The sequence below is a fragment of the Nyctereutes procyonoides genome, unplaced genomic scaffold (genome assembly GCF_905146905.1).
Source record: "Nyctereutes procyonoides isolate TBG_1078 unplaced genomic scaffold, NYPRO_anot_genome, whole genome shotgun sequence".
NCBI classification, from domain to species: domain Eukaryota; kingdom Metazoa; phylum Chordata; class Mammalia; order Carnivora; family Canidae; genus Nyctereutes; species Nyctereutes procyonoides.
The window spans coordinates 17162109-17441980 of record NW_026575133.1 but is presented as its reverse complement, the minus strand read 5'-3'; the positions used below and the strand labels follow the sequence as shown (position 1 = coordinate 17441980).

Genomic DNA, 279872 nt, shown 5'->3' with positions numbered 1-279872 from the left:
TACTCACTCAAAAGATCTAGCTTTAATAATAAAGATTGAATGTGTTCAATAAAAAGATCAAAATGGCATTAATTTCATGAAGTCAGCATGTGTGGTAGCTATTTCATTTCACACTGTGTTGGTTTCTGTTCCTCTCCCAGTTCTGGTACAATTAAATTTTGCCACATACCTTAATGACTTCACTACTGGAAAGAATCCCCTAAAATCAGGATCCTCGTTATGAGGAGTAAAATTAATAGAATAGAGGAAACTTGCCTAACATCCTCGATAGTTTGCTTCTTGAGGGCCTATGGATTTGTTTGCAAGGAAAAGAATGTATCCAGGAAGAGAGGAAAACAGATACCCAACCACATGGGTTTTTTGTTTTTGTTTTTTTGTTTTGTTTTGTTTTGGCTTGTAGTTCTTAACTGGTCGGTGTGACCCTCAAGCATGAGATGGGAAAGACCATTCTACTGAACTTATATCTGTATCTGTTGTTTTTTTTTTTCTTAATAACCCTGCTCCAGTCAATGAATGTAGAACAAGTACACACTTCTTGAGTGCCAGAAGCTTAAGAGGATACCTCTCGCTGACAAGTGCCAGTGCTGTTTTAGAGATTCTCTGAGAACAATGTGAACCAATGTGAACAGACTTGATGTTCGTGCCCCTGTAGGTAGATGCACCCTTAATTCCTACATTATATGTAAGAGACTCGATTCTTGTTTTTCTTTCCTTTTTTTTTTTAACCATGCATTTAAGAAGTATTCTATTCCTAAGGAATTTTCAGCCTTATTTTACTTTTTGAATGCCCAAAGGCCATGCTGTTTGCCAGATTGACTGCCCTTAATTTGTACTCCCAAAAAAGGGAGGAATCTCTACCATTAATGCATTGCAAAAATAGTCCTATTGTCCATTTAGGATCCACTGAAATAAAAAATGTAGATTATTGATGATCAACTTCTAGTTGCAATAATTTGGGGAATATATTAAATACAGAAATGATTTTCCACATCATTTGATTGTAGTCTTTGTTTTTAATAAATAATGGCCTAAGGGCAGTAAGTAGTGTGTGTGTGTGTGTGTGTGTGTGTGTGTGTGTGTGTGTGTATCTTCAGCACCCTCCCACTTTGCTGGTCCCAGAAAATATCACTTAATCTTGCCATACTACCTGTTATTTCTTGGTTTCCTTTATGAGCTCTGACTAGGTGAGACAACCGGAAATGCCCATCACCGCTGTTACTCTTGCTGCAGATTTGAGCTGTTTCTGCCCAACCACATGGGAGAAACACTTTCAGTGGCTTATCTTCTACCAGAGCCCCTCTAGGTCTCAGCTCCCCAAAAACCAGGTCCAGTCCAAAAGCTGTCAAGCACAAATGCCACTGATGGATTTTATTATTTTTTTAAGATTTTATTTTTTAGAGGAAGAGGGCACAGTGGGGTGAGAGGCAGAGGGAGAAAGAAACTTCAGTACACTTCCCACTGAGTGCAGAGCTCATTGTGGGGCTCAATCCCAGGACCCTGAGATCATGACCTGAGCCAAAATTAGACACTTAACGGACTGAGCCACCCAGATACCCCCCACAAGAAACTCTTCTTGAGTATAGATAGCTCAAATACTGCTCCTAATGCAAACAATTTGTGTCTTGATAGAACTCAGGCTGTTTGCTGACGCTAAGACTAGTCCATTTTGCTCAGCAAGACACACATGTAAAGTCAATTCTTCATCCTTTCCTAGATAGTCTTCCTACCTTTGGATTAATTGAATATTTTGTATGATGCAATTATATCTCTACAGTTGGTTTCTGAGGCCTCATTTTAAAATGTTTTAGTGGTTGTCCTAGGGTTTACAAAATATCTTTAAAATATGAACTGCTTCATATATTTTTGAGTCCTCATTGTGCAGGGGCCATGCTCATCTTCTGTGACCCACATTTACTGTTGCCAAAGGGAACACCTTTTCTGTTTCTTCTGCCTACTTTAGCATAGGTGATAAAGCAGGAGAGACTGGTAGGCCTTTTAGAAGCACAGATTCCAGAGATGAAAGAGTGCTTCAAGAGAGAACATCCAGTCCCAGAGTTCCACAGACTAGTAAAATTTCAAAAACAAAATTCTGAGCTTACTGAGTTTTATTTGCTAAGTGAGGATCAAAAGGAATGGGCACTTACCAGCATCATATCATAAAAGACAAGATGTTTTATCACTAAAATAAAAAGTGGTTGAAAAGTTCAAACTTTGAAAGAGTATAGCTCTTTGAAACACTCTATTTGTTTTTCTCAGCTCTCTATAGCCTGGGTTGCAAACCCTCCCCTGCCCAGTGCAACTCCTCATTTGAAAATCAGAAAAAATGCCTTTGGGCCTGGAAGTGATTCGTTCACCAGATGTGACACCTCAGTAAAAGCCTCTTGCAGTTTCAGCCACTGTTGACTCTAATAGTGCCTGAAACACAGTTAATTTAATCCTCACACTGTCCTGGTTCTGTACCTACCTGGAACTAAATGAATTCAAGAAGTTCTGAAGGTGGAAGGTGTGTGGGCTCTTGATTTATTGCCTCTCAGATCCCAATGCATTTTTTAATATCTACTCTGTGATAAGAGAATTTCTTTAACCATTTCTCCCTGTAAGTAAGCATGGTGTTAAGTTTCCTCAGTAGAGGGCAATGGAGGCACATCACAGGAGGAAGAAGCTTCTGGAAATTTCTGGCAGAGACTGGGTTTCAGACTTGTGAGGACACCCCATGGACCCTGCCCCACCCATCCCTCTGCAACCTTTTAGCACTTGGTGATAACCTTCCTGCATGGAAGGTTCTCGACATGGAAACTAAAGTGACTACACACAGTCACTTGTGGTCCAGAGAGTCACCCACAGCATAGCCACTGCACTTCCACACCTGGCTGTCTGCACTTCGGAGGGCAGCCTGGTTACTGCTTGCCAAGCAACTCCAGACCAGCTCCAGGCTGGCCAAACCAGCTAACATCTCTGCTACCCGGTGGGCTGATCCACAGCTTCCCCCACAAGATCTGAACCGCTTCCAAGATTGTGCTTCCTCCGGTAGCCCCCTTCAGCCCTAGCATACCACGTAGACTTTTCTTATAATTACTCTTTTACCATAGGTCTTCAACTCTGTCTTCAACTCTGTCTTCAACTCTGGCTGAACCTCCCAGGTGGTGTCTTTCTCCTGACTGGACCCAGACTGCTACTGAAGGTGAGAGTGACGTCTGTGGTAGAACCTCCTGAAAAGGCACAAAGATAAGAGGTTGACCTCAGAAACCTAATGTTTATCACACCAAAGATATCATTGCTTCTACTATCATTTAACAATTCATACGGGATCATTATTTATATGCTATATGCAAAGCACCATGGGAGATAAGACAAGTCCCCTGCTTGGAACAAGATGATAAGGAACCAGCACCCTGAGATAGCACTGATGGTAGTGGGAAGAGGACAAGATTCCTGCTGGAAGAGACATCATCACTTGAGAAGGGCCTTCATGCATAGGTCACAACATATGGAAGGAAAACTAGAAAAGTCCAGATGGAAGAAGCCTCCATGCCTTTTTTGCTCGGGGTCCTGTAGGTGTCTCAGAGATGGTAACAGGAAACGTGTAGAAGGAATAGCTAGTGGTTCTGTTTGGCTAGCACTTCATCTGGATCATGTGCTTGGCACAGAAACAGTCTATTTTGCATTGCCAGCCTTTATCATGTTCAACCTTTATCAAGCAATGGTGAGACCCATAGGAATGGAAGGGACCTTAGGAAGGTATTTACCAACAGCCAGGCCATGAACAGCCTTGAATGTCACACAAAAGAAACTGAGTAACTGGGTTTGCCCAGTTGCTTCAATGGAAAGCCACAGGTTGGGGTCCCATCCACACTAACACATTGACTTCTCATTGTATTGACAGGTATAATAATAATACTTTCAGAAAAGTGCACATATCATAAATAATACAGCTTAATAAATTGCTAAACCAAACACAGCTATGCAATCAACACCCAGTGCTTTATTTTTCCTGATTGGATCCTGACTGATACACCCCAAACCCCTCCTCATGCTCCCAGTCATCACCCATCTTGGAAGGATGACTCTCCTAACTTCTAATAACATCGATTTATTTTACCCCGCTTTTTGGGACTCGATATGCATGTACCCATACAGGAGGTATTCTTTTGAGTCAACATTTTGTTTAAAAGATCATCCATGTTGTTGGGTATAGTTGCAGGTCATTTATTCCTTTTGCTGTGCAGTACTTCATTGTGTGGGTATATATCACAGTTTATCCAGACTAATATTGATGAGCTCTGGGGGAGTTTCCAGTTTGGGACTCCTAGGAACAAAGCTGCGATGATATTGTTGTACACGTCTCTGATAAAGCAAATGGATATATATTTAGTTCACATATGCCTGGCACTAGAATAATTGAGTCACAAGATACACACATGTCTATTTTTAGTAGGAACTACCCAATTTTCCCAACATGGTTGTACCATTTGTACACTCACTAGCTGTGCATAAGAGTCCCAGTTGCTCTATATCCTAGCAAACATTTATTTTGCACAGACATTAATTTTTTAAAAGATTTTATTTATTTGAGAGAGAGAGAGAACACGAGTTGGGGAGGGGGGCAGAGGGAGAGAGAGAAGCAGATTCCCCCCTGAGCAGGGAGCCTGATGCAGGACTTAATCCTAGGACCCTGAGATCATGACCTGAGCCGAAGGCAGACGTGTAACCAACTGAGCCACCCAGGGGCCCCAAGCACAGATATTATTTTTTTTAAAGGAGACACAGAAATGTATGGGCCAATCAGAGTGGGTGACCCAGCGGAGGAAGACTCTGAAAACCATGTTCTTAAGAAATTATTGAAAAGAGTAAGGGCTTTTTTAACCTGGAAAAGGGAGAATTCTGGGGAGATAAGAGCACTGTGTCTGGCAGAGAACTGAAGAGTTGCTCGGTAAAGAGGGATTAGATCGGTCTCTGGGCTCCATGGAAAAGCAGCAATCCCTCTAGGTTCAAGGACCCACCCAGGATATACTGCTGGTCAAGTTAGGGTAGGACTTAATCCCAGGTTGGCCTGTTTTCAAAACCCATATCCTTTTTATTTTTATGCTTATATATCAGTTTTATTTTTTAAACATTTGGAGATATCAACATATAAAATTGTATATATTTAAGGTGTTCAACTTGATATTTCCATATATGTACACATTGTGGAGAGATCAGTGCAATCAAGCTTAATAATTTATCTATCACCTGCACATTGTTGCCATTGTGTGTATGTGTGTGTGAAGATTTAATCTGAGATCTATCCTCTTTTTTTAAAAAAAAGGTTTTATATATTCATGAGAGGCAGAGAGGCAGAGACACAGGCAGAGGGAGAAACAGGTTCCATGGAGGAAGCCCGATGCGGGACTTGATCCTAGAGACCCTGGGCTGAAGGCAGCGCTAAACTGCTGAGCCACCTGGGCTGCCCGAGATCTATCCTCTTAGCAAATTGTGTACAACGGAGTACTGTTAACTATCGTCCCTCTGCTATACATGGCTATTATGTCATCAGAATTCGTTCATCCTGCATAACTAGAACCTTGCCCTCTGACCAACATCTTCTCATTTCCCCTTCCCCACCTGCCCCTGGCAACCATCACCTTCTTGCTGCTTCTACGAATTTGATTATTTTACATTCCACATATAAGTGGAATCATGCAGTATTTGTCTTCTGTGTCTGGCTTATTTCACTTAGCATAATGTCCTCCAGGTTCATCTATTTTGTCCCAAATTGGAGGATTTCCTTCTTTTCTTTTTTAAGGCTGAATTTAAATTTTCTTCACTTCACTGAATTTTATATTTTCTTTATGCATTTTTACATCAATCAACATTTAGATTATCTCCATACCTCAACTTTGTGAGTAATGCTTCAGTGAACATGGGATCCCAATTGTATCTTCCTTGGGTCTATATCCAGAAGTGGGATTGCTGGATCAAACAGTAGTTCTATTTTTAACTTTTTGAGGAAACTCCATCATGCTTTCCATAATGACAGTACCAATTTACATTCCCACCAACAATGCACCAGGGCTCTCTTTTATCCACATCCTTACCAACACTTATTCTTTGTCCTTTCGATAATAGCCATTCTGACAGGTATGAGGTGATATCTCATTGTGGTTTTGGTTTACATTTCCCTGATGTTTAGCAATGTTGAGCACCTGTTAGCCATTCGTATGCCTTCACAAAGCCCATGTTCTTTCAACATGACTGGTTTCTAAAAGTCTGAAGGAGGTCTCTAATATCAAATATATGCTTTACCTAATAAAAATGACTAAATTGGGAAAATAAGCCTGTAAGTCATCATAAATTACTTTGGTGGAAGTTGATGGTATTAGAAGACAGTGTGGCATCCCCGCAAGACTTTGGAGTCCATTTATTCACTCGTGGAACAAATATTTCTCCACTGCCTACCAAATGCCTGGCACTGATCTAGACACTGAGATCCTGCAGTAAAAGAATAGGTTTTGTCTGCCAGTGAGTATAGCTGACAAACTAGTTGAGGATGGGAAGAGGAAGAAAGAAAATAAGAAATAAATAAGAAAAGAGACGATTTCCAAGTATGCAAAACCTTTGCAGTGCCACATATATGTGGGTTCAAATTCTTAAAATTGACTTTGGACTTTGGACCCACAGCTACCCTAAGCCCCAGTTTTTGTATCTGTAAAAACACCTATAACATATGTTTGCTGTGCGGATGAAAGGGGCTTATTATATAAAGCATAGCATGGGGCCTGCTAGAATGAATGAGCCCACAATCAGTTGTTATAACTATGAAACAAGTCGTCAGTTACACATTTCTTCCCAGATACCCATAGAAATCTTATACACCTCTTGTTTTTCAAACTTCAATTTCTAAGATCTGATTATTCAGCCCTATAGAGAGGAAGGATTGGCTAAATTAGTTACTATGTGTAAATCACCTTTAATAGTGCTTGGCAAATATTAAGTACTATATGTGTTTATTAAATGAATACATGTATGGATGAGTGAATGAGTAAATTCTACTCTGGATATGGTTCCTATCTGCTTCCATATCCACTTCCTATTAGGAGCCTGATTATATCCCTGATATAATTTTTCATCTCTTTTCCAAACAACCTTATATTTCCAACCTGACATAACCAGGCACACTGCACTTCAATTCATTCAACAAATATTTACCGAATATGTCTGGCACTCTTCTAGATGCTGGGAATACCAACAGTGGACATTTTTAGTAAAGATTAAAATACTAGCATGAAGCAATAAATTCAGGCTAAGGGTGATTTCAAAATAATTTGAGAAATTATTTCAAAATATTTTTGCCTCAAAGAATTTGTTTTTTTTCTAAGTTTAGTTGGAAACTGTTTGTCACCCCATGTCAAGTGGAGTGCTTGTGTGAGCTGCTTTCATTTACTGATCTGACATACCAAGAAACTGTGAGCTCTAAATGCTCAGTGTTTTCTAGAGTCTAAGTGGCTCAGTAGCAGGGAGTAGGGGTAAGGAGAATGTGAATATGGTAACAACCAAGATGACAATTAGGTGACTTGGATCTAGACTGCGGGGACCTAGGGAACAGTAAACGAGGTAACAGGACCAGGTTAGGAAATCCAGCCTCTGACAATCTGCCTCTGAGCGTGCTTCCACCTTACTGCTTTCTTAAGGACCATGAAGCAAAAGGACCAGCATTTGGGTAAATCTAGGAAGTGTGTGAGCCAAATAGAAATGTGTTGTGAGAAATTATGGCACTTAGCAAGTGTGGTGTCTCCAAGAAATGGCCTGGAGTGGAGTCAGAACAAGGCGTTTTGAGGTGACCTATCAATCAGGCAGATCAAGCTGCAGCCAATTCACCCTGCAAGGTCCACCAGGGCACAGGTGCTACCCTAAGAGACTTGGGTGAGTTAAGAGCTCCAGTGGTATTGATCAAGGCCTTGAACAGATCAATTATAGTTTTTTGTTTCTTTTTATTTATTTATTTATTTACTTATTTATTTATTTTTTTAATGATTTATTTATTTATTTTTTATTTTTTTCATGATAGACATAGAGAGAGAGAGAGAGGCAAAGACACAGGAGGAGGGAGAAGCAGGCTCCATGCCAGAAGCTCAACGTGGGACTCAATCCCGGGACTCCAGGATCGCTCCCTAGGCCAAAGGCAGGCACTAAATCGCTGAGCCACCCAGGGATCCCCTGTTTGTTTCTTTTTAGGGAGAGAGAGTGCATGTGAGTTGAAGAGGGGTGCAGAGGGAGAAGGAGAGAGGGAATCCTGAACAGACTCCAGTGCAAGCCCAAATGAGAGCTCAATCCCACAACCCAAAGATCACGACCTGAGCTGACATCAGGAGCCCCAACACCCAATTGACTGAGCCACCCAGGTTCTCTAAACAGATCAATTTTAATAAAATCAGTAAATATGACAACACTAGCAAATGAACCCCTTCTGACAATGGACTAGGAGCAATTTTACATCTACCTATGTGTTCTGCTGGCTTACACAAGGGTAGAGGCAAATAAATGCCTTACCTCCAACTGGGCTACTTCATTGCTGTGTTAATGCAAATAGCGGGTGCTACTATAAATCAATTTTTAAAAATAACTTATGTTTGCTAACTCATTTGATTCATGCAAAAAACCTATTTTACAGATAAGCAAGCTAAGTAAGTTTAAGCAATGTGCTTGAGGTCGCCGAGCTAGCAAGTGGCAGAGTCAGAATTTGCACCATGGCCTCAGACAGACTGCATGGTCTCAGCCAGGACACCAAATTCCTAATCAACAGGATCCTCAGTCCTGACACAGTCGGGGCACAAAAAAGAATGCACAACCACCACTTGTCGAGTAAGTGAATGAATTATAAATCATTCAGTGTTCTCTTAACTACCATTTGTCTAAGCAGTTGGAAGGCCAACTACACAATGCCAAAGAAAAAGTAACACAGGCACATAAACAGTATCACAGTAGATCTCTGTACTGGTCACAAATTCTCTGGGTGGTTCAGATTAATTTGAGCAGCCTAAGATACAATTTACTCTGCAGGTGATTGAAAAAGAATATACCACATGATGATAATTATAATATACAAAAATGGCATGTATTTCTTGCCAGTGTATTAGAGTCTCTAGGAAAGCTTTCCACTCCTTGCCGGTTTCTTCGCTAGAAGGATATGCAAGTAGATATTGGTTTCCACAAGGACAAAGACCTGTCCTGGCAGTGGACTGCTTTTTGATATTTGGCCACATTTTAACTGAAAGGAAGCAGAGTTTTGTCACCACATTTTAATGCATCACAGAAAACGATATTGTCTTAGCACTGCCTCAAGTTCTATTTTTAAAATGATATATTCTACTTATAAATATATTTTTATATTTAAAAAAAATTTGTTTCCTGTGACAGAAAACTCCCTTGGCAGAGATTTTGCTAAAAATCCAGTGACATAGAAAAGATTTTTGTGTTGACTACTTTGGTTGATTTATTTCCCAACACCCATGATGAAAACTCTCTGAGCTTTAATGCTCTTTGGATGTGAAAGGAGTATGGTTTATCATTTCTAAATTCCATTGCATGTCGTAAAATAAAAATATTCTCCAGATAGACCCAGGATTTCGAGGCCAAGTACAGTTGCTTACTTACTGACATTTCTTATTCTAATCTAATTAATTGACATGGATCAAATATCTGTTTTGAAAGATGCATGGAAAGTACAAAAAAATATAGTCAAGTAGGGAGCTACAGATTCATCAGATGAATGCAACGAATTACTACTGCCTGGTACCTAATCATTAAAGAGGAAAGTTGGGGAAAAAAAAAAACAAACCCTTTAAATAACCTCAAATGATGGGAGTACAAGTTTTTCCTGGAGTATGGTCCCCTTAATATTATCAATTTTGACTGTTCTTGTTACTTTATCCTCAGCGTACTTTCTCTAAATGCAGATGAATTTCAGACAGTCTAAGGAGCACCCTGAGATGACAAGACCATCTAACAGAATTAGTGGCACTTGGCATTAAACCCACGAATGGCTTTAAAAGTTTGAAAAGCACAAAACTGAATTATTTCATTTATGTCAAATCATTAAAGAACCATTCTATGCTTACTTGAAAATGTGTAAATTGAATAATTATTTTTATGCTATCACCCTTTGCTTAAGGTTTTGAGTTTTAATATTTATTTGTTTTGTTTTTTAGTTTTGTCAAAAGAATGGGTTTTAGTAATCAAAAAAGTTAGGTTCCTAATTTGTTTGCTTGCATACAAGGGACTCAGTGTTTGACTTTGGATCTGGGCTCATTTTCAGCTCCTTACACCATTTTCCACTGACAAGTTCTTCCCCTGGAATGGTTCTGGGAAATCTTAAGCCAGTCTTGCTAGTCGAAAATGTGCAACAAGTCTTTCCCATGTGTTGTTTATTTCCAGGCCACTGATTTTGTACTAGGAAGACCTTGACATCATGTGATATGTGATACAAATATGACAGCCATCTCCTGGAATAAAGTTGGCATTCTTAGGGTGCAAGAGCTTATATTTTTGTGTAGTGACATGCTTGGACAATTTAACCAGCCAGAAAAATTAAGAGAAGTTCTGTACCATCAAAAACTCCAACAGCAAGAATCTCATATGAACTTGAAGGAAGCTATGGCGAAATGGGTAGAGAGTATATATTCTGCAATCAGACTACCTGGGTTTGATCACTTGATCTAACTGTTTGATCTAGTTGCCTCAGTTTCCTCATATGCTTAATGATGGTGAGAGAGGCAGATTGTGGTGTTGTCATGAGATCCAAATGAGATAATAGCATACGGCACGCCATGTACTGTCACACAGCATGAGCACTGAACAAGTGTTAGCTGTTGTAACATATAATTCAGAACACATGCATTAAACATGGCTCTTCTAAGCTTGGGAACAATGCAAGGCCACAGGCACTAGGAAAAAGACTGCAGTCATGCAAATGGCATGATGTAATTAAAGACTTGGCCTTATCCTTATAAAAGAATTCCCAAAGTAGCACAAATTATAAAGGCATAGTCACAGAGTTATTGTAGAACTCCTTGCCTCTAGTGATAAAGATAATAAGGATTTTTTTACGTGTGTGTGTGTGTGTGTGTGTGTGTGTGTGTGTGTGGTCTCTGCACTGTAGATCACATTATGGTGAAAGAAGAAGCTGTTACCCACTCAAATTATCAGGCACAGTACCCATGGTAAAGTGGTTTGGGGTCGTCACCCAACACACTGGCACAGACCCGAGTCCATTCTTATCCACCTTCTCTCTGATGAGCCTCATGAGGTGTTTTTTGAAATTGTTTATGTGAAAAATAAAGATAATTCATAAAAGCCTTGCAGATTAATCCTCATGGAAGCTCCTAGAAAGTTCTGAGGGACTTAAGTTTATGCTCTAAATGCCACTAGGTGGCAGAGGAATGTTATGAAACCAGCTAACCCTCACCAGCCGAGAACAGTGCATCCCCCCCCTTCCTTCTCATCACTGGGTGGGTGGCCTGTCCGCAGGACTCTGAGAGAACTTTTCTGTAACATGGATTTTTCTTCCTTGTTCTTCCACATACTCAGCCTTCAGAAGAGTCTGTGGTTCTGGACCGCAGGCACTAGCATCATCTAGCAGATCACGAGTGTAATTCTACTGTTGCCCAGATCCCTAAACCAAAAATAGCAAAAGCTTCCCAACCTTTGAAAATTTTATTTTCAAGTCTGGACATTTGGAAGAAAGGACAACAATCTTGCAGGCACGTTGCAGGACACTTGTCAAAGAGGATGAGCCCAACACACTGGGACACTGTCTTTCTTCCTTACATCACGCAGATCCACTTCTCAAACCTCCCTTTCTTCCACTCTGGGGAGGGACAAAGAACTCTATTTCTATCTAAATCTTTAACTTCTTAACTTCAGAAATCATTCTTTTGGGCTATTGAGCATCATTTCTGGTGCTCTAAAATTTGGGAGGCTTTGGACTAAACACGAATGATTTAATCAATTGCTCTTATTTTCATTTTTTAATTTAATTTTTATTATTTTTTTAAGATTTTATTTATTTATTCTTGAGAAACAGAGAGAGAGAGAGAGAGAGGCAGGCAGAGGGAGGAGCAGGCTCCATGCAGGGAGCCTGATATAGGACACCATCCCGGGATACCAGGATCATGCCCTGGGCCGAAGGCAGACGCTCAACTGATGAGCCACCAGGGCTGCCCTTATTTTCATTTTTTAAAAGATAAGGTCCTGAGTCTCAGATGGAAGGCACTCTTTTTAATCCTGAGGTCTAGCTCAGTTTTACCCTATCTGGAGGGAGTTCAGGATGGGTTTGATCAAGGAGTCTTCATAAGCAGAAAGGAACTACCCTCCTGGAAAAGAGCTCTTTAAAAACAACAACAACAAAAAGGATTTCATTTATTTATTCATGAGAGACACAGAGAAGCAGAGACATAGAGGGAGAAGCAGACTCCCTGCAGGGAACCTGATGCAGGACTCAATCCCAGGACCCCAGGATCACGATCTGAGCCAAAGGCAGACATTCAACCACTGAGCCACCCAGGCACCCAAAAGAGCTCCCTTAATGTCATGTGCCCAGCACATGAAGCAGAAATCTAGCAGGTTCTGCTTTACAATTTGGAATTTTATTATATTCAATATAATTTGCTAATAGTAACAACTATATTTTCCCTCTATTACTTATAACCAGGTAATTGTTATAATTTCTGGAGAGAAACCAAAGGTAGCTAACTGAGGCCCTTGGTTTCAGAAAAAAAAAGTCTTCATCTTTTCTTTCCACATGGCAGATGCCTACTGCAGATTTGAGCAGGGCCAGCTGAGATGACAGCAGGGCTTGTGGCCTGAAAAGGATTCATGCAGAGATATGATGAGGACCTCACAGTCTCAAAGGACACCTTATCGAGGTGACAGGGAGTTGGATTCAGAAGTGGCAAGTAAGAATGTGTCCTCCTACAGGACCCCCTTCCTCCCACCTGTGTCCTAAGCCCTCTGCATGTTCCAGATCTGTCCAGGGCCTTTGCCAGACACAGGCTCGTCTTCTTTCTGATGAGCCAGTAGCCTCTGATGTTAGCCGAGATGCTGGCAAAGCATTTATGTCCATCCAGCGCTTCTGCAGGTGACTGCCACCGTGGCCCTTTGCTCGCTCTGTGAGTGGAGCTTTCCAGCAAAGGATCTATTTCTTGGCTTTGGGGAGAAAGTGGGAGAGAAAAATCCAGCTTCCCAATAAAGGAAACATCAAACTCAGGGGCTTCCAAATTATGTCTGCGCACTCATTTCTTCTCTAAAGAAACCCTCTGCCCTTGTAGGCGGGGAGCTGGGCGCTGGGCTCTCCCTGTGTCCCACAAGGTTTAGTGGGTGGAGAGTCCGGGGTAGGGGAACAGCCTGCTTCCTGAGCCTCACATCTCTGCGACCAGGTGTGCAGGGAGGACCTTTGAAGGGTGCCCTGGAAGGGGAGAGCACGCTGGATCAGTCCCCCCCCCCCAGTCCCTGCCCCTCCATCCCTGGCCCACTCCCCGCAGCTGCATCTGGTGCCTGGCCTGCCTTCTCCCTCTGGAGCCCAGCTCCTCCTGACTGTGCATGGAGCCCTCTCTTCCCTGGGGATCCCCGTGCAGCCCCCCTCCCCTCCCCACGCTGAGACCACACTCCCTCCCCGCCCCTGGGAGCCAGGTCTCTCCCCCCTGCTTGCCTTCCAGGAAAGGAAAGCCACGCTCATTTCGCTCATTTCTGTCCCTCCCCTGCTGGATGGTTTCTCCTTGGTTAGTAGGAGAAATTTTCCCAAGGAGCTGTTTCCCTTCCTCGTAAAGAATATTGGCTTAAAATTTTTTTAAAATTTATTTATTCATGAGAGACACACAGAGAGAGGCAGAGACAGAGGCAGAGGGAGAAGCAGGCTCCCTGCAGGGAGCCCCAGGTGGGACTCGATCCCAGGACTCAGACCCTGAGCCCAAGGTGGCCGCTCGACGGCTGAGCCACCCAGGCGTCCCAGAACACTTGCTTTTGTAGCTTGGTACACTTCTGAAGCTTTGAGAAGAATATTGGTGCTTACCCAGAAATTTGCAAACTTGCTCTCAGTGGTGAGTGAAAAAGATGTTTTTTCCTGTTAAGGGCTCTGTTGCGCTGCCCTGGGAGGGGTAGTGCACCCTTCGGTGGGGGCTTTAGAGGATGGACAAGCGCCCACTACTCTGGAGTCCCCACGCCTCGTTTCGTGGTGCTTGGGGGACCAGCAGACTTAAACTTGCCCCTGGAGGAGGGGGAAAAGCCCCCAGGTCACGGGCTGTAGGGGATGCCAACTTCCCTTGGCACGAAGCTTGCAGGTTTGAGGCTGGCCTTTACTGGCATGATTGGAGTCTTTGCCAGTTGCACATGTATTGATAAAGACCTAGTGATCATCCTGAAAACTACAGAGATGGTCGGAAAGAAAACACAAAGGCATATTTCTGATAAATCCAGCTAACATGTGGTACAAATGTTAGTGACCAGGAACCTGGACTCTTGGGTTTTGGTTCTAGAACCAGGCAGGGTACGAAATCCTCATGGAGGCCCACCCTTTAGCCAGGGTGGAGATGGAGAACCCAGCATGTGACAGCGCCCTCGGCGGCTGCACACATGGGCTGTGTCACTGCCACTTTCAGCAGTTACTTTTTAAAAAAAAAAATTTATTTACTTATTTATTCATGAGAGACAGAGAGAGAGAGAGAGAGAGAGAGAGAGACAGGCAGAGGGAGAAGCAGGCTCCATGCAGGGAGCCCGACGTGGGACTCGATCCCAAGTCTCCAGGATCATACCCTGGGCCAAAGGCAGCACTAAACCACTGAGCCACCCGGGCTGTCCAGCAGTTACTATTTTAACCAGGTAGCCTGATTTCACCCTGGATCTCCTTTCCTCAAATTTTGAAACTTTAACACTAAATGAGGAGCATAATACCCAAGTCTGCTATGCCAGCCACCACCGTGTCCTTCCTCCTGTCCCCTGCCCGCCCCGCCCCCCCCCCCCCCCCCAGCCAGGAGTGACAAATTCACCTCCAGCCCTTTCGGCCAGGGAAGTGTTCTGGGCAGAATGGGGCTTGGCTTCTGGGCCACCAGTTGCAAAGCTGTCCTGGTGACTGGGGGGCTCTGTTCCCTCTGCTTTGAGAAGTTTCCCCAGAGGTCAGGCCCAGTTGGGACTCGGTGAGCGTCCCCTCCGGAGGCAGGGAGGAAAGGGGAAATGACTTGTCGAGCAAAACATTGCTCCCACCCAGATTTCACTTCCGTTTCAGAAGGCGAAGCACGGAGGGTGCTCTGGTGGCTCGGAGAGGACTGGGGGGCGGGGGGGGGGCAGGCCGGAGAGCAGCAAGAAGAGAAGCCAGAAGGCGGCCCCTCCGAGCGCACAGCCCCTCCTGCTTGGGCCGCGGGGGCAGCGCACTTCAGTTCTCCCCAGAGGCAGTGAGTGGGAGCCAAGGGTCTGTTTGAATTGGAATTTGGTCCACCTGAAGAAGAGGTCAAGGTTTTCTCAGAATGTCACTCTCTGCCCGATTTCTCAAATAGGGATGTGAATATTGGGTAAATCAAGACAGATAAGGAGGGACGTGTTAGCTTTCCCATGCAGGGGAGGGATAAAGAGTGGGAACAGGGGGGCCCTGAATTATTTTCCAGTGTTGCCGAGGATCAAAGGAACATTTTACTATTAATACGAATTGAACCAAAAGGCACCTGAAATGAAAAGAACATGAATTTGTGTCTGTGTGTATAACCCCTCGGGCAACTAAACAGAAAGAAAATAGTAAGTCAATCAGAGTCCCATCACCCATTAGCAGCTCTGAAGCCAGGGCTTTCCACCCCAAGTAAATGGTTTTCTTTGATAAAGGATTTTCACACTGGGGCATGTGGACCACAGTTCACTCTGCCTCTTGTGTTCACCTCCCCGAGCCTGTTTGAATTTTTGTTTGTTTTTGCTCGGGCTGCCATTAACAAGATGTATTTTCTCACAGTCTTGGGTGCTAAAGTCGATGATCAAGGGGCCAGTAGGTTTGTTTCTTTTCTGAGGCCTCTCTCCTTGGCTTGTTGATGGCCACCTTCTTGCCGCATCCGCCTATTGCTGTCTCTCATGTGCATGCACAAGCCTGATGGCTTCCTTTCTCTCTGTGTCCTAATGTCCTCTGCTTTTAAGGACACCAAACCTATTGGATTAGGATGACCCTCAGGACCCCATTTTAACTTAACTACTTACTCCACTGGGCATGGGGTCAGTGTAATCCATTACCTACAGATGACGCAAAATACCAAGTTGGCCGGATGAATCTTATAGTCTTATAGGATATTTTGTTAAGCAGGAGAAGACTCTTCATTTGTCTTCCTATGTAGTTTCTGGGGAGCTTTGCCAAAAATATCTCTTGCCTCCAACAACTTCCCTCTGACTCTTCCTTCCTCAATCACAGGAGGCTATTGAGGATCTGAAGGTTCAGAAAAAGTTGGAGGTCACCCTGGGTTTGAGACTAGGGCCAGACAGGCTAAATTCAGGCTGGAAAAAAAATTCAGATTCTGTCCGCCTTAGAGGCTGAACATTTGATGCAATGAGGCAATCCTGGGTTCTATGAAAAACAAGGGCCAGTTATATACATTGCACACACACACAAATACACACACACACACACACGAGTGCACAGAAACCACCTATCCTTGAGTAAAGAAAGTAGCATTGGTTATTTTTTACTACTAGGGATTACCAACCTGTGCTGAAGAAAGCCCTTAGTCCGTAGAGGGTAAAATAACACCATCATCACCCTGGATCTCCTTTCCTCAAATTTTGAAACTTTAACACTAAATGAGGAGCATAATACCCAAGTCTGCTATGTCAGCCATGAGAATCCCTTGTCTGTTGGTTTCAATGTCATATGATGGGGTGTGGGCAAGATGGGGAATGGAGCCATACCCTCCTTGGAAGTCCAAAAGCCTAGCGGTGACACCTTGGTTTCTTTCTGGTGCCCAGTCCCCATTCTGAAGTGTAGGAGTGCCAAGAAGAAATGCAAAGCCTAGAGCCACAAAATAAATACTGTGATAAACTGAGGCAGAAATGGGCCTCCAGCCCTAAGGCAGGAAGGAAAAAACAAAAAAGCATCAGGAAAGTATAGCTTGCTGCATGAAAAAAGCCAATTTAAAAGAATGGGAAGAAGAAGGACCTAAGGAATTTAACTTTTTACTTTGGACCAACAGACTATTCTGTAGCCCAGAAACTCCTTTTCTTTGGATTCCAACCTTGCTTTATGTCCAAAACGGGACTGGAAATGGACATTATGAAGCCAAAAATATCAAACAGCCTTAGATCCTTGGTTAAAAACATTAGCAGCAACACACGACAGAGCTCACCTCCCCCATTCTTAACATTTCATTATGAGAGGAAAACCACAGGCCGAACTTAGCAAAGGCTGTTATAATTAACTCACAAGCCTTCGTGTGCTTGCTAGTGGTTTCCGAGTCTCTGAGGCTCAGAAGTAATGTAATATGGGTTTATTTAATATGTATTACGGAGGGAGGAAACAAAAACACATTTTTACTCTTTTGCTAAACAGCAGCCCGATTCTATTGCATCCATTTAATTTACTGTTTCCAGGCTCAAGGGAATCATTTCCTTGTGTCATTTATTTACATAGATTTGGGATGAAAGGAGTTAACATGTGTCCATCAGGGTTCCTAATGGCAAGTAACAGAGGCCAAATCTGGTCCCTCACAGCAGAAAGGAATTTATTGAAGTGTGTTAGATAACTTCTAGAATCCCAGGAGGGCCAGAGAATGAAGCCTGGAGGCTATGCAGTCAACAACAATCCCCAAAATCAATTCTTGAGCTGTTCTGGGGGCTGTTCCACTGCCTTCTCCCTGGGCCAAGAGATTGTTCCTGTGCTGTGACCTCTTCTCACACTAGGCAAACTTCTGGATCATCTATAAGTTGGTTGCAGTGGCCACCGTCCTAGCCAGCATGCCCCAAAATCCTAACAAGCCTCCTCTGATTCTCAGGTTGTTCCTCCTTCTCCAGAGATCTCTATGCAAATCTACTCCCTGCCCAAACCCCTTTTGGGGAACCCAAACTTATCCAATGGAAAGGGGCTTGTGCTCTGGAACTACCCACCCCAATGTACCCCAGTTGCTTTTTCTCAGGTTGGAGTTGTTCTGTCTGGAGTAGCCACCTAGGGTGGTCCAGATCCCATGATCACTGAATCTTTGAGGCTGGGTCTCCTTGTCCCCAGTCTGTCATGGGGATGGCAGGCACTCCTGATTCCTTGACTACTTGACCTGTTAGAGCAAGCTCATGCATACCGCCAAAGACTGGATAAGTAATAAGTCTTACAGGGCCGAATAGTGTAGACTCCTAGCAAGAAAGACGGTTCTTTTTTTTTTTTTAATTGGAGTTCAATTTGCCAACATATAGCATATCACCCAGTGCTCATCCTGTCAGGTCCCCCCTCAGTGCCTGTCACCCAGTCACCCCAACCCCCAGCCTACCTCCCTTTCCATCACCCCTTGTTCATTTCCCAGTGTTAGGAGTCTCTCATGTAAGAAAGACAATTCTTACATACATGTCAAGGCTCTTTCCTTCCGACACAGTGAGCCTTATTTCTATGCTGAGTGGTCACCTTGGAGTAGTCCAAGATAGGTAAAGGTCCCACAGTACTTTCTGTGGGCTATTCCCATTGCCATTCTGGCAAGAGCTCCTGGCTGACCATTTATGGAAAGGACTCACCCATCCCTTTGTCCTTCTCCATCTCATTCTTGGGGGTGGAAGGCAGTACAGGGCCTGGTGCTACTTCTTCCCATTACTGTGTCATGTGTCACCCTGCATGTATGAGTGACACAAGGCCGTATATTGAACATTTAATGTAGCAGAATAACCAGCGTGAGGATTAGCTACACCTATTTTTCTCAGCTGTAAGCTCATCAGGAAAGAATGGGAGGTATTTTTTCCTTCTCCCAACAGAGGAACCAGGTTCTGTGTTCTGGATGTCAGGACTTCTCCTGTCTCAGGGGAGCATTTGATGCCTTTGTTTTCAACTGTCTAGGAGACAGGACTCAACCCATTGGTATAGCAAGGGCTCTGTGGGTTGAAGGGGAGCCCCAAGGCTGGCCCAAGGGAAGGAGGGGAGGTCTTGAAATGGTGAAGGCCCATCCAGCCTGCGGACACTACCTCATTGCAAGGAGACACCTTGGACAAAGGATGGTCACCTGGAGGCAGTGAAACATCAGGTACTGCTGTGCATTGCTCTGACAGCTAAGGTGAGTGTCCCCTGGTGCTGAGCCTGGCATGCAAGGAGTGGTGCACTTGGCATTAACTGCCCGCCAGCACCTGCACCAGTTGACCTGGCCTCATGGAGTAAGCAGGGCTTGGTTCAGATGGAATTGCAGCCCTGGACAGATGGCCATAGACTGTACCCACAAGCACAAGCACCCAAGAACAACCCAGGTTTGAGCTGCTCAAGTCCATTCATATGTGAAGATTTTTCAGTAAATATAGTACAGTATTGTAAATGTATTTTCTTTTCCTTATGATTTTCTCAATGACATCTTATTTTCTCTAGCTTACTTTAGTGTAAGGATATAGTACATAATGTGTACAACATACAAAATATTTGTTAATTGACTTTTGATGTTGTCAGTAAGGCTTTTGGTCAGCAATAGGCTATTAGTAGTCAAGTTTTGGAGGAATCAAAATTTTTCTGTGATCTTTGAGTGCGTGGGAGGTCAGCACTTCTAATATCTGCCTGGTTCAAGAGTCAACAGTATATAAGGTGATATAAGGTGAACCAACTGAGCATTGACCCTAGACTTAGAGAGTTAGTTTGGATGCTATCATATTCCCAGGAGGTTACAGAACCTCCAAGACTGGAGGCCCAAAGTATAAAATGGATATTGGACTTCTCCCTGACTCTCACAAAATCTGATTTTGGAATAATTTTAGATTTACAGAAATGTTGCAAAGACACCACAGAGTTAATGTTGTTGCTTTATACATCGTGTTATGCTAACTAAACCCCAAACTTTATTTGGACGTCTCCAGTTTTTCCACTAATGTCCTCTTTCTGTTCCAGGATCCAATCAAAGGGACCACATAGAGTTTAATCATCATGCCTCTCCAGTCTCCTCCAGTGTATGACAGCTTTTCTGTCTTCCCTATTTTTCTGTGACCTTGATGATCCTAAGGAGTGTTGGCCAACTATCCTGTAGAATGTCTCCCAAACTGAGTTTGTCAGACATTTTTCTCATGATTAGACTGGGGTTGTGGGATCTGGGGGAGAATACCACAAGGGTGAAGTGCTCTTTTCATCACATCACATCACTTCACATCAGAGGGGGTCCAGGACACCCACATGACATCACTAATCATGTCAGCCTTCATTACTTGGTGGACGTGGTGTCGCCAGCTTTCACCACCGTAAAGTTACGAAGCCCATTTCCCTGTTCTATTCTTTTAAAGCCACCCAGCCCTTTTTTATTTGCAATGGAAAAACAAAGAAATCTGATGCTACTTGCAACAGAGTGTCATGGAACAGTTCTTGCCTGTTATATTTATATTTGAGCAAGGGTTTTCTTGAAGCCCTCTGCCTCGACCAAAAGTAGCAACTCTAATGGTAGGAATTTCAGGCTCTGTGACAGTTGGGTGTGGGCGTGTGGGCCTGGGTGATAAATGCAAGCAGCGTTCTCAATCCTACCGCTCAGGCAATGCCCTGCTCCTCTGCCTATATATAGGACCGGAGCATGGAGTAGCCTGTTCATAAAATCTTCGTACAGATTTGAACACTTAACACACCCACACACATTTGAGGGACTATCCTACCACTTATTTTTTAACACAGGGGATAAATGCAGATTTAGAAGGGGTGATGATTGTTTACTCAGGGCAAATCTTTGATCAAGAGCATAATTAGAGAGGAATATGGTTCCCTTTCTATTTCAAGTCCAGCTTGCTCCCAATGAGACAGTCACTCCATTTCAAGAGTAAGCACTTCCCTCCATCTTTGAAATTGGAGATAGATATGGAAACAAGCATATAACCCCCAGCTTCGGTGTTTGGTGTTCATGCTCCCTCTACGATGCTGTGTCTATCCTTTGAACTTGTTGCATCCAGTTTCAGCTGCGGATATGACTTCAAGCATCTCTTATTTTCTCAACTGCCTCCTTTGACCCCGAGAGTTATGGATTTTCAGGTTTAAAGCTTTAGACAGAAAGTATTTCTGTGGTTGGGATCAGCAGAAAGACTATGAATCATTCAGAAGCTCTGCAATGACAAAGTCCTTGTTGGAACATTGCAGAAGTTGTTTATTGGGCTTCTGACTCGTAGAGAAACAAGGAATTTAGCAACAGATTTAGAGCAATAAAGGATGGTAATGTTTGTTCACACTTCGTGCTGTCAGAATTAAAATTCAGTTCCATCAGCCTTCGACTTGGGTCCTTCACAGAAACCATCTCATAATATCCTTTCACGTGGGCTGTGTTACAGCAGTTCTGCAGGAGGTGAGAGCAAAGCATAGATCTGATGGAAGGTTTTTCAAGGGATTGAAGATTCGGAAGTGGCCTCAGTGGGGCGGGGGGTGGTTCTGAGTCCAGAAAGGCACCTTAGGGTCAACTCAAGATCAAGGGTGAAGCAAGCCTCCCACATCCACCTCATTTTAAACCTTTTCTTTTATTCAACCCTTTTGCTGGAAATGGGACTGCAGGGCAGAGGATTAGAACGAGGTTCTGCCTCTGAGTCCTGAGAGGCTCATAGTTTGGAGGGGGTGGCCACAGGGGAAGGAGGACGAGAGACAGATGGACGAACACTGGCCAGAATTACCGGGTGATGAGATGGAGTGGGACGGGAAGGGCATTCTAGGCAAAGTCAGGGGGCGCTAAAAGGCTCAGAGGCGGGCTCGGAGAACTGCAGGTAACTAAAACTAACCAGCTTCCATGGAAACAACGGGATTTTGCTTCTCTTAAAAAAAATGGCATAACACATTAAAGTTCATTTGGAATTAACATGCCAACAAAGCTAAGGAAATCTGGAGAAACAATAACGGGAAGAGGAAGAGGCCTTAAATGTTAAAGGAGATCAGAAAGTTGCTTTATATATATATATTTTAAAGATTTTTATTTATTTATTTGTCAGAAAGAGAGAGAGAGCACAAGCAGGGGGAGTGGCAGAGGGAGAAGCAGACCCTCGCTGAGCAGGGAGCCCGATGAGGGACTCAAACCCAGGCCCCAGGATCGTGACCTGAGCTGAAGGCAGACGCTTAACCGATTGGGCCACCCAGGCATTCCCAGAAAGCTGCTTTAAAACACTATGCTCTGGGCATAAGAACTGATAGATAGAACATAACAGATAACCTAAAGGAGACCCCAGAACATTTATGTACTTACTAGATCATAAGGAATTAATGGAGGAAGATGTGAATTATTCAAAAAGTGGTGGAGAAATTGGTTACTTGTAAAAGATTGAAGTTACAGCCTCATCTGATATATTAAAATACATTACAGTTGGATTAGCATAAAATATGAAGCCTTTTTTTTATTAAAAAAAGATGTCATTTAATTTATTTGACAGAGAGAGAGAGAGAGAGAGAGAGAGAGAGAGAGCACAAGCAGGGAGAAGGATAGAAGGAAACGGAAGCAGACTCCCTGCTGAGCAGGAAGCCTGATCCCAGGACTCCAGGATCATGACCTGAGCCAAAGGCAGATGCTTAACCAACTGAGCCACCCAGTTGTCCCTAACATGAAGCTTTTTATTTATTTACTTATTTTTAAAGATTTTATTTATTAGTGAGAGACACACACAGAGAGACAGAGACACAGGCAGAGGGAGCAGCAGGCTCCCTGTGGGGGACCCGATGTGGGACTCCATTCCAGGACCCCGGGATCATGCCCTGAACTGAAGGCAGATGCTCAACCACTGAGCCACCCAGGAACCCCAACATGAAGCCTTTTAAATGTAGAAGAAAATGTCAGAATTGAGCACTTTCTAAGTACCACTTCGATAGAATAAATTGTTATGAAGAAGAATGAGATTTATCAATAAAACAAAAAGGAATTCTTATGTATCTAAAGAAACAGCGATAAAAAGGGAAATGACAAGCTGGCAAAAATATTTTAACACTGTGATAAAAGGTTAATAGTATTCTCTTACAGGCAAACTTTACAAAATATACCAGAGAAATAGGCAGAGGACACGAACAGGAGTGTATACACCCAATAAAAGTTAAAGGATGTTCAACGCTGGAGATGATGAGAGAACGCACAATAAAATGAAAAGAGCATATTTTCACCTATCCAAGCAGCAAATATTTTAAAAGAAGGGACTCTGGCAATACATACCATGAGCTGTGAAAATCTGTTCATCACCTTTGACCCTAAATTACACCTTTAGAGACCTATCTGAAGGCTAGAATTTTGAAAATTATAACTGGTTTTTTTTTGGTTAAGATTTATTAATTTATTTTAGAAAGAGAGAGAGAGGGAGGGATGGAGGGAGGAGGGGCAGAGGGAGAGAATCTTAAACAGACATCCCGCCGAGCAGGGAACTGGATGTGGGGCTCAATCTCACAACCCCGAGATCATGACCTGAGATGAAATCAAGAGCGGGGTGCTCAACCGACTGAGCCCCCAGGTGCCCCAACACCCCCATTTTTAAAAGCAAACTCTCCTTCCATTAATGTATGTGGGGCGTAAACCTACCAGTTATAGCTCTTCTCTTTCACATCATTTTACAATATTGTAAAAAAAAATGGGAGGGTTGTAGTCAGATTATTGAGTCACTGAAAGAGTAACAACAGGAAGAGTTACTTAACCATTCTTACCTTCAGTTTCTTAATCTTTAAAATGATATCTTGTTGTTAGATTAATTCTCTTAAGTATGGAGGGGCACATAATAATTGCTCAATGAGTGGTGGAGTCATGGTTTCCAGGTCCTCATCATTCTGATCCAACTCTTCAACATGCATTTGCTGATTTGATTTGAATAATCAGGGCAACTATTATTATCCATTTAGGAATCTGGGAGAGAACAGGAATCTGGCAGAGGAGGAGAGAGGAAGGAATTTTGGAAAATTTGAAGGATCTTGGTGCCTGATGGAGCAAAGTGGGCACCATGCAGTAGAAACTAGTCCAAGTGCTCCCACGGGAGAAGGAAGCAGAGCCTGGTGGGAAATAGAAGTTTTAGACCCCTGGGAGCTAAGTACAGATCAGCCTAGGCAAAAAAAAAAAAAAAAAAAAGATTAACCATATAAGTTTTCAAGGCATATCATCTTGAAGGAAGCCACCAACAACTCTTGCTCCACCTTAGCCTGAAAAAAACCGAGATGACAGTCAGCAATGCCCATCTTCCTGTGCGAGACATAATCACTTCTGTCAACGTAAGGCCTCATGGTGTCTCTGCCTAATGGAGGAAACTCAAAACTGGTGTAGAGACTTGGTTAGCAGGACAGCTCCCAGGTGGGGTGATGTCCAGCTGCTCCCAGATTCCCATTACAGAAACGGGAACAGTCAGTCCTAGGGCTGCGAACTAAGGAGGACCTGCTGCCCCGTGTCAGGAGCATGCAGGAATTTCTGTCTTCTGCAACTCACTCAGACTTGAGCAGATTAAGGGAGAGATGAGTCCATCTGAGGCTGACTGTGTAATGCAGACCTTGGGCAAACTCCCTGCCCCCCGAGAACACAGCCCGGAAAACTTCAAAGCCCGACTCTGTATCTGTGAATTCCTGGGGCTCATGTTCTCACGATCCCTTCTGCCTCTGGCCCCTCTGGCCCCTCTGGCCCTCACACCACCCCTAATTGGCCCCATATCAGCCAGGCCAGAAACTCCAAACCTTCAACACTTTTCACAGAGAATCCACTCAGACCAGGCACGTCATGAGTTTAGTTGTTTTAAGTCAGTTGCTCCCCCACTGGGGCAGTTTTGCCTCCCAGGGGACATTTGTGAGTGTCTAGAGACAGTTTTGGTTGTCACACGGGGGGAGGGATGCTAGTGGCATCTAGAGGGTAGCTGGCCTACCATGACAAAGAATTATCTTACCCCAAATGTCAATAGTGTTGATGTTGAGAAACTGTGCCCAAAGATGTGAAGGTCGTGAGGCTGGTGACCTCTGCCAGCGCATGGGTTCCTGTCATTTCTCTGTCTTTCCTTCCTTCTTTTATTTTTCTCTGCCCCCCCTTACCCCCTCCACCAGCCCCTTACTTCTCAGGAGCAAAACAAATCCCTCTCCCTGCCTCATGGTCTTCAGTCAAGCCATCACCTTTAGGGATATGAATATATCTTTGGAGTTTCATCCACTCTGCCAAGCAGCTCATCAAATTGTTTCTTCTAAGTACAGGGCTCTGTCTAGGCTGGTCAATGCGACCTCTCTCACCCACAACTATTACACACACATGGGGCAGAGCCACTTCTCTGGGAAATGGAAGAGGCATAGACCCCCGCCAGTCTTTGGGGAACAGCACTTTCTTGCACCAGCACGTGGAGTGGGCAGTGTGTCAGGCAGAGTCAGGGACCCCAGGGCTCTTTGCTCAGAGGCCGACGGCATCAGGCAAAGCATGTGTGATGCTATAGTCACGGACAGTCTCTGGCATGAAGGTGAAGCCTTCTTCACGAGAGTCTATGCTGCCTTTGTCCCCAGCCCTGTCATATGCTCTGCTGAGGCTGCTGGACCGCTGAGAAACCGGAGTGAATCTCTTGTGTAAGAAATGCAACAGGCGGCCCCTTCATTTTGGAAAGATTGCATCTCCACTCCCAATAGCCCATCCACCTCTCTTTGGCAGGGTTGACTCCAGAGACAGGTAGATACATGTGACACAGAGGACTCCCAAGTTTTAAAGAAGGGAAACCACTGGAGGAATCAAGCCAACATGCAAAATAAACAATAAAATAGACTCAGTGCAAAAAAAAAAAAAAAGGTTTAATTTGAATTCTACTAATAGGTCCAAGAAGACACCACTGCTGGGACAACAGCCCAGGTGATCTTGAGAAGGAGGCTTCTGAGAGCAAGAGAGGAGACCTGGAGATGAGAACTGTGATTGCCACATTGCAACCCCCAGTGGAGGCCCTGGATGCCACAGAATTGCAATTCAGTGAAGGAGAAGATAAAATTGAGACATTCTCCCAGAACCCAGAGGAAAAATTAAAAAAAAGAGAGAGAGATTATGGGAGCAAGTTTAATAACAATAAATATTATTTCAAAAAGAGGTTGGAGAGTAGAAGAGCATGGGATGGAAGCAGAAAGGGATGGGGAAAGATACCCAGAACTGCTATAGTTAAAAAAAAAAAAAAAAAAAGGTAGTAAGGGAATGAGGATCTTCCTAGAAAGGATGAATTCAGACCTAATGAGGAAGTACAACGTGTCCTGAGAACAGGCGGAAATAAACCTATTAAAAGCAAGATTCAGCAGAGAGTGAGGCCTGCCTGGGCCCAGCCCACTCTGCCCAGCAGCATCTCGCCAGTAATATTTGGAGAGCATCTATGTAGCCCACACATTTTCCGCCAACACTACCAGCAAAAGTTCTCTAATCTGCAGCAAGAAGACAATCAAAAAGACCTGATAAGCATAACTGGAATCCATTGTTATTGAGAATTGCAGTTTATTGCAAAGAAAGGAAGAAAAATATATATTCCACATGTGCATTTTATGTACACATATACCTGCACTTCTGATTTAGATGATTCTTATATTAATTTCCTGAGCACAGGGGATTGGCGAAAACCCTCTGTTTGGTGTCGCTGAGAGAAAAGTACTCGTTTTGCTCTAGTCCGGATCCTTTGCTGCCCAAGACCACAGGATGTGGCTGCTCCTCGCTTCTGCAGATCCCAGTGCTGGTCTGAGAGGCCACGGTCATCGTTTCTGATGTCCTCATTCAAGGTCATTTTTTTTCTTTTTTACATTCCAGGGGATTGTTTTATTCAAGCTTTTCACATGCAAGTTGTCATTAGGATCTGTGCTCCCACTAGAGTCTCCTTTTGCATTATATTACCTGTCGTCAGTTCTGGGTTGAGATACAGCAATTCTTTTCTTTTTTAATTGTGACAAAATTGACAGATAACATTGTATTAGCTTCAGCTGTACAACATCATGATTCAGTATTTGTATCCATTATGATCATCCCAGTAAGTCTGGCTAGTATCTATCATCTTATATGGTTAAAAACAAAACAAAACAAAACATATAGTTCAAAAAAAAGTTTTTTCCTTGTGATGAAAACTTTCAAGATTTATTCTCTTTGCAGCTTCCAAATATGGGCAAAATAGGTGAAGATGATTAAGAGGGATGAACGTCCAGTTATCAAATAAATCACGGGGTTTCTTTCGGTACAATCTCCCACCAATGTGGGTGCTGTGCTGGCCTGTCTGTCCCTGCTGTCTCCACCTGTGGGTGCATAAGCTCCCCTGGTGCTCTGTCCCACGCCCGCTTGCTCTAGGATGCAATATTTAGCTCTTTACCTCCTGTGTATACTATGCCAATGGGAGGAGTTAACTCTGCAGCATTTGGTGGGGGAAATAAATTCCTAATTGGAATCTGAGATGAAGACGTGTCTCTAGGTGGCAGACACCTGGGCTCCATTGTGCTCCCCATGTAGCATCTTAAAACAGCCTCCAGGCTGCTGCAGCTTGGGGTTTCCCACGAGGAACTCATGCCTGAGTCCATGTGGATGCAGAAGCATCCTCAGTGCTGCATCAGCACCCAAAGCCTGTCACCCTCCCTTTGAGAATGAGCTCCAGGGTGATGGAGGTGACTCCCTGCTCAGGAGTTCTGAATTTAACAAACTCAGACTTAGTGGCCAGTCATGAAGAACTAACCAGAAGATTCAGAACATCTGCAGAGGCTTGAAAACCTACTCGAGGTAAAACCTGCCCACTTTTGCAAACCCAGAGAATTCCTGGAGCTTTGAAGTCCTAAGTAGGAAATGAGAAGCATTTGCGAGCTCAGATAATGCTGGAATGTCTTCAGAAGGAAAATCTAGAAAAGCAGATTGTATAGAAAGGATTGAGGAACTCCCACTTTAATTTTTATTCATATATATATGTATATTATTTAGATTTTTAACAATCAGCTACATATTTTGTTTTCCTGTATTTTTTTTAAATTTTTTTAATTTATTTATGATAGTCACAGAGAGAGAGAGAGGCGCAGAGTCACAGGCAGAGGGAGAAGCAGGCTCCATGCACCGGGAGCCCAATGTGGGATTCGATCCCGGGTCTCCAGGATCGCGCCCTGGGCCAAAGGCAGGCGCCAAACCACTGCGCCACCCAGGGATCCCTGTTTTCCTGTATTTTTAAGATGGTTAGAAACAAGACAAAAGCAAAATAGAACAAAAACGAAGGGGGATTCCTGGCCAAGAACACAGAGGCGTTAGGCTTGGAGACTTGGTCTTTAAGTGTTGTAGATCCCTGCGTACCAGAGCCTGATGTAAATGGTACATTCACCAGGACATAGGAGCTGGACTGTGAGGACAGAGAAAGTGTGAGGTGGAGGAAGAGTCCTGGCCCACAGCCTTGAGAAGCCCAGGTAAGCCTTGTACTGTGGTTTTGATTTTAACTCATACAGTTCATCCCCTTACAAAACCATGTGTGGTAGATCACCCTAGTAATTATCCTTAGAAACTTCCACGTCTGTGCTCTTGGTAGTCTCCTCCCATAGGGACTCCAGATCTGACCCCATGAGATACCAGCAAATATGGATGCCATCTCAGAATGTTACCTCCATGTGGAGCAACCCAAGCTTGCCTGTTCAGGACCCAGTTGACGGTCAATACCAACTTCCAGACACGTAAGGCCATATTAGGCCACCCTGCCCCAGCTGAACTGCCTGATAGATACCTTTTGCAGCATGAATGACTCAGGTAGGATCCGCAGAAGCAGCACTAGCTAAGTCCAGCCCAAACTGCTGACACACACAATCCTAAGAAAATTAAATAGTTGTTTTAAGCCACAAAGTCTCAGGTGGTTTATCACGTGGCAGTATGCAACTGGTACACGGTGTCAGATGTCTTGTTACGCTTGAATTTAGCACCTTGCTCTGCCAATAAACCAATCCTCTTATAGGTTTTGCTGAAGGAGGGAAAGGATAAGAGAATGAAAAATAGTACGACATAGGGTTAAGCATTTAATCTCCCTGTGACTCCAGTTTATCTCTAGATTGGAGGTCCAACATCACTAGGTTTGGGTAAAAATGCTGCTTCTCCTCTAATTGCACCAGGAGATCAGAAATGGATTTTCAACTTCCAAAGGAGAGAAGTTTACCCAGTTCTCTGTGTTCTTCTCTCCAGTGAGATAGTTTGGGGAGTTTTGGGGGAAAGCCTGGGTCCCAGTTGAACTACCAAAAATTTCATATCATGGAGCCCCAAGCCTCCTGGGCTGAGTCCCTCCCCAAGAACCTACCAGGCAGTGCTTCTAGAGGCCACTGATGAACTTGCATGTTTTCCTCCCTTCCTGAGGAGAGGAAAGGAGGAAAGTCATGTCTAAGGTATGGAACAGCTTCTGAATTTTTTTGGAGTGGGGGTACGGGGGGAAAAGAGGTTTGAAATTTCAAAGTATAGTCTTGGGTAACTCTCAAAGAGGCTTTTTGTCTTTTGACCCTGCGTTTGCATGTTATAGCCAATTACTTATGTAATTTGTTAATGTTTACATTTATAATGATTAATAAGCATCATTTAAAAAATGAAACAGATCCTGTTAACTAGAGCCTTTTTTCTTAAAATGATTTATTTGATGAATCCTGTTTTTCTTATGTCTTCTCCATGGAAAGGCCAATCTGGCGGCAGTTTGGTTGTCAGGTTTCTCAAAAATGGGTGCCCTACTTGCACCCAAGACGTGCCTTGCACGCACAGATCTGTCTTAACCTCTAAGGAAGGTTCTAACCTTTTCATCTTTCCTATAGCCTTGCCCTCAGAAGAAGTAATAGCAGTCATCTGAGGTAGTTTGTAGTGCAGGTCTCCTTCTAAAAATCTTTCAACAGCTACTAGGATGTGAGGAGAAAGCCCCAGACATGTTTCCCCAGGGTGACATCGAACGGTATACCAAATGGAGTACCTGCCTTTGGGGGGTCCTGGGGCTGCACTCTGGGTGTGTGCCCTTGGTTAACTTGAGGCTTTTGGGCATTCCAGACTCTGCCACGATGGGACATCAGAGCCTGAGTTTACATGACCTCTGGGCATTCATCATCAGACCCCCGCAATAATGAGATTCTTACTCACCATTTTCATCTATCTACTTATTATCATTAGTAATGAGTCAATCAAAAACAACAGCCTATTATGAATGATCTGGTTTACTAGGCGTAGTAAGCTATCAAAGAAGCATGAAATAAAGTCTCTGGTTAAGAACATGAATGTTCTACATATTAGGGGGGGAAAAGTCAAGAATGATAAGAGGAAAGAACCTGAAGCTAAATGTAACTAGAAACAAATAAGCCCAAGCGTATTTCAAAGGAATAACACAACCACCACTGAGTAGATGTGGGGGAGGAGGAGGACAAGTCATTTTGGAACATCATACTTTGACTACCTATCCCCAGTCCAGGATGGAAAAAAAAGAATGGCCAATGAGTCTTGAACTCCTTTTAGTAGATTTATTTTGTGTAGTGGGGTGTGGAGCTGAGCAAATGAGTAAATAGGTCAATATCTTAGGAGTCAGAGGCCTCATGGTGAAGAAAGGGGTGTGCAAATACAGAATGGAGGGATGCAAGGAAAAGCTCTGAGAAGGGTCTGGGATCCAGGGTGTCAGTGAAACCTGTGATTTCTACTCTTAACCCTTAATCTTCGGTTTCTATTCTTGGACCACTTGCCTCTGTACCTCCATCCATCCCGTTCCAGTCACAGAGAATTTCCTTCCCATCACTTCTGTATATTCAAACCTTACCTCTTCTCCACAGAAGTTTCTATCTTCTATCTTCTCTCCGGGAGTAATTTCTTCTCCATGGTTCTATAACAGATTCACTAAAAACACATTAACATTTGCCTTAGAATAAAGTTACATATGAGTGTCTTACCTTACCTACTTATAAGCACTTTTTGATGAAGGACCAATGTCAGATCCTTCTTGGTTTCCCACAGGGTACCCAGGAATTCAATAATGACTTGTTCAATGAAGAAGGAAAGGAATATTTTAACAAGAATAATCAGTGTTCCGCAAAAATCTGACTGCAGACATACTAAAGAGGGCAGATGTTCCTTGATGATAAATCTTGGTTTTAATAAGCGCCCTGTGGATCCATAGTGTGATATATCCTTCAGAAAGGAAGGTTGCAGGACATGCTAGTAGAGGTATGGTGTTTAGAACAAAGGAGGTGCTTAGGCCAATCTATTTGCCTTCAGCAAACTATTTCCTGATATTTGATTTTTTGGTATTGTATTCAAATATTTTTGACCATGATTTAAGAGAATTGTGATCCACATGCTCAAAACCATGCCATGAGCGGAACGGGATGAATGGGATTGGTTGGACTGAAAGAGATTCCCTGGGAGAGAAGGGGGCCAAGAGAAAAGAAGATGCACAACAATTGACTTTAAATATCTGGAAAGATGCTACGTGGAAGAAGGATTGGATTTACTTTACGTCTTCCCAGGGAGCAGATATAAGGTCAATTTTGGTGGAGATTGGTGCGAGGGACATCTTTGCCCCAGTTTAAGGAAGGGCTTTCTGACAAATAGAGTTGTCTACCTGGGAATGGCCAGTTGGGATCGGGTATTAATTATCTTCTCAGCAGTGGGCCGGAAGAGCTGGCCAGCACCATGGTATAGGACAATCATGTAACAGGTGCGGAGTCACACTGTATCACTTCCAGATACCTTCCACCTCTAATTTCCTATGACTCTATGATGCTGATTAAGAAGATAAGCCCCAAGAAACATTTAATGAACAAAACGACATGTGATGAAGTATAGCCAATGAGTGCCAAAGGAGCCAAGTAAACAGCAGTAGAGTCCTGGGGTTGGGCTTCATGGGGAAGTGGGTGGCATAGCATGGAGGTTGGGGAGGGGTGATGGAAACTTCTGGCAGAAGATCCAGCATAAGCAAAGGGGAAGGTCCGTAGCATAGCAGTGCAGCAGAGCTGAGAACATGGGCCAAGAAACCATGTTCTGTGGGAATGTAGGATCGGGTTATGCCTTGAAAGTTTATCAGGGGAATTAAGGCAAACAAAACAACCATGCCCCAGATTTGAAGTTCTAGTTCTTATTCCTGTCAATTACTAGCTGAGTGACCTTGAGTAGATCATGTTTCCCAGACCTTTGCTTCATCACTTTGCAGATAAGTAGGCTGGATGGAATGGTCAAGATTCCTTCTCCTTGGCAAGGCAGTGGCCTTTGGAAGATAAATTATTGGCTGCTGTTGTAGCAGATTCATGGGCAATGGTGGGACATGAGAGGAGTATTTGAAGATTAATTGAATATGCAGGGTAGATTGAAGTAGGAAGAGACTCAAGTTGGGAAGAACAGCTACAAGGCAATTCTAGTAACTGTTTCTTAAAATAATATCATTCAACTTTAATATTGTTTACTCAGAGTTTGATGCCACGGTGTCAGGAAGTGTGAAGTTTGGTCCCTCTATATGTCAACTTTGTTTCTAGGTCAAATTAATTTCCTGTCTTCCTGAGAACTTAAAAAAAAAAAAAACCCAAAACAAAAAAACCGCCATGCTGCTGCCATCATTCTAAACATTGCACCAGTGACCGAAGTCTGGTTTTTGCATTCTGTGCATGAGACTGGTTTTGGAGGGCTCCCTTAGCAGTGTGTCTCTGGTACCATGTCCTGCAAAATATGCAGCACCATCCATGCAAGTATTGAAACAAGAATTTTCATACCACTTTTTCTCAGCCATCAGGAGATGGCCCGACCCAAACCTGGCTGGCCAAGAAATTCAGAATCTTGATCTCTTATTCCTGCCAGGCACTTGGTTTCATGATGAAGTTTCCCCCTGAATTGTGGAAGCGCTCTTACAATGACAGTTTGCTCTGCTTCATAAAGGAAAGTGCCCTTTCCACTGAGAGCTGAATGCTTGGGGCTGCTCCTGGGAGGTGGTGACTCCTCTCCTGGTCACAGCTTCACAGCTGGCCAGAGTGAGAGGGAAGGAAAGTCAAAGCCACCTTAGGGTGCCCATGGCTGGTGGAGGCCGGGGGTGAGATGGAAGGGGAGGAGAGGAGTCTTTGATCAGTCTAACGGGCCGCTTCAGTGAGCTAGAAGCACTAATTAGAGAACCAGTAGGTTGTAGGTCAGTGGCTGGAATGTCTTCAGAGAGCGGCCTGACTGTGATGTTATATGACAGATACTGCCTGGTGACTTGTCAGGGAAGCGTGAGAAGCTCCAGTTTACAAGTGCAGCTGGCAGTGGTGTGATGAGAGTTCACAAAAACGGAGTCTGTCAAGGAGGATTGGAATACACTGAGGTAGGGAGAGCCTAGCTGGGCCTCTGGGAACACCTGTTCGGCACATCACTCTGAATGCATGTTAGCCACCCCAGCACCCCACACCCACTTTTCTCCCTTTTCTTCCTTCCTGCCTTTCCTCCAGTGTCTGAATAGAAAACGGATTTGGAAGAAGGAAGATGTGAGAAGCAAGATGAAATCGGGGTGAGGTTTGAGGATGGGGAGTCATTTTAATCACTTCACTGGTAGGTCATCCAGCCGAGAGAGGAGGTAAAATCAGTGTGAGTTGTGGGCTCACTTCTGACACCTTATCCCCCTCTTTGCTCTTTCCCTTGTATTCCCAAAGCGCTGTCTATAGACCAGTGCTGGTCTGCAGGGTGTTCTTCATTTTGTTTCTTTCTTTTACGACCTACGATGAGATAACCACAGAAATTAGGATAAAGTCTGTAAAAACTTGCATAACAGTCTGGCATTGCTGTGACATCCAAGTGCATTGTGATCGTGTTTTACCAAAGCTTGGGTCTCCAATGGATCGGAAACTTAAAAAACTGGTCCCCTTTCACAGTAGTTTAAGAAGTGCTGCTCATGCTCTATCACTCATCAACAAAATGTTTACTTAGGGCCTATGGCGCCCCAGTATCAGCTCTAGGGTTGGCAGTCTGGGCTTTGTATGGCTAACTAATGATTCGAGGGTGGTGGTCTGGTCTTGCCTTGTGTCAAGGCAGATTCCAGACAAAAGAGGCCACATCTCAATCTTCTTTGGTGTCTACCTAAGCCTCTGGCACAGTGCCAAGAACAAAGTAGACACACAATAAGTATGTGTTGAATAAAGCTATTATTTTGCAATCATAGTAAGAAAAATGAGATAAAAATTTGACAGCTGTGTGTGGCTACAGCAAGTAGGTGGCTTCTTGCCTTTCCGTCTCCCTACTCTGTCTATACCCATTCTAAAGATAAGCTTTTGTGATCACAAATATGGAATGAAAATGACTCTACTTCTGAACTTGAATAACAACCCAAATCTAAAAATGTCTGGATTCTATAAGGAGTCTTTGAAGGAAGCCAAACTCTTGCTAGGCAAATCGTGTGGTCTGGCTTATCTGTGGATTATCTTAAAATTTTAGAGGTGGGGAAGTGGCTGGTGATTGGAGTCAAGGGTTCTCAAATAAATACATACCTTTGGTGCCAGCAGTTGGCACAGAAATGATTTCACTATGCGGCTGGATAGTAGTAATGCCTCCGATAGGAACCAAAGCCTCAAAGTGGCCTCAGCAATCACCCACCTCTCTGATTCTCAGATTTCATGGCAGAGGAATTGAGATTCAGATAAAGTAAGTGACTTGCCTTTCTGGTAATAAATTTTAACCCATTTCAACGATTTACGACACAAACATAACTTACTTTGGGCCAAAGTTTAATAATACGCAATCTTACCACTAAAATGAACGCGGTTGCAAAGGAAAACCTTAGTGATTTGACGTTTATTCAGGTCAGAGGAAGGCCAAAAACATACGTTGGCAAGAGTGTGCGTCTCAACCTGAGAGAGAATGCGTATTGTAGTAAGTAGCAAACTGACCTCAGGGTCAGAGGGCACACTGGCAGTTAAAAAAAGGTTCATGGTCCACTGGAAAATTCTTTTCTTTTCTTTCTTTCTTGTAAAGATTTACTTATTTATTTTAGAGAGAGAGAGAAGGGCGGGGTAGAGAATCCCAAGAAGACTCTGTGTTGAGCAAGACTTGATCTCACAACCCTGAGATCGCAACCTGAGCTGAAACTAAGAGTCAGATGCTTAACTGTGCCACCCAGATGCCCCTGGAAAATTATTTTCTAAGTCCCTTTTTATTTAGTATAAATGTAATATACCATGATGAGCTCCCATAGCCTTCAGGGTGGCCCACCACCCCCAAGTACAGAGTTTTTTTATCCTTGGCACTACTGACATTTTAGAATGGGTAATTCTTTGGAGTCATGGGAGGCTGTCCTGTCCATCGTAAGATGCTTAACAGCAACTATCCCTGGCCTCTACCCTCCAGATGCCAGAGCATCTCCCAGTTGTGACAATGGAAAATATATTTTGATATTGCCAAATGTTGCTCCCAGTTGGGAACTGCTGGTGGAATGGTTACTTATAGCTGTAGTGAACTAAACATGTAGTGTGATGATGCCTAACATCATTAGTCATTAGGGAAATGGAAACTGAAGCCGTAATGAGATATTCCCTCCCACCTGTAAAAATGGCTAATTTTTTTTAAATGACAATATGATATGCTGGCAAGGATGCAAAGAATTGGAAGTCTTTTTAAAAAGATTTTATTATTTTTTGAGTAATCTCTATACCCAATGTGTATCTCACAACCCCCAAGATCAAGAGTTATTATATGTTCTTCTGACTGAGCCAGCCAGTCTTGGGAAACTGGGAGTCTGAGAAACTGGAAATCTTTCTTTTTTAAAGTAATTATTGTTACTACTTTAAAAAATATTTTATTTATTTACCTTGGGGTGACATGAACAAGTGCAGGGAGGAACACAGGGAGAGGCAGAGAGAGAATCCGAAGCATACTTCATGCTCAGCCCGGAGTGGGACTTGGGGGCTCGATCCCACAACTGTGCTATCATGTCCTGAGTCAAAACCAAGAGTTGGTCCCTCAAGCGACCGAGCCAACCAGGTACCCCAGAAACTGGAAGTCTTATACACCACTGGTGGGAATGCAAAATAGTACAGTCACTTTGGAAAATAATTTGGCAGTTCCTTATAAAACTGTTCACTTACTATGTGACCCAGTAGTCTCACTCCTAATTATAAAACTGAAATGAAAATTTACATTCACACAACAACCTATATGTGAACATTTATAGCAGTTTTACTTATAAATGCCAAAAAAAGGTAGAAACAACCTGAATGTCTTTCAATTTTTGTATGGATAAACACTCTTTGGTTCATCTATACAATGGAACACTAATTCACAACAAAAACCAACGGATTATTGGTATGTTACAACAACAAGGATGCATCTCAGATTCCCTACTGCCACTGAAGGAAGCCAGCCCCAAAGAGATGTGTGATTCCATTTCTGTGACATCCTGGGAAAGGCAAAATTGTAGGGACAGGAAGTAGATCTGAAACTGGAGGTGAGGGGAGAGGGTTGCCTACAAAAATACAGAAAGATACAGAGGTATCTTTTGGGTGATGGAACTTTTTTTTTTTTTGTGATGGAACTATTTGATCCATTTGTTGTGTTTATAGTCATATGACTGTATGTGTTTGTCGAGCTCACAGGACTGTCTGCCTGAAGGGGTGAATTTTCCTGTATGTACTACCTACGTACTACTGTGTGCATTAATTTTAAAACATGAAAAATATGTGCTGGTATTATCAGAATTAAGTTAGCTAAAATAAATATAGTTCTTCATCTTTTCCAAGCTAAAAATTCACACTTCTCTAAGTTAGCTGGGCAGAAGAAGAACTGTAAAATATTGTTTCCATAGCAAAGGCCCAGACGTTGTGATTTAATATTCCTTAGGTACGCCAAATGCCCTGGATACTGTATAGCCCATATAGAAAGGAGGCAGTTCTTGCCCTTCTGGTAAAACAAACTTTAGCATCAAGCTCCATTAACTGGCCTCAGACATTTAAAATTTGTAAAATTTGTAATGCAAATATATGCAAGTCCTGTGGTCACACGCTGTTAGAGACACCTCCAGGACTTGCATCTTACACTTCTTCGTATTATGGAAAAAGCAAGTGATTAGCAAGTGTTTGATGATGATGACATGGTTGTGGTGGTGGTGATGGCATCAAGGCACAGAATAGTCTAGTCCTGTGCTGGATTTACTTCTGCCTACATTGAGTATCTTTAAAAGGCCAGTTTTGGATGGAAGAAGAGTGGGAAGTGGATCTAGAAGGACAGAAAGAGAATATCCAGGATGCCTCCCAATCACCTCAGTGTGAGAAAGTTATGCAGATGAGAAATCAAGAATGTTAATTGATAAGCTTGCTCATCTTGAGATAAGAGTGTGTCTTGGGCCCCACTAAGCCATCTTCAGGGCTGGGATTATAGTTCCCCAGAGGGAGTATTTTAGCCTGTATCCCCCACTGAGCTGCCAAGAATAATGATTTTAGGTGTGAGACTAGGAACTCTCCCAGAAGGCTGTCTTCAAGGTCAAGGGGACCATCTGGAACTGAAATGAGAGATCCACTGACAGGCGGGGAGGGCTGAGTGAGGCAGAGCTCACTGGGGAGCAACTGGCATCTAGCCCCCGTGTTTGAGAAGTTCTTCCTTTATCCTTATGGTTCTCCATTTTATTTCTTAAAGATAAAAATACACAGTAAACATTAGTGAAACAAGCTGTAATAAGAGAATCTATGGTAAAAGATAACACACAAAACATAATTTCAATATAGTACAAATTGAAAGTCACCAAGGATGAAAAGAAGACCCTTCTGCCTAAATTGGCGAGTCTGGAAGGTACGAATATGTGACCTACACTGTTGAAGGAAAAGATAAAATAGGATTCTTCTTGGGAGAAACAGAGACGGCCAGGTAATAGGTTTGGTCAAGGCCTAATAGAGGGTTTGGACCGAAGCATCATCTCTGGCTATCCTCGTTCTTTGGTTTCAGTCACAGATGGGCATCTGAGGTTGGAAATACCCACACAGGTTACATCCACGTGCTTTCCCCCACCAAGCCAGAGGTATGCAAAACTCACTCAAAAACTATTACCAGCCCTCTCCTTGTCTCTCTCTCTAAGCTCCTCTGCTCCAAACCAGGGCAGGTCAAGCCCACGGGAAGCTACTCAAATACAATAAATAACCTCCCCATTTCCATCAGGCAGTGTGCAGTCTTAGCTGACTCACACTGAGATCTCCCCAGCCTCGGCCAGAAGTCAGGGGGCGAAATGTAAAAAGCAGACCATAGAAGGAATTGCTGAGTGCTACCTGGAAGGACAAGTTGAAAGTTCAACGCCTACAAACGTTTATTTCACTTCTGTTCTCTCTGGTAGAATTTCACAGAGGCCAAGTTTATCAAAACTCTGGAACCTTCTTCCCTCCAAAGTAGATCACACACCGAAAGATGTTTTCTGGAAGCCAGATGGGCTAAGTCCGCCCTCTGAGTACTAGCTCTCCCAGAATTCGAAAATGACAAAGTGACATGTTGCAGATCCCACATTTACTAGTTACTGATAGATAACGCAGGAAGGACCGTGGCTTCAAAGCACGTGTTTTGGAAATTATGTAAATGTGTATATTTATGCAATGGATTATGAAAACCTTTTAAAAACAAACTTGGGCATTTACATTGCAGACCCTCAGATTCCAAACAAGTTGTTGTGCTCCATTTCAACTTCCATTCACCGGCATGAGGTCTTTTAAACAAATATCGCCTTGCAATGAAATAATGAAAGAAAGTCACACACCAAAATAAGCTAATGAGGCCTCCCTCCAGATCACTACTCTGCATAATTTAAGGGGTGGAAAAGACTATCTTTCAGCACAGGGAAATTACAAACTGTGACAAGACCGTGAGGATAGAAAATGGAAGCAAGCTGTAAAGCAAAAGTAGAAACTCCACGAGAAAGAAAGAAGATAAGTGTTTACTTTTTTGACTTTAATAAACTTTGTGGGGAGAGGGATGAAATAATTTAATTCCGGGAGGAAAAAAATGTGCTTTCATCTTCAAAGCACTTTCATTTGAATAAAACAGCTCCCTGAAATAAAAACAAAAGAATTTTGGCGGATTAGTACTCATTGCAATTCATTAAAATGTTGTGCTTTTTAATTTAATAGATCAGAGATCCTCATGATACCCTTGGAGGTGCAGTTCAGTGCTTTTTAAAAAAAGACTTTAATGTCTTTCACTTGTGCATAAATATCATCAAACTATAGGGGCACCTGGGTGGCTCCGTGGATTGAGTGTCTGACTCTTAATTTCAGCTCAGGTAGCGATTTCAGGGTGGTGGGATTGAGCCCCACGTCAGGCTCCATGCTCAGCGTGGAGTCTGCTTGAGATTCTCTCTCTCCTTCTCCCTCTGTTCCTACTCCCGCTACATTCTCTCGAAGCCAACGAGCTTCAGCTTTATTTTTTATCTTAATTTTTTAATGTTTTAATTTTTAAGTAATCTCTATATGCACTGTAGGGCTCGAACTCATAACCCTAAGACCAAGAGTTCCATGTTCCACTGACTGAGCCAGCTAGGTGCCCCTATTTTTTAATTCTTAAAAGATTTTGGTGTCCAGATATTAATATTAATCAACTGTAGGAGGCGGTGGTATACAGATACCTGATCCTAATAATCTTTACTTTTTTATTCTCTTTATCTTCCTGTTTAATAAAATGTAAAATTTTAAGGAAAAGCAAAACCCCATTGAGCTCAGTTGCAGTCAATTATAGATGTGCCAACCATGAATGGAGCAGTTATTATCAGAGTGAAACAAATATAGACTCAAAGGATAGAAACTCACATCTGACCCTTTGTGTAAGGTCCTTCTGCTGAATTCTTGGATGAGGATGAATCAGACTCCCCCAGACACAAACCTCCTGGTGTGGCTGTTGATAACTTGTGGTTGCCACCCCCATGGACTGGATTTTCCCTTTCGTTGCTGTGTGCTGGCTTGCCCTCTCTGGAATCCCTCCTCCCTGTGTTTTCGGCATAATCAACATGACAGTTTTTTTTTTTTAAATATTTTCCTGCTCTCCTACATGAGATTTGGGAATATAGACTAAATACAGAGAGGTAATTACAAGTAAGGCTCTGCCCTAGTTAATCAATTCATCTTGATTCAGTTGAACAGGCTTGTCAGGCCTTTGTTCTGACATCAGATGCCTCTCCCCAGCTCCTGTCTGCAGTCCAAGCACAGCCTCTATTCCCTTGGACCTTGCACAGGTGAGAGCTTCCTTTCCAGGAAGACCTTACTCCAGGCAGTTATTAGACACTCTGGTCTCCTACTCAGAGCCCTCGGCTTGATTAGTGTCCCCATTGTCTGAGCACATGCTAGGACAAACTCTCTCAACCACTCTCTCTGAACTTTTTGTCCTGAGCCAGTTCATGTATTTACTCTCTTCTGGTCAGCTTTCCAGCCCTGAAGTTGGAAAATACTCATCCTGTTTTATGGGTGGCTGGCTGGCAGAGGAATTTTTCAAATCTTTACATATTTAGGAGAGGCTTATAGTAAAATGACAAACATGCTGGGAACTTTCAAAAGTGTAGATTTTTAAATTTTTAAATTTTTATTTTATTTCATCTATTTACTTTAAAAGATTTTATCTACTTATTCATGAGAAGCAGAGACATAGGCAGAGGGAGAAGCAGGCTTCATGCAGGGACCCCGATGAGGGACTTGATCCCGGGACTCCAAGATCATACCCTGGGCCAAAGGCAGACACCCAACCACTGAGCCACCCAGATGCCCTAGAGTTTTTTGTTTGTTTGTTTGTTTTTTTTTAAATGGAGAAAAGATAAATAGAAATACGGAGAAACAATATGTGGGGCTATTGGCTGACCACAAATAAATCGGTTTCTAGTTCACCCTATTAACAAACCATCTTAGTCTCTTTTTAAAAGTTTTTCCCCTTTATTTTTTCTTGGGTTTATCCAAATATTCTACTAGTGTGGTATGGTTGCATGAGTGCAGAAGGGGTGTAGGTGTTGGAACCTGACTGGCCTGGATTCAAGCTCGCCTCACTCAGTCTCTGGGTCTCAGTCTTCTCATATGGAAGATGGGAATAATAATACTGGCATCTATTTTTATATATAGAATTAGAAGGAAAGTCTCTGCTTCTCACCCACTACCAAATCTGCCCACGCTACCCAGCAAGAGTAATCAGCACTGAGACGATGTCCGAACTAATTTGCTCTGAAGGGGCAGGGACAAGCGAAATCTCTGACTCTGGGACATCAGTTCAGCTGCTCTGGAAAATAAACTTCTTTCGAAATGAACAATTTAAGCGTGAGATCGGTGTTTGGAGTGGATAACTGTTAAGGTTGTTGCAAGTCTGGGATTCCATGATTCAGTGAATATAAACTGTTTTCTAGAAAGAAATTAATGTGTTGAGTTAAAGTTGCACCCATTTATACAGCGTCACCAGACTGGACAGAAGTTCCAGTTAGTTTACTGACTTGTTTAAAAAAAAAAAAAACAGGTCTTGCAGCAACAGAGGTTGGACTGCTTCATGGAAAATCTTCTCTGCAGCACTACAAACTGGAAAAGGAATTTAGAAGGCCTCCATACGGCCAGCTGCACTTGCCTTCTCTTCTTCAAAGTCTGAGGTTGGCTATATAGTTTATGAAGTATTTTCTCTAGGAGATCTTGAGAATCATTGCCGTGGCATCAGGGCTCCCAGCAGACGCATTTCAGGGGAAGGAAGGGAGGAGGCTATCATTATTTGGATTCCAAAAGTAAAATCCTAATAACAGCATCATCCTAGAAAATGCATTTTTGAAATAACTTCCAAAGAGCAAGTAGGTAATACAATAACAATTTTTATTTGCACCGGAAAGTACTATTTGTGGCCATTATGACTGCATCTCTTCTTAAATATTTCAAAGATGTTAAAATGAGTTTCAAGTAAGAGGAAAACCTAAATGCCAGAAAGAAAAATCGTGACTGATGTCTTTAGCCTGATGTCAAAGCTTTCTATAGGAAAGGGTGGACTTTTGATTTGACTTTTTTTTTAGATTTTATGTATTTATTCATTATTATTCATGAGAGACACAGAGAGAGGCAGAGACATAGGCCATAGGACCCTGGGATCATGAACAGAGCCCAAGGCAGACACTCAACCACTGAGCCTCCAAGGCACCCTTGATTTTATTTATTTTTTTAAGATTTTATTTATTTATTTATTCATGAGAGACAGAGAGAGAGAGAGAGAGAGAGAGAGAGAGAGAGAGAGAGAGAGAGGCAGAGACACAGGCAGAGGGAGAAGCAGGATCCATGCAGGGAGCCCGATGCAGGACTCGATCCCAGGTCTCCAGGACCACACCCCGGGCCGAAGGCAGGTGCCAAACCGCCAAGCCACCTAGGGATCCCCCTTGATTTTATTTTTAACCAAGAAAATTGTAGCTCACTCTATTGTACTGTAGGTGTGTATTTAAAACACGGTTATGCAACAGCCTTTGATCAGCTGAATCACATTCTGCACATCTTAACACTTGATTACATATAGTGTCATATTTTCTGCTAATTATTCCTTTGAGTGCAATCAGACTAAGTTCTCTGTATTCTGGTTTTCAGCACAGGCATACAGTTAGGCTTTAATAAACACTTAACAATTAGCTTTTCAGGAATTTTTATATTCATTTCTGCGTGATTGTCAATTAGCGGGAACTCTATCCCTCTCCCCGCATGCATGTGGTTGTTAATGACAAGTAATCCAATGAACCTGGGGCTGCTATTTAAATGTCTACTGCTCAATTGCATTAAATAGTTTATGTCTTAGGATTCTGGGGATGTGGAAATTTGAATTTCCCTAAATCAGGGGAAATTGTGGAAAAACACTCGGGGGCTAAGACCATGGAAATGAGCTATGTAGGGTACAAATCAGAAAGAAAAACACAGGTGTGCCTGGGTGACTGTCGGTTAAGCGGGTTAAGCCTCTGCCTTCAGCTCGGGTCATGATCTCCAGGTCCTGGGATTGAGCTCTGCTTCGGGCTCCTTGCTCAGTGGGGAGATGCTTCTCCCTCTGCCGCTCCCCCCGCTTCTGCTCTCACACTCTCTCTCAAATAAAGAAATAAATTTTTAAAAATATTTAAAAAAAAGAAAGAAGGAAAAACAGATTTTGTCATGCATGAGAAAAGAAAAAGTTCTTTTTGGGTAAAACAGAAGCAGTCACTAACATTAAAATCGTGATCTTCAATTGACAATTGCAGCTGTATCCTTAGATCTTGCACCTTTGGACATTACCCAGGTCATCATGGTCCAGCATTGAGGTAGGGAGAATGGCCCCATCCAATAAATTGCAACTTTCACTCCCCAACTCCAGGGTGATTTGGAGAGTTACTCTCTTAAGCAAGACTCAGGCTGTCACCACCCACCTGACAAAGCAGGGGGAGGATCAGAGAACCCCGCAGGGGGAGGGGGAGATGGTGCTCCCACTTCCTTTTTTAAAAAAGATTTTATTTATTTATTCATGAGAGACAGAGAGAGAGGCAGACACATAGGCAGAGGGAGAAGCAGGTTCCTCGCAGGGAGCCCAATGTGGGACTCGATCCCCAGACCCAGGATCACGCCCTGAGCTGAAGGCAGACGCTCAGCCACTGAGCCACCCAGGCATCTCCTCACTTCTGTTCCATTAAAGGGCACTGGGTGTCCTGGGTGGGCGACCATCTGGAGCATTGCACATGGGTGGACAAGAAGGGGAGCTCTGAAGGATGGTGCCAGGGCTCCTAAAGCCCCGTACAGCCACTTGTCCAACTCCACACTTGGGGCAAGTTATTGGGCCTCACTAAGCCTTAGTTTCTTCATCCATAAGATGTGATAACATTCATCTCACAGGGTTTTCTCCGATCCAGTGACACCCATGAGGGCATTTAGCATAGTGCTAAATAAAATAAGCAACACAAGAGAAAGACTAGCAATTGTTTTTAAAGTACTCTGATTTTATGCATCATTCCTGAAGTATTATTATCCTATTTTTCCAATTTCTTTTCGAGGACAGGTCCAAAAAACAAGGAGCATAGCTATAGTTATTAATGTGATGTAGTTTCCTGTGGGTCAGACCTGGTTCTGGGAGGGGCAAGGCCCCCTCTATGTCCTTATGGCTTGCCGCTGCCTATGGATTCCTCTTCCTCAGCTTCAGTGTAGGAAGGGGGTCCGATGTAATTAACATCTGCTGTCACTTGCTCCTCTGATTGTTTACGGTTTTCTGTTGTCTAATGACTACATGTCTGGGACTCCTATTTTTAACATTTACAACCTGACAGATGACAGCTCCTGGGTTAGAATTGTTCATTAAAAATAGGATTCTCAACAGGTAGCTGTTAGAAACAGAAAGGAGGCTGACTTAGGGAAGGTCACCTGATAATAGTGATTATTTTGACATAGCTGGAAAACAGTAGAACAGAGAGGAACAGAAAATGCCCGGTCAACACCAGTGCTCTCGGTCAAGGGAACTTGACAGTTATGCAACAGACAGACGCAGCGGTGGCAGTGCCAAGAATCTGCTTCAATCTGCCTGCACCCTGTTCTGAAACTGAGTGACCTTCTTGGAAGTGGGTGAATTTACCCTGCTATTTCTGGCCGCAGTTCCGGTTCTCAGGCTCTTTATTCTACCAGTGGCACTTCTAAAGTAAGAAATATGTTGTCTGCTTGATACCAAGTCCTTGGTGCCAAACACATTCTTTAAATGATGTAGGGGGAAAGTCCTGCACAAATTGGACAACAAACTAAAACTATAAGGAAAGAGAATATAACCCTTTCTTAGCTCTTCTTGGGGAACTCACCTGGCTTGAAGCTGATGCACCATGTTTTTCTAGAATGAGAAAGAATATATATATGTGTGTGTGTGTGTGTGTGTGTGTGTATGTGTGTGTATGCACACACATATATAGAAAAGATATATATGTATGTATGTCTGCACTTTATATTTATATGGAAATGACATATATAAACACATTTTATACATACATATAGAAAGGATATATGTACACACATGTACATACATGTGCATATATATACATAAGTACATCATATTTAATAATCCTGCAACCTATGCTTTTCTAACTATTTTATATAATGTCTGAATTGGCTATAAGGAAGAAGCATTTGTCTGTGAAGATATTAGAAATATTGTCATTTGAAAGCAATCTAAAGTCGGAGAAGGACAAACATTATATGGTCTCATTCATTTGGGGAATATAAAAAATAGTGAAAAGGAATAAAGGGGAAAGGGGAAAAAATGAGTGGGAAATATCAGAAAGGGAGACAAAACATGAAAGACCCCTAACTCTGGGAAACGAACTAGGGGTGGTGGAAGGGGAGGTGGGCGGGGGGGTGGGGGTGACTGGGTGGCGGGCACTGGGGGGGGCACTTGACGGGATGAGCACTGGGTGTTGTTCTATATGTTGGCAAATTGAACACCAATAAAAAATAAATTTATTTAAAAAAAGAAAAGAAAACAATCTAAGGAAACTAGAAATGACTATTTCTTTCCCCAACGTTTGTCCCCTCCCCATCGTGATTCTCTCACTTGTTTTTTTGTGGTTTTGTTGGTGCTATGAGTGTTTTCACTTTTCACTTTTCCTTAGAGGTGGGCCAACTATCCCCACATCTCCATATCTAGCCCTAGGCTGAGCCACAAATCCATTTTCTTAGCTGCTTGGTGGGTATCTCTCCCTGGGTGTCCCCGTCAAACTCAAGAAGCTCAAACCACACATCTAGCTCTGTTTATTTGAACTATTTGAACTCCGCCCTCCCCCCCTGCTGCTCCTACCCTCCCCCCCCCCAAAACCCGCCAAGAGGCTCTTCTTCCTTTCTGCAATTTATGGCCTTGTCTTGTCATTGAGACTCACTGAACTTATATCCCTTTCTCCAGTTCTTTCTCCACCAGTCCATCCTCCCTGTTCTGGTGGAGTGCGTGCAATGGAACTCAAGCCTGAGTTGGTCATTCTTTTACATGAAAGTTTCAGTGACACTCTCCACTCTTCAGAATGAAGTCTAGAATTCTTTGGCAGACTTATAGACTCCTTCCCAGTCTAGCCTTTGCCTGTGTGCCATGTATCCTCTCCCACTGCGCTCGCCTTGGTGGCCTTAGGTTCCAGCCATGGAAATGTTCTTGCCACCTCTGGGATCCAGCCTATTCTTTCTTACCTCCATGACTTTGGAAAGTTCCCTCCTCTGCTTGGAATGCCCTTTCCAACTTGGCAAAAACCACTCATCAACCAAGTTCCAGCTTGACTTGAAGCCTTTTGGCGATGCTTTCTTTGATTGTCCCTGCCCATTTGGGGATCTATTCCCTCTTGGAGGGGGGGGGATCTCATGGTAAACCCTGCATAATTCAGTTGGAGACTGACATTATCCACTTATGCTACGAGGAGCCAGGATTGGCAATTGTGTGTTTTCATTACATCATGTAGTACCTGGCTTCTAGCTGAGGCTCAATACATATTTCTGGAGAAAAATATAAATCAATTAACTCTTTAAAAACCTCTTTATTTTATTTTTTATTTATGATAGTCACACACACACACACACACACACACAGAGAGAGAGAGAGAGGCAGAGACACAGGTAGAGGGAGAAGCAGGCTCCATGCACCGGGAGCCCGATGTGGGATTCGATCCCGGGTCTCCAAGATCGCGCCCTAGGCCAAAGGCAGGCGCCAAACCGCTGTGCCACCCAGGGATCCCTATTTTATTTTTAAAAGACTTTGTTTATTCATGAGAGACACAGAGAGAGAGAGAGAGAGGCAGAGACATAAGCCGAGGGAAAAGCAAGCTCCCTACGAGGAACCCGATGTGGGACTCGATTCCAGGACCCCAGGATCACGACCTGAACTGAAGGCAGATGCATAACCACCGAGGCACCCAGGTGCCCCTAAAGGCCCCTTTAAAGAGGGACCTGGGTGGCTCAGTAGTGAGCATCTGCCTTTGGCTCAGGTCGTGATTCCGGGGTCCTGGGATGGAGTCCCACGTTGGGATTCCCGCAGGGAGCCTGCTTCTCCCTCTGCCTATGTCTCTGCCTCTCTCTGTGTGTCTCTCATGAATAAATAAAAATCTTTTTTAAAACACTTTAAAATCATTGAATTTTCCTTCAAAGAGAGGTTGAGCTTTCAGGTTTAACATTTCATGGTTAAATGTAAGGTAGTTACAAGTAATCAGTGCTAGAAAAAAAGTCTTTGCTGCTACCTTGTTCAACCAGCAGTCTTTTTAGAAATTCAATATTGTGGTTAAGAGACAGAAAATTGCTCCCCCAGACTTACTGGAGGCAGAGGGCACTAGAAGCCATGCCAGTCCCAATCCCCAGTTCAAGGGCCTTTTTATCTCGTGCCTCCGTTGGAAGTACCCAGAATAGGAATTTTTCATAATTCTCTCGTGTCATGGATTTAACCTGCCATGTGAATGTGGGTAATTCTACAGGTCAAACTGCTCGTTTATATAAATAAATACTGAAACAAAAACGCTTGTACTTGACCCCTAGGCAATAAATCAGGTCGAAAATGAAGCCGTTAAAAATGTCAGCAGCTCTGCCCAGGAGAGGTAATAGAAGTCACCATAGGAAAGAGAGGACACAAGTAGTAAAAAAGGGAATTTAGGCTTGGCTAAGTTCAGATCATCAAATAAACTTTGGGCCACCTGAAAACCTGAAAATTCTATCTTTTAGCCTGAAAATCTGTTTGTGGGATTCTCGTACCAGTCTCTCCCTTGGGATTCCATGTTTTTCTTCTGAACAGGTCAGGCTCAGGATTCCACAGGAAAGACTCTCTCAGCATCCTGAAAGCCCCTCCTAGGTCCTCCCAGAAGATAAGGGGTAAGTGAAAACAAAACAAAGGAATTGCATCCTTTTTCATCCTTAGAAAGTAAATTGAATTAGAATCTGGGACTATGAATTTACTTACATCATTCAAAAAACTGGTTGATATGTATTGAGGGCCAAGTCATTCTCATTTAACAGATGAGGAAGTGAGTTTGAAGAGGTAAATCACTGGCCTAGGGTCAAAGATCAAGTGACAGCAAACTTAGGACCCAGGTCTGTTGCCATGGTAACTGCTCTGCTCGGCTGCTGCTTCGTTCTGAGGGGTGAAAAGATTCGGGAGTTTTATTGTGGCTGGATTCGTTTGTTCCAGAACAAGTGGAACCCAGTCCAATTGCAGCTGGTGGGAGGTATTCTGGAAGGCAAGATGGAAGACCTGGGTGGTTCAGGTTCTGGCCGACATTCCCCATCTAGAAGTGAGTTTTTAGTGGGAATGGTGGTGCGACTCTGGGAGAAAATAAAGGACTTAGTGGGTGCAGACACTGGGTGGGCTTGTGCTTAATGGATGACCATAGTACCTCTGAGAGCTATAACCCCCCCCCCCAACACCAAACCTAACAGAACTCTTTGAACCTGGAACTGAGATCAGCCATGTCAGTATGAGCTATTTGTTCCAGGAAACCTTCCCTTGGGAATGATAAGACTATAAACCAATAAATAACTGCACAGTTTGCTGCAGGAAATCCTGCAGATCAGTTTACCAGAGGCAAGAGGCAAACAAATGGCATTGCTTTTCAAATGGCAGTTTACTCGTCAAGACTTTCTTCAATCCCCTTGCTGTGCTATGCCCACCGACCACAGACGCGATACTACAACTCTGCCCATCTCACTCAGCTCCACCTTCAAAGAGCTGCTGTAAATCACTGTGACCAGTTCTGAATACCCTATAAATATCCGCGTTGACATTCCCTTTGGAGACGCTGCTAAGACTTTGTTGAGATGGTGTTCTCCTTTATCGCAGTAAGTTCTAATAAATTTGGCTTTGCTGTATCAACAAATCATCTGGGGACTTTCAGGGGAGTACAGTATTGAGGACTTTCCACCCCCTTTTATTGATGTGGAAACTGAGGTTCAGAGACACTAAGTAACTGTACTTTAGTAACACAGCCAATACATCCACAGAACCAGATTCAAATCTGGTTGTCTGCTTTCCAAGACCAGGTTACCATGGAAGCCTCGACTTCCTCATCTGTGAAATGAGGGAATCACATTGGCTCATGAAGATTAAGATTCTTCTCTGCTTGCTTTCAACTTTGATAAAAATAAATTTAACTATTTTTAAAACCAGAATAAATTTTCTTCCCTTCTCTTTCCCTTTTGTTGGAATATTCCCCGCAATTTTTGTTTTACATGGTTTTGCCTATCTAAATACATTGCAAACCTAGTAGAAAAGGACCCTATTGAATTTTTTTTATGGTGGTAAAAGACATGTAACCTAATATTCACCATTTTAACCATTCCCAGGTGTGCAATTCAGTGGCATTTAGTACATTTAAAAAGGCGGTGTAGGGGTGCTTGCCTGGCTCAGTTGGTAGAGTGTGTGACTCTTGATCTTGCGGTTGTGGGTTTCAGCTCCATCCTGGATGTAGAGATTACTTTAAAGAATTACAAAACATGGATTTTTGGATGGCTCAGTCAGTTGAGTGCCTTACTCTGGGTTTTGGATCAGGTCATGACCTCGTAGTCATGAGTTTGGGATTCTTTCTCTTCCTCTGCCCCTTCAACCCCCCTCAAATAAATAAATAAATCTTTAAAAATAGTCCAAAACATTGCTGAGAGAAATTAAATACAATTTTTTAAAAAGGTTGTGCTACCATCACTGTTTTCCAGGTCCAGAACAATTTCATCACCCCAAAAGGAAACCCCAAATGCGTTAAACGTTCTCCATACCCCCCTCCCTCTTGGCCTCTGGCCACCACTCGCCTCTATTCCATCTTTGTGGATTTACCTATTCTGGATAGTTCATGTAAAAAGAATCATGCAATATGTGGCTTTTGTCTGCTTTTTTCACTTAGCATAATGTTTTTAAGCTCCTATCACATTTCGTGTTTCGTAATGGTCATGGTATATTTTTGACACTGAGTAGCAGCAAAGGAACAAACCAGTTACATTAATCTCTATGATTCAGGGTTTTTGTCCTACTGGGGGACGAGAAGTGGTCCCCAAGGGTAACAATGTGAAGGAAAACCTTCCATACCCCGTGGCCACTTGGCCTAAGGAGAACTCTCCATCATTCTCTGCAGGCTCAGGGCTGAGCCTGATAAGGAGAGTGTGTTGGGAAGGGTGAGGAACCAGTCACCTGGCTTTAGGGTGCTTTTGTTGACCTACCTGTTCTTTTCCTGCATAGTCTTTGTATGCTCATGAAGACAGTGTGTCAAGTGGTTGGATAAAGCCTAGCAACAGGGTGAGATTTCAGTTGGGATCCAGCTTGCCCTTAGGACAGTTCATATTTAATTTCACCAGCCTAAATGGAGAGAGGCTGCACAGGGAAGCTTTTCTGTCCACACCTGGCAAGGAACCATTGCTCTCTCAACTTCCCGTGCAAAAGGAAGTCAGTCTTTGCAATGTGATCACAGAGTTAGTTCACGCATTCCTTCTGCAGGTGTGCCAAGGTGCTGGTGTTCGTGAGCAAGTCTCTTTGAGACGCTTAGATTGAAAAGGATGCTTTTCATGAACCATTCAGATAAGTGTGCCGAAGGAAGGGTATACTGCAGCCCTCCCAGAATCCTCTATCAGACTCCTAAAAACATCAAAAAGAAGAAATGGTGTGCCTGCTACTGACAAATCTAAATCATGATTTGATGCCAGGCACTAATATAAATCTTTTCTCCAGTGACAGTGCAACACTTAGAAAATTTACTTCATCATTTCCTTTCCCAGTTAACGTCAAATTGAAAATTGATGCTTGATACATTTACTAGCAGAAAATGTTATGTCTTTTCATAGAGGACCTCTTTTCTGTTTTTCTTTCCCCTGAGTTATGGATGATAGGGGATGTTAAAATACACAAAGGAAAACTAAAAATGCCATTATGCTTCCTTTTCTTAACCTTTAAGGTAAAGACAAGGGGTCACAATGAGTTTAAAAGATTTTATCTTATAAATATTGCATCGAGAATCATAAGTTGAGATAAATGTCACAGAAGCCACAGTTAATTTATGAGGCAACCTAAAGAAGCTCAGGGTACTAAGATTGCTGTGAAACGATAAAACATTAGCTTTCTGGGATCCCTGGGTGGCTCAGCCATTTAGCGCCTGCCTTCAGCCCAGGGCATGATACTGGAGTCCCGGGATTGAGTCCCACATCAGGCTCCTTGCATGGAGCCTGCTTCTCCCTCTGCCTGTATCTCTGCCTCTCTCTTTCTCTGTGTCTCTCATGAATAAATAAATAAAATCTAAAAAAATAAAAATAAAAAAAAACCACATTAGCTTTCTTTTCAAATATGGCAAGTATCTAAGGGAGGAATGCTTAACCAGAGGTCAAAAGACCCCTTGACAATGACTGTGACACTTTTCACTTTTTACTATGTGCATCTTTCTGTGTGAAGATCATAACATTTTTTTCCCCTTTTTTTCTTTTGTAATCTCAAAGGGGCTCATGGATAAGAAGATTCTTTGTTCTAAGAGGTAGTCAGACTACAGTGATTCTAAAGGTCTATTCCAGTCCCTAGATTCCTTGGAATCAGCCATGTATTCATCAAGGATGCTTTCCTAGTACGCACATGTAGACATGTAGATAAGCAGACAAACAGAAGATTGGCTATGTGATATATTGTTATTGTTTTCAAGAAACTGCTCATCAATCACCTTCATGCCTTTGGCCATTCTTTTTTATTTTTTTAAGGAGGTTCCATCCCAAGGTGAGGCTCAAACTCATGACCTTGAGAACAAGAGTTGCGTGCTCTACCAATTGAGCCAGCCAAGTGTCCCTGCCTTTCTTAATCTGCTTAATAGAAAGCAGCCTTAGTTATTTAAAATCTTCCTACAGGGGTCCAGACTCTTGACTTCAGCTCAGGTCATGATCTCAGGGTCCTGAGATGGAGCCCTGAGTTAGGCTTCATACTCAGCGGGGAGTCTACTTGAGATTCTCTACCTCTCTCTCTCTGCCCCTTTCTCCTCTCCCCACTCACACACTCTAACTCTCTCTCTCTCAAATAAATAAATAACATCTTTAAAATCTCCCTGCAATTGCCACTGCCTCAATAACTGTGTTTATTCCCCCTCTTACAAGTATGTATTGAATAGTATTACTCAAAACTTAATTGATTTAACATATTTAGTAGGTCTAAAGATGTTTCATTGCCCGCCCTGAAAAATAGATGCCATTCTACAAGGGAACATTTCATATTACAGGTCCACAGTTTCGCATTCTTGATTCCCTAATCCAGAAAGTTCTGAGGATAGAGCTTTTCCATAAATCATTTGAGAGTAAATGTGACCTGACTTGGACTCATTTGGCAGCAAACCTGACCTGAACTAGTGAGAGTCTATTTATAGTCATTATTTATCCACTTAGTATGAATAATCAAACATTTCACTGCAGAGACATTAATGTTTGATTATAAAATTCTGATCTGGACTCTGCTTAGGGTATTATGTAATATATAGTGTATGCATGTATGCATCATACTTGCCTTCCTAAAACTCAAAAAATTCTCAAGAGGTCCAAAGCACAGAGCCTCAAATAAGGGTTTGTGGATTTATACCAGATATTTTGTCTAATCTCACTCTATCTATCTATCTATCTATCTATATCTAATCCATCTATCATCTAATATATCTATATCATTAAATGAAATGGAAACAATGCTATTTCTGTTCTCAAGACTAATAGAATTCAAATACCTGGGTTCCCATAATGTAGAAACAGAAACAGGAGCTTTTCTAGTGGGGAATATGCTTTAATCTTAATGTCATTGGGGAGCCAGCAAAATATCCTCTCCACTCCTACCCTCATGAACTCAGAAATAATAAGTAAAAGCAGAGATATAGTCTTTGTAAAAAGCCAGATCAGTAAGACTTGACAGTGACCTGCTTAAGTATCTTAACTTCTACAAAGGAAGATGTATCTGTTGGAAGGTGGAGGCCTTGGTGATAGCAAAAGGTGAGAAAGAGTCAAATGTAGGCAGGTTTCCATCCAAGCCCTATCGAGGAGAGAAAGGAGAATAGGTCTTTAAGCCATTAGATTTCCAATATTCCAGCCCACTATAGAAACGGATGCACTGATAAATTTTAGCCTAATGCCCTTAACATTAAATTTTATAACCAGCTTCCCTTGTTCTGACCCCATACTTCCTAAGTAGTCTTTCAATTATAATTATCTTCCCTGGGCATAGAGAGAGAACATCTGATCATGCTCAGGGAGGTGTCATAGGCTTTGTGACAGTTGCACTGGAAATTATTAAACTGGCTTTCTGATTTTATGTATCAATCTCAGGAGCTGACCTAGAGAAATGCATTCTTGCCACATAAGTTTCTGAGTGTTTAGGGCTGAGGGTCTGTAAATGCCTGAAGGTCATGCCTTTCATGGGGGTCACCTCATGGTAGGCTCTGCATTGCTGCCCACATTCCCAGTCTAAAGCCTCAGCACCGAGTTTCTCACAAACAATAATCCTGGTATGGTAATACAAATAAAATGTATTTAAATGAACTCTGCAATATTCAGTACATACATACATACATAAACAAAGAACACCAGCTAAAATCCCAATGCTTTGTCAAAAGGTAAGAATCCATATAATTTCCCTTGAAATAGCTAAGGATTCGACATGAACTCTATTTCTTGTTAAGATGGCAAGACAATGATTGTGAATCTGTTTCAAGTGGAAATGCCCTGAATGGGAGATGCAAACTTTGAGAGAACTATGATGTTTGTTTGCTCCAAATAAATTTTTAGGGATATAATGTCATTTCTTACAGGATCGAAATGCAGACAGAAAATTTAAAACAAATCTGTGTGTTGACAAAGTAGGATCTGATTGATTGTCTTAGCTATGTTGATTGTTAGGATCCAGGGAGACCACATAGAGTAGGGAAAAGGACTTTTTTCTCTTGAAGTCCAGCAAGAAAAATGGCTATAGATCTCTCAGTTAGAAAGGAGAAAATCCCATTTAGGAAAGAATACACTACGTGACAAGTAAATCAACTATTTTGCCCACTGACAACTGAACCTAGAGCCTAGAACATGTCGTTCTGAGTTAATAGTTTTAGTGAAATGCCTATTTTTAAAGAATGATAATATACAGTATACCACCCTCATACTCATTGAATTTATGTTGCCAAGGTACATAATTCCAGCAATCTATGTGCATTTCTAGAAATAAATTCATTTCTTAGAAGTGTTTGGGAAATAGCCCCTTTGTTTCCTGTGACACTAGCAGAGCTTGTTTCCTATGCATGTCAGTTTGAGGTTTGGCAACTTTCTTAGAAAAAGCATTCTTTATGTCTGTAGGAAAAATCTGAATTTACAAAAGAAATAGAGGATCACATCAGATTTTCTTGTGGTGCACAGGTCTAGGTAGGCCTGTTATCACTATGTGCCTGGATTGCTACAGAAGCCAGAGAACTTGGCTCTTTGGTTCTAGTTAGATTGCCAATGAACGTTCTGAGTGCATAACCTGTGCCAGGCAACATGCTGAGCATTGGAGAGTTCAAGATAAGAAGACAAGGCCTTTATCCTACAATAGCCTCTAGACAAAAGTTTGGTGCATGGATAGGAGATAGACTTAGGAGTCGGGTGCCTAGACTTGATTAAAACTCCTCACCTGTTGCCTTGAACCAATTACCTGAGCTCTGATGCCTTACCTCTGCTGGGGGCATGATCTTTCAGCATTTTCTGGGCCCTCAGTCCTGTGTACATAGAAACTTGATTGGCAAAAAAGCAGTTCTCTGGGTCAGCCCCTGAGGTTGAGATACAAAAACCAGAAAGCCAATTTAATAATGAACTCGTATCTATTATAGGAGATTAAGCAAATCTTAGTTTTTTGATTTGGAAAATGTCATCATTGATGATTATGAGGGTTAAGACATTACATCCACCTATCATCCCTTTTTAAAAAAGAAAAAAAGATTTTATTTATTTATTCATGAGAGACAGCAGAGACATAGGCAGAGGGAGAAACAGGCTCCCTGCAGGGGGCCTGATGTGGGACTCGATCCCAGGACCCTGGGATCACGACCTGAGCCAAAGGCAGACATTCAATCACTGAGCCGCTGAGGTACCCCCACCATCATGCCTCTGATGCCAGGTTACTCTTCCTAAGACACTGTTTTTCTCATGACACTCTTGCTCATAAATCTCCATGCTTTCAGGAAGGTTAGAGTTCATCACTTTTGCATTAGCCTTCTGATCCATTACCAAATGACTTTTCCAACTTCATCTTCTAATTACTCCAACCACAGAAACTGTCTATAGTTGGCATTTGTTTGAAAATTTATCTCGACACACATACCTCTGTGGTATGTGTGGTACAGTTCTTTCCCTCTTGTAACTTCTCATGGAATGACTTTTCACATCATTTTATCCTCTTATCCAAGACCCTCATCAGATATGCCACCCCTCCACCCATTCCCTTCTCTGAACTCGATAGCTGCAATATCAATTTGGCACCTACTGGCCATATTTGGCACCCACTGGCTATTGAACACTTGAAATGTGGAGAGTCCTAGTGAAGATGGGCTATAGATGCAGCCTACATATCCGATTTAAAAAAATGTATCTGATTAAATTGTTTTATATCAATTACATGTCGAAATGATAATGCTAAATTCGCCTGTTTATTTTTACTTTTTAAAAAAATGTAAAGGTGCCTGGGTGGCTCAGTCGGTTAAACTATTGACTCTCGGTTTTGACTTGGGTTGTGATCTTGGGGCCATGAGATCAAGCCCTGAATCTGACTCTGTGTTCAGCGTGGAGTCTGCTTGTTTCCCTGCCTCTGTTCCTCCCCAGCTTGTGTACTCACTCTCTCTCTCAAATAAATAAATGAATAAGTAAGTAAGTAGATAAATAAATAAATAAAATCTTTTTAAAAAATTTTAAAATGTGGTACTAGAGGAAGTAAAATTAAATATAGAGCTTGCATTATATTTCTATTGGCTAGTGCTGGTCTAGAGCCCTTGCTTTCGCCTGAGTTTCTGGCACTCAACCATGCCTGCCTCATTCTTTGTCTCTTTTCCCATGTGGAAGTCTAATCTCTCCAGCCAGAGTGCCTTGGGGACAAGCTCAGAGTCTTAGACTGGTTGTATCCCATATAGCAAGCTCACTCAGTGCATAGTACCCTCAATCTTTTAAGAACGGTTGAACATATGAGTCACATCTCACATCTCAAAGACTCATCACAGAAATCCTCTAAATAGCTCAGGTGTCTCCTGAGCACAACTAATGTGAGAAAATTAACTTATCCGTATAGGCATAGTCATACTCAAAAGGTTTGAAGAGAGTTGTAAACGTTTGCCTTTTGAGGAGGGAGTTTTCTTGGTTCCCCCTTTGGAGAAAAATTTATATTGCCTGTTTTGTTGTGTTCACAAGGATGTTTTATGCAGGGACTATAAGGATGTATTAATTTTCATATTACACTTTGTCGCTTTGTATGATATTTTTTTCAGATCTTCAGAATTTTGTGGCTCTGGTGACACTGAAAAAAATTAATGGCACGATTCTAGGAAGGATGATATGTTGATGCCACCAGACCAGGTGCCACACATAACACTGTACTGTGCTGCATTTCATTCTAGCTTCCAGCCAGGAGGAATGCCTGTAGCTGGGATGAGTCCCACTTAAAAAAAAAAACAGGAAGAATGACAAGCAGCCTGAGTGGCTTAGCAGTTTAAGTGCCTGCCTTTGGCCCAGGGTATGATCCTGGAGACCCGGGATCATGTCAGGCTCCCTGTATGGAGCCTGCTTCTCCCTCTGCCTGTGTCTTTTTTTTTTTTTTTTTTTATGATAGTCACACAGAGAGAGAGAGAGAGAGGCAGAGACACAGGCAGAGGGAGAAGCAGGCTCCATGCACCGGGAGCCCGACGTGGGATTCGATCCCGGGTCTCCAGGATCGCGCCCTGGGCCAAAGGCAGGCGCTAAACCGCTGCGCCACCAAGGGATCCCCCTCTGCCTGTGTCTCTGCCCCCCCCTCTCTCTCTCTCTCTCTCTGTGACTATCATAAATTAAAAAAAAAAATTAAAATCTTAAAAAAAAATAAAACCCAGGAAGAATGAAAGAATTTGAAGTGGTTTGTATGAATACATGGAAATAGTGCATAGAAAGCTGGGGTGTGTGTGTGTGTGTGTGTGTGTGTCATTATTTTTCATGTATATCATCAGAAGGATTTTTTTAATTTTTTTAATTTTTATTTATCTATGATAGTCACACAGAGAGAGAGAGAGAGAGAGAGAGGCAGAGACATAGGCCGAGGGAGAAGCAGGCTCCATGCACCGGGAGCCTAACGTGGGATTCGATCCCGGGTCTCCAGGATCGCGCCCTGGGCCAAAGGCAGGCGCTAAACCGCTGCGCCACCCAGGGATCCCATCAGAAGGATTTTTATACAGAAAATGGTGGATCGATCAGTCATCCTTTGTGAAATGGTATGGGGATCAGTCACAAGTCAAAACAGCAAGAGGGATTTGTGTTAACTACAAAGGAAACATTTGCTGATAGGACAGGCTATAAAATGGTTGGGTAAGTCTTTAAGTCTTAATCTGAATTCCATCAATTTCAGTGGTCTGTGCTGATGGATGTATAGACTTGCTCGAGTAAAACAGTATTGTTTACTAGACATATCAAGGTCTTTCCCACACCAAAGAGTCTGGAGTTTTTCTTAGTGACTCAGTTTTACTTAAGTATACCTATTTTAAGAGAAAAAAATTATTGCAAGGTGGATAACAGAATCATTTAAGCACAAGGAATTCTTTAAGAGGAGTGTCTTACTAAAATGTAATACCTCTAATGGCTTTAGAAAACTCCCTGGGGTGGCAGAAAATGTCATTGGAACATCTATTCATGTTTACTTTTTATTTTATTTTTTTAATTTTATTTTTATTTATTTATGATAGTCACGGGGGGGGGGGGGCAGAGACACAGGCAGAGGGAGAAGCAGGCTCCATGCAGGGAGCCCGACGTGGGATTCGATCCAGGATCGCGCCCTGGGCCAAAGGCAGGCGCCAAACCGCTGCGCCACCCAGGGATCCCTCATGTTTACTTTTTAAAAGCATTTTTAACAAGGACATTAAGATGGTAGGTGAATTCCTCCAGTTAACGTTAACAGATATGTTACGTCAGTAAAGTTCCCGTAGGTTTGTCACTGTTAGGTTGGGAAGGAAGAAATCCAATACCCTCCAAGCCACAAAAGAGGTAAACAAAAAGACCAACTCCCATTGCTCTCAGCATTTTTCATCTCTGAATTGCTATGTCCAGAAAAAGAGAACAATCCAGGGAGTCGCTTTTAGCATTTACAACTCGATGCAAAATTGTAGAGGTGAGCAACTTTCCAAATTGACTTACATTTTTTCTCAAAGTGGCTGTGGGTGAAAAATCATTAAACAACCATTTTTTGCTTAGCACACGGCAAACAGGTTTTTTAAGCCGATGTTTAGAGAGGTTATTTTATTTAGCTGAGGTTTCTGCAGAACTTTAAATGTGATAAAAAGTGAAGGACTGTTTGTTTGGATTCATGGGGTATTATACATATATATTTTGCTCTTTTTAGCCTTTCCTTTCACTTAAAAAGAAAAAAAAAACCCAACAACCAGGGATTTTGTGGGTGGAGTTACAAGGAAAGGGAAAAGAAAGGAGGAAGTACTTGAAATGATAGACTTTGCAAAGCAATAAACTCCTATCTCAAAGGGTTTCACAAACAAAGCCTCCTGATCAGGCTTTGTGGGAAGTGAACCTGAGTGGTAGGGAAACCAACCCACTTTCCCAAGGTCACTGGCCCCAGTGGCCAGCCAGAGCAGCCAAAGTCTTTGGACCATCTATTTGAACAAGTGTTTTTTTTGTTTTTTGTTTTTTTTAATTTCTCTCTCTCTCTCCAAGAACAGAAATTTACCCAAGCTCACCTTTCAATAATGACTTGAAAACTGATTTACACATAGTTGAAGGTGGACTAGCTGATGTTATCCTTTACAATCAGGATAGTGAAAGACTGACAAGGTCATTTGGTTAAAAAGTGAAAAGTCAAGAAAAACAGAAAAATAAAGCCTAAGAAAACCCCACACCCTACACTCAACATGAAGACCTTTTATAGGAAATGTACAAACAATCCTTAAAACATTTTTTTCATTTGTAATTATGAGCAATACTGAAATTCTCAGGAAGAAATCCAAACTGAACACATTTAAAATGCATCATCATAGGTTAAGTTTTGTGGCATAAATAGGAAGAAAACAGCTTGATCTTGCTAATACTAATTAACAGCTATGAGCAAGGGAATGTGGAGAGAGTAGAAAGGAATTATAATGAAAGCATTGAGACATGTTGAAAATCAGAGCCTTAGGAAACTGTTCATGAGAAATTAGTGCTGCTATGAAGATAATTTATCTAGAATTAGATGTTCTAGATATTTCAGTTCATTCAAGAACTGAGGAAGTGCTCAAGAGAAGCGCTAAGGGAGTGTGGTGGCTCCCAGACAAGCAGGTACAGAAGGTAGACATGTGTTCAGAGTGATCTTTGCACAACATGCAAGTGAAAGGCAAAGGTTTAAAGGGTGTAGACGGTTATTTCCAGTGCTTTCTTGGGTCCTGCTGACAATACTGCAAAGATTATGCTCTCATGATGACGTTATAGCATAAACTTTTCCTTGGGGCTGCTCTGCTCTTCAGAGCAGTTAGATTTGGAAGCCTATTAACTGCTCCGTCAAATGACCAAATCTTATTGATTCAGAAACTATCTCCCTCCTTCCACAAAAGGGTAAAAAGACTCTGCTGAAGGGAAATTAATCCACAAAGCACCTATTAATAGTATTACCACCTCTTTGATTACATTCTCAGGGCTATTTCATTTACTCTTTAAATGAAAGCAAGGTAAAAGTGGGAATTTCGGGAGAGGTGTATGTCTCAGAAAGTAGTCCAGTGGAGTTTGCTTAAAAAAATCATTGCAATGTAGCAATGCCATTTAGGACATACTGAATTCCAAATTCTGAGATTCAGGAGCAAGATTCTTGATGGAAATTTAAATAACGTGGAGGGTTATGTGTGAAGGAGAAGAGAGAGAGAAATTAATTTAATTCCATTTGCTGATGTGACTGTAGCACAACTATTTTTAGGTATAATCCAAACAGTGCATATCTTCTCCATTTTGATTAGTAGCAAATTGGCAGGGATTCAAAAGAATTAGTATTTCTCAGCACAATATGCCAGAAATGTACAAAATAAAACTAAATTATCCGTGCCAATGGGTTTAATTTGAATTACTGCGAAGGTTCTTTATTTGTGTTTTTTCCTTCAAAAGAACTAATGAGTCCAGCTTTGTTAAAAAAAAATTTCTTTTAAAGCTTTACACATATGGCAGCAAAACTTAATTTCCCTTTAGACCCTTGCTTAGAAGCTCTTGCTAAAAACTTGAAATGATAATATCATCCTGATACTTTGGGTGCAGAATTTCCGCCTGACAATTTTACATATTGCCAGAGGAAGTTAGCATGTTCAGAATACAAAATTAAAATAAGCTAGGAGAATGTGCCTCACAAGGAAAGGTTTCACAATAGCCACTTAGAAGTTATTAGTAATTCCCAAAAAGCACTTATTAATAATTCCAGTTCCAAAGAAAGCACCGACCGAAAAAAATAAACCCCATTTGTGAAGTTTTACGTAGGCAAGTTTGCCAAAGGATTCACCTATATGCTATAACAAGCCCACATTTCTGCACTGAAGAGAGAATTTGTAGATGCTGGAATATCTTGTTACACGCTAGAGAACTTTGCACAATCTAAACATAATTTCCAGTGTAGTGAATCAGTGACGTTGGATCACATTGAAGGTCACTGTTTTAAGGTTTAATCCTTTGGAATTTGTTGCACACAAACTCACGGCATGAGGTTGATTTTCTGGATATTCATTGCTGTCCTCTATCCCTTGTGGTGTGTCTTATTTCACCAGATTAAACAGGATCGACAGTTCTCTAGTTGCCATGAGCTGTTGGGAATGACAGCCCCCCTTTCCTGCATGTCTGTCATAAATCAGTGTTTGTCTTCTTCAAAAAAAACCAAAAAGGAGTTATCATGGGTAGCTGGAAATCACTGACTCGGTCTGTTTCAGAATCTTCATAATCCTCAGGGTACTCAAGGGATCCTAGAAAAATCTTTCTCTATTTCCTACAAATACATACCAACTGGACCCAAGATTAGAGTTGTTTCTTGTAATTCATTCAAGAGTTTAGACCAAGTAGTTAAACTATACATATTTGTTTATTAAAGTTTAAAGGAGTGTCATGATTTTAAGACCTGAGTTTTGATGGGCCTGGAAATTGGGGCTGGGAAACTGTCTTTTTATTTAGGCACAAAGACTTATCTAAACAAAATAACAATGAGGAAGTCAGGAGAGGGAAACATTACCCTGGCGTTTGAGTGTTTGTCAGATGAAACTGTAGGAGTTGTCTATCAATTTTCTAGTATAAATTAAAATAAAGAAGAACAAAACCCCTAACAAAATGCATCTTACATACTCATGGTGGCATAAAGGAGGACAAAGTAGGCTCTATCTATTTCTTGGGGAAGGAGTGAGATTTCAACCTGAGATTGATTTTATATTCTCCAAACCAAGTTTCTTTCAGTATTTTTCTTTAAATAAGTTTTGCCATTTTGCCCCTCCCACTCCTTCCTTCCTTCCTTCCTTCCTTCCTTTTTTTTTTTTTCCTGGAGAAAGGGGTTAAACTTCATAGCATCTTTTGTTCATATAACCTTCTGTTGGTCTCCAACACATCTACATCATTAACCTTTCTCAGAAGACTGTCTCCTGGTCTTTAGAATATTCCATCACAAAAAAAAAAAAAAAAGATAATCAATCTTGACTTTCCTTAGCAGGGAATAGTTTCTTCATGCTAAAGCCCAGAATGAGTCAAAACCTTATAATCCTCCATTTGGTTTATTTACTATACGATCATGAAATATAAAGCTTGTTTAAAAATAAAAAGATAAATACTTAAACTCATTTTGGAGAAGTGTAGAACTAATCCCAGGATGCTATTTCACTATACTTTCTTTAGAAACCAATTTTATGGAAAATATCCTATCCATTTGGGCGTCACACTTTTGCTAGGGAGTTAAAAATTTTCACATTTGCTTTTACCTGTGTCCACCCCCAAATTCTGGGAAAATGGTCTATTTAATTACATAAGAGAAAAAAAATGTTTACTTAAAAGCTGTTTTTATAAATTTTTTGCTTAAGCATAAAAGCACTTTTCACTCTAAACGGCCACTGGAGAAATCTGCACAGACTGATCATCATCTGTAAGCTGTGATTTTCTACTGGAAAAGAAAAACAAGCTGTGGAAGCCACTTACCTCGCTCTGGCAGGCAACTCATTATTCAAGGAGGTAGTTTTTTTTCCCCCTTGCGTTTCTGTGCAAAGTTGCAGTTGATTTACCTGGCTCTATCACTTTTTTTTTTTTTTTAAAGATACACAATCCCAAATGTCACTTCTTAAGTCAAGTGCAGCAGATGGGATCTTGAAAACAACTATAAGTAGTCTAGGATACCTTGAATCCGACTGTGAAAATTTAGGGCAAGTCTGCAGCTCTCAGTAGGTGCATGCCTTATTTGGTCTAGAGGCATTTTGCTATGTTACTGAGTCATGAAAAGCTATTAAAAGAGCTCTATGGGAAACCCAGCCTATATTTTGAACAAAACAAACTGTCTTTTCCATTATCACTGACCCCTTACAGACACACGGCACATAATCTTGATTGTGCTTCATTGGTATTTATTGCACATGGACCAATCCCTCACACAGTAGTTAGTTGCACCAGAGTATAAATACTTGGTAGAACAGACAGAGGAAATACCATTTACACACGAGTGCTAAATTTTACCAGCAGATTCACGTGGGCACTTGGACATAAAAAAATAATAATAAAAATCCTTAAGGTAATTATATTTATAATATGGATACAGTTACAGTACCATGATAAAAGAGTATAAAAATGTATTTTTCCCAATAAATCATTAGCTCAATAACATAACAGACAACAGAAGTAGAGTCTGAATTTTATTTTAGTTTTGTAAGATCTGCCCCCGGCCCCGTTAAAAAATATTTCATTTCTTTTTGTGCAAGTAGTATCTCGTGTGGACTTTACAATTCCTAACACTGTGCAAAAATGGTATTTGGAACCACTCCTTGTTTTGTGTTTTGTTTTGTTTTGTTTTGTTTTTAAACGCATGTGTGCAGTAATCTGAACTGTTTCCTTTTGGGGTTTGTTTGTGGGTTTTTTTTTTTTTTTTCCTGTCCTGTCTTCAATGGACAGAGTCACATGTCTCAGAGGCTCAGCGCCTGGTCCTCCCAACTGGTATTGATACATAAATAAGCTGTTTAATATAAACAAGTCTTTCTATCTTGCTGTGCAATGTGCACAGTGTGAGGTAGAAACCCCTCAGCCTGACCACCGAGGCGCGCGGGGACAGCAGGTGTGCCCTACAAAAAAGAAAGCAAGGTGAGGCTTGTTCCAAGAATAGCTTAAAATTTCTTGAAACGTGACTTTTTTTTTTTTTTTTTGCATATCCATCCTTTCTTCCCCCTTTGCTTTAAGGACAGGAAAAAAATCATTACTCAGAGGAGTTAAAAATGAAATTTCTCTGGAAAGCAAAGGAAATCTGTCCTAGCCGCTGTCATTCCCTCCTGTGTCTCCGACTGCTGGCTCCTGTGCCCCAGAACGGAACGCGAAGCCAAGCCCGATAGACCTCGACGCTTCTCCCTTCCGCTGCTACCCAGTCCTGGAAGCAAGTGTCACAAACCACCTGGAGGCGGCGGGGGGGTGGAGCGGGGGTGGGGAATAAAGACAACTCCAGAAACCGAAGATGCATCACACGCACACACCAAAGAAAGAAAAGGCCGAAGCACACACACGGGGGGGGGGGGGGGAGGAAAAGAAGAAAGAAAGGAAGAAAGAAAGAAAAAAGGAACCCAAGGCAGATGTGCGAGCCACTCTCCCGCGCCTCCCCAAACTCCCCTGCGTGCGCAACGGTCGGGTCCGTGGCTTTTGCGCGTCTGCGTCGGATGAATGAGACGGGGGTGCGCGGGCCTGGAGTTCACCTGCTCTGGGTCTGGAGCAAACGCCGAGGCGTCCCCCGGGGCGCGGGGAGGGGCGCGCGGGGGGGGGCGCGCGCGGCTACACCCGGGATTCCGAGGCGCCCGCGGGGCGGCCCGCGCCGTCCAGGCTGGAGTCGCTGTCGGCCGCCGCCCCGCCGTTGCAGCCGGCCCAGGGCTCCAGCAGGCGCGCGGGCGGCGCGGCCCCGGCGTCGTCCTCGTCGTCGTCGTCGTCGTCGTCGTCCGAGGCGGCCCCGGGGGACGGCGGCGGCCGCGCCCGCGGAGGGTCCCCGGCGGCCCGGTGGCTCCCGCGGGCGGCGCGGCGCGCGCAGCACAGCAGGCGCTGGAAGGCCCTGCGGAAGTCGGGGCTGCGGCAGTAGATGATGGGGTTGAAGGCCGAGTTGGCGTAGCCCAGCCAGTTGAAGAAGACGAAGAGGCGGTCGGGCACCAGGTCGCGGTGGAAGGCCTTGACCACGTTGGCCAGGAAGAAGGGCAGCCAGCACAGCGTGAACACGCCCATGATGATGCCCAGCGTCTTGAGCGCCTTCTGCTCGCGCAGCGCCACGAGGCGCGAGGGCCGCCGCCGGCCGGCGCGCCCGTTGGCCAGCGGGGCGGCCGCGGCGGGGCGCGGGGAGCCGGGCGCGGGGCGCGGGCGCGGGCGGGGGCGCGGGCGCGGGCGCGGGGGGCCGCGCGGGGCCGCCCAGGAAGCGGCGCTCGCAGCTGTCGATCTTCTTCACCTGCTTCTGCGCCTCGCGGAACACGCGCAGGTACACGAAGGCCATGATGCACAGGGGCACGTAGAAGGAGACGACGGACGAGGCGATGGCGTAGGCCCGGTTGGTGACGAAGTCGCAGCACTTGGGGTCGTTGTAGCAGCGGCGCGCCTCGTCGCCCCCGGCCCGCCACCAGTGCATGAGGATGGGCAGGAAGGACACGAGCGCCGAGATGGCCCACACGGTGCACACGAGGGCCCGCGCGCGCGCGCGCGTCAGCAGGCTCTGGTAGCGGAAGGGCGCGGTGATGGCCAGGTAGCGGTCCAGCGCGATGACACACAGGGTCTCGATGCTGGCCGTGACGCACAGCACGTCCACCGAGGTCCAGAGCTCGCACAGGAAGGAGCCGTACTCCCAGCGGCCCCGCATGACGATCGTGGCCCCGAAGGGCACCACCAGCAGCCCCATGACGAGGTCGGCGCTGGCCAGGGACATGATGAACAGGTTGGTGAGCGTCTGCAGCCGCGGCGTCTTGGCGATGGCCGCGATCACCAGCACGTTGCCCGCCACGATGAGCAGCACGATGAGCGCCATCAGCAGGCCGATGCCCGCCGTCCACTGCTGCGACAGCGGCGCGGGGCCCTCGCTGGTCGGGGCCAGCGGCGAGGCGGACGGCGACGCGGGCACCAGCAGCCTCGCCGCCGTGGCCGCGCCCGCGCCGTCGGGGAGCGGCGCGGCCGACGACAGGTTGCAGGGCTCGGAGGCGCCCAGGGCGAGCGCCCCCGCGCCCATGCCGAGCTGCGGAGGCCGGGGCCGGGGGCGGGGGCGGGGGCTGGGGCGGGCTGGGGCCGTGGCCGGGGACCACGCCGGGGGACGTGGGGCGCGGAGGTCGCGGCCGGGTCAGGGCAGCCGCCGCGCGGGGCCGGAGGCATGGGCGCCGGGCGCCTTCCCCGCGGGAGCCGTGCGCTGCCGCCGCCGCCGCCGCCGCCGCCGCTGCTGCTGCTGCTGCTGCCGCTGGAGCCGCTGCCGGAGCCGCTGCTGGAGCCGCTGCTGGAGCCGCTGCCGCTGCTGCAACAGCCGCCGGGACCTCAGCATGTTTCTGAGCGCGCCGAGCCCGCGGCCCCGGCACCCGGCACCCACCCCACCCCGCTCCCACTCCCCCGAGCCAACCCCCGGGACCTCGCGTCAGGCTCCTGCAGCCAATCCGGGCAAAGGCACGCCCCTCTCTGGTTCACCCCCCCCCACCCCCCGCATCCGAACTCCCCGCACCCCCCCCCACCCACCCACCCCCTCCCACCCGCGGTTCAGCCGCTCGGGGGTGTCCGGGGCAGATCGCCGCACGAGCGCCGCCCCCGCGCCCGCCGCCGCCCGCGAGCGCGCCCCTGGCAGCGCCCGCGGGGGCCAGGGCCCTGCGCCCCCCTTCCGCGCCCGCGTTCCCGCCGCCCCCGCAGCTCCCGCTCTCCCTCCCCTCCCCCTCCCCCTCCCCCCTCTGGCATCCTCTCTACCTCGGGGGCCCCGGCTCCCTGCGGGGCAGAGCGCGCGCTCCCCTCCGCGGGAAGGGGACCCCGCGGTTCTCCCGGCGCCCGAGCGCCCCGGACCGTCTGTCCGCTGCGGTTGGAGGAGTGGGGCTGCGAGGCCGTGTCTCGGATCCGCAGCCCGGCAGAGTGTGCGTAAACCCTTCCCCCGTCCGGAGGGGACCCAGCCAGCCCGCGTCCTGCCAGCTCGGGGGGGATCGGAGGCGGGTGTTAGTGGTTAGAGGAAACTTTCCAGCAGAGCGCCTCGCCGGAGCAAACCGCGCATCTGCCGAGACCGCTCCCTGGGCGCTCTTGCGAGCAGCTTCTGTTCCAGCGCGGTAGAAGCAGAAAGGAAGCGAAGGTCTGTGCATCTGACAGCTAACGCTGAGGACCGGTGGGAAAATCACACCCCCCCCAGCCCCCCCAGCTAATGAATATGTGAGTATGATGCAACAGCGTGTGTCGATATCGTAAAGAGAGGCTTAAGGAAGACGCAAATGTTAACGCAGAATCAAGGACACCGCCCCAAACAAAAGGACACCTTTAATTGCGTTTCAGACCTTTTCACATTCGGCAGCAACACCTGCGTTTTGTGTTTTACTGCTCACGATGTGACTTGATATTTTGAGCTGGGTCAATACAGACGAAAAGGCACCGGTAGTTTTGGTGGACATAACGAGCTGTCATTTCGGATTCCCTCGGGCTGCTCGGTGGCTTTCTCCTTGGCCCACGTTCCCAGATTCTGAAAACTCTAGCATTAGCTTTGGAGGGATGAGAGCAGAGAAATACGTAAATACTCAAGAGGATTAGTAGTCCTATAGCACTTAAGGCTCCATCAGTGGTTTTTGAGTTGGCCAGTGAATCCGTTGGAAATTGGTGAGTCGTTAGCCTATCAGTGGGCGGGATTCTGTGTGGGGGAACAGCCACGCTGAAGGCACAGGGTATAGCTGCTGGACTGCAAGCCCCCTCTCTAATCCCGCCGCCCCCGAGTCCTCAGCTCAGCCTTGAAAATAAAAAAGCCTTTAATGGAATCCTTGAGAAGTAAACAGCTTCTAATTACCCATGTAAGGGTGCACGAAAACATTATGCAATGCTCACAACACCCTTCTAGCATTGGAGTAAAAGGGAAGAGGGGCTGGAGGGAGGAGCATCCACGTCTGGACCAAACTCATATTCTTACCTTGAGGAGAGAGAGACTGGGTTTGCACAGCTACCCAAGTCAAGAGCTAAAAAGCAAGGCTTACTCCGCTTATAAAGTCCAGCAGTTTTAACCACCTTCCCTTACTTAAATCCAAACATAAACACTTGCTTTAGGCCCAAACTGGATAATCAATCAGTGTTGGAAGGCAGGGTGGGTGTGGGTGTGGGTGATTTGTTTATTCACCCCTGCGCCAGGACTTGTCAGCCTGGTTCTGCCAACTTGGGGAGGTGGTGAAGGGGGGAGAGTAAGGAAAGGAGGGGTGCCAGAAAGAGGGGGAGGTACAGGGGCTGCACCCCGAGTTCAGCCTCGGTTACCTGTCACTGCCAACTCGCATCTCCCTCCCCCTTCAGGCTTCCTTCTGTTGCCGCCCTCAAGAGGCAGACTCAAAATAGCCACGGGGTTGGAAAGAGTTGCCTTTGTCGCTGCCCAGGAAAGGGGTTCTGAGTGCTGGGCCGTGGAGCGAGGTGGAGGGAATGTGGGGAGGAGGCTTTCTATCCTGCACCGTCTCTGCGTCAAGAGGTGTTACTGGAAGAGTGTGTGCCAAGCCCAAGTGCCCGTGATGGGCCAAGGGATTGCATTTCTGTGAGCGATAAAGCCAGGAGGTGGTTGTAGATTTCCCTGCGAGGCCCCGGATGCCAGTAACATTACCATCGGGATACATGTCTGTGTACTTGTATGTGTATACGCTATGTATAGATCTGAGCATTTGTATACATATGTATAAACCACGTGTCCGGACATGAGATTTGGATTGAAGCTTTTTCCCCTGCTCACTCAGAGATACATCAAACTCCCCCCAGATTTCTGGATAATAAATACGTTTGATCACAAATATTCAAAACCAGAAAGTTATTTTTTTTTGAGATTTATTTATTTGTTCATGATAGACACATAGAGAGAGAGGCAGAGACACAGGCAGAGGGAGAAGCAGGCTCCATGCAGGGAGCCCGACGTGGGACTCGATCCCGGGACTCGAGGATCGCGCCCTGGGCCAAAGGCAGGCGCTAAACCGCTGAGCCACCCAGGGATGCCCAGAAAGTTATTTTTTTTTTAATTTTTAAAGTAAATTTATTTTTTATTGGTGTTCAATTTGTCAACATACAGAATAACACCCAGTGCTCATCCCGTCAAGTGCCCACCTCAGTGCCCGCCACCCAGTCACCCCCAACCCCCGCCCACCTCCCCTACCACCACCCCTAGTTCCTTTCCCAGAGTTAGGAGTCTTTCATGTATTGTCTCCCTTTCTGATATTTCCCACTTATTTTTTCTCCTTTCCCCTTTATTCCCTTTCACTATTTTTTATATTCCCCAAATGAATGAGACCATATAATGTTTTTCCTTCTCCAATTGACTTACTTCACTCAGCATAATACCCTCCAGTTCCATCCACGTCGAAGCAAATGGTGGGTACTTGTCGTTTCTAATAGCTGAGTAATATTCCATTGTATACATAGACCACATCTTCTTTATCCATTTATCCCAGAAAGTTATTTTAATAGGAGTTCCAACATAGGGCTGCGGACATAAAGGGGTCCCTGGCATTCTTGGGGCTTTCTTTCACTTGTACTTATGGAAAAGTTCAGAATAGCCTGCATTCAACTAGAGCTAGCTTTCTTTTCTTTTTTTTTCTTTTTAAGATCTTATTTATTCATGAGAGACACACACACAGAGAGAGAGAGAGAGAGGCAGAGACATAGGCAGAGGGAGAAGCAGGTTCCCCGCGGGGAGCCCAACTGGGGACTCGATCCCAGGACCCCAGGATCATGCCCTGAGCCAGAGGCAGATGCTCAACCACTGAGGCACCAGGTACCCCTAGAGTTAGCTTTCTTTTAAAATAAAATGGTCTCTGATCTCCTTTAAATCCTACATTTCATGACACTTTGGGAGGGAGGAACTTTCGAGCTGCCTTTTTCGGTCCTTAGATGAGGATATAGATTAAAAAGAAAAGGTTCACCGTATCCACTTATACAGCTGTTACATGTTGCAAGTTCAAAAGGAATAGCTCCGCCATTTCCCCATTCCCTCCTGGAAACTGCCAGAATGAATCAGTTTTTCAGGACCCCTCATTTGACAGTACTTTACAAAAAAGAACAGGAAGCTCCAAGGATAAATGCTACTAAGTGTGAGGAGAGGTGGTAGGCTTCTTCCTCCATGGTTACTACCCCCACCTCCCTTTCCATCCCACAATCATGGTCTGCATCTGCCAGCCTCTGCATCTCCCTTGCATCTCAATTTAATCTGGCATGCCAGGGTCAAATTAATATTTCTAAAACGCTGTTTTGAAGCATGATGCTGGGTTTATTCTGTAAGTAGGCAAATTGAACACCAATAAAAAATAAATTTATTATAAAAAAAAATGAAGCAAGATGCTGCCGAGGTCAGAGACCTTCACTCCTTAACTTGGCGTAAAGGTCTAGTTCCAAGTGGCCTTTCCAGCACTATATTGCAGTACAATTGTCCCTGTCACCCTAACTTGCCGTTCTGTGTTCTTTTTCCTTTTTTTCCTTTTTTGGGTCTATACTTGTCTTCTCCCCCCCCCCCATCTGTACTCTTTCTCATTGGGTTCTTTTTTGTTTTGTTTTGTTTTCTCATTGGGTTCTTTCCACCAAGAATCCCCTCCTCCATCTCTGTTTCAATAGATTCGGCCTTCAAGATTTGGTTGATAAGTTTTTTATTTTATAATCATCCCTGCCCACTGTTTCTGGAAATGATCTCTCCTTCCTCTACCTACCGTACTTTGCTAATTGCATTTCACAAGGTTATTAACAATATATTGCCTTTCAACACCTCTTATATTGTCATTTAATTTTTATGTTTTTCTTTTTTCTTCTCAGACAGATTGTAAGCTCTCCGAGAGCCAAGACTATCCTATACATTTTTATATTTCCCATGTTTATTAATACTTACTTAATTAACTTAAGCTTTGAGTCATAAATATTTCATGTTCAATTTAGTAAAATCTCATTATTTACTAGAATGAGAAAGAATTGAGTATTTGTGGAGTTGCAATCTTCTCTAATGCTTAGAATTTACAGTAATAATTCATATTCCTCTAGTCCAGTCCATTTTTTCATATAAGCATTTCAAAATACTTTGTAAATATAAGATAGGCTCCTGAGATAAATTTATATCATATCTACTCAGTAATGAATAAAATCGGACATAGGTAATAGGTCTTCCAAAGGGGTCACGCAAGTCCACATCAATAAAAAAGCATTACCTAATCTTCATAAATATTTAAGGTGAATGGCCTTTTTCCTTAGCCTTCATTTGTGATACTATATATCCAGGATTTCTGCTCCAGGAGACTAGCTGATGACTTGAATCTTGTTTCAGGTTCTAGATTGAATTAAAGGTCTGTACAGCAGCAATTGATAGTAATTACAACCACCTATGGTTGCAAGCATTGGCCAACACGTTTCCATTCTTGAGCTGATTTTGCTAGAAAATGAGATAAAAATAATAGTGAGTAGCCTGACCGGACAACTTCTGGAATGTGGGCCAAAGGAAGTCTTGGCGGGGCGGGTGGGGGGGGGGGGGGCAGGAAATTTCCAAGGGAAGCCCCAAGAAGTGTATCAAAATAGTAAGTTAGCAAAATTTGCCTGGAGGCTGATAATGGGTCGTGGGATTTGTTAATCAGAGCTCCAGTGGCTGTTTCAGGGGGAAGGCACACAACTTTTCACATAAAGCAATACTACTGCTAAAACAGTCACCCAGCGCTAACCAAAGAACAGCCTGCACCTGTGGCTGGCCCTTAAGGTCATATTCTGGCTTTGCAGCCACAGTTTACACAGAGACAAGCAGCTCCATCCACTGTGATAAGAAAGAGGACAGTGTGTAATCATAGCAAAGCCTGGACTCTTTGGAAAATTCAAAAGCTTTCCTCTCTCCCACTTCCTCCCTCTTGGCCACCTCCTCCTCTTCCTGGTGTGTCTAATGAGTACATTGAACAATGCTAGAGCCAATAACAATATTTTTCAAAATTTGGGTGCATTGGAACGTGTTCAGACTTAGGAGGCAGAAGATCCAGGTTTATATCCTGGCTTTGTCACTCCTGGGTTTGACCTTCCGCAGTGGCTTCATCTTGAAAATGGATTTACCATGCCCCTCGTGGGATTGTGCGTAGATTAAATGAGAGAATGTACGTGAAAGCTCCTTGAAATCACATATAGCTCTGTTTATTTGCGACACAGCAAATTCAATCTCATCCAATCCTCATGACATTTCAAAGCATGAAAGGGGTCAGACTTTGCTCGTATGAGAAGTCCATTCACTTAAATAAGCTTCTCTTTATCAGTTGGACTCTTCTCTCACACCAGATATTAATATGACTCAGAGGCTGGATAACAGCAAACTATTTTTAAATGCTTCTACCTTTGGCACATCACCTTTTTAAAAAAGTTCCCCCCATCCCACTTTTTTGGTGCCCTTCCTTGGTATGTACCCTATCCTACTTGTTTATTTGAATCTCTTGAAATAAATTCCCTTAAAGTATTTCAGTGGTGAAATATTAGCAGTAAAGGGTTTGTTTTTTTGTCTTCTCAAGTCAACTACTTACAACACCATGACTAGTAACTTAAAAAAAAAAAAAGAAGGCAATGCAATATAAAACTAAAGCCAACTTTGAGAAATTCTGTTCTTATTCAGTTGTATAATTAATAAAAGTGGATCACCGGCCAGCTGCTATCTTACCTTTAGGCGCTCGTGGCAATAGGGGTATCATTGCTACACATGGAAAGCATTTGGCCAGAAGTCGTCCTTCAGGGGACCCAAGTCCAGAGCTTGTGGCGACAACAAGCTGTGCTCCTTACTGGAAACTCTAGGTTTCATTTTAACAGTCTTACCGTGTTCCAGATAAAACAATTATGTCGTAACCAGCCCAGGAGTTTGTAACAAGAATCCCCCTCCCCCCCAAGACCTTGTTTTAAATTTCTGAAAGGTAGGAATGAAACCTTTTAAACATTTTAGCTCCCATTTATGCTGGCCATGTAGTTGGTACTTGAGACATTTCTGTGGAATAGAGGAACCACTTCAAAGCTTATGTGTGGTAGATAATCCCAAATAAAAAAAGACATTGTGTTTTCCATTCATCCATGGAACATGGCATCTGGGTCATTCGACTGAATGGAATTGCCAAAGGGAACCAGTGGAAGAAGCTGGTTGTCTGCTCTGCCTCCCTCCAGGCAATAGACCAAATTATTTACATTTCTCTCTTTTTCATGCATTCCCATGAGACACCCAACAGGTGTCTTCTTCCATGTTTTCCACTTCTTTGTACTGTATAGATATTTTTCTAGTTAACTTACTCATTACTTACGTACTACTAGAAAAGGCCATCCAGATGCACTCAATATACAGAGGCATGGCAGGTCCTTTGCCTTGGAATGACTGAGTCTGAAGACACTGGTGAGACAGTATTGCTGCCACTTTGGTTTTGATAACCAGCGTGATCAGGCTTCTTGCTTTGAAAATAAATATCACCTGTCGGGCAGGACATTTATTTTCCACAATGTCTCAGCTTTGCAGCTCCTTGAATAAAATCTGTTAGAGACCTTTATCCCATGATAGATTTGTGTTTCCAGAGCATCATCCCCTAATTAAATGTTGAGGGGGCAATGACCTTCTTAGAGGACCTCTTCTAAATAGGAATTACTTTTTACACTGGTGGAGAAATGATTGGATTTTTTTTTTCTCCCCGTTTTAATATGGAGAGACTGAAGCATAGGGAGGGAGACGTGCTTGAGGTTTCAAGGAAAGGAAAAGGGAGTTCTTGACTTTCCTGCCTCCTGAGCTAATCTTTAATTACCAGAACCTGCATCCTTAATAGATTTTGGCTCACCTCTGACTGCTTGTCAGCATAATTCAATTGCATGATATATTTGGGACCCTGGAGCAGGTCGTGAAGTAATTTTTTGAATACAAAGCTCTGAACAAGTGAAGAGATTCTATCATGCAATGTTTATTTGTATTGTTCAATTGGTTTAAGTATAAGAGATCTAGAAGAATAATCATAGTTAGCCACACAAATGAAATTCTCATTGTTAGTACATTTCAGTGTGAATTTCCCAAAGTGCCACATGAATGCTAACTCTGAAGACAAAAAGAACACCAAAGAAAAGCCAAGCAATTAAGCAATTTGGTTTTTTGTTTTGTTTGTTTTTTAATCTGTAACTGGAAAAAGATTTCAAAGAAGACTCTTACTGAGAATGAAAGGCTCAAAAGTTGGGACAACCTTGGGGATTTTATTTTATTTTATAAGATTTTATTTATTCATTCATGAGAAACACAGAGAGGCAGAGACACAGGCAGAGGGAGAAGGAGGCTCCATGCAAGGAGCCTGATGTGGGACTCGATCCCAGGACTCCAGGATCAGGCCTCGGGCTGAAGGCGGCGCTAAACCGCTGAGCCACCCGGGCTGCCCAACCTTGGGGATTTTATTCAAGAGTCTAAATAAAGCTGCTCGACTGTTTGGAACAGAAAAAAAAAAAAAAGCTCTACTTGCGTTGCCATTCCACATCCTAATACCTTTTCCAAACCAGGTAGTCATATATACACTGAGCTGTGAGGCTCTGAAATGCCAGGGAAAGGCACTAATCTAGTATTGGCATAGTGCTGAAAATATTTTTTTTCTTATTCTGAAAATATCTGATTCTGACTTGCCACCATTTCCATCCTGCTCCCTACCTTTCCTCTCTCCTGCTGCCAATTACTCTGCAGCGGGTGTGTTTCACATCGGGACCCCCACCCCCATGACTAATTAATAGAGATTATATATTTTTTCATAGCTCTCTCTTGCAGATGGTCTCGGTTTATTAAAAAAATCCCACACATAAATATTCATATATATAGTTTTCCTAAGTCCTCATCTGGGAGGTGACTTAGGATAAAAGTAATTTATTAAGCAAGTTAGAAGCCCCTGAGTAACCTTGCAAAAAAATAATAATCAGTATTTTATAGCATAGCCAGTCTTGATGGCAGATTTTGAAAATATCCCTAGCCTATGCAGCTTTATTCTAGATGCTTTTTTATTACATAATTTCAAATGATGGCATTTAAGCAAGATCACACTCATTTTAGTGATCAGTTTTGTCATTTACCTTTCTATACCATAATGATTAAGAATGCAGGCTCTGGAGTTGGACCACCTGGGTTAAAATCCAGGTTCTCCCACGTAGCTGGGTGACTCAGAACAAGTTGTTTGAACACCTCAGGCCTGTTTCCTCATCTGTTAAATGGGAATAATAATGTCCTACCTACTTGGGTGCTGTTTGGGAGGAGCCAATAAGATAGAGCATAACAGGAATTGCCATAGTCCTTGGCTTATCATAAATGCTTAACAAGCATCAGCACTTTGTTATTTCCCCCCCTGGCACCACCAGCATCTCTACAGATCGTGGCATAAAGCAGAAAAATCTTCATTCTGTGCAAAACCAAGGGTGGCAAAGAAGGCAGCTTCCAATCAGTGGAAATTGAATAATTGAATCAATGTGTTCTTTTTTGAAAGCGAGAGGATGTAGTAAAGAATCTAATTTGGTAAGTACTCTTTTGGTTTCAAAGGCAAGTTTATTCCTTTGTGGTCATTTAATCTGATTACCGTTCCGCTTGGGGAATTAGAATTTCCTAAACTAATTTTGCATCATGGAAAGGTCATTCCAGAGAGTTCTACCCTATGGTATAACCATATTCCAAGTATATGAGACAACAATGACAAAAGAAAGCCTCGCTGGACTCTTGATGGAGAAAAGCCTATTTCCCCAGATATAATTGATCCAAGCTGCTGCTTTTTATGGTGTAAATTTATAAGACCTCAAGGAGGCCAGAAGAATCTCTTGTGACCTGCTTTGTGTCAGCATAGCACAGCCCTTCAGTTCCCCTGAGGACAAGGGGTCTCACCACCTCATCCCGGGAGAACAGAGGGTATAGAAGGAGGGAACAAAAGAAGTTTTTCCAAGTCTCTGAGGTTCGACCCCTAGGAGACTCTTAGACCCTAACTTGGAACTATTAATTTTATTTCAGAACCAATTACAACGTCTTGTTTTTCCGGTTTCTGTTCTTTCATAACAGACTAAGAGAAACAAACTGGAGTGAAGGAGTAAGGCAGGAGCAGAGGGCAAAGAGGACATCCGGGAACTGTTAGAACACAGGGAAACGAGGGATGCCATTTACTGCAGAGACCGTGCTCTGTACCTGCAGACACTGATGAAAGGTTTGGAGGGTGTTTAGCCGTCCTCAGACTAAGAAACAGAGTGTGCATTTAAGAAATATCTTTATTAAATAGTAGTATGAAAATTTTGGAACTTTGTATTTTCCAGAACACTTCTGTTACCTAGAAAATGAATGTATATGGACTATTTCATTCTCCAATGATGCTGGACCAATAAGGTGTGAATTAGATGGCTAGAAGTCCAAAATCAAGGTGCCAGTTGGCTCTTTCCAAGGGCTAGGAGGAGAGGGTCTGTCTCCTTGGCTTGTAGCTGGCCGTCTTCCCTCTGTGTTCAAATTTTTCCTTTTGATAAGGATACTTGTCATATTGATTCAGACCCACCTCAGTGACCTCATTTTATCTCCATTACCTCTGTAAAAACCACGTTTGGAGATCCAAATAGGGTCAAGTTCTGAGGGATTGGGGGCTAGGACACATGTTTTTTTGCGTGGGGGATACAGTCAACCCAGACCAAGATGTTACTTGTATGTAAGAAAGTTTGACGCTTTGTGCACAATCTCTAGTCACCTGTGTTTCAAAATGTTTTCTTATGTCTTCTAAGACAGAGGGCAAGCAGAATGATTTCTCAGAGTTCACACTGAAGGTGGCCCCCCAAATAAGTAGCATGCAGACCCCGGTGAGAATAGCCACCTTTGTTGTGGGATTACGGCCAGCCTCAAAATCATGAATGCCACGGGCTGACTGTGGTCAGATCAGGTTCCCATGTGTGCTAAGTAACCTGGGTCTTCATACAGAGGGGGAGGGATACATGTAAGCCACATCCCTGTTCAGTATGTCTCCCAAGTAGGGTTAAATGCACTGCTCTTTTTTTTTTAAATTTTTTTTTAAATTTTTATTTATTTATGATAGTCACAGAGAGAGAGAGGCAGAGACACAGGCAGAGGAAGAAGCAGGCTCCATGCACCGGGAGCCCGACGTGGGATTCGATCCCGGGTCTCCAGGATCGCGCCCTGGGCCAAAGGCAGGCGCCAAACCGCTGCGCCACCCAGGGATCCCCATGCACTGCTCTTTTATAGCTCTCACTACACACCAAGAAACTCAACTATGGTCTTGTATATGAAATAGAAAAATTCAGGTTCACCTTAATAATTTCCATTCAAGGAGAAAAATCAGCCAATGCACTTGGTTGGTTGTACAGACTACTTTTCAGTGGGTTGTTTTGACATTGTGTAGACCTACAAACAGTTGCCCTCCACAGCTGCAACATGGGTGTTATTTTTTTCTGAACCAGAATTAGGGTAACAGACAGCAAATAACTGGGTAGGAGAGATACAACAAACCTTTATAACTGAAGAACAAAGCTGGCCTTTGAGGCAAGATAAACTCAGGTACTCACTCATATAGAACCCATTGAATAACAGGATTTTGATGACCTTGAAGTAATGATTTTGACTGAGAGGGTGATTCAGATCCTAAAATATTGGCAAGCAGGGGTTTGAGTAAGAAATAACTCCCTTCAGTATGTCGATTTAGATTTATTACGGGATCTGAAGCTCATGAACATTCTAATTTTATCCACCCTTAAGTGGTATGTCTAATTGTCCTCTGTGGATACCGATGACAGAGCTGAGAACGTTTTAACCTGTGCATGGCCATGGACCAAATGAAACTGACTTTTATGCCCAAAACACAAAAACAAAACAAAAAAAAAAACCCCACCTGATTAAGGTCTAAGAATTCAATCTGAGCATTTGTCTTGCCATTCGATATTGAGAATGGCTCACAGCTGTCCTGGATGCCTCTGCCATAGGAGCTGAATATGGAACCGGATGCCTAAGTATAAAAATGAGGATCTCTCTAACATAGTATGGCATTCTGCATTGCAGTGATGCCAACTCCTCCTGACAGATAAATCTGTTACGTGTGTGCTATGTAAACAGCATGAATTTAGATGTATATGCAACAGTATTTTTAAAAATGTCACATCTAAGTGTTTTTAATGACTAGGTTAGTTCAGTAGAACAATCTTATATAAGATGGTACTTAAAGAAAAGCTCAAATCTGTGCATCTGAGTATTATTTAGTCATCTGTTTGTGCAACTATATTTTTAACTTAATTTATGATGAACAAATAGTCTTTCTGAACTCCCAAGCTGTGTTTCCATACTTCAGTTTGGTTTATTTTCCTCTCCATTTCCTTCAGAACCCATTACAGAGAACTTTCTTTGGAAACTTCATAAAGTTAGCAGCATCCGTCAGAAAGCACCAAACCAAACAACCAAAATTAAAAACTGAGAATAGAATCATAGGGCATATGCATTCTTTCCAAGGCAATGTAACAGAAACAGATCTCTGTCACATTCTCTCTTTCTTTTTCCTGTTTCTCTTTATCTTTATTGAAAACATCATCTGTGGCCATGTAGAACGCCTACCAACACTTCTGAGTGCCAAAGAATGTTTATATTTTTGTTAATTGATGTGTCATTATTGTTACCATATTAATGGTAATATACAGCTGTAAAAATCCACTTGCCATGGGATGCAGGATAGTAGGTCTGGATGAAAGACTTGGACCCTGTCTTCAAGAAGTTTATCTTTAGAGAGTTTCCATCCCTTCCTTCCTTCCAATTTCATTGAGGAATAATTGACAAATACATGGTGCATATATTCAAAGTATACACTGTCATGATTTGGTATACATATAGGTTGTGGGATGATCACCAGAATCAACATAGCATATCTATCACCTCATATAGTTAATTAACATAGGTAAGTCTTTTCGATTTTGTGGTGAGAACACTCCTAATCTCTGTTTCTATGAACTTTTGTTTTTATTTTGTTTTGTTTTAGATTCCACGGTATTTTGTCTTTCTCTGTCTAGCTAATTTCACTGAGCGTAATGCCCCCAGATTTATCCACATTGTCGCAAATGGCAGGATTCCCTCCTTTTTCATGGCTAGATAATATTCCATTGTGTCTATATGCCACATTTTCTTTATCTCTCCATCTGTCAAAGGGCATTTAAGTTGTTTATACATGGCTATTGTGAAAAATGTTGCAATGAACATGAAAGCACAGGTATCTCTTTCAGATCCTGATTTCAATTCTTTTGGATATGTACCCACAAGTGGGATTGCTGGATCATAGGGGTAGTTCTATTTTTAATGCTATAAAGAACCTCCATACTTTTTTCCATAATGGCTTTGCCAATTTCCATTCCCAACAACAGTGTACCAGGGTTCCCTTTTCTCTGTGTCCTCGCCAACATTTGTCATCTCTTGTCTTTTTTATCAGACCCAACCTAGCAGGTGTGAGGTGACATCTCATTGTGGTTCTGGTTTGCATTTCCCTGATGATGAGTGACAGATGTCACTACGGATTGGTCAGAGCCAGTGACTAAACACCAGGCATTATTCTAAGGGTGTCATTTGTAACATCGTACTTAATTCTTATAACAGCCTTATCTGGTATTATGTTTGCTTTGTAAAGGAAGAAACTGAGGCTCACTGTAGTTGAGTGATTTGCCCAAAATTTCACAACTAGCAAATGGCAGAGCAGGACTTTCAACTCAGGTTTGTGTGACTCCAAGACCAGAACTCTTGACCACTCTAAAATAAGGCTTCATTTTATTTTTTTCCTGTTTTGAAACAGCTTCATTTTTTTTGAAACTAAGATCCAAATTCAACTGATAAAAGAAAATCTTAAGTGAATACTATGCATAATGTCATGTCAATTTTTTCCGTGTTTAGCTTTTGTAAAAACTTCATTTGTAAGGATGTTTTCCATGAATGCACAGGGCTGGTTCCCCATGAGTTACCAAATTCTGCCTGTTTGGCATATCGTCTCTTCTGTTACCATGCCAGTTCTGCCTCTCAACTTCCTAGACAGTCAACAATCATGACCTCTCAATACTTTCAAAATTTTGTTCCAATTTCTGTGACCAACACGGAGAAAATGACCATTAACTTGGGGTGCCACCATCAGGAACAACATTGGCGAATGTTGGACTCACTCCCTAGGATCCCTTTCCTCACCTGGGGCCCAGGCAGCAAGCCAACCTTTCACCCTTAGAGTTTTGCCAGCATGAGTCAGCTAATCCTATATCCCCTCAATCCCATAAATCAGGCTAGGCTCTCCACCAGATTCTCTTAAAGTCTCCTGCTTGGTTTGAGGGCAGTGGGAAAGAGCCACTCCTCCACAAAGAGCCTAGGAGTGACATTCAAGCCTCTAGTGAAGACCCTCATGATGAGACTAGGTCCCTGTGTGGTGTTTTGGGTCACCCTCTGCATGGAAGGTCTGGCTCCTCTCTTTAGAATGCGTGGGTGCCTAACAAACCCTCAGCTGTAGAGTCTCAGCCCACACTGAGCATCAGAAAAGTCCTCTGTTAACATCCTATTACCATAGTTCGGGAGTTTTTGGCACCCAGTTGTAATCAGAGTCATGGTGGAGACAGTGAGAGAAGGGGAGGGATGCCTTAGAAGGGTGTGTAGGGAAGTGAGGCTGCCAGACACGAGATGGGGCGCTAACATTCAAAGCCACATGGCGACGAGTAACCCACTACCTGGAGAAAAACATCCCAGATGCTGAGGTGAGACCCTGGAGATGAGAGAAGACCTAGAAGAGAATTCTGTTGAGGAAGCAAAGAGAAGAGAGCTTCAAGAGAGGGGAGGGTATAAAGGACCAGCTCCTAGATACTCAAAGAGCTCCTAGAAATCAAGAATGAGAAAAGACTAGCAGCTCAGTAGAAAATAGGCAAAGATCAGGATCAGAGAGCCCTCCATGAAAGAAAGGTGGCCCCTGAACATCTGCAGAGATGCTCAGCCTCACGCCCAATATGGGATCCCAGGTGAAAACTACCCAGGGGCCCAATTTCTCACCTTGGAGATGGGCAGACACGGCGGGGACAGGCGGCTGTGACGTGGTGCTGATCAGAGCGCAGTGTGGTTCCACCCCAGCGAACGCGGCAGCCGCCACCCAAGCCACACACTAAGTCCATCTTGGACACAGAGGGCCCCTGACTGGCCTGGAAACACATTTCCCTTCTGGGTTCTAGGACAAAAACGTCTCCGATTTTCTTCCTGGGCCATTGTGTTCGCTGACTATTCCTCTTCTGCCGGGCCTCTCAAGTGCCGGGCCCTGGGCTCATTCCAGAGCTCTCTTCTCCATCTCCACCCTCTCCTTAGGTCACCTCATCCAATCCCATTGCCTAGTTCTTTTTTTTTTTGGGGGGGGAGCTTGGTAAAATACCTGTTTTATATAAATTTCACCATTTTAAAGTGGACCATTTAGTGGCACTTAGTACATTCACATTATTGTGCAACTGCCACCTCCACCTGGTCCCAGAGCATCCCCCATCACCCCCAAAGAAAACTCTGTACCTATTAAGTGGTCCCTCCCCATTCCCTCCTTTCTCAGCCCCTGACAACTACTAATCCCACTTCTGTCTCTGGATTTGCTTCTTCTGGATGTTCTGTATAAATGGAATTATTCACCAGCACAATGTTTTTCAAGGTCTGTCTACTTTGTAGCAGGTGTTCGGGCTTCCTTCTCTTCGGGGCTGAATTGTATTCCGTTGTGTGGTTATTCTGCTTTTCATTTATCCGTTCATCTGTTGATGGCCATCTGGGTTGTTTCTACCATTTGGCTGTTTTCAGTAGTGTTGCTATGACTATTTGTGCACAAGTTCTGCTTTCAATTCTTTGTGGTCTATACCTAGGAGTGGAATTGCTGGATCATACGCTAATTCTATATTTAAACCAAATGCTTGCCTTTTTTTTTTTTTTAACATCCATAGACTGATGACGCCAAAATCTATAGCCCTGCCTGATTCCTCCCAACTGTCTACTTCAAATCTCGTCCGGCACACAGATATCACCCTGCTGACTTGTCCAGTACTGAAGCTGTTGCTCTCTGCTCCTTCCAGACTCGTCCTCATCCAGTCTTCCCAGCTCAGGAAATTGTACTGCCGTTGACATAGGTGGAGTGGAGACCCTAGGGCTCGCCCTCACTTTTCCCTTTTCCAGTTCTCCCCACATCCAGTCCATCAGCAAGTGCCATGGACTCTGTGTTTGTAGTCCTCTCCCCTTTACCCTGCTGCTACTTGGTTCAAGCCAGTAAATTCCTCTCTTGCCCCTAGAGTTTATTCTCTGCTCTGTAGCCGAGAGTGGCTTTTAAAAAGATATATATGATCAGAGGGGGTGATGGAACGTGAGAGATTCCTAGCTCTGGGAAACAAACAAGGGGTGGTGGAAAGGGAGGTGGGTGGGTGGTTGGGGTGAATGTGTGACGGGCACTGAGGGGGCACTTGACGGGATGAGCACTGGGTGTTATGCTATATGTTGGCAGATGGAACTCCAATAAAAAAAAATAAAAAATAAAAATAAAAATAAAAAGATATATATAATCTTTAAAAACAAAAACAAAAACAAAACTACTAAGCTCTCCCGCTTCAACCCCCGCTCCCACAGTGGTTTGCATTGCATTTAGAATTTTTTTTTTTTTTTACATTTAGAATTAAACCCAAACTTGCTCCGGTGGTCTGAGGCCTATGGTAATCTGCTTGCCTCCTCCCCTTTCCTTCCTTTTCCCTTGCTCTCTGCGTTTTACTACACTGGCCCCTCTGTCCCTTGAATTGGAGCCTGCCACAGGGACTCTGAACTTGCTGCCCCCTCTTGTCAGAAACTGCACGGCAGTTCTTCTTCACTACCGAAGCTCTTCCACTCCAGTGCTACCTCCTTACAGAGGCCTCGTCTGACCGCCCCTTCCCTCAGACTCAGCCAATCTGGAGCTTATACCAGTCTGTTTTTTACATTGGTACATTGTTGGCATCTCACATCATTATCTGAAATTACCTTATTTATATTTTCGTATTTATGTTCCTTGTTGGAACCCCTTCCAACCCCTTCCGCAAATATAAGCTGCACGAAAACAGCAATTTTGTCAGTATTATGGCTAACTCTTCAGACTCTTGGACACTGCCTGGCATCTATCAGGCACAGAGAAAACATCTGTTGGAGAAAACATCCTTTGGAGAAAACATCTGTTGGAGAAAACTTCTGTTGAAGGAGAAAGGTTCACATCTCACCTGGCCCTGAACAAACCTTCCTCAACCCACTACCACCTCTCATTTCCCTCCTGCTCCTCATCTACATATTTCCAGAAAGAGCAGATCATACCTAACATACGTATTTAGTCATTCTTCTTTCCCTGCGTAATCCTAAACAATCCTGCTTTTCCCACCACTACCATCCAAAGGTGCTTTCTCAAAGATCTCCATAAAAGTCAAAACCAGTTTTCCAGTGCACTACAGCCTTTCTGTAGCACTGGACATTATTAACCCTGTTCAGTTCATGGATCTCCCTTTGAAATAGTGTCCCCTCATGGCATGGCTTCTGGATCTACCAGGGGCATGGTAAACCTGGGAATACATCCTGGAGCATCCCAGAAATGTACTTGGGAGTTTCAGCCATCATACCTGGTGAGCAGATGGTCCAGAACAATGATGCCGGGTCATTGGCCTGAACACCCCGTGAAGAGCACAAAGGGGAGCTGCTCAAAGCACCAGAGCTCCTGTGCTCATTCAGGTGGTACTTTTGCAGGGGTGTGTCATGCTGGGTGCCTGACAGCCAGGGAAGGTGCCCTTCACCAAAGGGCACTGCTGAGCCACCTGCTCCGTGTAGTTGTCCTTGGGCTGTCGATTGGTCTTTTATCTGCAAAGTTAAATAAGATCCTTTTCCTGTGCCTATGGAAGCTTTTGATACATTCCAGTGGGTCAAAGGTGTATCTGCCGCAGCTGGACACATGATGTTCTAAATCATAGTCCTTGTCTCACTCCACTCAATTCCCACTTTGTGCAAGGGATGTGGTGGTTGGGAGTGCCCACCTCTCCCGTCTACTGGCTACATGGCCTTGGACAAGTTACTGCATACCTTAAATCCTCTAGCTCGATATCTGAAAATTGAGCAAAACCACTATGACTTAATAGGTACCTTGACTCTGATATGAGGATGCCCAGAACATTCAACCATCAGTGGGTCCCTACTGCCCTCTTAATTGGCTCTGGCATTCAGGCCCCCACCCCATGATCCTTGGTGGCTCCTCAGGTCCTGCCTTCCCCAGCATGCTGGGTCCTGGGCTTTTGGCCCAACCTTCCATTGCTTATGGGAGACCATTTCCCCCTTGGGCTTTTCTTTTTTTCCACATTTAAAAAAAATTTTAAATTCAATTAGCCAACATATAATACATGAGCAGTTTCAGATGTAGTGTTCAGTAATTCATCAGTTGCATAGAGCACCCAGCACTGGGGATCCCTGGGTGGCTCAGAGGTTTGGCGCCTGCCTTCTGCCCAGGGTGTGATCCTGAAGACCCTGCGTGGAGCCTGCTTCTCCCTCTGCCTGTGTCTCTGCCTCTCTCTGTGTGTCTCTCATGAATAAATAAATAAAACTTTAAAAAAAAAAAAGAAAGAACACCCAGTGCTTATCACATCATGTGCCCTCCTTCATGCCTGTCATCCAGTTACCCTATCCCGCCACCCACCTCCCCTTCAGCCACCCTTAGTTCGTTTCCCAGAGCTAGGAGTCTCTAACGGTTTGTTTCCCTCTCTGATATCTTCCCATTCAGTTTTCCTTCCCTTCCCATATTAAAAAAAATGGACAGGCATTAATTTTATAATAGGGAAAAAACACCTCAGCATTCATGTTGTTTTGAATTACCCACCCTTATTTCAAAAGTCACATATCCATCCATAAACCCTTTCTGAATTACCCCATCACCTGTGGGTGCTCAGACCCATGGATTCATCCTTTTAGCATCCCATTCTTTTTAAACCTCTCTGAGGACTCACAGTATTGGCCCTTAAAGTGTACAAAGTCAAGGATGTATGAGGGTAGAATATGAATATATGACCACTTGTTAGAGAAATCCAAATGTAAACTCAGAGGGTAAATCTTCACTCTTCACTCATTGGGTATTTTGACTGCAGTGATCACAGACTATCCAGCTGCCCTGCCCATGATTTCAATAAATATTTGTTTAATTGAATTGTTAACCAACGCATGTAAGAACAAGCAGGATCTACATGCCTTGTCTCCTATAAATAGAATAAAAATAACCCATGTAATTCATCAGATGAACTGATAAAAGGTTTTGTTCTCTTGCCTGGAGAGAGGGCCAGAGAGAGACCAGTTAGAAGCTTGTCTTTTCCAAACCCAGCAGCTTAATGCCACTTGAATGGATGAAAAACAGCAGCGGTTATAATGATCTACGAGTTCCTATCCATCTTTTGCTTTTCCACCCATGAAAGATACTTGAAGTACTTTACAAGGGCCAGATCTCATGAGGGGAAGAGGTGCCGCCCTCATTCCCTGCCTTGCAGAACAGTAATCGCAAAGGAATGTTTATCCCTGTGGACACTTCACTCTGGCCTCGCCTTCACTCACCCGGCTGTGCTGTGCGGGGTTCTGCTCCACCCGCCTCCTACCTGATTTTGTGGCAGCAGACTAATGATGAGCTGATGAGCTCTTTTTTTTTTTTTTCTTCCTTGAAGACGTTTAGTTCCTCTGGGTGGTTAGTAAAATAGAATGAAGCATTGCCATTTTAATCCTATTGATTAAAAGGGGAGGCTGAATAAGACCATTCTCTCCACTGTTTACTTGTCTGTTTAAATTTTCTGTTTTCTTTAAACGTGAGCCAAAAAGCCTCGTTCTATTTTTAGTGATTGCGATCATCATTAAGCAGCCTTCTCTGCACACCTTCCTGTTGTGAAGTCTGTACAAATTGGGTTAGTTCCGGTCCAAAAGAAACTTGTAATTTAAAACAGCATAAAAGCCAGTGTTTCTCAACTGGGGGCAGTTGTGCATCCCTGGAGGACGTTTGGCAATGTCTGGAGATGTGTTTGGTTGTTGTAACTTTGGGGAGGGAGTGTTATCAGCATCTAGTAGGTAGAGGCCAGGGATGCTGCTAACCATCCCGTAATGCATTAATAGCCCCACCACAACAAAAAACACCAATCCCAACATTTCAATAGCACGGAGCTTGAGAAATCCTGATGTGAACGTATGGACTTAAATGCACAAATAGTTTAAAAATAGTGATGGGACACCTGGGTCACTCAGTGGTTGAGTGTCTCTGCCTTTAGCTCAAGTCGTGATCCCAGAATTGTGGGATCGAGTCCCACATCGGGCTCCCTGTTTCTCCCTCTGCCTGTGTCTCTGCCTCTCTCACTGTGTCCCTCATGAATAAGCAAATAAAATCTTAAAAAAATAAAAATAGTGATAGATCGAGAAATGTCTACCTTCTATCTAGAAGGTCTACACAAGAGATGGGAGGGGTCACGGACAACTTGGTGCCTACCAGAAGAGGTCCCGGCGGGGGGGGGGGGGGCAGAGTCAACCACCTTTCTTCCAGATTGCAACAGGCCCTGTGAAAGGGACCAGGAGGGTGCAGGAGATCTTTTCTGAGCCAAGAGATCTTCATGAGTGCGTCTGATGGCTTAAAATCATTCTGATTTTTAACACTGGGGTCGACATCTGACAAAAGCACCAGTCATTTAGGAAGCAATCACTAACTCGCAAACCCTTTAAGTTGTAAGTGGTGGACTTCGTTCTGTGATTTCGAAAGGAGTCACAAAGGCCAGAAACAACCGAAAGTTCAGGATCATGTTAATTCAAAGACCAAAAAAGAGGAACCATTCAGCCAGCTCAAAGAAATTATTGCATCATTTCCTTGTGTGCGGTTCAGGTTAAAAATAACCTTTAATCCTTGTCAAGCGCAAACTGTCTTGTCGAAGAGAATTAGGAAATTACCTCAGTGCCAGGTTATAGGGTGGGGCAGAGAAGGGGCGATTCATCAAGGAAGAAATTACTTGCTGTGTTTTAGGATTAAAGTGTCTGAGTGACTACAGAAAAGATGGAGCTGAGGGGGTACAAATGTGAAGCGAGAAGGCGAGGAAGGTGTGTGGGGAAGAGTTGGTAGCTTTTGCATGGGGAGGCACATATGTGCCACCCGGGGAGGGGGGGCTGGCTCAAGTGTCCTGAAGTCTTGGGCAACTGGTTGTTCTTTTGTTCTCGGTCTTGGGCAGTCTGCCTTGGCCTTGAGCGCTCACAGAGATAGTCGGCAAACCACAAGCTCTGTGCCTATTGGGCCAGTGGTGAAACAGGGGGAGGCTGACCTTCGAAGAGCCCCAGAGCCATCTCTGCACCTCAGCATCACCACAACACACCCAAGGCAAGAACAGACATGCTCCTCGTAGGGTCACCACTGCACAGACAGTAAAAGAACAGGGGATGGGGGTGGGGGTGGGGGTGGGGATGGCATCTGTTGAGTGAAGGAGGGTTTTTTGACCTTTGAGATTAACTATAGATTTCAGCCAGCTGGCAGTCACCTCCCATTTGCCTCTATGTGAAAAACCCCATAAAACAAACAAACAAACAAAGGTGCTGTAGATGTGCCCCAAATTACACTGAAGACAGTGAAGTATGAGCAAAGATTGTCAAGGGCTCTGATGTCCTATCCCACTGTCCCTCCCAGCCTGTAATTGAGGACAAGGCTTATTGCTCTAGAGGTAAACTAGACTCCTTCTATGCAGTGATTCCAGAGCCTGTGTGAATATGCATCTTGTGGGAATTGGCACTTAAAAGATTAAGGCTTGTTTTCTTTTCTTCTTCTTCTTCTTCTTCTTCTTCTTCTTCTTCTTCTTCTTCTTCTTTTTGAGGTTATACTGTACAGAGGTTGAAGTAAATGTTCACATCTGGTCTTGTGTGTGTGTGTGTGTATGTTTTAAAACTCAAAACCACAATAACTCTGAGCATGGCTTTTAGACATGAGCAGTACCACGATATCCTGTGTAATAAGCAAAAGAAATAAGAGAAATATGGTTTTCTTAGAACTGCCTAACTCAACTGGGAGAGTAGAAAACACTCAGGCCGGACCCAGGTTTAAATCCTCCTCACCTCTCACTGGTTATAGCTCCTTGAGCAGTTCAGCTCATTTTTCTGAGATTTAATTATGTCATCAGTGGAATGGAAATAACATTGCTTACTTCCTAGGATTCTAATGTGAAATGAATAAGCTAATGTGTGTAAGAGCCCTGCATAGTACCAGGTTTGGTGGGTGCTTAATGAATAGTATTTATTGCCATGATTTTTTTTTCTGTTAGAGAAGTACAGTGTCTCTTTGAGACATTGTTCTGTCAGTGATTATATATCACATTATATAATATGCCACAAAACCATGTCGTTACCAGTAGTCCGACAAATGCCAACACATTTTTCATTAGTACTGTCATCAAAACCCCTCTGTGAAGCACTTACCACGTAGAATTAAAACTTGCTCACCTGTTTGCAATTTCTATAAGCGGTGGTAAATCAGAAATATCTGTGTATTCATAGATGTAAGCCAACTGTTAGAGAAAAATGCATCATAATGAATATGACATCATTTGGTTTGAAGGCTACGGAGGTTTGGTCAGCAGAAGCAATAGCTCAAGGGAGATGCTGGGACTCTAGCCAATAACTTCTGACCTACAGACAGAGAAGAGACTCTGGGAACTGAAATGTCTCTTATCACATTTTAATTCAAAAAATAGAATCTTACGCTCTGAGCCCAATCTATAAATGGAATAAGATATCAGGAAGAGTAGTTTTCAGGTGATAAATAGTGCATTTGGCAAAGAGCTTTCTACATGTGGCATCGGTAAAGCATGGGACTTTTTTCCTGCATATTCCCACCATGCGTATCTACAAAACAGATGGATGTCTGGAACTTAATGGTAACGCCATTCATTTATATAACACTTATATACTGGGGCACCTTGACATGTAAGACCTCAAAAGTGGGGAAACTTATTGACTGATTGGTCTATCTCTTCATCCATCCATCCATCCATCCATCCATCCATCCATTCATCCATCCACACATCCATCCATCTACCCACCTACCCACCATCCCCCACCATCCCCCACCATTCACCTATCCACCCATTCAACTAACATTAATTGAATGCATCCTTTCTGCCAGGCCCTGGGCCGTAGGCCAAGCAAAAAGATGGAAAGGCTCAATTCTACTCCTCAAGGGCCTTTCAAAGCACTGAGAGTTGGACACTGAGAGTCAAAAGGGAGATATATTCAAAATTCAGTGAGTTACACACGGGCTGGGCACATAGCCGACTTTTAGTAAATACCGAATGAAGACGATAGGAATAAACCACAGGTGTGTGTGGCAAGAGATGCCATTTCCAGCTCTCTCTGCCTTATTTATCTTGAGAGCAAGGGACTTTGAGCCTGACTTTCATCAATTCGGAGGGGGGAATAACTAGTGAGTAGGTGGCTCTTGCCTCTCTTTCTAGCCTACATTCCTCATCTCCAGAGAGAATGTTTCTGTGGCTTGAAGCCTTTAATGGAGAAAGTTCTCCCTAACAGGCTGTCTTCACTTCCAGCGAGGGAGGGCCCTTTGCTGCGTGCTTGGTCACTGACGATCCTGGTGGAGGGAGCCCAGGGATCATGTTCACGTTCAGCCGCTGAGTGGGCTGGATGGGGGCCATCTGTGTTACTCTCTCTTTATCTAATGTGGGTGCACAGGGCAGCCAGGAGTGGGTTTTTGAAAGGAATACTCAGAAAAGTTAAAAAATAGCACAGATGTCATCCCCAGTTCAATATCAAGTTGCGATTTATTGTTCATTTTAGTTTGTCTTCTGTGCCTTTTGCCAAGGATTTAGCTGTGTATACTTTGGCTTTTTTGAATTAGAATTTCAAACTACATGGAAACTTTGGTGCCATTGTTTTGTTTTGTTTTTTTTTAAGCAAATAAACAAAAAATTGAATGCTGCACTTGTCTGTTTTAGACATCAGCAAAGACTGAAATTGATTTTCATATAATTCTGAGTTATAATAACTTTCACCTACTTGGATTCGGTCTGCAGTTTTGGCATGAACTGATGGGAGTTAAAATATTGTGACGCTTAAACTTTTTTTTTTCTGTTTTGGATTTGAGAGGTTGTGGAGGGTTGAGATTTGAAAGTGATCATTATAAAACACATCATCATCAATCAAATTACTGAGACCACGGTGTACATGGCGTTCCATTCCAGCCTTGCGGAAATCATCCCATCTATTCTAATCTGGCCATTGTCACCGGAGCAGACAAAGAATCCATCAAATCAACAAGTATTTATCCAGGACTTATTACACACTTAGCACAGTTTCAGGGTAGTATTTGGAAGTGGAGCAGGACAATGTGGCAGATGTCTAAGATACATTCCTTCCTTATGTGAACAAGTACAAAGGAAAATAACAATTTTTCCCCTCAAAATACTGTCTGCATAATCACTAGCTTTGAATAGATGTATGATTTTAGGTTACAAGGTTGAAAATATTGTAACTGCTCGTACTTTTAATGTCCGGTGAGTTATTTGGGGGTGCAAAACCCTACAAACTTATTATACTGGTCTGGTGTTTTCTTTTTCACAATTGTTGCTGATTTTGGCAGCATAGAATGGACCCCCCATCCTGTCTGCTGAAGAGCACAACAGTCTAGAAAGGGCTTCAAGGGAATTATTTCCTCCCTGGCACCCCTGCTGCTGAGTGATCAGCAAGGCTCTGCATGCCATTTGGTATTGTACGGTCTCTAAGGCCCACGGAGCTGAGCAGCAGGCAGACAGACCCGGCTGTTCTGTGCATAGTCGTGGAAAAGGGTTGGAAGTGGCCAGGTTATATAACACTATGACTTTAAGAGAAATCCAGACCCTTTTCCAATAAATAAAGTCACAGTTGAGAAGTATAAGGGGAAATTTTCACTGTACTGTCCAGCTAGGGAGGCATTCAAGGCACCTGTGAGTTTTCCAACAGCTCCCAGGTATAGTTTACACGGCACAAAAGCACACCCGTTTTAAGTGCACAGTTCAACAAGCTTTAGCAAATTCATACAGTCGTGCAACTGTCAATATAATCCAGTTATAGAACATCCCCAAAATTCCTTTAGGCCCATTTTCAGTCAATCCCTGCTCCCACCCACAGGCCCAGACAACCACTGAGCTGCTTTTTGTCTAGGAATTTCACATAAATGGAATCATACAATATGTTGTCTTCTGTGTCTGGCTTCTTTCACTTAGCACCATGTTTTTACAGTTCATTCATGTTGTTTCATGTATCAGTAATTCACTTTTTCTTTCTGCGGAGTGTTCCTCTGTACGGATAGATCACTTCGTCAATCTCGTCCTCAGCTGATGAACATTTAGATCTTTTCCAGTTTTTGCTATAATACGCACTCTGTCGCTGACCACTTTAGGCAAAACATGACACTCGTGATGAAATGACAGTTTGATCCACTCTGATTTTGTCCATGTCGCTGCACCAGTTCTGAAATAGACTTGTATTCGGCCCACGTGATATAAAGCACATCCGAAAGTGGGAAGTTATTAAATGGATATTTTGTCCAGTTAAGACTTCGGTTACGCCACCTGAACCAGATCTTAGAGACTCGAGATGAGCCAACTCTCCCCAAGAGCAAGAGAAATTTGCCCAAAGACACTCTTACACAATTTTTTTTTCTCTCTTACTGTATCTATTTTCTTACTCTTCAAGTACTTCCCAGCTCCAGCTACCCTGTACTTCACCATTCATGCATACGCAAATATTTCATGGCCCTTTCCTTGTGTTAAGGCAGGTGCAGTGGTGGATATGACAAAGGGTCAAACATGAAAATTCTAACCAGTTTTGCAGAGGTACCCAAGTCAGTTTTTTGAACATTTTAGACTGACACCCACAGTAAGAAATACATCTTACTATATATAAATGACCGAGACAAAAGTTCCATAAAATGGTACGTAACATTACCACGTGTAGGGCTCTATGTCATTTTCTTTCATTAAAAAGAGTTGACTGCAACCCACTGAATGGATTTTGCCAACACTCAGGGGTTGCATCTAGCAATTTTTTAAAAAGTTTCAAAAAATGTTAACACTTTAGGATAAAGAAGGAGAGGAGGATGCTTCTCCAGGAGGACTGGGGCATGAGAGAATCAAATGGGGGCTGAGCTGGGGGTGGACAGTGTGGGGCAGGGGATGTGAGGAACTTCGTAGCAGCACAGATACCGCTCTGACCTTTGTCAGTCTGGCTTCCACCAGGCTTGGACCACAGTCATCCCGGCAAGTCCTGTGTAATGAGGAAGCCAGGCCCCTGCGGTTTGGCAGAGGTGGGTGGCTGAAGGGATGACAGCGAGAGGACTTTTCCTTCCTCCCCAGCGAATAGAACAAGCCCAACCTCGTAAAGCAAATGTGCCCTCAGTTATTTGAAATTTACTGCCCTTGGATTTGATAATACTTCTCTTGGAGTAGCTGAAGCGCCCAAGAACTGAGCGGGTTTTATGATCTCCCTGGAAGACCAAACACTTGGGCTGTGTCTTCAATTCTTTTGGAATCAATAATTATCTTTGGATGTTTTTCTTTCCTCTTCATCCAATCCTTTAAAAATTCCTTCCCTAGCCTGTTTTCTCTCTGCTGTCTTTCTTATGAAATAGCTAAAGCTGGACACTCTAACAAAACGGCCCCTTTCATCATTGCCACCCAAATCCTTTATTTGGTGGTACTTCTCTCTGTCCCTAATTCTGGGGGGTGACAAGTGCCGTGGCAGATGTGGCTTTTAGATGAGCAGGGGAGGGATTTTTTTTTAGAGGTGTTTATTGAAAAGTTATTATTGACGAAAGGTTTGACATACTTCATCTCATTTAATTCTCAAAATGAGCCCATTGAAGAAGACACTCTTGCCTCCATTTTCCAAAATTAAAAGTGGGGCTCAGAGAGGCTAGTTAACTTACCGGAGATCACAAAGCTATTAATTGGCAGAGTTGAGATTCCACCCCGAGTTTGATGACTCTAAAGCATGTGAAGTTGCTGGTACCCATCCTGCAAACAGTCACTGAGAATCCATTGTGGGTGGGCATCATCCCTGCCCTGAGATGCTCATGGCACTGTATGATGTGACCTGGAAACAGCGAGAAAGACCTGACAGCTGTGGGGAGTTGGTCTGAGAGATCCGTGGGGGAGAAGCTGAGGGGTCGGAGGTTTATCTGTAGGAAGTGGGGAGCCCCTGGAGGTTTCTGAGCAGGGGAATCACGTGGCAGATGGAAGCTGCATCTGGCAGCAGATGGGAGGTGATGAGCATCTGGCTCGGGAAGGCAGCAGGCTGGGGGGTGGAGGGGGGCAAGCAGAGAGGAATGCCACGAATGTGGGAGCCTGACCAGACCTGATGGCTGATTCTGTCCAGGCATCAAAGCATCCCGCTTACTCTTCCTGCCATCCTGGCTGACCGGAGCGTCCCCCCTCCCTGGCTCATCCAGCCTCAACTTGCCTGCAAAAGTCCCCAAGCCCTTGTTAGTCTTGAATTCTGCTCCTGGGAGAAGCTCTGTTGCCTCTCGCCTCTGGCTGCTGCTGGATTTGGCTGGAGGTCTGTTTCTTGGGTATCCTGAACTCATTAGTGTGTGAGACAAGTTTAACTGCTCTCAACCACAACAAATTATTTCACATTTTCCCCAGTTGCGTTTACGTGCTTTTGGAGACTGTGAGTTTCCTTGCATTGGGCCAGGTTCCACAGCGCTCCCTGCAATATGGTGCCCCCATCTGCTGCTGTTTCCTACAGCGTGTAGCCGAAAAAATCTTGAGTCAAGCCTGCCACGTTGGTGGATTCCCATTTTCAACATTTTCCTCTGGCTTCATAATTTCCTCCACCCGAGACAGGATCTTGCGCTTCAAAAACACAAGGCTCAGGCTGTGACCTCGGTCATGTCTGTCCCTCCTTGTGTTGGGCCACACAGCCCTTCTAGCCACGGTTGCTCACCTGGCTCTTGATCTTTGGGAAAGAGGTGAGATGGTCACAGTGGCTCATGGCAGCCCACGATTGGGAAAGGTCAGGATCGTAGAATTAAACATGAAGGAAACAGCTTTTGTAAGCTGGACCAATTCCACCTCTGAGAAACAGCACAATGTGGAGAACCCTTGATTTTCCAGTAAGTTTCAAACTAAGTCCAGCGACTGGGAAAAGCCAGGATTGATGAGTAGAGATAGAGTTCACCAGCTATGTAACCTAGGGAAGCTGACTTAATGGTGTCTGGACCTCAGGTTTCTTGTTTATAAAATGCCTTCAGAGATCACCACTGCCTCCTAGAGTGGGTGCCATGGTTGAACAAGGTAGCGTTCACACCTGGCACAGGTGGGCATGTCTTCATCTTTTTCTTTTTTAAGATTTTATTTATTTATTCATGAGAGACACACAGAGAGAGGCAGAGACACAGGCAGAGAGAGAAGCAGGCTCCCTGCGAGGAGCTTGATGCAGGACTCGATCCCAGGACACCAGGATCACGACCTGAGCCAAAGGCAGATGCTTAACCACTGAGCAACCCAGGTACCCCTGTCTTCATCTTCTTGTCCTTTATTTGCATTCATGCCTTTGGCTTGTTGGTCCTTTACCTCCTCTGAGCAGAAAAGCACAGTGGTCAAGAATGTGGCCTCAGGGTTCAGATCCTGACCAAACTTTGGGAAGTCAACCCAAGTTGACTTCAAAGTGCCCAAGCCTCAGTTTGCCCCCAAGTACATTGGGGGTGTTGTGAGCAGTAAGCAAGCTGATCTTTACAATCCTTGAATCTCAGAACTCTTAGGAGCTACCAGCTGGTCAGGGGAGCAGACCTCTTCTCATCTTCCCCTTTCTTGCAGTTGCTCATTGCTTCTCTGTGATGGAAGATCTAACACAACCTGGAATTCAGTGCCAGTGAGCCCCATGATGAGTCTTGGATACTATGTGTGACTTCTGAGAAAGCTGCAGAGCAATAGTCTCAGCTTTGAAAGCTTTAGAAGCTCCTCTTCTCTTGGACACATTTCCTATGGCACATAAGCTTTATGAATAGGCTACTTCCTTTGGAAGAAAACAGTTTAGAAAACTTCATTATTTTTTAAATTTTAAAAAATTATGGTAAAATATATATAACATTTGACATTATAGAATTTGATATTTTAGCCATATCTGAGTGTACAACCTGGCAGCATTACCTACTTTCACATTCTTGTGCAACCATCACCACCATCCATCTCTAGAACTTTTTCATCGTGTAAAACTGAAACTCTGCACCTATTAAACACTAACTCCCCATTCCACTCTCCCTCTGGTCCCTGACAAGCACCATCCTGCTTTCTATCGCTGTGAATGTGACTGCTCCAGGCACCTTGTACAAGTGGAATTGTACAGCATTTGTCCTTTTGTGTCTGCCTTCTTTCACTAGGCATCATGTTTTCAAGGTTCATCTGTATTGTAGCAGGTGTCATAATTCCTCCCTTCGCCTGGCAGGGTAAGCTCAGTCCCACAACCGAGAGATCACGACCTGAGCCAAAACCAAGAGTCAGACACTTAACCCATGTAGCCACCCGGGCATTCCCATCTTAACCATTTCTAAATGTATAGTTCAGTAGTGTTAAACACATTTAAATTCTTGTGAAACAGATCTCCAGAACCTTTTCATCTTCCAAACCTGAAACTCTGTACCTATTAAAAAATAATTCCCCTTTGGCCTCCCCCCACCCCAGTCCCTGGCAATCACCACTTTACTTTCTATTTCTATGAATTTGACTACCTTCCATAGCTCATATCAGTGAAATCATACAGTGTTTGTATTTTTGAACTGACTTATTCAGTCACATTTTGTGACTTTACAAAATGTCCTGAAGGTTTATCCATGTTGTAGCAAGAGACAGGATTTCCTTCCTTTTCTGGGCTGAATAATATTCTACTGTATGTGACGACCACATTTGGCTTATCCATTCATCTGTCAGTGTATATTTGCGTTGCTACTGCCTCTTGGCTATTGTGACTAGTGCTGCCATGAACATGGATGTGCAAACATCTCTTTGAGACCCTGCTCTCAATTCTTTTGGAGAATATATATAATATATATATATATATATATATACAGGAGCAAGATTGCTGGGTCACAGGGCAGTTCTATTTTTGCATCTTTAAGAAACCCCCATACTGTTTTCCATAGTTGCTGCTCTAATTTTAAAAGCATCAACAGGGTACAGGTGTCCCAGTTTCTCCACAACCTCACAGACAGTTGTCATGTACTGTTTGTTTAATTTTTTTTCATAGTAGCCATTCTGATGGGTGTGAAGTGATAATTCATTGTGGCTTTAACTTACATTTCTCTCATGATGAATGCTGTTGAGCATCTTTTCATATACTTGTTGACGACCATTCATATATCATCTTTGGAGAAATGTCTGTTCAAGTCCTTTGCTCATTTTTAAACCAAGTTGTTTGATGATTTCATTGTTGAGATATAGGAATTCTTTAGCTATTCTGGATGCTATCCCTTTACCAGATATATGATTTGTAAACATTTTCTCCCATTCTACAGGTTGCTTTTTCACTCTCTTGTTTGTGTCTTTTGTTTTGTTTTGTTTTCAAGATTTTATTTACTTATTCATAAGAAACCCTGAAAGAGAGAGGCAGAGACACAGGCAGAGGAAGAATCAGGCTCCATGCAGGGAGCTTGATGTGGGACTCGATCCCAGGACTACAGGATCACGCCCTGGGCTGAAGGCAGGTGCTAAACTGCTGAACTACCCAGGCATCCCTACATCCCTATTTGTGTCTTTTGATACACAAAGGTTTTTGAGTTTGGTACAGCCTCATTTTGGCTATTTTTGCTAATAACTTCATTTTTAAAAATATTTTATTTACTTATTTGAGAGAGAGAGAGCACACAAGTGGGGTGGAGGAAGGGGCAGAGGGAGAGGGATAAGCAGACTCCCCGCTGAACAGGGAGCCTGATGCAGGGCTTGATCTCCAAACCCTGAGATCATGACCTGAGCCATGTGTAACTGGCTGAGCCACCCAAGCACCCCATAAATAACTTCATTTTAAGACAAAGAGAAGTGTGGTTATTTTTCCTGCATACATGTTATATTCTAAATAAGCCTGTAGATTTTAAGGCCAGTGGAACAGACCTATAATAATAATAGCAAATCATAACATCTCCCTGTCATTTCATTTGATGCAAGAGAAAAAATGGCCATGATGTTCATTTTAGAATATTCAGAACTCGGGGTGAGTAGTGCAGGGGTTAAGTGCAGCATGTATCGTCTGTGTTCTGGGCCCAGGTCCACCCCCTCCTACCTGTGTCATCTGAATGCTTACCCAGTTCTCTAAGCCTGAATTCCTTATCTTTAAGATGAGATAATAACAGCTTTTATGTTATCTTGAGAATTAGGTGTGCTCATGTCTGCAAATTGCCAGAGAGAGTACCTGGCACAAAGTAAGGATGTGTTCTGTAAACCGAGGCAATTACTCTTCTAATCCCACGCTGACCAGTGTTCCCTGCTGTTCCAGACATTTTCATTAAAAAAGGCTTGTTGGCAAAACTATTGAGACAATAAAAAGATCAGTGGTCACCAGCAGTTCAAGGAGAGGGTGGGTGACTAGGTTGGAGCAGAGGGGACTCTCAGGGCAGTGAAATTATGCTGTATGATAACAGTGGGTACATGATGTTTTGCATTTGTTAAAACCTATAAAATGGACAACACAAAAAGATGAACCCTAATGTAAACTCTGGACATCTATTAAAAATATTGTATTAATATTGGTTCGTCAGTTGTAACACATGTGTCACATGAATGCAGGATGTTACTAATAGGGGACACTGTGTATGAGGGGAGGGGTAGTACTGTACTATCTACTCACTCTAGACTGCTCTGAAAGATAGTCTGTTAATGTTTTTAAAAAGACGTGGTAATCATCCATACCGTGTGTCGTCCCACCTCATTCCTTCCATCCTGGGGGAAACAAGTCCTCCAAGGTCCACCTGCCAAGAGGTGTCGTCTTGAAGTTCTCTCACCATCTGATTGTCTGTCTCCCCCATTTTATCCTTCACCAGTCTCTCTCCTAAGGCACCATCTAATGGGAAAGGGGTTTTGAATGGATCCGTCATCTTCTGACAAAGACAGGATGGTCCTCTCCTTTCTCAGAGAGTAATGTGAACAGCCAAAGATGAGGAGGCTGGGGCCAACAGTGAGAGAATTCATTACTTACCCTTGGCTTACAATTCAAACGGAAGAATTCATCTATAATAGGTTCTTGTCCTAATTATAAGACGTCACCTCTTACTTGCTGCCCTACAGGTCAGCAGTACCCTGTAAATAATAACTACAATCTCATGTTTCACAAGGGTCTTTAGGTCCTCCCACCTTGAGGCTGACTCTAGGGACTGCCCTTACACGCTATGCTGTTCCGCATCCACACATGTTGACTATCCTAAAAGGAATGGTGCCATTTTTCTTTTTGAACCAAATGAAAAGATGGGGAGAGAATATAGCTTACATTTAATGCCAGGGAGACCAGCCAACAGCATATTCATATAGAAATATTCTGTACCAAGCAAGTTTGCCTTACATAGACCAATACTCATCCCTTGGAACTGAAGTGCAGTCACAGGCTTATGAGCCATTCTCAGCATTGGACACACCTCTATCACATCAACGATGAATAGTGCCTTTTTGGACATTGCAGCTGCACTGCCCTGAAAGACAAAGAGGTCACGCAGAAGGTAAATAATATCAAGTGTAGGACACTCTTGGGTGTTTGAGAAATGGCCATAATAAAAAATGTAATATTAGATTCTTGAAAAGCTTTAATCTTTTCCTCCAGATGCTAAGTATAGCCACCATGGTGACCATCCCATATGCCCTTCTTTGAAGTTACTCTCCATTCACAGCTCCCATTGAAGGCAGGGGACAATTCGGCAATGTTTGCCTTATGTGATTGGCCCTCTAGCCTCAGAGGAAAAATGCTGAATGGGGACAGAGAAGCTGGAGTTTACTGAGGGCCCCTGGAGCCCTGAGGTCATGTGAAGATGAGGCTTGGGTGTAGGGCCTGGGAAGCCAATTGCTTAGCTTGGGGGGTGGGAAGCAGAGGTTAACTGCCTCACGCAGGGAGGGCAGACGTGCAAGGAGAGGCAGAGACAGGATGACACCATCCCAGAGAGAGGGATATGGACAGGGTAGCAGCCTGATGCCTTTCTGGGTCCCTGGGGGCCCGCTACATTTCCTATACCAGGATCCCAGGAGGGGTTTCCTTTGCCTTATAATAACCTCCTTCTTAACTGTGCTTTTGGGAAATCCATATCTGTTCCTGCCACCAAATGCTATGGTTGGAAAGCACTCGGATGATGAGTGTCTGTCTGTCTCATCAAAAACAGACTCCTTTAGAAATGCATTTCCAAAATGGGCAAAAGACTTTAATAGACCTTCTTCAAAGAAGATACACAAATAACCAATGAACATATGAAAGATGCTTGGTATCATTAGTCATTAGGGGAATGCAAATCAAAACCATAATGAGGTACTGCTTCATACCCATTAGGATGGCTATTATTAAAATAAAAGCTGAAGAAGAAGGAAAATAGCAAGTTATTTGTTGATGAAGACATACAGAAAGGGGAACCCTCCTCTGTTGCTGGTGGGAATGTAAAACGGTACAGTGATGTGGCAATTCCTCAAAAAAATTAAACATAGACTTACCTTATCACCCAGCAATTCCACTCCTAAATGTAGACCCACAAGAATTGAAAGAAAGCAAAATCTCCAACAGATACTTGCACATGAATGTCCAAGTGTGTGAATAATTGCAGCGTTATTCACAATAGTCAAAAGATATAGAAATAACCCAATGTTCATCAATATTTCTGGTATGGATAAGCAAAAGTGGTTTTTCTATACTATGAGATATTATTCAGCCTTGGAAAGGAATGAAATTCCGATACATGCTATACCATGGATGAACCCTGAAAACATGCCTATTGAAAGAAATCAGACACGAAAGGACAAATGTTGTGTGATTTCACTTATATGAGGTACCTAGAGTGGTGACCAGTGGGTGGAAAGGGGAATGGAAAGTTGTTTAATGGAGTTTCAATTCTGCAAGATGAAAAAGTTCTGGAGATGGATGGTGGTGATGCTTGTACAGCAGTGTGAATGCTGCTGAATTATATACTTAAAAATGGTTAAAATGTTCAATTTTAGTGTTATGTATATTTTGCCACAATAAAAACAAATGAACAAAAGGCAATGGAGAGCAGACTCCTTTCTTTCTTTCTTTCTTTCTTTCTTTCTTTCTTTCTTTCTTTTTTTCTTTCTTTCTTTCCTTCTTTCTTTCTTTCTTTCTTTCTTTCTTTCTTTCTTTCTTTCTTTCTTTCTTTCTTTCATCATTTTGTCATGGTCATTGAGCATCTGGCAAATCCACTTGATGCTTTCTGTGCTGTTGTATGTAGGTGAGACATAGCGATGTGATAAAAGGGAGCTGACTGTTGCCTGACCTGTGTTGTAACCAGCATTGTTCCAGACCAGTTGGGGTCAAGTCCTGAAATGGTGAGGAAATGAAGGAGATTTTGTTCTTATTCAGGGAGCTGCTCCCCCTGAGAGCACACATATCTAAACCTTTGATGGATGCACTCTTTTGAAACTTTTTCCTAATAATACGGTGGCATATCTTTTATTACCATGTTAGTAATTTTGCCCATACTGAACACTAAGTTTCCCTCCAGGTTGTTTTTTTTTCCCCCTCCAGGTTGTTAAAAATAAGTGAGGAAGAATGTTCATCACAGAACTATTATAATAATTAAAAAGCTAAAAGCAATCTAAGTGTCTAAGGTAGGGATATAGCTAAGTCCATTATGGTATGTCCATACAATAGGACATTAGATAGCATTAAAAATCATGTTTCTAAGAGTATTGAATGATGTGAGGAAATGCTCATATATAATGTTGGGTGGGATACAAAACTGGGTATTCATCATGGTTCCAATTTTTTATGACCATATCTGTATAGAAAATTATTTTAAAGAATAATACTAAAATGTTAATTTTTCATATTATGTGATTATTTCAGAGCAGAAAAATTTTAGGTAATTTGATTTTTTTCTTTATACTTCTTTTTCCCTATTAAGGGATAATGTAAGTTATTTTTATATTCAGGAAAATTAAGTGTTACTAATTTTTTAAAAAGAAAGTGAGGGACACCTGGACGGCTCAGTTGGTTAAGTATCCAACTTTTGATTTTAGCTCAGGTCATGATCTCAGGGTCGTGAGATCAGACTGCATTGGTCTCGCCCTGGGTGCGTGGAGCCTGCTTGGGATTCTCTCTTCTTTTTCTCTCTGCCTCTCCCCACTCCCCCTGCCTCCCCCACCCTGTCCACAACACACACTCTCTATATAAAAAAGAAGAAAGAAAGAAAGAAGAAAAGAAAGAAACAGAGAGAGAGAGAGAATAAAGAAAAATAAAGAAAGAAAAAAGAGAGATAGATTAGTTTTGGTGCACAAGGGAGTCAAGTGTGGTGCTCTCAGGACAGTTTCCAAGGCCCAGAAGCCCTTGACGCTTGGCCTAGGTCTGCAGTTGTCATGCATGCTAAGAGCACTGCTGTGTGACAAGTTTCCAGCCCACTCTTCCTGGAGACATCAGCTTGGTGCATCATTTATTGTGTTTGTCAACAATTTGAGGCAGCAACGTAGCCACCTGCTTCTTTTGCTAGAATTTGTGTCAGACTTTAGTCACTACTATTATATCGACACTTTCTAAATGAAGGTTTCACTTCTGTCCCCTGCACCTATCCAAAGTTGCACAGACCCTTCCACTCCTGAGCCCCTGGCAGCCCCCATTCTCCAAAGCTTTAGAGTTCCTGATTGCTTACTCAAAAAGAATTCCAGTGCTTGTTTATAATCTACAGAGCAGTTATCTGGGGAACTCTGAACTCATCTTGGTTTGAGTTTTGCGGAAAGGAATAGATTACTCTTCTTCCCCAATAAAATACATTCCCAGCTTGCTATTGTATAGAATACTTAAACCACAAACAAAATAAAAACTAGTGACATACTTCCTGATGTTAGCATCACAGACATTATTACAAAAGGAAAATTAGGTCAGCAACTCAATACAAGTGGTTATTTTATACTGCCTGTTATCATTCTCCTGATGAGAACAGTACTTAAGATTCTACAGGAATTGTTACATTTGTGTTTCATAAATATAAACCCTGTCATTGGCCTAAGCTTCTTCTGTTTTGGAATATTTAGGATGTTTAGTGTAATTTGTGTATCTTTTGCACTACATGAATCAATGTGGGATTATATAGCAAGAATTTAATTCAGATTTATTAAAATCTATCACCACGAAGCAAAACACTTGTTTGCAATGACTGAGGATTTTTTTTATTATTAAATAATTATTGTAGTGTGTTCTTGGGCATTCTTTAAAAAAGCCACTCTCTGTCTAGGCAAAAGCACCATATTCCTTGAAAACATTGGGAACAAATCATTTTCCTTAGCCAAATGGAAGCACCCAGGCCATTAAAATGATTATCCACTTTGAAAACAGACACTACAAGATTGAAATATAAAATACTCTTACAGAGCAACTTAAAAGAGCAAAACCTTGAAATAAAGACTAATCTAGAACACGTGCTAGAAAGACCAGCCAATGTCATCAAAATCAGTTCTACCAGCACAATGCACCCTTGAGAATCTTGTTTGACATTGCTGAATGTTGAGACTGTTTGGACACAATTATGGCTATTGTTGGTCACAGCTCTGGCATGACACTAAACTAACATGCCTGTGCTGTCATTGTCTCAAGGTCAAGTTCAGACCATACCAGAAAGCTTAGCTACAGCTGAGTGGGTGACAAGAAGCAAGTACAAGGCCAAGACTATTTGCTATGGAGACTGAACACCTCCATTGTAAGAACAACATTTTTAATCAAAGTGACATTTTAATCATAAGTGGAAAATAAATCTAAATATTTAAAAACTTAAAAGAAATGAATACCCAATGGAGAGAGGCCATGAAATTCCTCTAACAAATCTGTCTTCTGGAAATAGCCAGGGAAACCCCCAAATCACAGAAAATGGCTAGCCTTAAAATGACCAACTCCTGCTAAAGTTAAATGTCCACCCTAGGAGCTAACCATGGAAGGTAATTACAAATGAACACATGAATAAAAGTTTTAGTAATGTAATCCACCAGGTTATAAACATCAACTGTTTAGTCAACTTTTGTTAATTGATTTTTTATGTTATTAAAAAAATCTAAATATTTATGATAGCATTTAACAAGACAGTATTGATCTATTTATTTTAATTTAACATGCTAAATCTTCCTTTAAAGATGGGAAGAAGAAATAATTAGGGAAAGGAGCATATGATTATTGCCTTTAACAGCTTTATTGAAATATAATTCATATATCATACAATTCATCCATTTAAAATGTACAATTCAGTGGCTTTTAGTGTGCTTACAGAGGTGTGCAAAACCATAGCCATGGTCAATTATAGAACATTTTCATCACCCCCAAAAGAAGCCCTATATCCCTTAGCCATCTCTTCCTAATCTCTTCCTTCCCCCATATCACCTCCAGCCTTAGACAACCACTAGTCTACTTTCTATCTCTATAGATTTGTCTATTCTGGACATTTCATATACATAGAAATAATATAATATGTGGCTCTTTTTGATTTGGCTTCTTGCACTTGCCATATTGTTTTCCAGGTTCATTCATCTTGTAGCATGTATCAGTTTTGAATATTATTCCATTGTATGAACATATCACGTTTTATTTATCCGTTCATCAGTTGATGGACATGTGGGTTATTTCCACTTTTTGGCAGTTATGAGTAATGCTACTGTGGACATTTGCATACAAATCTTTGTGTGGAGATATGTTTTCAATTCTTGTAGGTATATGCATAGGACTGCACTTGCTAGGTCATATGGAACTGTGTTTAACCTTTTGAGTAACAGTAGCTTATAATTATGGCATTAAATTTTCTTAAAGATTTTATCCAGCATACATTTATATATAACTCAAGCAGATAGCCCTTAGAACTCTCATTGTAACTATAGTTTACTCTATTAAGGCTGATGATTCAGACACTCCTAGGACATGCAAGTCTCTCTCATTGCTCAGTACCAGACGTTTCTATGTTGATTTGGATTTATGTATGTGACACTTCTCTCCAAAACAACATAACGTGACACTTTGGAAATTATATGGCTTATTATGAAAGCAACCCTGCAGGGAGTGAAAAGTTAGGCAGAGACACTGGGATGTTGAGCTACATATAAAAAGTCATAGTGATTTGTGGTGGCCTGAAATAAGATCTTAGACTACCTAATCACCATGTCTATACCCAAAAGATGTAGTATGTGACTATCTTCTAAATTATTATGAAAAAGAGCTTTCTCCTTATGCACAGGTCCCTCTTACTTTTCCTTCCTAGGAATATTGACAGTGTTTTCAGGTGTGTGTGTGTGTGTGTGTGTGTGTGTGTGTGTGTGTGAACCAATTACCTTGAAATAGGTGTGATTCTTTCCTTATGTAAGGCAATGTAAACACTTTTTCAACAAGGAGTGCAGTAGCAATTTTTAAGTATATATGTCACCCAGGTAGCTTTGGGAACATTTTAAACAAATACTTTTCATTATTTCTAGGACTACACTTTTATTTTTATGTGTATTTTTCCCTGTAAAAGCCTTTAACTCTTCTACAAACTTTTTATCAAGGTTTTTATTAAGGCTTACTTTCGTGTAAGTGTTGCATTTCATTCATTCATTTATTCATTCATTCAAAGCCATTCATTTATTGAAAGTCAAGGGGAATTTCAAGGTACTTGGGAGAGAGATCAAGAGAGGGACATTTGATGGGATTGGAGAGGTGGGCAGAGATGGATCTTATAGAGATCTGGAGGTTTGGTAAAAAGGATTCTGGGTTTCATTCCATGTTCAGCAGGAAGCCACAGATGGGGGGGATGTGATATGATATGTTAAAGAAGATACTTCTGGAGTATTGGAAATTTAGAGCCATTCAACAATCCACAAGAAAGATGATAGTGGTTTGGATTAGAGAGATAGCAGTGTAGATCCAGAGAAGAGGATGGGCTAGGAATATATTTTGGGAGTAGCCATAGAAATGGAGTTGAGGAAGATGAGAAAATGAGAATGAATCAAGCATTACTGCCAGGTTTCTAGTTCAGACTATTGGTGATGGTGGTTACCCTTCAATGAAATGAGGAAGACTAGGGTAGAGTGGAAAATTGAAGTAATTTTGGAACATGAAGTCTAATATGCCTGTAAGACATCCAAATGGTGATAGTAAACGAGCATCTGTGCATGCTAAGTTGAGCTCAAGGGTGTGACTCAGGTTGGAGAGACATTTTTCAGACATTTAGACCCTATGGATGATACAGATGTGGGAAGACTAAGGTCTCCTTGTGAGAGAATGTGGAGGGAGACAAGAAGGGGCCTGAGGGCCAAGCCCTGGCAGACATGGAGAGGGGAGATAGAGGAAAAAACTTGCAAAAGGAATTCCAAAAAGGCAGAGAGAGAATAGAAGGCAAGCCAAGAACATAGGAGTCACAGGAGCCAAGAGAGAGGAATGCCTGGAGAGGGAGAAAGGAAGAAGCTGGAGGTCTTGATCAGGGCAATTTTAGTAGAATGAAAGAGAGATAAGAGTAGAATTGGATTGTCACCGGCTAAGGAGTGAAAGGGAGGTGGATCCAATGGGTGCCTAGACAATTCCTTTGAGAAGTTTGGATGTGAGAAAGAGCACAGAAATGGGGAAGTGGCTGAAGGTGGGAGAAATAGGGAGTTTCTCTTAAGATTAAAGGTAGGAATTGTTCATTAATGAGGATGAAGGAAAAGAACACACAGAGAGATTGCTAGCTAATCACTATTTTCTAAAGTATGAAAAAGGCAAGATCGGCAGTTGAGAACTGGGGTGTGGACAGAGCAGAGAAGAAAAGGTATGGGATTTCTGTCTTGTTCAGCGGGAAGATACACTTACTAGGGAGAGAAGGATTTGGAATCTCAGGCTGTGTTGAGGACCATTTAAGATAATTTACTTAAAGGGAAATCAAATTTGCCAATGATTGTGAGAGGAGTTCTGGTGATACAGACTCCAGAGTTAAGTAACAGTGAATCCTAGAGTGGGAACAGTTTATTCTTCCCCCATTCTCTTTTAGTTGACTGAGGAGAAAGCCTCAGGGTGGCACAAGTACATCTATAGTAATTCTCTAATTTCTGTTAATGTCCCTTTTTAAGCAAGAGAGAGCAGGTCTCAGACTTGATCTGAAATCATGTCAAGTAGGAATTGAATAACACTGCTTTGCTTTCATTGCACTTACTTTTCTATGATAATTATGCTTTTGTCAAAGGATACCGGTTTTCCATTTATGTTGGTGAAACACAATTTTCTTTTAAAATACAATTATTTGAGTTTTAAAAGAAATGACCAAAATGGTCACAGTGGCAGAAGAAAGACTAGGACTTGTATTCCCTCACGTTGCCTGATCTGATTTTCATTAGTGTAACAGTTAACTTCCTCTACTCTTGTAAGTTAGTGTCAAAGGGATGAGTCTCAAATTCCTGAGGTGAGATGGGCTGTACTGTGGGATGGGAACCACACTGATGAATTAATAGCCCAGCATCCCAGGAACCACCATGTAAGCTAATCCAATGGCAAGTGTTTGTGAGCTAGCTGGTGACAAAGAAATCCCAGGGCAGAAGAGCAGATGGTTGCACTGCCTGGTGCTGTACTCTTCCCCCTACACTATCCACCCCAGCTGTTGCCTCCCGTTAGAGTTCCTTCTGCTGCCATCTGTGCCCACCTTCCCTATGTAGTGTTATCATTCTGCTTTAGAACCATTCTCGCTGCCTGCCCTGCTGCTGTGCAAGAGAGAACACAAGAGAAGCTGAGGACACATTCCCAACCATCTGACTTCAGCATTGGCCCTTGGCCTTTGTGAGCATGGACACCACCACTGGACGAATCAGAGACTAAGGGATTTTCCTGGTCGGTGGTGCCTGAAGGAAACCTATCATTTTTTAAATTGAGAGAATGCCCTTCTTGGTAGAAGGAGGAAAAAAGTCCTTTTTCTTTTTTCGCTTTTGGATTTCCAGCCATATATGTGGACTTGTTTCTAGCAGAATAGTATCTTCTAGGGTGACCAGCTTTCCCAATTTTCCTGGGATTGTTTTGGTTTTAAAACCAGAAGTCTCACATCTTAGGAATCCCCCGAGTTTCAGGCAAACTGTAATGGTTGGTAACTGTAATCTTAGGTCCAGAGACAAGTGTACACTTGTGGGGTGGCATTTCTCTTGGACACTAAAGAATGTTCAGATGGCTGTGTCCAGAAATCTGTGTTTTGACAAAGTCAAGGGTATTAAATGATTTCCTCATTCAGATTTAGACCACAGTGAAAATATTAAAACCATGCTGTTTTTGTTAATACAAGTTATGTAATGCATTAAGAGAAGCGTTTGTTGCATCAGCAGTGGCTTTAATTGGGCTGAGGCAGGAAAACCTACAAAGAACCATTCTTCAAGGCATGTTTATAAAACCTGCTATGTTCATAGTGAGACGTCAGCCCCAATCAGCTTCTGACAGGTGGATTGATCCTATGATATATCGGTCTGCAAAACAGGCTGTGCATACCCCAAATATTTGGGATTTGCATTGTGTGTTACCTTAAAGTAATGCTAGCTGCAATGATAAACAACTCTGAAATAAATAATTGTTCAAAATAGTAGAAGTGAATTTCTCATGCACTTAGAGTCTGAAACAGATATTTCTGATGGGTTGGTATTTCTCCTCCAAGCAGTGATTCAGGGACCTAGGCTCCTTCTATTTTGTGGTTGTATCCAACACATCGCTTTCAAGGTTGTGATTATCTGCATCAAGCCATCAGAAGGGTAAAGGACATAGAAAAACATGCATTATAGGTTTGGGGGAGGACAGGCTTGGATGTGACATACAACATCCATCTATATTGCTGGCTAGGCAGTCCCAGGCCACATCCAGCTGCAAAATGATTGGGAAATTCTGTCCAACTAGTGCCTGGAAAGAAGAGGATGTGGGCTTGGTGAAAGCTAGCAGTGTCTAGGACAGGTGATTGTCCTGTGTCCTTCTTACTGTAAACCTGAGGCAGACTTAATCCTGAACGTAAGAAACCTGGAAGTGCAGACACATGAGATTGAATTCTGTTTCTTTTAATCTTTCTAAACGTACTCCATCCTCACACATAAGTTGTTGTACTTTTTTTTCCCTCTAAAACTATAGCTCATTTGGGTCAAATAAAAGTAGTTTCTTTTTTTAAAAATTTATTTATTCATGACAGACAAAGAGAGAGAGAGAGAGAGAGAGAGAGAGAGGCAGAGATACAGGTAGAGGGAGAAGCAGGCTCCATGCAGGAAGCCTGATGCAGGACTCAATCCCAGGACCCCAGGATCACGACCTGAGCTGAAGGTGGCACAAAACCTCTGAGCCACCCAGGCTGCCCTACAGTTTATTTCTTAATGTGTGGTTCCAAACTCTTAAGGAAAGAAGGTGAGGTCATAAATTGTAAAGAAATGCACTTATAACAGTGAATGATCTTTCTGATTGAACAGGCCTAGAGAGTTCCCCTGCCCCTAAAGGTAACTTCTTAAGACTCGTGGAGGTCTGCATTCATTTTCTATTGCTTCGACAAATTACCACAAACTCAGTGCCTTAAAACAACACACATTTATTAGGGTTCCGAAGGCCAGAAGTCCAAAATCAGCCTCAGCGGGCTTAATGTCAAGGTGTCCACAGAGCTGCATTCTTTCTGGAGGCAATGAGGGGAGAATTCATTTCCCTGACTTTGCCAGCTTCTAGGGCCATCGCATTCCTTGACTCGTGGCTATACATCATGCTGACTTCTGCTTTCATCAACACATCTCCATCTCTCTCTGACTTTTCTGCATTCCTTTTATAAGGACCTGTTGGTCTCCTTGATTACTTTGGGCTCACTTGGATAATTCAATATAAGCTCTCCATCTCCAGGTCCTTAACTTAGTCACACCTGCAAAGTCCCTTTACCATGTAAGGTAACATTTCAAAGATTCCATGGATTAAAAAATGCACATCTTTGGGTGAGTAGGGAGCTATTATTCAGCCTAGCATAAGATCCTATGCCTTTACTTTGAGTGATAATCAGCACATCTAAAGATACATTAAGAGATTAATGGGTATGATTGTGTCATTGACCTGACCTGGGGTAGGTAGCAATCTGTAGGACACTGGAGGGACTGAATCATTAAGAAATGCAACAATCGTGATATAATAGTGTCAGCACACAATAGGAGAAGAAACATGAAAACAAAAAAATATACCAATAATAACTTGTGAACATCTTCATGGAAATTGATGAGGTATGGGTAGAAGCACCTCAGAGTCTGTGTTAAGGGTGAAAAAAGAGAAGAACAGAAGTGGTTTTTGTGGGACCATATTATGGACAAAGAGATTGCCAAAGCTGATCACAGAATTGACAAAAGGCCATGAGAATGAGCAGTGTGGGGACTGTGCTAGGGAGGGTATCACAACTAGAATAGAGTGACACGTCTTGCTTTGTATCGGTTCCATCTCCCAGAGATTTGTTTGGGTAAACAACTCAGGATCCAGTTCTGGCCAATAGAGAGAAATGAGTTCTGTGGAAAGAGAAGTCATCTTGGGGAAAAGAGAACAAACGGCATCATGCATGTGTATAGATGATTCTATGGGTGGGCTGGGGGGAGAAAGGAGAGAGTTCTATTTGTTCCAGGAGCTATACTAGGGGCCTTACTATGTTATGTTCTGTAAATAGTGCACAAGTTCTAAGAAGTAGTTCGTTGTATTAGTTATCTATTGCTGTGCAACAAATTGCCCCCGAATTTAATGGCTTAAAACTAAGAAGAGTCATCTATTATTATCATCCCTTGTGGTTGTGAGGGTTGATCGTGTTGATCTAGGGGTTCTGGCGTGGAATATCTACATATTTGCAGGCAGACAAGCTGAGGCAGGAATAATCCTAAGGCTTCTTTGTACACATGCCTGATGTCCGCATTCGGAACACTCAAACACTGAGGAACTGGAAGACTGAGTAGCTTCAGGATAGCCAAACTTCTTACATGGTGGCTCTGGGCTCCATGGTGGGCTTCCTATATAAAATATAGGACACTCAGTTAAAATTCAAATTTCAGAGAAACAACAAATAGCTTCATTAGTATAAGTATGTCCTGTGCATAGACTAAAAATTATTTGTTGTTTTTCTGAAATTCAAATTTAGCTGGGTATCCTGTACTTTTACTTGCTAAACTGGGCAACTCTATTCCAAAAGCTCATGTCCTGTGTTGCCTTGCATGGCTTACTCTCAGAAGTTGCATAGCATTCTTCTGCCTGCCTAGATAGAGGGTAGCCATATAGCATTAAGAAAAGCATAGGGTTGGGGCATATATATTTATTGGTGTGGCCATCTGAAAAATGCAATCTTCAGAGTACAGCCTTCAGAGTACAGCCTTCTGTACAGATCAGGAAACTTGGGTACAAGCGGATTCCCTGACTTGGTGAGGTGACATTGCCAATGAGTGGGAGTGCCAGGATTCAAATCCATGGCTGCCTAGACCTGGAATCCATTTTTGAGCACATGATATCCATGAAGGAGGAAAGTTTCGCAGTTCAGCACACAATCTAGACTTTAGGGAAGCAGATGTCCCAAAGACCAGAGGAGAGATAGGCCAGATGTCCCCGTCAGATATTTTCAAATGAATGATGTCCCCAGAGGATTGGGACGCTCTCAGAAATGTCACTCTGAGTCTGCAATTGCAAGTGATCCTCCTGCAGAAGAAAAGGGAATAGGGCTAGTAAAACCAGAGGCTTCACAGGAAATCCTCTGATGTTCTCAGACTTTAATAGGGGAGGAACAAAAATGGGAAGGAAGAGTACTTAACCAAGGACAAATAGAAATCTGTGGTGGAGAATTGTAGGAATAGCAGCAGGAAGCGTTACACCCCAAATGGTCTCAGCGAGAATGGGAAAACAAGGAAGGGCTAGACTTGTTGCTTTAGGTCAATGGTGTAACATTTATGGGCCAGAAGAGGAAGGAACTCTTCCAAGACAATGACCTTGAAACCAAAACAGCCTCTGGAACACAATAGATGATCAATACATATTAGTTCAATGCATGAATTAACATGCAAATAGGTTGAAGAGGGAAATAAAGTTATGCCAGGATTGGCTCCAGTAAGAAATCACTGAGTTCTTTGAAATGGGGCTTTTGGTACCAAAGATCTACAGCCAGGTGGGATGCTAAGGGTCAAGATCGTAAAGAAAGCAAACATCAGTCTGATGTCCTGAAGGAATCATTAATTAATGGCCATTAAAATGGGTTATTGGCAAAAATTAGGACCACTGTTCCATTGCAGAATTAACAGAAGTTTTGACTCAGCAGTATCTTTGGTTTGAAATGGTTACAATGTAAAACACAGTCATTCATTTTATTTTATTTTTTTAATTTTTTTTTTATTTTTTTTAATTGGTGTTCAATTTACCAACATACAGAATAACACCCAGTGCTCATTCCGTCAAGTGTCCCCCTCAGTGCCCGTCACCCATTCACCCCCACCCCACCCCTTCCACCACCCTTAGTTCGTTTCCCAGAGTTAGAAGTCTTTATGTTCTGTCTCCCTTTCTGATATTTCCTACCCATTTCTTCTCCCTTCCCTTCTATTCCCTTTCACTATTATTTATATTCCCCAAATGAATGAGAACATACACTGTTTGTCCTTCTCCGATTGACTTACTTCACTCAGCATAATACCCTCCAGGTCCATCCACGTTGAAGCAAATGGTGGGTATTTGTCGTTTCTAATGGCTGAGGAATATTCCATTGTATACATAAACCACATCTTCTTTATCCATTCATCTTCCGATGGGCACCGAGGTTCCTTCCACACAGTCATTCATTTTAAAGATTTGTCTTGTTTTTAGTTGAATGTTTAAAATTCTTCCAACTCTGTATTTTCTTGCTAGGAAAAACCTTTAGCTCAATTTCTGACTAGAGAAGTAGTATCAAACTTTAACATTTCTTCTCACCCCTTAAGTTTGAGTTTAAGGTATTAACGGAAGACCTTGTCTTTGTAACTATTTTAATACTTATCTCTATGAAATGCAGAGGACTTTTTTTGTGCAATGGATAATACAATACAAAAAAAGACTTGTTTTTGGTTTGGGTGTGCTTTTCGAATTTGTTTGTTGGCAAAAAAATTTTGACTAATGTAATCGGTAAATGCTTTATCTTTTCATCTATAATTACAGACTTTATGTATAAATGTTGGACTTTTCCCATCAAGCCCTTGTGAGATTTGCATTCAGGACACCTGCAGCTGAAAGCATTTAGCTTATTTTGATATTCAGAAACCTGTTGATAGATGCCAAAAATAAGACATCAAATACATGTATTCAGCCATTATTTTTTTGAATTCCTACCATGTACAGTCTGTGTTTTAGGCACTGAAGACAGAGCAATGAATACAATTGGCTTTGGTAAACAAGTAATCAAATTAAAAAAAAATAACTTCATAATGTAATATATACCATAAAAGAAAAAAAAAGGTGGGGGGATATGGAGTGACTGTAGAACCTTCTATTGTTGATATTTAGCTAAGATTTGTACAGGATGGGGGGTTGCCTGGGTGGCTCAATGGGTTAAGCCTCCAACTCTTGGTTTCAGCTCAGGTCATGATCTCAGGGTGGTGAGATGGAGCCCCGCATTGGGCTCCGCACTCAGTGGGGAGTCTGCTTAAGACTCTCTCCCTCTCTCTCTCCCCCCGCCCTACCACTTGCACTCTCTCGTCCCTCCCCCTCTCTCTCTAAAAAAAGAAAAAAAAAGATTTGTATAAGATAGTGACATATGAACACAGACTAAATTGATAAGGAGCCAGCCATTATGGATATAATAAGGTAATAAAAATATATTATCCTGCTAATAAATCCTATAAGAATGTATTTAGTTAATTATTTAGGGATTTGACCGCCCAGAGCCAGGTGCTGTGGCTCGGCTGCCGTCCAACCAAGTGAGCCAACAGATAGGCCTCCCTGGGAGTAAGCTGCCTGGGCACCTGTGGCCCAGCGCCGGCCTTCCTAGCAGGACAAGAGTGATGCCGTGGCTCCGTTTCTGCCTCCCACATCTTGTACATGATTGTGGGCCTTGCTAACCTGGAGCTGTGCCTGCAAAGGAATTCTGAGAAATGGAGTTCCAGCTTAGCTGGGCTGACACAATGCAAGGCCAGCCAGCTTGTTCTCAGAACAGCGAGATGACCAGGGTGGCTCACCTCCCCCGTTTTTGCTCCTGCCTTCCCTCCTCAGGGCAGATCTGTTGGACACTGCTGTCCCTGGCCCACACACAATACCAAATTCCTTCTCATTTCTCTATTTTCCATGGCACTCATTACCTTCTCCTCACAGTTATTCATTATCATTGTGTTTATTGCTTGCCGTTTGCTTCCCATCGGTAGGATGGAAGCTCCACAGGAGCATCGATACTTTTCCATCTTGTCTTGTGATGTGTCCCAAATGGCTTGAACAGCCCTGTCACTGAGTGGGCATTTAGAACAATGGGAGCATGTCACAGATGGGTCTGGAGGAGTCAGCTGCAGCCAGGTCAGGTGGCATGGATTTAATTGTAAATGTGGTGAGAAGCCTTTGGGTGGTTTTCACCTGGGGAGTCATGTTTTAAAAAGCTCACTGTGGCAGCGTGCACATGTGACAGGGTGGACGTGAGGGGCCTGGAACAGGGCTGAGCCCAGAAGCAGGAAGACCAGGTAGGAAGTGATTGCCATTATCAGGTTGGGGTGAGAAGGGTGGTTACAGAGGAGAGGCGGGTGGTCAGATTCAAGATATATTTAAGTGGAAGAGCTATCGGCACTTGCCAACGGGTTGGATATAAAAGATGAGGGTAGCTCGAGGTTTTCTTCTGAGCTACTGAGTGACATGGTGGGCCCATAGGCAGAGCCAAGGACTGGGAGAGGAGGAGGTCTGAGGACAGGAACCATGGTTTTCATTTATCATCTGACAAGTATTTGCTGAGTTTCTACTATGTGCTGAGCACTGTGCTAAGTCTTATGGATACAACCGTGAACAAGATGGACTAAAATCCTTGCCTTCTGACAGCTTATATTCTCATGGGAGGAAAAATCATTAAACAGGAATGTCGATAAGATGTAGTTTGTTACAAGGTGTTAGGATATGGGGATAAGAGGAGGAGGTTGTAATTCAAAATAAGGTGGTCAAGAAGACCTCTTAACAAAGGGCCTTTGATAAAGACTTGGAGGAGGTAAGGGAGCAACTCATGAGGACACCTGGTGAAAGAATTTTCCAGCAAGATGGACTAGCAAATTCTCCTAAGCTGGAGCCTGCCTGCCATGTTTGAGAGGTAGCAAAGAGACCAGCAGTGAAAGGGGAGACAGGGACAGGGAAGTGATGGGCTGGGGATCATCACTACATATGGATTTGGCATGAGATGAGAAGCCATCAGAAGCAGAGGAGCGACATGAGCCAATTTAACCTTTTGAAAGGTATGAGCCACCATTAACTATCCTGGTGGAGATGTCAAGGAAGAATTTGGATATGAGTCTGGAGCTCAAGGGAGAAATTGCTGCTGGATTTGGGTGCTACCTGTGTATGAGAGTGTTCATGCCATGGGACTAGATAAGGTCAACCAGGGAAATGTAAATAGGGAAGTGCAAATAAAAGGCAGCAAAAATCCAAGAAGAAAGTGTTATGCATGGATACTTAGGCCATCTGTAGTTTATTCCTGGTTCTGTTTCTTTTGCACCCTGACCGGGGGACCACTATTGGGAGCAATGGTTGATTTAATTCTTATACAGTGCTCTGAGAGTCCATAATCAAAGGGACTTACAAATTCAAAAATGCATAATACATGGGCATATTGTAGTCCTTTGTAAGAAAAGCTCTGACTGTAAGTGGCGTCTGGTGGGCAGATATAACTGACAGACTCAGAAATGACCAAACATTGTCCGCTACAGGTAGAGCCCAGCCTTTGTTCCTGGGACCAAATGCCGCTTTTGGCAGAGGTTGATGCTTTGTGCAATTAAGGCCAGTTAAGGTCACAGTTGGCTTGAAGCTTTTGCATGAAGAGGTTACTCTTGCCTGTCCACAGATGGTCAGAGGCTAGCAGTAGTGTTCTGGTCAACCAGCTATCTGTAGTGAAGTGGGGTGGGAAGAGCCTGATTTGTGGTGTTTGCCTATTTCCACGGGTGTAAATATTCTCACCACAGCCGATTTCAAGTTTCCAATGATTTAACAACTAGCTTTCAAAATTCCTGTAATTTTCCTGAATATCTAACAGCTGACTTCAGCATGCCACACTTTCTCTTTCCATAACCTATGACTAGGCCATACGTTTGAAGACCCCAAGCCTGTGGCTTCTCAGATTCTCTCCACTCCCTCTATGTGTGCCTACAATTCCCAGCACAAAGGCATTTACCTCTGGAGCTGGGAGCTCTTTCTGTGTCACAGTCACTTTTAGCCACGACCCCAAGAAGACATTAGCAAGTGATTTCTGAATTGAACTTGCTGTCTGTCATTTCCTGCTGCAGGACGCTTGTCCTTTGCTGGGATGGGCTGTATATCTGGCATATAATGACGCTTTCTGCGCCATTAAATTATTTTGAGACCTCCTCTAGAGAGGGCCCTGAACTTGATGCTGGGTATGCAATGAACACAAACCTGCCCTTCAGGCCCTTGTAGGAGAGTTGAGAAAAGTGGAAAGAATACCTGGGAAGGTTATAATAATACTTTTTAAATTTTTTAGAGTCAGCAAATATGCCATGCAAAATGAGGGCTACAGATGGTGGATGCCTTAGGAGTTCACAGTAGGCAAAGGCGGGCAGGCTTTCATGGGAGCTATGGGGCTGGAATCTGTGCGAAGGCACAGACTGAACACCATGGGAAGCTTGGGACTGGGATCCCATTTGCTTTCCTCATTTTCATTTACCGCTTTGCATCCAAGGAAATACCATCCCCCCCAAGTACTCGTAATGATCAGCAAAATGCCCCTGGATGATTATACATTAAAACAAAGACAGACAATATATCTATATATTTACTTAAATCAATGCACTACCCTCCTCAGGTCCACCTAAAATTCCACCCCATTTCTGAAAGTCACATATGGGAAATTCAACATCCTTTGGGACTCACTGCTACTTAGGAGTGGGAAAGGAACTGTTTACTGAACCAATTCACTACATTTAGAGCCCAGTGACCTTTCTCCCATATGTACTATACTGTATTTGAGGAAAGAAGCTCAACTAGTTGGTCAGTGGATTCTATGTGGTCACTGCAGCGTCTTTTTTCATGCAAATCAGACCCAGTATGAAGCATCTCAGGTGGGTCCTGTGGCTCAGAGAAGCAGGCAAAGCTATACTGAAGTGTCACCACCTCTAGGTCCCCAGGACGGGAGGCATTGTGTGGCTCCCAGGGGGGCACAAATGTCCCCCATCAGTCTCTTTGTGTATGTGATAGTGATTTGGGGGAAAATGCACAAACTAGAAGACATCCAGAAAGTGAGACTGTTCTCACTGGCGACATTTGTGCCGCATTCTTCCCGCCCCTGGTGTGCAATTGCAACACTGAGACCGGTGGTTTCTGGGAGCCAAGTGGTTGATTGGGAGCCCCAGGAGGCAACAAATACAAATTAATCTTCAGGTCCACCAGTTCCCCTGAAACACACCGCTTGCTAAACTGTGACTTTCAAGCCAAGAGCGGCAATTTTCCACAGCTCAAGTCTGGGAAAGGCTATGAAACCACATGGGTCAGAAAACCAAAGGTGGTTTTTTGCTATTTTGCATGGAGCAGCAGAGGTACAACTCCAGAATTCCAGATGGGCAGCAGCTGGAAAGAGTGTGTGTCCACAAAGCTGCATAGCAACTCAGAGAGCAACTGCTGGAGGTTTCTAAAAACAAACCACTGTCTTGTCTTGTCTTGTCTTGTCTTGTCTTGTCTTGTCTTGTCTGTCTCTCTTCTCTTCTCTTCTCCTCTCTTCTCCTTCCCTCCTTTCCCATCCCCTCTCCTCCCCTCCCCTTCCCTCTCCTCCTTTCCCTTCTCTTTTCTCTCTCTCTCTTTCTTCTTTCTTTCTTTCTTTCTTTCTTTCTTTTTCTTCTTTCTTTCTTCTTTCTTTCTTTTTTTAAGCTTCTCTGAACTGTTGGATTAACTTCTTTGGAAAGAAAGAGAAAAAAACAAAAAACAAACCCAAACCTGGAACCCATTGTTTTGTTTTCTCAATTTTCTTGTCAACTGACTCACAATTAAAAAATGTCAATTTCAATCAATTTCAATTCTGCAGAACAGAAAACTAGAGAATTTATAGGCAACTATTAGAAACAAAGAAACCATCTGGTTCTTTAAGTAATTTTTTTCTGACAGAGTTCTCTCCAAGTCCTAAGATCACTTATTTTTCCTCATTGCACCACTGTGAATATTCCTGTTTTTCCATAAAGCCACAGAGCCCAGCTCAGGTAGGTTCCTTTGAAGAGGCAGGCCCCTTCCCCTCAGGGAGGGTGGGCTTCCCAACCAAAAGACCCAACCAAAAGTGGGGTAATAAGGACATCTGTCTCTTATGTGGGGAAGGCTGTGTTATGGGAAGCAGCTCCATGACTAGTGGAGGTCATCCAACCCTGGTTATTCTGGTTCATTTGTCATTTTGTAGTGACAGTTTTCACTTTCCTCCAGGAATCTCCAGGGAGGTTTTACAACATTGTGACTAAAATTCTGTCATGTGCTGGTAGCTTCTCCAGACTGCAGATTTACTTGCCCCAAAGCCAGAGGTGGCTCCATCTTGGGGGCAAAGTCTTATGTAAGCCATGTGACAGCAAACAGTGGTCTCTAATCCCCCATCCTTGGGGGGGCCCTCCTTCCTTTCAGTACCATGCGTACTGGCTCACAGCCCTATCCCACCTTCGGGAACCATCTGGCATCCCTATCAGGGTTTCTGTAGGTTCCCGATAGAGCCTTGCTTTCTGCTCACCAGGCTGGGCCTCAGAGAATTCTCTGATGTGGACTTTCCATGCTCAGCATCTTGTCTTCCGAGACGCCTCTCTTTCCTCTGCCTCTTTCTCTCTCTTCCAACCCAGTGTCAAATGCCACAGGACACCCTATCACAAGACTGTGGCACTTGGCCGGCTTTGCTGCAGGCTCAGGAGGGATGGGCTGGAGCTCTAGGTGAATGTCACTCAGTCCTGACCCAAGCCTGATCTTCCTTTTCAGGCCCTTGGGGTGTCATTCTGCCGCTGGGTCCTCTTGTTCCCCTAAACTGGTCCTGTCACTCCCAGCTCCTCTCCCAGTTCCCCTGCCCCAGGCCATCCTGGCCCTCCCTGGGCTACCCTGAAGTCTTTACTTTCTGCCCACTTGATCTGCCGCAGCACCTTCTAAGCTCACCCTGCCCAGAAAGACTATGCCCATTGGTCTCTCCTCCCTCAACCAAATGGCCCACCAAACCCATGAAGATATTTTTATCCTCACAGATGAAAGGGAGAAGCAATCATCTACAAGAAGAGAGGAATGGTGCCACTCTGCTATGAGGCCATGGCTAATAAGCTGGGAATTGGCTTTATTTCTCACTAAACTCAGATTGACTGTCCCAATCTAAGACTACACTGGGTCTGTGTGGCACTGGATTTAGGTTCAAATACATATCAAGTGCTTCGGTGCCAGACATTCCAGTGAGCACTACAGATACAAGAGTGGACAAGCCAGGCATGTTCCCGAAGAAGTGTGGCTGATGACGAAGGGCATGTGAGGACTTCCAAGAACCCCAGAATGTGCTTAGGCCCTTGCTCCAGCCACATTCTGTTTTACCTCAGGGAATTCAGGTTGAAACCAACAGGCTAGGCCTGGAGAAGGGCTTGTGCCTCACAAGCTTAGAGACCCACAGAGCTCAGATCATCCTTGAGAATGCTGCATCCCGGACACACAAGTGAAGTCTTAGAGTAACCACCCAATTAAAAAAATTTTTTTTAAGATTTTATTTATTCATGAGACACCCAGAGAGAGAGGCAGAGACATAGACAGAGGGAGAAGCAGACTCCCTGCAGGACCCAGGACTCCCTTCAGCTCATGACCTGAGCTGAAGTCAAACACTCAACCACTGAGCCACCCAGGTGCCCCTCCTTCCAAAGTTTCTTCCAGTTCTGGCTCTGGCCAGAGCTGGGGACATACTTTCACAGGGTGATAGCTGCAGCCACAGTGATAGCTGGGAGCCAGAGGGAGGTCAAGACTACAGTCACAGAACACCTATAGAAGAAATGGATGTCAGTTTCTGCTTTGTGACCAAATCCATGGTCACAGCGTGATTCCCCAGAATTAGGTGTAGGGAGAGCCACAAAAGCCATGAGTGGTATGATTGTGGCTTTTAGCAGTTGTGTCCTCATTTCTGTGGTCAAGCAGAGAGGCTGAGAACATGTTGTGAGAAGAATGTTCCAGTAATGCCAGCTGGGTGCCAAGGGCAGAGAAGCAGATTAATGTGGATCCTGAGAGGTGAGTCAGGCCCTTCCCCACTCCTGTGGAATTGGCTGCATGGGAAACTACCAGATTTATTCCACATTTTAATATTCTATATGCCTTACTTTCATTTCTTCTAGAACCCTCTGCTGTGGTTTCAATGCTATTTTAAAAAGGCATGAAAAGAAAACCACTGGTTAATGACCAAGATGCTACCTAAAACTTCAGTTCTGACCAACTTGTGGTCTAGACTAGAATTAGACAGTTCGTTTTTTGACAGGCACTTGTATCCCCTGGAGGTCTTGTTAAAATGCGAATTCTGATTCAGTGACTCCAGAGGGAGACCTGAGATCCTACACTTTGGATGAGGCCTGGGTGATGCTGAAACTGCTGGCCTATAGCCCACACTTTTTAAATGGCAAAGCTTGATGATCTCATGGGCTCCACTAACACCACGTCCACAGTTCTGAGTCACCGTGAAAGGAACAAGGACAACAGGAGCACCCAAGACAAGGCTGAAACTCCTATGTCAGTGACTAAGGAAGAAGCAGCATTTCTCTTCCCTGTCCTCCTCCCACCGCCAGAGTTCACACTCTTGGGAACTGGGTTTAAGCTGATGTTCCTTCTCCCCCCTTGGCAGACACCCTACCTCCCTAGGATATTTTCATCTGTCAAGGATGGAGCCACTTCTCCAAGCCCTTTCCAGTTAGTAAGAAGAGCGACTCTGGCTCCCAATGCAGAATATGACTTGTTCTTGAACCAAATTTCTGTGGTCTTGGCTTGGGGAAGAATCAGTCTTCTCTTATTCCAGAAGAGTCGATATGATTAATGGTGGGCCAGCATTTGCCTTGCATATTCTTCACAACAAACCTGCAAGGAGGTTTTCCTATCCTCATTTATAGAGGAAGAAACAGAGGCTTGGAGAGAAATCAGGCAACACGTCCAAGGTCGTACAACTGACCATTAACAGAGCTGCCATCATAGACTGTGCTCCTTTCACCACAACTTACTGGTTTTCAATGACATATTCAAAAAGCTCAGGGTTTTTCTGGATTTCAGACACTGAAATCCATTAGTTGTGACCCTGCTACCAAACAGGGTGACCTTAAATTACTATAGACAAGAGATGGGAAAGGGTCATTAAGTACCAGGCAACATTTATTACTTAAACCAATGGATGTGTCCTAATGACTTTTTGAATTTCAAGGGTAAAGAAAACAAACAAACACATAAGCTTCCAGGCAAATCACTACAAATGAATATGTATCGGTGTACCTTTAGATTTCTCTTCTATTACATGAAACAAAAGAAGTAATTTTTGAACAGCATTGACATAATTTTTGGGAGAAATGTTTATGAACCAATAATTCTAATATACAGCGAAGTTAATGTTTGCAAAGACATTATCAGATTCTAGACCTTAGGAAGTCAACCACCTACATGCCTTGTATAAAAAGATTACCCATGGGGATTCCTGGGTGGCTCAGTGGTTTAGCGCCTGCCTTCGGCCCAGGGCATAATTCTGAAGACCCGGGATCGAGCCCCACATCAGGCTCCCTGCATGGAGCCTGATTCTTCCTCTGCCTGTGTCTCTGCCTCTTGCTCTCTCTGTGTCTCTCATGAATAAATAAATAAAATCTTAAAAAAAAAAAAGATTACCCAAAGAAGAATACCAATTAGCAAATGAAATAAAACAAATGACTTAAGAATGGGGCAGACACAGTATAAGTGTACGGTGTTATGTGACCAGTTAAATACAATACAGTTAAATCTAAATAGTTATTGCTGTGTGGTTATAAAACTTCATATAAATATCAAAGTGATTATTGAAAAAGAAAATATATATTATTAGTAATAACAATTTAAGCCAAAAATTCCCAATTAAATAAACCAAAGCTGGAAATGGCTGAAGTAGAAAGTAAGTAGTAATGTACTAAATGTCATGTTTATATATAAGAAAGGCAACAGGAACTATTTCATTCCTGTCAGTGACAATCAGAGAAAAATGAATTACATTAATATTAAACATAGTAAAGATGCACTATATTTTCCCCAAAATTATTAGAAAAGAGAAAATAAAATAGATCAGACAAGTATAGCTTAAAGTGTAAACAGCTTGTTTGCATTTTCCAAATTTCTATAATAAACATGAATTATTTTATAATATACAAATGAAATCCCCAAAATTACTATAGAAAATATTTGCTCCTTTAAAAAAAACTACGCATGCAACCAGTAAACCAGTCTTACATGGTCTAATACCAAATAGCCTTGCTAACTGGAATTTCCTCTTTTAGTCTGTAGTCTCAGGATGAAATTTATCTGTTTCTAAGCCTCAAATGTAAGCATGAATAATTGATATACCTGGAACCTCCTATGAATATATCAGTGATCTTTGCTTTGTGAATAGCATCAGATGAAGGCAAAACACAATGACTTTACCCTGAAAGGTGAGGTCACTTAACCACCTGGATAAAACCCTCCCCTTTTAGCACTTCATTTTTAGTTCATTGAAAGACATAATTTTATCACCACCATCACTGTCACCATCACCATCACCACTACCAACACGAACTATCACCATCATCCTCATCACCATCACCACAACCACCAGCACCGCACTGCTTATCCTCATAGCTGGCACATAGTAAGTGCTCATTAAGTATTTGTTCAGTGGTGATGCTGACATGAGATTGGGGGGGAAAGCTGGCATGGGTAGGAGAAGAAGGTATGATTAATCGAGAATATTTGGTCTGAGGATCTGAGACATGTCAGGGGGAGATATCCTTCAGGCAACTGGGAATCTATGACTGGAACTAGGGGGCCAGGTCCAGCCTGGAAGCCTGGCTTTGAGAGCCGTTGAGAAGGAGAGAAAGAGAGAGAGAGAGAGACACGCAGGCAGCTTGACGGCTTGACAGTTTATGCTTTGAAGGCAGCAAGAGCTCTGTGAGTACAACAGAGGGATAGGAGAAGAACAGGGCATATTGGGTTTTGTAAATCAGAGAAGGACACAGTGTTAAGGAGTAGGCAGTCAAATGTGCTTTAAGGAGCAGAGACTTCAAGGAGAACTCAGAGGAGGCTTGGGTATGAGAAGAGGCCATCCAACTTGATGATTACGGATCATTGGTGTCCTCTCAGTGAGGACACTCTATCAGACTTGCGCTGTCTGACCTCGTAGCTACACATGGCGGTTGAGAACTTGCAATGAGGCAAACTCAAGTTGAGATGTGCTCCAAGTGCAAAAAACACACTGAACTATGAAGACTTAGAGAAATTGGGGGCGGGGGGGGAAGAATGCAATGTGGCTTATTAATAGTTTTTATATCAATCACATGTTGAAATGATATTTTCATTTCCAATATATTAGGTGAGGTTATAGGATGTATTGGGTCAAATAAAATATGTTATTAAAAGTAGTTTCAGGTTCCTGGGTGGCTCAGTTGGTTAAGTGTCTGCCTTCGGTTCAGGTCATGATCTCAGGGTCCTGGGATCAAGCCCCATGGTGGGGTCCCTGCTCAGCAAGGAGTCTGCTTCTCCCTCGCCCTCTGCTCCTCCCCTCTGCTCATGCACTCTCTGTCTCACACTTTCTCTCTCAAATAAATAAATAAAATCTTTTTAAAAAAGTAGTTTCAACTTTTTTTTTTAACATTTTTTAGTATGATTACTAGATACTTTCCAACTATACATGTGGCTCACATCATATTTCTACTGGACACTGTCAGGCTAGTCTGCCAGATGTTAAAATTCAGCAGCATGTGTAAACTTGTCTTTCTTTTCCTTCCTTCGTTCCTTCCTTCATTCCTTCCTTCGTTCCTTCCTTCCTTCCTTCCTTTTCTCTCTCTCTTCCTCCCTCTTTTCCTTCCTTCCTTCTTTCTTCCTTCTTCTTCCTTCCTTCTTCTCTCTCTCCCTCCCTCTTTTCCTCCCTCCCTCTCTCCCCCTTCCTTCCTCACTTTACAAATAAATGCCTTTTAGCAGCTAGTATTTTCTGATGGACACTTGAGTGGTTGATCTTCCATTCTCAATAAAAATAGATGCTTTTTATAATATCAAATCATCAAATTGCTTTAGCATTAAATTGCCTGGAGCCATATTAAAGTCAGTGATACATAGTACATTAGCTATACTGAGCTGTTAGCTTCCCTGGGAGAAAAAGAAATAACATAAATGAGGTTTCTTGTACACTAAGCAGCAAATAAATGAAAGCCTTTGAGGAAACCACCTACACAAAGTCCTGAAATTGTAATTACCCTACCTCCAATTTGGCAAACAGAGGTTTTCTTACAATATAGCCATGTCCCAAATAATGGTCCCTCCTGGTGGGAGGTAGCGAGACTGTGGGTTGCATGGGTCTGAGACAAAGATGTTACTGACACCTGAACAGCTGCCTAAGAAGGAAATTCCTAATGTTCTTCTTGGCTGGGGTCAAGAATTGTTCTCGGACATTGTGAGGTCAGCCTTTCTCTCTTTTATCTGCTTGTGGTGCAATGAATTGGCTCACTTCTTAGAAAAATAAAAGGACACAATACAGCAAGTTGCTTCTACTCCCCTCTGGTTTCTATGAAAAAATATTAAATATGCAGTATTGAAATCTAGTGTCACATAGCTGTGTGGACGTCCTTCCTGAAGGGGATAGAGAACTTTAGGGCTAGAAGGGACCCATGAGGCAATCATTTCAGTAGACAAAGAAGTGGACTCAGGTCCTGTGGTCTCATGATGGCTGGTTCACCTCATCTGTCACCAGCAGAGCCACAAGGAGACCTGTCCATCCTGCTGCCTGCTCCCCATGGCTTGCCTCTCCTGTGTCCCCTACCTCCACTTCCTCAGGAAACTCTGTGGGACCGGAGCTGCCAAGAAGCTCCTGCACCTTAGGGTGGCTTTCTTCAGCAGTGATCTTTTTTTTTTCAGTAAATGAAAGGAAAATGGTCCTTTTCTCAAATGCTAATTTAGGAACTTGGGGTTTTAAGTGAACACCTCTGGTCACGATTAGCATTTTTAATCAAGGAAGGAGCAGTGAAAATAAAACCAAGATTAATTGATTCCTTCCTATGTTTGCACAGCTATAGCCTTGGTTGAGGGGCAAAGAAGGGATTACAAAAAGTTTCCCATGTAGTGACCTCCTTTCTATAAAGCAGGACACCATTTTGCATCCAGAATCCTAGCTCAGAAGTAGGACTCACCTCCCTATTGATGGTGTCACATTCCAAGTGCGCCAGAATAAAGAAAGACCCAGGATGTCATAGGTGTGAACGCCCTTGGCCATTTCAATATGCATCAGGTTCCTCAGAAGCAGACCCTGAGATGCGGCCTTATGTGTGAATACCTTATGAATGAAGTCTTCCCAGGGACTAGGGGAGCAGGACAAGGAGCGAGAGAAGCTGAGTGCAGGTGTACTCTCCTGTTACAGCCCTGCCTCAGCCTGATCCCACAGTGGATCCCCGCAATGTCAATGATCCCTCAGAGGGAATGCAGTCCTGGGCCAGGACTTTGTAAGGGCTGACCTGACCAAGTGGGTTCCCGGGTGGCCCCAGTTCTCTGTAGGTGTAGTCACAGAGAGTAGTCTTCTGGAGTGAGTCATGGGTGCGGGCCAGAAGCAGAGCACACAGGGCCAGGGCTTGGACACATGACCCAAGGAGGGATATGGAAGGGATGTTGGCGTGGTCCTGCCAGTGTCTGCTGCACCCCAGCTTTGGCTTGAACAGAATCTCGACATTATCCGCTATTCCACGTCTGTCTTCCAGGGTTTCTTACCCAGACATCTGGGTTGGAACATGCAGTGGACATTTGCTGTTTTCTGGTTGCCCAATAGCCATTCCCACTTTTCTTTGATCACTGTAATTTAATTATTATTAGGTGATTGGGCAATATCAACTAATAGTAATTTCAGGAAACGATTCTTAGTCTGTATCTTTTGGCAGAGATGACTAGCCCAGACCTCCTGGGTGAGCACATGCCCAAGGCCCCGGCAATCAGCACAGTCCGTTCCCTACGGCCCCGTGACTGGTGACTGGTTCAGGGATAGTACCCCTGTCAGGAGTTGGATACAGGGAATGGGAATGACTGGCAGTTTTGAAGCAGAAAGATATTTTATGCAAGGGAATAGGTGCTCATGAGGTCCCTGGGAGGCTGGAAGAGCAGGCTCCGGCTGGGTCTTCAGGAAAGATGCTTTTGCTCACCAGAGATCAAGTAAGAAGGTAGAGAGGTAAGAGCCCCCAACCCCCAAACCATAGTATTCAAGAATGTACCCAGTTGTTATACTCCAGGCCTCAAAAGCTTCTCAATGCCGGCGAAACTAGAGATTGTCCATGGGAACAGTGGTCCTTGTCCAGAAGCCATGACCGAGGCAGCAAGACAGTGGCACCCGGGTCACTGCTACCTTCCAGATCTCACCCAAGGACATCTAACAGGTGACAGCTCTTTTGCCTGGCTGAGCAGGAGGCCGGGGATATAGATTTTCAGGTTGTAGCCTTTGTAGCCCAGGGAAGCATTCCTAGAAGGGCTCTGAGGGCCGGTTCCTGTGACCCACCCCCCCTCAGGAAACAAGAGTTAGGAATTTGGTTTGGTCATTGAGGGGGAAGAAAAGCTGTTTCCTGTCGGATGTGAACATGAGAAGAGTTGGTTTAGAGCTGCCGGAAGCTCTCTTGACATCAGATAAGGTCTGAGAATGAAGCCAGTGCCTAGTGCAGAACAGAGTCAATCTGAGATCTAGAAGGACGCTTCTTAAGGGTCCAGCGAGGTGACTCCTTCAAGGTCACACAACAGGGACGGGCAGCGCTGGATCTAGAACACCTGACACCCCATGCAAGCTTCTCCCCATCATGCGGTCCTCCACTTAGGGCCCATCAGCCAGCCCGGCAGCTGGCACGGCTTCCCAGTCTCGGTTTGCTACAGAAGCCGGCTGGCCCGACCCCTGTCAGGAGGCAGAGGTCCCTGCAGAGGGGCCTTAGCAGACAAGCACTCAGAGCACATTTGCGTGGCAGGCCTGGTGGAGCCCAGTGTGTATGAATCACTCACAACTGGGGCTTGGTGAGTGCGAAGTGCAGAGCTGGCTTTGCAAACACCCCAGGGGTTCTCTCCGAGTGGCACACTAAAATGTGACCACACCGGTTCAAGCTATTTTAAGCTTCAGAAACCAAGGGAGGTTAGGCGGGGTGAACCTGCGGGCTCTGAGGGCAGATGAGTTCCAGGCCAGCTTTCTCTGTGCCTCCAAGGTCACCTTGGGCCCCTCCGCTGTCATCAGTGACCTTGCTTTCCTCTTCCTTCTTGAAGGATGGGAAGGATGGACCCTTATAACCTCAGGGGGAGGGAGCTGAAGGAGTGGGAGTGGGGTGAGCACCTGGTCTGGTGCACCTGTTAGACAAGAGGAGGGGTGAAGGGACTGTCTGCTAGATCTGCGGTGCTGCCCTTACACTTATTTATTTTCACTGGTTTTATTTAATCCTCACAATGACCCTTTGAGGTACACGCAACCGTTATCTTCATTTGTTACAGGAAGAAACAGGCTCAGAGGGAGTAAGAAGCTAACTCAAGGGCTCAAGGTGACACAGCAAAACTGGAATCTGAAACCAGGTGGGTCTGCATCCTTAATCACTGTGCCCTGTGGCCTCAAAACCCAGTCATAACCACGTGTATGCAGCTTTCTATTCCTCCCGATAGCTCTGGAAGTTCCATTTATAAACCCCATTTTATGCATCCACCTCAATTTCGATTCAAGTCGTGATCTTGGGGTGGTGAGAGGGAGCCCTCCACGCTCAGCAGGGAGTCTGCTTGCTTCAAGATTCTCCCTCTCCCGCTCCCTCCCAGCCTGCTCTTGTGCTCATTCTCTCTCAAAAAATAAATATAAATAAAAATAAGTGGGGATCGCTAGGTGGCTCAGCAGTTTAGCACCTGCCTACAGCCCAGGGCATGATCCTGGAGTCCTGGGATGGAGTCCCACATCGAGCTCCCTGCATGGAACCTGTTTCTCCCTCTCTCTCTCTCTCTCTCTCTCTCTCTTTTCTCTCATGAATAAATAAAAAAAATCTTTAAAAAAAGTAAGTAAGTAAATAAATAAATAAATATAAACCCCATTTTTCAGATGAGGAAACCAAAGCTCAAAGAGCTTGAGAACTCCGCCCAAGGATATACAGTCATACCCTTCTCCCCACTGGCCCTGGTATTTTACCTTTCTACCTTTAAGTGCAAAGACTTTTAGTGCTTGGAAACAATTTCTTCCTAGGAGAGACACGAACTCTACTGAGGAAAGTGAGGGTCTAACAGGTTGGGTGACTTACCCAAGGTCACACAGCGAATGGATGGATGGGTACGAAGAACCTAGCCTCTGGACCCTTCGCTGTGTGCAAACAGTCCCTTAGTTTCTAACACACATTCTAATTTCAGGGATGTTTTATCTACATTTCTAGCTCATCTTCATTTGGTAGTAGCTTCTGCAACCTTGGCTTCAAGCTTCTCTATAACTTCACCTTATCCTCTGTCAAGGAGTCAGTGATCTGTGACTGCACAAAGAGATTGAATTAGGGCTTCTGTAATTATGATGGATACTTCTATAAGGAGAAGATACTTCTCAAAACAGGAACCCTCCTGTGATACAGTGTTGACACCTATAATCTTTTGCCAGCTGAGGTCGGGAGCCCAGCTACACCAAAACCCAGGCAACAAAACTCCTCTAGGTTTCTCTTCATAGTTTCCTTGCAAACACCTGTGGGCTGGCGAAAGGGGCTGGGCCAGCCTGGGGGGTTGGGTAAGCAGTGTTAGATTAAAAAGCCTAGAATCAGGGAACCAATAGATATTTGATGTGGTCTGGCCTTTCTTAAGTATCTTAGACAACAAAATTTTTTTAAAAAAAATTCTAATTATGGTAAAGTAGATGTTGCAGTTCTAAATAATATAACAACTATGGCAGAAAGCTGCATTTTAATTCCTTGACTGACTCCTTTTCGGAAATCGACAAGTATTTACCAAACTTCTTGCCTTCACCGAGTACTATAGAAGCCAGGTGCTGGGGGCCAGAAATGAATCCAACTGGGCCCCTGTCCTCTGGGACCCCGCAGTCTAGTGAGAAAGATGAAAATAGTCATAGTAGCTCCAAAGCTGTGTGTACAGTGCTGTGATGTGGGCAGGCCCAGTGTCAGGACAAAGTGTTTGGCCACCAGCATTTCCTTAGGTGGGGAAAGTATGGGATGCTTGAGCTTTATGGAGGCCTGGGAGGCTGCCCAGGTGAGAGGTGGGGCATTTCAGGGAAAGGCTGTGGCTTGTATAAAGGCCCAGAGCTGGAATAGGATACCTGGAGGACCCCAAGTGGTAGTGACCACAGGGAAGGTTGTTGAGGAATGAGAGATGAAGTTGAAGAGCTCAGCACATTTGGTTTTGAAGAGCCCTGCATGTTACACAGAGGAATTTAAATTGTCTCCTGGAGGCCATGAAGAGCTGTTGAAGAAATTAAGCAGGAATGTGACATGACGGGGTTTCTATTTTAGAAAGTCACTCTGGCTGCCATTGGAGGATGGACGGAATGCCTCGTGAGACCAGCAATGGGGAAGCCATTTAGGGGAGGATAATGGCCAGGAAAGAGGACTGACATGGCACCCAGTGTGCAGTGGGGACCAGAAGGGGGAGGTGGAGAGGACATGTGCATTGAGATATTTAAGCAGAAGACAAAGGAGTCAAGAATGAGTGCTAAATTTTTTTAATTGGCTGTTTGGGTAGTGAACATGCTGAAAAAAATAAGGGGGTTCTTTTAAGAAACTGAAAAAGTTATGAATTATTATAATACAAAGGAAGTTAGGAAAATAAAGAAATGAAAAAAATACCCAATAATCTCATCATCATGGCACAACTAGTGTGCATATTTTGATTTATTTCCTTCCAATATTTCCCCCTAGTTTGTAAAGCAAAGTCAGTTTCCTAGATGACACTTTGTCTTGAGTGTTGGCTGCTTAATGGGAAATGCTGCACACTTCTTCAAGCCTGGGAAAGACTTACTTCTAGACCTATTGCTGGAGGCTCCATCATCACTTCTTATTTTGAAGGAGACCAATTTTATTTATTTATTTATTTATTTATTTATTTATTTATTTATTTATTTATTTATTTTTGCATCTCTAAGAGCCAGTCACTTTGATCCAGGACTTTCCTGATCACGAGTGTTTTATAGTTTCCTCTGTTCCATAGCTTGGTGCATTGATAGTTTGTTCCCTTCTACTTCCCCACTGGCCATAAAAATGATCAAGATGATGGAACACCTCATGCCTTTGTGTCCTGGAAAATTCAGCCTGAGTTGCCAAGAAATGACAGTGTTCATATTAATCCTTGCTGTGGCTTGTGAGGCCCACTTGTTGGAGAAGTTGGTGGGGAGAGCAACCCTCCCCCCCACCAAATGTTTCATTTAGCACCCTGGTGTTTTCACTGCCAGAGTATTCTCTGAGGGTAGTTCCGCTTCTAGCCTTGCTCCACAAGGTGTGTCCAACTTGGAAAATAAAAAGTAATTGATGAGAAGCTTATAAAAAAAGTTGTCCTGGCTCTAGCTGGCTCTCCTGGGTCAGAATAATTTGCCATTGGCAAGCTCCGTGTTTTGCATAGGAGTAGAGAGAAACCTGCAGCCTTCTTGGGGAAGGTATTATGCAGGATGTCAGTCCTCTTGGCTTTGCATGAAAGGCCTCAGGGGCATGACCAGACAGTCAGTGGCCTTATTCTGTGTTATCAGGCTGAAAGGTGATCTTGGGCAGAGCAGACATTTGTGGGACAGAGGCAAGCCTGGAAGGGGAGCCAAATGAATCTGCCAATTCGGTGTGAAGATGTGCTTTCGGTGGAGTGTTGGCAAATAGGAGGCCACTGGATCCACTCCTTGGGTTGTCCCTGCTCTTCCTGGTCACCAGGAGCCTTCCTTTTCCTAGGCTCCTCTGGGAAAAAATGTGATCAATGAACCCAGGGCAGGAGAGAGCTTCAAAGTAGGAGCAGGATAGTAGGGAACCGGGAAAAGACTGATGCCCCACAGTAGGCGTTGGCACCATTTTTATCTCTCACATGCCCTTGTGCAGGGAGGACAGGATGGCATCCAACAGTATGTTCTCTGGGGCTTTGCCCAGGCTAATTTTACATGACAATGGGTGCTCTATGCTCTTCCATGGAGCACTGGAATGGCTCTGCAGGTTTCGAGTGGCCTGGCAGTGGAGTTGTTCCGGCCCAGCTCAGCAGCAGGAAGGGGCCTGTGGGTAACCGAGGAGCCCGGACAAGCATTTCCCTTGGCCACTCCTGTGCTTCCTATAGAAGAGGGCCTTCACTGGTCACAGGAGGGGTTGTCCAGGGCACAGCGGGTCGCCGTCCTTGACCACTGGGCTCTTTCATGCAGGCTGAAATGAAGATTGGACTTTTCATTCCACGTGGCTCACAGGGAGATTTTGCAAGGCAGTGTGTCAGAGTGTTTGTGTGGCTTCCTGCAGGCCTAGCCCTTCACACTCTGTCCACGTGAAAACGCCCAGTGAGCCAGAGACAGAAAGACACCCGGGGCCTCAAGCGCAGTTGGACTTGATCAAGCTACTCATGCTAGCAGGAGTAGAAGCTTAGTGGTCAGCAGAGTAGCAAGATGGTTTTGAAATTTGCTGGGCTCTTTAAAAATAGATAAAGAAAACCAAATGACTTTTTTTTTTTTTAAAGGAAACCGCTGATAAAGGAATTGTGACATAAACAAAGAAAAATGTAAGCACTCTGTTCTTTTGAGAGCAATAAAGGCAGCGAACAGGGAAATGCCAGAAGCTGTGACCCAAAGTGTGCACTCTTCTCGGATCCCATTTCCATTTGCACACAAAGGGGAGATTCTTGTTTTCAAGTCACCTTCACAAAAAGGTATAACTCTGAAGGAAATGAGCTATAATTATAGTTAGTATTTTTTAGTTTGTTCTTTCAATCAAAATAGCTCTTAAGTAGAGTATCCCAGTGCAACTTAATCTTATGTCAACACGTGCTCTGGAGCGCCTGCACTGGCCCCACATTCACACCAGGGGTACAGGTGTCTGGGTAAGAATCTCTCCATAAGGAAGTCTGTCTCTATTTATCCCATGGGACCTTCCACTCACACAGCTCGTAGGCTTTCTTTGTTTAAGCGCGTGGTTCCTGAAGGCAGAGACAGAACCAGATCGAAACTTTTGGACTCTTGGTAGCAAGTGACAGGAACCAAATTTGAACTACTTTATAAGCACACAAAAAGGGTGGGAAGAAAGGGGGGGCTTGACATTGTTTAGGTCATATAGCTGGAAACAACATAGGCAGAAGTAGCAGACATCCACTACAATCTACCTTAGCACCCAAAGGGGACAGTAGCCTCAGCCTCTTCCATTGCGGCACCCCAAAGTACTACTGTTTCTCTGTGGTTGCTGGGCCATGAGCCATTCCAGAGCTCTCCTTTGATTCCACCCACCTTTCCCTTTTGAGCATGTAGCATACCTTCCACTGAAAATCCTGGTCTTTCTGATTCATATTCCAGGAAGACTAAGGTCTAGAAAATAGTTTTGGATTTGTAATAACCCAAGATCCCTGAATGGATAGGATGCTGTGGTATTAGAATCCTGCATTAGGGAAGGAGTTGGCACAGCAGGCAGATGCAGCTCAAAGTTCTTTTCCTTCCATCTCCGTAAAATTCCAAGATTCCAAGGAGTGGACTTTTGACTCTAGTCGGGGCTCCTTCAAATCACCCAATAGCCAATAATTATTGACTTTGTCCTGTGCTTCTAGAGGTAAAGAGTAGAAGAGGAGGCTGAGTGTCTTTACTGCATGGAACAGAGACCTACCCAGCTGAGCTGAGACCTATTTATCTTGAGATAAGAATTCCTATGGCACAATTTCATGGAGATCTAAGAACAGGGCCAGTAGTGGGCATTACAAAGAGTGCACAGGGGGGATGGCTGGGGGTTCCTGCTAGATATGCCAACAGCAGGTGTTTTCCTCCTCATACTACTCCCCAGAAATGTGTGTGCTTGTGTGCTTTTTATTTAGCTCTGCACTCCTGAGAGACTATAAGAAAGGTGTTCATCTTATTCACAGCTGTCATTCACAGCACAAAGTGTGGCTCAAAGGAAATGTTCCTTGTATTTTTGTTCAGTGAGTTCATGGATCTTCACCTGATGCTCTGCTCTTTCAGTGACCAGTTAACTCCATGTTCCTGATTCTATCAGGCCTACTCCTGGTTGGCTTCTCTGGTCCCTCTGCTTTTCCAAAATTTTCTCCCATAACCCTGGATTGCATTTGACCTGTCATGATCTTTTCAACCTCTTCTCCATTTTGACCTTTTGGTTTTAGCTTCCACCATTAACTGACCAAGTAGGCTAGTAAACTAGGATAGTCTAATTTATTAGTTCCAATTCTTAAGAGGGAGGGAGAGAGGAAGATAGAGAGAGAGAAAACCAATTAGTTAGGTCATCCATTTGTACCAGGTCATAGATTGGGAGCCAACTAGAAGATTGACTGTCCTTCATCTGATGCCCACTTTCATCATCAGCTGAGTGAAGGATAGAAGTCAGTGTCAACTGGTTCAAAATGTAGGTTCCTAGGCTGCAGGGTCTGTGGACCAGGCAGTTTTTCAAAGAACGGAGTGGGTGCAAAAGGCAATATTTGACCTCTCTTGTAAAAAAGGGCAAACAAACTCTCTAAAGAGCTTATTATAGTTAGATAAGACTTAAAGACAGATCAATATTAATCCATATAAGATCTGTTCTTGCTGCCTAACAATTCTTCCTCCCTTCTTCTAAGAGACATCTTAGGCCACAGCAGAGTTCAGGTGACCCAGGGATAGGCTCATCATTGAACCTCAACTCCATAGCCTTAGTGATTGAGTCAAAGGTGAACATGTGTCACAGGCAAGTCAATAAGAGTTCTTTGAAATTTTTAACAATGGATCTAAAGAGGAGTGCCTGGGTAGCTCAGTTGGTTAAGGATCTGACTCTTGATCTCAGCTCAGGTCTTGATCTCAGGGTTGAGTTCAAGTCCCAAGTTGGGCTCCATGCTGGGTGTGGAGCCTACTTAAATAAATAAACAAACAAAAACAAAAACCCACAATAACAACAGAAACAATGGATCTAAAAGACATCAGATATTTTTTTCTCTCTGATCATAGAACTGCTGGGTTATGAGTTTCTACTGCCAGCAGCCAGGTCCTCCATCATATGGAGGAAAGATTAAAATACAAAAGTGAGGACAAGATACTGAGAGAGAAGCTTGGCAGCTCTCACTCCTCACAGCCCAAGGTGATGCTGATTCAGAGGTCCAATAAATTCTTTCTCTCTGTCTCTGTCTCTCTGTGTGTTTCTTTCTTTCTCTTTCCTCTTCCTTTCTTTGCTCAGGCTAATTTAAGTGGACTTTCTTACGCAACAAAGGTAGTTTTGAATTAAGATGAATGCTAAATTTGGCCATTTAAACTAAATATCTGTTAAATGAGCAAAACTGAAAGTTATAGACATTCGAGGGAAAGAAAAAGAGACAAAGAAAGAAACAGAGAGCTAACAAGCAAGGCAGCAAGCAGCACTGGCCCAAGAATCTAGAAGAGACTTCATGGCTGGCCACATAAGCCTTCATGATGAGGATTGAACTTGATTTTGGAGAAGGATGGGATATGAAAAGATAAAGGATGGGGACAAGGGAATGTCTTCCAGGTGAAATGGTATGGAAGAAGACTTATGAAGGAGAAGGAGAGAATGAGCACAACATAAAAGCGGGCACACTCTTACTTTAAGCCTTGCTTTCCTAAGGTTGATTTCATCTATTGATCTCAACTGAAAATTCTTTCAGAATGTGGGCTATTTCTTTTACATCCCTGTCATCACTAATGATCCCTACTATTGCAAGAATTCCAAGTTCAATAGTGCTAGTGTTCTGGAACTCTTGAGTGTCATTCTCACAATTCCCAAGTCACCAAGAATCCCATTCCCAATGGGAAATGATCATGATAAGAATAGTCATAATTTTGAGTTTCATAGCATCTTATTTTCCATGATTTAAAAGTTCTTCTTAATAGGGAGTAACCTACTCATCTTCAACATCTTCCAAAATGCCTTTAGCTTCTACTTGATGCCATGGTAGACCTGGAATAGATTTAAAATTCTTTCTGGGTTAGGTACTGTTTTAAAATCTGATCAGAGAGGATCCCTGTGTGGCTCAGCGGTTTAGCACCTGCCTCGGCTCCGGGCGTGATCCTGGGGACCCAGGATCGAGTCCCACATCGGGCTCCGGCATGGAGCCTACTTCTCCCTCTGCCTGCGTCTCTGCCTCTCCCTCTCTCATGAATAAATAAATAAAATCTTTTAAAAAATCTAATCAGAGACTCGTGAAATCTATGAATTCTCTCTCAGGAAAAATATACACATATAAAAATTTCTGCATAAAACTGCAAGGGACATTCAGCCATTCCCAAGACCCACCCACAGATCTCTAGGGATCCATTGAGCTCCTGGTTAAAAATGCTGGAAGGTAGGGGGGTTATTTGGACTTTAGTATTTTAGTTCCATTGCAATACCCTTTTTCCTAGAATAGCTCATATAAATCCCTTCCTGCTGGTTTTCTTGCATGCTTGGTTATTTTTTACCATGACTTGATCATTTTCCTTGAGAAATGATTTGTAGGAGTGTTTTGAGGCCTAGGTTAGGGATACAGTTTTTCCGAATAGAATTTGTGATTGCTCCTGCTATGTACTTAAAAACTCTACTGGGCAGCCCAGGTGGCTCAGTGGATTTAGCGCTGCCTTCAGCCCAGGGCATGGTCCTGGAAACCTGGGATCAAGACCCACGTCGGGCTCCCTGCATGGAGCCTGCTTCTCCCTCTGCCTGTGTCTCTGCCTCTCTCTCTCTCTCTCTCTCTCTCTCTGTGTGTGTGTGTGTGTGTGTCTCATGAATAAATAAACAAAATCTTTAAAAAAATCCAAACAAACAAACTACCAATGCAGAACCTCTTTAAATGATATGGATAGCTTACAAAACTTTTGGCTCTCCAGGAGACATGAATTTGGGCTCATGTGGTAGACTCAGTGATAGCCCTCAAAAGGACATACCTACATGTTAATCCACGGAACCTACGAATGTTACCGTATTTGGAAAAGTGTAATTAAGCTAAGGATTTTGAGATGAAATCAGCCTGGATTATCTAGGTGGGCCCTAAATCCAATGACAAGTGTCCCTATAAGAGACACACAAAGGAAAGATGCACAGAGTAGAGGAGTCAGAGCTAAGAGATGCCAGCAGCCGCCAGAAGGTAAAAGAGGAAAAGAACAGAATCTCACATAGAGCCTTCGGAGGGAATGCAGCCCGCTAACACCTTGATTTCAGATTGCTGGCCTCCAAAACTGTGAAGGAACAAATTCTGGGTTTTGTTTTTTTTTTTTTTTTTTTTTTTTGAGGGGGGATTGGTGTTTTTTTTTTTTTTTTTTAAGCCCCTGGTTAGTGGTATTTGTTACAGCAGCTACAGGAAACCAATACAGGCTCCCAAAAGGACTGGCTTATTATGATACCTCCTCTAGGACGCTTTCTCTGGTCTGCTCTGCTTCACACCAAGACAGCAGTCCTTGCTGGAAAAGAGATGCCAAAAACTATGCAGGGTTTCTTATCTATAAGTCATCCTGCCACAGTTTCATAGATGTTGGCAGAAGATGCAAGATTGCCAGGTCAGAGACAAAGGATAGTTTATTTCTTGCAGCAGCAGTAGTAGCCAGAGCATTTGTGTGGGTTCAGTGTACCCCAATTTCCACAGAGTGACATGAAGAGGACCAGATAATGCCTGCACACACAGTGTGCAACATCTTCTAAAGGCTGTTTATTATACAAACATCCTTGGAAAAACAATCCAGAACAAAGGCAGTGGGTGCTTCTGCTCACAAGATGTGAAGAAATGAAGGGGAGCCATGCAGAATCTTCCCCCCCAACAGAGAGCTGGAGGGGGTGGGGGGATGAGCTGGGCTGCATTTACTTCTCCCTCACTCTTGTTCTGAAGGTACATAAGTTATCAATGGCTACGTGACCCCATCTGTCCAATTACCAGAAATGGACCAGAGCAGCTCATGTGTAAGTGCCTGATGGTGATACAAGTGGTACAAGGGTTGGATGAGTCCTTACATGGAACAGAAATGAGAAAAGTGGTAGTTTCCAAGGGGGTGACAATCTGTTTCACAAACTACTGAGAGATGTGGTATAGTTATTGTAGCCCAATGTCCTGTGAGGCTATTTGAACTATCTTGCGAGGTGGTTTCAAAAGAATGCTCAAACTACTTTGAGCAACCATAGCCTTGTTTTTTAAAAAGGAGGTGGGAAGTGGGGAGCAGCTTTCAGGGTGACTGCTTTGAAGAAGGCCTCCCTTATTTGGATGTAGGGTCCAGCAGGACTATTACACAGCAAAGCAGTAAGTCCCTGGTTGATAATTCTGTTTCCTGAGAGCCCACCAGCACTAAGTTGTGAGGGGGAAGGCAGGCATACCTACAGCCAAGGGGTGAAGTCAGAGAGGGTAAGCTGTACCCAGGACCATTCCCTGCTTAATGGCACATTCCCACCTACAGGGACTCAGTGGTCAATGCATCGCTCAAGGCTTACGTAGAAGCAGAAGGAGCTAGACTTTGGAAAAACCCACCCCAGCTCCTGTGGTTTGTTTTATTCATGGTTTCCATAGTTGAGGTGCTCTCTGAGCCAGGCAGCTCTTCACTTCTGTTGGGAATCTTATCACCTGCCAATCTACATGGCCGCTTTGGGAACGGAAGTGCTCAAGCCAAGATGGACTTCCGCCTTAGCTCATTGTAACGCCTGCGTTCAACCACTTGTGTTGATTCCATCGGAGGAAGAAAGCCACTGAGGCAGAAGCAGATAAAATGCAGATATGATTGATTGCCGGTGCTCCAAGGAGGAGGAGAGGGAGAGGCTGTGTGGTAAAGAAAATCCAAAGTGTTCTTTCTTCATCAAAGTTAAATTTTTCTGAATTCAGTACCTAATCCAGAACAAAACCCAATGCCTGAGATGTGAACTTTCTTTTTCTTCTTCTTCTTTTTTTTTTTCCTTTTTATTTTTGAGAGCTAAGCACATGTTTCCCCCTGCGTCAGCAAGGGGGGAAAGCGAGTTAAAGGCAACCAAAGGACATGAACTTGAACTGAAGCTTGAAAATATAGGCTGTCTTAGATTGGATCTCAAGATTCAGAGACATTTTGATATAGAGCTGAACATAAGTCTTTTCTCCTCCAAAGACCAGTTACCCTTTGTTCTGGAAGCAGAAAGGTTGAGCCTACATTTCCCAGGGTGGAAAAAAAAAATAAGGCTTCCAACTGAGCAAAAACCACAGTTTTCCCAAGACTTATTTTGGTTCTTTATCTTGGGGCTGGTTGGACATAAGATCTTGAGTTGGAATGTACGTTTGTAAGGGTGAAGGTGTCTCCAAGGATGGCACTTGTAGGCTTTACTTAGAGCTTTGTAGACGTGCACAGTGACCCTTGATGGTTGGGGGTTGACTTGTGGTCCAGGGGTGTCGTGAGTTGTTGCATGCAAAGGACTGAAGCAGGCAGTGTAGGAAAGAGCCTGGCTGCTGTTTCTGCATAGACTCTAGAACAAAACAAAAGGGTCTTTGCTCTGCTCTAGTTGGGGGCCTGGAATCTTTAGCATGAGGCTTAAGAGAGTTAATGTGACCAGAGGGCAGTGCGCAACCCCAGCTATAACATCAGTTTGGGCCACCATTTGGCCCAGCTAATCTAGGGGCAAAATGGAACTTTAGAGGGCACCCTTATTTCACAGTAAGAGACAGTGTGACCTGGAGGTGAGATGGGCTTTACCTAAGGCTTTGCGTCCTGCATTAGTCTGGTCCTCAAGAAGCAGGCTCCAAGGCAGGACTCAATAGGCAAGGATTTTATTAGCAAGAACACCTATGTGGGGGAGAACGTGGAGGAAGCCAGACAAGGCCATGGGGCAGGTGTGATCTGAGTGGAAGCATTCTAGGCTGCTGTGCGGTCCAAGTCAGGTTAGCAAGGCTGCTGGGGGTGGGGCAGCCAAAATCAGCTGGGAGAGGAGTCTTATGTCTCCGAGGAAGGGGGCCAACTTAGAATCCCTACCATGTCATTCACTGGCCTCTATGAAAGACTGGCAGTGGATTTCTGGGGTGACAGCTGGGACCCTAGGCACATTCTCTCTCTCTCTTTTTTTTAAGATTTTATTTATTTATTCATGAGAGAGAGAGAGAGAGAAGCAGAGACACAGGCAGAGAGTTAGGGAGCCCAACGCGGGACTCGATCCCAGGACTCCAGGATCACCCCCTGGGCTAAAGGCAGGAGTTAAACCGCTGAGCCACCCAGGGTTCCCCACTGACACATTCTCACAGCCACCTCAATGCACTTGAACTTGGACTCACAGCCAGTACTCATCCTCCCTCTCTTCCTTTCTCCATTCTAAATACCTCTCATCTTCTCCATCACCTTGGAAGTCCTGATGGCTCATGTAGTGGTATGACCAAAACTGTCATTCCTGGGAATACCTGAACCCTTGATAACAAACTCTTTTCAGGCTTGGGTTGGTGCTCATGTCTGCTTATAGTTAGGGAGAAGCCAAGGAATACCAGGTGATACCCAAGTGGATTGCTTGGATTCACACATACTCCTCTGTGCCCCCATCATGTAAAAGCATCTCTCTGTTCTCCAGATTATCAAGGTCAAGAGCCCCAGCCAGCATAATGATTTCTCTCTTCTCCTGCTGATCCTTGGCCATGAATTCAAAACACACTGGTGGCAGCCATAAATTATAGTTCAATGGGCTGTTTGTTGTGTCGCCTTTGGGAGACCAGGACCTTCAACCGGGCAGAGTCCAGAGCTGCAGGGACAGGAAGTTCAAGATCTCCAATGAGTCATTGGGAGTGATGGTGAGTGGAGCCACTCACTGCTGCATCTACCCCTTTGGTTCTTAAACTCATGTATCTTTGCTACTAGAGACCGTACCATGTAGGAGCCTCTGACTTAATAAACATACCACATCCTAAAGGACACACCCTATTTTTTCTGAGGGTTTCCTCCGAGTTGACACTTGAGCTGCACCTTTAGAAGCTTGTTCCAGGAGGTAGGCTAATCACCAAGTCAGCTGCCCAAGCACATATCCAATTGGAGAATGACGTGCCAGTCTCTGCACTTTGCAAGTTCCCCCAATTTTCATGAGTGACTTGACTAACTTCAGGGAAGGTGTTGTATTATCTGTAATTTACTTTCAAACACTCTACCATACATGGTATGATATATACGTGGGCGCTGGCGTTAAACTCTGGGAAGCTAGTCAACATTTAGAATACACTAACCAGGAGCCCCCACTTTCACAATGGTGAGTTTGCATCTGAGAACTCTAAGGTCACTAAAGGCCTTCAGCCCTTATGCTAGATGACCTCCAATACATTCTCCATCCTCCACACTGCCCGGGGTGGGCCCTAAGAGCTGACGTTGGTGAGAGGTGCTAACCCAGCCTCTCTGCCTCTGGCTTCCTGTAAGGTTCAGCTGGCGGAAGGCAGAACAGATGATTGCCAGCTGGAAGGATGGAGAGGCTGGGGTGTTTATCCCTCTTTCCCACCCACAGCCCAAGCAAGCCCTCTGCGGCTCTGAATCAACAGTGGCTCCTTTCCTCCACGAAGGTTCCAGTTGCTGTTGAGCTGCCCTCCATTCAGCTACAGCTCCCTCCAGGTTCTGAACAATTCTTCTTCTGTCCCTTCAGGCTTTGGACAAGCATGGCAAAGCCTCTCACGGCTGCTCACTCTGGGGTGCTCCGGCTTCCGTTTGTTATTTCTTTTCACCCTGCCCTCACCCCTTTGTGACAGCGCCTTTCTAAACATTCTTTCATCCCCTTGTGTGAGTGTGCTGTCTGTTTTCTGCCAAGACTTTGACAATAGAAACACTTTTATCTCAGATCAACACTCAAAGGTTTATTAATTAATCTGGGGATTTTTAGACATGATTCTTATATTGGTGAAATGTGTGGTGTTCAAAATACGTGAATCAGTTGACTAGGAATGGTGTATGAGCACCTCTGCCCTTGCACAGAGTATAGGAACCGAGAAAGTCCAACAGCCTCTTCCTTCTGGATTACCACTTTGAGCCTGAGATCTACCTAACTGTTTAGCCCCTTAACCTGGGAATCTTGATGATAACTAGTCAGTTGGCTGAAACTCTCCAGCCAGTAGAAGACTCTTACACTTGCCTCAAGGGAATCCAAGGACAGAGTGCAGGGACTTTATCAAGTTCACAGGCAGGTTGGATGACTGTTTTGTTTTATTTTGTTTTGTTATATCTGCTTGTTTATAAAAGTCAGTATATGTGTCAGAACTTGGTTAGGACCTCTAGACTGTAGAGTGAGACACGGTTCACCCTCTCCTATCTCAAACTATTAGAAGCTACCAATACTACCTGAAAAAACACTCCATCATTGGGAACCATCAAGCTGGTTTCAGTCAGATCACAACAGAGAGATGCATTCGTCTCTCCTCCTTGATAAGGGAAGGAGAGAATTGTTTTTCCCCAGACACCAGGCCTCCCCAGAGACCAAAGACCACAGTGGCACTGCCCTTCCCATGCCCTTTGTGGATTGTGTGTGGGAGGAGGGAGGAAAGGTTTGCCATTTCTTAGTAAGTGCTGCCCAGGTTCCCTGGCCCCTTACCTGATAGCTCTTTTCAGAGGCTGGAGTACATAAGGACTCTGTTTTTGTCTCTGGGTCCTCATTACTGATTTGGGGCCCCAAGTGACATCAATATGTTATTATGAGCTATATTTACAAATGTAGCATTTCATTGGAGGTAATCTCCAGAGAGATCATATGGCTAAAATCCTCAAATTGTGGGAGAGGAAAAGAGGCCCAGGGAGGCTAAGTGACTCATCCTAGGCCACTCTCATTTGGTGGGCTGAGACGTAATTGGACCCAAATCACCCACCACATGCAGGGTTCTCTATGCACCTGAGGTGATTGTGCAGAAAAACTGGTATAATAAGTTCAAGGGCAAAGATTGTATGGAGGCACGTTGATCAATCACCGAGCAATCATTCTGTGTACCCAGAATTATGCCCAGAACTATGGGTCAGGTGAAGAAGAAGAGACATGGTCCCTCCTTGAAGAATTCACTGTCTGGTTGGGGGCTATCACTAAGCTGGGAAACAGCAATGCACTAGCTCCCTAGTGTGGAATGGCTCTGAGAACGCAGGAACACAAAGAATGGTAATTTAGGAGATGGGTGAAAGGTGTGCTCCATGCTCAGACATACCTGGTTCAAATCCTAGTTCTCCTTGGGCAAGCACTTAACCTTCTCAAGCCTCCCTTTACCAACTATGTGGGACTAGTAAGTGCCTGTGTCATAGAAGAGTGAAAATTCCATAAGATCTTGCTGCTAAATGCTTTGCATGGAGTTGGACTACGTGGTAAAGGCTCTGCTGGCTGATTAATACTAATTAGTTTATTTAGTAATCTAAAAGGAGAACAAACACCTTGCTTCTTGATCAAGCCTCACAGTACATCTGGTATTCCAAAGAGTTTATTTAGGGGGCCGAAAAATCTTGAAGATGCTAATTAAATGACTGAAATGACCTGCCAAGTAAATATGATCTAGAGACAGGATTAGTCGAGATCAACCAATTACGGTGGGATTACCTGGCCACTGCCATGTCAGGGTTGACTGAGTGTCACACAGTATTCAAGGAGCAGTAACCACCTGCTTTCCCACATACTTCCTCATCTTCAGCCTTTCGATTGGCCACAGAAGCAAGCACAGAGCTAGAAATGACCAAGAAATCCATTTTCAGAGTTGTCTTTGTAGGGCAACTGCCATGCAGCTGGGTAGAAATGGATTACTTGTTCTTAAGATCTCCGTTTGCTAATCTCCTTACCAGCTTCACAAATATCCCAAGATCAGGTTTAGTCCTAGATTACTCTACTGTAATGCAACTCCAAGGTGATAATATGATGAGGCCAGAGTGCACTCCTGTCCCTGAGTTCTTCATGAGTTAATTAAAAAGGTTACCTGCACCAGGCTACCTGCATGAATGGAGCCAGAAAGAGGACATTTGTCTGTCCAGCTGTGGGACGAACATTTTGATATAAGGAAAATTAAATAGAATGTTCCAGAATCCCAAAAATGTAACTTTGGCTCAAAAACCACTATTTTAATCTGAAAGATGTTTTCACCAGAGAACAAAGCCTTAATCTGGTGTAAACACTGTCTGAAGCCCCATGGTTCAGAATTAGTTGGAAAAATCAGGATATGAAACAAGTAAACTTTAGTTTAGTTAGGTCCATAGTCAGACTACTCATACATAGGAAGAATTTGCTGTTCTCTTAGTATCTGCAATGGTGACAAATCTGTAACCTTTTATATATTTATTTTTAAAGATTTAATTAATTTATGTATTTGAGATAGAAGAGATAGCAAGAGAGAGCATGAACAGGCAAGAGAGGGAGAAGCAGGCTTCCCACTGAGCAGAGAGCCTAATGTGGGGCTTGATCCTATGACCCTGAGATCATGACCTGAGCCTAAGGCAGACACTTCACCAACTGAGCCACTTGGGCACTCCAGGCCTATAGCCTTTTAGACTGATTTGTACACTGACATGGATTTAACACAAGGAAATAAGAATGAAATTTTCTGCAAAGAGAAATTCCATTCCTGGATTTGCCCTGAGAGCTTCCTGACTTACCATCCATAAAAAATGGTGGATACAGCGGGGAGACTGTAAAATTTCTTTACCTTTCTTGCATGTTAGGAAATATTCCTAATGAAATGTTGGCAAAGAATGAAAAAATCAGTGTAGTAAATAAGATCTATATACATGCACTCTACATATCATACCAATACGTGACACAGGTAGCTAATATTTATAATTGTGAGGCATTTTTCTTAAGAAGAATTGAATCCTTCAGAAAGAGTAGAATATTGTAAAGATAACAGGGAGCCTCTTTATTATATTAATTTGCTTAACATCTTTCCCCCTCGGATAGCACCTACACATTGGCTTTTAGAAAACTGCTTGGGGTAGAAGGGCTTTTAGGGTGAGTAGCAACTGGCCTCTCTGCTCAACCTCCCACAACCCCAGGCCTGCTCCCACAGCTAATTGCATTTGCTCACTTCTGTTTGTTTGCTTTTGGTGATTATTTCCCTATCTTTAACTAACAAGCTTACGCTGCTAGTTCTCATTTTATCAACTTGAGACATTGTCTGTTGACTTCCTGCCTTGGGAGATGTGGATTTGCTCCTGGACGCTAGCCCTGTCCACTATCCACATCATCCCTGTTTCCCCTGCCATCCCCCTCACCCTCCTCCCCACCAAAGACACCACCGTCCAGTCCTCCACCAGCCTATCTCTGCAACTTTGAATATATACCTAGATCTCCATTTCTTGTGCTATCAGCCATCCCTATCATCTCTTGATCCCATCAGTTTAAATGTGCCAAAAAGAAAAACAGAAAAAAAACAAACCCCGTAACATCTCCATGTTGAAAGTTCCATTCCAACGTGGTGAACAAGCACAGTGTGAAGACCATAGTAGGCACCGCATAAACACCCAGATAAGTGGGTGTCAGTCATGTTTGCCAACACCAAGTTCAAAAAACCAGGGTCTCCCCACAACCTCCTCATCCCTGGGAGGCAGGCAGCAAGTGGGAACAAAGCCAAAAGGCATTTCACAAACCTCTTTCCATGTCATTTAAGGAAAGAGCACCACCTCTACTCTGCATCCTTGCAGGATTCTGAAAGGTCTCTACATCTGCATTAAATTTTTAAAAAATGAGATGCAAGAAAGCAAGATAGAAGCATCACAGACTATCAGAGGGAAATGAGGCCAACATAGGGGATATCCTCGGGTTTCCCAGTTTGTCTGAGCTGTCCCCAAACTGTTTCTTTGTGTCTCTCTTAGAGATACAAAATGACCTGCGGGGACTGTGGCATGAGCCTTCTAGCATGCTCTTCCTGGAGTCGTAGGCTCTGTTTTGTCCTGACATGCATCTTTGCTGTGCGTGTGTGTGATACCTTCATGGAACTGCATAGAGCTTCTATCCAGGGATTCGAGGGTTTCAATCATCTTGCTTTTCTCCTTACCCCCCATTATTGGTCCCTTACTTTATGGCACTAGAGCCTGAGTCTCCCAAAATGTAGGCCAATTCACTCCACGACTTTGCTCGAAGATGTCAAACCCAGTGTATTGATCCAGTAGCTGTTTTATCAGAAGCCGGTTGTTTATGCTCTGACATGCACAGAGCTCTCTCTGTGCCCTACTTCCCACCAGATGCTGCAAACAGCTGCATTCCAGAATTTAATATAATGGTTTAGGAGTGTGACAATCCCAGATTGCCATCTGACACAGTCAATTGAGGAAAGGACCCCTCCCATTTTTCTTATTTGACAGGAAGAGAAAGCAACAGTTCAGAGCAATTCTGTGCCTTCTTCTAGCATGCCCGATTTGCTAATTTTTCTTACCCTTGAATGGACCTCGGTTAATTCCACGTCTAGAATGCTGGCCTCCACCTGCCCCCAGTGATATCCACCTCTGAATCCCTCTATCCTGTGAATGAGTCACCTTATTAGGCAAAAGGGACTTTCAAACATGGTTAAGGACTGGGGAGATGGGTAGATTTTTCTGAATTATCCAGATGAGTCCAATCTGATCACATGAATCCTTAAAAAGAGAGACCATTTCCCAGTGGTTAGAAGGAGATGTGACTGTGGAAGGAAGGGGTCAGATCAATGCACCATGGGAAAGACTCAGCCTGCCATTACTGTTTTTGAAGATGGAGGAAGGGGGCCATGAGCCACGGAATGTGGGCAGCTTCCAGAAGCTAAACAAAGGGCAGGGTATCCGTTTCTTTCAGAGGGTCTACAGAAAGGAACACAGTCTTACCCACACCTTGAATTTACCTCCGCATGACCCATTTTAAGCTTTCGACCTACAGAACTGTAAGATCATGCATGTGTTGTTTTCAATCACCAAGTTTGCTGTGATTTGTAATAGCAGTATTAGATAACCAATACACCGCGCTCGTCCAGATTGGCATGCCCTTACAAGATACAAAGCCAACCAAGTCTTCGTAACAGCGAGGCACTTGAGAATTGCTTATAAATCACATATGGGGAAATCTCAGCTACCTGGGACTTTTGCAAAATATGTCAAGGTGATGATACTTGAGTTTCTCCAAACAGTTCAGGATTTATTTATGTAAGACCCAAAACTTTTTTTACTTTATTTTTTAAAAGACTTTATTTATTTATTTATTTATTTATTTATTTATTTATTTATTTGAGAGAGAGAGAGAGAGAGAGAGAGAGAGAGAGAGAAAACAAAAGGGGTAGGGGCAGAGGGAGAAGCAGACTCCTCGTGAGCAGGGAGCCTGATGTGGTACTTGATCCCAGGACCCCAGGACCATGACTTGAGCTGAAGGCAGATGCTTAACTGACTGAGCCACCCAGGTGCCTCAACATTTTTTATTTTAAACATTTCGTAAGATGAACATTCGTAACTTTTAAAAAGTTTAAAATTTAACATTCTAAGTTAAACATCCGAGTTTAACATTTTAACCTTTAGGAAGATTAAATCCTTTATAAATCATATGTATATGTATATATAATATATATATAAAAATATATATACACATATTTCTTCATATACACAGATATATACATATATATTCCTTTCTATTTAAGCAGAATACATTAAACTTTCTTTAACATTTTTTTGCAGTGCGTGGGGGGATTTCCTATTTTGAGCATTAGTTATTACCCAATATTATAGCATCACTGTGTGGCTGACTAAGTACTGAAAAACTACCATATGTAGCAGATTTTCTAGAATGATCCCAATTTTAAATATTCTGTCTCCCTTTCCTTATATTGGTCAAATGACCTTTCCTGATTTTCTGCTAGGACCCTGGTCCTATAGCTGTATGGCTATTTGCCCTCAAAATAATTGGCCTCAAGCTACTCTGCAAAAGGGAATTCTAAATCATGTGTTCGCCTTGAATAGATTAAAAAGAAATAAAAATATTTTGCAGTTTCCTGTATGTTACCTTTCAGCCCTGATGAAGGATTTTCTGCCCCAACCGTTTAGTTAGTTGTCATCCTTATTGGGCTGCTGGCATGGTGAGAGTAAGAGGCCTCAGGAAGTTAACTGGCAGTCCTGCCAAGCAGTTGATCTGTAGCGGGGCCAACGGGAAAACTCAGAACCCCTGACCCTTAGTCTCACTCTGTTCTTTGACCCGGTGGATCTACTACCTTGCTTTTGACTTCAATAGCAGCCCCAGCGTGTCTCCCAGAGGGGTTCCAAGACTAGAGCAGCCACCAACCAAACCAACCAGCGTGATTATGGTCTTCCTTCTCAAAACAATATTTCCTTTCCAAACCCAGTTCCAGAAAATCTAAACCAACACAGGCCTCCAAACTCCAACCACAACCATCTTCAAAAGACATGTGAGCTGTTGCATTCTTAGCAGTCTGATGGCAGCCACCAAAGTCATCACCTATCAGATGACTGAGAGAGGGGGCTCCTTTCCAGGGGGTGATGTGGCTGGAACCAGCTTTGTACACAAGGCCTCCCAGCTTACGATCCTGGCCTCCCGTGGACCTATTTGATTAACTGAGCCACCCCTATGGTTACTAATCGCTGTTAATACAAAGAGGTGTCAACAAGCCTGTTGGATCGAATCTTGTCTTCCTCTGAATTTACTTAGCTTGGCTAGAGAGGGAGGGGTGAGGGAGTGTGTGTGTGTGTGTGTGTGTGTGTGTGTGTGAGTGTGAACTGTGTGGGGTTGTGCACAGGTGTGTTGGCACGCACTATATGGGCACTCCTGTGTGTGCATGCTTCTGTGTGTGTGTCTCTGGGAATATGAATTATGTGCATGCATGTGTATAGTGCACGTGTACGTGTGCATGGAATACGTGTGCTCACACATGCAACCAAAGGGAAAACAGAGAGACACGGAGAGATGGGAGCCTCACAGGAAAAGAGAACCAACAGAGAAAGACAGAAAAGCAGACACATGTAGGGACAGACACAGAGAACGAGTGAGTGAAGGAAGCAAGGAGGGGGGAACAGGCGACAGAGGCCAAAGGCAGGGAGAAGATGGCACACAAGACACAGAAAAGGAGAGACCAGGGGTGAGAGGCCCATGTCATTTCTGGACGTAAGAGATGCCCTTTAGGGGAGGCGGTGGAATTGGAAGCTCCTGGAAGGTTGATGTCACTTCCTTGCTTTTTTTCTGTCTTTTGGTCACAGGGCTTTTCTGCCCAGTGGTCCTATCACCCAGCCTCAGCCCTGGCTCTAGCCCGTGAGGCCCCGGGAGATGGAAAACCTCATTGTGGAGCTGTAGGTTTATTTTTTTCTGATAACTTAGCAACATCAAACAAAGGAAGTCACGCTAGTCCTCTGCCTCAGCAAGGCAAACAGTCGCTGCCCCAGCCTGGGTGCCTCCCTCCCAGGACACACACAGATGGGGCCAGGAGCCAGAGCGGCTTGCAGGGTCCTTGGGGCAGAGGCCTGAGTCTGGGAACAATAAAAACCCCATCTGGCATTTAGTACTGAGCAGTGACCAGGGAGAGGGGTTGACCTGGGAAGGGATGTGGTCCCAGCAGGAACCTTCTTATGCTTGTGGGACAGGCCATCTGCCTGGGGACTGCAGAGGGTCTCAGGCCCGGCTCCCCCACAGATCTGCATAATTTGTTTCCCTGTTTAGGCCTGGGTTTGTTTGTTTGTTTATTTATTTTCATGTGCAGAAGATGGGAGTGGCGCTGGCTCAGCGGTTTCCAAAAGGTTCTGGGGATTCCAGCAGGTTCCATGGGGCTCCTTCAGGGCCTGTGGTTGGAGGGGGGGTGGTCAAAGGAGCAGCGAGTCAGGTCTCCCCTCTACACTAACCTGAGCCACCCCACGTTTCTGTTCTGCTTCTGTTTGAAGACTGCTAAGGAAGAGCAAGCGTGGAGACACTGGTGCTGGGCGATGCCAGTCCCAGCACTTGAGGACCTGCCTTTCTACTCCAGAGGGTGAAGCTGCATTACTGGGGCCCTGGGACAGAGTGGACAGTGCACTTGGGGAGAAGGGGAGGCTCATTTCTTTCATGTGATTAGGGGCTCTAGACTCTTCCTGGCTGGGCCCCAGCGCTGGAAACTCACCCCAGAGGCTGACTCCCAGGGACTGAAGGCACATCTGTGGGCGGGCTGAAGGAGGGGGGAGGGCACACCCCACCCTGAAGGGCATAGTCTCCTCACTTTGGAATTTCTGGGTGGGGCAAGCCATTATTTGACAGAGTATTCAGCCATAAAGAAACAAAGAAGGTACTTCCTTGAAATCATTGCTACCTTGATGATGACAAATCCTGCCAGAAAGCCAGGGGAAGTCCAGATGAGCTAATTGGTTGGGTTAGAAGGTCAGAATCAAGCTCCATCAGATGGCAGCGGCCGTGCCTTCCTGCCAGCTGGCTGCGTCCCCTGCGCCAGGGCCTTCCAGCCGGTCCAGTCCCGCCCGGCCTGGCCAACCTGGCTGGGGCCCACCCACTTTGTCAACAAGCAGATGCTGTCCCTCGGGATAGGGCATTGAGGCATATGCCATTTCTGGGCTCCCGAGCTGCCCCTGCTAAGGCCACAGTGGATTGCCCACTGCATGTTCCAGAAGGATCAGAGGACAGGCAAGGACTGGAAAACCAACCCTCCTCTGTTGAGTTCTCTTTTGAGCTTTCACCTTGGATTTGAGAGCAATGAGGTGGGGGGACCTGCCTGTGTGCTGAAGCGGGAGTGGGGGCAGGGGAGGCATTCGCCATCAGACAAAAAATGTGACCAGTTGCTCAAAAGCCAGGTGGATAAATCTGCCAAATCAGTGAAACGGCATCCTGTTCCATCCGGAGGGGACAGCAAACACAGATGGACAAGGCTGAGTGGTAATTACATCTCCGAAGAAGATGCTAAATATTTAAATGCCTGCCTGGTGCCGATTCTTATCAGAGGGAATTTTATGATATTGGGTTTCATGAGCAGTAAACTCCTGTACCAAGTTGTTTTTTTCCTCCCTCTTAAAAAAAGTGCCGGGTCCATATTTTACCTTGTAGCAGGTAATGGCTCTGTTGCCTTTATGCAAATCATTGGCACCTTCCACTTGGGCCTGAGTTCTCCCCCCGGAAAGGTCTTCCCCACAGCTGTCTCCCAGCTAGGGAAATCTCTCCATGATTGGACCATAGTTTATTACCGTGTCAAGGGGAACCACTTCAGATTTCTAGCATGTGGGTGGTTTGCATACATGAATCATGCAGGTGTTAATGTTCTTCCAGAAGAACCAGCCGTATCCTTTTACCAGGCGAGGGCCCTCATTGCCAACCTGCCCAATGGGGAGGCTTGCCCTACCGTTGCAGGGGGTGGAGGTGGGGGAGGCACAAGGGCCAGCCCTCCACCCCCACCCCCAGGCCTCAAAGGACATTGCAACTGGACTGCCATATGCAAACATTCCAGGGCCCTGGTTCCTCGGGTCACAGCGCTGACACCTATTCTCCCTCTGTCCTTCTTCTTAGGCTCCCTCCATAAATCACGTGCCTCCAATTCCTGTCTCAGGCTCTGCTTCTGGAACCTCAGCAAAGACAGCACGTCCTATGTTGGTGGCCCCAAAGAGCTGGCATTATGAGGTCTTTCCCCTGGTGTCATAGATGGCGCCCCAACCCAGTCTGGTTTCTGATTTCTTCTAGAGATTTGCCTGGGCAGCAGAGGCTGTCGGTGGAGGCTCGGGCTCCAGCACAAGGAGGCAGCAAGTCGTATTGCTGGAAAGTGCTCTGCCGATTGACCTCAGCTTCAGTAAGTGAATTTTTCTTAGGATGCATCCACAAGGCAGAGCGTTTCAGATCTGAGTGCCACAGACTTAAGGTGACAGATGGAGGTGGACCCCATCACCTTGCACAGACATCTAAAGGGCTCCTGTGGATTGGGTCTCCTCTACCAAAACATAGCTGGGTCTGAGTCAGTTCTGGCTGCTGTAACAGAATCCCATAGGTTGCAGGGTGGGGGAAGGGGTGCTTATAAATGACAGACACTTATTTCCCATAGTTCTGGAAGCTGGGCTTAGTAGGTATAGTGTCTGATGAGAGTCTGCGTCCCGGCTCAGAGACAGATGTCTTGTTGGTGGGCCCTTACATGGTAGAAGGGGCAGGGCAGCTCTGACGTCCCTTTTATAACCCACAAATCCCATACTTGAGGGTTCCACCTTCATCACTGTGGGACCCAGGAAATCTAACAAAAATCCCCTACCCCTGGACAAGCAGAGCAGGACTAACTCTATTTTGTGCTACACCCGCCATCTCATGTAAAACCCCCCATACGACCTGCCTATTGTTTAAGGCACTCCCTCACCCTAGTTTAGCTATTAAGCACACCCTTATCAGAAACTAGCACACATAGGAATGCGGGACCTCTGACCTTTAACCGCCAAGGAATGAAAACCCCTCTTTTGCCTGCCAAACCTGTGCGCCACTTCTAACCAGAAGAATAGGCTAGTTCAAATGGTCACTATAGGGTGAATCATAATTCAATTGGCCACCTGCGTGTGGACCAACATGACTGTGCAACTTTCTACGTATGTTACAATCTCATTGGCCACGGACCCCTGTAACACTACTATGCTTCTTAGTCTCGGGGTCCAAGTCCCTGCTCCGCCATGTTGGGTATAATTGGACCCAAGCTCGAGCTTGTAAATAAACCCTCATGTACTTGCATCGGCATCGGCTCCTTGGTGGTTTCTCGGATTCGCAATCTTGGGCACAACAATCACCTCATTACCTCCCAATGGCCCCCACCTCCCAACACCATCACAATGTGTTGGAGTAGGTTCCAACACAGGAATTTGCAGGAGGGGGCGGATGCAAACATTCACTCTATGGCAGGCTGTCTTCTGCCACTTCTAGAGATTTAGTCCTTTATGTTGAAACACAATGTGACTTGTTATATTGTCAGCTGTTAGCAGCTTTGTGTGAATTAGTTTGTTTCAGAATCCAATGCGCCAGTTGGTCCAGGACGCTTCGGACAGAATGGGGAGGAAAGTCAGGATGGAAATAAAGGCTTGAATGAGGGGGCCTCTGCCATAGGCCTGGGTGATGCAATGGGGCTGTTGACAGGGCAGGTTTCTCCCTGGATATGCAGACAATATTGGTGGCAGTGGCAACAACCCCAGTTTCAACATAGTTCACAGTCACACACAGTCACAGACACATAGTAGGATTTAGAGATGTGTGCTCCTCGACAAAAAGATAAATACTGTAGGATTCCACTTCTGTGAGGTCAAACCCCTAGAAATGGAAGGCAGGGCGGTGGCTCCCAGCAGGTGGAGAGGAGGGAAATGGGAAGCTGTTGAGGGAGCATGGACAGATGCTGGAGATCAGTTGTGCCGCAATGTGAATATACTTAATACTACTGGTAGGTACGCTTACGATGATGAAGCTGGTAAATTTTATGTTATGTGTGTTTTGCCACAATAAAAAATGCTCTTCAAAGACAATTTGGGCTTTTTGTATAGTCGATCCTCATGTAACAGTCAACTGTTGACTTGATATGTGCAGAGCATATTCCTGTTGTGAACTCTCAACCTAAGAGAGAAGCTCAGAAAAACAAACACAAATGAGCATAAAGGGCCTGAAGACCCTGAGAAGCTGCTCCCCAGTTCTGACATATTGAGGCCATCCCTAGCCTGTTTCTCCCCATCTCCAGACTCTTCCCCACCATGGCCCTGCCCATACTTTGTCTCTCCTGGCCCTTCTTCCCTTTCAGTTTCCTTGAGACCTTTTGACCTCCTAGGCTGTTAACTTATGCCTTCCCAAAGTACATCTCTTTTGCTTCGCTCACTTGTCATGGCTCTCATCCATGACTTGATCAGCATAAGGCCTAGAGCTGAGAGTTGGGTATTTATGGAATTCTTGGTCAGGCCAGGGAGAGGGGTAGGGGAGATTGGGGGGTTGAGGAGAGGGAGGGGGTAGTGTTGGGGTGGACGTAGAAGCCGTCAGGGAAGGGATAGTGAGCACATTAAGGGACAGTGAATACACTTCCTGTACACTGTTGGATTTTTCCTGTCGAGTCAGTGCTTTTCTCTCTTATTTCTCAGATTCTGTGTGTTTGGGTCCTCGCTCATATTCTCATGAAGTTGTGCAATGCAATTCAGTTCACCACATTAAACAGACCTTGTTGGAACCCACCGTGTCCACAGTGCCATTCAAAGGGTCAGAGATGGCATCTGCCCCCAAGGTGCTTATGGTCTGAGTAAAAGGAAATAATGACAAATGGAGGGTTCTTCCCTAGTCATGCTTAGCCTGGTAACATGGTCTTAGGAGAAGCTCTCACTAAACATGAAGGGGTCTCCAGAATATATGAGTTTATAAGAATGTGGCTCTTTTGCCCTACTTCTGATGACCAGGATTTCTCTAGGAGGGAAATCTCTCTGACATTTGGGTCAATGTGTAAGGATGTCCCATGCATTCTAGAGTATTTAGCAGCTCTGCTCCCAGACACTAAATGCTAGAAGGATCTCTCATGCATTGTTGTAGCAACCTTCAGAAGGAGTATATTCTGTGTGCTTCCTGGGGGCCATGTTGCTGGACTGAGAACCACTGGACTCTAGGGTAGACATGGATCCCTCCCCATATGTAGCTCCTATGTGTAGCTTTCCAAAGCATGTGACCCTAGAAACTGCCCCACAGCTCTTAGACTCCAAAGACAATAAAAATGACAAAGAAGGGGTTACCTCGGTGGAATGAGTGCTCAGGAGTGGCAGGGGGTTGTGCTGTGAGTTTCATCCACCCCTCACCCAAGCCTAAGTGGGGATTTCCAGAGCAGCCCTTCAGAGGTTTGACAATGTGTTGGTGTAGTTGGGAGACCCAGGGGGCTGGCCTCCAACTCCACAGGCTGGGGTCTAAGTGCTGCAGGAAATTGGAAGGCCAGAGAGGACTCAGTGTGTTAGAGGTGCTGAGTGGGAGCCCCCTGCTCCCCACAGCTGTGGGAGCAGAAGAACTGCCATGAGGCCATCTAGGTTCTTATGCTCATTGACCAGCTTGAAGGAGTCAGGAGACCCAAGCAAGGGAGACTGGAGCTGTAACCTGGAGGAAGTCAGGAAGGCCTGATGAAGAAGGCCACCGAAAATAAGGATCTAACCATCCAGTGAGGGAGCTGCAGGAGAGAGGGCCCAGCGGTCAGCTTCTGAAAGGGACCTGCCCAAGCATCAGCCTGGATTCCGCGAGGCCAAAAGGAACACAGAGCTTAGGAGCTCCCGTTGGAATAGGAACTGTCAGCAGCCTCTGCTTCTCTTCTCTCTCCCTACCTTTTCCCACCCTCCACCCGGCAGGTGACTGAGAATAAAGATTAGAACTGTCCCCTCCCACCCTGTGGGGCACCTGGAGGGCTCAATTGGTTAAGCATGAGCTGGCTCTTGGTTTCAGCTCAGGTCCTGATCTCAGGATCTTGGGATGGAGCCCCACGTCGGACTCCACCCTCAATGGGGAGTCTGCTTCAGTGTTCTCTCTCCCTCTGGCCCTCCCCCTCCACGTTCACCCTCTCTTTCTAAAATAAATAAATAAATCTTAAAAAAAAAAAAAAAAAAGAAGAACTGTGCCTCCTCCCTATCAGCCTTCCCACCCAAAATAATGCCATACTGGGGAAGAAGGAAAGACTATTTCCAAATTGATTCCATGTGAGCCTTCAAGGGACTGTGGGATGTGGAAAGCCCTGAGCCACTACTGGAGTTTTCACCTGGCTGCAGGTGAGGATGAAATTTAAAAGACATGAGAGAGGAAGAGTTAAAAGTTGTGTTTGATCACAATCCCAATGTCTCTCTAGTTTAGGTAGGTTTCATATAATTAGTTTTAGAATAATCATCCTAATTCCCCCATGCTCTGTAAGCCGCTTCAGGGGAACTCGGTCAGCTTGCTAGGAAGGCAGCAAAGACCTTGGCAATGGCACAGGTTTTAGAAGGGCGCCCCCCCCCCCCCCCCGATTCAGGCAATTAGGCCTCCCCAGTCTTCATTTAGATGAACAGTGCAAGCTTCTGTAATTACCATATTGTCGTCAACTGGAATGTCTGCCGGGGCTGAAAATCGCAATGTGTAATTTGTTGTGATTGGTTTTCATTGAATGGGATAGGGGAAAAAAAAAGTAAATTAGCCATAAATTTAGAGAGATGGCACATGGTAAAACTTTATGGAAACTGCAACATTAGCAGAGAAAAGGCTAACTCCCAAGAACACACAAGAGGAAAATTGTACTTCCTGTGAAATACCACCAGATCCTAGGAGTATAGCAAAAGCTGGTGTGTAAGGACGGTGCTTCTAGTTTTTCTAAGAGAGAAAGAAATGACATGGTGAGGGCTCTGGGATCCTCGGGGTTGATGAGTGCACCAGCAGTCACAGGCACTCAGCAAGGAGCTAATGGAAACCCATCAGAGCTGCCTGTGGGTCATGCACAGGACTTGCCAGGAGACTTGGAAGCCAAACCCACTGGGAGGTTTGCTGCTTTACCTTCAAGCCTTGGCCAGTACAACGGTGGTGTCTTAGTCAGCCAAGGCTGGTGTGACAAAATACCACAGACTGGGTGGCTGAAGCAACACACATTTCTTTCTCAGTCCTGGAGGCTGGGAAGTGTAAGATCAAGGTGCCAGCAGATTGGGTTCTTGGCGTGGGCCTTCTTCCTAGCTTGCAGATGGCCACCTTCTCGCTGTGTCCTCACATGGCGGAGAAAGGAAGCTCTGGAGTCTTCTTATAAGGGCACTGATCCATCATGGGACTCTACCCTCAAGACCTCATCTAAACATTCATTTCCTTTGGAGAGCCCCATCTCCAAATACCATCGCAGTGGGGGTAGAGCTTGGAGAATCTGGGGAACATAAACATTCGGTCCATATAACCATGCTGGGGCACAGATAATAGACCCTCTGTCAGATGTTCTCTCTACTTCACCTTGGCCAACACCCAGCTGAGAATGTAGATGGCAGACTGAGCTGCTTCCTTTCGCACACTCCACCAGGCTTTCAGGAGCCAGAGTGAGGTGAAGGAAAGAGCCAGAACAATGTGGCGTGACCAGTGAGGACCTTCAAGTGATATTTGTTGGGATGAGTATGTCCGTAGGTGTGTCTTGTTCCAAAAAAGATTTAAGGTGTTTGCAAAGATAAAAAGTATTGGAAGGCAGTAAGAGAGATGAGGTAAAAGGACAGGGATAGAGACAAAATATAGGGCCAAGCCTTAAAATAGAAGGCAAATTAAATCTATTTTGCTTAACTAGGGAAAAGTGCCATGTTTTCTGGGAAGCCAGTGGCATTCTGTTCCATCTCCCTTTTAAATTAAGAGTGAAGCAGTGTTCCTCTCAATTTAGGGGCTTGCATTCTGATGAGTTTGCTGTGTTTTGGTTTTTGTTTGGTTCGCTGACCTTAAATCTCCATTTCAATAAGAAAAGCAGCTCCATCACAGCCAGTGAGTATTCTTCTAGCGGCCTTCCTCTGGGGATCTTTTGGTGGGGAACTTGGCAACTCCGGAGGGTAGCAGAGGAAGTCAGAGGTTAGGAAAAAATCAGCCTGTACAATCCAGAAACTCCAAAAAAGAAAATTCTGGAAGGAATATCCATTTTACCTCTAGCATTTAGATGGCTCAGGATTTAATGATTTTTTTTTTAAAGGGAGTAAGACTAGGTAGGCATCCTCCACTAGAGCTGAAAGCTCCATAAGTAAAACAGGATTATCGGGATGATTGACTTAACTTTTTCCTTTGGCTGTGTAGGCACAGGGTAACAGAGTAGGGCTTATTCAACTCTGTGATATTTTTATTCCATGGAACAAAGGCCATCTTTTCTTTGAACCCCAAGGCTTGTTTGCCAAGATTATCTTTATTCAAATGCTCCATGTTCATAAGCAACACCTCTGTAGGCTCACGCAGAGTAGTTATTTTCAGCTGCAGGTATTAAAACACAAAACAAATAAGAAACAGGGAAGTCACACAAGTATTATATTAATACTAATGATTCCCCATTATCTATAGGATCCAGTCCAGTTTCTTAGCCAAGGATGAAAGGATTTGTTACATTGACTCTTCTAGCTTGGTGCCTTACTTTTCCTCCAGAAACTTCTGTAAAGAGATTCTCAGCTCCACATTAAAATCTTTGGTTCTCCAATCCAAATCGTGACACTTAGCCCCACCTTCTCCCATCTTCCTCACTAGCAGCCTGCAACCAGTAGTTTATGGCCATTGATCCTAAGTACCTGGCCAGCTTCCTGGCCTTTCAGCCCGGAGAGCCCAGGAATTGGGATTGGGATTACTTGGAGGATTTAAGGTGGGTGGGATCACTTGGGATGGATGTTGTTATGGGCTGAATTGCACTCTCCTAATTTTCACATGTTGAATTGTAATTCCTGATCCCCAGGACCTCTGGATGGGACTATATTTGGAGATAGGCCTTTAAAGAGGTAAATTAAAATGAGGCTATTGAGGTGGGCCCCAAACCAGCCTGACTGGTGACCTTGTAAGAAGAGGAAATTTAAACAAATAAAGAGACATCAGGGATGGGAGCACACAGAGGAAAAGCCATATGAGGACACGGTGAGATTGCAGCCATGTGTGAACTAAAGAGACAGGGCTCAGGAGAAACCAAACCTATGGGCCCCTTGACCTTGGATTTCCAGCCTCTGGAACTATGAGAGATACCTCTCTGTTGTTGAAGCCCCCAGCCCCAGTCTGTTCTTTGTGATGGTGGCCAGAGCACAGGTGCCCTCCATAAAAACTTTCCTTTGAGCTCAAGTTCATTGCAGTCATTCTTCCTCTCCACTCATAATTATTTTCTGTACCATTCATTTGAAAATTAAACAGTTTAAAAATTATTCTGACTCTTTGTGATGTATTTTTCCCCATCCGGTTCTTTAGTCATTCACCAAATCTTTAGTGAGCCCTACTATGCGTTGTTCTAAAGCAATGAGGGCCCCAGATTTTCCAGGTCAGCTACGAATCTGCCACAGAACCAGATAAAGCCTGGAGCACTGTAGGGCTGAGAAAAGTGTGATGGGTTTCTCTGTAAAAGTCACCTTTGTTCTGATTATTAAAGGAATTGGAGTTGTTAAAGAATTTGGAAAACAGAGAGAAAAGCATGACTGTGAAAACAAAAATCACTCACAAAATGCCACTATGTGGGGAGAATCACGGTTATGCTTTTGAATAATTTTCTTATAACCTGACTTTAAAACTGTATGTTAGGAATACTTTCCTAGGGTCTGAAATAGCTCTTTAAAACCATTTTTATTGCTGTAATAATATTCTATTGTACAGACTTAATCTATTTAATTTACCATTCACCTGACATCTGACTTTTTTCTATTTGTATTATTATGATGCTATGTTAAGTAGCCTGGCTCATTAACTCTCCATATAAATCTATTCAAATTTCCCATAGCTTCCTGTGATAGATTACAAGAAGGGAACTACGGGATCATGGGACATGAACTTTCAGTTCTTGGTAGACATGCCCAAACTGCTAGCCTAGGGTAATTGCACATGCTGATATGGCTTTTACTATAAAATAATCAGGGACAGGCTATGGGTCCTTCTCTTGCTTAGAAGTGATAACCCCAGACTTAGGAGAAAAATCTTTATAAGATAGAAAACCCCTGTATAATATTGAAACAATGACTACAAAAAGGTCTCCTTTTTTTTGTTATTTCACCTTGATTATGACACAAATCATTAAATTTGTCACAATCGAGATGCAATACTGAAAAACTGAGTTTTGGGTTGTTTTTCAGTCTAGGATTTTAAATATAGTACAAAAAGCAGAAGGGATTTTAGAAGCCACCTGCCAACTTTATAGATGACAGAACTTCAGCCCAGGGAAGTGGATTCCTTAAGGTCACGTAACCACCAGTCAACAGGTGGTATTGGCATTCATGTTTCCTGAAACTTCTTCTTTCCATAGAAACTTCTCTTCCGAGATTCAAGTCAGGGCAGCAGACAGCAAAAAGGCTATATAACTTAAACATTTCCTGCCAAGCTATCCTCAACTCAGCTGCTAATAAATGGCTTTTCAAACACCTTCCCTTGATTGGTTAATTAGGAGAAAAGTGGTTTTACAAAGGATCCAATGATATTTCTAAGACTAGGCCATGGGTTCAAGCCGCACATTGGCCTTAAGAGGTACAGTTGGAAATGAAGGTTGCTCACCGTAGAAACTACCATGGCTTGCCTGTGGAGAAAAATGAGAGCTTAATGCCTTTTGGAGCTTTCGACTAGCTGATGAAAGCCCAGTGCTCACCTCCCTTCTCAGAGCTTTTGGAATGAATAACTAGTGAGAGATACAGCATTATTCTTGCTTATCTTGGAACCTAGGGAAAACGAATCCCTTATCCAAGGACAGTGGGCAAAGCAAAATGTTGTCTTCCTTTTACAAACTTAGAATTCAAAGAAAACTAAGTTCTAGATCAGCACAATCCAGTAGAACACAATACGAGCCATAGACATAATTTTGTATTTCCTGGTAGGCACACTTGAAAAGATAAAACATTAATGTTATTAATGTATTTATTTAACTGTGTATATCCCAAATATTATCATTTTGACATGTAGTCACTAGAAACCTTATTATTGGGCTATTTTATATTTTGGGGGGTCATATTAAAATCTTTGAAATCTGCATTTACTCTTACAGCCTATCTCAGTTTGGACTAGCCACGTTTCCAGTGCGCAGTAGCCACATGTGGCAAGTGGTTTCCGTATTGGACTGAAGAGCCCTAAATAACAGAATTCAGTCTCCGGTGAGCCCATGCCTATGAGGCTCGTTAGCAAAGTGGAAGAGGTATCTCAGAATGGAAAAGATGATACAGTTGTTTCTATCTTTAAAATGCCTGGCAGCAATGTGTCTAAGTTGTTATTAAGAAATGTGTATGGGAGATGGGGCGCCTGGCTGGCTCAGTTGGTAGAGCATGTGACTCTTGATCTCAGGGCCATGGGTTCAAGCCACACATTGGCTGTAGAGCTTACTAATAAACAAACAAACAAACAAGTAAAAAAAAAAAAAAGGTGTGTATGGGAGAGAAGTTAACTAGCCTCAGCTGGGCAGTTTTGAACATTTGGCCAACAGCTTGAATTCACATCCCCAAGTCTCAAGATTGTCCGCTGCTGACCTTATAGGCCACCCAGCCCCCCACCTCCATTAATCACACCCAGAGAAAGGATCCCTGAGGGCCTGGCCAGGGGGAGGTCTAGAACAGGATGCCACAATTGGCAGAGGGTTTCTCTTATCAGGGGCTCACAGAGAAAGAAAGTCTCCTTCTTCAGGGAGGGTTTCTTTTGTTTGCTTTTTCTTTTCTTTTTTAGCTGAAGGGTGTTCCTGGGAAAGATGAATGCCACTGGAAGCGGAAATTCTTGGCAATGAGAAAAAAACCTGCCTGATGCAGACACATGCCCCACCCAAGCGATTCCCAGCTGCAAGGGATTCAGCAAGTCTCTGGGTCCCGCTGCCCTCGATCCATCGATCCATCACAGGGGAGGCAGGTCTGGGGAGAGCCAGTCGGCTAGGGTCTATCCCCTTCCTCTCCCCTGTGCCAGGGTTGCATTCACAGCACCCACGCCCAGAGCCACCTTGCTGATTTGAATCAAGGGAGACCAGGCAGGTCCAGCAGACCTTGGCATCTCAGCCTCTGCAAGTGAAGAAGCCTTGAAGCTGCGACCCGGGAATCTGGGGGAGGCCTGGAGACCACGTGCCCAAGAAGGGATCCAAAGAGGTAGAGGCCCCTAAGTCACACAGCAAGGGAGCAGCCACGCTGGGAGTTGAACGTGTCTCTGGCTGGCAGCGCCTGTGCGTGGAAGGAGAGCCTCCTCTGTGGTTTGCTGCTGAAATGTCACTGTGTACTTGTGGGTGCTGGGGATGGAGGATGGAGAGGGAGGAGTCTGGGAGCCATACCGCAGGTCATCGCCAGGGCTGTCCGGGGTCGGGCTTAGGGCCACCAGCGCAACACTGAGTCCCAGGCTTGCCGCTTCCTCCCTCAGTAGATCCTCTGTGTGTGTGTCGGGCACTGTTCCAGACCCCCACTGTCCAGCAGGGGACAAAACAGTCAGAAACCCCTGTTCTTGCTTTTCCCCTCGTGAAGGGAACAAAGTAAGCAAATGACATAAAATAGGTCAGAAGGTGATGAGCAGGGAAGGGGGTTAAGGAGAAGGGAAGGGAGAGGGCTGCCATTTAGGGTGGTCAGGGGAGGCTTTGCAGAGAAGCTGCTGTTTGAGCACAGTCTCCCCAGATATGGGCTGTTAGGCAAATTCTTTATCCTATTTACTCCGAGCAACAGTCATGGTAATCCTAGATCCATGCAGCGTGCTTGATCTGCACACTGCCGAGTTCCTTGCGTACCTGAGACTCGTTTAATCCCGATGGGCCCGTGACACAGGTGCAGGTACTTACCTCATTTTACAGAGTGGGAAAGAGGCAGAGGAACGTGAAGCAGGTTTGCCTGACGTCACACAGCTCATGACGGGCAGGCAGGTTGAGTCCAGAGCCTGCCCCTTTCTCTGCCGCCCTGAAAGGGGTGGTCCTGGACAGGGGTCTCAGGGAGCAACCCCGACAGGAAGTGATCCCAAGCTAAGCATTGCCCGGGGCTCGTGCTTTATCTGGGCAGCTCCTTCCCGGCGCTTCCATCCTTCGGTGTCCAAAACCGAGTAACTGACTGTTGTTCCAACACCTACTGTTCTCGAAGCCTCGTGCCCGACTTTGCAGAGGATACTCAGAGGTGGTGTTGGCTGGGAAGCCGGTCCTAAGCAACAGATGCTCGCTTTGGGCCGAGAAGCAAACCCATTAGAAAGGGAGGCAGGACGAGATGTCACCAGAAGGCTGCGGCCGGTGTCACGGTGTCACGGGGGTCAGTCCCCTGGGAGGCGGCGGGGTCCTGTGCGGAGGAAGCGGGGAGCAGGGAGGGCCTCGCCCCTGCAGGAGCCGCACAGGGTCAGGCCGGGACAGTGCGAAGGCACATTAGGGAGAGAGTGAGCTTATCAAGCACAACCCCATTCTGCAGCCTGTTTCCCTAGAGGTGTTAAGATTAAGAGGCACCAAAGTGTTCCCAAATCCTTACTCGCTGTCCTGATTTAGGGGGGCTGTGAAGCCAGGCCATTGACAACATCGGCAAATCCCAAAGTAATCTCCAGCTGCTTTGATCTCCTAAGTACCCTGCTGCCCTGGACGCCCACTGCCGTGGCCAGGTGGGAGGTCGGCATGGTGCAACAGCAGGAAGACTCCTTGTCAGTGGGAGAGAGGAAGAAGGAAGAGAGGAAGAAGAGCCCAGAGGACTGGCAGCCGGGTGAGCTCTGCACATCTTCCTACTTAACGCTGACCTTGGGGGGCAGTTTCTCTTTGTCTCCGATTCTGCATCCTGTGAATGGAGGGCACAGTCCCTCCTGCCCCCCCTCACCCCCCCGGAGCCAGCCTCCATGTGGAGGACACTACTGGCCTGCCCCCCAACCTGGGCCTGCTCGGAGCTGGCTCCCCAGCACTCCTGTGCACCCATCCCCGGGGTTTCAGGGTTTCGGGGTGCTTTGCTTCCAAAGACTCCAACTGGAGACCTCCTTTTCGGTGGGTTGCCCTTGGGCTGGGGTAGCTGCTTCTCCCCGCTCTTGCTGGGTTCTCCTGGGAGCACCGCCGCTGTAAATCCCTCCCACCTGAAGCTTCCCCTGAGCCTACATCTAGTGAACCCAACTGAAGACAGTTTCCAAAAGCATTTTGAAAATTTGCACATGAGACACGTGCTTGTAAGCAGTTACCATTTGAAGTCGCTTCAGAACTGACTGTACAAATCTTACTTCTCTGAATTATTGGGGTCTGGACAGAACGAGAGGTCAAAAGGGGACCTGACGCTGGTTGTTCTATAATGTACTGAGCACACACACCCCCCGCCCCCGACTCTGTGCTTACCACCCCATCACCAGATCAACTGGGAGCCTTCATCTTCTTGGGCCTCTGGGGGCCTCCACTGCTGCTCTGTCAGCTAAGGCTGCACTGTTTTCCACCCCAGGGGTCGTCAGCTTATTCCCACTACGGTCCCTGCATGACCTTTCTCAGGGCTCCAGGAAAAAGCCAAGTCTTGAGTGTCAGACAAGGGCCCAGGCTGGATTCATTTTTGAGAATCATGTAAACAAGGTGCATGCTTTTGGAAATTGTCAAGGGGGCAAATCATGAACTCAGATTTTTTTTTTTTTGAACTCAGATTTTTGATCAACAAAACTTAAATAGAAACAGAGGCTATTCATTATATTACCCGATTTAGTACTTTTAACAAGAACACATACACACATGCTTTCAAAATAGGTCCTCAAAATTCCAAGACTTGCTTTGATCTCTCTCCTATGGCTGATAAGTTCCCATATATCAGGGGCATCCCGGGGAGCCTGGGGATAAGGATGAATGAATCACCACATTCAGATCCTCAAAGTTTCCATCTTCATTTAATGAGAACATTTCAGCTCCCTTTCGAAACCAGATCACTTTAAAGACAATAAATAATCAAACTCACCTTACGAGACCCAACAGCCTTGTTTTCCAATGGCCAAATTCTTGGCACCCTGTCCTGTATGCCTTCATTCCAACAACCAGAAAAATAACCCACGTGCTTGCCTATTTATATGTGCACAGTGCTTCTTTAAACCAGGTGTAACCAGCCTGGCCTCTTTGACTTCTATAAGACAACACAGGCTTTATCTGGAGCAGGACCCAGACAAGGGCTGAAGGAAGGATGGGGTCGGGGGTTGATGCAGACTTAGTTTAGTCCAGGAGGAAAGCCAGAGAGCTGTTTAGTCTATAGGCCCCCCATCCTGGTGGGGCAGCGGTGGAATGGACAGAAATGCGGGATCAGAATCACCAGATGCTTCACTCAAGCCCAGCTAGGTGAGCCTGCAGCACCAAAGAGGTCTTGTGAAGATTGTCCTATCTTCCCAAAGGAGGACAGGATCCAGAGACAGGGATTCCAGAACCCAGCACTAGGGACATCTATCATAGGGTTGTGCGGGAGAGTCTGGGCACGTGCAGAGAACAAGTCACAGAACCTGGTAGGTGATGCCAGGAGAAGCTGACCCTTAGGCACAGAGGGACAGAGTGGGTACCGACTTAGGAAATTGTCAGCTGGCATGAGTTGAAGCTGAGAGACAAGGGCCGGAGATCCTTAAATCCCTCCTGCAGGCCAGACCAGGCCTGAACCCCCTCGAGGAAACCAGATGGGGACTGACCAGACCCTCAATCAAACCCAGATCCTCTGGCTTTGGATTCAGTGGCTCTATTAAGTGAGTCCCCAGGACCAAATAGCCCCACATTCTAGATCTACCTGCTACCCCCCTCAGTCTGCCTTGTGGGCCCAGAAGGCATTGGTCATGTGGGTCCTTTCCAGGGGCGCAGAGGAAGGGGAAATGGGCTGGATGTTTGTGGAGTGTGAATTTACTGAACATGAGTCTGGTACAAAACACTCCACATGAGTGAGTTAAGTAAACAGATTGTTTATAGAAAAGTCAAAAATCCTCTTTTTCCAATTGAACACATGAGCACAAATTTCCAAATCTCTAGTTTCGGTTGGAATTTTGTCATGGCAAATATTGACTGAAGTTGGTGGGCCGTTGGCAGGGTCTTGTCACTGTTTTGGTTATCTGGAGACTGCCAGGCTGTGGTGGGAAGATATCTTTGTGGGGAGTCAGGAGGCCTGGCTGGCTTCGGGCCCAGGCTCTGTTACCAACCAGCAGGTGTCCTTCGATGACCCTCTTGGACTCACCACCCCCCTCTTCCTTTCCTTCTTTGTAGCATGAGAGTGCTGAAGACCTCTCAGATCCTTTCTAGCTCTGAAAATGCACAATTTTGTGACCTAGATGGGGGCACGGTGGCTCAAACATCTGATGTGAATTTGGACTTCAAATCATTTTGATAAATGTTCTCAGGCTTGGAAGGTGGCCTGTGGTACACTTGCAAGATCCAAATCGACCTTTTCCAAACATTTTCCAAGTCTACACAAGGCTCATGGTGGTGGGGAGCCATTTGGAGTCTCCAGGCTGGGCAGGATGGTACAGACTTTGGTGCCACTGACAATAAAGGCTGGGGCGTATCTGGCTGGACCCCGCAGCAAAGAACACATGGAGTATTTTCTTTCACTTTTTACCTGGGTGGAGCTCAGTGCAAACACAGACTGGAAACTACAAATGGGAACACAAGCATTTGAATAGTCTGTCAAGAACATTAAAATTCTTCCAAGGGACGCACCAGACTCCGAGTCACATTGACACAGGCTGTCAGAACAGACTCTCAGACCCTGCTTTGGCATCACCAGGGAGAAGCAAGACAACTCCCATGTGGAAACTGCCTTGCATTTAAGCTGGTCTCCAGGAGCATCTGACCCCTATCTCAAACATCTGCTGTTCTCCTTAAAAAAAAGGGGGGGGGAGTGGGAAGTGAAAAAAATATTTTCTTATAGGGGAGTACCAAAGTCACTCTGATGATGGGTAGCCATCCTTTTGCATGAGCATTAGAGAAACCATCCAGTATGATTGTGGAGGGAACTCTGCTTCAAGAAAACACTATTCACTAACATTTTAATTCACCAAATAAGGAATGAAGGATAAAGAGGATTTTTTCATATCTGTAAGTTCATTTCAGTAGGGCGGTATCTCCCAACACGCTGCTGTCGAAAGGAAGCCCATCTGCCTGGGTCCTGGAAGCAGCAGTTGTGTGGGTTCTGGATACACAGGGAGAGGTTTGGTAGAGGCAAATGCTGGGCCAGGCACCGGAGCAGCCTTGGGTGGTGATAACAGGTGACCAGCTCTCTTCAGTATTCCCTACGTGGGGCCATCCCTTTGCTATGTCTACCATGTGCACTTGGCATTTATAACATGGGAGAAGACTTTTTTCCAATCATAAAAAGAATATACGGTGTACGGAATGTTCCAGGACTAAGAGTGGGAGCAATGAGACACTTGGACACCTCATTAAATGTACCTCTTACTTATCCACGATGATGGTGGTGAAGAGCAGCCTAGATATTCCCAAACCCCTGAGAGTCCAAAAATAACTTCTATCAGGCACACACATGATTGTCTTGTATTGTTTGTAGAGTTCTGTTATAGAATCACCTCTTTGCAAGATGAGATTGGTCTGTGCCCTTTTAAAAAAAATTATGGTAAGACACATAATTTTATCCTCTTAACAATTTTTAATCATACATTACAATATTGTTAATGGTATGCCCATTGTTGTACAACAGATGTCTAGAACTTTCTCATCTTGCAAACTGAAACTCTATAATTGAACAACTCTTGTTTTCCCTCTCTCCCTAGCTGCCAGCAACCACATTCTACTTTCTGTTTTGATGAGTTTGATTGCTTTAGATACCTTGTATAAATGGAAACAGGCAATGTTTGTCTTTTTGTGACTGGCTTATTTCACTTAGCAAAATATCCTTCAGGCTCATCCCTCTTGTAGCATATGACACAATTTCCTTCTTTTTTAAGGCTGAATAGTATTCCATTGTATGTATAGGCCACATTTTGTTTATCTGTTTATGGACATTTAGTTTCTTCTACCTTCTGGTTGTGGTGAATGATGCTATAGTGAACATGGGTGTGCAAGTATCTCTTCAAGATCCCGTTTTAAATGCTTTTGGATGAACACCCAGAAGTGGGATAGCTGGATCATATCTTAGTTTTATTTTTAATTTTTTAAAGGAACTTCCATACTGTTTTCCACAGTTGCTGCACCACCTTACATTCCTACCAACAGTGCACAAGGTTCCCTTTCCCCCACATCCTTGCTGACGCTTTCTATTTCTTTTTGATAATAGCCATTCATATCTCATTGTGGTTTTGATTTGCATTGCCCTGAATAAGGATGTTGAGCATCTTTTCATGTACCTGTTGGCCATTGGTATGTCCTCTGGAAAAATGTCTATTTAGTTTCTCTGTCTATATTTTAATCAGATTTTTTTGCCATTGAATTGTATGAGTTCTTTGTATATTTTGGATATTAACCCTTTGTTGGGTATATGATTTGCAAATGTTTTCTCCCATTCAGTACATTGCCTTTGTACTTTGCTGATGGTTTCCTTTGCTGTGTAGAAGCTTTTTAGTTTGATGTGGTCCCACTTGTTTATTTTTGCTTTTTGTTGCCTTTGCTTTTGGTGTCAAATCCAAGAAATCACCACAAGATTAGGAGCTTATTGCCTAAGTTTTCTTCTAGGAATTGTATGGTTTCAGGCCTATGTTCAAAATTTTTTAAGCCTATTTTGGTTTATTTTTTGTGTGTGGTTTAAGACAGTGGTCCAGTTCCATTCTTTCACATGTGGGTGTCTGGGTTTCCCAACATCATTTATTGAAGAGATGATCTTTCCCCATTTCCTTGAATCCTCTGTTGTAAATTAATTGCCCATATAATTATGAGTTTATTTCTGGGCTCTCTGTTACATTGATCTGTCTGTTATGCCAATACCATGTTGTTATGATTTCCATAGCTTTGCACCATAGTTTGGAATCAGAAAGCATGATGCCTCCAGTGTGGTTGTTTTTTTTTTCAAGATTGCTTTGGCTATTTGGGGTCTTTTGTGGTTTCATACAAATTTTAGGATCATTTATTCTCTTTCTGTGAAAAGTGGCATTGAAATTTTGATAGGGATTGCACAGAATATGTAGATTGTGTGAGTAGTATGGACATTTTAACAGTATTATTCTTCCAATCCATAAGCATGGCATATCTTTCCATTTATTTGTGTCTTCTTTAATTTCTTTCATCAGTATCTTACAGTTTTCATGGTACAGGTCTTTCACCTCCTTGGTTAAATTTATTTCTAGATTTTTTGATGCACTTATAAATGAAATTTTCTTAATTTGTCTTTTTGATAGAGTATAGAAACACAACTGATTTTTGTATATTGATTTTGGATCCTGAAACTTTGCTGATTTTGTTTATTGGTTTTAACAGTTTCAGTAGAGTCTTTAGGGTTTTCTATATATGATACCATGTTATCTGCAAATAGACAATTTTACTTCTTCCGTTCTGATTTGGATGCCCCTTTTTTTTTTCTTGCCTAATTCCTCTGGCTAGGATTTACAGTACTATATTGAATAAAAAAAAATGAAAGTGAGCATCTTTGTCTTGTTCCTGATCTTTGAAGAAAAGCTGCCAGTTTTTGATCATTGATCATGATGTTGGCTGTGGGCTGGTCATATATAGCCTTTAGTATGTTGAGCTATGTTCCTTCTATACCTACTTTGTTGAGAGATTTTATCATAATTTTTTTAAATGTGCAAAGTGGGTCCTTAGTTAGGGAGGGATTCATAGCAAATCTCTTGGCATCATAAGGTCACAGAACTGTGGTTTTCCTTTGGTGAGTAAAGAAACAGGAGTTTGAGGACCCAAACCATGGAGATAAGAGTTGTGGTGGAGAGGACAGTACCAACAAAAAAGGGCAAGTAGAGATCCAGTGAGGGATAGGAATGTCTATACCAGGGAAATGATGCCTGATGTTGAGTTATTACTGATTCCTCTGCTATCCTCCAGTTGAATTAGATCCAAACCCATGGTAAAGATATATTGCCATATTCATGGTGCTGGGCTGGGGGTAGGGGGTGGCTGGAGAAGGAGGAGTGATGGGGGGCTAGTGTGGGGTGGAAGCAAAAGAGCAGCTGGAGGGGGAAGCCAGGAGCCAGAATGGAATTAGGAGAGATGGTGAGAATGTAAGCCCCTGGGGGTACTGGGAAGTCTAGAGATGGTGCTGGGTTTCACACTGGGGAGGAGGATGCTATTTAAGGAAAGAGTGGCTCAGAAAGGATAAAGGGGACACTGTTCCTGCCCCTAAAGCTGGTAACAACCCAGTTTGGGGGAGAAGGTTTGTGTGCATGTGTGCACACCCATAGAGGAAATGTACCTGGTAACTAAGGCAGCAAATGCTAAGTGCCCATTCACTGAGCAGAAAAGATAGGGAGCGTTATGAGAGTTTAGAATTCAGAGGGATTACTTTGGCTGGAATTTGTGGCGATGCTGCTAAATGTTTAACCACCAGCTTCTGGGGAAAAAAAAACAACTTTCCATGGTATAAATACCCTAATTCTACCATGGTTAATTTTAAGTCACCAAGTTGACTTCCTAAAATGTGGAGTTGGGAAGAGACACACAAGAGCACACCATTATAGAGTAGTTCCACCACAAAGGTGCAGTAGATGCAAATAAACTCAAGCATAGATTGTTATCAAATGTATGATAGTAGTTCAGAAGTGATGAGTTCTGAGCATTTTACTACCTTTGCCTTAAATTTCTTTCAAGTTTACGTAATGTAATTTTTAATAATGCCCATGTTCAATGACTGGCTTCCAACATTCCTGAAAAATTACCAGCTAACTGTTGTGAGCTGATATAAGCCAGCTCTGGGACACTACTGGCTCAGAACAGTCTTTCTGGAGAAGGTGGGACTTAACTGGGCTTTGGAGGGTGAATAGGAGTTTGATAGGCCTGGCAGAAGGCATTCTAAGCAAGGTAAAGATGTGGCAAAGATGTGGCCATTAAAGGGGGTGGTGTGAGTGAAAATAATAGGGCTTCTCTTAGTTCTATAATGTTTCAAGGTTAAGAAATTACTTTTTTAACAAGTCAGAAACAATGGAAAGACCCAGTAGGCATTGAACATTCATAATAGCATACAAGGTGCCAAATATTCATGATATACTAAATATAGTCATACCAGGTACTGAATATTCATAAGGTCTTAAAATGGCCACACATTGGTGTTACCCATTCTGGTCCCCTGTGTGCCCCTCCAGATGAAAGTCATAGCCGCTCAACAGGCTAATTGACAACCTACAGCTGTGGCCGTGAGCGCTTGCCCCTGGATTTCCCCCATGGAGCAAATGTGAGTTATTGGCCCAGGTACCTTCTGCTTGTGGGTCCCTTTTGCTCAAACCTCAACTCTAGTCATCTTAGTGAAACCATCAGTGGGGAAGATTAATGTGGCCAAGAGAGGCTGGATACCCAAATAGTGCATAATCCAAGTCTCAGGTGGTGTGGCCCCATCCCTTTCACCTTGTTTCTCGATTTTTAAATTGATTTAATGAACCATATTAATGTCTTAGTGAGGGCTGCTATTCCAGAATACCACAGACTGGGTAGGTTATAAATGACAGACATTTGTTTCTCCCAGTTGTGAAAGGTTGGGAAGTCCAAGATCAGGGAGCTACCAAATTCAGTGTCTGGCCACATCCTGGTTCATAGTTGGCTGTTATCTTGCTGTGTCCTCCCTTGGTAGAAGGGGAGAGGAAGCTTTAAGGGGTCTCTACTATAAGAGTACTAATCCTGTTCACGAGGCCTCCACTCTTATGACCTAATCAGCTCCCCAAAGCCCTACCTCCTAATATCATCACACTGAGGATTAGGCTTCAACAGAAGAATTGGGTGTGTGTGTGGGGGGGGGGGCATTGCAAATATTCAGTCTATAGCAGTTAGTTCTCTATGGCTGTGTAAAAAATTATCCCACAACTAGTGACTTAGAATAACAAACATTTATTCTTCTAATTTCTGTGGGTCAGGAAGCTGGATGGGATCCTCTAATCAGGGTCTCTTGCTGGCTATCATCAGGGCGTTGGTCGGGCTGCAGCCCTCTCAAGGTCAACTGGGGGTGGTTCTGCTTTTAAACTGCTTAAGTGGTATTGGCAGATCCTCCTGTTTCTCTGGGCTGCCAGTCAGAGGCCTCCCTCATTCCTTGCCACGTGGGCCTCTCTACAGGACAATTACAACATGGCAGCTGCTGCCCATCGCAGCGAGGGGGTGAGAAAGCAAGAGAGGGGGTAAGACAGAAGTTGGAGTCTCAGGAAGGACAGCCCACCGCTTGCCAGGTTCATTAGACAGTAAGTCACTAGGTGTCCAGTCAATACTCAAGGGGAAGGGACTTCACAAGGAGGCAGGGATCGTTGGGGGCCATCTCAGAAGCTGCCTGTCACATAAAGTTCTGTGACTTCCAGCTTAGCCATCGCAGTGGTGGACTTGGGGGCTGGCATCGTATCAGAGTAATTCCATGCCCCAGTCCCCCAGAGATTCTCACCCCTGTCTGACAGCATCCTTGAGATGTCAGTGGTGGTCCCATTTTAAAGGAAAGACATTGAAAGTTTCACGACTCCTCTATGTCCACATAAGTAAGCAAAAGAGTCACAAAAGAGGCAGACCTTGAACCCAGGTCTCCTGAGTTCTAGGCTGTGGCCTTTGCCCTTTGCTGTATGGTACTAGGGTGAATAGTGCCCCCCCTTCCTCAACCCCCACCTCTGCCAAATTCATGTCTACTCAGAACCTCAGAATGTGACCTTCTCTGAAACTAGGGTCTGTACAGATGTATTATTAAGATGAGGTCATACTGCATTAGGGTGGGTCCTAAGTCTAGTGATGGTGTCTTTATGAGAAGGCTACGTGAAGATACAGAGACATGGCGGGGGTGGAGGGGGGTGTGCAGGTAGGGATGCCATTTAAAGATGGAGGCAGAAATTGGGGCAATGTAGCTACAAGCCAAGGAAGGGTAAAGATTACAAGCAGCCATCAGAAGCTGGCAAGAGGCAAGGGAGGATTCTTTCTTAGAGCCTACAGAGGCCCCGTCAACCCACCAACACCTTGATTTCAGATTGCTAACCACCAGAACTGTGGGAGAATAAATTTGTGTTGTTTGAAGCCATCCAGTTTGTGGTTACTTGTTATGGCAGCCCCAGGAAACCAACACATGCATTATCTCCCTAGAAGATTCTAGCCACAAACTTCCTGATGTTTGCAGCATTTGAAAGGGTTTGTTGATAGTGGTTCACAAAGCACAGCTACTCTGGATCAGCCTCCATCCAGAATTCAGTCTCCCAGGTCCCCTCCTGGCCAGCATAGCCCGTCTTGTAAGCCAGCGGCCATAGCCCAGGACTGGGGGAAGAAAAGGGATACAGTGAGTAGATTCACTGCCTGTGATCTAAGATGATGAACATTGCAGGACAGAAGCATGGGTATGTGAGATTTTCTTTCTTCTTCCATGTGATAGGCCAAAGATTAAAATCCCTCTGCCCTTCTTCCCCTCATTCCCTTGAACTTGAAGGCACTTGGAGCAATTGGCTCACAGTAGCTCTGTGTGTGTGTACGTGGAGTTGTCGGTAGTCTCTGTAGCCTTGTAGGTGCTGGCTTAGAATAAGAAGCAGAGGTCAGGGTTCAGCTGAAAAAGGGGTGGGTGTGGTAGGATGGCTGTGGGACACGTCCTCCTGGGTGCCTCGTTGGTAAGTTCACACAGAGGAATCAGTAGCATTGGATCAAAGGAGGGGGAGGCTCAAAGGATGTTCTCTGGGTGAGGTTCTCTGGCAAGGGGCTTCTGCTCCTGTTTGCAGCTTTGAAATGCAAGAATTTCCTCTTGTACGAGGAAAAATAGCTCATCATGTGAATTGTGATTAAGGTTTAAAGATTATCCTTAAAATAGTGCTTTAAAAAAATGCCTACCACCTTCCGGCTGACCTGGTGAAAGCGACTGCACCACTTGTATTCTGCAGGGCCCGGTGACTAGTGATTCATAGTTTGTGGTCCAAAAGCATCCCAGACTAGAAGGGGCCTTAGAGATGGTCTAAACCTACTCCTTTGGCAGAAAGAGAAGCAAAGGCACAGATACGTTCTCCAGTCCACACAGAAGCTTCCCTCTCCCCCGTGAAACCAGCTGGGCCAAAGGCTCTGTCCTCTGTTTGTCTCCCTACTTGCCATTCTGGTGTCTTCTTCTCACATTCACATCTGCCTGTATAATCTCTATCCCTACAGCATCTATAGTTTACACCGTGGGCTCCAGTGTAGTGCAACCCTCCATCCATTCACCCAACTACCCATCACATATTTATTGAGGAAATTGCTATGGGTCCACCACTATGTACTGTGGACGTGGAGATTATTATGGCAAGATCCTTGCTGTCGGCAAGTTTACTGTCTCATCAGAGATCGACCACTTGTATGTGAGTAACTAGACCTCAAACCAGACTCCTTCAAGGGAGTATAGACTAGTTCGCATCTAGCAAACCATTTGAAGAATTAGAAAATAATTGCCACTAGCAGCCATAGCCTCACAAGTAGGAATCATCTTTTGTCCTATATAATTTGAAAATTAGTGGAACATATGTTTGGCAACCATATACATCCTGAAGTTTTCAAAATAGCTCTGATGTAAAATATTCTCCTTCCAGTTCATGTGTCTTAACTGTTGGTCAGAAAGACTGAATGCCAAGCAGTCAGGATTTTCTGTATCCAATCCAACTTCTCTACCCCCTTCCTTTTCTGCCTCCAACAGATTCATTCTTTGGACCGCAGTTGGAGGTTGTATCTATTCTTGGAAGAATAACACCCTATGCCATTAGATCAGCTGTATTTTCAGCAATTACATGAAGCTTTGCTTTGGACAGGGCACTGCTTGGGTGATACGGAGTTAAGTGTATCTGGGAGCACTGAGCTGAATGGGTGATGGAATCCTATGAAGATCACAAAATAGGCACCAACAGAATGCACTGGGCCTTGGAGTAAGTATTTAGGATAGGTAGGAAGAAAATGAGAGAAGGTCCTGGGTAGTGGGAGAGAATTTGATTCTTTTGGCCATTTTACTACCTTACCCCAGGGGCAGTCATATTAGACAGGAGCTCACTGGCTGGGGGCCTGGAGATCCAAACCATAAGCCAGGAAACCCTTTAAAGTCTTTGCATTTGAGTTTCATAGTCAAAGAAGCCATGTTCTCTCTCTTTTCCCAATAGCGTAGAGAGAAAATAAGTCAACTTTGCTTACTGGATTTGTGTGAATGCCTCTTCTCTATACACAAGGACAAATAGTTCCCTGTCAGGCAGATCTTCATTCAATCGTGGAGAAATTTAGCCAGAAATTAGAGAGCACACTAGGGAATGGTCTCAAGTCATCCAGGGCTTCCTCCACCCAGGCAGCCTTGACACATGTCCCTGTCCTGTCACAGATGTCCTCATTTCTCCCAACGACTTTGTCTTACTGGTGTTTCAACAGCTACCAAGGTAGTTAAAAGGTATAATATGCATATTAGAGATGGATATGCAAGTTCAGAGTAGATTTGCTACATTTTTCTTCAGTAAAACTCCTTTTGTTCATCCAAACATAGTTTAAGCACCAACTACATACCAAACATGAATGGGGCTGAAAAGGCAAGAGTCCCTCGGGTAAGGCAAAGTGTAAAGTCTTCTGGGAAGGAAGCCTCTTCCCAGCCCCAGAGTAAAGTAGTAAAAGAGTTTCCTCTTCAGACCCGAAAGCTGCTCTCTAAGCCAGGTCACCATCAGGAGCCTCATGGTGAGCTTCCTTACATCCCATGGCCGGGAACTCGAAGGCATTGTCCCAAATGCTCTCCTTGATTGATTTTGATTGATTTTGTCTGAAGTACACTTCAGAAAAGCTCTGTTTCACAAATGTTTGGATTTCAGTCATTTTGACCTATTGCTTTCTGCCGTGGTGCTTCAAGCACTTGGTGGGCTTATGTTGTCCTAGTCTTCAGTCTTGTCTTTGGATTACAGAGATCTCGGAGCAAGGCCCAGAGAAGTTCAGGGACCTCTTCCAGGTTGGACAGCGAGTCTGGATGTCTGAACACTGCTCCCAACTTACACCAGTTTACCACGTGATGGACTTATACCATCTTGGGCTGAGAATGATCTTAGATGTCTACCTTGTGTCAGGGCCCTCATCTTTCAGATAAAGAAACCGAGACCCAGGGTGGGTTACTGGTTGTCCATAGCCAGAGAATCACAGACTCCTGGAGCTGGAAGGCACCTTGGGCCTTTTGTTATCTAGTTTCACCTCCAACCCAAAGGAACAATACTTTCCTCACTCTCTTTGCCAGTTGATTACTCAGCCTCTGCTTGGACACTTCTGGAAATGGGGAGTGCATGATTTTTTTTTCCTGTCCATTCCATTAATAGACCTATCTCATTGTTATCAAGCTCTTCTCTGTAATCAAGGGAATCTAGTTTCTTGCTGTATCCACTGACAGCTGCCTTGCAGGGTCACAACACACAACACAACCAACCCACAGTCTCTGTGTCCTAGGAGAGTTGTCCCCACCATGGATCCCTTTAGTCAACTGGACTGTTTCAGCTCAGCCTGCCTCAGTTTCCCTGCCCCAGACTGACTGTGTTTAGCATGGCTTAGTTCAGAATGTTTATTTATTTTGCTTTTATTTATTAATGGTAACCACCACCTTCTATAAGTCCCATCCATCCCCCCTGTTACTGAGCTCTAGAAGGCTCTCATTAGAACATCAATGAGTTCACTGCACTCTTTAAAATCAGGACAACAACAAAAAAAGCTTGAGTGTGCTTCTCCTGACAAGCCTCCTTAAATATAATCATAGATCTGTCACAAAATATACAGGCTTATGAGGGGTTGTCAAAGTCTTTCTGAAGTGGGAGATGTTTAGGGGGAAGAAAATTCTTTCATATTAACTGAAAAGGAACAAAGTAGAAAAAAACAAGGACCAAATGACTCTGTGAAGGGTTTTTACATAGCTACAGTTTTGCAAGCTTTGCCTTGATTAATGATAATGCGGTAGATTCTGGAAGGAGAGAAATGAAGCTCTGAGCTGTTCGTGTAATTGGTCTTGACATTTCTCTTCTAGGAGTTTTTCTCTTAACTGAGTGAGAAAGCAGGTGAGGTAAGAGCAGTCTTTCCCATCATCCGGGTTCCAATCTCCAGTTCTGATGGGGAGCAGACCCAAAAGTCTCATGAACACTCTGTTTTCTTTAAACAATGTCCTGCTTTAGTGATTCCCACTATTGTGTCCACACTCTGGAGGGTTTAGGGACTTTTAGGCATTTAACGTTTTTAAAAAAATTCTTTTTAAAGCCATTTGGATTTGTAGCTCAACACCAGGGAGAATCCAGATCCTTCTGGGTTCCACAGATGGGCTCCCTGAAAGGTAGTTCTCATTTTCTTTGTTTCTTGGGGAAGCCTCTTCGAGGTCTGGTGCACATCTGTCTGTGCCACTGGTTCCTGAATGAATTGCTCACTGGCCTGAACATCTGGTTGCCTCAAGGGCCAGCATAGACGTGTCCCTGCATTGCATGGCATTGGAGGGATGATCGCAAGGACAAGCAATAAAAAAATCTGGTGCTGGTGGCTCTTCTCGGACCCTCCAGCTTCCACATGGCCATGATCACATCCCTCTGTCCTCATCTGATGCCAAATCTCCCAAGCAGCCCAGGGATTTCTAAGCCTTCTGCAATTACTCAGCATAATAAGATTTCAGAGCTCTCCCTGGCTTAAAATGTGCTTTCCATTTTCTCACCAGCCCACTCCCCTCCCCCGGCCTTGCCCTGAATTAGAAGTACATCGGCAGAAAGATTCACAGGCCCCTAGGTGCCCAGTGGCATATTTCTATCTTCCATTTCCCCTGTGAGCATCTCCTGGCTCCTCTTCTTCTTCACGCACCCGGGCCAGGCGAGAGCTTTCCATCCAGACACAGCCACAGTGCCCTGCCTGGACATGGAGCGTTGTGAAAAAGCAGCCTAGCCTGTCCTCCCAGTGAGAGCGCAGTCCCACCCTTCCGGGTCCCCAGTCATTGTGCTGCGGGTTAGGAACCAGCAGTGCAGAGATCAGTTTTCAAAGGAAACAGAAGAACCCTTTCAAGTGCCTAACCCTAATCGCAGCCTCTTTCAGGGGTCCTGGAGCTGGTTTTGAAAACCACGTTGATGGTGCCTGAAATTAAGTTATGATGCACCTGTACACACAGAAGGAAGGGACATCAAAGAGAGGATCAGTGCGGACGGCGAGCAGAAAGAAATGCCAGGTGCAGACGCGGAGGACATCTGGCTCTCCCGGGGCCCGATGTCCGCTTCCCAGGCAAGGACAGTTAGTGGCTTTAGCGAGAGCCGGGGGTGGCTTGGTGGTGTCCTCAAGCTTGACTGTGCGTCCGCTTCTGCAGCCTCCTTGTTTCCAGGCAGAGAGGACGGGTCGAGTGTCTCACTCGTGACTCTCTAAAACGTTTCCTCATATGTTAGTAAAGGGAAGTGACCTCTCAGGTAAGAAGTGGGGGCCGACCTGACCGCGCGCCGAGTGGGCGCAGGCTGCTGCAGAGGAAACGCAGACCAGCAGCAAATTGCTCGGGAGAGGGAGGTCTCTTGGGGATTTGCTCAGATGAGAAAATAACAAATATTTTTAATTAATGTCACTTGTCTCTTTTTAGGGACTTTGACGCGTTGCGAATTTATTTTGGTATGTAATTTTAACACTATCTCCTAAGATCTTTTTATACTTTATCTCTGAAATGTGTCAGATTCCCAACTGACACTATTTTAATAGAAAGGGCTCTGGTGCCCGCCAGGAAGCGGCCCTGGGGACTCTAGAGTCACGGGAACCGAGGGGTTTGAATCCTGGGTGGGCAGCACTCCCTGGGTGAGCCCGGGCCCGTCATTGACCTCAGGAATGATGACCGTCCCCACGGCCTGGTGGCATGGTGGACTGGGGATGGCCCGATGGATGTGCGAGGCCACTTGCCCCGGGGCTGGGCCCCGAGTGTGCAGCTGGGGATTTCCGAGGGGCACGGCGCTGGGAGTTTCCGACGCGTGGGGCAAAGGCTGCATCTGCCAACGTCTCTGCTCCCCACCACCCTTCCCAGGAGGAAGCCAGACGGCCGGACACCTCCTGCTCCGGCCCGGCGTAAGCCCTGAGCAAATAACAGATTTAATCTCAGGGGAAGCAAGTGCATTCTGTTATGGGTACGGAAACATTTTATCAGTCTCCGGACCAAGTAAACAGTAGCTGAAAGAACGTCAGCCTTGCAGTCTTCCTGACGTGCAGGCCGAGAAGAGGGCACCGCGAGTGGCTCCGTGGCCCGGGAGGCACCTGCACGACAATAAATCAAATGGTGATGTGCGTTGGGTGCAAAGAGCGAGCGGCGCGGGCGTCCTGGCTTCCGAAGCCCGTGCTGGCATCATGCCTGAGGTCACAGGCTCCGTGGGCCCGACTCCCCCCGAGGGTCCGATGGCCCCCCGAGTTTGTCCCCACGAGTCTGTGAACTGCTTGCAGAGCCCCATGAGTCTGTGAACTGCTTGCAGAGCCCCATGAGTCTGTGAACTGCTTGCAGAGCCCCAGGCCAGCAGGCTGTGCCCACCCACCGTGAGGGGTGCTTTAGGACAGTGGGGCCCACCTAGTAATACCTGCCTCCTAAGAAGGATCCCAGGTGGGATTTAGCGAGAATATCCCAGCCGGATATTCGTGTCCCCAGGGAAAGACCCCACCTGGCCAGTTTTTGGGGCGCCTCCCGGCAGGGCAGCCAGCACCCGTCGTGGGGATCCGCGTGGGGATGTTTTCAGGGCCACCGCCCACTCTGAACCTGGTGGGGACCGTGCTTGAATGGGGGCTTCCCTGGAAAAGGAACACGTTTCGCTAGAGCCTGCAGTGACGATCCAGATGGCCGAGAAAACTTCCCCAGTGTCCCATCACAGTGATGGAAGGTCTTTACAGGGAGCTTCAGAACCTTCCATATTTAGTTCCAAGCCGCTCGTCCTTGTCTCCAGTTTGTCAGCAGGCCAGCTGCCTCCCAGTGGGAGTGGGTGCTGCTGTTTCTTCCTGACGTGGGTTTACTTGACACTGTCGTGCTTGCTCCGTTTGAAAGCAGAGTCCACTCGCTCCAGCCAGAGGCACTTAAAACTCAGACGCGGATCTCTCTTGCCTTCAGAGGATGAAGCTGTGTCTTGTTGGGACATGGGCCCCCAGTTCAGCTGTGTGCCTAGTATTGGTCCCAGGACAGCCCTTCTTTCAAAATGCTGCAGAGGCAGAACGAAAGCTTGGTAGCAAACCATGGAAATCAAGGTGAAGAATGCTTCATTTGCCAATAGGTTGCTCCCCAAGTAAGCCATTTCCCTTTCCTTAGCCCGCCAGCAACCATGACATCTGTCGTCAGGACACCATGAAGTCCCAGGATCTGTTGCTGGGGTGGGCTTGCTTTCCACTCGATGGGTGACGCTCTTGCTGTTCTCCTAATTGTTCTTATTTTTATTCTCTCTGTAAGACTTGAGTTTACTGGAAGAAGGTTTTATCTAACCCACCATTTTTTTCTTTTAAACCAAAGGCTGAGATGAGACAGAGTTGAGTGTGTGGCTATGAGGGACACACTTATATGCTGGGAGAGGGTGAATCTAGGATAGTGGTTAAAAAAAAAAAGAAATCCGTGACCTTGGGCAACAGGGACAAACCATCCATTGACCAATGAGTGCCTGCCCTCCGCCAGGCCTGGTGTGTGTGTGTGGAGCACATGGTCTGGCCTTCAGACTCCCATTCCCAGCCCTTCCAAGGAGAACAGTTCTATAAAGTAGGTTGATTTAAGACACCAATACCTTTACTGGGCTGAGACAGGAGAGGCTCCAGAACCTGCTTGTCTTTTTCCTTTTTTCTCTTTTTTTCCTTCTTCCATTCTTTCTCCTTCTTTTCTTTTTTTTTTAAACCAGAACTTCCCACCTGTATTAGTTTTCCATGCAATGTTGTGACAGATGGCCACAAACCTAGTGGTTTCAAACAGCACACATTTATTGTCTAACAACAGTTCTGGAGATCAGAAATCCAAAATGTCCCAGTGAGCCAAAAACATGACTGCTTTCCTTCCGGAGGCTCTAGGAAAGACTGTTCCCTTGCCTTTTCCAGCTTGAGGAGACCCCCACATTCCTTGGTGACATAGTTACAGGTTCCGGGGATTAGGTTGTGGGTATCTTTGGGTCATTAGTCCACTCATCACACAACCCAGATTCATGGAGTGCAAAGGTGGGGGCAGATAGGGAGCACGATGATTGCTCATGACAGTGATGCTCACGTCAGACTGGATTAGTTTTCTGAGGAAGCCAGGAGTCCAGAGCTGCTGGGATGGATTTAAATCACGCCTATCATTCAGAGTTCTTTCTTACAAAACCATACAGCTCACTATGCATTTTATCAAAACATTAACTCGACTTGTCAGTTATACACAGAGGCATGTGTAAATAGATCTAGAAGAGATTAACTATTATATTTTACAAATCTTAAGGTACCCAGGAGACAGATGGAAGGAAAGATTGTTGTTGTTGTTGAATTCAGCTCTTCATAGGCAGGCAGGATTTTGAATCTTTTAGGTAAGAGTTTAGGGAGAGGAATTGTGTGTGTAGTAGAAGATAGGAAAAATCCTGGAGTGCTTTCGAAGTGAGTAAAGGGAGTTTTCACCAAAGTACTGCATTTACTTAGGCCCTGCCCATGTTTACCATTGTCTGCTCCTAATCCTTACCCTAAAGTAAATAAAATCTGAATGCTTCCTTAAGCAGAGACTATTGCTGAGTTTCCCTCCAAAAAACAAATTGCCACCACAGCTACCAAAAATAAGAGCCACGGAGATACACCTATGCCTTTGAGACAATCCACAGTTTGTTTATTTATTTATTTATTTATTTATTTATTTATTTATTTATTTATTTATTTATGATAGTCATACAGAGAGAGAGAGAGGCAAAGACACAGGCAGAGGGAGAAGCAGGCTCCATGCACCGGGAGCCCGATGTGGGACTCGATCCCGGGTCTCCAGGATCGCACCCTGGGCCAAGGGCAGGCGCCAAACCGCTGCGCCACCCAGGGATCCCGACAATCCACAGTTTTAAAGATAAATCCCTTTCTTTGGGAGCCTAATGTTGCTTTAAAAGATTCCTTTCCATCCCCTTTCTCCCCAGATAATCTCCAGAGGAATATCTTTTTAAAGGGGGTAGGCTGAATAAATGTTCTTAAAGCTTCCTTGTGGGTCACGAGATTCATTTGGGATAGTGTGAGGGTAGGAAAAGGCAAGCTAATAGTCCTTTGACAAAGACCAATTCTCTGTCCGTGTTTTAATCTTTAATCTGGTTACCATATGTCATTTCTGAAAGATTATTTAATTGAAAGACCTTATTTTTCAGCACAAGTTGGACTAGCAAGATGCCAAAAAACAAGAAAAATTAAGTAAATTCGTCAACTACAGAAATGTCTCAAAAAATACCTAATAAGTTTTTGATAAAAATGTTACAAATTAAGCTGGAGCAGGAAGAAAATACAGATTTTACTCCAAATTCATGGCCACTTAGCTCACAAGAGACGAATACTCTCAATTCTTCAAAAAATCATACTTAGAGATCTACTGGTAGTAATGAAGTCAGTGTGTGTAATGTGGACACCTCTGAATCAACTGTTTTTTGTTGAAAAAGTTAAAACAGTAGTTGCATACTGCCCAGTTGGAATTCAATATTGCTTTGCTGTTGATTTTTTTTAAATAATAGTAAACACTCACAGAGTTTATTTAGATAGTTACTATATAAATTTCCTAAGGCTGCTATAGCAGAATACCACAAACTTGGTGGCTTGAAATCACGGAAATATTTTCTCTCCTAGTTCTGGAAGCTCAAGGTGTCGACAGGATCATGCTCCCTCTGAGGGTCCAGAGAAGGATCTGTTAACGTTTCCCTCTCCCTAGCTTCTGGAAATTCTTGATATTACTTAGCTTAGAGATGCACGGCTGCATCTCTGATTCTCTCATTAGGTAGCCTTCTCCTTGTCCCTCTTAGGGTCTCACTGTCTTCCCATGGCCTTTCCTCTCTCCTGTGTCTGTGTCCAAATTCCCCTCTTTTTATAAAAACACAGGTCTTTGGATTAGGACCACCTTAAAACATTATGACCTCATCTTAACTAATCATATTGCAAAGATGCTACTTCCAGATAAGCTTATATTCTGAGTGACCATGAATTTGGGAGGTCAGCTCAACACAGTACAGCTCCCATGTCCCTGGATCAGCTTCTCTGCCTATAAAGTGCGAATATTATTGCTTGTTCATCTGTAGTTTTAACATAATCAATATAAGACTCATTCTTTGAATCTTACTCCTGAGATCTAGTGAAATCGGAAGCCAAACTTCCTCTGGGATTATTTTTATATAACCTGAAAATTACGAAGCAAGGGAAATTTTTTTCATGTAATCTAGTATTTCCCAGAACGTACCTTGGGAAACATCAATTTCATAATATGGCTTATGAGTCAAGTAAAAATAATAAAACTAGAGATGTAAGTAGTGTGATCTGAATGTTTGTGTCCTTTCTTTTATTTATTTATTTATTGGAGTTCAATTTGCCAACATATAGCATAACACCCAGTGCTCGTCCTGCCAAGTGTCCCCCTCAGTGCCGTCACCCAGTCACCCCAACCCCTTGACCACCTCCCCTTCCACTACCCCTTGTTTGTTTCCCAGAGTTAGGTGTCTCTCATGTTTTGTCACCCTCACTGATATTTTCTCTCATTTTCTCTCCTTTCCCTTTATTCCCTTTCACTAATTTTTATATTCCCCAAATGAATGAGACCATATAATGTTTGTCCTTTTCTGATTGACTTATTTCACTCAGCATAATACCCTCCAGTTCCATCCACGTTGAAGCAAATGGTGGGTATTTGTCATTTCTAATGGCTGAGGAATATTCCATTGTATACATAACCACAGATTCTTTATCCATTCATCTTTCGATGGACATTTGTGTCCTTTCTACCTCTTAAATTCATGTGTCCTTTTACCCCTTAAAATCATAAATTCATATGTTAATTCCCAAGGTGATGGTACTGGGTTGTGGGGGGAGGGCTTTGGAAAGTGCTTAGGTTATGAAAGTGATGGTGCCCTCATGGAAGGGATTAGTGCTCCTGTAAAAAAAAAAAAAAAAAAAAAAAAGGACAGCATTAGTGCCCTACTTCTACCACCTGAGCACACTGGCACCCTGACCTTAGACTTCCAGCTTCCAGAACTGGGAGAAATAAATTTGTATTGTTTATAAGCCTTCCAGTCAGTGGTATTTTTATAATAGCAGCCCGAAAGGACTAAGACAGTAAAACTCTTGACTTCAAGTCCTAGTCCTTCACACGCACACACACTTCGAACCCATGAGTGCCAGGTGAGACAGGAGGCCTGTTTTGGAATTCCTACTAGCACAGCTTGGCATTTTCATTAGTGATTGGATGAAATCCTTATGCTCTGATGAGATTGAAATATGCATGATGGCTTTGGAGATGGCTAGCACTGACAATCATAAAGGAAGGAAAAATCTCATGAGTGCAAGACAGGGAATGATCGTTCTTGCACATGAGGATGTGGGAGAGGAGACAGATTTCTGGAATGACAATTGGTAAAACTCTGCTGATCTGCTCCCCAGTGAAACTGGTGAAAATGATTTTTTTAAAAAAGCAACCTTTTAAAGTGTCTGGAAATGGTCTGGGGGTCAAACAGTAAATGAAGAAACGTGTTTGAGAAAATCTATGCAAATTTGGTAAAAAGTTGAGAATCTGGGGTATCTGAAATAAGACTGCATTCCTCCTCATCCTGCTGGCTCAGCAAAGTGAAGACTCCACTCTGGACTCCTGTGGCCACCAGCACAGGCTGCCTGGCTCCCAGCTCCCAGGAGGAGCTCTCTTCCTCGGAGGGGGAGGAACTCAGTGTTTTCAACCCCCAGCTACCTGTTGCTGAGGCTTAGTCCTGGCAAGTATGGTCAAGAGGGGTGGACTTCCTTCTTTTGCCCAGGCCCTGCTCATGGAATAGAGACTTGACCTTGGGAAAAGGGTGATGAGAACATTTGGAACCTCCTTGCCCCTGCTCATGAGGCCATGGTTCCATGCCAAGAGAGGCATGCCAGGAGGACTTCAGACTGCTGCTGCCCCTCTTTGCAGGGAGTACTCAGCCACTAGAGCAAAAATGTCAACCTGAGAGCAGCTTGCCATTGTGACATTCCCAGCTTCAGGGCCCTGGCTCAGAGATTTTGCCTGGGGGAGGAGAAGGGAGCAACAATTTTAAAAACAATTAATCTCTTCCTGGAGGAATGGATTTCATTTACAACAGAGAGTGCAAAATTTCAAATATAAAGGCACTTTTAAGAGCAGTGGAGGTCATGGTTAAAGGCAATTGATAGATGATTCATCAATTTCATGAACAGCCTAGATTAGAGGGATGGCTAGTCCACAGGACAGAACAGAGGAATAAGAGCTGGGTCCTGAGGTCAGAACAAATACCAAACACTGACCTCAGAAACTGTTCCTTCAAAGGAGCCACGATTTGACTGAGTTCATTTGTGGAGCAATTTATGCCCTAGCGCACTGTTGAAAACAATAGAGCAGTCAGCTGGAAATTGGTAGAGTTTAACAGCTGGGTGTGGTCAGTGAAGGAGAGGAAGGGGTCCCTGGGAATGCCACTGTCACCCCAGGGTAACTGTAATCCAGCCAGTCACTAAAATTAAACAGGCCAGTAACATTAACAATTGGGGTGCCCGTATCCAGAGTGGCTAAAATATATTATCTAAAGTGTTCCGTTTACAACAAAAAAATTACGAGGCATGCAATGGAACAGGAAAGTATGACCCACACTCTAGAAAAAAAGCCGGCAACAGAAGCTGCCTGTGAGAGACACGATGTTGGATGTAACAGAAAAAGACTTCAAAATAGCCACTATAAATATGTCCACAGAACTAAAGGAAAGCGTGATAATCAAAGTAAAGGAAGGCGTGACGACAATGTTGCATTACACAGAGAACATCAGTGAAGAGATAAAAATTGTAAAAAAGGAAGCAAATGGAAGTCCCAGAGTTTACAAATATAATAATGGAAATTAAAAATTCACTAAATCAAGAGAATGAGAAGACAAGTCACAGACTGACATTCTGATAAAGGACTATTATCTAAGAAGTCAACAGTAAGAAAATGAGCAACCTGATTTTTAAAAGGCAAATATATGAACAGAACAGATGCCTCACCAAAGGAATATACTGGTGGGAAATAAGCATATGTAAAGATGCTCATCATCACAAGTCATCGGGGAAAGGCAAATTAAATGATGAGATACCACTGCATACCTATTAGAAGGGTCAAAATCTAACATGCTACCAATCCCAAATGCTGATAAAGATGTGAAGCCACAGGAACTCTCATTCATAGCTGAATGCCAAGTAGTAGAGCCACTCTGGAAGACAGTTTGGTAATTTCATAGAAAACTAAACATATTTTTCTTATCACACCCAGCAATTGTACTCCTTGGTATTTACCCAAATGAGTTGAAACCTTATGTCTACACAAAAATCTGCACACAAATGTTTATAGTAGTTTTATTTGTGATTGCCAGAACTTGGAAGCAACCGAGATGTCCTTCAGTAGATGAATGGATAAATAAGCTGTGATACATCCAGACAATGGAGTATTATTTGGTCCTAAAAGAAATGAGACATCAAGCCATGAAAAGACATGGAGGAATCTTAAATTCATACTATGCATCTGAAAGAAAGAAATCTATCTGAAAGGCTACATGTTATATGATTCCAACCATATGATATTCTGGAAAAGGAAAAACCATGAAGATAGTGAACAGATCTGTAGTTGTCCAGGGTTAGGTAGGATGGAAGGATGAATAGGCAGAGGATTTTTAGGGGAGTGAAACTATTCTGTATGACACAATAATGGTGGATACATATCACTACACATTGTCAACCTATAGAATGTATAACACCAAGAGTGAGCCCTAGTGTAAGCTATGAGCTTTGGGTAAAAATGATATGTCAATGCAGGCTCATCAATTGTAACAAATGTACCACTCTGGTGTAGGATGTTGTTAGTGGGGGATGCTCTGCATAAGTGGGAGTAACAAATATATAGGAAATCTCTGTACTTCCTGCTAAATTTTGCTAGGAACCTAAAACTGCTCTAAAAAAATAAAGTCTATGAAATTTACTTGAGGCTTAACAGCATATTTGAGCTATCAGAAGAAAGAATGAGTGAACCTGAAGATAAATCAATAGAAATTATGGTTGCTGAAGAACAGAGAACAAAGGGAATGAATAAAAATGAACAGTCCCTCAGGAAAATGGGGGCCACCATCAAGCACATCAACATAAGGACTGGAAAGTGAAGAGAGAGAAAGGAACAGAAAAATAATCAGAGAAATTAAAAATGTCCCAACTTTGTTGAAAAACAATATCCGGCACATCCAAGAAATTAAACTCTAAATAGGATAAAAACAGAGATCTATGAATACCATGGTAAAAATGATGAAAGTCAAAGATGACAGAAAAATCTTGAAGGCAGTAAGAGAAAAATAATGTGTTACATGTGAGAGAATCCCAATAAGATTAGCAGAAACGATGGAGGCCAGAGGCAGTAGAATAACATATTCAAAGTGCCCAAAGACAAAAACTGTCAACCAGACAGGGTTGGTAGAGACCCCACAAGGTAAAGGATTAGCAAAGGTCCACAACAAGACTGATCTCATGTCAGATCAATTTGCTACAAGCCTGGGAGGTTTTCCATGTCCTCCATGGGTTCAATAATTCACCAGAACAATTCACAGAATTCAGGAAAATACCTAAATGAAGAGACAGGGAAGGTGAGGTCTGGGAGGATCCCAAACATAGGGCTTTTGGCCTTTCTCCCCATGGAATCAGCATCTGTCACCCTCTTGGCAAATTGATATGCTCACCAACTGGGAGGTTCCACCAGTAGTGTCCAGAATTTTTATTAGGATTACATTACAGAGGCATGATTTATTGAACACTGACCATGTGATTGAACTCTCTCTCCAGCTTTCCCTTCTGCTCCTTGAGGTCAGGAAATCAGGCTGATATCATGTGGCTCAAAGCTTCAACCTTCACTGTTAGTCATTCCAACCATGATCAGTACCCATCCTGAAGCCTACCCAGGGGCTCACCATGAGTCATCTCATCAGCATAAAGTTAGATGTGGTCCAAGGGGCTGATAAACAACAAAGATACTTCATCAGTCAGGAGATTTCAAGGTTTTTTTTTTTTTTAAGATTTTATTTATTTATTCACAAGAGATACACACACTGAGGCAGAGACATAGGCAGAGGGAGAAGCAGGCTCCATGCAAGGAACCCTATGTGGGACTCCAACCCAGGACCGCAGGATCACGCCCTGAGTCGAAGACAGATGCTCAATCGCTGAGCCACCCAGGCGTCCCATTTTCCAAGGGTTTTAGAAACTCCATGCTGGGAACCTGAGGCAAAGACCAGGAAAATGCTTTATTATACCACAGTCATGGCATGCCAATCTTTGTATATGTTATTAGATTCAGTGTGTTGGATTTTTTTCAGTTTGTTAGATTTTTTTATTGAGGATTTGTACAACCCTTATTCATAAGAGATATTGGTTTGTAGTTTTCTAGTGACATGCTTATCTTGTTTTTGGCACCAGCCTCATAGAATGAGTTGGGAAGTATTTTGCTATTTTTTGGGAAGAGTTTTATGAAGAATTAATATTAATTCCTCTTGAAATGCTTGGCAGAATTTACCAGTGAAGCCATCTGTTCTTGGGAATATTTTTGTGGGAAGTTTTTAAATTACTACTTCAAACTGTTGACTTGTGTAGATCTTTGAATATTTTCTGTTTCTTCTGGAGTCAGTTTCAGTCATTTTGTCTTTATAGAAATTTGTCCATTTTATTAGAGTTATTGATATCTTTCATTCATAATCCTTTTTACTTCTCTAAGGTCAGTAGTAAGCCCCCCCCCCTTTCATTTCTACTTCTCTGTATCACTGTTCTGAATAGAGTGTCGGGCTTTGGGGGAGTGACATTTATGCTTTGTGAAGAGGGCACTGGTTGCGGTGGTAGCCTCTGGTCTTTTTGGTTGGCATCTGGTGTGGAAACTCTGCCCTGAGTGAGGTGGACTGAGAGTGTCTAGGGTGCCGGTGTTCTTGGCTTGCCATGCCTGGGGTGGAGTCTCCACTGTGTGAGTAGCCAGGGGTGAAGGAAGGCAGACCCTGATCTCTTAGTTGCATGCCCCTGGAATTTAGCTTTTTCAACACCCAGGTTGGGGAGATAAGAATGCTGGCAGCCTGATTTCCTGAGGAACTGCTCCAGCTCTCTCCTGGGAACCAGGGAAGAAGGAGTCTGAGCTTGGGTACACCTACTGGAATGGAGCTTCTGTCATACTGATCTGGGATGGGGGTGTAAGGGAGTGGGTCATGGTGCCACAGATTCTCAAGCTTTTTAGCTAGATTTAGTGTATTTTCTTGAACAAATGTTTCTTCATTTGCCCTTGGAACAATGTACAGAGATTTTAGGTGGTTATTTATAAAAATTTTTCACCAGTTATGGTCGTTCAATGGAGGGAAGGTCCTCAGAGCTCCTCATGTGACATTCTGGAACTAAGCCTAATCTCCACTATTAGCTATTCTTTTCGCAAAATGTATTGCTTAATTCTTGGTTTATGGCTTCAGGTGGCTGTGAACAGCTCAGGCAAGGCTGATAGAAAACAGAAGGCTGAGGAAGAGAATCTAGAGGGCATATATATGGGGAATTAGTATTGAATTGAAGACAACGCTGAAATATGAAACAATTAACTTTGAAAAGAGAAGGTTAAAGATATGAAGAGCTTGTACATGCATTCACTGAGCAACAAACAAGTAGAATGCTTTATCATGCAGAGCAAAGTACTTAGACTCAAGGAATCCCCTCTTTGCAAGGTTGTTAACTAATAGAATGTACTACCCATAAAGGTTGCAAGTTGCATTTTTAAAACAGGCTAGACTCTTTTTTAAGATCCTATGAGTGACTAAAATACAACTTTTCTATTACTTATTCGTTACAAAAAATCTGACAGAGGCACTTTATTAACACAAATTATCAAAATAACTTCAGCGTTTTTACCTTTCACCTACCACTCTGAATCCCAGCAAAGCACTGAAGAATATCTTAGTTTGTAATATTGAAGTGCAAGTAAACCAAATAAGGTCCTGGACCACACTGATGATTATTCTGTTCTTCCTCCAGAAAGTTAAATAAAAGCAGCTGTCTTTTCTACTTGCTTTTATGCAAGGCTGACTTAGGTGTGTTGCTGCCCAAAGACGGGGGCACAGGGTAAACAACCTCGTTAGATCCCTTGCAATGCTTGGATTCTTAGGTCATGTCAGCTTCCTGAACATGGGTAAGCTATTGTTTCTTCCCTCTCCAGGAATGGGGAGATAAACTACACTTCAAATATTTATCCTCCTTATCTTTCTTGTTCTAATAAGAGACTTGGTAGCCGTGCCATTTCCAATGAAATGCCTAATATAGAACTAGTTCAATTTAAAGAGGCAGCTGTTATTTAACGAGATGATGCTTTTCAAATTAAAATCTTAAAAATATTAGGGGACAGGAATGCTCTCTTGTGTTGGCAGGATTGCAGAACTTGACCTTTCCACTCTGCTAAGGGCAGGTCAGTGTTCAATAAGAGGAAGAAGGAATAACGGACACAGTGATAATGTCTATCAGTTTCTCTTAGCAATGAAATTAAAATATACAGTTTATAGATTTAAAGTGTAATTTGCAAAGTTTAACTAAACTTACTGCTTATTAAAGTTGTGCTCTAAGCTTGACTGGAGCTTGAGCTTTGGGTCAAAAAGGGGACACTACAACTGGCCAAATATACACACCTATTTATTATTCACACTAAATTATGTATGTAGGCCACAATTATATATATATATATATATATATATATATATATATATACATACACACTATGGAAAATGATATATCCATTAGTGATTATAATGAAACTATATCTGGATAGATAGGTCTATATCAAGGAACCTGAATAACTGAAATGACAAGCAAATACATTTCCCACCTTTTGCACTCTGAACCTTGCCATTTGGTATGGGGAGCAACCCCCCTCATCTGCATCCAGTGTCATGTCCGTGCTGCTGATTGTTTTTCAAGAGGAGTAGAAGCCCCTCAAAATAAATAAACAGGATGGTTTTAAATCAGTCTTAAAATCATCAGGTTTTAGTGAAACTAAGAAAAATTTTTTTATATTACTGAATATTATAAAGCCCTAAGGCATAAGCATGGTTGGGAGATTCCAGAGATGTCTTTAAGCTAAAACGTGAAACCCTATCTGAACATAAAAGAGGTCTCTTAAAGTGCTTTGATGAATAGCAAAATGAAGTACAGTATGCATTCCTGTGACAAATTGATATCTCATCTTAGTGTCACTAAAACCTGATGATTTAAAAACTGATTTGAAGGGGCGCCTGGGTGGCTCAGTGGTTGAGCATCTCCCTTTGGCTCAGGTCGTGATCCCAGAGTCCTGGGATGGAGTCCCATGTCAGATTCCCCGCAGGGAGCCTGTTTCTCTGTCGCCTCTCTGCCTCTCTTTCTGTGTTTCTCATGAATAAATAAAATCTTTTTTTTTTTTTTAAAGAGACTGATTTGAAGTAATCTGTTTATTTACTTTGAAGGGCTCATTGCCCTCTTGGACAGTAATCACAGCACTAATACATCACTGGCTGCTGATGAGGGGTTGCTTCCCAGACTGACAGGCACGTTTCAGACTGGGGGAGTTTGGAAATACATTTGCCTATCATGTCGGTTATCTAAGTTCCTTGATTCCTTAATAGCTGAAGAGAAGAATTGAGGACAAAATACCCTCAATGTGTAGAGGTATTCCCTGTGTCCTGAAAAAAAATCACATAATAAAGAGCAATACTTTTTTTGGAAAGCTGTTGAGTTCAAGGTCATGAATCTATAAAATAGCATGACTATGTGTTGGATAACCATGATTTTTTAAATAAGCCTTCATTTAAATGAAGTTTTAACATGTCCTAAATAAGGTTTTATATACACAAACAATATTTCAAATATTTTTGTGGTATATTCATTAAAAATGGGGAGGGTGATGAATATCCAGTTTTTTCCCCCTCAAGATTCTTTTAAGTCTGAAGTATCTTACCCAGTTAGGAGTGCAAAAATGTAATTATTGAATTAACTAGAGAATGGAGTTACACATTATTTACACTAACAAGGTTGCCTTTGGTGAGGTAAAAGTGTTTTAAATAATTTTCTCAGTCCTATTAAAAATCTGTGTATCTTTAAATGTACTAAAACTTGGGTTGGTTTATAAATGTTTCATTCTAAAAAAATTAAGTCCCAAGGTGTAAATAGCAAATTATTGTTATTTTAAAGTAAAGCTAAACAAGCAGATTTTCCCCTGTATATTCCAAATTGCAGAGTCTTAGAATGGCTCAGAACCTGAGGTCTTTGGGTTGCGTTCCCCACTTGGGATAAATGTATCAACTGTCTTCGAATCTCTCTTTGAAGAGTTCATGGGCAGAGAAGTCAGCGCTCTCCATGGCATGAATGACTCAGTGTTTGGAGTATTCACTAGTTGTTAGTCACTGTGCTAAGTGCTTTTCTAATGTTACAAAATGATTCTGTGGGGTAATAATATCTAGTTTAACAGATAAGGAAATTGAATGTCAGTGGAGAGGAAGTAACTTGCTCATGATCATTCTGTGATTAAATGATGGTGTCAGGTCAGCTGGCAGAGAGTTGCTGTGTTTTAGATATGATGATATACCATATGACAGATTTATTTATTTATTCTAATTTATATGCTATCTCTTCATATATCCTAAAATAACCAGTATAGGCTCTCCCTCCCACCCCCACAAATATTTATATATTTAATCCTGTTTCTATTACTCTTCATTACCAGTGGTAAATTTTTTCAGGATGCATTTTTTCAGTAAGCATTGTGATTGTGGGAAACAGAAGTAATCTTTTTCCCACTTTAGTTTGCTCTAATAATGTGTAATATTAATTTGTAGAATTTCAAACAATACAAAATGTACAGCGTAAATACCAGTTCTTCCCTATATTAAGGGGATGTAGTTATTAGTGTTTGTTGTATCCTTCCATTTATCTATTCCTTTTTTAAAAATTCCTATACATGTGCAAGCAGTTCTTGCCCTGAACAATATGAGTTTCAGTCACAACAGTTTGAATACCACCACTCCCTCAAGAACGTGGTTCTAATTTCAGCTGCATGGATTAACTGTAATTACCTAAGTACAAACTTCACTGTTAGCTCTTCAGTCCACAAATCACTGTGTAATAACAGATGTGTCCATGATCAGTGACCAATGATGTCATTCTTCCAGTCTGTTGGTGACTAGTCACTGTTTGTGATAGTTTGTGCACAGACAGCAAAGTGTGTAGTTGTGACGACTTCTTGTTTCCTAGTGATAAGGCCATGTGACACTTTAACAAAATGGATAACCAGAAGGGGGATTTGGCCAGAAAGACAGGAAGTATACCAAAGAAACAAAACATGAATACAGTAGAAGTGACATTTGAGTTGAATGTAGGTGGAACCAGATAGGCAGTAGCTGGCTTTGGGAATGCTATTGCTATTCGATAGACTCCATGTGGCCCAGGGACACTGAGTGAGGGTGACCTTGACATACATGAGGAAAGTGGCTGTGAGGAGGAGGATGATGCCCAGAGGAAGTGCTGATGGTAAAAAGTTTCACATTAAGGAAACTGGGAGATTGAGACAGCATTGAAAACACAGATGAATATGTTGGGAACTGATCCAAACTTAGAAAGGCAAAAGATGATTTTGCCTTTCAAAGAGAAAAATGCTATCATAAATTTTACAAGAAAGCAGGCAATGTTCAAATACTTTTGACAAGGTTTCTTACAAAGAAATGAAAGTTTAATTCTCAACATTTGTAATGTTTTAAACAGTGTGATACTAGCTTTATTTTTTTCATTTTCCCATACTTCTGTAATTCAGTGGAGGCCTTGAGTCTCTTATTTACCTTGTTTCATCAGTTACCCTTTCAGTTAATTTATTCATTCTTATCTCTCAAGTACAACACAAGCTCAAGAGCAAGGACTGTGTGTGAAATATTCATCACTGGACCTAGAGTACAACACAGAGATGCTTAGTAAGTAGATGAATGGATGGATTTGCATTTAAAGTAGTAAAGCGAGTATCTTTACACTGCTTTATGAGCTGAATGCTTACATTCTCTGCTTATTTTCTAACTGGAGTATCTCTTATTAGTTCATAAGAGTTCTTCATATATGATTAATTTTACGTCCAGTTTTATGTTTTGCAATATTTTTTCATTTTAACTTTTCTGTTCTCATTTGTTATACAGATGCTTGAAGCTTTTATGTTGTCATACATATCAATCTTTCCCATTACTGATTTTGGGTTTTAAGTCATACTTACAAATGCCCTCCCTACCTGACACTATATTGTCTTTCATTTCTTCTGGCATTTTGTATTCTTATGTTGTCATTCATTCCTTTCAAATTCTATATATTGTGTTAAGTAGAGATATTTTTTTTATTTTTTTTTAAAAGATTTGAGAGTGAACCGGGAGAGGGATAGAGGGACAAGGAGAGAATCTCAAGCAGGTGAGGGTGGGGCCCACCGCAGGTCTCTATCTCATGACCCTGAGATTATGACCTGAGGTGAAAACAAGAGCTGGATGCTTAACTGAGCCACCTAGGCACCCCTAGAGAGCTTTTTTCTTTTCAAATGTTCCCAATACCATTTACTGAATAGATCACCTTTCCTAAATGCAATTTTTATATTTATGATTTTAATTAATGTAATTATGCTTGCATGATTTTATTTTATTTGCTTATAGTGTTTTGAAAAATTAAATACTATACTTATTTACCCAAATATTTAAGTAATAAATTGTGACTTACAGATTTTTAAGCAGTAAACATATCTCATGATACACTTAGAAAGCATATTAAAAACAAAAATATGGCTTTAGAGAGAAAATATTTAATCTATTTCATGAAAAAATGTGCAAAGTTTTAGAAAAGAGGCATTAGGCATTAGCGTACAGTATAAATACATTCTTGCTTTTATAATCACATGTATTACACTTCTTTTGAGTAGTTAATGAAGGCCAGTGCACACATTCTTTCTAAATGATCTTCTATTAACACATGCACTCGAAAAGATCACTAAAAATGTCTTCAAATGTATGTAGAAATACAATGTTGTAAAAACAAATATTAATCCGCCTACATGAAACACTTGAAAAATGCAGACCACGTTGATTTTTAGAATTAGAGCATGAATGGAAATACCAATGTATGAAATTGTCAATGGGATTTCATTGCTTTTATCTTTGGAGAAAAATATATAATCAAACCTTTGGAATGACAGATATAAAGTCAGCACAGCAGACCCACTCTATTCTCAAAAGTAAAACCTGAACTTTATCCACACAAAAGATGGGAGAGTCTGAGTCTCTAAAATTTGACAAATTTATGAAATATTACAATTTGAGAGTGTATTAAACATATAGATCTCAAATACACAGCAAACTTTTGATTTATCCACAAATCAAATGTAATGACAGCAATGCAAACATTTCTAAGTTGGTTCTCAATGTACCCTAACAGTGAGAATTGCAAACTTTTAAAAAATATTAGCCTATGTAAAATATTAGGTGTATTGCAAATTAGAAATTAATCTTTAAATCATATAGGGTACTGTTCTCCTCCAGAAACTAATATATTATTAGGAATTCTAGAAAAAAAAATTTACTTCAACAAAACCATGCTGCTCTGTTATTTGTGAAACCATAGCTCCTCACTGAAACTCCTACAGAAACTACTATTGTTTTTAAAGAGAGGGAAGCCTAAGGTGTGGAAAGGAAGTGGTAGTATATGTTTTACAGGTAAATCTGGGTGATGAGTATCACAGGCATGCATGAATAATACATGTCAACTCTATACAAGCAAAAACGTGTTCGTTTTTTACTGTGTACTGAACAAAGCAGGCAGCCATCCTGTACATGCTCCACAGCATGATTGTAATTCTGGTGGGATTAAGAATAATGACCGCGAATTCTAATGATAGAAGATTGTTACATGGCTGAGTCCTTCTACATTTTCAGAAAGGAACATGCCTATTTTTATCCTTCATTACCATAATTAATCAACTAATGTTTTGCCCTGTATACTTGAGGATCTAGTTCTCACGAGCACAGCACACTAGATAAAGAATCATAGGGCTGTTTATACAGGGCATATTTAAATCTGACGGCTGATTTTTTTTTCTACTTCTCAGCATTATGAAGTCTCATTTCACTTTATTTCAAATGTATGTAACCAAGTATATTAAAACCGAAGGCAATAAATTGTCCACATACTTCATAGTCTCAAGTTTTCAACATTAACATATTTTTCTTCACTCTAATTACTGAAAAACACCAGGTCTGTCAGTTGCTACTAAAAGAGGAAGGAGTTCATACTGTACTCTGACAGTCACAAAAAGGCCTGAGTATACGGTTCTGTAGTGTTTTTTAGTATACAGTTGCTGGTACAGGCAGGGAGGCATATTTGCAAATATTTCCTTTTGGTTGGGAGCTTTCAACACAGCTAAACGTCCCTTGGTGTACTTGAGAGCGACATGCCTCAAAAAAGGACATACCAAACAGTGGAGAACCCTAGGCAAACATTCCACAGCTAGAAGACAGAGTTCTCTTTCCAGCTCTAACCTTTGAAAATAATTAAACCAAATCAGCACATAAAGAAATAGAAAGGTTGAAATCAGAAAAGCTGCTGTCTGGCCTACCATGCCCAGGCCCTCTGTGGTCAGACTGGCTGTTGAGAGGCCAGAAGCATCCAGTGGAAACTGCAGGTCTACTATGCAGAAGGGCCAAGGTCTGCTGGTCATGGAACACATATAGGCAAATCAGTAAGCCCCTAATGTGTAATTTTATTCTTTAAGTTATCCTGCTGCAAGGAAATGGGGAAAATAAATTTGTAATTATTCAGGACACAATAGTGACTTTTGGTTAGTGTGAATTCATAAAACTATTTAAATTCGGGGCAGCCCCGGTGGCTCAGCGGTTTAATGCCACCTTCGGCCCCGGGCTTGATCCTGGAGACTTGGGGTCGGGCCCCACATTGAGCTCCCCGCATGGAGCCTGCTTCTCCCTCTGCCTGTGTCTCTGCCTTTCTCTGTGTGTCTCTCAAGAATAAATAAATAAAATCTTTTAAAAAAAAACCCAAAACTATTTAAATTCATTTAAATAAAACTATGCATGTGCCCCAGGACAAATAAGAGGAAATTTTGGTGATTAACAGTGAATTCTACTTCTAAAGTATGATGCAATAATTACCTTTTAAGTTGTACATTTCCTTATCGATTTCAGGAATGGGATTTTATAATAATTAACAAATTCTAATTTAAATTAGTAAATTATCTAATGAAAAGATATTTATAATCTTGTTCCAGGATGATCATGAATCACAGCGGTATGTAAAATTATACTCTATTCCTTTCAGTAACTAACACTAGAATAGGTTACCTGGTGAATACTTTACTGTAACAGAATTACATCTATTTGAGTCACGGGCCGGTTGGGGGGGGGGTGCATGCCAGTGTCATTTATAAAACAAGTAAGCAGGGGACTTTATGTGCTTTATGTATGTTAACAGGTTGGCCAAATATTATGCTTCTGGAACTCATTTTGGTTATTAAAACAAAATGTTCTTAAATATGAAGATTTTTAGGGATTGAGACAGCCCTGTGCTAAGAACTCAAGTTATTTTTTATGACAAGGTCTTATAATTACTGTTTGAAGACCAATTAAAATAGCATTGCTGGAACTAACACTGAAAATCTGCTTAATTAATACATCTGTCTGCCAAGAAAAATACATCTGGATAATATCTGAATTTAAGAAAGAATGGTACATAAAATCTTTTGGGAAACAAAAGTATACAGAGTGTTCCCAAGCCATGAAGAAGATTATATAGGAAAAGTCCAAAGAGCTTATAGAGTCAAATGGATTTAACTTAAATTTCAAAAACAATAATTTTTTGATTCTTTGGATTGATTACTATTTACTATATACAGCTTTGAAAGGTTTAGGTCTAAAAAAAACCCTACTTTTGAGAGGCAGTGTAGCACAGTAGTCGAACAGACTCAGCCAGGCTTGGCTACTTCCTAAATGCAAGATCTTGAGTCAACTGGCATAACTGCTTAGAACTTTTTTGTTTCAGTTTCATTATCAGGGAAATAAGAAAAAACAGTACCTCTTTCAGAATGCTGTTGTAAGGATTACACGAGTTAATACATACAGAGCACTTAGAAAAGTGCCAGGCACAAAATAAGCACTCAATAAATTCAGCTACTTGTATTACTTTAATACTAGAGATTGAAGAAAGCATTCACAGAAGTACTCAATGCTGCAGTTTGTTTTCACTCTCCATCTAGGAATAGAGGTAGGAATTAGGAGACCTGTATTCAAATAAGATACATCAGTCACTATTCACCTTTTAGTCATCCCACAAAATTGGCCAAGCAATAGCTCCTACCAGGCCCCACTCCAGCATTAGGCATTACTCTGAGAACTTGAGATATATCACCAACATTCTAGAGCCATTTTTGCATCTATAAAATGGACATAATATCTACTTGTCTGATTCATAGGTTACTTTGAAGCTCAAATGAGGCAAAATGCATGAAGGCACTTTGAAGATTTTATAAAGCACCATCAGAGTGTGTTACAGGGTAAGTATGTCTGGACCCTCTCAAAGGAAGTTTATTACTTATAGTTCTGGGTCTGTTTAAGAAAATTTTTATAAAACTATGTTTTTAACTATAAGATCATTTATAAAATAGCAGTATACTTTATTATAAAACTGTGTTTCTTGAATCCCAGGTCTATGGAGATTATTAACATATCAAATAGTTGGTTGACAAATATTTTCCTTTATAAATTGCAGTTGCAAAGAAAATGTCAAGGTATGTGTTAATGGTCATAATTTATTGTCATTATTCACTAAGCTAATAACTAGCAGTTTCAATAATTACTAAATGCTTTTACAAACACACTATTTCATTGAATCCTTATGGCAATCCCATAAAACAGGTAGAGTGGCCCTCTAGGGTTAGAATTCTAGAGCCTGGAAAACACATGCTTTTAACCACTATACTACATTATGCAGGAAAAACACAAGAAAAAGTAATGATCTTTTCTGTCTTCACCAAATCACATAATTAAAAGAACCAATAGAATAAATGGTTCCAAACTACATTTTGATCCTTGGTAATAAAGGTGACTTTAGAAAAGTTGTATCAGTGCTTACAATTCAGTTCATTTTAAATCTTTAAAAAATGCTTCCAGTTTTTTTCTTTCTGAAAATAACACATTGTTCACTGAAAAAAAAAACCCACAGAATTAAAATCTTAATATATTATTTCATCATTCAGGAGAACCACTGTTGACATAGTTCCTCTCTATATATTTCTATGCAACTGTGAACTACGATTGTTCTTGAACATGCCAAATACAATGGTCAGACTGAAGTCTTTTAATTGGCAGATATAATAAACTAATAGTAAATCTTGCGTAGGCAGGAAATTATTAGATACATATTTTCAATATTTTCCTAAATCTTCCAACCATCGAAAAACAAGCAAAGGATAGGTTAATTTGATACTATTAACTCAAAAGTATACTGCTGAAAAAAGAAACTTAGATGGAAATTCTTGATCTTTGTTATCTGTGTATGTATACACATACACACATACATACACACTCATCTACACATACGAATTTTTTGGCTAAGATTTATAGCTATCTGCAGGCCTAATAATACTAGAACTATTATAGTATTAGAACAGTTAAGGAGAAAATTGTTTTGTAGTCGTTAAACTTTATCAAAGTTACACTTATGGGTGATTAAACTATAAAGTTTTTCCTTGTGAATAGGTTAAATATTTGCTTGAGGCAGCATATTTAAGATAAGCAAAATTCTTTTCAGGGATCATACTAATCCTGAGTATAAAGTCAGGGGAAAAAAAGTTCTACCAATTGTGAAATAACATCTCGAAGAGTGGTGGAAAAAATAGTGACAAACCAGCACAATAATGTAGGGCAAAGATTCTAGGTATTACATCAAAGTGTATATGATGCCATATTACTGGCACTCTGATTAAGGTGACTTATACTAAAATCTTACTCTTTCTAAACTATCACTGGACATAATTTATACAAGAGAAGAAAAAGTTAAAAAAATATGGAAGTCCTTATAGAAAACAGAAGGCAGGCAAGAATCAAGAAGATTTAAAAATAAACTTTCTAGTGCTTCATCTTATGTAAGAGGTTTATGTTAGTCATAAGTTCTAGGAACCTATTTATACAGCTCTAGTAGGATTTACAAAAAACCATACTAAATCCATATAATATTTTCAACATAAGAAATGGTGCAAATTGGTGACTAGGTAAGAATAACAATGTTCAAGAAAACTGTACTTTGAAAGAAAAGTATAAGCTTAATACTAACCTAAAATTGTCTAGACAAAAGGAATATTAATAGATTCTAAGAAATACATAACTATTTGTGTCTTTGTGTTTTATATTGAAAAATTAATTATCAGGTATTTCTGAAATAGGTTAGAACTGCATATACTTATTTCCCAGGGAGTGAAAATATTATCAATCATGTCCAACTGGAAATGAGAAGTATAATATTTCAAATGCGATTAAAACATGACTTCGGCCTATTCTCCATAAAGGAGTATTAATGTTATACATCCCTTTATTACAGAATATTTTTTGTGGAAAGAAAAAGCTTATGAGGTAATTATATATAATTTTAAACAAGATTCATTTTAACTTTACATTTACATATCTCTTTAAAAATAGCTTTAGCAGGTTACAAATTAAAGTCAGGACTATATACTTCCTTACTTCCGAGGTTTAGTTAACCTGAGTAAATAAAGCTAATGTGTTCAAAACTATATATCAAAAAGAAAAATGGCAGATGATGGTGCTCAACAGATCACATTTCCAATATGTTTTTGAAGGGAGGAAAGGCATATTTATGTCACCTTGTCTATAAATATTTATTGGATAAATACAGTTTACCTGACATTTTCAAAATCCTGTAAGCTGATTATATCATAAACATATTGAATCAATTATAGTAAAAACAAGAATAGGCTTTTTAAATAGATACAAAGGGAAATGATGATAATAAAAATAATTTTCACTATCTTATAGTGACAATTTCTTTTTGGGTTAAAAACAACCCTAGTGTCATTAAATCCCTGTATATTTCAGCCCTAATATTTTAAAGAGTAATAAATATATATACACATTAATAGCATGAAAGTGCTTCACACTAAAATTTTCTTTGAAGGCTTATAAGTGATTTAAAAAATATCACAATAAATGATCATAATTTAAGTTCTGAATATGGGAATCAAAAATCCCAAACCCAATTTTAATGCTTACAGTGAAATTTAAATCTCTAAGACAACATATATACCCATTTAAATTCAGCTGTCACAATTTATTCTTTATCATAAATAGTATCACAGACAATCTCTGAGGACTCATTCATTATCTTTAAGACTATTCATTCAGAAAAAAGTTAAGGGAGTGAGTCTGTACATCTTTTGACATACTTTTTCTGTATAGAGTTATAAGGCATTAATAATGGTATGTTAAAATAGCAAATAATTTATAATAAAAATAGAAATTCTCTTTTAAATCACTCTTAACTGAATCACAGAACAAATAACTTATTTACCACTCAGATACCCTTTAAGTTTCTACTGTGATGTAGAGACCTTTTTTTTTTGTTTTGTTTTTTGGCTTAAAACAGACCTTAGGCCTTAAATGGCAGGTGTCCTTATACCAACATATGGGCCAGATCTTAGGTTCTGTTTAAAGTTACTGTGAAATTTATATATTCAAATATGCTCCTTGCTACTAGTAAAAGTAGAAAAAGTTAGTTGAAATATTTGGTTTCATTATTATTATCAGCATTCATTGCAAATTATCTTCATGATAGTATTCTAGACTACAATGTGGATTTAAGTTTTGTGTCAAATAGCAGCAGAGATTACAAAATCATGGTTCAAATGATGGTCAGTGATTTAGCTGGTACACAGCCAGAATGAAGTTATTTGTTTATAATAAAGCCACACTCCATATTTACTTATTTTAATATCAGTCACTAGAACTGAGTGGTAGGTTTCTTGGTATCCAGAGGCAGAAATGAAGCGGCCTTTCCTAAGTTATAGTGACGAGGAGGATGGTGGACAGCGGCTGTGGTGACTGGGTAGCTAACTGGCTTCTGCTAAAATACATACTTGAGCTCTACTGGAGCTGTGCACTCTTGGTGTGTACTGGTTATCTGTAAAGGCTGACTGAACAAAATTCCCTTCATCATACAGGCACTGCTGTCTGCACTACAGTAATAAAGAAACACGCTGATAGATATAACAGCTTCAAGTGATAAGCAATCTCCAGGAATCTGCAGTGAGATTGCTGGTTGACTGGAAATGCTCTCTATTTCTCCAGAGGGTATCTGTCCTTGAAGAAGCCATTCGTTGCCTAGAAAATGAAAAGGTAATTTACTAAGACTGTATAAGACAAGGAGGAAGTTAGATAAACCTTATGAAGACTAAATTTATTCAATCAACAGATACTTACTGAAAGCCTCTAAGTGCCAGGTATTATGCTCTGTGTGAAGGACATAAATGGAATAAAATGACCACCCATGAGGAGTTCCTAGTCTAATAATCTTGGTATCATTAAAATTCTTCCTTTGAACACTGTAAATGCAAATTTCTACTGAAATCAAACCAAATAATGCAAATATGTCTATAGATCCTTAATCCTTGAAATTAAAAATGAAACCTATTAGGTTCTAGAAATAAATAGGTCATTTTTACCAGATAAAAGTGTTTAGAAATAGCATATGAAACTCCAAAATAATCTAGGGTATATAAATGTATGTACAACTCTGTGGTGACTTTCAAACTCAAGATAATGATGAATTATTAAATAGCCAAAGGTAAAAACTAAAAAAATATATTTTTAGAAACAAGTAACACTGCATAGATTATTCAGATGAGCTCAACAATGTAAATACTAAGATTTTGTCTACCTCATTTTAATACATAATTCTTCTTAGATTTAAATACATGGATTATGCCACAAGTCTAATAAACTAAAAATCTTCAAGCTTCTAATATCAGAATTTTTAAAATGTATTTATTCACATAGTGCCACCTCTCAGAAGGAACGTCCGTGTCAGGTTGAGGAAGGACATGCTTAAGTAGACATTCAACTTAAAGCAGGGTTAGATATTAAGTGCCAACATTTGGAAAACACAGGACATATTTCCTGCCATCTTAAACAGAAGATACAGAGCACAGTCTCATGACTTCTCAATGACTCTGGCCATCTGTACAAAAACTGAACCACCTATTGAGTGGTAATGAAATTCTATATGTACTTTTTAGTTTTTTTCTTTCTTTTCACCTCAGGATGAGTCAACAGATCATCTGCCTTTATTAGGCCTCTCCATCTCTTTTCCAGTGTACTGCTTCTAGTTCTCTGATGATTGAAAAATCAAATTTGAGAAAAATACGTCAAGTCAGAGTAAGGAGAAGGTGAAAGTTGAAAATCTAAAGAGTTAAGTGAAGAGTTTTTAAACCATTATTTTAAAATTCTCTTTAAAATTCTTTGCAAAAAAATTCTTTGCTTACTTCTGTATTGAAGACTATTTTTATTTAATATTTGGATTTACTAGATAGCAGATTTTAAACCAAAACAGGAAACCAATTATGTTATTTTAATGTCTAGTTCTAGAAATAAAATACAAAGTTTCAAAAAAAAAATACAAAGTTTCTTTGGATATTTTTCAGATACATCACATGGGTGATTTGTGATGTTATAATATGCCAGGGGTGCTTTTATACAGCCTTTTTGGAGGGAGGGGTGTACTTAAAATGTTCACATGTGCTGACCACTTGAAGACGATATTGACCAAAATTTAGTTAAAAATAGGTGTTTTAAAAGTCTCTAAATAACTGGCCAAGAAAACAATCTTTCCTTTAATCATAGGTGTACAAATGTACCTTATAAAATAATTTTCAAAAGCCTTAAATTATTAGGACTCTTGTCTGAAAGCTTATTTGCCTATATACAATAAATATGGAACCACTATTTTCGACAAATGATAAAATAGTATTAAGGTGAAGTAGTCTGTAGAGAAAATTCCTATCTGTATTTTGTATTCTAGTAGCTCATTATTAACCTGTGTGTTGGACCAAGTAGAGTTGAATATGTTAATTCTTTTTAAAGATTTTATTTATTTATTCATGAGAGACACAGAGAGGCAGAGACATAGGCAAAGGGAGAAGCAGGCTCCTCTTAGGGAGCCTGATGTGGGACTCAATCCCAGACCTGATCCCGGACCCCGGGATCACGCCCTGAGCTGAAGGCAGACACTCAACCACTGAGACACCCAGGCATCCTGAACATGTTAATTTGTCAATATCGTATTTTAAAAAACAATCCACTGCTCTTTAATTACACACAGAGAGATTCAATTAACAGTAATCTCCAGGGACACCTGGGTGGCTCAGTGGTTGAGTGTCTGCCTTTGGCTCAGGGTGTGATCCTGGAGTCCCAGGATTGAGTCCCCCATCGGGCTTCCTGCATGGAGCCTGCTTCTCCTCTCTCCTTCCTGTGTCTCTGCCTCTCTGTGTGTCTCTCATGAATAAATGCATAAAATCTAAAAAAAAAAAAAAATACTGATCTCCAATTGATGCGGTGTTTTCAGACTAAAACTCAGGCCCAACAGTGATCTACCTGGGACTGAGGTGACAAATGGCCAACATTTGAGTACTCTCCTGTCTATGGAGCTGGCTCCAGACGTCCTCCTTCTCATTTGCAGAGATCAGCCCTCTCCCCTTGGTGGGTAGAGGGTGCTTTCCTGGAGCTCATCACCCCAGAGCCAGGCTCCCCAACTCTAGCCAGCAGTTCCTCCTGGCTAGACCATCACGATCTCCCTTCTCTGGGTCTGGATACACAGCGAAGCTGGGCCTGGAGAGCAGTGGATTGGTTTTTAGAATACGATATTGACAAATTAACATGTTCAGGATGCCTGGGTGTCTCAGTGGTTGAGTGTCTGCCTTCAGCTCAGGGCGTGATCCTGGGGTCCGGGATCAGGTCTGGGATTGAGTCCCACATCAGGCTCCCTGAGAGGAGCCTGCTTCTCCCGCTGCCAGACTGGACAATAGCAGCTACCCTGAGAAAATAGCAAGGTAGGAAGGCAATGAGCCTGGGTCTGGGTTAAGGCACTAAAGAAGTGTGTGAGAGGGTAGGAAGGGGGTGGGGTGGGAGGAAATGGAGACTGAGAACATGTGAAAGAGCGTGGGAGACCAGGACAGAGGAAGGTCATTTGAGACAAGAAGTCAGCATTTAGTTCTGGACCACTAATATTTTACTTTAAAGTTGCTGTCCACTCTATCAGAGGGGTTGGGAAGCACTGCTGTCAGGCAAACAGCAGGCTGATTTCTTCTTATAAATTAATCAAGAGCACACAGGGATTCAAATACACATTCAAATCTCTACACGATTTACAGTCACTGAATACTTTGAGAATAAACTCAAAAAGGAAGTGCTCTTAGCTTAAACGACTACAAATTAGCGAGTAAGGACAAAGGCTCTGCCTGCATTCTGATCACAGTGATTCATTTGTATTCAATTACATATCCCCCAACAATGTTTTATTCTTCTACTTGGATGGCATCCTTTTAAGATACGGTTTTGGCATCCATTTTCTTATAGCGAGCAAGTAATGGGGCTTGAATTCCACCTCTGGCATCACTAAAGAAGAAAATGTAGCTTCAGGCTTAATAACTGGTAAATAAAGTCCTTTTGAAATAAAATGAACAACAATTTGAAAGCTCTAAAGCACTTGATAGATGCAGATCTGGAAAAGTAAAAGATAATAGTAAAACAATAAAAAAAACTGAATTGTAAAGAACCTAAGTTACTTCAGTTAAAAGAGTATGTTTTTAAAAATGTCCTATTCAAGGGGAAAATCAATTTCATTCTTTAGAACAGACTCTGAGATATAGATCACTGTATTACTGGAAGGTACCCTGGTAAACACAATTTCACACATGAATGTTTGCATGATTATTCTCATACCTTCAGCTGTTAGAAACCAACAACTGGGTACTCCTTCAGTCAGCTTTGTTCCTGATGGGAGGTCTAATCTTAGCTTGAACTGGAGAGTCTGGCCTGGAGAGGCAGCCACTGGGGAAAGTCTAATGTTTGGAGCAGATTTAGGTAGTTTGGGTAATGTCTTCTGTTTCTCTACTAGGAATGGGCCATCTACCACAGCGTTGTCAGGTCTGAAGACTGGGAGCTAGGAAAAAAGAAAATCTATTAATTAAAGAACAAGTAGTTTATAGTAATTATAAAGAGCTTATCTTTGAACCTTAGTAGAAAAACGAGGTTCTCTGTCAACAAAACTTAATTGCATTCTAGCCTGAATTGGAAATGTGTCTACTTACACACCTGATTATTTTATAGGTTCAGAAACACATTTCATCCTATCAAAAAGATTACCATTACTAATGAAACAGAACTAATAAGTTCATCATCCAGTATGCTTATAGATAGTATGAAATTAAAGTAAAACTTTATCAATTTAAATATAGGGGATATAATTCCACTTACAGGTTTCACTGCCGAATATAAGATGATGTATGTCAGGAGAAAGGATGCTTTTATTTTATTTTATTTATTTAGGTCGCTTATATTTTAAAATAAAGATACAGACTGCCATCATAACATTTCTTGGGAATTCCTAGAATTCTAGAAAAAAAGCTGGTTTTTTTTTTTTCTTCAAATATATCAAGAGGTAGCTTGAAAATTTTGGGAGACTAAATTGATTATAATGCATTTAAATTTCTTCCAGTGTTATTTTCAGTGTGTTGAGAAATGTGGCTCCTAGAGTTTCCTTGGGGAGATTATTTGGTAACAGATTAATGTGTGATCTTTGTTTCCTATGGTGAATCCAAGAATCATTAAAAAAAACAAAACACCTGGACAACCCAACCCATGCAGTATGTACGTGCAGTGTGTATATGTCTATACATTTTTTTCAGACATTTAAACATAGATGAAAATTCAAATTCTCTCCAACTTCCAGTATCTTAAACACTGTCATCACAAATGGAATTTTTATTTTAACAAGAGCAGGGCATCCTGGAAGGAGGCCGTCACTGACTACTCTATGTACACGTTTCACTTCCAAGACTGGAGATGATTTAACCAAAAGTGCCTCCTCCTGTGCTATGAGGACTTTAGTAGCATTCTCAAAATGATACTCTTTAAACTTATACTTTTAGATTGCTTACCACAGAAATCGTTTTTGTTTCTAAATCCATCACTTTAATTTGATGATTATTGGTGTCTGCTACATATAATAACTGGCCATTCTCTCCAACACACAAGCCTCCTGGTTCATTAAAAGTTGACTCGGTAAAGCTGGAAGTGATAACATTACTTGCATCTCCAGTTCCCGCTAATGTTGTGCAGTTTTTTGTTTTCGGATCCACAGCTTTAATCTAAAAAGAAAGAACAATGCAATATGTATCTGAAGATCAATCTCATGTTAGTAGTATAGAAAAGTGTAGTGAAAACAAGCCAGAGAACTTGAGTGCCGTTAACATTCTCAATAAATCTCAGAAAAAGAAGAGGCATTTCCAGGGCACCTGGGTGGCTCAGTCGGTTAAGTGTGCCACTCTTGATTTTAGCTCAGGTAGTGACTTGAGATCCAGGCCTGAGTCAGCCAGGTTCTGGGTTCCATGCTCAATCACAGCAGGGAGTCTGCTTGAGATTCTCTGCCTCACCTTCTCCCCTTTCCCTCCCTCCTACTCACGTGGGTGCTCTCTCTCAAATAAATAAATCTTAAAAAAAGGCATTTCCATATTTTCTTGAAAAGTCAAACATTCAAATTACAGTCTCAGGGGAGATACTACATTCTGAGGGCTAAAAAACTACGTAAAACACCCAGTTACATCTTATCTCCCGGCAGCAATCTTTGATGAAATTATTTCGGGAATCAAAAAAAATTTTAAATGTTATTCTTTTTCCTTACAAAGAGACACAGTTGAAGGGACTTTCTTTTTCAGGAGCATCTAACAAGGGCTTAGAATTGGCCGCTTATGTTAAACCTAATGACTCCCAATTGTGCCTCAATTATGTTAATTTATGGTATCATCACAAGGTATTAACATTTTCCACTAGTTTTTACAGAAAAGAAAAATGCAAGAAAAACGGCAACAGTTGAATAATCTGTGCAAGAGACAAAATTGGAAATGCTGTTGAAAATGGAATTATTTGCTAGCAAGCATTGCAGCTATGCAACAGCTCAAAATTGTTCCTTTGTTAGTTAACATATTAATTTCCCTGCCACCTGCCGTCTTCTTATTTACCCTGTTACTAGGCATCTTTGATGCACCGCAATGCACAATTTTTTGCTGTAGTCAGAGGCAATTTATTTAGTCTCTTCCTCAGCTCCGAGTGCCATCATATCCTCTTTGCAACGAAAGGACTAAGAAAAGAACAGCAAAGGCTTGTACATAGTTGTCAAAGACTGTTACTCTTCTCTACTTTAAAGTGGCAGTTGGAGGAGGCTCACAGAACTTTAAGCTTTTTAAATGCCACAGATGAAAAGCAGGGTATTCTATAATTCTGTTAAGACTCACCTTGTGATTATAAGAGTCTGCCACGTAAAGTAAATTCCTTTTCTTGTCCCAAGTTACTCCAAGTGGGTGCTGAAGCCTGGCATTGACTCCTACTCCATCAACATCACCAAAAGCAAATAAATTCTTAAAAAAAAAAAAGGCAAAAAATTTTTTAATTTAATTTTTTAAAATTAAAATTTTTATAGTGCTACAGAATAGGGTATAAAGTAAAAAGACTATATATGCTACTTAAGCTAAAGAGGAAATGGGTCTGATTTCATATAAACAGGCTTGGGTATTTGATTCAGACAAAAAAATGACAGAATTTTGAACCTGTGTTAATTTGTGGGACTTGGTAGTTTTATTCACATTAATACATATCTGGTCAGGAACAGGTCAAGTCTACTTATCTGGTGCTCTTTCTACCCTACTGTCAAGTATCTAATTTACATTTTCCTCCCCCCTTGGTAATCAATATCTTTTCCTTCTGTTCTTCCTGAAGCCTTGACATTTGGGTAATCAAGTAGAGTCAATTGACTTTTCATAGATGGTTTTATCACTTGTGTTTCTTTATATTCAGATTTCCTTTGGCCTGACTTCCACTTTAACTTATGAACAGGCCAAGAACTGGCTCTCCTGAATTTTATTAATTCTTCACAATTCAAAATATGCAAGCATGGTTAAGGGTTTGGGCATAGCATGCAAAAGTGATTTTCATGTATTACCATGGGATCTCTTTCTCCTCCTACAAGGTGTTTCACTGCTCCGTCTTTCAGTGACACGGTTCTCACTGTACTGCTCTCACTGTCTGCGACAAACAGGCAGCTCCAGGGATCTTCGGGAGCCAGAGAAAGACCTGAAGGCTGGGCAAAGCCTGCCTTGTGAGGATATGCGTTATTTCGGTTCTCTTCATTTCCACTTCCAGCAAACCGAAGGCAGGTTCCTTTTTTCAGCTCACTAAAAAAAGCCAAGTTCAAAGGTGGAATCAGCAGCATTATGTTGTGTCCAGTTTAGTTATTATGAATGTAAGTGATGAAATCGGTGGTGATAAACATTGTTAAAAAACAGACTCGTGACCTTGACCTCAAGTGTGCAAGTCAGCTTTACTTTCCCTATAGTTTTTCTAAATCATTAACTTATTCACTGTGTTGGGACCTTTTTTTTTTTTTTACATACACAAAATTGCAACTATTCTCAATGGCCAGATAGGAAATCCCTGACAAGAATAATGATTATATCATTGATTGGATAGTTGTGTGTTTTTTATTTTTATTTTTCCCCTTCTACAAATGGCCAGAAATAGTACATCTGGATTCCACCTTAACTTCTTAAATCTTTTTTTTTTAAATTTTTATTTATTTATGATAGTCACAGAGAGAGAGAGAGAGGCAGAGACACAGGCAGAAGGAGAAGCAGGCTCCATGCACCGGAAGCCCGATGTGGGATTCGATCCCGGGTCTCCAGGATCGCGCCCTGGGCCAAAGGCAGGTGCCAAACTGCTGCGCCACCCAGGGATCCCCTGGATTCCACCTTAACTTCTTACAGGACCATTATGCTTCCTTAATCAACTGTAAAATCAATTTCTTAGATACAATAGGGAAATTTCTATTTAAAGGAATTTGCAATGATTCTCTTTGTAATAGAAAGTTTTACACTTTGGCTTCTAGGTTTATGCTGGAGGAAGTGGAAGGAAGATGGAGTGGTATGGTGTGTTGAGGGAGGGGAAGAAGCAGACTCAGGATGCAAAATAATGAGATGACATATGTATCATCTCCAGCAGGCAGAAGTCTAAGGTGACCATCAATCACTTACTGATATGTTCCCAATGCTAAGTTAGATGGAGAACAGGGGACAGAGGCAAAGGAATATAGAATGTATAAAATATGGCCACTTATTAAAAAAAACAAAAATGTAATCAGAGAAATACATATGATATCTAATTTGCCAAACAAATGAAAGGTAATTAATGTGAATCTTAATTTCAAATAGGAGTTTCCTTAATTAAATAAAATAAAGAGTGGGGAGAAAAAGTAACTTCTAAAATGTTAGGACTCTACCACTGGAAGATCAGTAATAAAGATCAAGCATCCTTAAAAATTAAAACTATGATACATGTCCATGTGATCCAACTGGACATTTTCCTATTATGAACAAGAGTGACAACTCTACTTATTTGGAAATTTAGCCCACTCTTGACCATATAGGTCGAAAATAGCCATCACTTGAACAGTGTATTCTGGCCATCTCTGTTATTTCTTTCTACTGTTTATAATTATGCCTCATGTTAATGTCTCTGGTCACCTCACTGTTCAGGCTACTATCATCTTTTGCCTGGAGATAATCATAGCCCCCTCACTGCTATCTCTGTCTCTAGTTTTGTCCCAGTCCAAATGCTGCCAGTGTTCTTTCAAAAACACAGATCTAATCATGTCGCTAGCCAGCTCAAAACTTTCCATAAAGGCATGCAGAATAATGTTCACATTTCTTAAAAGGACATAAAAGGCGCTTCACGATCTAGCTTTTACTCACATCAGTGGCGTCATTTCTGACAGTGGAAATGACTCGTGTCATTTCTGAGTGGAAAACCTCCACTCTCCCTAACTCCTACTCCTCTATCTGGTTTTAGTTTAGCAGCTTCTTCCAGGAAGCCTTCTTTGATACTTCATATTTTATTGGTATCAGGTATTCCTCTTTTTTACATAAGGGACAATTTTACTTTAAGGGACAGTCTAGTAGGAAGAAATAGTTATGTAAGCCAATAAGTGCAATCAGAAACAGAGAGGGGGAGAGAGAAAAACTTATCAGGGCAGTTAATATAACTACATAGGGAGTGTAGTGAGATCACAGAGAAAAACATGGTCAGTTCTACCTGGAGTGTTAGGGAGAAGAGGTAACGCTCTACAGAAAGGATATAAGAAACTGTGCAGAGACATTATTTTTTCATCTTTATATCTCCAACAGTGGCAGCAAAATTCCTACATTTGCTGTATAAATCAGGCATGAGGCTGAGCTCTTCATACATACTATTTTCTTTTTTTTTTAATTTTTACTTATTTATGATAGTCACACACACACACACACACAGAGAGAGAGAGAGAGAGAGAGAGAGAGAGAGAGAGAGAGAGAGAGAGAGAGAGAGGCAGAGACACAGGCAGAGGGAGAAGCAGGCTCCATGCACAGGGAGCCCAACATGGGACTCGATCCCGGGTCTCCAGGATGGCGCCCTGGGCCAAAGGCAGGCGCTAAACCGCTGCGCCACCCAGGGATCCCCATACTATTAATTTTCAAATCAACCCTAGGAAGTGGATATAAATAAAGAAACTGAAGCATGGAAAGTTAGATTGGCTCTCCTAAGCTCCCAGAGAATAAGTGGCAGAGGTAGGATTCAATCTCAGGCACAAAACCTGAGCCATGAACCACTCTGCCACACAGTACTTAAATGTTTATATTCATGAGCAGGGCTGTGTGAACTGAATGTGAAGGGGTGAGCGCCCACCAAACATTTCTAGTTCTCTCTCTGGAGGCTTGACAGGACTGATCTTTGCACGTTCTTGGAAGTTAGCAATGGTGGTTACAAGACTTACTCAGGCTGATGAAATGTAAGTAAAAGGGATGTGTGTCACTTCAGAGTAGAAGCTTGAAGAGTCCCTGAACTACTCACCACCTCTCCCTCTGCCAGGATGACTGGTAAAGCTCCAGGTGGTGGCTGCTTCATCAGCCTGGTGGCAGAGGAGCGCTTCCCAGAGAACCTATGTGAGTGGGCAAGAAGCGAACCTTTTCTGATGCTCCTGAGAATCTGAGCTGTCTGTACAGTACCAAAGCTCAGCACATCCTGACTAGCACAGAGGCACTGCAAGAACGGAGACTGGAGGAGAGGGAGTTCTGTGAATTCGTGTTGTTAACCCAAAGAAAGATACTGTCGCTTACTTTTTCTTTGGTAGTCTGCCACAGTCCAGGAGCAGTGCCCATATCTGATGAGTCCCCGCCATGGCTATCCATAGAATGTCATCTCCTCGGACCTCTGAACCTTTATAAAATAAAAAGTAATGATTATATATGTATCTCGTTAATATCAATATTCTACATGTTTCAGATATTTAAAAAATGACAGCAGTATGTTTATAAATCATATTTATAGTTTTAAGTTGTTTTTGAAATTTTTCCATTTTCTTTGTGAAAGGTTTCTTTCTTTAGATTTATAAATTACGTGTAAATTCACAGAAATCCAAAGTATTCTTAATAGCAGGATGTCCCTCTGCATCTCTGGGCACACGGTTTTTAAATATTTGATTTCTTATTTGAGAAAGTAAGTTGACATATACTCTTCACAGAAACTCCACCAGTCAAATACCTAGCAGTAACCACTGAAATCATATGCTTTAATAACAGGTTTTTGAACAATTTTGTTTTTTAAAGATTTTATTTATTTATTCAGAGAGAGAGAGAGAGAGAGAGAGAGAGAGAGAGAGAGAGAGAGAGAGAGGCAGAGACACAGAGGGAGAAGCAGGCTCCATGCAGGGAGCCCAACATGGGACTCAATCCCGGGTCTCCAGGATTACACCCTGGGCCGCAGGTGGTGCTAAACCGCTGTGCCACCAGGCCTGCCCTTGAACAATTTTTCATGAAAAAACCGTATCTTTCAATAGTGTAACAAATATGTATTCCCATTAGGGCACCAAGCTGGCTCAGTTGGTAGAACATGCGACTCTTGGTCTCGGGGTCATGAGTTTGAGCCCCATGTTGGGCATGGAGCCTACTTAAAAGTAAAATATTAAAAAAAAATGTATTTCCACTACAGGATTAGCTAAACTTAGATACACATCACAGTTGCTATTTAAAAATCCATTGTTTCATTGGCTATGAGGCTTTTTCCAAAAAATATAGTTGACATGCAAAAAAGTTAAGACTACAATATATTACAATATAGACTACAATATATAATTGTTTACTAAAACTCGTAAGTAAATTTCTTTCTTAGACTGATATTACAACTTACTACAATGTGACAAGGCTCTATTTCTCAAATTATTTCTACTGTTAAAATATTTATTTTAATTTAGGGGTACCTGGCTGGCTCAGTGGAGCATGTGACTCTTGATCTCAGTCGTGAGTTTGAGCCCCAAGTTGGGTGTGAAGCCTACTTTAAAAAATATATCTATTTTAAACTGTATTCTGAAGCGACTTTTATATATAATTGAGAATTTTTAACTAAAATATTTCGTCAGATATACCTTATGCTAAAAGAAGTATCATGGTAAGGCCATCTTATTTGTATTTTCTTTAACTTCAAGTAGTGTGTGTCCAAATGGAACTTTTCTTCCTTCAAGTATAATACCTTCAAGTATCTTTCAATTTAACAACAAAAATAATATTGACAGTTCTCAATAAATTGCGGTTGCTATGTGCCAAGCACTTTATAGAAATTATCACTCACATTTTTCTCAAACACCCACAGGTACTATGACTAGGCCTTTTTTACAGATGAAGAAACTGAGGCCTTAGAGAGGTTAGGTAACTTGCCAGGACCCCAGCACTAGTAAATGAACTGGAATCTGACACCAGGCAGTCCGACAGAAAAAATCTGTATCACAAGATGCCTCTTTTTCTGTGTTCTTAATTGCTGTCCTATGAAATCTAAGGGAAAGTATTTCAATTTAATTTTTCATAGTTAAGTATTTTTATGAACAAAAATTATATTACAAGTGACAAGGGCATCCATTTGTTCTGGGGACTCAGTCTCTGCTTTATCACCTTGTATAGATCAAAAGCTTTTCAAAATTATTTATTTTGCTCCAGGACAAAGTACACTCACTTTGTGAGGACAAAGTACAAAGGTGATCCATAAGCCAGAAGAAAGGTCTCACCAGAAACCAATCATGCTGGCACCTTGACCTTGGACTTCTAGCTTCCAGAACTGTGAGAAAATAAATTTGTTTTTAAGCCACCCCATCTGTGGTATTTTGTTATGGCAGCCCAAAGTGACTAAGACATTTTCCCTGAGAACAGAAATGAGACAAAGATATCTGCTATCAACACTTTTATTTACCATCATATAAAAGTCCTAATTTGTACAAGAAGCAAAAAATACCCCAAAAGGAAGAGAAGTAAAACTGTAATTATTAGAAGATGACATGCTTTTAAAGCCTCTACCTTGCCAAAGGAGAGCTGTGTTGGTGTATAGCTGAGTGAGAGACCCCATCAGTTCTCCAGTCAGACCAACCTAATTCAACCAGGATCTACTATATGAAAGCCAAACTTCATAGTAGCAAAGTGTGAACAGTTTGTTTGGTTTTGCTCTCTGTGTACTTATTTCCTTTAGAAGCCTGAGGAATGAGAAAAGGTATAGAAGCAAAGGCTGTGTCAAATCAGGAATTCAGGGTCTTGGGATTCCCCGTGACAACTTATGATGACAATGATGACAGTGGGAGGGGAGGGGGTGAGATTGATGACCATCTAGAACACTTCTTATGTTTAAGGCACTGAGCTAATGACCAAGCACCTTACAGGGATTATTTCCTTTAACAACTTTAGCAAGTCTTACTCTTATCATCTCCATAGAAAAGGGTTAAATAATTTGCTGAAACTCACATGGCTAAACCTGGACTAGTTACTCTATTAGTGAGTCTGACTCCAGATTATTAGTGTTCTGATCAGAATGAAGAAACTACAGAAGTGAGCCTGGGTTCTTTTGGTCAAGTCCCTGCTTGGCCTATTGCCTTCCTCCTCCTCCGCCCGATGGATTTAGCTCATGCTTGAGGCTCAGAAGCAAGGATCTGATCAAATCTAACAATGGCTCTCTATTCCAGGATGTGTGCCTAGGTTCACTCCTGTCCTTCCCTCCCTGTAGCCTGTGGAATAGCCTATGTCTGAATAATCTCTTACCAGTATTTTTTCCAATCCCTTGCCTTTCCATTTTTGGGTTGTTTCAGCTTATCAGCAGCTCTTTGTGACTCACAGGATGAAACTCTATATTATAGCAAATACTTCTATGGTCCTTTTTCTATGGGCCAGGCACTATTCTAATTTTTGCAATAAGCTTTTGAGCTAGATACTATTAATATCTTTAAATGAGGAAATTGAGGCATAAAGAGACTAGGCATAAATTCGTCCAAAGTCACACAACTACTAAAATGTAAAACTAATTAGATCCCAAAAGGTCTGGCTCCAGTCAATGCTACGCTGCCTCTCAGGAAGTTTTTACTTGGCCTGATCATTTCACTGAGGGCTGAAGAGTTTGTTCTTGCAGATAAAATGAGAGTTAAAAAAAAAAAAGAAAGAAAGAAAGAAAGAAAAAAAAAGGGAAAAGGGAAAAAGGTAGCCTGGCATTTATAATGTCTACTAAACCAACAAGAATCATATTAATAATTTATACTGTTCACCCTGGATTTTGAAATCTAAAGCACACAATTATATCACCAAGTATGGGTATTAGTTTTGTTCCTTCTAACAAGAATGTAACAGTCATGAACATTTCAATTTTAAATTAAGAGTGCATTTAGTATTACGGATTTTCAGGTCACTTAAAAAAAAAAGACTGTCAAAAGTTTGAAAAGGTTTTGCAAGTATTTTAAAAGGCAATATCTCTCATAATTGTAAGGATTAGTGAAATAATTTTAGAAGATAGGAATAAAATCAGCAAATGAAATATGGAAATAAAATTACCTGCCATCTAGCCTTTAAAAATTCACTGTTATTTTAAGCAGCTATGATAAAAAATAGATCCCAGTGATTAGAACCCTCTAAATAGCATCTATAAAATTGTCCATTTGTATAAATAGATTTTTCTACACTAGTCTCTAAATCTCTTAGGAAGCAAAATCTCAGGCCATTAGAAGAAAGCAGTAAAACCTAACATCCCCTGGGCACAGGAAAAGACCAATCGCAGGGCACAGGAGAAGGGTAGAAGGAAAAACCCTCTCTACCTCTGGGGGAGGGGCAGAGAACTATTTTAGGCCAAAGACCCCATACTGATTGATACCAATATAGGTTTCCCACTGCTGGGGAGAAGCAGAAAACTCCTCAAAACCACTCAGTGTTTAGCTGCCAGAGAGAGAAGGAATGGGGACAAACAAAAAAACTCCTTTCATGGAGGCAGGGACACAGGGTCTCTCCAAGACTGAGGCTAACTGGAATAGAATACCTTCTTAGGCCCAGTGCAGCCTGGTACAGAATAAACAGCAGCAATCTATCTTCGGAGAACTGCAAGAGTGCAGAGACACAAGCCTTCCATGGCTCAGCTGTGCAGGATAGCTGAAAGTTGATGGTGTACTGACACTGAGAAAAACGCTCCAGCTACAGGCCCCCATGCTAAGGCAACTGCAACCACTGCAAGAGGAATCCGAAAGCTATGATAAACTGACAGTAACCACAGCAATAATAAAACCCAGACCTAGCCTAGGTTCTGACTAAATTGTCTCAACCTCCCTTATGGCATAAACACTACTGATCCTATCAGCCTCTGGAGTTCTATTCAAAATTACTGGAATATAATTAAAAAATGAGAAGACACACATAAAAGCAAAGCAGAACAAAACAAAACCACCCAAACCAAAATCCCATTTTCAAGAGATAAAGCAATCAACAAACAGACTCAGCAACAACCTGAAATTTAGAATTGTATCACATGGACTTTGAAAGAACTAAACTTTCTATGTTAAAGAATCTAGAAAAAGTGGGCAGCCCGGGTGGCTCAGCAGTTTAGCACACCCAGGGTGTGATCCTGGAGACCCAGGATTGTGTCCCACGTCGGGCTCCCTGCATGGAGCCTGCTTCTCCCTCTGCCCGTGTCTCTGCCTCTCTCTCTCTGTCTCTCATGAATAAATAAATAAAATCTTAAAAAAAAAAGAATCTAGAAAAAGAGGTAGCCAACATACCAAAATAGATGAAGAATTTAAGCAGATAGATGGAATCTATAGGAAATACTAAAATGGAAATGCTATACAGAAAAGAATCTGTGATAAAAATTTCCTTCAATAGGCTCATCAGTTGACTAAACACAGCTGAGGAAACAATGACCCTAAAGATAAATCAATATAAATTATCTGAACTGAAACACACAAAAAAAAGGTGAAATAAAACAACATGGTATGTAAAAGTTGCTGGATAGAACGTATCAGAGTCTGACATATAAGTAACTGAAATCCCAGAAAGAACAAGATAGGAACAGAAAACATATTTGAAGAGATGATAGGTGACAATTTTTCCACAGATAATGAAGGACACAAAACTATAGACTAAAGAATTCTAACCTCATAACTCCTAGACGTATTGGTCAAACTGCTGAAAACCAAAGAGAAAATCTTGATGACAGCCAAAGAAAAAATGCACTTTATATATATTAAGAAACTATGAAAAAAATTATACCTCTTGTTTAAAACTATGTAAGTTATAAGATAATGGAATGACGTCTTCAAAGCGTGTATGTGTGTGTGTATAAAGTCAATCCAGACCTGCATATGGAGTAAAAAAATGTCTTTCAAAAATGAAGGCTAAATACTTTTTCAGACATCCCACCTCCAATCCCCCACTTAAAGAAGGCCAAGAGAAATTGGTGTCAGCAGATACATGCCTCAAGAAATGTTACAGAAGTTCTCTAAGCTAAAAGAATATTATTCCAGAAGGACACTTGGGAATGGGACTCTAAGAAAACTATTTTGAAAACAGTTTGGCAGTTTCTCATAAAACTAACACACACACTTACCATATGACCCAGCAATTTCAATTCCTAAGCATCTACCCAAGAGAAATAAATACATATATCCACATAAAAACCTGTACACAAATGTTTACAGAGGTTTTAGTCATAATTGCCAAAAACTACAGATATCCAAAACAACTCTCAACTAGTAAATTAATATGCAAATAGTGATGCAGCCATACAATGGAATACTACTTAAAATTAAGAGAACAAATTGCTGATATAAGCAACAGGGATGAATGTCAAAAGCACATTATGCTAAATGGAAGAAGCCAGACATAAAGACTATACTGAGCAACAAGAAATAGAGGATTGTTGCCAGCAGGAGGAGTGGGCAGTAGAGATGGTAGGAAGGAGAGACTGAACAAAGGGTCATGAGAACTTTTTGGGCTGATAGAAATTTATCTTGATTGTAGTAATGGTTATAAATGTGTATATGTTTGTCAAAATACGTAGAACTTATTTCTAATAAGGGTGAATGTCACTTTCTATAAGTTATATCTTATATATATTTTATATTTATATTAAAAAAATCTTATAAATACAAAGTCAATGTGATAATAAAAGACTCTTCTCTCAAACTTTAAATATAAAACTACAATTGTTTTTAACAAAATAAGAAGTCATATTGTAAAAAATTTATTCCTAAAAAGAAAAATCTATCACTTGATTATCTTAGAGGTATATTATAACATATTAATGGAAGTCAGAGAAGCATATTATCTAAGCACATAAGAGTTATCTAAGCACCAACATGAGATTTTTAAGCTAGCACACCAAACAATTGGATTTCAATCATTTAAGGTTGGGTAAGAACAGCTAAATTATCAAATGCTGATTAAAGGGCCAAGGATGGTTAATGGGATTCAGGCATATTGTCCTTTCCAAAAATTATTCTAAATCAGGTAAAGTCTAAAGCACTTAGAGACAGGCAGGGGTTTTGACCTTTCTGATAAAAAATCTCTTAGAAACATGGCAAGCATTCTGAAAAAAATATAAATTTATTGTAGTAATTATTTTTAGTGCATTATGAAGCTCTGACTATATTCACAGTGATAATAAAAAAATTAACTATGATGAAACAATCTTCGGTACAAATCATTTTATGTTAATTATTTTTATGCTTTTATTACTGATAAAAATATGAATGGCATGATTGGGCTATTCAGTCACTATTTAAAATACATACATACATATACATGTTACATACATATTTAAAACAGATATTCAAGTACCTTTCACGTTATCTCTTGAAGTATGTTGTTTATTAACTGGGCCTCTTGATAAGATACTCAATTATGATTTGTCCTCATTATTTTTCATTCTTTTTACTTAATCTATGGCTTTCTTTTTAAAGTTCAATTTTTAATTTAACATAAAAAAGGATACATGTTATATACAAAGTTTAATAACTAAAACTCAATGTGCACACCACTAAGCTGAAGACGAAGAGTACTGTCTGAAAATCTTATGGTTCTCTCCCATGATCATATCACCTCCTTTTCCCACAAGGAACCACTGATCTAAAAATTTGTGTTTTTCATTTTTTTCTTTGCTTTTTCAATTTTACCATGTCTCAATGGATCTTTCAATGGATAGCTGACCCTTGAGAACAGGTTTGAATACATGGGTCCACTTATATAAAGATTTTTTTCTACCAAAACAGTATAGTACTGTGCTGTACAGGATCTTGGCATCAAGTCATTCATTAAAAAATGTATCAAAACATAAATACATTTATTTATATCTATGTGTGCATATGTGTTTCATATTATGTATTTCATCAAAACACAATCCTGTAGGACTTGTTACCATTTTTATGATAGGAACTTGCTGGTAGTTTAATCATTACCTTATAAATAAATTTCTTTACAGATAATTAATACTTTTTTCCAAAATATCAAGTTTGTTTTAAGCTCCTTGATAATTTGAATATCATAACTGATTATATTTGCTTTGTTTTATTACCAGAAACCTTAGATTATCTTTAGCAAAGTATAATGAAAGCATGCATTCATTTTTTGGTATTAGTACAGCTGCATCTCTTTTCTACCCTGTTTCCTGTTGCTTCAATTTCTTTATTTTAAATTTATTAGTGTTTGTTTCTTTGTAAGCTACCTGAATCCTTTGTGGAAATAAAAGTATACGTAAATGGAGTAGGATCCATTACTGGTGGATGGGTCTTGTATACTATACTGTATTTTCTCTTATTTTTTAACATTTTCTTTTCTCTAGCTTACTTTATTGTAAGAATATATAACATATATAATACACAATATACACATCAATCAACTTTATGTTGTCAGTAAGGTTTCCAGGCAACAGCAGGCTATTAGTAGTAGTTAAGTTTTGGGGTAGTCAAAATTACACACAGATTTTTCTTCCCCACAGAAGAGTCAGCACCCCTAACTCCCCCCTTGTTCAAAGGTTTGTTGTATAGTCTTGCTTCCTATTCAACTTTCTGTAAAAGAAATCATATTGTAGGTCTCTTCTGTAACTCGGTTTCTTACTCAGATGCCTAAGACTTGTCCGCAAATGCTAGCTGTAGCTGTGGTCTGTTATTTGCACTGCAGGACAGCCTAATGTATGAAGACATTACAACATTGAATCTATTTCCCATGTTTTCCTCCTGATAATTCTGTCCTCTCTCAAATTCCTAACTATGGTAGAACTTCAGAAATATTGTCTTAATGTACTAAAAAACTTAAGTGTTTACAAGAACCATTTTTATCAGCCAGTCCCCTTCCAGTTGCTTTTTTTTTTTTAAGATTTTATTTATTTATTCATGAGAGAGGCAGAGACAGAGGCAGAGACAGAGGCAGAGGGAAAGGGAGAAGAGGCTCCATGCAGGGAGCCCAGTGTGGGACTCGATCCCGGGACTGTGGGATCATGCCCTGAGCCAAAGGCAGATGCTCAACCGCTAAGCCACCCTGGTGTCCCTCAAGTTGCATTTAATTCCACATCTATTTAAACCAGTTGTACGATTACATAATTTATATGTACAGCAACCAATTCAATATGAATGCAAAGTTGTTTTTATGAAAACAAAGTTGTACACTTTGGAGAAGACCTAATAAAATCAAGTATCTAAGTCAAATTGTTGAACTAAGTGTGGAAAGACAATTCTCATGACACTTCAAGGAAACCAAAGCAATATATTTTGAGTGGTATAATACCCATCAGAGGCTACGTGAAGAAAAGGTTTTGGTTCTACATCAAAAGATTGGCTAAAAAATGTACATTTATAGTTCTTAGAAGAAAGCATTTTTACTTTTATGATTCCCAGATTTTATTTTATTTTATTTTATTTACATTTTTTAAATTTATTTATGATAGTCGGGGGGGGGGGGAGGCGCAGAGACATAGGCAGAGGGAGAAGCAGGCTCCATGCACCGGGAGCCCGACATGGGATTCGATCCTGGATCTCCAGGATCGCGCCCTGGGCCAAAGGCAGGCGCCAAACCGCTGCGCCACCCAGGGATCCCAATTCCCAGATTTTAAAGTTTTTTTTTTTCCTATGTGGATCAATTATCACAGTTAATTACACCAGTAATGGATCCTACTCCATTTACTTATACTTTTATTTCCACAAAGGATTCAGGTAGCTTACAAAGAAACAAACACTAATAAATTTAAAATAAAGAAATTGAAGCAACAGGAAACAGGGTAGAAAAGAGATGCAGCTGTACTAATACCAAAAAATGAATGCATGCTTTCATTATACTTTGCTAAAGATAATCTAAGGTTTCTGGTAATAAAACAAAGCAAATATAATCAGTTATGATATTCAAATTATCAAGGAGCTTAAAACAAACTTGATATTTTGGAAAAAAGTATTAATTATCTGTAAAGAAATTTATTTATAAGGTAATGATTAAACTACCAGCAAGTTCCTATCATAAAAATGGTAACAAGTCCTACAGGATTGTGTTTTGATGAAATACATAATATGAAACACATATGCACACATAGATATAAATAAATGTATTTATGTTTTGATACATTTTTTAATGAATGACTTGATGCCAAAATACTGTTTAGTAAACACAACTGTAAGAACAAATATTCTGTGATGCAATTTCCTCATACTTGGCAAATCTAATCTAGGATTAGATTTTAGAGTAATTTCAAGTAGTGGCTCTAAAATGTTTTTGGGTAATGTATAACTTTGAAATTCTGATGAGAATCTGATCAATTGCCCCAAATCTAATATAGAATTTCTGGGAAGTTTAAGTACCTGAAAAAGCCTAACCAGGAATCCCTGGGGTATAACTCAAGGTTAAAAACTGTTGGACTAGAATAGTCATTGTGATTATAAGTCCTTCAAGATATAATGCTTGAAAACCATTTTCTCTTAGCAGTTTGAAAGTTGTTAAGCTTAAGTGCATTCAAGAGTACTACTTTTGCCAAGTACCTGGAGCAAAGCTATTCTGAGCTGTAAGTGAAATGTGGAGCCATATGTTCTTAATGATCTGTTGAGCTAAGGTAAGTCTCACTTCCTTTACTGAGAACTGAGCTTAATAAAGACATGAGTCTCAGCATATTACTCCAGTTGGAAGCTGAGAGAGTACTTTGTCTATAGAGCCAAGATTTCCTTAGAAAACAATTTGGGTACATTCTCAATAGGAAATAAACAACCAGAGATTCCATGCTACAAAGTATGAAAAACTTTTAGCCTAGAAAAAAAATATTTAAGTAAATCCGACTAAATAAAGTATCCAGTAAAGTACATCCTATTTTTAAGCAATATAAACTGATTTATGTGATAGACTGAATTACTAGTCTTACTTCTTCACTTCTCTGTTCCATTATACATCCACACCCCTTTCATGGCCTCATTGTAGGCAAAGTGCATAGCCCTGTCCCATGACTTTGAGCTTAGTCATGTGACACATCTAATAAAATATAGGTAAGCAGATCCCACGTGAGCAAAGGCTTAAAATGTGTGTAACTGGGCTTACTCTCTTGTGTTCCTGCCTTTTGCCAAAAGAATATGCCTCAGACAGCTACTGGTTCAAAGAAGTTGAGAAACAAATGGGGCAGATCTAGACCCAAACAACATCTTGGAACCAGGCCCAGGCTTAGCCTTGATCAGCTGAACCCCAATCCTATCTGAGAAATAAAGGTTTAGGTTTGTATGAGTGTTTTGGGATGATTTATTATGAAGTGTTACTGTGGCAATTATTAACAGATACAGCAAACAGAAACTGTAATTTGCAAAAATGTAAATATCTATAGCTGAATTGCTATATGCACTATTAGCTTTAAATCCCGGGGGGGGGGGGTACATACTAAGGAGAGACCATTTTTTTACCATGAGGGAGGGTAACAGCATATCAAAGTAACAATTCTCATCCACTTTGACTATTTTACTGAGAGAGATGTTTCCCTATTTTTCTATCTATAAGATTTATGTTCAAATAGTTCAGTGTATCAATAGTTCAGTGTACTCTTGCCAAGGAGGCAGGACTGATAGATGGTCCTGGTGGGGATGAATATTTTTAATTATTTAGAATTGTGGGTGTATGGTAACAAAAAGAAGACTGAACTGTAGCTGGCTTTACTATGTTTTACAATTCTCTGCATATATTCCCTTACTGATTGTACCTGGGACACACTGCTCCCTCTCCCTTCGAGCCACTAAAACAACTCATGATTAGGACACAGAATTCCAAAAATAAAAGTCTCAAAAGTAACATATGCAAAATACCTAAGTTCTTATTAAGTGCAGTAATACTAGAGTTCATTCAATTATTTGATATTAAAAGTCTTATAAAGATAATCACAATGGAAAAAATGAAGGTCTTAGAATTATAACCAAATTAACATCACAATAGGAAATTATCTCAAATGTAAAGCCATTAAACCAAGCCCGTGCTTATTCACCCTATAAATATAATTCAAATCATACAAACCATCTAGTCCCAAATTCCATTTTCTTTTTTTTTTTAATTTTTTTTTAATTTTTTTATTTATTTATGATAGTCAGAGAGAGAGAGAGAGAGAGAGAGAGAGAGGCAGGGACACAGGCAGAGGGAGAAGCAGGCTCCATGCACCGGGAGCCCGACGTGGGATTCGATCCTGGGTCTCCAGGATCGCGCCCTGGGCCAAAGGCAGGCGCCAAACCGCTGCGCCACCCAGGGATCCCCAAATTCCATTTTCAATGTATTCTACTAACTTTCTTTTTTCATTACTCTGGTTTTAGATCTGTAGATAACTATCTCAGAATCACTGGGGGCCAATGAAAAATAAAGAGTACTAATGCTCCTACATTATATTTTAGTCAATTAATATAGATAAGATTATAAAAATAATGTAAATATCTCATTGTAAATACCTACATAATTCACTAAAGTTTTTTAATTACCCAAAAGTAGCTATCCTATTTCAGTACAAATTTTAATAATCTATAAAAAGCAACTATCACGTCTTGATTTCTTTTCAAATTAGAGTAAATAAAAAGGACATTGTTAAATAGCATAGTTCATGAATAATCATCTGAAGTTCTGAAACTACAGTCTTTCCAATTTAAGAATATTCAGAACTATTAATTGGAAACTGCAGCTACGACAAAATTCTTTAACCTCAGAGTAATATATAGTCTATTGTGTGTATAAAATGTTACATATAATATATACTGTAACTTACATATATTACTGCTGGCTTTATTGTTACACAATTAACAAATCCCACCATAGGTAACAAAAATATAAAATAACTAGCAACTAGAATTAATCCAAATGATGTCCCCCAAATATTTTAAAAATCTTACATTTATTAAAGGAAAAGTAACTTATATTTACTACTAAAAGTTTACATACCTGACATTCCAAAAACTACATCCCAAGGGGAACTAATGGGTTGTTCTTCTCCTGGAGCTCCACCTTCTTTATCTGTACCTTGAATTCCAATGCCGGCTACAGTGCTCACCCTCTCAGCTTCTAGATCAATCTACAAAAATCAACATGTTTTATGAAATGCATGTTACTTTTTTTTTCCTTTTGGTACCTGAAGATTTCCAACAGAACATACAGAAAGTTTCTGCAACACAAATACTCTTTAAATAAAAAGTTAAAAGAAAAAGGCTAATCAAGTATAGGGTGAGCTTGTTATTCAAATGCACAAAACTCAGTCCTTTTCATTTCCCCTTCCATTCATTCCCCCTCCCTCACCATGGCCTCTACCAGGATTGGTGTTGATGTCATCCTAACTATAAAATATGTTAAAAGAAAGTGAAATTTGAAATTTCAAAGCAAAATCTAGAAAGGTGCATGTTTCTTAAAACTAAATGTATGTATTTCAATTATGCTTGTCTAGTACTTGACAAATACAGAGCTTAATATGTGCTAGGCATTGATCCAAGAATCATCCATCCATCCTTCCTTCCTCATAATAATCCTATGATTAATATTGAGGAAATTGAGGCACAGATCATAAAGCAGCTTTCCCAATATCCCATAGCTGGTATGTTGAGATCTAGGATTTAAACCCAGGCAGTTCTAGCTCTACTACATTATACTGCCTCTACTTTATAAACTAAGATAATGAAGTCTACTGAAACAAGATGCTTTGGTTTTCAACTCCTGAGACCTTCCCCCAACATTTTACCATGAAAATTATCAAACAAACATAAAAGTTGAAAGAATTTTGCGTCAAACATCCATACACCCACCACTTCATATAAACATTTCACTTACCTGCTTTATCATGTATCTTACTGAGCTGTCCCTCAATTCATTTACACTTTTTGATGCATTTCAACATAAACTGTAAACAAGAGTACACTGACCCTAAATATCTCTGCATACTTAAAATTAACAAGAGTTCCATATTTTTTAGTTCCTTTTTTTCTTGAGGCAAAATTTGCAATGAAATGCACATACCTTAAATGTATCATTCAATGAATTCTCATAAATGCATTCCTCTGTGTAGCCTCAACTTACATAAAGATATCAAATGAGATCTTCATTCTGTTAAGTCCCCTTAAGCCTCCTTCCAATCACTCCTACCCCCAGAGGCAGAGTACTGTTTTTCCATCATGGATCTCTTCTAAGACTTCAGATAAACTGAACCAAAAAGCACGGACTCTTGCGTGTGAGCCTTTTACCAAACAGGTTTCTGAGATTTATTCATCTATAAGTAGTTTGTTCAGTATTCCATCATAGGAGTATGCCACAGTTCATTAACTTATTTTTCTACGGATGGATACTTGGACTATTTCCAGTTTGGGGCCTTCAAATAGAGTTGCTTTCAATATTCTTGTATATAAGCCTTTTGGTGAATGTATTTTTTCACTTCTTTTGTGTACATACCCAGGACTATATAGGGCAGGTATAGGATTAGTTTGATTAAAACAAAACAAAACTGCCAGGTTTTTTTTCCCCAGTGATCTATCATTTCTGAATTTCCACCAACAATGTATGCAAGTTCCAACTGCTCTACATCCTTGTCTTGTCCACCTACGGTGTTGTCTTTTATTTTTGGTCAGTCTTTTTAATTTTAACCATTACAGTGGATGTATTTCACTGTGATTTCTTTTTTTAAGATTTGTGTGAGAGAGAGAGAGAGGAAGAGGAGGTGAACACAAGCAGAGGGGGCAGCAGAGGCAGAGGGAGAAGCAAACTCCCCACTGAGCAGGGAGCCTGATACAGGGCTCCATTCCAGGACCCTAGGATCATGACCTGAGCCGAAGGCAGATACTTAACAGACTGAGCTATCCAGGTGCCCCTTTCATTGTGGTTTTACTTTGCATTCCTTTTTAATCTGTGATATTGATTACTTTATGAGTTTGTGGCCATTCTTACATCTTTTGAAAAAATGTCTTTAAATCTTTGCCACTTATTTGTAGGAAACTTTATATTTCATGGATTCTAATCCCTTCAGATATGTTTTGTAAATTGTTGTGACTAATTTCTGACAGCCTGTAGCTTGTCTTCATTTTCTTAATAGTAAATTTTAAGAAGGTTTAAATTTTGATATATTCAAATTTATCATTTTTTTTCTTTTAGGATTTTTCTATGTTCGGTCTTTATGAAACGTTTCCAATCTGCAAGTCACAAAAATTCTGTTTTCTTCTAAAAAAACTTTATGGTTTTAACATTTATATTTAGGTCTCTGATGAATACTGAATTGATGTTTGTATTTGATGTGTGAAGTAGGGGTCATGTTTCTTTTTTCCTTACATATGAGTATCTGGTTGTTCAAGTACAATATGCAGAAATGATTTTCCTTTCTCCCTTGATTATTTTGATGCTTTTTGAAAAATTAAGTAACTGTGTAGGTTATGAGGTTACCTCTGGACATTCTATTCTTTTTTACTGAACTATACATCTATCCTTGTAAAAGTACCACACTGTCTTGACTAGTGTAGTATTAGAGTAAGTCTTGAAATTAGATAGTGTCTTTTAACTTTGTTTTTCCAAGATTGTTTTAGATACAGTAAACCTTTGTTCTGCCACCTCCAAGTAAAAATATTGGAACCTGCTTGTCAATATCTTTAAAACAAACAAACAAACAAAAGAGCCTGATGGAATTTTGATTGAGATTGCATTGAATCCACAGATCAATTTGGAGAGAATGGATATTGAGCCTTCCAATCCAATTACTGGATTATTTTTTTTCTTAGTAATGTTAGAGTTTAAGTATACAGTTCTTGCATGTATTTTGTTAAATTTATTCTATGTATTTTTTATTATTGTAAATAAAATTTAAAAATTCCAACCTAATTTATTATTACTAGTATATAAAAATACTGTTCATCTTTTTATATTGACATTGTATTCTGCAACCTTCCTAAATTCATTTATTTGTTCAAGTAGTTTTTTTATAGATTTCTTAGAATTTTCTATGTATGTGACATGCAATTGGCAAATAGACAGTTCTTCTTTTTCAGCGTATGCCTTTTCTCTTTCCTGCCTCATCACAATGGCTAGTACTTACACTGGGGGTAACTTTTAACAGGTGTGGTGAGAATGGTGATCCTTCCCTTGTTCCCAGGCTTGGAGGAAAAACATTCACTATTTCACATTAATCAGAGTTATAAGCTTCTTATAGATGTTCTTTATCATATTGAGGATACTTGTTTCAAGTTTATTAATTTTATCATAAATAGAAAAACATTAACAAGCATTTAATATCTAATCTAGCAAAGCAATCATAGTTATTATCTTTTATTCTGTTACTATGGTGAGTTACATTGATTTAAGCAGTATCCTCTTACATTATTTTTAGTGGCTGTTCTATAATCTCCTGAAATTGTAAAGAATATTCATCAATGTAACCTTATTTGTATTTTAACTGAGCCCAATCTGCAAAATACAACAGGCAGCTAGGGATGGGCCCTTGAAATCCATCTTGATTTAAAAAATATATCAAAAACTGTTAAGATAATTCCTCTTTGCAAAAAGCCACAGGTCCAGATGATGTTACAGAGGAGTCTTAATGAATATTCAAAAACCATTAATTCCTATATTAGACAAATTATTCCAAAAAACAGAAAAGAGAGCAAAAACTAATTAGCTCGTTTAATGAAGTTGGTGTGACCTTGATTCCAAAATCAGGTGAGAACAGCATAAGAAAATATAGAGCCATTTAATTTGTGAACATGAATTTTAAAATATTTAATTCAGGATAATCAAATTCAGCTGACTTTTATTTTTTTATTTTTTTTTTAATTTCTATTCATTTATGATAGTCACACAGAGAGAGAGAGAGAGGCAGAGACACAGGCAGAGGGAGAAGCAGGCTCCATGCACCGGGAGCCCGACGTGGGACTCGATTCCGGGTCTCCAGGATCGCGCCCTGGGCCAAAGGCAGGCGCCAAACCGCTGCGCCACCCAGGGATCCCTCAGCTGACTTTTAAAAAAATTACTAAAACGATAAAAGTTTTAAGAATGATTGGTTACCTCTGGGGAGATAGAACAGATGATATGAACCTTTTTTACCTTTATGTATTAGTTCTTTTTTATTTTTTTTTAAGATTTTATTTATTTATACCTGAGAGACACACACACCGAGAGAGGAAGAGACACAGGCAGAGGGAGAAGCAGGCTCCATGCAGGGAGCCTGACGTGGGACTCAATCCCAGGTCTCCAGGATCACACCCTGGGCTGAAGGCAGCACTAAACCGCTAAGCCACCCGGGCTGCCCATATTAGTTCATTTTTAATAACTTTTGGAATGAGGTAAAACAAATTTTAAGACTGACTGATACGTATTTCCAGGTAAAGCATAAGAGCTGAAGGGAGGTGGGAGTGGTATGTTTTTTTCTGTTTTTTTTTTTGTTTGTTTGTTTGTTTTAGGTTTGAGGAAATTTTAACCAAAAAAAGGACAAAGCTTCACTCTGTAAACAGTGGTTAGAAAATACCTCCAAATAAGGAGCTTTGGGGGTGATTAGGCACTTTGAAACAAAGGATAAAAAAAGGACTTGATTGGTAGGTTTGTCTTCTGTGACAACTACAGGCTGATACACAGGAAATTAAGACACCTAAGAATAAAACTAAAGCAGTTAACTCTGAAAAAAGTGTAACAAAGAGGATTTGAAGGATTTAAGCATCACCCTCTCATTTCAAATATTTAATGTAGCAAGTAAATATAATTTTTTTCCGATTAGAAGTAGTAAAAGTTTACTTAAAATTGAAAATTACCTTTCTTATAAGGTGGTTTTCAGTATCTGCTACGTATATGATATTATTCCTTATAGCTACACCCTGTGGTGAGTTAAAAGTTGACTCTGAAAATATTCCATCTTTTCTTCCAGGGTTGGGTCCTAAAAGACAAGATAGTCACAAGACAATTTTTTTCCACTTAAAAATTTATCTCAAAGTAAACCCCCCTAAAATATATTTTTCTCCCCCCCCCTTTTTTTAATTGTATCTATAGGGAAAGATGGATGTCAGTTGAACCTATTGTAATCATTTTACAACATATGTAAATCTTGCCAAAATAAATAAAATTTGTATTTAAAACTGGGATTTTAATATAAGTAGTATGATACTTCCACATAAAAACTGTTTCCCAAGATATGTTTTTTTCAAGAATAAGTTTTGCTAATGACAGGGCTCATTGGATAATGGTTACTTTAGTAGTATCCATCAGAAGAGAATATTTTTAAAATTATCTTAATTATCTATTACCTAGACTAGAAAGCATTAAAAATAATTTTAATCTTTTCACATCTAGATGAATGACTTAACAATTTTGGAAGATATACTCCCTTGATAATACATTGAAAATTATGAATTCTTTCCTCAGAAAAATATATGTGCCCGTAAGATGTCACAAACAATTTCACGGGATTCCTAGATCCTGAAGGCCATTCAAGCATTTCTTACTAGCCTATGTACCTCAGGTTAAGAAACCATCATATTTACTACTTCACTTTGTCACAAAGTTCTACAGTATCCTATAAACACATGGAGAAACAAAGAATGATACGGGTCTAATGGCCTACTTCTCAGCTTCTCTAATACAGGCAGAGTTTCAAGGGTGGAGAGTACACAACATAAACATGTAACTGTTACTTCTGTGACCAGAGAATAAGCCATTCAAAGCCTCTAAGTCAGCACTCCCAAACTACACTTTGCAGAACTCCACTGTCCTAGATGTTAGTTAGTAAGAGAAGTAGTATAATGTAGTGGCTAGGAACATGAACTCAAGAATCCAAGTGACTTAGTTTAAACTCTACCTTCTTCCTAGCTGATGATCTGAACTTGTTCTTTATATCTCAGTTTCTCTTCCGTAAAATGGAACCTATATATATATATATATATATATCCTAACTCATAGCTCTGTGAGGGTTAAATTAATATGGGTAAAGTGCTTAGAATAATGCCGGGCATATACGTGTTTGCTATTATTACTATTATTAATAATACTATTATTGTTGTTAAAGGGAGCTCCCTGTGGGAAAAAAGAGAGAGTATCCTAGTCACTTCAGATTGGAAAATATTGTATGTTATAACCTCTCTTAAATATTCATGAGGTACATAAGCAGAGTAAAAGATTGAGTAAAAGTAAAAGCAGAGTACAGTGACATCACCACCAATAAAAGTCTCTTAAACCACATCTAACTAATATTTCCTAATTATATCTGATCACAGAAATTCTTTTTAAAAACTACTGTAGAATAACTTTTAATTTATCACAAGAGAACATCATTCCTAAAAATATGCTTGGAAAAGGTAGCATGCTGATGGTTTCTCTGTTTAACAAAGGAAAATATTCATTTACATTATTTTGAAAATTATACAGTTAAAAACCTTTTAACCATTTAACTCAATCTATTATAATAGATAAATTTTGAGCAACAATTCTCATAATTGCCCATCGTAAACCCAAACATCAAGTTGCTGAAACGAAAGAAACACAAAACACATATTCTAATAAAAATGAAAAAGAAGAAATGTGAAAAATCCAAGAGCTAGGGGAACAATATCTAGGAACACTAAGAATAACACTAGGTTTTAGGAATACGGGTAGTTTATTTGGGGACACCTGGGTAGCTCAGTGGTTGAACATCTGCTTTCAGCTCAGGACGTGATCCCAGAATCCAGGATGCAGTCTCACATCTGGCTCCTTGCAGGGAGCCTACTCCTTCTGCCTATGTCTCTGCCTCTCTCCCTCTCTCTCTCTGTCTCTCATGAACAGACGGATAAAATCTTTAAAAAAAAAAAAAAAAAGACTGGTTTATTTGCATTAGGAATGCAGATACCCCTACTTTAGTACTAATGCTGCATATGTTATTAAAGCAGGACTGCAAAAAGATGAATTACTTTTCTCTTTGCTATTATGTTACTAGATGTCAATTCAGCCTGAGTAAGCAGGATTAATAAGAATGTACTTAACAGATTTTATTAACTATGTAGATATCAATAAAAGCCTGTTTTAGATCTAAAACCAGGGTGATAAATTTCAATTTTAATACACTTCCTCAAGCTATTTTTTTTACTATAAAATATATTACGTATCACAATTAGATGCAAACTTTACCTCCAATGCTGTACTGAATTTGTCCATTCTTCCAGACGACCAAAATTCTATGATGTCCAGTGTCTGCTATTACCAATCTATTAGAAACTTGGTCCACTGTTACTTTGCCAGGAAACAGCAATGGTGAAGCTGGCAACGAATCTTTATAGAGTTTTATTTCAATTTTATTATCTCTGATCTGTCCCCTGTCTTTATAATACTTTAAAGCTATGGAAGTATATAAAAATAATTTATCTTTGTGTCCCTCTCCGATCAAAGAAAACAACATATTTCCACGGGGTCCAAGTATGACCAGAGTTGGCCAGCAGGAAACTTCTAGTTCTTGCCAAAGACTGGCATCTGCATCATTAACCACAGGGTGAGTGATGTTGTATCGAAGAACAGCGCTCTTAATGTTATCCAGGACTTTTTCATTTGGAAACTTAGCTGAGTGAACACCAACAATCAGAAGACCATCTAAATGGGAAAAATTATAAGTTAAACATTAGGAAGTATTAAAGTTTGAATGTCATCATCCATACATTAGTTTATGAGTCATTAATAAACACTACAAGAGTTTTGTTTTGCCTTTTTTCTTTAAAGGCAGACCTAAAATAGTGTCTTCAACTGCATTTAAACACATGCATAGGGCAGCCCCGGTGACTCAGCGGTTTAGCGCTGCCTTCAGCCCAGGGTGTGATCCTGAAGACCCCGGATCAAGTCCCATGTCGGGCTCCCTGCATGGGGCCTGCTTCTCCCTCTGCCTGTGTCTCTGACTCTCTCTTTCTGTGTCTCTAATAAATAAATAGATAAATCTTAAAAAAAAAAAAAACACATGCATAAAAAAATTAACATCTAAATCTCATGACAGTCTTGGTAACTATGTAAAAATATGTAATGAAAATCATGTGGTTATTTCAGGACTGAACCTCTTTGTGTCTTAATTTTTAAAGAACACATTAATTTCTTATTAAGATACTGAAATATTGTTATTATCCCCTACCTATTATAAGTGCCTTTGAAATTCATAATGACTATGACTATTTTTTGCTAATATTTATCATTATATTATCCTCTTAGATTTTTCTGGCCTACCTACATTACAGATTAATGGAACAAATATAAACAAGATGTTTCTATAATATAAGGTCTTTGATTTATTAAAACTCCTATTATATAGTTCTTAAAACAAGCCTTAATTGTAGATAGCAGAACTGCTAAAAACAAAGAACAAGATACTTCTTTTACCTAATCAACATAGTATGTCAAAAAGATATAGGAAAAAAAGTAAAAAGTGTTTGGATTCAGAGAAAAAACTCAATATTGACTACCAAGGTAACACAGGTAATAATGGCTATGTAAATTATAATTTCCCAACACACTCATCAAAAACCATGCACATCAGCATAAAGAAAAAATAAAACCATGCAAATTGGGGGGTTTAATTTCCTGATAGCTCATTCTTCCATCTGCAACTATTAACTCCCAAAAAAACACATCACACATGTACACATACCCCTGCCTAGTGACCTAGAAAATACACAAAAGCAGGTACATTGCTAACAAGGGGTCAAAACGTGAAGAAGCAAACCCTGAAGGGGAGTTTCCAATGTTTTTTTTCCACTTCATGGCTTTACACCGAGGTAGGCCCCAGTTAGGAAGCAATGAGGGTGGTGAAAACAATGGAAACCTCTTTCTGGCCCAAGGAGCCAGCAAGACTGAAGGATGTGGTGGGAACCCCAAAGGGAAGAGAGCTGAGAAGGGGGCTCCCCGTTTCTGAGTATGAACACTATCTTGGCTTAACTCCTATAAACTATACACCACTTGTGAGGCAGGCCTGCAAAAACACAGCCAAAGCTTAAAATATGGAGAATTGAATTGCTGAGCTGATGAAAAGAGAGCAGAACTGATAAAAGAGACAGAACTTAGAACTTAGACATTCAACCAGCAAAGCTGAAGGCCAATGAAAACAAGTGACAGATACCAGCACCAAAATAATTATGAATTAGAAGAAAAAGACTTTAAAGGGAACTATAACTATGTTCCATGAGGTAAAGAAAAACACACTTGAAATGAATGAAAAGATAGGAAATACAAACAGAAATTATAAAAAAGAACTAAATGAAAATTTTAGAATTCAAAAATACCTATTTAAAATAAATTCACTGGATAAACTCAGTGGAAATTATCCAATCTAAGGAACACAAAGAAAAAAGACTGAAAAACAAATGAACAAAACCTCAGGGACCTGTGGAACAGTTTCAAAAGATCTAATGTATGTAGATTTGGAATCATAGATGAGGGCAGAAAAAATATTTGATTAATGCCCAAACTTCCAAAATTTGACTGAAGATATAAATTTACAAAATTTAAGAGGTTCAAGAATTCAAGAAATTTACTCCAAATAGGATAAATGAAAAAAAAAAAAAGCATGTTAAGACACATCATAAATGAGAGATTAAAAAAAAAAACCCACAAACATTTTGAAAGAAGATACATACAAAAACAACACAATGATCACTGTTTGCTTAGGCACTGGGAAGAAGGGGAGGAGGAGTGGGAAGGATTATACACTTAAAAAATGTGCAGTTTACTGTGTGTCAATTATACAACAATAAAGTTTTCCCCCAAAAAAATCATTAGTTCTGGAGTCCTATTCCTTCTTTACTACTGGCTGAGTTACTTTGGGCAAGTTACTTAACCTCTCTGGGCATCAGTTTTCTTATTTGTAAAATTGGGAAAATAATAGTAACTGCCTCATAGGTCAGTTTTGAGGATTAAAAGAGATAATCTGTCATTTTTACAAGTTGTAAGTTCAAAGATAACCAATAAAAAAATACTTTTTCTAACTAAAGCAATTAGTAAAATAAAATTTGTTGTGTTAAGAAACACAACAAATAAAAGCTAATACATATAATGATTATGCATAATAATGATAAGTAAATATGAATGGGCTTAACTCATCCATTAAAAGAAAAAAGATCTGGATACATTCTGCATATCAGAAATACAACTAAAACAAAGTTAACCGGAAAAGCTAAAAATAAAGGGATAGGCCAATGTGCACCAGGCAAGCAAAAGCAAAACAAAGGTCTTGATCCTAATACTAGACAAGTAGATTTCAAGCCTAAAAGCATTAAATGACAAAGAACCATTTTAATGCAAAAAGCATTCATAACAAGGATAAAACAGTAATGAATATCCATGTACCAAGTAATAAAAGCAACTCAATAAAGCAGAAACACACCACTCTCAGTGTGAACCAGGTCAAGTAGACAAAAAATAATATATAGAAAGCCAAATTAACATAAACAGTGAGGTAGATCTTATTGATACATATCAAACTGTACCATGATAATACATTTTGCTCTCCTCTGAGGTATACACAGAGTATTTAAAAACACCAACCACACAAAGGAAACAAAGAACACACTCTAACCACAATACAGTCGAACTGGATATTAATAACAAAAAACAAAAGGCCCAAACTCATGACCCTGAGATCAAGACCTGAGCTGCAATCAAGAGTCACTCTAACTGAGCCACGGAGGCACCCCAAAAGGTCTTCTGTTTAGAAAAAAACACACTATTTCTGTGTTTCTCTTTTATTCTCACAATATGACCACACTCACAACACTTTGACATCCTAAGTGTGGGGTTTCCCCCCCAAATTTGGCAATTATCTGTGAAACAGAGTGGGTGTCCTTTGTTTCAATTCTGATACTAACCAGAGTTAGTACAGATGCCATTGGTTAAGGCCTCAATCGCACAAGACAACTCTGCCACTTTAGATGCCAACCACAAGTAATAGGTCCCCAGGTAATCCTCAACTTCTGTTGGACTTGTCAATTGAGAGATTACTTTGACTCTTCACTTGGATTCAATTATTTGCTAGAACAGCTCACAAAACTCAAGAAAACAGTTATGTTTAACAGTTTATTATAAAAAGATATGATAAAGGATGCAGATGAACATCCAAATGACAGAGGACAACTGACAGGACAAGTTCTGAGAGTGGAGGTGGAGCTTCCATGCTCTCACCAAGGCCTCCACTCTCCCAGCACATTCACATGTTTGCCAACTTGGAGGCTCTTGAACTCCGTACCTCTGGGATTTTTATGGAGGCTTCATCACATAAGTATTATAGATCATTAAGTCCATTTCCAGCTCCTTTCCCCCTCTCCGGAAAACGGGGTGTGGGCTGAAAATCCCAAGCTTCTATCATGTATTATTCTTTCCTTCTGGTGACCAGCTCCCATCCAGAAAGCCCACCAAAGGTCCCTTCAGAATGAAACACATTGTTAATCTCCCGGGAAATTCCAAGAGATTCAAGAACTCTGTCAAGAACTGGGGTAAAAACAAAACAAAACAAAACACACAAAAAAAAACCAAGAAATATTAAAACAAAAGATAACCTAGTGTTTTTATCACTTAGGAAGTCACAAGAGTTTTAGGACCTCTGTACCAGGAACTCAGGCCAGAGACCAATATATATATTTTCTATTATCTCATAGCTTTCCACTTAGAGATTTAAACATTTTCTATCAACTTGATAGAAAGGTGAGACAGAAGTCAAAATTACAGAATTTCTAAAAAATGATAATGAAAATACTATATATCATAATTTACAGGGGTTACTTAATGCACGGACAGAAGAAATTCATAGTCTTAACAAAGTCTTAAACATTTATATAAAAAATTAAAATAGATAATTAACCACCCTGCTGTAAAAATCTAGGAAAATATATACACACACACACAAAACCACACAAAATGACAGCCAAGCAATCTTGAAAAACAAAACCAGAGGTAACACAGTTCCAAACTTCAAGTTATACTACAAAGTGGCAGCAATAAAAACAGTATGGTACTGGCAAAAAAAAACAGACACAAAGATCAATGGAAAAGGAAACCCAGAAATAAACCCATAATTACATGCTCAATTAATCTTTGACAAAGGAGGAATGACTATACAATGGGGAAAAGACAGTGTCTTCAACAAATGGTGCTGGGAAAACTGGACAGCTACATGCAAAATAATGAAAGTGGACCAGTTTCTTTCACCATACACAAAAATAAACTCAAAATGGATTAAAGACCTAAATGTGAAACCTGAAACTCTAAAAATCCTTGACAAGAACATAGGCAATTGTTAATTTCTCTAACATCAGCCACAGCAATGTTTTTCTAGGTATATCTCCTGAGGTAAGAGAAATAAAAACAAAAATTACTGGTTTGACATCAAAATAAAGTTTCTGCACACCAAAGGAAATAATCAACAAAATTGAAAGTCAACTTACTGAATGGGAGAAGATATCTGCAAATGATACGTCCAATGAACAGGATCAAAAATATATAAAGAACAAATACAACTCAACACCCGCAAAACAAATAACCCAATTTAAAAATGGGCAGAAGACATGAACATTTTTGCAAAGAAGACATCTAGATGGCCAACAGATATATGAAAAGATGCTCAACATCATTTATCATCGGCGAAATGCAAATCAAAACTACAAAGAGGTATCACCTCACACCTGCCAGAATAGTTAAAATCAATACCACTAGAAACAAATGTTGGTGAGTATGTGGAGAAAAAGGAACCCTCTTGCACTGTTGGTGGCAATGCAAACTGGTGCAGCCACTGTGGAAAACAGTACGGAGGTTCCCTAAAAAATTAAAAATACAACTACCCTACAAGCCAGTAATCACACTACTCAGTATTTATCCCCAAAACACACAAACACTAATTCAAAGGGATATATGCATCCCTGTATTTATTGCAGCATTATTTACAATAGCCAAACTATGGAAGCAGCCCAAATTTCCATAAATGAATGGATAAATATGTAGTATATACATACAATGGAATATTATTCAGCCATAAAAAAGAATGAAATCTTGCCAGTTGCAATATGGGTAGAGTTAAGAGAGTAAAATGCTAAGTGAAATAAGTCAGAGAAAGAAAAATACCATATAATCTCAGTCATTTGTGGAATTTGAGACAAATGAGCAAAGGGATAAAAAGGAGAGAAACAAATGAAGAAACAGATTCATAACTATTGAGAACTGATGTTTATCAGAGGGGAGGTGGGTGAAATAGGTGACAGGATTAAAGAGTACACTTATCATAATGAAAATTTAAAAAAAAATTGAGGAAAACAACAAAACAAACCAAAAGCAAGCACAGGGAAAGAAATGAAAATAAAGCCAAGAATTAATGAGGTGCAAAAAAGAAAAACAAAATCCAACATCTATTCCTGATTAAGAGTAATAAAGATATAAATAGAAATAAATAGGAATTGATGGATATTTTCTTTCCAGAAGAGGTTAAACTTATTGACACAATTGGTATGTCTGATCTCAATTCTTTCATATTATCCTCTATTGTAATTTCTGTATATATATTTGTCTATGTTTCTCTATATGGTGTGTCCTTTTTTGTAAAAAAATTTCTTTGGGAATTAAAATGATGTGATAGATATATACATATAAAATATTATTCAGGGATCCCTGGGTGGCGCAGCGGTTTGGCGCCTGCCTTTGGCCCAAAGATCCTGGAGACCCGGGATCAAATCCCACGTTGGGCTCCCAGTGCATGGAGCCTGCTTCTCCCTCTGCCTGTGTCTCTTCTCTCTCTCTCTCTCTCCCTGTGTGACTATCATAAATAAAAATAAATAAAAATAAAAAAATTTAAAATATTATTCAGTCATAAAAATGCATGAAATCTTGCCATTTGCAACAACATGGATGAAGCTAGAGAGTATAATGACAAGTGAAGTAAGTTAAAGACAAATATACAATCTCACTCACATGTGGAATTAAGAAACAAATGAGCAAAGGAAAAAAGAGAGAAAGAGACAAACTAAAATACAGACTCTTAACTATAGAGAACTGATGGTTACCAGAGGGGAGCAGAATGGGAGGATGGGTGAAATAGGTAATGGGGCTTAAGGGTACACTTGTCACAATGAACACTATGTATGGAATTGTTGAATCACTATATTGCATACCTGAAACTAATTTACTATATCTTAATTATACTGGAATTAAAATAAAAAACTTAATTAAAAAAATTTCTTTGGACTTTAGGAGGGTTTGTATTTTTAATCTAGTTGTTACCTTTGCCTTAAAGCTTTTTATCATTTTTAAAAGTATCAAACTCCACTTTTCATAACCTTTTATTATCTGGTCAATCTTTTTTTTAGATCTTATTTATTTGAACGAGAGAGAACATGCCAGGGGAGGAGCATTGGGAGAGGGGGAGAGAGAATCTCAAGCAAACTCCATGTTGAGCACGGAGCCGGATGCCGGGCTTGATCTCACAATCCTGAGATTCTGAACTGAGGCAAAACCAAGAGTCAGTCACTCAACCATCTGAGACATCCAAACACCCCTGGTCAATCATTTTTAAATGGCATCCTTTAATTCCCACCTGTTACGTATACAATAATCAATAGTTTTGTTTCCCATTCTCTCCCTCTTTTTTCCCCTCTCTTTAGCTGTATTCTTTCTACCTCTATATGATTTTATATTATTCTTCTACCCACCAGTGACAGATTTATATTTTGCCAATTTAGCTAAAATGGAACCGTTTTCCAGTATTCTACTCCCGGCTTAGTTCTTATCCTCTCCCATAAGAGAGATTTTATGAGCAAACTCGGAGGTTTAAGAGCAGGTGCCATATTCTCTTTTGCTTGGAAGACTGGTGCAGCGCACCACATGCTACTGCATTACACACACTTTGTAGCTTATCTGCTGTCTCACCTTGGTGGCTGGTTGTGGGATAGGAGCTATGTATACCCCATAGATGTACTACAGCTCCTGCCAGATCTCCTCCCTCAGCTTCTCCAACTCCTGCATCAGATGAATGTTTAGCTCCACAGCAAAGGACACCGACTTAATTCTGTTGGTCACCTCACTATTTAGGTTGAAGTTTACCTGGGTTCCAGGTCATGCTTGCAGATGGCAGTCTGCTCTTGCTCTCCCTTATTTCATATCCATCTTTCCTTTTTAATTGCCAGATCTGCTGACTTCTAGTTGAGGCAGCAGACGCACAAGTAACAGTCACATGTAGACTAGATATACAGCTCCTACAACTATACAAGGTCAAGTGCCTATAATAAATCCTTTATTATTCCTTATCATGAATACACATATGATATCTTCATCCATCCATCTGGCAGTTTCCTTAGTCACCCCTGGTTAGAAGAAGCTGTTTCTCAAGTAGATTTACCAGAAATTAGATTCACAGGTGCATCTATTCACAGGTGATTCTGAGTTCTTAGACATTCAAAACTTTTCCATAACCCTGACTGAATCTTGAAAGATAGCTGGTTTAATATCCTTGGTTTGTAGTTTCTCTATATAAGATTCTTGAAAATGTACCACTGCCTTGCTCTGTATGTTATTTGTATAAAGTCTGTCCCATCTAATTTACATGCTCCTAAAAGTGATCATTTTTCCTGAAAGTGCTGAAGATAATTTTAAAATCTCATTAAAGTGTAATAGTTTCAAGTAGGATACTTCTTGGGCTGTTGTTCTGTGTTAATTTTCCCTGGTATCTGGTAGTTCAATATGCAGATTCAAGGTTTTTTATTTCCAGAATCCAAGACTGGATTCTAATTTTACATATTAGTTTTAGTTAGTTGTTATGATTTTTGACTTCAGTCTCCAAGCAGTCTTATGTTGGACTCTGCCTGTCTTTCTATTCATTTCCTGTTTTTACTTTTCTTTTTTAGATTATTTTCAATCTCTAAGTTTGTTTTACCTTCTGCTTTACTTCAATGCACCTTATAACATTTTTATATGAATTCATTGCCCCTTGGGCACCTTGTAATTTAGTCTTTATTTCTTACATAATTCTGATCTTCTTATTTCTTTTCAGAATTCAATCACCACTCATTTCCTACCTCTTTGGGCGGCGGCGGGGGGGGGGGGTGTCACAATTCCCTTCTTAGTTTTCGAAATCCTGATTCAAGATCCTTTTATCATTGCTCCTAAATTATGTCTGAGGATATATAATTCAATATAGAGGAATGTGTTAAAGTTTTTGTCAATTCTGTGGATCATTTTTAAGTAAGAAGTTAATCTACATTTCAACTCTGAATCACATTTTCAGCTATTTACAGTTTTATATGGATGAGATCTGCTTTTTAATATTCCCACCCATTTTGTGGACAAGGCTCCTAGGTTGAGTGAAAGTGCACTTTTCTGATAGTTCCCTTTTTCTGTGAAGTTTCATTTTTGGATAGCATTGTTGGAAGGAGAGATTGATATATATACTCTTTGTTTTCTGCAAGATCCTTAACTTTCCCAACTCATTCACTGATTCACTTTAAGTAGAAGTAGTATCTTCAAAGAAAATCACACCTCTGTATCTGATTCCCTCCAAGAAGCAATGCTTCTCTGAGGCTTCCGTTCTTAAGCCCCTACTCTTTCAAGGGCTGGTGATATGATCTAAACCTGTGTTCAGTACTTTGCACTTAGTGTTGGAGTTTCTCTTTCTACTGGTAAGGGGGTTACTCTATGCCTCGCCCAAGACCTCTGAACCACTCTTCTTTTTTTCATGGAATCTTTTAAGCCTCTCCCATTCCCGTTCTAGCACTTGCAGGCTTGCAGGAAGAGGACCTTTAATGGAATTCAGTTTATTTCTCAACTTACAGATAATTTGAGGGCCATGATATTCTTTGTCTCCTAGTATTACTGAATGAATGATCAAGTGTGGTTTTACTCTTTTTTGGTTTTACGTTTAAAAGGAGAGGAAGAGATAAGTGAAGAGATTCAAAATCAGATGGCCTCCATTCTCCTCCAAACTCAGAAATAGGATAGATTCCTGTTTTTAACATCAGTTATATTGAGATATAATTTACTTAAATTTTGTCCGATACTTCGTTAACTGAGCAAATAAACTAAATCCTAAAACCAGCCTCTTACTTAACAGAGAAAAATGATATGTATTTCCAGTAAGATAAAGAACAAGGCAAAGATGCCCACTGTCTTTACTACTATCAAATAATGAACTGGGAGGGAGTTTTTATTTTTATTTTTATTTTTTTTGGGGGGGAGGGAGTTTTTAGCCAACCAAATTAGAGAATAGAAATCAACTATAGACATAAGATTTGGAAAAATTCTTTGCAGATAATATTGCATTTTCGAGAAACCACAGAGAATCAATCATAAAACTAAACCAAGTGGTAAAAGACTCAGAAAGCAGAATATAAAATTAACAGATAAAAACAAATAGTTTTTATGTACCTAGACAATAATCAGTTGGAGTATATAATGGTAGACAAAACCCCACTTACAATAAATAGCTACAAATAAGCATGAAAAGATTTTCAATCACACTCTAAAATGCAATTTAAAAATACATCAAGGGGCACCTGGCTGGCTCACCCATTGCAGCATGCAACTCTTTTTTTTTTTTTAATTTTATTTACAATAGTCATACAGAGAGAGAGAGAGGCAGAGACACAGGCAGAGGGATAAGCAGGCTCCATGCACCGGGAGCCTGATGTGGGATTCGATCCCGGGTCTCCAGGATCGCGCCCTGGGCCAAAGGCAGGCGCCAAACCGCTGTGCCACCCAGGGATCCCAGAGCATGCAACTCTTGACCTCAGGACCATAAGTTTGAGTCCCATGTTGGGTGTAGCATTTACTTAAAATATAAATAAAACTACACCAAGATACAGTTTCTCACCTATTAAATCAGTACAAATTAAAAACCACATCAATACATTTTACTGGAGCAGGAGTGGGGAAAGCAGCACCCTTCACACCGTCTTAGCAGGAATGCAAACTAGTACAACCAACCCTCCTGGTGCAGAATATGGCAATACCCAGTAAAACTATATTATATGCGTTTAACTTTGACCCAGCAATCCCTCTTCTAGGAATTTACGCTTAAGATAGGCCACCAGTGATATAAAGACATATTCACAAAGCTGTTTGTAAGTGCTAAATATTGAAAACAACCTAACGGTCAATACATAGGACAATGACTGAATATTTATTGTTATAAATTACAACACACACACACACAAAGAGGTGCTACGTAGCTATTAAAAATAATCAGGAAGTTCTCTATATGGAGTGGCTGCCAGGATACATAGCTATATTTGAAAAAGCAAAATGCACAAAAACATCTAGAGTAAGTCACCATTAGTATTTTTTTTTAAATTTTTATTTATTTATGATAGTCAGAGAGAGAGAGAGAGAGAGAGAGAGAGAGAGAGAGACATAGGCAGAGGGAGAAGCAGGCTCCATGCACCGGGAGCCCGACGTGGGATTCGATCCTGGGTCTCCAGGATCGCGCCCTGGGCCAAAGGCAGGCGCCAAACCGCTGCGCCACCCAGGGATCCCCAGTATTTTTTTTTTTTTAAAGAGACAATAGAATGGAAGAATGGGATGGAAAGAAAAGGAAAAGGGAAACAGAAGAGACGAGTAGATGGAACTATACTTTCTGTATGGTTCTGACTTTCAGGACCATATTTAAATTTTATATCTTCAAAAACAAAATTAAAAATATAAACAAATGTATCTAGCTGTACTTCAAATGAATAACATAACCTCATGGAGAGTGGGGAGGACTAGTCTAAGTAAATTTTAAATTTAGTTGAGAGTGACCAGAAGCAAAGACATCCCAGTGGCAATAAACACAGGATCTTGGTTTCTCAAAACCATTCCCAATATTTAATACTAAAAGGAATCAAAGCTCCCTGGAAAAATGGCCGATTCAGGTAAGGGGCTGGGAAAGTACAAGAGGAACCTTTAAATATTGTGTTGTGACAAGTAAGGAAGTGCTCAAAAAGTGATAAGGACATGTCAAAAGGACATCAGTGATAGCCTAAAGAGGATTCCATTTGTCAAAGAGGGACAATATGAACATCTAAAATTATTATGGTGATGATTATAACCCAATAAATTAAGAATCTGTAAGTCAAATATCTATATATTTTACATGTGTGATATAGTATGTGTATATATAATACATTATTACTTCAAAATATACATATATATATTCCTTCTGATAAACATACCCAACACCTCTTTGAAGAAGTAAAGATTATGGGGAGATGGGAGCTGTGAAAAGGTGTTAACTAGATGAAGAGCATAAGGAAGGAGATCCATGGAGAGAAAACAATACATGCAAAAAAGAGTGCATGAACGAAGAGACTGAAATACCTGACTAAGCACATACAACGAAGGGGACTGTGGGTCAAAAAAGAATAAACCTATAGATAGGATCGACCTTGTAAGTCATTTAAAGGATTTTTTTAGATTATCCTTCAGAGCAATGGAAGTCACATGGAGAATGAAGTGCAAGTCTCACAGATTATTTATTTATTTTTTAATTTTATTTATTTATTTATTTATGATAGTCACACACACAGAGAGAGAGAGAGAGAGAGGCAGAGACACAGGCAGAGGGAGAAGCAGGCTCCATGCACCGGGAGCCCGATGTGGGATTCGATCCCGGGTCTCCAGGATCGCGCCCTGGGCCAAAGGCAGGCGCCAAACCGCTGCGCCACCCAGGGATCCCACAGATAATTTAAAATAAACTCATGACGTCCCCCTCCAAAGCTGTCCTTTCTATCGTGTTTCCTTCTACTGAATGGCACTAACATCTGTCCAATTATATAAGCCAAAAACCTACCTAGGATATCTCTGTAATAACCAAAGAGCCTTCTTTCACCATCCATATTTAATCCATGACCAAATCCTATTAATCTTATCTCTCTATAACTAGTTTCACGCTATTATCATGTCACACAGGGACCACAATAGCCTTGTCACAGATCTGTTGTATCCACTCTTGTCCACTAATTAGTTATCCACCTGGGAGTGGAACTAATCTTTAAACAAACACAAATCTCATCTTGTCACCCTCTTCTAGAAAATCTTCCACTGTCCTTTGTATAAAAACCAAATCTCAGCTCTCCAGCATGTTCTCCACCCCTTTTCACGCCTCCCCTCAGGGTGTTATAATAACCTGGCCTTCCTTCAGTTCCTCCAGAATATCATTACTCCTCTTGCTTTGATGCTTAACACACAATGCTCCTTCAGCCTGGAAAGGGTGGTTCTTCACCCTTTCTCATCTAGTAAATCTATACTTCTTTTAGACCTCAAACTCAATTTTTACTCTTAAGAAAGCCTTAATTTCTCCAGATTAAACTCCATTATTTGTTTTCATAGCACCCTATGATTTTCCTTCTTAGCACTAATCAGAAATTATAAAAATATTTGTGAATATTTGATTATAAGTCTTGCCCCTGTTAACAAGACTGTAATTCCTAATCATTATTTAGGGATAATGCATGTTTTATTTTTCACTAGCACAGTGCTTAGTACATAGTAGAAAATAAAACAATGAATAGATGGGACATGAATAGTGAAGAAATTTATGTATTTATATAATATATAGACCATATCATATTGTCTAAATAGAACATCTATATTAATCTACAAAGACAACTGCTAAGTAACGATGCCTCACATTTTTAGTGTCAATTTAAAGTATAGAGATTTTTTAAAAATTTTGCTTTTTCCTGTTAATCGCACACAATAAAAAACAGAATGTAAAAGATTCTTCACTTTATGAATCTTTTGCCAGCACAGGGATCAATAAAATATGGAAGGAAAGGAAGAGACAGAAGGAAGGAGGAAAAGAGGGAGGGAGGAGGGAAGAAGAAGCCATATAAAATAACTGCTAGTTTCCAAAATCTATAAAGAACTTATTAAACTCAACACCAAAGAAACAAACAATCCAATCATGAAGTGGGCAAAAGACATGAAGAGAAATCTCACAGAGGAAGACATAGACATGGCCAACATGTACATGAGAAAATGCTCTGCATCACTTGCCATCAGGGAAATACACATCAAAACCACAATGAGATACCACCTCACACCAGTGAGAATGGGGAAAATTAACAAGGCAGGAAACAACAAATGTTGGAGAGGATGCGGAGAAAAGGGAACCCTCTTACACTGTTGGTGGGAATGTGAAATGGTGCAGCCACTCTGGAAAACTGTGTGGAGGTTCCTCAAAGAATTAAAAATAGACCTGCCCTACGACCCAGCAATTGCACTGTTAGGGATTTACCCCAAAGATTCAGATGCAATGAAACGCCGGGACACCTGCACCCCGATGTTTCTAGCAGCAATGTCCACAATAGCCAAACTGTGGAAGGAGCCTCAGTGCCCATCGAAAGATGAATGGATAAAGAAGATGTGGTTTATGTATACAACGGAATATTACTCAGCCATTAGAAACGACAAATACCCACCATTTGCTTCAACGTGGGTGGAACTGGAGGGTATTATGCTGAGTGAAATAAGTCAATCGGAGAAGGACAAACAGTGTATGTTCTCATTCATTTGGGGAATATGAATAATAGTGAAGGGGAATATAAGGGAAGGGAGAAGAAATGTGTGGGAGATATCAGAAAGGGAGACAGAACATAAAGACTTCTAACTCTGGGAAATGAACCAGGGGTGGTGGAGGGGGAGGAGGGCGGGGGGTGGGGGTGAATGGGTGACGGGCACTGAGGGGGACACTTGACGGGATGAGCACTGGGTGTTATTCTGTATGTTGGTAAATTGAACACCAATAAAAATTAATTTATTAAAAAAAAAACAGGAAAAAAAATAACTGCTTATAAAATATTAGTAATAACAAATTCAAAAAATCATTTTAAAAGCTTCAAAGGTCTTATTTTTCAGAGAGATGTAGATATATAGAATTGTACTAGATTACAATTGTATATAGCAATATATACAAAATTGTTATATTTATAATAATATATAGTAGAAAGCATAGTTTAATCACAAACACTGTAATAACCTAGTTAAATACAAGGATTGAAAACAGTTGAGTTTTACATGTTACAAAATTATAAATGGAGACATTCTAAGATCTAAAAGACAAACATGATACTTTACTAAGCAAGAAAGCATAAGGGTATTCCAAGCAGAGTGACCACTGAGTTAAGTCAAGAGGAACAGTGACCCTGAGGAACTAAGGCTAGAACACCCTGAGGGAAGAAGAAAAGCATATGCAGAGGTAAGAATTTAGGTTTTATACTAAAAAACAATGGAAACACGAAATGATCTGAATCACTGAACACTAAAGCACAGAGCCAAATGTGAATTTTTTTTTAGAATTTCAAAAACTTACGTTGCCCTGTGTCTCTCCTGAAACATCCTAGAACTAGTCTGTCATAAATTGACCAATATTCCCATCATACTTCAGCTACTTATTTTTTTTAAAGATTTTTATTTATTTATGAGAGACACACAGAGAGAGAGAGGCAGAGGGAGAAGCAGGCTCCATGCAGGGAGTTCGACGTGGGACCCGATCCTGGGTCTCCAGGATCATGCCCTGGGCTGAAGGTACCGCTAAACTGCTGAGCCACCCAGCTGCCCATACTTCATCTATTTAAAAACAAAATAATATATATGGACTGCTGCAAAAAAATATATAAAATGTATGCAGATGAGAATTAACATACATACCACCAGGCAGAAGCTGCCTATTTAGGCAGCCCCCAATAAAAACCTTGGTTGCTGAGTCTCTAATGAGAGTCCCTGGTAACATTTCAAATGTGCTGTAACAACTCCTTGCTAGGGAATTAAGTTGTTTTGTATGATTCCACTAAGAGAGGAGGAAGCCTATGTTTTGTCTCCTCTGGACTTAGCCTCACCCAAGCACCTTTTCCCTTTGCTGCTTTCACTTTGTATCCTTTAGCTGTATCAAGTTAGAGCTGCGAGTCCTCCTAAAGAATTAAGGAACCTGGGGATGGTACTGGGAACTTTGACAATCGAATTATAAATGGACTCACTGAAAGGTTTAGTTTTATTATAAAATTAGAACTGCATTCTTCTAATTTTTAAAAAAGCATAAAACAGAAAAATGTATCTACTACATAGTGAGAGTACCAGCAATTATCCTGTAGTACCATGGCATTAGGTTAAGTCTGATTTAATCAGGGGCACCTAGGTGGTTCAGTGGTTGAGCATCTGCCTTGGCTCAGGTCGTGATCCCAGGGTCCTGGGATCTAATCCCCCATCAGGCTCCTCACAGGGAGCCTGCTTCTCCCTCTGCCTATGTCTCTGCCTCTCTCTGTGTCTCTCATAAATAAATAAATAAAATCTTTAAAAAAAAAAGTCTGATATAATTATACATTAACATATACCTAGCAGTCACATTTTAAAATGTGTCGTGTTCCTAATAGATGTTTTCTTATAACTCAAGAGTACCTTTCCTTAATAGCCATTGTGCTAAATTTGGGTATTACATAATAACATACCATTAATGCATCTAGTATAAAAAGACAAATTATAAACTCACAAGTAGAAACAGAAAAAAAAATCCTAAAACCTGAGGTACCAGTCCGTTTAATGTTAACGTGCTAAATCATTATTAATAACAAGCTTTGGGCACAGCTACATTCTTAAATATCTAAAGACCAGAACCATTCACTACTATTAAATATCTGTTTACTTTATACTCTGGCATTTATAATGTCTCCTGCTATTGTGAAAATGATACTGGTCACCATTACAAATTTGATTTAAAGGCTGTTTTACAAAGGAAAGAGACTGGGTATTAATTTGGATCATTTTCAGGCTGTTTTAGAATTAATAAGCACTTCCTCACTTAGCTGAGCATTTCTGGCTTACTGATAAAATGAACTGAATATTCCAAGGAATTTAAAATAGGCTGCTGAATCTCACTTCAAGAACTATTAACCTTGCTGCAAAAACGTTCAGAAACATAGTAGATAGTAATGATACAAGATACATTGCTGTAAGAAAGCAAAATAACTTAGTGACAGCTTATTGAACTTTTATGTGATATCTCTGGGTACACCTGCTTTTGTGTATATGAATTGAATGTATATTTTTAAAAATATAAAATATCTCTATTTTACCAGCATTACCAACCGATTAAGTTAATTGACCATATTTAAGATAATCTCCAGAAGACTGTAGTTGGTTAATTTAACTGGTTAATCCCACACGTGAAGCAAATTTAAGAACTTCTTGAAATGGGTCCTTGTAATGTAAAAATATTTCTATGTTACCAGCTTTTTCATAAAGTAGCACATTACTGAAGTAATGTTTCCTTGACGTTATAGTGTTGAGATCACTTCAAGTATCTTACTTCTCAGAAGTGTATTTGTATGTAAAATAATTTTTTGTCACAATTTGCTGTAACAAATCAAAAACAACCTTAAATATCTCTCTGTATCTTCAATGGAAGACAAAGGCTAAGCTATTAAGAAACGTTCATTCTTAATAACAAAACCTTTCACAACTGGTCAGAACCTAACTCACCTTCCCAGAAGTCGCTACAATGCTGCCACACTGAACCCTAACCCTAACCTCTCCCCAAGAAGCCTACTCTTCCATGCTTCCCTGCTTATTTACCTGTCACTTCCTCAGCCAGCTTCCTCCGGCTCCCTTTTCATTTTCAGCCATACTCCTGCTCATTTTTCAAGTTCCAGCTTAACTGTCTCCCCCCTCTGAGAAATCTTTTCCAATGCTTCTAGGCAAAGTGAATTCCTCCTTTCTTCAGGTTCCATAATGCTTTGTATTCAACTCCTGGTACATATTTCCTCGGCAGTTCAGAGTACCCTGCACATACTACATGTTCAATAAATGCACTTACTTACATGAGCTTGACCAAGACACACAGGCATCCAAAACCAGGAGGTAATGAGATACTCTTATTTCTCAAATTAATACAGATAAATTTATGAAAACATGACTTAGCTACCAGGAATACCGGAGTTCTTGATAAATCTCACTGGCAATTTCAAGAGAGAATGTATTACAATTTACAAGCATCAGGGGTTCTACTGGTACTGAAGATTTTAATCTATTACTCCTTTTTAAAAATTACTCCTTTTTAAAAACTAAGTTATCTTTCAATGCTCCAATCTCATTTTTACTCTAAGATCATTGATCCCCTCTTCTTTTTATCACTCCAACTGTGGAGCTTCAATTAATTTAAGACTAATTAAATGGAACCTTTAATTAGTTGCATTCACCCCATATGCTCTCCTTTTCAGAAAGAAAACAAGAGAAAAAAGATCTGAAAATATTTCAAAGTTCTAAAGCAAATACTAAGTAATCTCTTACATCTTCAGAATTTGTAATACCATAAAAGAGGATTTCCTAGTGTGCTTTGGAAAACATTAACCTTTCTAAATCATTTTTTAATAAAGCAGGGTCACAGAAAAAGTATCTGCTATAATATTTGGCATTCCACTGTAGTTCATGTCATCTGAAATTAAAGGAAGCCTAATCACATTTCCTAATAAGAACTTCAAACCTTTATATCTTAGTGAGAAGAGTGTAAGATTAGAGTCACAAGTTTCATTTTCTCATAGGAAAAATTTAGGTAAGTCTAAATATACAAAATGAACTTTTAAAAATACTTGATCATAAGAAAGTAAATTATGTCCTTAAACCTTAGGAAAAAAATGTACTAAATGCTGGTTCTTTAGGAAGGCAAACCATTATCACTAAGCTTAACTCTTCATGAGAAGGTACATGAAGTCCTTAAATCATAGATTACAAATTACTTTTAGAATCATTGAAGTCTTGCCAAATGTTCATTTTCCTATGAGCAAATGAGTCAGCTACTCCTCCGGTGCCTATGCCAGGACAGTCTGTTAGAAACCAATTAAAGGGCAGATACCTTCATCAGAGTATGTGTGTTCTAATGTATGAAGATCAGGCAACAGGTGAATACAGTTTATGCAGCAGTAGGTGAAGAAATCAAGGATGACTACTTTTCCGCACAGATCCTTGTAGACAGAAAGAGGCTCTTCTGTGTTCAGCCATTCTAATCCTGAAATTTACACAAAATAAATTATCATGATTAAAGGAAAAGGCAAGGATAATCATCTAAAACTTTCCATTGAAATGTATGTAAACCAGTATTACTTCTAAGGAAGGGATGAGGGGTTGGGGTAAAATGGGAAAGATGCTACTATGGGGCAGTATGCAAATATAGTTTAAAAAAAAGTGACTAGATTCTTTCAGAAATAGTGAAATAGTCTGTGTGTGAAAGAAAGCAAGATCCAACACATTTAGGAAAAAACAAGAGTAAATATCAGATATTAAGAGGACACAATCCGGTTCAAATGAGCTTTGAGAACGAAGCTCAATCTTAAGAATTTCGAGACAGGACTAAACTCAAAAAGGAGCAAAGTGTTAAAATATAAACATACAAAATGCCTAAGCCAATTTCATACGAACTAAAGTGCTCTGGATTTGAATAAGACCTTAAATACAAAATACTTTAAATGCAAAGTTAAGCAAAATGCACTATTATAGATTTCATGGAAGCAACATTAATATCGATGAAGAATGTGTTCCCTTCCCTCCAAAGAAAAATGGAATCTCATTAATCTGTACTTTTGTAAATCAGAATTTATAATTACTTGAGCATGACTTACAATTTTAGCTATGCACTATAAAGATTTTTCTTAAAAATTTAAAGTACAGTATCTCTATTTACCAATTTAGAAAAACAAAGATAATGAGTTTATTATTTGTAAGTAAATGCAGCCACTAAATTATATCTCAAAGCGAGTATTTGGAAACAGTTTATAGAAACTGAAAGCCAAAGTTGGGTGGAATTAAGTGAATAATAACAGTTAATGACTAATAACAGTCACTGGAGTTACTCACAACAAAATCCTAAAAAAAAAAAACTAATAGCTGCAAATCAAACTAGCATTTCTGCCTTAATTAGTCCCACCTAGTAAGGTTTTAGGGTAGAGTGAGCTCTTAATTATGCATTTTAATAAAGTGTTCATTGTATACCAGATCGATTATATAAAACTTCAAACTAATGTATATTTCATATTTTAATTGCAAAATATTTATGAATCGGTCTTTTAAATGTATTTTCTGTAAAAGGTCAAGTGTGACTTAGACTGGAGGGTAAAGAAAGTATTCTTGCGTGTCAGTTATTGGGCTTACCAGGCTTAATAATAACAATAGTGATAAATTTTACAATAACAATAATCACAATGAAAATAATTTTAAAAAGCCATCAACATTTATTGAGATATCACACAAACTAAGAACTTTAGCTATATTACCTTTGATCCACATAATTAACCTGAAAGCTAAATACTGGTTCTATTTTATAAGGAAGTCATATAAGGCTTGGAAAAATCAAGTCCCTTGCTCGTGCAGCCAACAAATGAACTAGGATTTCATCCCAGATCTGTCTGAAATCATCCTTTATACCACAGTTTCCCATAAACATATCTCTTTGAAGAGATGAACAAAGTACACTTGTTTCTGAGATAGAGTATGTTTATGACTTCTTTTTTTTTATTTTTTTTTATTTATTTATGATAGTCACAGAGAGAGAGAGAGAGAGAGAGAGAGAGAGGCAGAGACACAGGCAGAGGGAGAAGCAGCAGGCTCCATGCACTGGGAGCCCGATGTGGGATTCGATCCCGGGTCTCCAGGATCGCGCCCTGGGCCAAAGGCAGGCGCTAAAACGCTGCGCCACCCAGGGATCCCTGTTTATGACTTCTTGATTCTAGTTCACCGATAATGAAACCAAGAAGAAACCGGTTATCTAGTATCCTGAGCTCAATAATCAGATCCAGCAGAAAATCTGACTACGTCAGATACGAAGCCTGAATAGTTTGCTGTATTATTTATGAGTCACTAAGGTCCTATCTCCTGGTAATAAAATACACCCACTGCGAATATATAAACAACACTAGAAAATAAAAACACCGTCCCCAAACCTAGCGGGTCTCCCGCTACTTTCTAGCACGATGTTATGTAACTAACTTCTTACAAACTTTTTATTTTATTTTATTATTTTTTTTTCTTACAAACTTTTTTTAAAGAATATGCGCATGTCTCATCTCTTAGTGTCTTTGACGGGATAAGCAGTCTTGCACCTGATTCTCCTGCCATCACCCCCCCCCCCAATATTTCAGATTCTGTATAGGGTTAGTAACGGGGAAAAAAAAAAAAAAAAAAGCACGTTCGAAGGTGGGAGCAAAAGGCTTGGAAAGCCACACAAGACTGTTGTGAAAGGCAAGGTTCTGCTGCATCTCCCATGAGATACTGACCCCGGCCATACCCAACCCATTAACTATACATGTGGTGTCAGTGTCCGCCCAGGAGACCTGCCAACACCAACAAAACAAGGCCCGTCCCAACCAAAGAAGGCAAAGTACGGCTTCGTTTATCACCGGCAAGATGTGCTTTCCCAAAGGGCGCTACTGGGAATATCAGTTCCCGGGTGTTCCAAACACTCGGCTGGCGTCCGAACCCTGGGGACAGGCTGTGATCGATTCGATTTGAAAAAAGAAAAGGAAAAATGACCACAGAGTTCCAAGGCCCTGAACGGAGAACGGTTCACAGCGGACACGCACGCCGGTCCGGGGGCTCCGGGGCATCCGGCTCGGGCAGTTACCCAGCCTTCCTGTGCCTCAGTTTCCCCCACGATAAAACAGATGCCACCGGGGGGCGGGGGGGGGAGGGGAGGAGTAAATACGAGAGTCCCCGTGGGCGTTGACGTCCGTGGGCAGCACAGAGCGGGCCGCGAACGCCGGCAGGGCGCGCAGAGGATGGGAAGGAGCGGGCAGGCATGGAAGGTCCGCCGGGTTCCCGCGAGCCCCGGGCGGACGCCGAGGCGCACGTCGCCGCGCCCCGGGGGACCACCCTCGGGACCGGGGGAAGCCGCAGGGCAGCCGAGGCGCCCCGGCCGCGCGGTCGCACCCCCCGCCCCCCGCCTCGCCCCCGCCTCGCCCCCGCCTCAGCGGAGGGCGGCGGCCCCCAGCAAGGGGAGGTTCCGGCAGGGGTCCCCACCCCGGAGCCTGCCCCTCACCTTCCGGAAACTCGGGCACTGACAAGTCCTGCTCCCAGCCGTCCACCTTCTGCAGATACTGGTAGACCAGGCTGTCCTTCTCCTCCTGCGTGACGGCGTCGAGCAGGGCGTACTCCAGCGAGGTCTGCGCCGGCAGCAGGCCCGCGAGGCTGCAGCCCCGGGCTCTGGGGGCCGCCATGTTCTCTCCGGACAGTCCACGCGCGGCCGCGGGGGCCCGCGGGAGGGTCTCGTGTGGGGCGAGAGGAAGCGCTGGCCGGCCTTCCGTTTCACAACGGCACATTCACCTCACCCTCCGCCAGCCCCGCACTCCACGCACACGACACCTTTTTCTTTCCCGTGGCCGTGCATTCCAGGGCTCAGGCACAAACCGTTGGAATTCCGGGGCCCCGTAATTTTTACCACCGGCCCCAACCACCCCGCCCCTTCCAGAGCGTTTCCCCGGCTCGGCTGGACATTCGGAGCGCCAGATTCAGCATGGGGCGAGATTCCGGGTCCGCATTCCGGGAGCCCTGACAGCCTATACCCCCACACACCTCACTTTGGAAATTAGCGGGTTTTAGAACAAAGCGGAAATAAAATAAATCCGTAGGATTTAAAAAGGACACAAACTTTTTCAAAGTCCCGCCCTGAGACCGGGGTCAGCCGATTCGACACAGCACTAGCAAGGGGAACAGCTGTTCCCGCCAAGACACCAAAGGTAAAGGGCGGGGGAGTAGGAATAGCCTCCTGATATAGGTGTTTTTTTGTTTGTTTGTTTGTTTGTTTTAAGTTGGGAGTGACTGGCGATGGCTTTGGCTTATACCCGGACACCGTTATCTTGTCGCCCCGCGGAGCTGAAAGTGCGAGCGCGAACATTTCGCCAGCGGAGCAGGGGGGAGGGGGGCGCCGAGGGGAGCGGACGCAGCTGGAGCTGCTCCCGAGGGTGTGCGGGGGGCAGGTGGGCTCAGGCGAGGATCCCGGAGGCGGGGGAGGGAGGGAGGGAGGGGGAGGGCTGGCCTCCGACTTCAGCAGCGGACGGTTCTCTAGCTTTTATGGAACCAGCTGTGCCCGCAGCTCGCTGTCTCCCCGCCCTGCAAAGCGTAAGGCCCCGCTCCTTGGCCTTGCAGCCTGCAGAGTTCAAAGACCAGGCGGAGCCGGTGGGAGGCCTCCCCGGCAGGTGAACCTTGGTTTTTGAGGCTGATGGAGAGCGAGGCTGGCCACCGCTGGGGCGGGCCGCTTCTGCAGTGTGGACTTAGGAGCGCAGTGTGGGTGGCCTCGGTGCAAACACAACTTCATGCATTTGAATCTTGTTTGTTCATTGTGCAGTGTTGGTTCCTCGCTGCTGGAAGAAGATGATCGGACTGGCCCAGGAAAAGTGAAGTGATCGAATATCCAAGAGTCACGGATGCAGGCAATCGATTACCAGTCCGCCGCCCCGCCCCGACCCCGCCTGAACGACACACCCCTTCGCTTCTGGTGTGTGATCATGGTGGTACTAGCGAGCTGAGACAGCCTTTTAATGTGCGGGAAACCTGCTAAACCAGTTGCCCAGGGACTGTGGCATTTGTGAGTTATTTGGAGCATTGTCCAGTTCAAAGGGAACCCACGGGACCAACCTTCATCATAACTGTTGTGCAAACCTCATTCTAAGCTAAGCCGTTGAACCTATACTTCCTCTTAGCGCTTGGTTTTCCAAGTGCTACTGATTCTTATATTTATGAATCGAGTCCTTGGAAAGGCCAACACACTTGAATGAAATAGTAGTCACAATGGGAAACTTCTCAGAGGCTACCCCTGTGGTAGGTTCTCTTAATTTTATTGTGGCATAAATGGAATAGCAGGTGCTTGCTGGTGTAAGGTCTGTAGTTTGCCAATATATCCACTACCAAAGCTTTAGATTCCCATCAAGTTACCTTCTTTTTTTCTCAGCAAAATATATTTCCATTAAAATTTTTTTATAACCAGAAATAGATTCTTAATTTGCTAAAAAAAAAAAAATCATTTTGCCATGTTAGAAGATGTTTTGGAAGAAGACATCTGGGAATACAAGTCTAAAAGAAAACCCAAATCAGTACATACAAACAATTGCTCTGAGAATATTCGAAAATCTGTTGAAAAAGCAACACATGGAAAATGCCAGTCGACACGAAAGAGAAATAAAAAGAGAACTGTAGAAGCCCAAGAGAAGACAAAGGACCCTGAAACGTGCCTTGGAGAAACAGGTAGTCAGACTTCCGTAGCTTCTAGTCAGAATTCTAGTTGTGGCGATGGTATTCACCAGTCCCAAGACAAGGAAACCACTCCAGGAAAGCACCGTAGGACCCTCAAAAATAAACAAGTATCACCAAAGATACGTCCAGTTTATGATGGATACTGCCCAAACTGCCAGATGCCTTTTTCCTCATTGCTAGGTCAGACACCTCGATGGCATGTTTTTGAGTGTTTGGATTCTCCACCAGTCTCTGAAACAGGTAAGACTACAAAAAAAGGGAGTGGTCTTTAAATAGTCTAAAAGACCTGCATTAAGCCAGATGGAGTCTGGTGGAACAAGCAAGGCAAGCAGTAAAGTATCAATAATTTATTTACCCTGGAAGGAAACGAGGAAACCCTTCTTGAGAAGGGTAAAAAAAGATCATAGTTAATGGTATAATTTTAAAGAATGTTGCAAACTTGAAAACAGTTGAAATGCGTTATATTGTGTCATAGAAGTTCCTAAACATCTCAGTGATTTTTCATAAATGTTAATTGAGCACATACTCTACTAGATGCTTTCACTATTGCCTCTCACAAGAACTGCAAAAAGTAAGTGGTATTGATGTTTTATAGATGAGCATTCTTAAAAGAATGCGTATTATCTTTTGTGAAACAAATTTAGAGAATTAGGAGTCTTCTAAACAGGATTCTGTTGAATTTGTCATGCTATGGTAAAGGAAGAAGATCTGGGAAGGAGCCTTACATTTTTAAGATTCAAATTAAAAATGTGCCAAGTGATAACTGAAGTAATGCTATGCTTTTATTATCTTTTATATAATATTTAACAGGTAGTCCTACTTGGAGTACCTGAAGAATGGGTTGTTATGATGACTTGTATATTTCAAAGTTATATATACCATATATGGATTTTTTATAATCTCAAAGAATTAAAATTCAGCAAAAATAAAAATACTACTCAGTATGGCTTTCATGTTATGTATGATTCAGAGACGTTTTATTATTAACCTCTAGTTATTTTAAAGTGCTGCATAAAGACGCAAAAGAACTTTAAAAAATTTTGGCATTAGCTTTTTTTTCCATGTAAAGCAAAAGTCTCATCAAATGCTAGTATTTTGCTTTTAAGTGGCTTCAAAATCAGAAATGGAAGTTGGAGTCCTATGGTGAGCAGCTCAGGGTAAAATGTCTTATGAGAAAGCCACCTCAAAGAGATTTTTCTTTTGATTTTTCACTAAACTACTTTGAATAGCATCGCGGATGGACTCTTCTTGAACTGAATTCTGTGCCATAACAAATACTTTTATGTGATGATTTTAAATTATGTTCATCGACGAGGTCTTCTAATTTAATGTAACCAGTCTTTTTTGGGAGGGAAAATGGGTCATTTTTTGATAAACCTGGAAATTGGGGCACCTGGCTGGCTCAGTCTGAAGAGCATGAAACTCTTGATCCCAGGGTTGTTAGGTGGAGCCCATGTTGGGTGTAGAAATTACTTACATAAAACCTAAAAAAAAAAAAAAAAAAAAAAAAAAAAAAAAAAACCTGGAAATTAACACAGAAGGGGATATACCAAGATAGTTTACAGAATGTTTCTCAATTATAATAGTATAACCGGGAATAGTTTCCAGGTTATTAAAGCCATATTATTAACAAGTTACCAAATTGAATTTCGAATCTTAGAATCTAAACTCTAGTGTATGAAGAGCTATAACTAAGATTGTTGTTACTCTTGTATGCAGTGTAAGTATTAAATGATGGACCCTAATAGGGTACTCTAATCGTCCCAAATCTGTATTGCTTGATAAGACAAAAACTGGGGTAGAACTTTAGTTCTCTGAGAGACACACTAGTCTTTTTCACTCCCTATTGCCAGAGCGATGGTGAACCAGGAAGGCCTGTGAATACCTTGTGTAAACATGAACTGAGTTTTGAAGGGGCTCATATTTTTGAGAGTTATTTAAAGGGAAGAAAAGGTGTTAGTCTTACAACATTTTTTTTTTTGGAAAAAGATTATCTGAAAATAAATCTTAAGTATTTGTTTAAAAAATAATAAGCGCGTTGCAAAACCATACTGGATTACTGTTATTTTATGCCAGATATTTTGATTGTGTAAAGATAAGTTCTTAAGGCCTCAAAGTATGGTTGGTAACTTATCACTTCCGTGTTAACACTGGGCTTTGATCCTGCGCTACTTTTTTTCTTTTTTAAAATTTTCAGAGTGTCCTGATGGTCTCCTGTGCACCTCAACAATTCCTTCTCATTTCAAGAGATACACTCACCTCCTGCTGGCTCAGAGCAGGGCGAGCAGGAGTCCTGTCAGCAGCCCAGCCCATCCGTCAGGGGATTGTTGCCATGAGACTAACTCAGGCTTTCTCTGTGGCCTTGAGGAAAGATGGTCTCTGCCTTGGAAGCAATCAGAAGACTTAAATGTTTCAACTCATCCCTCATTAGTGACACCGTGTCTCAGGAAATTTCAATCTCCAACTGAAACCAATAAAAAGATTTCTTCTTCGACAAATAGCCAAACGTCCCAACAAACCCCACAATTTCCAGAAGGTATTAATAATGACAAACTGGTAGGAGTAGGTCTCCCTCTTGCTGAGGAACTAGGCATCCAAAGCAACTCAGAACACATACGTTCCCCATTGCCAGAAAATGACTTTAGCAGCTGTGAAATCTCTTATTCTCCGCTTCAGAGTGACGAGGAGACTTACACTATGGATGAAAAGCTGGGTGATTCGCAGCAGGAACTCTTTTTTACGGGAAGCTCTAAAGATGGCAGCCTGGAAGAGGATGACAACAGCTCTACTTTGTCTCAAAAACTCCATGGTGCCTTCCTGATGGACCAGCAGGAAAGTGGCCCCCACATGGACAGCTTCTTAATTCAGGATAAATACCATGAAGTACTATATAAATACAACACTCTAAGTGGTTCATCTCAACTTTTTTCCCAAAATAGAAGTGTTATTTCATGTGAGGATCCAGCACATCCTGGTCATGATTTTGTGCTGTTTCCATCTGCATTAGCACAGGGGCTTACTTCTAGTTATCAAGCTGCTAAAGCAAACCTTGGAAAGCCAGAACGTCACCCATCTCAATCAAATAAACAGAAACATGTCATTGAAGAATCAGGTGTTTGCAATCAGATTCCTCTTCCATCACTTAATAGTGAGATCCTGAAGGCAATCGAAAGCCAAGAAGAAGGGGATCTATCTTTCCATCCAACCCAAAGTAAAATAAGAAAATTATCAAGTAAGAACTTCAGTGCTAAGAACACTACTAACTCAGCATGTGTCTGCAGAAAGGCATTAGGTGGTAGACTAGACAGTAAAGTTACGGTTCCAAATACAGAGAAATCTTCCGGCGCACCTACTGCTGCCGAGTCTCTGAAAATGTCACCATCTGGTCCCAAGTGTCCTGCAACACAGCCATCTCCCAAGGTAATGAAACAAATGGATATAGGTGTTTATTTTGGACTACCCCCAAAAAGAAAGGAAGAGAAATTGCTGGGGGGAAGTGCAGTAGGAGGGATGAACTTGAATCCAGTTGTAAGTCCTAATGAAAAGAGGTCCCGGCAGCGCAAGAGAAAAGCAGAAAAATCTTTAAGTGATTTAGAATTTGATGCAAAGAATTTGAATGAGAGTCAGCCCTCTGTGGAAGTTTCTAATGAGAGGCCACAACATAGAAGAAAGAGACTCAAAAAGTCAGATTCACTAGAGGAAGGAACACCTCAGAAGCGGTCACATCACCTTAACAGGACAGAATCCAAAACAGTCAATTTAAAGAAAGACAAAGTCTCCATAAAATCAGCTTGTGGCAGGCTGCAGAGAGGGAATATGAAAATTCCAGAGTCACCTAATGCAGGACAGTTAAGAAAAAAGACATGTCCATTCTATAAGAAAATACCTGGTAAGTTCAAATACCAATGCTTAACATATCTACAAAAAAATTGACTTTTAAAAATTTCATGTTTATTACCCATGTTGTGTCTGCGTGTATTTGTATAGAACAATTTTGTGTATTTCTTTTGATTTTTTTATACTTCATTGATATGTAACATAGATTTTTTTTTTGCCTATTTAAATGTTTTTGCCCCAATCAGCAAACTTTCATTAAATATATAAATATATCTATTAAGTATAAATATATAGTATTTTGCACACAAGATACTCGTATATAAATTTTACAGATTGGACACAGATGAGTAAAGGTCAGCTTAATGTGGAAGGAGGGAAGGCTCTCTGTAAGTAATTATAAAAACATATAAATTATAATAAAATTTAATTAAAACGGTCTCTAAGCACTTAGAAATACAAAGCACTAAATAGGGATCCCTGGGTGGCGCAGCGGTTTGGCGCCTGCCTTTGGCCCAGGGTGCGATCCTGGAGACCCAGGATCGAATCCCACGTCAGGCTCCCGGTGCATGGAGCCTGCTTCTCCCTCTGCCTGTGTCTCTGCCTCTCTCTCTCTCTCTCTCTCTCTCTCTCTCTCTGTGTGACTATCATAAATAAAAAAATTTAAAAAAAACTAAATAGCTTCAAAGAAGGAAAATTAACAGATTGTATAGGTCATAATAATTGTCAAACATTTTTAACCTCTAAATCATAACTTATTTCCTCAGCCTTTTTTATATTTTGTCATTTCTCATGCCTTCATAGACGAGTTAGAAAAATGTGTAGTAAAATGAACTTTATTGTAGACCAATAATTCTTCTAAAAATAATATAAAATCTGCCAAAATGCACCTGGTTTCAGAAAGATTGTGCAAAGTACTTCAATAGCTGCAATCTGTAATTTGCTCAAAATGTTTATATAGGGCATATCATTTATGTACCTTACAGCACCAGTTTTGTTTTTTAATACTTATTTGATGAATTTTCTATATTGTAAGTGAGCTTGAGACTAGTGTGCCATGTGTGGCTAAGCCTCAGTGGGATTGTGAAGGTGTGCTTACTGACTTAGGTATCATAGTTTACACATGTGGTGCTTATTTCTTTCATGAACACTTTTCAAAACAGCTCAGCTCTATTTTTTTTTCTTTATTGCTTCTTCAGGTAGCCTTTTTTTTTTTTTTTTGGAATTTATTTTCTTGTTTCCTTTCTTCACCTCCAACCTCCCATCCCCCACAATGAAATTCAAATACTACAGATATGCTGTCCATCAGTTATTGTACTGTGACCCAGTGGAGGCCACAACCACTGTAATATGTATGGTTATTTGGGCCTTTGACCGTTTGTACCCTCCAGTATCAGTTGCCACAGTAGAATAAAATAAGAAGAAAATGAGCATTTTCCTTTTGCAGTTTTGCAGAAGTAAAGGATTTTAGATCAGTAAAACAATTGGTTTGTAACTTAGTATTTTAAATTTTTTGGTACAGTTGCTCATTAAAAAAAAAAAAAAAGCCAGTGGGAGCCTGGGTGGCTCAGTCGGTTAAGCATCTGAATCTTGATCTCAGCCTAGGTCTTGATCTGAGGGTCGTGAGTTCAGGCCCCTTGTTGGGCTCCACACTGGATGTGGCACCTACTTAAAAAAAATAAAGTACATAAAAAATTTTTTTAAGAGCCAATACTGGGATATTTAGCATAAACTTAAAAGACTCATTTTCATCTGTAGTATCCTCTTTTGGCTGAATTTATGTGGCATAAGTTTTTAAATTATGAAGCTCAGTTGAAACAGATGTAAAGATGTAAGGGAGTTCACTATATTCGAATTGGATGTCTTTCACATTTTACTCCGTTGGCTATTGCTCAAGCAGTTGTGTGCTCTTCTCATTTTACAGGGACTGGCTTTACAGTTGATGCCTTCCAGTACGGATTGGTTGAAGGGTGCACAGCCTATTTTCTCACACATTTTCATTCTGATCATTATGCTGGATTGTCTAAAAACTTCACATTTCCAGTTTATTGTAGTGAGGTAAGTTTTTGCCTTCTAAATTTATGGGATGCAGTGAATTTCTAAGCATGTGATTAAAAAAGAACAATTAACATTGTAAAATCTATCATTCTACTAGAAAAATGTGAGAAAACATTAAGAGTCTAAAGCTAAATGAGTTATTGCTAATGGTCACAAGACTTTTTAAAAATGCTTTATTATATGGAAACAGTAAACTACTTCATGGTGTATTAAAACACCTAAGTTCCATTTAGTAAACATTTATTGAGTGCCCAAAAAGACTTTCAGGGCAAAATACCTAACTTCAAGGAGCTCACAGCCTTCACGGGATACATTTGCAAATACACTGTGGTAGGATTGATATTGTGACAGAAAACTGAATGGAACACCAGCAAATAGAAGAAGAAAGTGCTGTATTCTGCCCCAGGCCAAAGTCAGAGAAAGTGGTGGAAGAGATACCTTGAATTAATTATTAAAAGGTGACTATTTTAGTGCCTACTACTAAGGGCTTTGGCTAAAACTTCAATTTAATTTTCAAGCATTCTTGCATTATTTTTATTGAAATAAAATGAATCTCTTTTTATGAATGAAGCAACCGAGGTTGGGAGAGACTAAGTGGTGTGTCCTAAGTCACAGAGCTAGTAGTGGCAGAGCCAGAATTTGAACACAGGACTGTCCAATTCCAGAACCAGGCGGAAGAAAGAGGAGAGGGCATCCTAGGTAGGTAGAGAGTAGAGTTTGTACACTGGCATAGACGCCTGGGAAATCTACCCATTGCAGGCACTTGAGACAATTCAGAACAGCTAACCATGAGAAAGAGAATAACAGAAGATAAACCTGCAGAAATGTGCAGGGGCCAGATCATGAAGGGTTTTGTATATCATCTGGGGATGAGGGACTTTCCGCAGGAGAGGGAGAGCCAGTGAACCATGTTTAAGCACAGTTGTGACGTAGTCCTTGTAGGAAGGTCCTCCTGACATTCTGGAAGGTTTCCATGAATACAAGTAAGTGGGAAAACAGAGAGACTAAGATACTTGTTTCCAAACTAGATCTGAAATAAAAAACTTTATGTGTTTTATTGTTGTGTCCCACAACAATTTAGTGTTGTACTGTATCAGCAATAAGCACATTCTGTTTTGCAGATAACTGGCAATTTGTTGAAGAGCAAACTTCACGTGCAAAAACAATACATCCATCCATTGCCAATGGACACTGAATGTATAGTAAATGGTGTAAAAGTTGTTTTGCTTGATGCCAATCAGTAAGTATTAAAGTTACCTTAAGACTAGCTTATATTTTAAAAATATTTAAAATAAAGTATTAGTACGTCTATTTAATAACTTCTTTTTATTGGAACTAATGTGGTTGATATTTTTAAAACTTTGAGTAAAAACAGTTCTCCTTTTAAAAAAAATAACATTCAATTACAGAATCAGATTAAATGTAGAAAGGTCCTTTAAATGTTATCTAATTCATTTTTAATGCAGTTTAAATTACTATCCTTGACATAGGAGACTCCATCTTATTTTTTAAAAAAATATTTTAACATGTTGCTGCTGTTTTGAAGAGCTAACCTTTTGCCATTTTCCTTATTTTTTTTATTTTTTGCCATTTTCTTTAATATCACTTATGTAAGTTAACAGCTTGCACTCCATTCAGATACCAGAGGATTTTTCTTTTTTCCCTTTTAAAGAAATCCTTCAGGGGGTGCCTGAGGGGCTCAGTCAGTTAAGCTCTGCCTTTGACTTGAATTATGGTCCAGGATCCTGGGATTGAGCCTCAAGTCGGCTCCCTGCTCAGCGGGTAGTCTGCTTCTCTCTCTGCCCTGGCCAGTACTCTCTCTCCCTTGCTTTCTGTCAAATAAGTACATAAAATCTTTAAAAAGAAAGGAAAGAAAGAAATCCCTCAGGCTTTTAATACTAAAGACTTGGAAGTTTTTTTTTTCTTAGAAAGTGGTTTCCCTTTTTCCCTTTTTGTTTTTTTTTTTTTAATGTAAAGCACTGTCAGTATCCTATTACCGAAATCCAACTGTCAACTGTGCTTCTTCGTACTTTTTATATATGATTTGAATGGTCAGAGGTGCTTAGAGAATTAAAATTAAGACTAGATCTCTAAAAATCCAAACCTGTGCTCCCACTTCAGGTTGCTTTTAACTTTTTGTCTGCTAACTTTGTTGCTGTTTGTTCTTTCTTTTTTTCTTTTTATTCTTTCTTAAGAGGGAGAAAGAGACTCTCAAGCCAACTCCCCACTGAGCACATGTAATACCACTACAGTAAAAATACAGAAAATTGTCACTATCCCAAAAGGTTTCCTTGTGCTCCTTTGCAGTCAATCCCCAACCATTCCAGCCCAGGGGACCATTGATCTATTTCCTGTCCCCATGGATTAGATTTGTCTTTCCTAGAGATTCAGCAAAATGAAATCACATAGTACGTACTCTTTTGCATCCAGCTTCTGTCACTCATCACGTTTTTGAGATTCATCCATGCTGACGTGTGTATCAATAGTTTGTTTCTTTTTATTGCTGAGTAGTATCTATTGTATGGGCACACTATGATGTCTTTGTTCACCTCTTGATGGACAACTGATTTTTGCTTTTTTGACCTTGTATCCTGAGACCTTGCTAAACTTGCACATTAATTGTAGTAGGTTTTTTATAGATTCCTGAAAATTTCCTGCAAATATAGAGAATCTTGTTTTACTTCTTACTCTCCATTCAGAATGCTTCTTTCTCCTCTTGTTCATGGTCCTGGCTCAGACCTCTAGTACAGAGTTGAATGGGAGTGGTAAGAGCAGATGTGCCTTGTTCCTGACCCAAAGAGGAAAGCTTTCACTCTTTCTCCCTTTAGCTTGATGTTAGCAATAGGTTTTTCTTGGATGCCTTTTATCAGGTTGAAGAAAATCCCTTCCATTTCTAGTCTGCTGAGAGTTTGTAATCATGAATAGGTGTTGACTTTTGTCAAATGCTTCTTCAACATCTACTGATTTTTCTCCTCTATGATGTTAAAAAGGGTAAATGATGCTGCTGGACTTTTTGAATGTTAAACCAGCCTTGCATCACTGGGATAAACTCCACTCAGTCTTCATGGAGTATCCTTTACAAAATATGTGTTGCTGGATTTGATATGCTAAATATTCTGTTAAGGACTTCTGTGTCTGTTTTCATAATGGATATTGGTCTGTAGTTTTTGCCTTTTTTGTAATGCTTTTGTCTGGTTTTGATATTGGGGTACTACTGGCCACATGAACTATTCCCTTCTACTCTGTTCTGAAAGATGTTGTATAGATTGGTACTATTTCTTCCTTTTGTGTTTGATAGAATTCCCCATTAAAGTCATTGTGGTCTGAAGTTTTGGGGTGGGAAGGCAAAAGGAAGTTTTAATTACAAAAGTAATTATTTCCAGTGTTTTCCCAGAATTAATAATGAAAGCTGTATGTATTTTGGCAGTATTGAGGCTCAGTGGTTCACTAGAAGGACCCATGGGACTCAGAAGAGCTGTTGTACTCATGCTTTCAGGGAAAGGATACAGATTAAAATCAGCAAAGGGAAAAGGCAAATGGGGGCAAAGTCCAGGAGAAACCAGGCACAAGTTTCCAGGTATCCTTTTCTAATGAGTAGCACAGACGCACTTAGTTCTCCCAGCAGTGCTGTGTCACCACACATGCCAAGCATGGCCAGGCAGGGAGGCTCATGTGAGCCTCGAGTCCAGCCAGGGCTTTTACTGAGGGTCAGTTACATACACATACAACACCACGTGACTTGCCTCAGCTCCTCAGACTCCAGTCCCCTAGAGCAAAACAGATATTCACCAGAGATAACAATATTAGCATAAACTATCTGGTCAAACTGGTAACACATGGCCCATGCTTCAGGCATAAAAAGCACTCTTACCAGGCAGCATATTCCAAGAATTCAGCTCCTCTTTCAAGGGCCAGCCAAGGATGAATCCTAAAGACATGCCTTAGGTGAGGAAGTGTGGCATTCAAACAAACCTAGCCTGCTGAATCAATCCTATCCTGCACACCACTTTTATTATTATTATTATTATTGTGATGTAAACTTGCTTAAGCGCTGTTTCCTCTATAGTACAGTGCTGTGTCCTGTGGTCCCTACTAGAGGGTATTAACTTGTTGATATTGAAGTCCTTCAGCTGCCTTGCATGCATTAAGACTCTTCCTTTGAAATGTTTGTGTTCAGCTGTCCAGGTGCTGTCATGATCCTGTTTTATCTTCCTAATGGTAATGTCCTGTTACACACTGGCGACTTCCGAGCTGATCCCACGATGGAACGTTCTCGTCTTGCAGGCCAGAAAGTCCACACGCTTTACTTAGATACAACGTAAGAAAGGCTTTGTTTGTATGCCTTTTTTTTTTTTTAACCCCACTGACAATATTTGTCCTGCTTATTATGAACAATTTGCACAGTTGCTTAGGTAACCAAAATGATGGCTTCTTGTCAGTGATCATTTTAAGCTTTTATCAGAGAACTGCTGTTTGAAAAAATACATACTTGCTTAAGAACAAATTTGGATGACCTGTCTTAACCAAATACAACTCCATTTTTTCTTTTTTTGTGATTTCCTTTGGTTTATGTGAGAATCCTGTTACTGAAACAAGGAAGAAAAATTGGGAGGCAAACTTTAAGAAAATACCCTTTTAAGTTACCTTTTCAAAGTATGTGTATGACTATTAACTGTAATTGTGAAGAAGAAACAGAGGCCAAAATGTGGTTGTATTTTTGAGTATTCAAAGTACTTTGTTCCTTTCTCCAAAAGTAATTTATAAGTGACAGCTTTGAATTCCTAAATGTTATAAACATAATGGTACAAGCTATTTTTTATTATATATTAAAGTGTCTCATCAGTTGGTTAGAAATGAATTATGTCAACTATTTCAACCTGTTTTAAGTGAGTTTGGATGGCATATTTTAGTAAAAGATGGTCTTTCACATCCAGTTTTCTAACACTATAGCTAATTATTTTATATGTACTTTAAACACTAAATACATTAAGAAAATAGTAAAAAAAAACAAACTTTTTTTTTTTGCTTCGTTTTGCTCTACAAATAGAATTCTGAATTTCTTTATTGGTTTTTCATCAGAAAAAAGACAAGTGTTTTCTCTATTCTTATGGCTGACCAGCAAAAACAATTTTGAAAATGGGAAAAAATGTTTCTTCAATGTTTGTACTTTATGACTTTTTTTAAGTGAAAAAAAATGCTTAATTTTCATCCCAAGTAGCAATAGCTAGCTAGTAGTCTTATGGTTAACCTTTCTTCATTAGGTGTAATTGCATTGAGGTTAACCCAACTGGATCTGTTATATTCTTGTAATACTATATACATTTCTGTATCTCCTCAGGGGAGCAGATAGTCATGTGAATATTAACTGTTTGATTTAAATTTGCTTTATTAAAAAATAAATAAATAAATTTGCTTTATTAAATTAATGATTGGTTTCATTATTTTAAGAATTTTTTAAACTAAATCACACTTCTTTAGTTCAGAGATAATCCCTATCACTAGTATTTCCTTTGATAGTGATTGAAGTTAAAAAGATGCTGGGGTATATATTCATACCTAAAATAGCCAGCTAGAACTGTTCTTGAAGAAAAAGAGGCAACTTCTTTATGTGAGGACAATAAAAGATATATAATGTAAAAGACGTATTGGAGATATAAAATTCCAACATAAATTATCCATGACTCATAACAAATATTTTAACCATAGGCAAGGGAATAACTGCAGTGCTGTTAATATATTACACAACCACTACATGTAAGTCAGCTAGAGCTTGGTTTCTAAAATAGCATCTACCTTAATGCTGTGGCTTTCTTGGTGCTCGTTTAATAAGTACCATATTTCCATATTACAGATATTGCAGCCCAGAATATTCCTTTCCGTCTCAGCAAGAGGTTATCCAGTTTGCCATCAACACTGCCTTTGAGGCAGTAACTCGAAACCCACGTGTTCTGGTTGTCTGTGGCACTTATTCTATTGGAAAAGAGAAAGTCTTCCTAGGTGGGTAGTAGCTGTATCTAATTGACATTAATATATTATAAAGATCAGATCCTCTTTTGCATAAAGCCCTTTCAGTCTGGATGCTTGTACTTGATACTTATTTCCTGAAATGAAATATTACCTTTGAAGAAAAACTTGATAGAGTGGATTCATTTAAACGTTGAAAGGTTTAACTTATTAGAAATACTTGATAAGTGTGTTTATGACAGCCTTTACATCTGCAGAATGTTTACAGAGGAAATGTCCAGGCTACACTAGTATTTCAGGGAACTTTGAAAAATAACTACTGTATAGTCATATTGCTGCCTTCTTTGAGGATAACCATCAATTTATTTATTTTAGAGAACAGTTTTCATTTTTGTACATAAATGATTTAGAATATGTAATTGCAATTTGTCAAGATGGCATTATATATACTATTTCACAAAATACTTTCCATTTCTTCCTAATTATGGCCACATCATGTCAAACATTAAGATACGAAGTGATAAAGCTGGAGTTTTAACTCCTCCAAATTTGGTTCCTTCTTTTCTTCTATCCCTTTCTATCCGTCTTTTGCAGTTTTTAAATACTAGGTCCTTAAAAATAAATTCTCTGGATTTCTCACAATTTATTTCATACAGTTAACCAACAAAAGTATTCAGCCTTTTTTTTTAATGCAAATGGCTCTTTTTTTAATTCTTATTTTTTATTTATGATAGTCACAGAGAGAGAGAGAGAGAGAGAGAGAGAGAGAGAGGCAGAGACATAGGCAGAGGGAGAAGCAGGCTCCATGCACCGGGAGCCCGACGTGGGATTCGATCCGGGGTCTCCAGGATCGCGCCCTGGGCTAAAGGCAGGCGGCAAACCGCTACGCCACCCAGGGATCCCGTATTCAGCCTTTTTGAAATATAGCAAAAGTGTGAATGTTTTGAATTTCTTTTGTTATTGTTGGTAAATCATTATTTTAAATTTTGATTAGGTTGTAACTTTATAATTTTTTCATAAGCTGCAGTTATGCTATTTTTAACCTTTTCCTTTGCCTGTAGCCATTGCTGATGTTTTAGGTTCAAAAGTGGCCATGTCCCAAGAAAAATATAAAACCTTACAGTGCCTCAACATACCAGATCTTAATTCCTTCATCACTACAGACATGTGCAATTCACTGGTTCACCTTCTCCCAATGATGCAAATTAACTTTAAGGTAAGCATTCACAGAATATGTATTTTTAGGATGGACTAGAAAGGATAATACAACGATTATAAACTGAAATCGCACTTTACGTGTATTTAAGGCAGAGGAGTTCAGTTATAGTGGAGTCAAAGTAAACCTTGCCCCAGAAAATCTTTTAAGTGTAATTTAAAATTTTTTAATTTGTTATGTGTGTGTAGCTACATGGAGTAATTCAAATGCCCACAGGGACTAGAGAATTGTCCTAAAAGAAACAAAAATAGAAAAGTGTGCAACTGTCTGGTCATTTAAATCTTCCGTGTTTAAGATTGTCTTCTAGTTCTTTCCATTGAGTAGGGAAATGAACAGAGAATTCTAAGGAGTTCTTTTTTTCAGGTCTTTTCTGTATTAACATTAATCCCAGTAACATTGATAATATGTTGGAAACTTACTTGTGAGGATTAAGTGAAATAGTAGAAGTGTATCCTAAGAGAGCAACTTCTAGTGTCAGTTCTAAGGTGTAGGTTAAGATATAGAGAGGTGCAGGTTAAGATATAGAGAACCTGGTTGGCTCAGTTGACATGTGGCCCTTGATCTCAGAGTTGAGTTCAACCCCACATTGGGCATGGAGCCTACTCAAAAACAAATAAACAACAAAAAAAGATACATATGTGACCAGATATTTCCAAAATGACATTTCAAAAAATAACACTTTTAAAAATTTCTTGTCTTCAAAAACCCAGATAAAGCAGAAAGCCAATGGTTTCCATGAGGTTATATCTTAATTCTTAAAGCCAATTTTTTTATTTTGCCACCAAAAATAGTTTTGTTGCATCAGAGCTAATGACATTTTGTGAAAATGTAAACAGATATGATTTTCAGGGTTTGTAAGGCAGGCTTGAAAGTCCTAGAAACCCTATAAAACCATTCATGCTATCTAGTTCAACATCCTGAATCCATATATGTGATATGGATTGACTACCACCTCTGATTTAAAGCTGGTTGACTGAATGTGGTAAGACATTATGACAATAAACAATAATGTTATAGAGGATTAACCTACTGAAAAACAATTCTAGTGGCATATACCGAAATCAGTTTTTATCACAAACTGGTTACCAATAAACAGAGACAGGTCATGAATCAGAGACTTTATGTTGATTAGATCATTCTTTTTAAGAAAAAAAAAAAAGATCTATTAGAGAAAGAGAGAGAGCAAGCATGAGTGGCTTGCGGGGGCAGAGGGAGAAGGAGAAGCAGATTGCTTGCTGAGCAAGAAGCCAGATGCAAGGCTCCATCCCAGGTCCTTGCTGAAGGCAGATGCTTAACCTACTGAGCCACTCAGGCACCCCTTGACTAGATCATTCTTAATAAAGTTAATAAAATGGCAGTAGTTCCCGGATTGTAGTTAATGAATGACTAGCAGCTGCTGGCAGCCTCTTCCCGTATGTTTGGCTTGGATGATAATATCATCAATTTTTGTTTGTGGCACAGGTTAATGATGTTTTTGTGGTAACTCTAATTTGTTTCATGAAAAGCAGAAATTCTCACTTAATTCTACTGAGTGATCTTGTGAAACAAATAGGAATGGATATGTTTTATGACCTGTATTGGAAATTGGACTCTCACTTTATGATATTAAATGTGTAATTGCACTAAACCTCAGTTTTGTATTGTTCACTTTCCTTTGTGAGGACCAGGGGAAGAGGGTTGGTAATTAAGCAGATAGTATCACGTTACCTACATCCTAGACTATGCTAGACAAAAATCCAAAAATTTGCAGGGATTATAATGAAAACTTAGCTATCTATCCATAACTTAACCTTTTTTTGTGGGGAGGCAGTAGTTGGTAAGAAATACGACTCTTTAAATGGTAGGTATTTGAATTAATAAGAGATCATTGTTTGATACAAAGGAGAAATCAAAAGATTGTTATTAATTTACCAGTGAAGTATAAATATCTGATAAACACAATCATATAGAATAGCACCTGGGTGGCTCAGCAGTTAAGTGCCTGCCTTTGGCTCAGGTCATGATCCCAGGGTTCTGGGATCAAGTCCTGTATCAGGCTCCCCACAGGGAGCCGGCTTCTCCCTCTGCCTATGTCTCTGCCTCTCTCTGTGTCTCTTATGAATAAATTAATAAAATCTTTAAAAAAAACAAAGTAAAAAAACACAATCATATGTTTAGCCTCTGACTAGTAATCAAACATAAAAATAACAAAACAAGAATGTTTGTCTCCTACCAAATTGGTATGCTTTTTTAAAAGGTAATATTCCCATGCCATGATTTAGAGAAATGAGCATGCTCATCCATCATGGATAGAAGTGGAAGTTAGGGGTAAATCCTTTAACTCAACAATCCCATTTCTAGGAATTTCTACAGAAAATGAGCCCTTTGTGAAATGGTCAGTCTGCAAGGCTTCTAGTTGCTGATGGTATAATAGATTATAAGAATTAGAAAAAGTTAAGAAAGGGCATATGGTTTCCATTTTTAAAAAAGACCCAGAAAGTGGGTTTTATTGACCATTTCCCCACTAGGCTCTCAGCTTCTGGAAGGTAAAGGGCTGTGTCTCTTATTCACCATTCTGACACCACAATGTGGCCTAATACTGGAACAGACATGTATTGAATGAGGGACAAAGTAGATGGATGCATGGATTTGTCTGTTTTCTTCAGAACTTTCTACCAGCATCTTTTACAACAGTTCAGAGTATGAATAATTAAGGAAGAAAAAGGAGACCTCTGGAAATCCAAGATGGCACCATGTGAAGTTTAGATTTTTTTATTATTTTAAAGAAAATTAGAACTTTATTATAAATTTATACTAAGCCCTTGACACTGTGGGTTTTGCCTGAAGACCAAAAGTATTAGACTTTTGGTGTCTCTTGTACCGTCACTGTCTTTCTTTGGATTTTTCTTACCTTTCAAAGATTGAACTTTAGTTGTTGATTTTCAGATTTCATCAAATGTCATCACTTATGATGACTTTAGTTTGGAAAGTTCTACTCACGATTTATTAGGGAAGCATAGAACTTCCAACTGTAGTAGCATGAAAAAGTTTTGAAAGTATTCTAGTTCATGTTTAAAGGGTGGAAAGGAGTGAGACCCTGAGAAGAGTGCTAGTGTGTGTCTTTGAAATATATGTACATGTTGAATATAATGCCGTTCACAGAATTATTCCCATTTATCTGTCAGTCCTCCGTTGTACGTATATACATGTGGATAATTTTGGTCTGCTGTTTACTAGTGTTGATACTGGTATCTCTAACAGAAATATTCTTAGATACTAGTATCTGTAACATCCCAACAGTATATTCAGTATCCTAATAGTAGTAGGATTTGGAGAGTTCTTTCTTTCTTTCTTTGGTAGCTATCTGAATTGTAATCTTTCAATCTGTAATTCTTATGTTAAAGACTGCCTCATCTTACTTTTTTTCAGACTGCACTTTTTTTTTAAGTTTAGATAAAAGGAAAAATTATTTTTCCAGTGATTTTATTTTTTTCTGGAAGTACAACTCTAGGTTATTGCAAATTAATGTTTACCAAGTGCACACTCCCTAACACTATGCCAATGTGATCATTTTGTTTTATTCCACATAACCCACCTTCACTGACTATTAAATACATATCCTATTTTTATTTAACAGGCTTTACAGAGTCATTTGAAGAAATGCGGTGGAGAATTTAATCAGATTTTGGCTTTTCGGCCTACAGGATGGACGCATTCTAACCAGTTAACTAATATAGGAGACATTGTTCCTCAGATCAAAGGAAACATTTCAATATATGGTATAATTATGAAATTTTTTTACTTTTAATGTTTGTTACGACATTTTTAAAAAGAGCTATAAATTATTGAAAACTACATCTGAAACTAATGATGTACTGTATATTGGATAATTGAATTTAAATTTTAAAAATAAAAATAATAAAAAATAAAAATAAAAAGAGCTGTAAAAAAAAGATCCAAGAAGAACAGGCACCAAAGAATCTTTTAAAATCTAGTTTCTGCTCTTTGTACTCTAAAACTGCATCTTTTAGTACATACAGTGATAGAAAGGAATGTGACAAGAGTAAAAAGACACTGGCTAATACAGATTATTTCATTTTTGAGATCAGTGCTATCTCGAGGAACCCTAAAAGTTCTTGAGAGGAGGGGTGGGCAATGCAGTTGAGTCTGGAAGCTCAGGTGCCACTGGCAAACTGTCAGCAGGAAGATTGGGTTCAATGCCATGACAGCAAGAGGAACAGACTTGACTCATTTTTCTCATTTTGTGGAGGAGGTTTGCCTTTGTCCTCAGAAATTGTTTATTGTAATTGTGGCTGACGGAAATGTTTGCTATGTCCCTAGACTAATGACTTAATTTCAGCCCCTAAAGATCCCAGTTAAAACAAGTCTCCTTCTCCCCTTCTCTGTGGCACTTGATCTTCAGTAAAGATAAAGGGATTTTTAAGATTTTATGTTTATTTTTATTATTTTTTGCTTATTTTTTCTGTGTGCAAAGCTCAGGGACTATAATCTGTTTACTTGCTCTGGAAACCAAGAGTCAATTGCTTGACACTCTTCAAATTTTACTCTTATTTTTTCCAGGATTTTCCTGAAGTCCATAGCTGAGTTAAGTGCTTAAAGAGAAAAGCCTAATTTAAAAAGAAAGCCTAGGGGATCCCTGGGTGGCTCAGCGGTTTAGCGCCTGCCTTTGGCCCAGGGCCCAATCCTGGGGTCCCGGGATCGAGTCCCACATCGGGCTCTCGGCATGGAGCCTGCTTCTCCCTCTGCCTGTGTCTCTGCTTCTATCTCTCTCTATATATGTCTATCATAAATAAGTAAATAAATCTTTAAAAAAAAGAATTAAAAAAAATAAAAAGAAAGCCTAATTAAAAATAAGAATCTATAAACATGCATATGAAGTGGCTATAGGAAAAGCAGTAGAATTATTTAATGCTCAAAGTTTCTGTATCATTTTAATATTTTAATTGTTATTCTCCATATAAGTTATTAACACATTTTTTAAAATCAGAAATAAAGCACCAGGAAGTTTTTGACAGAAATACTCTGGATTGCTTTCCTTTTTTATTTTATTTTGGCCTTGTGTATTTTTAAAAAATAATTCGATTTTTTTTTTTTGTCTGCAATATCTTCTCTTTTGTGTTTCAGGAATCCCTTATAGTGAACACAGCAGCTACCTAGAACTGAAACGTTTTGTTCAGTGGCTGAAGCCCCAGAAAATCATACCTACTGTGAATGTTGGTACCTTGAAATCTAGGAGGACAATGGAGAAATATTTTAAAGAGTGGAAATTGGAAGCTGGATATTGACTTTACCCGAAAGGACTCAGAACTGTTAAGTAACTTAGGTATAGCTCATTACTTAGTTAAATCTTTATTGATATGAAATATGCTTTGTATGGAAAGCCCTGTGAAGGCTGCTTAGAGAGCTTGTTTTCTCATTTATGTTTAAATAGCATGTTTATGGTGCCAGGTATCTCACAGCATTATCAGTAATGATGGACACTAGTCTCCCAAGTACCCTTGATTCTTGCTCCTCCCTCAGGAGCAGTTATACTCTGCATCTAGCCTTAGGAGAGGCAACAAAGGCAGCCTTAGGGACCAAAGGATTCATGGTAATAGATAAATGACATTGAAAGCATTGTATATAAGTAATTATGTATCTTTAAAATTATTTAATATGGAGCATATTTTTATGAGATAACTTTTATATGATACTTAAATAAAAAGTAATCTTAAATTTGCCACAGTGTCTTTTTAGGAATTATAATTTAGGTTTTTAGGAATTATAACTGTGATGTTCATACAATTATCAAATTTCAGTGAAAATAGCATTTGATGCTAAGGAAGGTGATTTAAAGACCCTAGGTAAAAATAAATAAATGGAAAAAAAAAAAAACCCTAGGTAATAACCCAATAAAGGATGGTGAAAAGTTTACCTGAATAGATGTTTATTTGAACTGTTTATTCAAGACATCAGATAATTAGAAATTCTGATTGCAACATTGGGATTTGCAATAATAAATGAGATTATATAATTTATTTATGAATCTTGATGTCTCCAACACAGACTAAGTAGCTGATCCAAAAATGAACATTTGGGGCAAGCCAATGCATATTAAAAATGTTTTTCTGGGATTTAAGAAAACAAGTATAATGAATAGTATACATATATGTATAAATGCATATTCTTATGTTACCTCTAGAAATGAAATTTTTTTCTTTTTTAAGTATTTCATTTATATATTTGAGAGGGAGAGAGAACATGAACAGGGGTAGGGGCAGAGGGAAAAGCAGACTCCCTGCTGAGCGCCCCCCCCCCCCCCGCCCCAAACACACACTGATGCTAGGTTTGATCCCGGGCCTCCGGGATCATGACCTGAGCCTAAGGCAGATGCTTAACTGACCAAGCCACCTCTAAGACATTTCTTAATAAATGTTTTCATGGAAAATTATTTCCAGTAACGATTTGAGTAAGGATAGTATTCTTCATGAACTTTATTTTCACAAGCTTGGATTTTACATTGCTATGTAGGTAAGGGTGATAGGAATCACATTTAAGGGAAGAAAAACTTTTAGGGGCTTGTTGTAATTTATTACAACATTAATAAACTCAATTTAACTCTACTCCCAGTTGACTTCAATTACACGTTTAAAATATATTAACTTGTTTGGGGTTGATGTTTTAAACTTTAGTTAGTAAGAGTTAAATTAGAAAGACTTTGTGTAGCCCACAAATATAGGCATTTTTAATACAGGAGAGATGGTCAAGTCATTTATGGTCATTTTAACTTATTATTTGAGTAATAGGTTTTTTTCTTAGGAATTGTCCTTTTTCATTGGTAAAAAAAAGATTTTTTCATGATTTTAGAGGTTTTACTTGGAAAATCCAGGCATATTATTTAAGGGTAGCCTCAGCCTTTTTATTATTCAGTACAAAAAACCTCTTTCTACACAAACAGCACTATTTACAGCAGCTCAGAATGACTTTGTGTGCTGCCATTGCCACAGAACATGCAGAACCTCATTTAGGGATCACCCCAAAGAGTTTTAAATATAAGTCACAATCACAGCCAAACTTCTCGAGGCTCCATGGAGAGCTATATATGAAATTCTTAGTTCCAACACCTCACACTTCGGTAGATAAAAAATTTCAGTTTTAAAGTGAAATGAAAGAAGAAATCTACCATAATAAATCAACCCAAAATAAATGGATGACAGCTCTCGAGCATCTTATACACATGTAAGGAAGAAATAGAATTAAGCCATCCCAGAGGAAGATGTTCTACTATATCTGTATTTGGAACTTTTCAGAGAGCTGCTCTGCAATCTTACCTGACACTGAACATTGATTTCCCAGAGGCAGTAACACTTGACAAACTGATTCCCAGTTGTCATGACTTCAGTGTAACAGGAAAATCTTTCCTATTCGATGTCAATGCCCTTTCAAATCTAAATCACTTATCCCTGCTGCTGTATTTATTAACGTACCTAAATATGAAACTAGTTTTCAGAACAACAAATTTAAGTTCATGATGTATTCGGTTACTGAGTTCCAGTCCTTTAAACCAAATGCCTTCAAAATTTCCCTATTTGGTCCTGAATTACCCATCAATAACTAGACTCAGGAACTAAGAAGGGAAGTCATCTTCAAGTACTAATCCTTGAAATAATCTGTCTTGAAAGAATATTAATATTGGCTTGTGACCTTTCTGGTGGTTTAATTACTGTTCATGCAGTAATATTGAGTGAAATATTACTGTTCACTCAATATTGACCTTAGAAAAATTCCAATAAAGAAGTTATTTGATTGGTGCCTGGGTGGCACAGTCAGTTGAGCATCCAGCTCTTAGTTTTGGCTCAGGTGGCGATCTCAGGGTTGTGAGATCAAGCCCTGTTATCAGTCTCCACACTGGGTGGAGAGTCTGCTTGAGATTCTCTCTCCTCACTCTCCCCACCCCTCCTCGCCCCTGCACACTTTCCCTTTCTCACTCTCAAAAACAAAAAGAGTAAATCTTAAAAAAAAATGTTATTCAAAGTCAGCAAAACCGTAAGTCAATGGTTATAGATAATAGCAGAACAGTTTAGGTATAAGAATTCTAATCTGAGTAGTTGGAAGCTTTTAGCATGATAGTCATTATAATGTGCTAATTATATTATTGCCTCTTTCCCTTAATATCTGCCCCTTCCTCCAAAAAGTAGACCTGCTCTGGGCAGCCTGGGTGACTCAGCGGTTTAGTGCCACCTTCAGCCCAGACCGTGATCCTGGAGACCCAGGATCGAGTTCCACGTCAGGCTCCCTGCACGGAGCCTGCTTCTCCCTCTGCCTGTGTCTCTGCCTCTCTCTCTGTGTGTGTCTCATGAATAAATAAAATCTTAAAAAAAAAAAAAGTAGACCTGCTCTTTGCATAGGTCTCATTCCAGTGCCCCATGAGTTCACAGCTCCATTTTTGGTAAGGCAGAAATAATTTATAAAACATTTGTTATGGGGATCCCTGGGTGGCGCAGCGGTTTGGCGCCTGCCTTTGGCCCAGGGCGCGATCCTGGAGACCCGGGATCGAATCCCAAATCGGGCTCCCGGTGCATGGAGCCTGCTTCTCCCTCTGCCTATGTCTCTGCCTCTCTCTCTCTCTCTCTCTCTCTCTCTCTCTCTCTCTCTCTGTGACTATCATAAAGAAATAAACATTAAAAAAAAACATTTGTTATGAAGTGTACCAAGTGCACAAAACTGAGTATAACACAAAAGGATTATTTTCTTAAATATTCATAGCTGAGCCACAACTAGAGTGAGGCAGGAGAGGTTAGGGTACGTGATTCAAAGCAGAGCACTGGTTCTCAAGGCTGACCCTGCACTTGCATGGCCTCGGGAGGGAAAGCCTCCCTGCATTTTATACTAGAAAACTCTTGCCTTACCATCTTCCCAGGCCCTGCTTTATAGCATCTATTTATGTGTTTTGCTGAATCTAAAGTGGTTTTCTAAATAAAATAGTGTTATATCTTTTTTTTTTTAAGATTTTATTTATTCATGAGAGACACAGATAGAGAGAGAGGCAGGCTCCATGCAAGGAGCCTGACGTGGGACTTGATCCGGGTCTCCAGGATCAGGCCCTGGGCTGACGGCGGCGCTAAACCCGCTGAGCCACCCTGACTGCCTATATATATTTGTTTTTAATATACATTGAAACATACATATTATAATCTGAATTTAAAAGTGTACATTTTAAAGAACTTCCAGATTCATCAGCATAGAGTTAATTAGTCCTGTATTTCTGAGCCACCACAACCCAGATTCTGCTGAGACTTGTCCCCTAGGATATATAAACACTTTCAAGTCAGGGCTTATCATATTCATTTTATCATCCAGCACCTTTCTCGGTGTCTGGTCCAGAGACATTACTAATAAATGGTAAGTACTTGAATGAATCTTGAATAAACCGTGAAAAATCCATGTACATTCTAAGAATTCGACTTCCAAAATTCCTTTTTTTTTGTATATTTTTTTTATTGAAGTTCAATTTGCTAACATATAGCGTAGCACCCAGTGCTCATCACCCAGTCACCCCAACCCCCGCCCACTACCCCTTGTTCGTTTCCCAGAGTTAGGAGTCTCTCATGTTCCGTCACTCTCACTGATATTTCCCATTCATTTTCTCTCCCCTATAATCCGTTTCACTATTATATTCCCCAAATGAATGAGACCATATAATGTTTGTCCTTCTCCGATTGACTTCATTCAGCATAATACCCTCCAGTTCCATCCACGTTGAAGCAAATGGTGAGTATTTGTCATTTCTAATGGCTAATATTCCATTGTATACATAAACCACATCTTCTTTATCCATTCATCTTTCGATGGACACTGAGGCTCCTTCCACAGTTTGGCTATTGTGGACATTGCTACTAGAAACATTGGGGTGCAGGTGTCCTGCCATTTCACTGCATCCAAAATTCTTTCACTCCAGAAGAACCACTGAAAATAAAAATATATTCAAACTACTCAGCTCATTGTTTTCCATACACCAAAACATCTGTTACTTAGGTCCAATTCAGTGTGGAAACAACTTAGAGAATAAATTTTTCTTTGTCAAGATGTATCACTTTTTTTGGACACCTTTTTTTAAAAAAAGATTTTATTTATTCATGAGAGAAAGAGAGAGAGAAGCAGAGACATAGAGGGAGAAACAGTCTCCCTATGGGAAGCCTGACACGGAACCCGATCCCAGGACCTGGGGATCATGACCTGAGCCACCCAGGTGCCCCTTGACACTTTTTTTTTTTTGACACTAAAATCAGTCATTAAGCATTTAAATCCTCCCTGCAAGAACTTTTATCAATCAGCATTATTTGTGATTAACTGCTGTGTGCTCCACACTATTCTTGGGTGTTGTGGGGAAACTAAGATAAGAACAGTTCAGTCTAGGGGCACCTGGGTGGTTCAGTCAGTTGTTTGCCTTTGGCTCAGATCATGATCCTGGGGTCCTAGGACCAAGCCCTGTAACAGGCTCCCTGGGCAGGGAGTCTGCTTGTTTCTCTCCATTTACCCCTTCCCCCTGCTCATGCTCTATCTTGCTCTCTCAAATAAATAAGATCTCAAAAAAAAAAAAAAAAAAAAAGCAACTTAGCAAGCATGTATTGAGTGATTATTCTGTATAGGGTGAGGTTACAAACCTTTAGGGGACTAATGCATGAATAAAATGGTTTCAAACATCAGAGAATATTAGGGAAGAAAGACATGCCTCTAAGCACTGTAAAAGCCAAGCTGTGAAAAGTGGTATAACACCAGAGTGCCTGGGAGCACTTCAAAGGGAAAAATTAATTCTCATAAGGAATAGTCTGTAGAGAAGATGATTTTTTACATGATTCTTAAAAACACTGACAGACTTCTGAGAGACTAGAGAGCAATCCAAGAGACCGCAAAGTCCTGGAGATGTGACAGTAGAGTGTGGGAAAGGAACTTTGAGCATTGATGTGTTAGCATGTGAAGCTCAGCCTAGAAAGGGTAGGTGGGAGAAGATGGCAAAGAGCTTTGATAGCCATACTAAGGCTGTTGGGAGGTTAGTCTGAAGAAAATCGAGAATTTTTGAAGATTTCAGGGCAGTCAACACAAATTTATGTGTTGGAAATGAAGAAAAACTGAGTTAGGTATCAATACACATGCCCATATTGAATAGTATGTAAGTATATGAATTAGAGTTTAACAGGAGAACTGGGCCAAGTCCTGAACCTCGACAAACACATTGCAATTATGGGATATCTGTGAGGTGTTGATATTTAAGACAAGGTCGTTGCCTTGGAGAAGCTTAGCATTCCCTTAGGGGGTTGGCTAACATGTAAAATACTTAGAGATAAATTTGTGCAGTTTTATATCTTGAGAAAGGAGAGATTGGGGTACCTTGGAATTGTATGAGCTACTTGGTGAAATAGGATACATGAGAAATTAGCGACACAAAACACAGGTAAATAATTCATGAGTGATTAATTGAACTCTTAAAAAAGCTAATTTAATTTAAATGAAACTTGCTTATGTAAGTGCTGCTCTTATGTTTGGGACTGCATTTTATGGCTTAACTCCCTATAGAGCTATTGTAGATTACATAGGGATTTAAAAACACCTAAGAACACAGTTTGCTTTGTCTTAAATATGATAGATTTTTTTCAATGAGAAAAAGTTTTGTAAAGTCAGATTATCTGTATAAGCCCTTCTGTTATTTCAAAATGGAAAGCAGAACTTAAGATCATAAAATGGCATCAAAGCAGTGCTTTAATACGCTATTAGATAATGTTATTAAACTGTTTTTTTAAGTTTGTTTGAAAGAACAGTTATGGACTTCCTGTTGAGGCTCTGAGCTCTGATTACATATCACAAGGGATAAGTAGATAAAATTGTAAATGAACTAAAAGCAACAGTGTCTGGAGGGGGGATAAAAGCCAAATACTCTTGTTTTGCTAAATCAACCAATTTATTTTTATGAGGGTCTTTTATCCATGGAAAGAGTGCTGAACTCTGTTACTTTTTTTTAAATAGGTTTATTGAGATATAGTCACATACCATATAATCCACTCATTAAAGTGTGCAATTCAATGGTTTTTAGTATATTTACAGAATTGTGCAACCATCACCACAACCAATTTTAGATTATTTTTAACACCCAAAAAGAAACCCCATAGCTGTTAGCAGTCACTCCTCAGTCCTCCCCTGCCACACCCACACCCCCACTCTCATCCTAGACAGCAACTAATCTTTCTGGCTCTATAGATTTACCTATTCTGGACATTTCACAGAAAAGGAATATAATATGTGGTCTTTTGTGATTGGCTTTTTTGACTTAATGTTTTCAGGTTTTATCCATGTTGTAGCATGTATCAATACTGTATTCCCTTTTTATGGTCAAAAATAGTCCATTGTTTGAAAACACATTTTGTTCATCCATTCATCAGTTGGTGGACATGTGGGTTGTCTCCACTTTTCGGCTGGGCTGAATAATGCTGCTCTTAACATTCTGTACAAGTTTTTGTGTGGAACATATATTTCCATTTCTCTTAGTTATATAGCTAGAGATGGAATTGCTGGGTCATATGGTCATTGTGTTTAGACTTTTTGAGGAACTGGCAAATTGCTTTCCAGAGTGCTGCATCATTATTTCATGCCCATTAACAATTTAGGAGGGTTCCAACCTCTCTGCATCCTCTCCAACACTTGTTATTGTCTGTCTTTTTTACTACAGCCATCTTGGTGTGTGCAAGGTAGTCTCATTGTCGTGTTTATTTGTGTTTCCCTAATGACCACTCAT

General features: G+C 41.5%; 3 protein-coding genes, 1 long non-coding RNA gene and 1 pseudogene across 5 annotated transcripts; 2 read left to right on the top strand and 3 right to left on the bottom strand.

Annotated features, from left to right (window-relative positions):
• Positions 1-1837: 1837 nt before the first annotated feature.
• On the bottom strand, positions 1838-1931 carry LOC129494023 (U6 spliceosomal RNA; annotated as a pseudogene).
• Positions 1932-62683: 60752 nt separating this feature from the next.
• ADRB1 (adrenoceptor beta 1) lies at positions 62684-65622 on the bottom strand. Its single transcript, XM_055345870.1, is given in 2 exon segments — positions 62684-64666; positions 64668-65622. Coding segments are annotated over 2 exon segments (1422 nt in total). The 5' UTR covers positions 65526-65622; the 3' UTR covers positions 62684-64102.
• A 722-nt stretch (positions 65623-66344) lies between these two features.
• On the top strand, positions 66345-196971 carry LOC129523258 (uncharacterized). The gene is made up of 7 exons (XR_008667087.1): positions 66345-66685; positions 126471-126548; positions 149639-149744; positions 159266-159672; positions 161028-161235; positions 191583-191659; positions 196192-196971. It is a non-coding gene; the product is annotated as an uncharacterized LOC129523258 (long non-coding RNA).
• NHLRC2 (NHL repeat containing 2) lies at positions 192498-252238 on the bottom strand. The gene is made up of 11 exons (XM_055345869.1): positions 251825-252238; positions 248651-248803; positions 229960-230415; positions 227616-227737; positions 222793-222922; positions 210202-210301; positions 207000-207231; positions 206296-206418; positions 204943-205152; positions 203726-203945; positions 192498-200110 (listed from the first exon to the last, which is right to left on the bottom strand). The coding sequence occupies exons 1-11, from the start codon at positions 252102-252104 to the stop codon at positions 199854-199856; spliced, it is 2283 nt and encodes a 760-aa protein (XP_055201844.1). The 5' UTR covers positions 252105-252238; the 3' UTR covers positions 192498-199853.
• Positions 252239-252395: 157 nt separating this feature from the next.
• Positions 252396-273144, top strand: DCLRE1A (DNA cross-link repair 1A). Of its 2 annotated transcripts, none has more exons than XM_055345867.1 (10): positions 252396-252521; positions 253130-254274; positions 256232-257923; positions 259793-259926; positions 261048-261166; positions 264104-264244; positions 265778-265923; positions 266952-267106; positions 270723-270864; positions 272231-273144. In XM_055345867.1, exons 2-10 carry the CDS (start codon positions 253812-253814, stop codon positions 272389-272391), a joined length of 3153 nt encoding a protein of 1050 aa, XP_055201842.1. In that variant the 5' UTR covers positions 252396-252521; positions 253130-253811; the 3' UTR covers positions 272392-273144. The 2 variants fall into 2 exon arrangements, with proteins under 2 accessions (XP_055201842.1, XP_055201843.1); XM_055345868.1 differs by lacking the exon at positions 252396-252521 and adding an exon at positions 252710-252761.
• Positions 273145-279872: the final 6728 nt, after the last annotated feature.

Coding starts and splice junctions, on each gene's coding strand:
- NHLRC2 (XM_055345869.1), bottom strand. CDS start 252,104: ATGTGCCGTTGTGAAACGGAAGGCCGGCCAGCGCTTCCTCTCGCCCCA. Junction 230,416..248,650: donor ACACACATACTCTGATGAAG/GTATCTGCCCTT, acceptor TTTCCCATTTAG/ATGGTCTTCTGATTGTTGGT. Junction 203,946..204,942: donor AAACAAAAACGATTTCTGTG/GTAAGCAATCTA, acceptor CTTTTTTCCTAG/CTCCCAGTCTTCAGACCTGA.
- DCLRE1A (XM_055345867.1), top strand. CDS start 253,812: ATGTTAGAAGATGTTTTGGAAGAAGACATCTGGGAATACAAGTCTAAA. Junction 267,107..270,722: donor TGATGCAAATTAACTTTAAG/GTAAGCATTCAC, acceptor TTTATTTAACAG/GCTTTACAGAGTCATTTGAA. Junction 270,865..272,230: donor AGGAAACATTTCAATATATG/GTATAATTATGA, acceptor TTTGTGTTTCAG/GAATCCCTTATAGTGAACAC.